At 39.1% G+C, this 258,760-nt stretch overlaps 2 protein-coding genes, 1 long non-coding RNA gene, 2 other non-coding genes and 2 pseudogenes across 27 annotated transcripts; 3 read left to right on the plus strand and 4 right to left on the minus strand.

Moving 5' to 3' along the window:
* Positions 1-536: 536 nt before the first annotated feature.
* On the minus strand, positions 537-13,640 carry GNPNAT1 (glucosamine-phosphate N-acetyltransferase 1). Of its 7 annotated transcripts, none has more exons than XM_045900873.3 (7): positions 13,504-13,627; positions 11,964-12,136; positions 7,815-7,982; positions 6,309-6,371; positions 4,714-4,841; positions 3,493-3,554; positions 537-1,752 (listed from the first exon to the last, which is right to left on the minus strand). In XM_045900873.3, the coding sequence occupies exons 3-7, from the start codon at positions 7,966-7,968 to the stop codon at positions 1,605-1,607; spliced, it is 555 nt and encodes a 184-aa protein (XP_045756829.1). In that variant the 5' UTR covers positions 7,969-7,982; positions 11,964-12,136; positions 13,504-13,627; the 3' UTR covers positions 537-1,604. The 7 variants fall into 7 exon arrangements, with proteins under 7 accessions (XP_045756829.1, XP_054369687.1, XP_045756828.1 ...); XM_054513712.2 differs by having other exon boundaries at positions 13,449-13,588; XM_045900872.3 differs by lacking the exon at positions 11,964-12,136 and having other exon boundaries at positions 13,504-13,640.
* A 78-nt stretch (positions 13,641-13,718) lies between these two features.
* Positions 13,719-221,341, plus strand: LOC123861601 (uncharacterized). Of its 7 annotated transcripts, none has more exons than XR_008508124.2 (5): positions 13,719-13,892; positions 40,076-40,289; positions 196,970-197,122; positions 220,598-220,713; positions 221,205-221,341. It is a non-coding gene; the product is annotated as an uncharacterized LOC123861601 (long non-coding RNA). The 7 variants fall into 7 exon arrangements; XR_008508123.2 differs by lacking the exons at positions 196,970-197,122; positions 220,598-220,713; positions 221,205-221,341 and adding exons at positions 78,718-78,854; positions 135,220-135,309; positions 190,808-190,982; XR_008508127.2 differs by lacking the exon at positions 196,970-197,122 and having other exon boundaries at positions 220,591-220,713.
* On the minus strand, positions 39,041-39,109 carry LOC123862761 (small nucleolar RNA U2-30). Its single transcript, XR_006795431.1, has one exon. It is a non-coding gene; the product is annotated as a small nucleolar RNA U2-30 (small nucleolar RNA).
* Positions 39,286-39,364, minus strand: LOC123862762 (small nucleolar RNA U2-19). The gene has a single exon (XR_006795432.1). It is a non-coding gene; the product is annotated as a small nucleolar RNA U2-19 (small nucleolar RNA).
* LOC123862183 (small ribosomal subunit protein eS1-like) lies at positions 50,662-53,471 on the plus strand (annotated as a pseudogene).
* Positions 105,793-201,564, minus strand: FERMT2 (FERM domain containing kindlin 2). Of its 11 annotated transcripts, none has more exons than XM_064571060.1 (17): positions 201,473-201,564; positions 193,239-193,404; positions 160,279-160,512; positions 133,885-134,019; positions 129,594-129,626; positions 129,046-129,271; positions 128,617-128,719; positions 127,018-127,164; positions 122,533-122,667; positions 121,778-121,827; positions 120,228-120,352; positions 112,758-112,864; positions 112,398-112,619; positions 109,656-109,676; positions 108,917-109,041; positions 108,485-108,626; positions 105,793-107,074 (listed from the first exon to the last, which is right to left on the minus strand). In XM_064571060.1, the coding sequence occupies exons 2-17, from the start codon at positions 193,393-193,395 to the stop codon at positions 106,901-106,903; spliced, it is 2,136 nt and encodes a 711-aa protein (XP_064427130.1). In that variant the 5' UTR covers positions 193,396-193,404; positions 201,473-201,564; the 3' UTR covers positions 105,793-106,900. The 11 variants fall into 11 exon arrangements, 10 of the variants coding, with proteins under 10 accessions (XP_064427130.1, XP_064427129.1, XP_064427134.1 ...); XM_064571059.1 differs by lacking the exon at positions 201,473-201,564 and adding an exon at positions 193,807-194,181; XM_064571064.1 differs by lacking the exon at positions 201,473-201,564 and adding an exon at positions 193,807-194,177 and having other exon boundaries at positions 127,018-127,125.
* Positions 221,342-228,738: 7,397 nt separating the features above from the next.
* Positions 228,739-229,356, plus strand: LOC123862184 (large ribosomal subunit protein eL43-like; annotated as a pseudogene).
* Positions 229,357-258,760: the final 29,404 nt, after the last annotated feature.

Consider the following 258,760-nt stretch of genomic DNA (forward strand, 5'->3'; position numbering starts at 1 on the left):
GGACTTAAGAGAAGACCTTAAGGACACTAAAGAGATTTATTTAAATACTAACCTTGTAGACAGTTTTACTTCAAATTGTTCAGAAATGAGAAAGATAAAGCATTTAATTTTGCCTTCTGTTACGCTTTTTTAACATGGGTTTTAATTACTAGAATGTACCTAATAAAGCTACTGTCATGCTACAGTTGTAGGACTCCTGAAATGGCAAAACTGGCTGAAAAGGCAAAAAGCAGGTTTGTTGCTTTCACTAGAGACAGATCACTTCATATGCATAGGTTGTTAGCAGGTAAGTAGTGAACCCTCTACTGGTGAAGGCTTTTTGTTGTTTTAGAAAGCCAACTGTAGCTTACTGCAAGGAGAAATCCTAAATCCAGTTGAGGTAGGTGTGAATCAGGGATAAAAAGTGGTTGGTCTTTATCTTCCCAGTTAATTTTACAAAGCGTACACAAAACTGAAATCTTATGAACCAGGATGTGACCTAAGAGTTCAATTGAGAACTCAAGAAAAACAAAGACATTAGAATTCTAACAAAAGACTTCATCGTATGAACAGGTTTAATGTAACATGGAATGCAAAAGATCAGAACAATTAATAAAATATTGAATCCTTCAACTTGAAAAAATAATTAAAATAAATAAAATCAAAACAAGATAGTGACCAGAATAATAGTACCATGACAATCACAGTAAATAGAAAAGCTTCCATCAGCATTTTAAGGATGTAACAAATGCAGTATGATACATATTTAAATATTCCACTCAGTTTTGTCATTTATTTTTCATAAAAATGTTACTCAGAAGAAAGGCTTCAGACATCGATGATGAGAAATCAGGTTAGAAATACGTAATGTACCAAGATTTGTTAATTCACTGTTAAAAAGTACCTTATATTTGCTCTTAGGTATTTTAAACAAATGAGTAATTATATTTCACATAAGACAGGTGGTACCTTATCTGCGTAAGAATTATATAAACTTTTAGATGTGCACTTAGATTGCTTTACTTTGAATCTCGTTACATTTTATAATTTTCATTTCTACTTTAAAAGGCTGACCAGGTTGTTTACCGATATAGAATTAGGATCAACAGATGTTGGACTGGACTACATTTAGTTACATCTTATCCAATTTCACATGATATGTGGAAAAATGATAACACTCCTAAGTGGTTTTTGGTGTTTCTTTGAAACAAAATATTCATTTTATGAATGTGATAACAGCCTTATTCATGGTATGCTTTTTTTTTTTTTTTTAACAAGCAGTACAGATAGCAGACACAGAACTCCTTACTACCTATACTCTAACTACAAAGAAATGAAGCAAACTTTAGAAAAATACAATGCAAGAAAAGATTCAAGTTAAAAATATATTCCTTTGGTTAAAAATCATCTCCTTTATAATACTCATTTGTAATCTAAACTCACGGCATGTCCCACGAGCCCAAAGTAATCTTCTAAATGTCATTATATTTATTGTATTACAATGTTTTCTTTCAATCCAGTACTTATGGAGGTCACTGGGTTGCAGCAACAAAGTATTTTAACTCTAGGAAGAGTATCGCCTTGTTGCATTAGCTCTTTTGACAAATGTCTTTCTTAAAATATTTTTACTTTAGAAACCTCCGACACATGTAGTTTTCTTCAGATACTGTATATCCGAACTTTTTATAGAAACCAACATTTTGTGGTAGACATTCAAGGGTAATCTTATAACAGTTCAGTTTCTTGCTTAGCAAAGTAAGGGTTGATAATAACCTGAAATTCAAAGGCGGGGGGGAGCATAGAGCATTTGTTAATAAAAATGCATTTGAGTAACTTAGTATGAATGAATAAAAATTACATAAATAACATCAAATTTATATTAGAAACAGGTTTAGAACATGACCTTTCTCACTGTATTCATTTAAATATTCAAATTTTGAGTGGAAAAGCATTTAATTCACCCAAAGCATTTTAGTTTCAAATATACTTTATCTAGTAATCACTAGTGCATTAATAAATAGGACAATACTAAATTCACCCTAAACCCTCTTTAAAAATAGGTTTAATATTAATTTTAACACTAGAGATTGTCAATCTTTTAAAAAACATGGCCAAAATTTTAAATTTTTTTCCTAAATCTATTCAGACTGCTTAGGAACAGTCAGCATTCCCACATGAAATGAGTAAATAATGGCTTTGTTCTTTATCATTTTAAAGCTAATATTTGTGAAAGCATATATCAGATTAACTCTGGATTGCTCTAATTAATATGAAATAGAAACAAAGCAAAAAAGGATACATTTTTCAAATCCTTAAAGAATCCAAACCCAGTATAAGAATGTGATTCTAGGGCGCCTGGGTGGCTCAGTTGTTTAAGCGACTGCCTTCGGCTCAGGTCATGATCCTGGAGTCCCAGGATCGAGTCCCGCATCGGGTTCCCTGCTCGGCAGGGAGTCTGCTTCTCCCTCTGACCCTCCCCCCTCTCATGTGCTCGCTCGCTCTCATTCTCTCTCTCAAATAAGTAAATAAAATAAATAAAATCTTTAAAAAAAAAAAATGTGATTCTAGGGGCACTTGGGTGGCTCAGTGTGGTAAGCATCTGCCTTCAGCACAGGTCATGATCTCAGGGTCCTAGGATGGAGTCCCCCTTTGGGTTCCCTGCTCAGCGGGGAGTCTCCTCCTCTCTCTGCCCCTCCCCCTGCTGGCTCTCTCTCAAAATCTTTAAAAAAAAAAAAAAAGTGATTCTGCCTTAGGGAGACAAAAAAACAGAAAAGATCTACAAAAATTTGCCCAGGGGGGTTTCTCATGTTTGCATAGACTGAAAAGTTGTATCATTTTGAAGACAGAACATCTTGGCTGAAGTTATTAAATTATAAAAGATATGACAAAATTAAGTGGACTAGAATAGTAGAAGCTGGTCTGTTTTGTTCACTGATGTATCCCAAATACCTTATTATCTTGCATAATATAAGAATAATATCTTGCACAGAGCAGGTACTTAATATTTGAGTGAATTCCTTAAAACTCAGAAGAGATGGTATTAAGCTAGTTCTAGCTTATAAAATAGGCAATAAACCTATGAAGCTTGAATTTATTTTAAAAGATTTAGATAAATGCATAGAGGATTATACAGGAAAACCTATTTTAGTATATGTTTCAAAAACTTAAAAGACAGAACATTTCCTTTGTTTTTAAATATGACTGGGAGATGGGTTGATCACTTAGCCAAAGTTTGTTTCCTACTAGTAGGAGAATACTGTTACTAAAAGTGAAAGTTAATAAAAATGTTACAGTCTATAAAACAGTATACTTCCAATTTCTAAACCTTTATATGATAAAACATATAAATACTTTGTTTCTTCATTAAATTTAGTTTAAGCTACAGAGTCAGCCTAATTAGTGACACCCAAAAAGAACTTCAAACAGGAAAACATCTTTTAACAAATAGCAAGAAACTATTACGAGAAACAGGGAAAGTATCTAACCAGGGATACTTTGTTTCTGCCTACTTACAGTTTGCCAAGCTGCTTCCCTCTGCATTCATCACTAACAACAACATCTTCTACTCTTCCTCTCTGAAAATATTTACAATGTTTAAAGGACTAGGCACGTAGTTTTGTTTTTAGCTAAATCAACAAGTGACATAATTCATAGATAAATGTTTTGTAAACGAACTTCAAAAACCAAAATGCAAGCCTTTTTTATTATGGAGGAAATAATATAATGAATCAATTTATGACCTAATCCTGTTTTGTCTATATCCTAAATCTTCGCACCCCACTGTTTTAAAGCAGATTTCAGAATCCACATCACCAAAATGTAATCTTGGCATGTTCATACTACACCATCTTACTCCTTGCTTAATAGCAATTTCAAACATCCAAATACAATTTATTAATTTCTAGTAAACACCACCAAAATTCATACTTCACAGAATACATTCCAAGTGTTCCTATCTTATTTTCATTGATTACCTATGTTCTCATGTGAGTCACAAGTAGTGAACGAGCATTAGAAATGTCACAATTAGAGAATACAGTTGACCCTCGAACAACATGGGTTTGAACTGCACAGGTCCACTTTATGCAGATTTTTTTGATAAATACCATACTGTAAGTGTATTTTCCTTGTTTTTTAACATTTTCTCTAGCTTTATTATAAAAATACCATATACAATATATATAACATACAAAATATGTGTTAACTGTTTATGTTGTTGGTAACACTTCCAGTAAACAGTAGGCTATTAGTAGTTTCTGGGAAGTCAAGTTACATGCAGATTTTTGACTTCAGGAAGTGGGGGTGGGTCTGTCCTTAACTCCCATGTTGTTCAAGGACAATTATATTCTAAACCCTTTAACTCCTTGGAAACTGATGAGAATTTGTGTTAATCTATATACAAAGTATTGTGTAAAAAATAGCATCAGGTATTCTAATCATTACTGCCAAATTTTATGATGCTGACTTGGTTTCTCTAGGACTATACCAAATCTGACACCTTACAGAAAAATTTTTAGCAAACAATTCAGATTATTAATACATTTTCTTCCTCCTAATTTCCAGAACACAATGGGAAAATGTTACTAAGTGATTTCTGAGAGCTTTATTCAGGGCAGTACAGCTCTCATTTTACAATGAAATGCAGTGAGAAAATAGATTTGTCTAATGGAAACTCAAAGTCAGTTTTGCTAGAAAACACCTGTTTTATTCATAAGCATTAATGTGAACACATACCTTAGCACAGGAATGGATGAATTTATGTTCTATTATCAGAGTTGCCGTGGCAACAATTTGTCCTAAAGTCACATCTTCCACAACTGTAACATAATAGTCTCCAGATTTCTTCATGTGCTCAAAAGATTCTGTGTATTAATTGGAAGAGTATTATGTGGTAGACATTAAACTTTAGTAGGTGCCATAAAAATACTAGGATTAGCTTATTTCATATTGAATATTTAAAGTTCTTTCATCATGGTGATTTAAGAAAATATTAATATCATTAAATATAAAATATTAATATTAATGACCAAGTGATTAAAACATCACCAATCATTATCAATGGAAATATGGTCTGTACATTTTAAAAGTCTGCTAGCAAAGTACAACTATTAACAGCTATTACAGGTGAACAGCACTTATAATACAGCACTTATAATACAAATAAATTGTAGATGTTGCCACTTCTGTGACTAATGAATTTTAATATCTTCATTACTTAAAGTCAAATTAACATTTACACTTGATATTTGAATAGAACAAAACTGCAAATTTTATAAGAATGTTTACATGGCTCCATTCTGTAATTTTTAGTCTTCGGGCTTCAAAATATTTTGACAAAGTAGTTTTCAGTTTTCCCTTTGTGACCTGAAGTGTTTAATGACTCCATGACTTGCTTTTTAAGAAACAGAGTCCTCAGTTTTGCTTGTTTTGAAAGCACCTTGTGAAGTAGGTGAAAAATGTTCCCATTTCTAAGTAATCATCCCAAAGTCACATAGATAGAATAGGAGCAAAGATGGAATACTTTCCTCTCAAATTGATTTTTAGTACTTAAATTGCCAAAATAATGGGCTTCTCATCTAATCTGATATGCATGCAAAGAGGAATTCAGGAATAAAAACTGAGCCTAATATTCTCACATAGTTTATTTCCATAGTCTTCTTCTAGAAAGGGTTCTGGAGGGGAAAGAAGAAATAAATTCAATAAAGGAAAACAATGAGAATCAGAAAATGGTGATCTTCATCTTGGGGGAGGGTCAGATAGAGTACAAAACAAAATTACCTAGTGAAGGAAATGAAATTATAGAAAACAGGAGGATAGTGTTAGAGCACTGGATGGAATCAGGAAGGTTCTAGTCTTTTCCTTACCAATAACTACTTGTGATCTTAAGTCATTTGACCTTTCTGGATTTCCATTCTCTCATATATATAAAAAAGGGGGGCTGAACTATAAATTCGAAGATACCAGTTGATCTTAAAATTCAATATAAACAAATTAAATTTAGAACATAATTTCTTACCCTTTTTTATTTGGTGATGAAATTTCCATGAATAACCTAACCACATGAAAAATACTACAATATAAAACAATCTAGAGCTGCCACCTAGCTACAGTAATTATCTAAAAGTCAGGTATTTTGTAAAACATGTTAATTACTACACTTGGATTCTAGAACAGGTTAGCCACATTAAACATTTAAATAATAGCTAATTGTTGTATGAATAATTTCTAACTATTTGAACAAAAAACACAGTAGACACTGAACATAGCTCCAAATGAAAAATCTTGTTTCCCTTTATTTTTCATTCAGGAAAAGAGGCTGTAGTACTTACTCATAAATTGTTCAGGGTTGACAACTCCAGTCTCTGTCAGTTGACCTAGTACCTTAAAAAAACCTAGTTTTGAAAAACAGATTTCAAATCATGAGAAGACCAAATAAAAGATCAATCAAAAAAGCAATGTGTGAAGCTGGTGGGGTTATGGACACTTGTGTTTTCAAAACTTTATGTAATCATTTTAAAATTAATTTTATTATTTAAAAAGATTAAACTGAAACCTGTTCTTTCTATAATCACTACATAAAACAATAGGTTCTACCAAGGTTTTTGCCTACATGAGATTTTTGGAATAGTGCAGACCCTTAATGATTCAAGATTTATAAAACCAGCAGGTATGTAATTTGCATTCAATTTGATGCAGGGAATGCCAAATTTTCCCAAATACATGCTTTGGTGCAAGATTATTATTATGGCCAAATATGGTAATATTTTTAAAATAAAATATATACAATATTGTTGAGACTAATTTTTAAAGATTCCTGATTAATTTCATAAATGTTAATGTGAACATTTTAGAACTTTGAGAATCTTAATTTCTACATGCTGAATAATTAGTTTGGCCAAAATTAGTTTCTTTAGATTTCCTACCAAAAAGAAAATGAAAAAGTTGCTTTTTTTATTACAAAAATGAAAAAGTTGATTTTGTATTAAATTTAAAGAAATCATTTGGAGAATTTAGACATTAAAAAAAGAAATATATGTAAACAAAACCTTTGCAACTTATCCAAGGCATATTATCTCTACCCTCATTCCCCATCCAGCTTCTTAGAGAAGATTTTTCCTTATGTGCCATTATAAATGATAATTTTACCTTTATGAAAAGTCTTTTTGGATTCTTAATTAGGAAGGAGTACTGTTGTACTTTAAGTCATTTGAAATATTTCACAGTAATACCTGGTCTTAGCCATGATATATATATATTAGAATTGTCTCAGTCACTTTAAAAATTAAGTACAAAAGGGGCACCTGGCTAGCTCAGTTAGTGAAGCATGCAACTTGATCTCGGGGTCATGAGTTCGAGCTCCACGTTGGGTGTAGAGCTTACTTCAAAATAAATAGAATCTTTAAAAAAAATTAAGTACAAAAAATAATTCAAAAGTCAAACATTATTTTTTAAAATTATCAGCACCATTATGTTTCTGGAGAAAATAGAATGCCAATTACAGTTGACCCTTGAATAACACAGGATTGAACTATATGGGTCCACTTTTTTTTTCAATAAACACAGTATTGTTAATAAATGTTCTCTTCCTTATGATTTTAGTAACATTCTCTTTTCTCTAGCTTACTTTAAGAATACAGTACATAACACATATAACGTGTTAATCAACTATTTCTGTTATTGGCAAGGCTTCCAGTCAACAGTAAGCTGTTAAGTGTTTGGCAAATCAAAGTTTATACACAGATTTTCAAATGCACAGGGGTCAGGTGCCCCTAACCCCCATGTTATCAAGGACCAACTGTGTAATTCTAACCAGGATTTGTAAACTGAGTCCCTACCTCTATTTAAGTCAGCAGTACAAAGGGGCCTCAAAACCAAACCTTCTCCAGGATGTGTTGGGGAAATGGCTGGAGAAAAGGTAGCTGTATTCTGGCTCCAGTCCACTTCTTTGAGTAGACTTGGGTCAAACATAGGAGTTTCATCAGGTTTCATCTTTGCAGTAAGATCTAAAATACAATTTTAAATGGTAAGGCATTTTAATATGGAATTAGGATCAGTGAGAAATTCTATTACTTAATAAAAATGAACACATATGCAAGATAACTCATTCTATCCTGAATCTCACATAAATGCCACAACCACAGATAAATAGAAAACTCACGGTGAACATCAGATAGTAAAGAAGTGACTGACTTTATAAGTTTTAAACTAAAAACCATATTTTCTAGCAAGTATTTTAAAACATTTTTCTTGGGGCACCTGGGTAGCTCAGTGGTTGAGCGACCAACTCTTGGTTTCTGCTTGGGTCATGATCTCAAGGGTCATGAGATCGAGCTAGCATTGGGCTCTGTGCCGGGCGGAATTTGCTGGAGATTCTCTCTCTCTGACCCTCCCCACGCTGACGTGCGTGCTCTAAAATAAATAAATGAATAAAATCTTAAAACATTTTTCCTATGGGTTGGTGCTAGCATAGCACTGTGAATAGCTGACTTAACATGAGCTTTTACTTTTTTTTTCGTTACTGGATTTTATTACTGGGCTCCACAATTATTTGTTGGTCTTACCACTAAGACTTACTGGGTATGTTATTTGTTTATATGAACCATGAACAGAAGATAATTGATGAACTGGCTTAGATTACTTACTCTCCACGTTCATTCTAATATCTGGTCTTAGCTATGACAGATTCGTATTAAAGGTATCTGTTGGATTTTATTTTCACACCAGATTTTCTAAAAATCTATAATGTAAGTTTCTCAGCTGCATTTAGGCAGCTTAAGAATAGCCAGTGTTTTTCATGCTATTATAAAAGGGTCATTTTATGGTATTGTCCTCTTTTTTGAACACTCAGAAATGGGCAGATTACTAGGTGTAGTCTAATAAAACAGACTAAATAGCAAATAGAAGGATAGAATAAAGCATAAAAATGGGAGCAGCGGCATGTCTGTGGAACAGAGTTGCTAGAACAGAGTCTTCCTAACAACTGTTATGAGACTGTAAAACAACCCCCCCTAACTTCCATTTCTATCTCTTTACCCAGTTAAGGAAACTATTCTATTTGATACTTGCTTCTAGCGCTTCTTTGAAACAAAGAATTTAAAGATATATAGCCATAACATTACCACAAAACAAGGAAACAAATAGGAAAAAGTCCATTTAATGACAACGGTTTTCCCTATAATCCCACCCCCATTATGTTCCCTATTTCCTAAGTCACAATATGCTTAAGGGCAATCCTTAACTTTTCCTTAAAGGTCCGTTCAACTCCTGACACAACCCTATAGGTAATGCTGCACTGTAGTAGAGGCTTTGGGAAGGTAGCATGATGTAGTAACAGAAGTTAAAATTTGTTCAGCACTTTTGATGGATCAGGCATTGTTCAAAGAACCTTACACAATACTAATTCATTTACTTCAACAATCTCACAGGATAGGGATGATTATTAGCTCCATTTTAACAGATGAGGAAATGCAGGCAACACATGGTAAGTAACCTGCCCAAGATCACAAAATTAGTGGAGCCAGTAAACCTAAGACAGAAAAAAGCATGAGCTCTGGAGTCAAAGCTGGTGTTCAAATGTCAAATGTGATTATGGCTAATGTCAACTCTGACAATCTGTTTCCTCATTTGTAAAATGGAGATGAAATTATTAGAAGGATGAAATGAATTATTATATACAGCACTTAACAGTGCCTGGCACACTGCAAGTGCTCAATGGGATATATTCTAGTTAGCAACTAATTAAAAATTCATGTTTATAAATTGTTTTTAATATTTTTCATCATTAATTCATGAGTCAGGCACTGTGCTGGGTACAGGGGCTGCAAAAAGGATGACAGGTTATATGTTTATGTTAAACTGAAACTTTCTTGGATAGGAAAGAAAGAATAAAAAAATAATCATAGTTTATTATGTAGAATACCAAAGGGCTTTTTTTTTCCCCCTCAAAAATGACTCAAATATCTTATGCCATAAACACTATCCCTGGTTCTAAGACTAATAAGGAAATAAATTGTGATGATTAACAATCATATCAAATTTAACAAGCTTACAGTCCACTTGAAACAGATTTTTTTATAGGTTAACTTTAATGCATGCATTTTACTGTTTGTCCCTGATAATTGGATCCCTGAGGCTTTTGGGTTTACGCTCATCTCAAAGATGAGATGAGTAACATCATTGTAACAACACTGTTTTTTGGGTATGCAAATAAACAGGCTAAATATTTATTTTTTTTTACTTTTTTTTTAAAGATTTATTTATTTTTATTTGAGAGAGAGAGAATGAGAGAGAGCGAGTACATGAGAAGGGGGAGGGTCAGAGGGAGAAGCACACTCCCTGCCAAGCAGGGAGCCCGATGCGGGACTAGATCCAGGGACTCCAGGATCATGACCTGAGCCGAAGGCAGTCGCTTAACCAACTGAGCCACCCAGGCGCCCCCAGGCTAAATATTTATTAACAAAGTAAAACGTATATATTAAATACAGAAGCCAGAGAGTTAAAAATTTCGTTCCTCAGGGCAACACACTATTTAAACAGGTTTGATTATCATTTTATTTAACATACAGTTGTAACCATGAAATTTAAAGAAAGCTCAAAAGGGAATTTAGATGAACATTAGAACAATTTAAAGTTAACTAGATTACTTTTTCCTATGAAGATGCCCAAGTTTACAATAGAATATAGCCTAGAGAACACAAAATACAGTTAATAATTTCCAAGAGAGAAAGGGGAGAGGAGGTACACAAGAGAATTAGGATTATGAAGCCTTTAACTAATGAATTTAAACAGTAAATACTATTTTTCCTATGCTTTTCTTTAATCAGATGGTCCTATTCCATGAATGATCAAAAAAATAATATTGGCTAAAATTTATGGAGTGCTTTGTATTTGTTAACTCATAAAAATACAATGAAAGGTCTATCATTATTATCCCCATTTTACAGACCAGGAAGCAGGCACAGTAATTTGCTCAAGATAACAGAGCCAATAAGGAACAGAGTTAGGATTCAAAACCAGGCAACAGAGCCAGCTTCAAGGGCACTGGACCTGTGCAGTGCCCAAGGCCCCCCACTTGGTTCTACTTTCTGCTGCCACTGTTTTGAGATTCTTAATTTTTCAACAAAGAGCCCTCCATTTGTGTTTTGCACGGGTTACCACAGATTATGCAGCCATTCCTGCATGACTACAGATTCTATACTTTTAGTACTGAAGATGCACTAGTGAAGATGAATTCCCTACTTAATTATACAAGTTAAAAATTTAGTCAAAAGCAACACTTATAAACTGTATTTGGAAAATAAGAGTATCAGATATGTCAAAATACAAAAAACAAAGCATTCTGAATAGAAATAAGAATCCATTAACCAGGCAATTAGATTAAAATGTTTTTATGACCTATTTTACAAAACAAAGCCATACCTAAAGTTACTTTCCTTTATCTTACTCCATCCCCATTAAGTAAAATTCTGCTGGTGCCCAATATGCTGAGAAAGTTAAAATAGGATGTGATTTGATACCAAATTTCAAAAGATTTTAGAAAGGAATGAAATAAATTTGGTTTACAAAAGAAATAATATTTTAGCATCTTAAGGCGCCCACGGTATTGCAAACCCAGGAAATTTCAGTAAATAGAATTGCAGTTGTTTGAGGCTAAGTATCATTATCACTGGGGTGACTGATTTTAAAAAGTAAACCCTAGGGTCACCTGGCTCAGGTCGTGATCCCAGGGTCCTAGGATCAAGCCCTGCAAGGAGCCCTGCACAGTTGGAGTCTGCTTCTCCCTCTTCAGTTCCCCCTGCTTCTGCTCTGTCAAATAAATAAATAAAATCTTTAAAAAAATAAAAAATAAACCCTATCCCTCCCTAAATATTTCTCCAAAACTTTTCCAATTTAACTGCCAAGTTAGCACGCATTTACAAGGCCCATACATGCCTTACAGCCCAATGAGTGCCTAGTGAATGAATAACAAATGGTGTAAGACTTACTTGAAGGTCACATTTCAGAAAATCCAAAAGAAGAAAGATTGCCAAATCGTCACAAGTGATATCACAAAAACCATACACCAAACTCATTTTTACTAGGATCATCAGGTTTTCATTCAGTTGACTATTCTTTGGACACAATTTCAACTATTTGGTTTCCCAGCTTCCACAGCACACTAAAATACAAATAGGGAGGAGGTGCTGCAGAAGCAAGCAACTGAGAGCAACAAGTAATAATAGACACTGGGAATGAAAATTTTAAAAAGCATAATCCAAGGCCAAGACTAAAGTGCTTAACATACGTTCAGAGCCACCGGGCCATCACTACATTACTTCAGTACATGATGAACGGGGGAAAGTTTGCTGTTTGAGACTTTAGGGTTTGTCTACATAGATTTCATGACAATTTGAATAATAATTTGACAAAGTTTTTAATCTAAAGAACACTTTATTCGAGGATTTAACAGGCCTGGCCATATTTATTAAACTAGGCAATTATACTTGAGAATTTTAAAAAGTATTTTCTGATCGTTTATTTGATCCCTATAATCTGGCGTTATTCCCAGACTACCGATTAGGAAACGTGCATATGGAGCTCCAAGGTAACACAGCAAATGAGTGAATTGGGACTAGGATCCTATCTTGCTTTCCCATCTTGAGCTCTAAAATACCATACTCAATAGACACCAATCTTTACATCATCACACCAGACAGGTAGCTCTAATTCTAAAAAATGTCAGCGAATTCTGCCTAAATAGAACCGATCTAAATGATTTCTTGAGATCCATTCTAAGATTTGTTCAGGAGTGTATAACCTAACAAAACTAATTCCATAATCGCCCATTTCAATTTTGTACGAAATTTTAAGAGTTCGGCTTACATAAACATCAGCTCCTCTTATAAGGGAAATCATAGTGTCTAGGGGTACAAGCCCCGGGAAAAGAGACAAAGGATGTCCCTCCTTCCTGCAGTGAAAGCCCCAATTAGTCAGTGCAGGATGTGATCTTCGGAGCAGGAGCATGTCCTCATGCGGCTCCCGACCGCCGCGGGGTGCACCTCGGAAAGGAACGGGTAAAAGAGGGGTCGGGGCATTTGTGCCTGTTCAAAACCAGTGGCAGCAGAGACTGAGCAACTGTCTCGATCCTCCACGCTAAAGCCTGCTGAGCGAAGAGTTAGTTTCGACCCCGGTCCCTGCTCCCGCAGCCCTGTGCGGCTGGACCACTGGCCCCATCCCTAACCTCTCTCTGCTCCAGGCGCGTGTCCGCTCAACTTGCTCGGAACCGCGCTCTACAACCACACGTGCACCGACCTGGCCAAGCTAAATGCGCGGCTCCCGGAACAGACCCCTCCCACCCGGGCCTAGCTCGCCTCGCCCGGGGGCAGCAGTCACAGTCACACCTGTTTGATAAATGTGCAGGCAGGCCCGCGACGGCCCCCAGGACACCCGGCGCGCCCCGCTCTCGCTCCCCGGCCCCCAGCCTCCCTCACCCGTGGAGGCCTCGCGGTCGGCGCTCCTCTCCAGGCCCGTCGGACTCTCACCCACCCCGGTACACAGCACCAGATCCGGATCCGGCTTCAGCGCCAGCCCCACCTCCTCCGCTACCTCCCGAGCCACGGTTGCCGTCGCGGCCGCCGCTACGCGAGCCGCGACCACGACGTGGCAGCGCCAACGCCTCCGCCCCACCCCGGGCCGCTTACGCAGGGCCGCGCGCAGGCGGGCGGAGGCGCTCCGGGGGCGGAGGGCGAGGGGCGGGCCGGGGCGGGGCCTGCGGCGGGCTCTCGCACGTGGGGCGCGGCGAGGACCGCCCCCGCGGGGACTCCGCCTCCCGGCGGCGCGGGGCGGCACCTCGGCTGGCTACCTGCGGCGTTCCCCGCGGCCTCCGGCTCTCCGCTTCTCTGGAAATAGCTCAGCTCAGGAGTCAGCGAAGCAGTGTAAGTGCTGATAGTGTGGGCCTCTTTCATTTTCGGAAGCCGGACGTTCGGCCTCTTACCCTCTTCGGTTGCCCCTTGTGGCCCTCTGTTAATAGTCCATTTAATTAGGACTTCGGCGACTCACTGGCAGCTGGAAGCTCCTCATCCTCAGTTTTCTGAGTCACCTCCATGAAGCGGGGCCACTACACTCCTTTCACATCCTTTTTGGATGAACCATAGGGTTCAGGCACTGGTTCTCAGCTGTGGCGGGTTTGCCTCCCAGGGGACAGCTGGCAATGCCTGGAGCTTTTTCAGCCTCATGTCTGTGGGAGAGGTGTCACTGGCGTCTCTCCAGATTGACAGAGGGTAGAGGTGGGGCGAGACCAGGTACGCTGTTAAACATCTTGAAATACACTGGACAGGGCCCCACAACAACGTTTCAACCTGGTCTGAAATCTCAGTACTGCTGAGGTGGAGAAACCCTGGGTTAGGACAAGAAAAAATGACTTTTCTCTGAGCTCCCATTTCCAAAAGACATGTCCTCATTTTACAGATTAGGAAACCGAGGTTCAGGGACGTTAAGTAATTTACCAAAGTCACAGAGCTCGTAGCTCCCATTCCTTGCCTTATGCCATAAATTTCAACTTACTGAAATTGCGAAGTATTTTATTCTTAATATTGTTCAGTGAACACCGTATATAGTCTGCCAGGAATTAAATTTTCTGCTTATTTGTGAGATTTAAATTCCAGTTAACACTTTTACTGGTTCATGCATTCTCACACCTTCAAACAAAAGTGGGGCTGATGGCATCCACATTTCTGTGTCCGTCCTTTTACCCTTTTGCGTAGGAAGGTTTGTATAAGACATAAAAAGAAAGAAACACCACAAATACTAAGAAACATATAGCTTTGTTTCCTTATCACAGTCTGGCCCTATGTTTTCAATGAGTTTCTTCTGAGCAACAGAATCCTGTAAATTTTATAATTTAACAAAAAGTGAAGCAATCAATTATAAAATTTATCATAGAACACAGTTCTAAAAGGTACCCCAAAAGATTTCCTGCATTTCCGACGTATTCCTCCTTTTCCCTTTTGTACCAAAGGAACACAACTTCTCCTTAATAGTCACTCTAGCCAGTGCAGTGCCCTCTTTCTTTGCCTGCTGGTTTACATGCAATGAGGAACCCAAGGTGGCCAGGTGACAATCTCAACGTCTACTTTAATGGAATCATTGATGTGTTTTCTAGTCATTTTTATTTTATTTTGTTTTTTTATTGAGATATAAATCACATATAACGTATTAGTTTTAGAGGTATAACAATGATTTGATATACTTATATATTGCAAAATGATTATTTCAATAAGTTTAGTTAACATCCCTCACCACACGTAGTTACAAATTTGTTTTTTCTTGTGATGAGAACTTTTAACATTTACTCTCTTCGCAACTTTCAAGTATAAAATACAGTATTGTTACCTGTACTCAAGCCGTGCCTACATTACATCCCCAGGACTAATTTAACTTATAACTAGAAATTTGTGCCTTTTGACCCCTTCACAGATTTTGCTCCCTACCCCCCAACTCTGGCAACCACTAATTTGCTGTCTATATCTATGAATTTGTTTGTTGGGTTTTTTTTAGATTCAACATAGAAGTGAGATCATAGAGTATTTGTCTTTCTCTGACTTATTTCACTTACTGTAATGTATTAAAACTCTATCCAAGTTGTAAATGACAGGATTTCCTTTTTAATGGCTGAATAATATTCCTGTGTGTGTGTGTACACAAACTTCTTTATTCACTCATCTAACAGTGGACACTTAAGTTGTTTCCATGTCTCACCTATTGTTAGTAATGCTGCTATGAACATGTGGGAGTATGTATCTTTTCTGGATAGTGGTTAAATTTTTTTTGGATAAATATGCAGACATGGAATTGCAGACCATATGATAGTTTCTGTTTTAAAATTTTTGAGGAACATGTTTTTGTTTTTGTTTTGGGTTGTTTAGAACAGTTTTTTTTTAAGTTTTAATTTTAATTCCAGTTAACATACAGTGTTATATTAGAGTAAGGTGTACAATATAGTGATTCAGTAATTCTATACATTGCTCAGTGCTCATCATAATAAGTGTACTCTTAATCCCCACCACCTATTTCATCCATCCCCCTACCCACCTCCCCTCTGGTAACCATCAGTTTGTTCTCTATAGTTAAGAGTCTGGTTTTTGGTTCGTCTCTCTTTTCTCCCCACTTTGCTTGTTTTGTTTCTTAAATTCCATATATAAGGGAAATCATATGGTATTGTCTTTCTCTGACTGACTTATTTCGCTTAGCATTATATTCTCTAGCTCCATCCATGTTGTTGCAAATGGCAAGCTTTCATTCTTTTTTATGGCTGAATAATATTCCATTGTATATATACACCACATCTTCTTTATTCATTCATCTATGGATGGACACTTGGGCTGCTTCCATATCTTAGCTATTGTAAACAATGTTGCAATGAACATGTGGGTGTATATATCTTTTTAAATTAGTGTTTTTGTATTCTTTCGGTAAATACCCAGTAGTGTGACTGCTGGATTATAGGGTAGTTGTATTTTTAATTCTTCGAGGAACCTTCATACTGTTTTCCACAGTGGCTGTACCAGTTTGCATTCCTACCAACAGTACAGAAGTGTTCCTTTTTCTCCACATCCTTGCCAACACCTGTTGTTTTGTGTTACTGATTTTAGCCATTCTGACATGTGAGGTGATATCTCTTGTAGTTTTGATTTGTGTTTCCCTGATGGTTAAGCGATGATGAGTATCTTTTCATGTGAAGGTTGGCCATCTGTATGTTTTCTTTGGAAAAATGTCTGTTTATGTCTTCTGCCCATTTTTTAATTAGATTGTTTTTTGGGTGTTGAATTTTATAAGTTTTTTATAAATTTTGGATTCTAGTCCTTTATCAGATATGTCATTTGCAGATATCTTCTCCCATTCAGTAGGTTGCCTTTTAGTTTTTGTTGATTGTTTCCTTCACAGTGCAGAAGCTTTTTATTTTAATGTACTCCCAATGGTTTATTTTTGCTTTTGTTTCCCTTGCCTCAGGGAACCTATCTAGAAAAAGTTCGTACAGCCAGTGTCAAAGATATTACTGCCTGTGTTCTCTTCCAGAATTTTTATGGTTTCAGGTCTCACATTTAGGTCTTTAATCCATTTGGAATTTATTTTTGTGTATGGTGTAAGAAAGTGGTCTAGTTTCTTTCTTTTGCATGTTGCTGTCCAGTTTTCCCAACATCATTTGTTGAAGAGACTCTTGTTCCTATTGGATATTCTTTCCTGCTTTGTCAGAGATTAATTGACCCTATAATTGTAAGTTTATTGGGGCACATGTGTGGCTCAGTCGGTTAAGTGATTGCCTTCAGCTCAGGTCATGATCCTGGGGTCCTGGGATTGAGCCCCGCATCAGGATCCCTGCTCAGCAGGGAGCCTGCTTCTCCCTCTCCCTCTGCCCGTTCCCATGCTTGTGCTCGCTCTCTCTTTCTCTCTCTCAAATAAATAAATAAAATCTTAAAAAAAAAGAAAAGCACACATATACACACGCACAAAACAACTGTGGGTTCATTTCTGGGCTTTCTGTTCTGTTCCATTGATCTATATGTCTGTTTTTCTACCAGTACTATACTGTTTTGATTACTACACCTTTGTAATATAACCTGAAGTCTGGAATTGTGATGCCTCCAGCTTTGTTTTTCTTTTTCAAGATTGTTTTGGCTATTCAGGGTCTTTTGTGGTTCCATACAAACTTTAGGGTTGTTATAGTTCTGTGAAAAATGCTGTTAGTATTTTGATAGAGATTGCATTAAATGTATAGATTGCTTTGGGTACTGTGGACATTATAACAATATTTGTTCTTCAGATCCATAAGCTTGGAATGGCTTTTCATTGCTTTGTGTTGTCTTCCACACTTGATCTTAGCCAAAAGGCCGAGAAGCGATTTTTGTGTTGTCTTCCATTTCTTTCATCAGTGTTTTATAGTTTTCAGAGTACAGGTCTTTCACCTCTTTGGTTAAGTTTATTCTTTTATATCTTATTATTTTTGGTGCAATGATAAATGGGATTATTTTCATAATTTCACTTTCTGCTGGTTCATTATTGCTATATAGGAAAACAACAGATTTCTGTACATTGATTTTGTATCCTGCCACTTTACTGAATTCATTTATTAGTCCTAGCAGTTTTTTGGTGGAGTAGTTTGGGTTTTCTATATATAGCATTATGTCATCTGCAAATAGTGAAAGTTTTACTTCTTCCTCACCAATTTGTATGCCTTTTATTTCTTTTTGTTGTGTTATTGCTGTGGTTAGGATTTCTAGTCCTATATTGAATAAAAGTGGTGAGAGTGGACATCCCTGTCTTGCTCCCAATCTTAGAGGAAAAGCTCTTAGTTCTTCCCCATTGACGATGAAGTCAGCTGTGGGTTTTTCATAAATGGCCTTTATTGGGGCACTTGGGTGGCTGCTCAGTCAGTTAAGCATCTGCCTCCGGCTCAGGTCATGATCCTAGGGTCCTGGGATCAAGCCCCATGTTGGGCTGCCTGCTCAGTGGGGAGCCTGCTTCTTCCAATCTCTCTGCCTCTCCCCCTGCTTGTGTGTGCATACTCTCTCTCTCTCTGTCAAATAAATAAATAAATAAAATCTTTTTTAAAAATGGCCTTTATTATATTGGAAGTATATTTTCTCTAAACCTCCTTTGTTGAGGGTTTTTATCATGAATGGTTGTTGTACTTTATCAGAAGCTTTTTCTGCATCTATTGAAATGATCATATGTTTTTTTTGTTTTGTTTTGTTTTATTCATGAGAGACAGAGCGAGAGAGAAAGGCAGAGGGAGAAGCAGGCTCCCAAGGAGCAGGGAGCCCGATGCGGGACTTGATCCCAGGACCCTGAGATCATGACCTGAGCCGAAGGCAGACACTTAACCATCTGAGCCACCCAGGCGCCCATCATATGGTTTTTATACTTTCTCTTATTGATGTAGTAATGTATCACATTGATTGATGTGCAAATATTGAACTATCCTTGTGTGCCAGGAATAAATCTCACTTGATTGCAGTGAAAGATTTTTTTAATGTATTGTTGGATTTGGTTTGATAGTATTTTGTTAAGCATTTTTGCATCTGTGTTCATCAAAGATATTGTCCTGTAGTTCTCTCTCTCTCTCTCTCTTTTTTTTTTTTTTTTTTTTTGTGGTGTCTTTTTCTGGTTTTAGAATCAGGGTAATGCTGGCCTCGTGGAATGAATTTGGAACTTTTCCTTCCTTTTCTATTTTTTGGAATAGTTTGAGAAGAACAGGTATTAACTCTTCTTTAAAGGGTGGTTTGGTAGAATTCGCTCATGAATCCATCTGTTCCTGGACTTTTGTTTGTTTGGAGTTTTTTGGTTACTGATTCAATTTTGTTGCTGATAATTGGTCTGTTCAAATTTTCTATTTCTTCCTGATTCTGTTTTGGGAAGTTATATGTTTCCAGGAATTTATTCATTTCTTCTAGGTTGTCCAATTTGTTGGCATATAGTTTTCCATAATATTTTCTTATAATTGTTTTTATTTCTGTGGTGTTATTTCTCCTCTCTCATTTGTGATTTTATTTATTTCAGTCCTTTGTCTTTTTTTCTTGATAGGTCCTGGGTAGAGGTTTATCAATTTTATTGATTTTTTAAAAAGAGTTATTTATTTTAGAGAAAGTGAGAAAGCATGAGTGGGAGGGGCAGAGGGAGAGGGAGAGAGAAGCTCAAGCAGACTCTGCGCTGAGTGTGGAGCCTGATACAGGGCTTGATCCCACAACCGCAAGATCACTACCTGAGCTGAAACCGAGAGTCAGACTGACGCCTGGCCAACTGCACCATGTAGGTGCCCCTTTATTGTTTTTTTAAAAATTTGTCCTATTGTTTTTTAGTTTCTATATAATTTATTTCTGTTCTAATCCTTATTGTTTCCTTCCTTCTGCTGGTTTTAGGTTTTATTTGTTGTTCTTTTTAGCTCTTTATGTGTAAAGTTAGTTGTTTATTTGGGATTTTTCCTGCTTCTTGAGGTAGGATGGTATTGCTATAAGCTTTCATCTTAGAACTGCTTTGCTGCATCCCAAGGTTTTTGACCCATTGTATTTTCATTTTTATTTGTTTCCATGTACTTTTAAAGTTCTTCTTTTATTTCTGGTTGACCAATTCATTGTTTAGTAGCATGTTATTTAGCCTCCATGTATTTATGGTCTTCCAGATATTTTCTTGCTGTTGACTTCTGGCCGTTGTGGTCAGAAAAGATGCATGATATGACTTCAATCTTTTTGAATTTGTTGAGGCTTGTTTTGTGAGCTAATATGTGATCTATTCTGGAGAGTGTTCCATGTGGACTTGAAAAGAATGTGTATTCTTCTGATTTAGGTTGGAATGTTCTGTGTACATCTGGTAAGTCTATCTGGTCCAGTGTGTCATTCAAAGCCATTGTTTCCTTGTTGATTTTCTATTTAGATGATCTGTTCATTGATGTGAGTGGGGTGTTAAAGTCCCCTACTATTATTGTATTATTATTGATTAGTTCCTTTATGTTAGTTATTAACCATTTTATGTATTTGGGTATTCCTATTTTGGGTGTATAAATATTTATAATTGTTATATCTTCCTGTTGGATTGTCATCTTTATTATTATATAGTGTCCTTCTTTGTCTCTTGTTACAGTGTTTGTTTTACAGTTTAGTTTGTTCAATATAAGTATTGCTACACTGGCTTTCTTTTGATATCCATTATCATGATAGATGTTTCTCCATTCTGTCACTTTCAATCTGCATGTGTCTTTAGGTCTAAAATAAGTCTTTTGTAGGCAGCATATAGATGGGTCTTGTTTTATCCATTTGTTACCCTATGTCTTTTGATTGGAGCATTTAGTCCATTTATATTCAAAGTAATTATTGATAGATATTTATTGCCATTTATTACTTGTTTTGTGGTTGTTTCGGAAGATTTTCTCTGATCCTTTCTTATCTTTCTCTCTTATATGGTTTTCTGGTTTTCTTTAGTGATATATTTGGATTTCTTTCTCTTTATTCTTTGCATATTTATTAGTGGGTTTTGATATATGGTTACCATTAGGTTGTATATAACTTCTTCTCCATATAGCAGTCTATATTAGTACATAATATATATATATAATAATATTAAGTTGAAGGTCATTTAAGTTTGAGCCCATTCTTTACTCCTCCCCACATTTTAGGTATATGGTATCATATTTTACATCCTTTTATTTTATGAGTTCCTTGATCAATATTTTACAAAAATATTTGTTTTTTACTGCTTTTGTGTTACCTTCATACTGTTACTTTTGGTCTTTCCTTTCCACTCAAAGAGTCCCCTTTAATATTTCTTGCAGGGCTGGTTTAGTGGTCATGAACACTTTTAGTTTTTGTTTTTCTAGGGAACTCTTTATCTCTCCTTCTGTTCTAAATGATAGCCTTGCTGGATATAGTATTCTTGGCTGCAGATTTTTTTTCAGCACTTTGAGTATATCATGCCACTCTCTTGTGGCTTAGAAAGTGTCTGCTGAAAAATCTCCTGATAGCTATGGGGTTTCCCTTGTATGTAACTGTCTCCTTTTGTCTTTCTGCTTTAATGTTTTTTTCTTTATCACTGTATTTTCCATTTTAATTATAACATGTCTTGGGGTGGATCTGCTTTTGTTGATTTTGTTGAGAGTTCTCTGTGCCTCTTGGATCTGGATATTTATTTCCTCCCCCAGATTAGGGCAGTTTTCAGCGATTATTTATTCAAATAAATTTTCTGCCCCCTTTTCTCTCTCTCTCCTTCTTCTGGGACTCCTATAATGTGAATGTTATTACGTTTGATAGAGTCACTGAGTTCCCTAAGTCTATTCTCGTTTTGCATAATTCTTTTTTCTTTCTTTTATTCAGCTTGATTACTTGCCATTACTGTGTTTTCTAGGTCATTAATTCATTCTTCAGCTTTTTTCATCCTATCAAGCATGTTTCTCATTCCGTTTATTGTTCCCTTATCTCTGCTTTGTTATTCCTTATTCTATGTTAAGGGTCTTAGTCATGTCTTTCATCCTTTTCTCAAGTCCAGTGACTGTGTTATGATCATTGCTTTAAATTCTCCATCAGGCATGTTACTTATATCTGTTTCACTTAGATTTTTGGCTGTGGCCTTTTCCTGTTCTTTCATTTGGAACAGATTCCTCTGTCTTCTCATTTTGTCTAAGTCTCTGTGCTTGCTTCTGTGTATTAGGAAAGTCAGGTACTTCTCCAATTCTTTTTTTGTTTTGTTTTTAAGATTTTATTTATTGAGAGTGTGCACACATGTGCATGCACACGAGTTGGGGGAGGGATAAAGGGAGAGGGAGAAGTAAATTCCCTGCTGAGCAGGGAGCCTGACACGGGGCTCGATCCCAGAACCCTGAGATCATGACCTGAACTGAAGGCGGATCCCCAACTGACTGAGCCACCCAGGCGCCCCAGTACTTCTCCTATTCTTAAGGGTAACAGCCTTATGAAAAACTGGTCGTGTAGTGCCCTGCCATATGGTGTCCCCTGTTCCCCAGGGCCTGGTGCTTCTGAGAGTGTCTCCAGTGTGTGCTGTGTGGGCTCTGCTATTGTGTCCTGGCCATTTTTTCTTTAAGGCTAGTCATCAGCAGAGGCTGTCTGCCTATTGCGGGCAGTGATTGGTCCCTGGCCTGAATGTGGCAAGTTTTAACTGGGTGTGCTCTTGTCTGCTTGTGAATTGAGACCAGCTGCCAGAACTGAGGCCCTTGAAAACCAGGGTTGGAAGATGGGCTGTAGGCAGGGGTTTGGGCCAGTCTTCTGGGCAAGGGGGCCCGCCTTGCTGTGACTGAGGTAAGCATGGGTGGGAAAGACAATTCCACCAGAGCCTGGAGGGGACTGGGCTTGGTATAGCAAATTACGTAGCAAGTGTTGGCACTCTGCTGGTTCCCACAGATGGCCCCGTACTTATGCTGAGTGGTGAGGGAGGGAAATGGCACCTGCTAGGTCCTTTGTTCCAGGAGGGGTCTCTCTATGACTGCTGCCTCTCTGGCACACATTCCAAGAAGAGCAAATAACCTCCCCATTATGTGCCCTAGGCACTCTTCAGCTTGCTGTTTCCATGTTGTATGTCACAGGCTCTTTTCCTTGCCTTCTCTCCAAGAGCAGCCCCAATATCTTGGGGCTCTCCCAGAGCCAAGTATGCTGACCTTTATTTTTTTATTTTATTATTCTTTTTAAACAACTCTTTTTTTTTTTTTTAAGATTTTATTTATTTATTTGACAGAGAGAGAGATCACAAGTAGGCAGGCAGGGAGGCAGAGGGAGAGGGAGAAGCAGGCTCCCTGCTGAGCACGGAACCCGATGCGGGGCTTGACCCCAGGGTCCTGGGATCATGACCTGAGCCGAAGGCAGACGCTTAACCAACTGAGCCACCCAGGCGCCCCATATGCTGACCTTTAAAACTCTAGGTTTTAACCACCATTAGTTGCACAAAATTCAGCCCCTCTCACTTTCCAAACCAATTGCTATGGGGAACCATCTCCCCCGTGCACTCGCCTGTGTACTAGTCTGTCTCTGGCCCTTCTCAACTGTGGCTCCCAACCCCATCACAGAAGCCATGATCCATTTCTTTCCCAAACTGTGTCTCTGCACTTCCTACCTTCTTCAGTGTGGCCTCTTCTCTGCCTTTAGTTGTGGAGTTTGTTCTGCCAGTCTCCAGGTTGATTTCTGGGGTGTTTAGGATGATTTGATAGTTATCGAGTTGTATTTGTGGAAAGGTGGCTGCACCAATTTACATATTCATTCCATAGTGGCTGCACCAATTTACATACTCATCAACAGTGCACACAAGGGTTCCCATTTCTGCACATCCTCACCAACACTTATCTCTTGTCTTTTTGATAATAGCTATTCTAGCATGTGTGAGAGGATAGCTCATTGTGGTTTTGATTTGTATTTCCCTGGTGATTAGTGATGTTGAGCACGTTTTCATGTGTCTATTGCCATCTGTATGTCTTTTTTGGTAACGTGTCTATTCCTCTGATCATTTTTTAATCAGATTGGTTTTTTTGCTATCAAGTTGTATGAATTCTTTTTTTAAACAAAAGATTTTATTTATTTATTTGAGAGAGAGTAAGAGAGAGAGATCATGAGCAAGGGGGAAGGGTAGAGGGAGAAGCAGACTCCCTGCTGAGCAGGGAGCCCAATGTAGGACTCGATCCCAGGACCCTGGGATCATGACCTGAGCCGAAGGTAGACACTTAACCAACTGAGCCACCCAAGTGCCCAAGTTGTATGAATTCTTTATTTATTTTGGAGATTAGCCCTTTAGTAGATATATGATTTGCAAATATCTTCTCCCATTCAGGAGGTTGCCCTTTTATTTTGTTGATAGTTATTTTTGCTGTGCAAAAGCTTTTTAGTTTGATGTAGTCCCAATTGTTTATTTTTGCTTTTGTTGCCTTTGCTTTTGGTATCAAATTAAAAATATATGTATATTCGCAAAGACTGATGTCAAGGAGCTTACCCTTTATATTTTATTCTAGGACTTTTATGGTTTCAGGTCTTACATTCAAGTCTTTAATCCATTTTGAGTGGATTTTTGTTAATGGTAAAAATAGTGGTCCAGTTTCATTCTTTTGCATGGGGTTGCCCAGTTTTTCCAGCACCATTTGCTGAGGAGACTATCTTTTTCCCATTGTATATTCTTGGCTCCTTTGCCATAAGTTGGCTGTATATTCATGGGTTTATTTCTGGGCTCTTTGTTCTGTTCCATTGACCTATGTGTTTGTTTTAATGCCAAAACCATACTGTTTTGATTATTATAGCTTTGTAATATAGTTTGAAATCAGGAATTGTGATGCCTGCAGCTTTGTTCCTCTTTCTCAAGATTGCTTTGGCTATTTGGGATCTTTTGTGGTTCCATTACAAATTTTAGAATTGTTTGCTTCATTTCAGTGAAAAATGCCATTGGAATTTTGATAGGGATTGCATTGAATCTATAGATTACTTTGGGTAGAATAGACATTTTAACAATATTAATTCTTCCAGTCTATGAGCATGGGGTACCTTTCCATTTATTTGTGACTTCAATTTATTTCATCAATGTCTTATAGTTTCCACTGTATAGGTCTTTTACCTCCTTAGTTAAATACATTCCTAGGCATTTTATTCTTTTGAAGCAATTATAAGTAGAACTGTATTTTTAATTTCACTTTCAGGTAGTTTGTTATTAGTGTATAGAAACACAATTAATTTTTGTGTATTGATTTTGTATCCTGCAACTTTACTGAATTTGTTTATTCTAACAGTTTTTTGGTGAAGTTTTTAGGGTTTTCTATATATAGTATGTCATCTGCATATAGAGACAGTTTACTTCTTCCTTTCTGATTCGGATGCCCTTTATTACTTTGTCTTGCCTAATTCCTCTAGGATTCCTGGTACTATTTTTTTAGAGATTTTATTTATTTATTTATTTATTTATTTATTTATTTATTTGAGAGAGAGAGAGAGAGGTGAGCAAGAACAGGGGAGGAGCAGAGGAAGAGGGAGTCAGGGCTGAGCCCAAGTGGGACTCGATTCCATGACCCAGGGATCAGTGACCCAGCCAAAACCAGCAGTTGGATGCTCAACTGACTGGGCCACTTAGGCGTCCCTCCCCGTACTATTTTATTATTTTTATTTTTACTTATTTATTTTTAAAGACTTTATTTATTTGAGAGAGAGAGAGAGAGTATGAACAGGGGGAGGGTTGGAGGGAGAAGCGGACTCCCAGCTGAGCAGGGAGCCCAACGCAGGGCTCGATCCTAGGACCTGGGATCATGACCTGAGCTGAAGGCAGACGCTTAACCAACTGAGCCACCGAGGTGCCCCTCTGAGTACTATTTTAAATGAAAGTGATGAGAATAGACATCCTTGTCTTATTTCTGATCTTAGAGGAGAAGCTTTCAATTTTTCACCATTGAGTATGATGTTAACCATGGGTTCATTGTATATTGCCTTTATTATGTTGAGATATGTTCCCTCTATACCCTCTCTGTTGAGAGTTTTTATCAAGAATGGATGTTGTATTTTGTCAAATGCTTTTTCTGCAATCTATTAAGATGATTATATGATTTTTATTCCTAATTTTGTATATGTTCTGTATCATCTTGATTGTTATCGATGGTGAACCATCCTCGCATCCCTGGAATAAATCCCACTTTGTAGTGTATGAACCTTTTAATGTATTGTTGAATTCAGTTTGCTAATATTTTGTTGAGGAGCTTTGTGTCTATGTTCATAAGGATATTGGCCTGTGATTTCCTTTTCTTTTAATGCCTTTATCTGATTTTGAATTTTTTTTAAATGTTTTATTTATTTATTCATGAGAGTCAGAGAGAGAGAGAGAGAGAGAGGCAGAGGGAGAAGCAGGCCCCCCACCCAGCAGGGAGCCCGATGCGGGACTCGATCCCAGGATCCTGGGATCATGACCTGAGCCGAAGGCAGATGCTCAACCATCTGAGCCACCCAGGTGTCCTGCCTTTATCTGATTTTGATATTTAATGCTGGCCTCATAAAATAAGTTTGGAAGTGTTCCCTCCTCTTCACTTTTTTGGAAGTGTTTGAGAAGCATTGGTATTAATTCTTTAAACATTTGGTTGAAGTCACCAGGGAAGCCATCTGGACTTTTGTTTGTTGGAGTTTTACTGATTCAGTCTCCTTACTAGTAATTAGTCTGTTCAGATTTTCTATTAACTTCGTGATTCAGTTTTTGTAGGTTGTATGTTTGTAGGAATGTATCAATTTTTTCTACATTATCCAGTTTGTTGACATATAATTGTTCATAGTAGTCTCTTACGATTCTTTTTATTTCTGTTGTATCAGTTGTAATGTCTCTTTCTGGTTTTGTTTGTGTTTTCTCTTTTTTTTAATTGGTGACTCTACCTAATGTTTATCTTTTCAAAAACCAGCTCTTGGTTTCATTAATCTTTTCTATTATCCTTTTAGTCTTTGCTTCATTTATTTCTGCTCTGATATTTGTTATTTCCTTCCTTCTACTAACTTTGGTCTTAGTTTGTTCTTTTCTAGTTTCTTTAGGTGTAAAGTTGGGTTGTTTATTTGAGGTTTTTCTTATTTCTTTTTTCATTGTTGTTTCTTTGTTTTGTTTTGTTTTTGATTGGTTGCACAAAGAAAACTTTATTTGCAGCAAATAAGGAGATCACAGGGAATGGCTTGCAAAGCCATGACTTGAGGTCTTTCTTATTCTTTTTCTTTTTTTTTTAAAGATTTTATTTATTTATTTGACAGAGAGAGACACAGCGAGAGAGGGAACACAAGCAGGGGAAGTGGGAGAGGGAGAAGCAGGCTCCCCGCTGAGCAGGGAGCCCGATGTGGGGCTCGATCCCAGGACCCTGAGATCATGACCTGAGCCAAAGGCAGATGCTTAATGACTGAGCCACCCAGGTGCCCCAAGTTCTTTCTTTTTTTTTTTTTTTTTTTAAAGATTTTATTTATTTGAGAGAGAGAGAATGAGAGAGAGAGAACACATGAGAGGGGATAGGGTCAGAGGACCAAGCAGACTCCCTGCCAAGCAGGGAGCCCGACGCGGGACTCGATCCCGGGACTCCAGGATCTTGACCTGAGCCGAAGGCAGTCGCTTAACCAACTGAGCCACCCAGGCGCCCTGCCCCAAGGTCTTTCTTATTCTTTTTTTTTTTTTTTTTAAAGATTTTATTTATTTATTTGAGACAGAGAGAATGAGAGAGACAGAGAGCACATGAGAGGGGGGAGGGTCAGAGGGAGAAGCAGACTCCCTGCCGAGCAGGGAGCCCGATGCGGGACTCGATCCCGGGACTCCAGGATCATGACCTGAGCCGAAGGCAGTCACTTAACCACCTGAGCCACCCAGGCGCCCGGTCTTTCTTATTCTTAATGTAGGTGTTTATCACTATGAACTTCCCTCTAAAAAGTATTTTTGCTGCTGTGTTATATTCCCATTTTCATTTGTCTCAAATTTGAGTTCTATTTTTATTTCTTTTACCTGTTCGTTGTAGCATGTTGTTTAATCTCCACATATTTGTCAGTTTTCCAGTTTTCTTCTTGTAATTCTCTTTTAGTTTCATACCCTTGTGGTTGGAAAAAAATGCTTGATATGATTTCAATCCTCTTTAAAATTTTTTTGAGAGAGAGTGCGTATGCGAGTAGGGGCAGAGGGAGAGAATCTTAAGCAGTGCTGAGCATGGAGCCTGACACAGGGCTCAATCTCACAACCCTGAGATCATGACCTGAGCCAAAATCACGAGTCAGATGCTTAACTGACTGAATCACCCAGGCGCCCTTCAGTCTTCTTAAATTTATTAAGGCTTATTTTGTGGCCTAACATATGATCTATTCTGGAGATTGTTCCATGTGTACTTGAGAAAAATGTGCATTCTGCTGCTTTTGGATGGAATGTTCTATAAATATCTGTTAGGTCCACCTGGTTTAACATGTTAAGTCCAATGTTTCTTTATTGATTTTCTGTCTGGATGATCTATCCAATGATGACAATGAGGTATTGAAGTCCCCTACTATTATTGTATCGCTGTCTATTTCTCCCTTTAGGTCTATTAATATTTGCTTTGTATATTTAGGTGCTTCTAGGTTGGGTACCTGTAAATTTACAAATGTTATATAATCTTATTGGATTGACCCCTTTATCATTATATAATGAACATCTTTGTCTCTTATTACAGGTTTGTCTTGAAGTCTATTTTTTCTGATATAAGTATAGCTACTTCAGCTTTCATTTGCTTTCCATTTGCATGAACTGTCTTTTCCCATTCCTTCTCTTTAGTCTGTATGTGTCCTTACAGTTGAAGGGAGTCCCTTATAGGCAGCATATAGTTGGGTCATACGTTCTTTTTTAAAATCTATTCAGCTACTCTCTGTCTTTTGATTGGAGAATTTAGTCCATTTATATTTTTTAAAGATTTATTTATTTATTTTAGAGAAAGAGCATGGAGGAAGGAGGGGCACAGGGAGAGAGAGAATCTCAAGCAGGCTCCCCGCTGAGCACAGAGCCCAACGCAGGGCTCAATCTCATGACCCCGAGATCATGACCTGAGCTAAAGCCAAGAGTCACGCACTTTTTTTTTTTAAGATTTTTTTTTTTACGGGCGTCTGGGTGGCTCAGTTGGTTAAGCGACTGCCTTCAGCTCAGGTCATGATCCCAGGGTCCTGGGATCGAGTCCCACATCGGGTTCCCTGCTCCGCGGGAAGCCTGCTTCTCCCTCTCCCACTCCCCCTGCTTGTGTTCCCTCTCTCGCTGTGTCTCTCTCTGTCAAATAAATAAATAAAATCTTAAAACAAAAAGAAAAAGTTTTTTTAAACTTTTTATTGTTATGTAAATCACCATACATTACATCATTAGTTTTTGATGTAGTGTTCAACGATTCATTGTTTGTGCATAACACCTAGTGCTCCATGCAGAATGTGCCCTCTTTAATACCCATCACCAGGCTAACCCATCCTCCCACCCCTCTCCCCTCTAGAACCCTCAGTTTGTTTTTCAGAGTCCGTCGTCTCTCATGGTTCGTCTCCCCCTCCAATCCCCCCCTTCATTCTTCCCCTCCTACTATCTTCTTCTTCTTTTTTTTTTTCTTAACATATATTGCATTTGTTTCAGAGGTACAGATCTGTGATTCAACAGTCTTGCACAATTCACAGCGCTCACCATAGCACATACCCTCCCCAATGTCTATCACCCAGCCACCCCATCCCTCCCACCCCACCCCCACTCCAGCAACCCTCAGTTTGTTTCCTGAGATTAAGAATTCCTCATACCAGTGAGGTCATATGATACATGTCTTTCTCTGATTGACTTATTTCACTCAGCATAACACCCTCCAGTTCCATCCACATTGTTGCAAATGGCAAGATCTCATTCCTTTTGATGGCTGCATAATATTCCATTGTGTATATATACCACATCTTCTTTATCCATTCATCTGTCGAAGGACATCTTGGCTCTTTCCACAGTTTGGCTATTGTGGACATTGCTGCTATAAACATCGGGGTGCATGTACCCCTTCGGATCCCTACATTTGTATCTTTGGGGTCAATACCCAGTAGTGCAATTCCTGGATCGTATGGTAGCTCTATTTTCAGCTTTTTGAGGAACCTCCATACTGTTTTCCAGAGTGGCTGCACCAGCTTGCATTCCCACCAACAGTGTAGGAGGGTTCCCCTTTCTCCGCATCCCCGCCAACATCTGTCATTTCCTGACTTGTTAATTTTAGCCATTCTGACTGGTGTGAGGTGGTATCTCATTGAGGTTTTGATTTGGATTTCCCTGATGCCGAGCAATGTTGAGCACTTTTTCATGTGTCTGTTAGCCATTTGGATGTCTTCTTTGGAAAAATGTCTGTTCATGTCTTCTGCCCATTTCTTGATTGGATTAGTTGTTCTTTGGGTGTTGAGTTTGAGAAGTTCTTTATAGATTTTGGATACTAGCCCTTTATCTGGTAAGTCATTTGCAAATATCTTCTCCCATTCTGTCGGTTGTCTTTTGGTTTTATTGACGGTTTCCTTTGCTGTGCAAAAGCTTTTTATCTTGATGAAGTCCCAATAGTTCATTTTTGCCCTTGCTTCCCTTGCCTTTGGTGATGTTTCTAGGAAGAAGTTGCTGTGGCTGAAGTCGAAGAGGTTGCTGCCTGTGTTCTCCTTTAGGATTTTGATGGACTCCTGTCTCACATTGAGGTCTTTCAACCATTTGGAGTCTATTTTCATGTGTGGTGTAAAGAAATGGTCCAGTTTCATTCTTCTGCATGTGGCTGTCCAATTTTCCCAACACCATTTGTTGAAGAGACTTTCTTTTTTCCATTGGACATTCTTTCTTGCTTTGTTGAAGATTAGTTGACCATAGAGTTGAGGGTCCATTTCTGGGCTCTCTATTCTGTTCCATTGATCTATGTGTCTGTTTTTGTGCCAGTGCCATACTGTCTTGATGATGACAGCTTTGTAATAGAGCTGGAAGTCCGGAATTGTGATGCCGCCAGCTTTTCTTTTCTTTTTCAACATTCCTCTGGCTATTCGAGGTCTTTTCTGGTTCCATACAAAATTTAGGATTATTTGTTCCATTTCTTTGAAAAAAGTGGATGGTATTTTGATGGGGATTCCATTGAATGTGTAGATTGCTCTAGGTAGCATTGACATCTTCACAATATTTGTTCTTCCAATCCATGAGCATGAAACGTTTTTCCATTTCTTTGTGTCTTCCTCAGTTTGTTTCATGAGTATTTTATAGTTTTCTGAGTACAGATTCTTTGCCTCTGGTTAGATTTTTTCCTGGGTATCTTACGGTTTTGGGTGCGGTTGTAAATGGGATTGACTCCTTAATTTCTCTTTCTTCTGTCTTGTTGTTGGTGTATAGGAATGCCACTGATTTCTGTGCATTGATTTTATATCCTGCCACTTTACTGAATTCCTGTATGAGTTCTAGCAGTTTTGGGGTGGAGTCTTTTGGGTTTTCCACATAAAGTATCATATCATCTGCAAACAGTGAGAGTTTGACTTCTTCTTTGCCGATTCGGATGCCTTTGATTTTTTTTTGTTGTCTAATTGCTGTGGCTAGGACTTCTAGTACTATGTTGAATAGCAGTAGTGATAGTGGACATCCCTGCCGCATTCCTGACCTTGGGGGGAAAGCTCTCAGTTTTTCCCCATTGAGAATGATATTCGCCGTGGGTTTTTCATAGATGGCTTTTATGATTTGAGGTATGTACCCTCTATCCCTATACTCTGAAGAGTTTTGATCAAGAAAGGATGCTGTACTTTGTCAAATGCTTTTTCTGCATCTATTGAGAGGATCATATGATTCTTGTTCTTTCTTTTGTTAATGTATTGTATCACGTTGATTGATTTGTGGATGTTGAACCAGCCTTGCAACCCAGGGATAAATCCCACTTGGTCGTGGTGAATAATCCTTTTAATGTACTGTTGGATCCTATTGGCTAGTATTTTGGTGAGAATTTTTGATTCCATGTTCATCAAGGATATTGGTCTGTAATTCTCCTTTTTGATGGGTCTTTGTCTGGTTTTGGGATCAAGGTAATGGTGGCCTCATAAAATGAGTTTGGAAGTTTTCCTTCCTTTTCTATTTTTTGGAACAGTTTCAGAAGAATAGATATTAATTCTTCTTTAAATGTTTGGTAGAATTCCCCTGGGAAGCCATCTGGCCCTGGGCTTTTTTTTTTTTTTTGGTAGATTTTTGATGACTGCTTCAATTTCCTTAGTGGTTATGGGTCTGTTCAGGTTTTCTGTTTCTTCCTGGTTCAGTTTTGGTAGTTGATACATCTCTAGGAATGCATCCATTTCTTCCAGGTTACCTAATTTGCTGGCATACAGTTGCTCATAATATGTTCTTATAATTGTTTGTATTTCTTTGGTGTTGGTTGTGATCTCTCCTCTTTCATTCATGATTTTGTTGATTTGGGTCATTTCTCTTTTCTTTTTGATAAGTCTGGCTAGGGGTTTATCAATCTTGTTAATTCTTTCAAAGAACCAGCTCCTAGGTTCGTTGATCTGTTCTACTGTTCTTTTGGTTTCTATTTCTTGATTTCTGCTCTGATCTTTATTATTTCTCTTCTCCTGCTGGGTTTAGGCTTTATTTACTGTTCTTTCTCCAGCTCCTTTAGGTGTAGGGTTAGGTTGTGTACTTGAGACCTTTCTTGTTTCTTGAGAAAGGCTTGTATTGCTATATACTTTCCTCTTAGGACTGCCTTTGCTGCATCCCAAAGATGTTGAGCAGTTCTGTTTTCATTTTCATTTGTTTCCATGAATTTTTTTAATCCTTCTTTAATTTCCTGGTTGACCCATTCATTCTTTAGTAGGATGCTCTTTAGCCTCCATGTATTTGAGTTCCTTCCGACTTTCCTCTTGTGATTGAGTTCTAGTTTCAGAGCATTGTGGTCTGAAAACAGGCAGGGAATGATCCCAATCTTTTGGTACCGGTTGAGAACTGATTTGTGACCTAGGATGTGATCTATTCTGGAGAATGTTCCATGGGCACTAGAGAAGAATGTGTATTCCATTGCCTTGGGATGGAATGTTCTGAATATGTCTGTGAAGTCCATTTGGTCCAGTGTGTCATTTAAAGTCTTGATTTCCTTGTTGATCTTTTGCTTAGATGATCTGTCCATTTCAGTGAGGGGGGTGTTAAAGTCCCCCACTATTATTGTATTGTTGTCAATGTGTTTCTTTGCTTTTGTTATTTATTGCCTTATATAATTGGCTGATCCCATGTTAGGGGCATAGATATTTACAATTGTTAGATCTTCTTGTTGGATAGACCCTTTAAGTAGGATATAGTGTCCTTCCTCATCTCTTATTACAGTCTTTGGTTTAAAATCTAATTTGTCTGATATAAGGATTGCCATCCCAGCTTTCTTTTGGTGTCCATTAGCATGGTAAATGGTTTTACAACCCCTCACTTTCAATGTGGGGCTGTCTTTGGGTCTAAAATGAGTCTCCTGCAGACAGCATATCGATGGGTCTTGTTTTTTAATCCAATCTGATAGCCTGTGTCTTTTGATTGGGGCATTTAGTCCATTTACATTCAGGGTAACTATTGAAAGATAGGAATTTAGTGCCATTGTATTGCCTGTAAGGTGACTGTTACTGTATATCGTCTGTGTTCCTTTCTGGTCTATGTTGCTTTTAGGCTCTCTCTTTGCTTAGAGGACCCCTTTCAATATTTCTTGTAGGGCTGGTTTCATGTTTGCAAATTCCTTTAGTTTTTGTTTGTCCTGGAAACTTTTTATCTCTCCTTCTATTTTCAATGACAGCCAGCTGGATATAGTATTCTTGGCTGCATATTTTTCTCATTTTGTGCTCTGAATATATCATGCCAGTCCTTTCTGGCCTGCCAGGTCTCTGTGGATAGGTTTGTTGCCAATCTAATGTTTCTACCAATGTAGGTTACAGACCTCTTGTCCCGAGCTGCTTTGTCTCTGAGACTCCTAAGTTTTACTATTAGGTGTCGGGGTGTTGCCCTATTTTTATTGATTTTGAGAGGTGTTCTCTGTGCCTCCTGAATTTTGATGCCTGTTTCCTTCCCCAAATTAGGGAAGTTCTCTGCTATAATTTGCTCCAATACATCTTCTGCCCCTCTCTCTCTTTCTTCTTCTGGGATCCCAGTTATTCTAATGTTGTTCTGTCTTATGGTATCGCTTAGCTTTTGAATTCTGCCCTCGTGATCCAGTAGTTGTTTATCTTTCTTTTTCTCAGCTTCTTTATTTTCCATCATTTGGTCTTCTATATCACTGATTCTCTCTTCTGCCTCATTTATCCTAGCAGTTAGCACCCCCATTTTTTATTGCACCTCATTAATAGCCTTTTTGATTTCGATTTGGTTAGATTTTAGTTCTTTTCTTTCTCCAGAAAGGTTTCTCTAATAACTTCCATGCTTTTTTCAAGCCCAGGTAATATCTTTAAAGTCATGATTCTGAACTCTAGATCCGACATCGTACTAATGTCCGTATTGAGTAGGTCCCTGGCAGTAGGTACTATCTCTTGTTCTTTTTGTTGAGGTGATTTTTTCCGTCTTGTCATTTTGTCCAGAGGAGAATAGATGAATGAGAGAACAAAATGCTAACAGGGTAACAATGTCCCCAGAAAATATACTCTAAACAAAGCAGAAAAGACCTGAAGCCGGGGGAAAAGAAAGGGAAAGAAAGAAAAAAGAAAAAGAAAAAGATGAAAAACAAACAAAAACAGAACAAAACAAAACAAAAAAAACCAGAATATGATCAAATATGATCAGGCTGGTGCATAGATCAGTGCCACACACTAGATTTTGGGTGTATTTTGGTCTGTTAGAAGAAAGTGCCTCCCAAAATTTTAAAGAAAGAAAAACTTATATATGTACAAAAATAAGGGTGGTTATGATGAACGGATGGAATATGACTGTAAAGATGAAAATTATAAAAAGTTTTATAAAAGGAATTGATAAGAAGTTGTTTGAAAAAAGAAAGAAGAGGATTTAAAAAAAAAAAAAAGGGAGAGAATGTGATCAGGCAGGAGAGTAGAATAAAGCCATACACTAGAGATTTAGGGTATATTTTGATCCCTTAGAAGAAACTGTATCTCAAAATTTTATTTTTTTTATTTTTATTTTATTTTTTTTAAAGATTTTATTTATTTATTCATGAGAGACAGAAAGAGAGACAGAGGCAGAGGGAGAAGCAGGCTTCCCGCGGAGCAGGGAGCCCGATGCGGGACTCGATCCCAGGACCCTGGGATCATGACCTGAGCCAAAGGCAGACGCTTAACCGACTGAGCCACCCAGGCGTCCCTGTATCTCAAAATTTTAAAGAGAGAACAACTTATATATATATATGCCAAAAATAAGGGTAAGTACTATGAAGGTATAGAATATGACTCTAAAAATGAAAAATAAAAATGTTTTTTTAAAAAAGAGCTTGATAAGATGTTGGTTGAAAAAGGGAAAAGTAAAAATTAAAAAAAAAAAAGACAGTTTAAAAAAAATTAACTTTGAAAGACTAAAGAATCATGGTAAAAAAGCCATGGATTCTATGTGCATTATTCCCTTAGCTCTGGAGTTCTGCTGTTCTCATTGATCGGTAAACTTGGTCTTGGCTGGCAGTCCTTGCTGATCTTCTGGGGGAGGGGCCTGTTGCCGTGGTTCCAAATGTCTTTGCCGGAGGCGGAATTGCCCCGCCCTTGCCTGGTCTGGGCTAAGTAATCTGCTCACGTTTGCTCTCCGGAGCTTTTGTTCCCTGCAAGCTTTCGGTACAGCTCTGGAGGACGAGAGTGAATGGCAGCCTCCCAGTCTCCACCCTGGAGGAGCCGAGAACTCGGGGCCCCACTCCTCAGTGAGCCCCCAGAGAAAAGCAGTCAATCACTCTTGTCTCCCCGGTCTCTGGTCGCACTCTGTGCTCACCTGGCCTGTGACCAAGCGTTTTTATCTCTGGCACCCGACTGGGTGTGGAGTCTCCAAACCCAGCAGATCCCTGCGGTGCGCCGCCGCGTGGCTCCTCCCAGGGGAGGAAGGTGAGTCTCTCCGGATCTGCCGCTTGTTGGGTCCCTGATGGAGGAGCAGTGGCCCGACTGTGCCGTGGATCACAGTTTATGGCAACCCCGAGCTGAGAGCCCGCTCCTCTGCTCCGTCTCTGCAGCCGGCTTCCCCGCTCCGATACCTGGGAGTTCTGCTTCACTCAGGCATCCCCGGTCTTTCTGTGACCCCGAGGGTCCCGAGACCACACTGTCCCGCAAGGGTTCCAACCCCACTTAGCCACTGGAGAGACGTCCCTCAGCGGAGCCGACTTCTAAAATTTCCGATTTTGTGCTCCGCAGCTCTATCACTTGCCAGAAGCGGCCGACTGAGGTCCCCTGCCCCGCCGTCTGTCTTCCCGAATATCACCTCAGATTCACTTCTCCGCACGTCCTACCTTCCAGAAAGTGGTCACTTTTCTGTTCAGAGAGTTGTTGCTATTCTTTTCTTCGATCTCCTGTTGAGTTTGTAAGTGTTCAGAATGGTTTGATCCCTATCCAGCTGAATTCCTGAGACCAGACGAAATCCAGGTCTCCTACTCCTCTGCCATCTTGCTCCCTTTTTTAAGATTTTATTTATTTATTTGACAGAGAGACACAGTGAGAGAGAGAACACAAGCAGGGAAAGTGGGAGAGGGAGAAGCAGGCTTCCCGCCGAGCAGGGAGCCCGATGTGGGACTCAATCCCAGGACCCTGGTATCATGACCTGAGCCGAAGGCAGACACTTACTGACTGAGCCACCCAGGTGCCCCAAGAGTCGGACACTTAACCAGCTGAGCCACTCAGGCGCCCCTAGTCCATTTACATTTAAAGTTATTATTGATAGGTATGGGTTTACTGCCATTTTGTTCATAGTTTTCTAATTCCTTTGTTCCTTCCTTTTTCTTTTGCTCTCTTCCTTTGTGATTGGATAATTTTCTATAGTGGTGTGCTTAGATTCCTTTATCTTTATCTTTTGTGTATGTAGTGTAGGTTTTGCTTTGTGATTACAGTAAGGCTTACATAAAACATATTTGGGGTGCCTGGGTGGCTCAGTTGGTTAAGTGACTGCCTTCGGCTCAGGTCATGATCCTGGAGTCCCGGGATCGAGTCCCGCATCAGGCTCCCTGCTCGGCAGGGAGTCTGCTTCTCCCTCTGACCCTCCCCACTCTCATGTGCTCTCTCTCATTCTCTCTCTCTCAAATAAATAAATAAAATCTTTAAAAAAAATAAACATATTTGTAACAGTCTATTTTAAGTTGTTAACAGCTTAAGTCCAGACTCATCCTAAAGCTCTGCATTTTTACTGCCCCCATTTTATGTTTTTGATTTAACAATTTACATCTTTTTATCTGTGTATCCATTAACAAATTATTGTAGTTATAGCTATTTTTACTACTTTTGTCTTTTAACCTTCATACTAGATTTATAAATGATTAACCTACCACCATTACATTAGATTATTCTGAGTTTAACTATATATTTACCTTTACCAGTGAAATTTATACTATCATGTTTTCCTATTACTAATTAGCCTCCTTTCATTTCAGCTTAAAGAAATTCCTTTAACATGTCTTGTAAATTCAGTGTAGTGGTGCTAAACTCCAGTTTTTGCTTCTCTGGAAAACTCCTTTTTTTAAAGATTATTTATTTAGTTAGTTAGCTGAGAGAGAGAAATAGAATATATATTATGATACTTCTTTCTGACCTAAAAGGTTTTTGTTGAAAAAATTTGATAGTCTTTTTTCTTTTTTTAAGATTTATTTATTTATTTTAGAGAGAGAGCATGAGGGAGAGAGGTAGATGGAGAGAGAGAAAATCTCAAGCAGAGTCCACACTGAGCACAGAACCTGACTCGGGGCTTGATTTCACAACCCTGAGATCATGACCTGAACTGAAACCAAGAGTCAGACACTTAACTGACTGTACCACCCAGGCGCCACTTGTTGATAGTTTTATGGGGGTTTCCTTATACATAACAAGTTGTCTTTCTCTTGCTGTTTGTATTCTCTCCTTGTCTGTAACTTTTGATAACTTAATTAGTTTGTCTTGGTGTGGGTCTCTTTGGATTCATCTTCTTTGGAACTTCCTGGATCTGGATGTCTGTTTCTTTCCTAGGTTAGGGAAATTTTCAGCCATTATTTCTTTAAAAAAATGTCTGCCCCTTTTTCTCTTTCTTCTACTTCTGGGACCCCTAAAATGTGAATATTGGGCCTCTTGATGTTGTCCTATTAATCCCTTAAGCTATCTTTATTCTTTTGCATTTTTTTCTTTTTGCTCTTCTTACTGGATGAATTCTACTGCCCTGTCTTAAGAGTTTGCTGATTTTTCTTCCACTTCATCTGCTATTAAAAACGCCTATTGAGTTTTTCAGCTTAATTGTTGAATTCTTCAGCTCTGTGATTTCTGTTTGGCTATTTTCTTTTCTTTCTTTTTTTTTTTTTTAAAGATTTTATTTATTTATTTGACAGAGAGAGACATAGTGAGAGCAGGAACACAAGCAGGGGGAGTGGGAGAGGAAGAAGCAGGCTTCCCGCGGAGCAGGGAGCCTGATGTGGGACTCGATCCCAGGACCCTGGGATCATGACCTGAGCCGAAGGCAGACGCTTAATGACTGAGCCACCCAGGCGCCCCCTGTTTGGCTATTTTCTTATATTTTCTGTCTCTTTGATGAAATTCTCACTTTGTTCGTGCATTGTTTTCCTGACCTCAGCAAGCATCTTTATGACCATTTTTTTGAACTTTTTGTCAGGCAAATCACTTATCTCTCTCTCATTAAGTTCTTTTTCTGAGGTTTTATCTTGTTCCTCCATTCAGTTTTCTTGACTTTGTTGATTTGTATTAGATAAAACAACGACCTTTCTCATTCTTGAAGGAGTGGTCTCATTTATGTGATGAACCTTATTATTCAATCCTGAGCTCCTTGTGCTTTTTCCTCAAAGCTTTGTGATTGTCTAAGTGACCTTTTATGTTCTTAGTGGCTCCCAGTACTTAAGGATGTGCCAATATTTGTCAGTGTCCCAAAGGGGAGGCTCTCAGTCAGCACTAAATGCAGACTAATTAGAAGCCAGACCCTCAGGGAACATTTTTTTTTCCCTTTCTTTCTTTTTAAAAATATTTCATTCTGATCTCAGATCAAGTGTAGAAAGCCTCATAATTATAAAATTCTGTAGTAAAACTTTTAATCATTAATCAGAACTGATTAGTCTTTCATACACACACATCACCCCCTGCCATATCTCATTCATTCATCAACAAGTTCTCAGTTATTCATGGTCACCTTTATAAACACACACACACACACGCACGCATATGCACATACATTCCTAACTCTAGACATAAGCCCTTACTGTTTTAAATTACTTTTGCTTCTCAGAACTACAAAGATCATGCATCAGGTAGACTGGAAGGCTTCTGATGCTCATATTTGGATATTTTCATCATTGATCCACTTCCTTTTAAAGCATGTAAATATACTTCCTTCAGGGGCAGACTGGGAGATGTATATTTCTGTCTGCTGCCGCTGCACATCAAGTCCTGGGGGGATAGGTAGTTAAGAACTGTTTGTTTGGGCACCTGGTTGGCTCAGTCTGTTAAGCATCTGCCTTCAGCTCAGGTTATGATCCCAGGGTCCTGGGATCAAGCCTGCATCAGGCTCTCTGCTCCTTGGGGAGCCTGCTTCTCCCTCTCCCTCTGCTGCTCCCCCTGCTTGTGTTCTCTCTCTCCCCCCGACCCTCTGACAAATAAATAAATTAAAAACCTTAAAAAAATAAAATAAAATAAAACTTTTTATTTGCTACCATCCCACTGAATCCATGAACACAAGCCCCACTGGCCACCAGTGTCAAGTTATCAAGAGATGTGTCCTCTGGGTGACAGCCACAAAAACCAGGGTGGCAGACATGTGTATAAGCTCCTTTCTCAAAGACACTAGCAATCTGGAGCAGGGCAAAGGGAAAGCACAAAGATGGTGCTGCCGGCCTTCCTGGTTTCTGGACAGGATGGCAGTTTGCACCTAGACTGGTGTTAAAGTAAAAGCCTGCCCCTCAGGCCACAGCTATTAAAATAAGCTAATAGGCCTCCTCATGTTTCAGTCTGCTGCCTCTGTGCTGTGCAGTGGAGGGATACCTGGTTAAGAACTGTTTTTCTATTTGTTACAGTCCTATGGTACCCGCAAATGTAAGCCCCATTTAGGGGCTTCCTCTGGGCAGCAGCTACAAAAACTGGGGCATCAGACATGTGGACGAGCTCCTTTCTGGGAGATACTGATGACCTGGAGTGAGGCAAAGGGAGAACAGGAAGATGCACCTACCAGCCTCCAATTTCTGGACTGTATTAAATTAGAAGCCTGCCCCTCAAGCCAAAGTTTTTAAGGTAAGCAAGTAGCTTCTTTCATGGAAAGACTGGGCTTGTTTCAGTCTGCTGCCTCTGTGCTGGGCCCTGGGGGTAAGCCATGGTGAGTCCCCAGAAATCTTTTAAGAACTGTCTATTAGTTCACCAAAGACTGTGGATCTTGTAAGTCCCATTGGCTTTCAAAGGCAGACGCTTTGGGAGTCCATTTCTCAGGTGGAAGTCTTAAGAGTTGTGGTACCAGCCATGGGGTCCAAACCCTTTACTCCTCAGAGAGAAGCTGTGAGTTGTGAGTTCCCTCCCAGTTGTGTGTTGCTGTGCCAAGGTTGAGGTTTATGGTGAGATTGTGTGTGAGGCTTTACTACTCATTTCAGTGTGGGTTTTTCTCATTTTCCTGATACGTAAGAGTCACTCAGCTAGTTTCTGGATTTCTTTCAGAGGGAATTGTCCTTTACATAGCTGAACATTCAGTGTGTCTGTGAAGGAGGTCAGTTCAGGATTCTCTTATGTCGCCATCTTGAACCAGAAAAACATTTTGTGGATTCTTATAAGAAATTCTGCGTCAACAGTGTTTTTGATGGCACAGATAATGCTATTATGTGGGAAAACGTGGCTATCAGTGATTGAGTTGAGAAATGATTCGGGAATGTTGGACTCAATGAAGAGTTTTAAGAATGCCTTAACCAATTTATTTCATTCATATTTTCCTCATAATGTTTGCACAAGAATTATATTTAACAGTCTGTATCTAATTGAGTATAAATGGCTGTTTTGCTAGGTTGATCAATTGAGTTTCCAAGTGATTAGAAAGTGTGTGTTATAGTTTTTAATTGGCCATTCTGTTTCTCTTTTTGTGGTACCTAAACTAATGGCATGTCTTACAGTGGATGTATCTTAAGATTTGATGAAATATGGTACATACCTTAAACGTGTTCATAAATTATTTGATCCTTATATTAATACTGGGAGATAAGATGGGCATTATTATTTCCATAAGGCAAGTGAAACTCAGGTAATTTCATTTTCTCATAGGTGAGACTGTGTTATGAAGACTTTTGAACTTAACCTAATAAAATGGTTCCATAATTTGTTTTTTTATAATGTTAAACCACAGATTTACAGCATTTTTACTATTGCATAGATCATGTAACATAATGACACTTTTTTGAAAGTGTGATGTTATAAATGAAAGAGGACTGGTGGTTAAGCATAAGGAGATTTATGTGTGGAGTTAGGGAATACGCAGATATGACAGAAATTCCTGGAAAGGAAACAAAGGATCAAACTCATGAGAAATGTGGTGGTGTGGAAAATATCTCTAATTTAATTGCAATGAATTTATGGCATTTACTATCATGTTATAGCTAACAATATATGTCTTGTTATTTAAACTTTCAAAGGTGGCTCATTTTTGCCTAGATACTATTCCTTCACCTTATATAGCTGCTTGTAGCTCCTGCTTGGTGTTCAGGTTCTTGCTTCCAGGCAAAAGAAACCAACTGTGGAAGGATTGATCGTCAGTTTACAAAATCAGTGAGAAGGCTGGAGAACCAACCAGGCTCAGAAAATGAGAGAGCCAAGAGGGTCTAGGCAGCCCAGAACAGCTAGCTGCCCAGAGTCTGGGGCAACCAGTATTTTGGTCTTTTAGTTTCCTCCTGTCAGGAGTCATACACTGTTGAATTTCCAAATTCAGATCCTGGGCAGCCAGAAAAACTACATGTACACTTGATTATTAAGGATTATGCCATATATATTTTGTCTAAATATTATTGAATAAAACATTTAAAATGTACATTTAATAAGGCCATTTTTAGCTACAAGGAATTGTTTTATTATTATTACTTTTCTTTTAAAGAGTGCTATTAAGTACTAGAAAACCTGAAAAACGTTCCCAGAACTACAATGTTCATCCTGCTGTGGGCATGACCATTTTATTAATTCCTTAATATCCTTAATATTATTAATTCCCCCCCCTCTGGCCCCTACTCCAAAACTAAACCAATTTTATTGTGAAATATAATATGATTCACCTTATTTGCTGGAACTCACTTATAAAACCATGTATGGCTATGGGTGGCAGAGTCATGTTTAGTCATTCCTTGGTTATACCATTCTCCAGTGTCACTTGACTTCCATCTCTGAATTCAGTCTTTAAGTAGCTAACATATAGTTTTTTGTTGTTGTTGTGTTTTAAGATTTTATTTATTTGAGAGAGAGAGAGTGAGAGAGAGAGTGTACAAGAGGGGGGAGGGTCAGAGGAAGAAGCAGACTCCCCACTGAGCAGAGAGTCCGATGCGGGACTTGATCCTGGGACTCCAGGATCATGACCTGAGCTGAAGGCAGTTGCTTAACCAACTGAGCCACCCAGGCACCCCACTAACATATAGTTTATCTACATATTTATTTATATATTGCTTATTGCAAAGGTAATAAATAATTATTTTAAAATCTGTAACATTACAGAAACACAGAACAAAGAGTGATCACTCCCCACAATCCTACCCTCAGGGATAATTACTACTAACATTTTGGTAGATCTTAATCCAGACTGCCTGGTTTCATTTCCAGCTTCTCCATTTCGCTGGCCACCCTGGACAAGTTATTGGTCCTCACACTGCCTCAGTTTCCTCAATTTAGAGTAATATTACTGGTTCATAAGGTTTTACAAGGATTTAATAAGAAGCATTCAGCAGGGTTATTAGCATATAGTAAGTACTTGATAAATGCTAATTTGTGTACATGTGTTAGTCAAGATAGACTAGATTATATTGCAATAACAAACAATCCACCCAAATCTCAGTGGCTTAACATAACAAAAATTTATTTCTTGCTAATGCTGGATATCTTACGCAGATTGGCAGGGCATTTTCTCCATGCAGTCACTCACGGGCCCATGGTAATGGAGATTCTACCCTGTTGTGGTCAACTCTGCAATACATGGTGCTTTTAGTCACCACAGCAATGAAAAGAGACTATAAAATCATGCGTGGACTCTTTTACTGCCTCAGTCCAAAATTGACATATTCCACTTCCGCTTACAATTTACTAGTCAGAACTCATAATCATAGCCCTGCCCTGCTACAAGTAAACTGTGGACATGTGGAATGTGGAGTACAGAATATTTGGTGAGTGCTACTACCTCTGTCAAGTCCACCTTTTTCCCTGTAGTATGGTAAATTATCCAAACTGTGTTGCAGTTTTTATGTTGTTTTTTTTTTAAGCTTCATGTATCATGGACATCTCCCCATATCAATACATATTAATTCATTCATTGACTATTTTCTTTAAAGATTTTATTTATTTATTTGAGAGAGAGAGAGAAAGCACGAGAGAGGGGAGGGTCAGAGGGACCAGCAGACTCCCCACTTAAGCAGGGAGACCAACGCAGGACTCTGTCCTTGGGACTCTGGGATCATGACCTGGGCCAAAGGCAGATGCTTAACTGGCTGAGCCAGCCAGGAGCCTTCTTTTTTTTTTTTTTTAAGATTTTATTTATTTATTTGATAGAGATAGCGAGAGAGGGAACACAAGCAGGGAGAGTGGGAGAGGGAGAAACAGGCTTCCCGCGGAGCAGGGAGCCCAACGCCAGGCTTGATCCCAGGACCCTGGGATCATGACCTGAGCCAAAGGCAGATGCTTAACGACTGAGCCACCCAGGCGCCCCCACCCAGGAGCCTTCTTGTGAATATCTTTACAGGGAGAGCATCCCAAGAAAATGAAACTATTAGTTGACTTGGTGATGTGAACATGGAGATGCATTTTCCTATTTTTGTGTATGTTTAAAAGTTTGCATGAAAATAACTAAAAATGAAAATTAAAACTGGTTGTAAAGCTGACATCCAGATTTTATATCAGCATTTTGGAAAAGAAAAATCATATAAAGAATTTAATAAGTACTCTCAATTTCTTTAAAAAAAAAAAAAGGTTTTACCAATTTACCTCCTCAGAAACACTGTTTTAACTTGTTTCTCTTCATCCTCACTGACTAGCTCCTATACAATACAGCACTTGATTACAGATTGTTTTGTTCATCACTACATAATTGCACTCTGTATGTTAGTCTTATCTTTCCAATTATTTGTTAAACTTTTAATTGTATCTTACTTTTTATCCCTCTTATCATTACCTTTAAAGTGATTAGACATATAAATTCCTTATAAAAATTACCGATTGAGAAGTAAAACTTAGTGATGACTTTAATTTAAATATAACTTCAATTGCTAATAATTCTCATAGGATTTTGCTATGTTGAGAATGAAAAAAATTAATAAGCTGCACAAAATATATCCACAAGCAATTTAAAAGTTTTGAGTATTAGAGAACCAGTTTAAAAATACTTCATTTTTTTCAAGTAATTGGCTAGATGTGAAGTACAATTTAAATAGAGATCTTTCTTAGTCATATACTTATCATGATTATTCTGCTAAAAAATTTGTTTTTTCAGTGATTTACTTTCTGTTGCCATACAACTAAGCTACATTGCACAAACATTTTCAGTAAATTCTCAGTTTTTCCTTAAGATGACGGAGAGTCTCAGCAATTAGATGATTGTGATTGAAGCAAAAAATGAAATCAGCCTTGTTCAGCCCAAAGAGCTTACTGAACTCTAAAAGTAATTTGGCTAGATTGTGGGGTAACGCCCAGACACCAACGAGGAGTGTCTCTGAAAGATCACTCACTTAGAACCACCCTGCATTTAGGGGAAGTGGTGACAGGCTGGTCAAGGAAGACTCTTGTTACAAATTTGTCAGTGTTAGTCACACAATTAGAACATAATGTTTAGAAGAAAATATATGACAGTGTTGGAAAGCTATGTTGGAAGAGCTGTGGCCAAAGAAAAGAGAATTACAAATTGCACTTCCATGACACAGATAACTTGGAAATATGGTGCATAAAAATGTTTTGTTTTCATAATTTAGTTCACTCTAGTTATGATCCTGGTTATATGAGGCAAAATCTCTATTTTGAGAATAGATTACCTCAGGAAGGAAGAATTACTGCATGATGCTGACATTAAGTTAGAAATATTTTTAGGATTTTAGGATTCAGAATGATTAATTTTTCAGTATCAGACTATCTAAATCATAGGCCTTATCTAATCATAAAAACAATTTTGGAATTGTGGCCATAACTTAGTGTCAAACACAGAAAACATGGCATCATGATTCACAGGTCACCAAACTACTTTGAGACTGTAAACAGTAATTTTGATCTATGAACCTTAATTTCCTCATCTCAAAAAAATGGAGACACAGATTATTTTCCTTCTGCATTTTACTGGTATGTTTTGGGCATACCAAATTCGTGAGCCTAGTTCTTCTCAGCAAATACTTGAGCAAAGGGAAAAATAATAGTAATAGAACCATTCATGGTGCCTTTGAAAATGTTTCCTGTTTTAATTGCTAATCCTCCTCTGAAGGGAGAATTTCCTTAGATTTCAACCTGAGGACTGAAGGTACTTTACACTGCTCTGTCCTATCACAGATTCTTTGCTCGATCATCATTTATTCATTCAATCTTTTAGTGAGTTGGTCATTCACCAGCTAGGGTCATTCCAGCTAGGGACTGGAGATACAAAGAGGGATAAGACAATTCCAGTCCTCAAGGGAGACCAACATTATACAAGTATTCACAAATGCACTGAGTTTACGCAAAAGTAGTACGGAATGCTTTGGGAACTTCCAGCAGGGGACTAGGTAATGTATTTTGGGGATCAGAATGGGTTTTAGAGATATCAAAGCTAAAACATGAAAAATGAGGAGTTGGCTAAGCAAAGAGTATAAGGGAAAGTGATTTAGGCAGAGGGACTAGCGCTGATTGATTTTGAGGTACTGAAAGGAAAGCCAACATGGCTACAGTGTAGAGAGACAAAATCCAGATCTCAGAGGCCTTATTAAGGGTTTGGTCTTTATTCTGAGAGTAATGGAAAGCCATTGAAATTTTTTGTTTGTTTCTTGTTTTGTATGTTTAAGCAGGGAAGTGACATAATCACTTGCACTTTTAAAAGATAATTTTAGGCACTATCTGCAGAATGGAGGAGAGGATGGCGCACAAGTAATATATGTGGGGAAAGAGGAGACAATTGGAGGAAACAAACTATGGGGTTGACAAAGAGGAGGAGGAAAAAGTGAACTGATTCAAGAGATATTTAAGAGACAGAATCAGTAGGATTTGATTGTGAGGGAAAGATGAATCAAAGATGACTTCCAGATTTCTGGCTTAAGGAAATGGGTGGATGCCATTTATTTAAATAAGGAATACTGGAGGAAGAGGAAGTTTGGGAAGGAAAATCATGAATCATAGTTGACCGGCACATAGCCTACACAATAAGCCATTTAGAATACAAAAATCTCAGGGTATAGATTACACATAGATGTGTAAATACAGGTTCTCACCTAGTCTTGCTTTTTAAATTCTGGATGATATTTATACCCTTTCAGTGGTCTTTCACTTTCCTATTCTTGGGCATTTCAGATCTTTTTAGGCCAGGTCTTGAGTGTTATCCTGATGTTCCAGCTTTAAATTGCATAGCTTGGAGCCTCCTCTTTCTTTCTTTTTTTTCCTTTTTCTTTTTCTCCTCTTCTTATAGGTTGTAAAACCATAACTTCTTTTCTTTAATCCTTTGATCTCTCATGTAAGATCTGATTTCATCTGAAGATCATTCCCATAGCTTAAATTTTCTTCATTTCTTATACTTTATTTTTCTTCATTGGGTTCTAATAACTCAATAACTTCCTTTCCTCTGGCTACTAATCTTCCTTGTGTTGTATCAATTTCCAAAATGGAACAAAAAAAGGAGAAAACTATTATGAAGGAAGAAGCATATTTTATCACAAGCTATTATTGCCAAATGTTGCTGGGGGACACCTGTTTCACAGTGATGAAACAGGTTTGAACTGAATGTCTACAAATGTTTTTCAATCTTCACAAAAGATAGAGCTAGAAATAAGAATATAGGAAAATTGAAAATAAAGGAGTAGAAAATATATATCAGGTAAATACTAAGCAAAATAAAGCTAGTATAAATCTATTAATACCAGAAAATGCAAGATTTGAAAGCAAAAAGCGTTACTAAAGAGGGTCACTGATAGGATAAAAGGATCAAATCACCAGGAACAACAAGGAGTTAGAGACAAATACCACAATCATAATGAGAGATTTCAACACCTATTTCTCAGTGATACATCAAGCACACAAAAAAGCAAAATTGACAAGATTATAGAAAATTTGAACAAAACAAATTAATGTGTTTGTTTGAATGGACACATATAGACCATTCCACCCAAAAACTGCAGAATATATATTCTTTCAAGTGGAATACTTTTGATAATATTTGTGACCCTATAAGGGCACCTGGGTGGCTCAGTTGGTTAAGTGGCTGCCTTCAACTTGGGTCATGATCCCAGGGTCCTGGGATCAAGCCCTGCATTGGGCTCCCTGCTCAGCAGGGAGTCTGCTCCCTCTCCGTCTGCCCCTATCCCCTCCTGTGCGTACGCTCTCTCTCAGATAAATAAATAATATCTTTAAAAAAAAAAACCCGCAATGTTCTATACTTAAAAAAATATATTTGTGACCATATATTGGGCTATAAAGGAAGTCTGAACAAATTTCAAAGGAATGGTATCATACATGTTGCATTCTTTGATCACAGTGGGATAAAATAAAAAATCTGTACTGAAAAAATAATTATAAAAACTTCATGTTTCAAGACTAAGAAACACACTCATGAATCAGAAAATAATGGAAATTTGAAGATCTTTAAACTGAAGGATAAAAATACTGCATATTAAAAAATGATGCGGATCACTGCTTCTAGACATGATGGAGTAACTGATATTGGGCTTGGCCTCATGCCATCAACAACCATAAAATAGCAAAATATATGAACAAGTTGTTTTCAGGCAGTGGATGATAGACAGTATGGGGAAATGATCCTTAAGATAAAGGAAACGTATAAGGTGACCTTTATATTTGCCTTGCTGTTCTAAATGGGGGCACTTTCTGGTGTGTGGGGTGGGAAGGTGAGCCCAAGAGCAGAGCAGCAATATTGCTAAATAAAAGAGGCAGAGATCAGAGTTTGAGCTGCTGAGATGGCTGCAATTTGTGGGTCAGTATACCCCAGATGGTTGAGCTGTGAGGGAGGGAATCTTAAAGGTCTGTGGGAAGGTTATCTTCAGGAGTATGGCTAAGTGTTTGGCTGCACATACACAAGCGAGACCATGTGAGGCCTACCAGTAGTGACTGAAAACTTAACACAAACGCCAGTGCTGGAAGATTGTGGAATTTCAATCCATTCACGCTAGAGAGATCTTATCGAGTACCTTGGGCACTGACCCTGTACTATAGGCCAAACCAGAATAGGATCAAGGTGAATCCCTGTAATCTACAGCCTGCCTGAACAAAACTCAACACTCTTTAAATAAAGACAGTATAATACAGTTCCTCACAGTGTAACAGCCAAAATTGTTTTACACAAGGAAGAAATTACTAGACAAGCAACTCAAGAAGTGGGGAAACTAGTGACCATTAATCAAGAGACAAAATAGTAGAAACAAAGATGATCGCAGATGTTGGAATAAATAGATGTGGACTTTAAAGCAGTTATTATAAATATGTTCAAGGATTTAAAGAAAAAGGTGGAGTTTTCCTTTAAAAGTGTGAATGAACAGATGGGGAATCTAAGCAGAAAAATGGAAACTAGAAACACAGAGCTAAATGGAAATTCTATAACTGAAAAACTACTGCAAACAGAGCTTAGAGGGAAACTTGTCTTAAATGCTTCTATTAGAAATGAAGAAAGGCTAGAAATTAATGCCGAAAGCATAAAACTTAAGAAGTTAGAAAAGAAAAAAAAAAAAGAAACAATAAACAAAACAGTAGGAGGGAAACAGAATAAGAGAAGAAAATGTAAACAAATTATACAAGGCCAATGTAAAAGAATACTAAAGGCAGCAAACTTCTAGCAAGGTTGGTCAAGAAAAAAACAGAGAATGAGCAAATAAACAATAAAAATGAAAAGGGGGGCTTAGACATGCTTCTAACATTAAAAAGATAAATTTATGCTAATTTTTTTGAAAATTAGATTAAAATTGATAGTTTTAGAAAATATGACTTCCTGCAGAAGTTCTTCCTATCTCAAGAAAAAATTGAACCTCTGAATAGTAGTTCTGTAGCCACAATATAAATTATCAGTAAATTAAAATCTTCGTGCAAAGCAGACTTCAGACCCAGAGTTCTATCAGTCAAGGACCTTACAATTCCAATAGTATACAAATTATATAAGTGAATAGAAAAAGATCAACTCCCTAACTTTTAAAAAATAAAGCGAGTATAACCCTGATATCAGTATAACCTAAGAAAATAGAGGACTTGTCATGACCTTAGTGAAAATCCTAAATAAGTTCAGTTAGAAAATGGAATCTGACAGTATGCAAAGGAGATACTACATCATTACCAGGATGGGTATATCTCAAATCCAGGATTAGTTTAACATTAAAACCAAAATATGTTTGGGGCGCCTGGGTGGCTCAGTCGTTAAGCATCTGCCTTTGGCTCAGGTCATGATCCCAGGGTCCTGGAATCGAGCCCCTCATCGGGCTCCCTGTTCGGCCAGGAGCCTGCTTCTCCCTCTCCCACTCCCCCTGCTTGTGTTCCCTCTCTAGCTCTCTCTCTCTCTCTCTCTGTCAAATAAATAAAAAAATAAAATCTTTTAAAAAAATATGTTTGATTAAATTCAACAGATTTATAATTTTTTGAAAAAGCTTCTTAATAAACGAATAAAAAGGACCATTCTAACCAGATAAAGTTACCTGACAAATACAGCAGCTAACATTATTCTTAATTTGATATATTGAAAACATTCTTGTTAAGCTCAGGAACAAGACAGGTAGCATAAAGGAGAAAAGATGTAAGTGGGTTTTGGGGTGAGAAAGACACCCCTGGAACTCTGGAACACTGTGGCCCAATCTAAGTAAATGAATCATGTTTATTGATTATAAGACTCAATATTTTTTTTAAATAATTTCTTCCCAAAATAATCTATACATTCGGTGCAATTCCAATCAAAATCCAGATGAAATTAGTGTGTGTTTGTGTGTGTGTAACTTGTTAGACTATATCTATAATTTATATGTAAGAGCCATATATATAATTATGAAGAAGAACAAGGTGGGGAGATTTGCCTTACAGGTTACCTTATTAAAAAGCTATCGTGATTAAGCCTTTTGGCTTCCTGAGCAGCGTCATAGCTGTTGGCAAGAACACACGCCTTACAAAAGGTGGCAAAAAGAGAGTCAAGAAGAAAGTGGTTGATCCATTTTCTAAGAAATATTGGTATGGGGGCGCCTGGGTGGCTCAGTCCATAAGTGTCTGCCTTCGGCTCGGGTCATAATCCCAGGGTCCTGAGATTGAGCCCCACATCAGGCTCCCTGCTCAGCAGGAAGCCTGCTTCTCCCTCTCCCACTCTTCCTGCTTGTGTTCCCTCTCTCGCTGTCTCTCTCCCTGTCAAATAAATAAATAAAAATCTTAAAAAAAAAAAAAAGATTGGTATGATGTGAAAGCACCAGCTATGTTCAGTATAAGAAATATTGGAAAAACACTAGTCACAAGAACTCAAGGAACCAAAATCACATCTAATGGCCTTGAGGGTTGTGTTTTTGAAGTGAGCCTTGCTGATCCTGCAGAATGATGAAGTTGCATTTCAAAAATTCAAGCTAATTACTGAGGTTGTTCAGGGCAAAAACTGCCTGACTAATTCCATGGCATGGGTCTTACCCGTGACAAAATGTGCTCCATGGTAAAAAAATGGCAGACCCTGATTGAAGCTGATGTTGATGTCAAGAATACTGATGGTTATTTGCTTTATCTATTTTGTGTTGGTTTTAACACAAGTCATATTCAGAAGACCTCTTATGCTCAGCACCAACAGGTCCACCAAATTTGGAAAAAGATGATGGAAATCATGACGCAAGAGTTACAGACAAATGACTTGAAAGAAGTAGTCAATAAATTGATTTCAGACAGCATTGGAAAAAGACATAGAAAAGGCTTGCCAATCTATTTATCCTCTCCAAGGTGTCTTTGTTAGAAAAGTAAAAATGCTGAAGAAGCCCAACTTTGAATTGGGAGAGCTCATGGAGCTTCATGGTGAAGGTAGTAGTTTTGTAAAAGCTACTAAAAAAAAAAAAGCTACTGGAGATGAGACTGGTGCTAAAGTTGAATAAGTTGATGGATATGAGCCAGCAGTCCAAGAATCTGTTTAAAATTCAGACATTTAATGGTGACAGATAAAAAATCTTACTTGTGATACCTAAAAAAAGGGTGTAATAAGGCAGTGTGGCTCTGGTTAAGGGATAGAAAAAGTGACCAATAGAATAGAACAGGATACCTAAACAGAACTGCACCTATATGGAAACTTGATTTGTGACAGGCTTTTTTTTGTGGATCAGTGAAAGAAAAAATGGACTTAAAAAAAAAGTGTTAATACAATTTAAAATCACATCATTAAATCCCTACGTTCTACCAGGCACTAGAATAAATTCCAAATACATCAGTAATTGGAATAAGAAGGGCAAATGATAAAACTTCTTGAAAACCATATAGGAAAATATTTTCTGGCTTTGGAGTCCAAAAGGATTTTTTTTTTTTAAGATTGATTGATCGATTGATTTGACAGAGAGAGAGAGAGCATACAAGCAGGGAGAGAGGCAGGCAGAAGGAGAAGCAGGCTCCCCACTGAGCAGGGGGCCCAATGTGGGATTCGATCCCAGGACCCTGAGATTATGACCGAAGGCAGACACTTAACCAACTGAGCCACCCAGGCACCCCCCAAAAGGATTTCTTAAAGATCCAAAAAGTATAAATCAGAAAGCAAAGATGGCAGCCAAAACAATCTTGAAAAAGAAGTCCAAAGTTGGAGGACTCACACTTCCAATTTCAAACTTTACTACAAAACTATAGTAATCAAGACACTGTGGTGATGGCATAAGGGTAGACCTACAGATCAATGGAGTAAAATGGAGAATCCAGATATAAACCCTTCCATTTACGGTCAATTGATTTTCCTCAAGGGTGCCAAGCTAATTCATGGAGAAAATAATGTTTTCAACAAATGGTGCTGGGACAACTGATTATCCACATGTGAAAGAATGAAATTAGACCCCTACCTGAACCCTACACAAAAATTAATAAAATGGATCATAGACTTAAATGTAAAAAAGCTGTAAAACCACTAGAAGAACGCATAGTAGTAAATCTTAGTGAACTTGGATTAGACAATGATCTCTGAGATACAACTCCAAAGGACAAGTGATAAAAAAAAATAAATTTGAAAAATTGGACTTCATCAAAATTAAAAACTTTTCTGGGGAGAACTATACCATCAAGAAAGTAAAAGACATCTCATACAATGGGAGAAAATATTGACTGAAGATGGTAAAGAAAGCCCTCCAACAGAGCAAGAGATGCAAATGCTGGCAGTCAAGAAAGCAAGCCCTGTTAATACTAAGGTGTGAAGGCATATGGGCAGGGCACCAACAGTATCAGCTATACAGTCCCAGACTCTCTTCAGTAGTATTAGGCAGGCCCCAGTCTTAGCTTGAGTTTCCCCCCAAAGTATACATAACCTGAGGCAAAAGACTCATGTGCTATTACTTTATTAGGGCAAGCATTTCCAAGAAACAGGGGTAGGAAAGGAGAAGTAAAGTGAAGAAGGAGAGAGAACCAATATGAAATTGCATTGTGGACTTGGGACCATTATTAAATGCCAATGATTGCTTGATGTCTTGGGATAGTCCTTAAGAAGCTTTAAAAAACCCTTGGACTTTCACACTTGAAGATCCAAAAAGCACCTGAATACAATTTTTAAAAGACTGATTGGTTTTCCCCCCACAGGTAGTTAGTTGATATCTGTAAATTAATACTCTCTTAGACCTCATTCATACCTCAGGTTCCCTTTAATCAACATCCAACACATAATTGGTGGTAATGGATAGCAAGGATAATTGAAATCCGCATAATAATAGCTACCATTTAGTAAGTACAGGCAGTTTTATATAATGTCTAATCCTCACAAAGTAGCTTTTGTTATACTGATTTTATTAATGCCCAAGCTAACTTAAGGAACTTGGCCAATGTCACAAAGCTAGTAAGTAGCAGATCAGGTTTTGGAACCGTGTCGTTGTCGTCTTCTTTCTTCTTTCTTCTCTCTCTTCCTTCCTTCCTCCTCCTCCTCCTTCTCCTCCTCTTCCTCCTTCTCCTCCTCTTCCTCCTTCCTCTTCTCCTCCTCCTCTCTTCTCCTCCTCCTCCTCTCCTCCTCTTCTCCTCCTCTCCTCCTCCTCCTCTTCTCTTCCTCCTTCCTCTTCTCCTCCTCCTCCTCCTCTTCTCCTCCTCCTCCTTCCTCCTCCTCCTCCTTTTTTTAAACTCCTGGAACAGTGCTTTCTACTATACCAGGATGCCTCTTAGAAGAAAGGATTGAGATTCCTAACTCTCCTCTTAGCCAATAATTTTTAAACCTGTTATTTATTTTTTAAATAGGTCATACAAATACATGGTTTAAAATTCAAGAAATGCAAAAGGATATTCAGTGAAAACTCTCCTTTTTGCCCTGTCCACGAGTTACCCAGTTCCTCTTTTCAGGGACAACTAATGTTACCACTTTCTTGTGTATCTTCTCCAAAATATTTATGCATAAATATGAATATAATTTTTTACCCTTTTAACAGAAATGGGTTATTCTAGGGTGCCTGGGTGGCTCAGTTGTTAGGCGTCTGCCTTTGGCTCAGGTCATGATCCCAGGGTCCTGGGATCCAGTCCCACATCAGGCTTCCTGCTCAGCGGGAAGCCTGCTTTTCCCTCTCCTACTCCCCCTGCTTGTGTTCTCTCTCTCTCTCTCTCTGTCAAATAAAATCTTAAAAATAAATAAATAAATAAATAAGTGGGTTATTCTACCAAATGTACGCTGTTGTTAGACATCTTAGAGTATAAAAAAAATAAATGGTTGTAAGATTTTAGGCTTTATTGTGTATAAGAATATGTAAAAAGCACTTTTCTAAGATGGAAGTTTCTGATGAATTCTATTCAAACTATAATTTATTATTATTTGGCAAGTCTGTTACCTCTGCTCAATATAGCTTTTGTTTACCATATCTTCATCAGTAAAGAGCCAGATATAAATATTTTAGGCTCTCTGTCATGACTATTCAACTGTGTTGTTATAGCATAAAATTAGCCACTGATGATATGTAAACAAAAGGACAAATGGGTGGGTTCTAATAAAACTTTATTCACGAAAACATGTGGCAGGCCACATTTGACCTGTAGGTCATAGTTTCCTGACTCTCTAGGGGATACATTTTAAACTAGAAAACGCACAGTTGTTTATAGCATACTGGCATTATTTGGGCACACCAGCATGATGAAATAAACCCCTGATTTTTACTGTTTGTCAATTTTTGTAGTGTAAATACCCCCAATAAAATAGCTGAGTTCGATCTACCAACAGTTTAGCAATAAGATTGCAAAATTCCTAAATATTTAAGAATTGGTTCTCATGATCAGATGAGAGACAGTTACAGCACACCACTGCATGCAAAACCTTGAGATACAGGATAATGAATATACTAAGAATAGCTAAAGCCAAAGAAAATATAGGGAGAAAAAAGTTTCGCTTTTTTTTTTTTTACTCTTGAAGGGTTTGATACACATGAATAAACAAAGTTTGTAGAATGTACCTTTCCATACTCACTAGTATTTATGTTGTTTTGTTTAATTATAAAACATGGAGAGAAGAAAATTTTATGTAGACAAAGAGATCACTTCTGTATCATCAGGAAGTCTAGTGACATTGGCACTGAAGTTCAGTGAAAAGTGAAAAGAGCTGGAACTAAAAGACGTGTGCATGTATAAAACGTGTGTCTATGTTATATATGTGCATATATTATGTATATATGAATATTATAATATTTTATATATTTGGAATATACATATTTTATATTACATATCATTTTAACATCTTTTTCTGGTTTACAACTTGTTGCTTTTTTCTGTGTCTAGTGATTTTTTATTTGATATTAGATGTTCCAAACGTTATGTTGTTAAATATTTGCATTTTGTTCTCTTTTTCAGAGTTTTGAAGTTTGTTTTGGCACACGGGTTATTAGGTTAGTTGTGAATCAACTTGATATTTTCTTTTTTCTAAATTTTTTTAAAGGTTCTATTTATTTATTTAACAGAGAGAGACACGGCAAGAAAGGGAACACAAGCAGGGGGGAGTGGGAGAGGGAGAAGCAGGCTTCCCGCAGAGCAGGGAGCCTGATGCAGGGCTCCATCCCAGGACCCTGGGGTCATGACCTGAGCTGAAGACAGATGCCTAATGACTGAGCCACCCAGGCGCCCCTTTTTCTAAAATTTTTAAAAGATTTTATTTATTTGAGAGAGTGAACACGAGCAGGGGAGGGGCCAAGGGAGAGGAACAAGCAGACTCCCCGCTCGCTGAGCCTGGAGCCTGACTGGATCCCAGGACCCTGAAATCATGACCTAGCCATGAGCCATGACCTGAGCCAAAATCAAGAGCCAAGTACTCAACCGACTGAGCCACCCGGGCGCCCCTCAACTTGATATTTTCAAGGATTATTTTAAGTTTTATTAGAGTGTGCCTAGACCAGCCTTTACTCAAGGGCAAGTTTAGCTTTAATATTAAATCTTTGCCCCTTGGGGAGCCTGGGTGGCTCAGATGGTTAAGTGTCTGCCTTCAGCTCAGGTCATGATCCCGGGGTCCTGGGATCAAGCCCCACGTTGGGCTCCCTGCTCCATGGGGAGCCTGTTTCTCCCTCTCCTTCTAGGAGATTGTTTCTCCCTCTCCTTCTACTGCTCCCTCTGCTTGTGCTCTCTCACGCTCTCTGTCAAATAAATAAAATCTTAAAAAAAAAAAACAAAAAAAACAACTTTGCCCCTCTGGGATTTCTGTTGGTTGCCTTGTTGCTCAGTGACGTCTCTCACCTCTGGCTGGGTGGAATTTGAACATCTCCTGGCTCTTTCTGTGCTCTGAGAATTGTGCAGCTTACGGCCTCTGGTAGTTGTCTGAAAACAGTTGTCTCATATCTTTTGTCCAGGTTTCTAGTTGTTTACTGTTGAAGAGCAAGTTCTGTACCAGTTAATTCTTCATGATCAGTCATGAAGCTCAACATCTTGTGACAATGTTGAATCTTTCAATTCCTGTATTTTTAGGTCTTCTTTGAAACTTAAACTATTAAAATTCTCTCCATACAATCTTATATTTAGAATTAGCATTGTTCCCAAGTCGTCATACTTTTATTCCATTGCAAATGGTATCCTTTTAAGATTTTTATTTTCTACCTGCTAGTTGCTAGCATGAAGGAAAAAAATATATTATATATTGTTTTTTCTAAGCAGCAACTTTGTCTACTGATTTTTCTATCCAGTAATTAAAGTATTATTTTGAATTACCTAGAAATATTTTCAAATAAGGACTAATGATAGTTTTTTTTAATGTTTATTTATTTAAGTAATCTCTACACCCAACGTGGGGCTTGAACTCATGATCCTGAGATCAAGAGCCACATGCTCTTCCAACTGAACTAGCCAGGCACCCCTATGTTATTTCCTTAACTCCAATCCTTATATGTGTGTGTGTGTGTGTGTGTATCTTTTCTTGCCCTACTTCAATTTTAAGGGTCTAATTCACTATTGAATAGATGTTCCTTTCTATTTCTAGTTAACTAGGATTCTTTAAAAATTTTAATTCCAGTGTAGTAAACATATAGTGTTATATTCATTTCAGGTGTACAATATAGTGATTCTGCAATTCTATGTATTACTCAGTGCTCATCAAGATAAGTGTACTCTTCAAAAAACACAAGAAATAAACAAGTATTGGTGAGGTTGTGGAAAAAAAGGAACTCTTGGGCACTGTTGGTGGGAATGACTAGTACAGCTACTGTGGAGAACAGTATGGAGGTTCCTCAAAAAATTAAAAATAGAACTACCCTATGATTCAGTAATTGCACTACTAGGCATTTACCCAAAGAATACAAAAACACTAATTCAAAGAGGATACATGCACTCCTATGTTTATTGCAGCACTATTTACAATAGCCAAATTATGGGAACAGCTGAAGTGTTCCTCAGTAAGTGAATGGATAAAGATGTGGTATATATATATAATGGAATATTATTCAGCCATAAAAAAGAATAAAATTTTGCCATTTGCAACAGCATGGGTGGAGCTAGAGAGTATAATGCTAAGTAAAATAAGTCAGTCAGAGGAAGACAAATACCATATGATTTACTGATATGTGGAATTTAAGAAACAAAACAAATGAGCATGGGGAAAAAAAAGAGTGAGAGACAAACCAAGAAACAGGCTCATTTTAATGATAGAGAACAAACTGATGGCTACCAAAGGGGAGGTGGGTTGGGGGGATGGGTGAAATAGATGATGGGGATTAAAAAGTACACTTATCATGAAGAGCAGTAAGTAATGTATAGAATTGTTGCATCACTCTGTTCTACACCTGAAACTAATATAACACTCTATATTAACTGTATTGGAATTAAAATTATAAAAACTTAATAAAAAAAGGTAAGTATACTGTTTGTATACTTTTTTATCCATTCACATGTTCTTTATCCATTCATCAATCGATGGACACTTAGGTTGCTACCATAATTTGGCTATTGTAAATAATGCTGCAATAAATATAGGGGTGCACGTATGCCCTTGAATTAGTATTTCTGTATGCTTTGGGTAGTTACCCAAAGTAGTGTAATTACTGGTTTGTGAAATAGTCCTATTTTTAGTTTTTTAAGGAATCTACATACTGTTTTCCACAATGGCTACACCAATTTATATTCCCACCAACAGTGTAAGAGGGTTCCTTTTTCTCCACATCCTTGCCAACACTTGTTTCCTGTGTTTCTGATTTCAGCCATTCTGACAGGTGTGAGGTGATATCTGATTTTAGTTTTGATTTGCATTTTCCCTGAGGTTGAGTGATGTTGAGCATCTTTTCACGTGCCTCTTGGCCATCTGTATATCTTCTTTGGAAAAATGTTTGTATCTTCTACCTATTTTTAACCAGATTATATTTTTTTGTTTTTTGTTTTGGTGTTGAGCTGTATCAGTACTTTATATATTTTGAATACTAACCCTTTTTGGATATATCATTTGCAGATATCTTCTCCCATTCAGTAGGTTGCCTTTTAGTTTTGTTGGTTGTTTTCTTTGCTATGCAGAAGCTTTTTATTTTGATGTGGTTCCAATGGTTATTTTTGCTTTTATTTCCCTTGCCTCAGGACACATATCTAAAAATAGTTACTACAGCTGATGTCAGAAAAATTATTGCCTGTACTTTCTTCTAGGGTGTTTATGGTTTCAGGTCTCACATTTAGATCCTTAATCCACTTTGAGTTTATTTTTGTGTATGATGTGGGAAAGTGGTCCAGTTTCATTCTTTTGCATGTTGCTCTCCAGATTTCACAGCACCATTTGTTGAAGACACTGTTTTTTTCCCATTGCATAGTCTTGCCTCCTTCTTGAAGGTTAATTGACCATGTAAATGTGGGTTTATTTCTGGGCTTTCTGTTTTCTGTTCATCTATGTGTCTGTTTTTGTGCTGTGCCATCCTGTTTTGATTACTACAGCTTTGTAATATAACTTGAAGTCTGGAATGTAATACCTCCAGTTTTCTTTTTCTTTTTCAAGATTGCTTTGGCTATATGGGGTCTTTTGTGGTTCCATACAAATTTTAGGATTGTTTGTTCTAATTCTGTGAAAAATGTTGTTAGTATTTTGACAGGGATTGCATTAAATGTGTAGATTGCTTTGGGTACTGTGGACATTTTAACAATATTTATTCTTCAGATCCGTAAGCATGGAATGTCTTTCCATTTCTTTGTGTCATATTCAATGTCTTTCATCAGTGTTTTTATGGTTTTCATTTTTTAAAAGATTTTATTTATTTATTTGAGAGAGAGAGAGACCATGAGCCGGGGACGGGGCAGAGGGAGAAGTAGACCTCCTACTAACCAGGGAGCCCGATGTGGGGCTTGATCCCAGGACCCTGGGATCATGACCTGAACTGAAGGCAGACACTTAACCATCTGAGCCACCCTGGCACCCTTATCCTTTCTCTTATTGATGTGATGTATTGTGTTGATTGATTTGTAAATATTGAAGCACCCTTGCATCCCGGGAATTAATCCCACTTGATCACTGTGAATGATTTTTAAAATATATTGTTGGGGCACCTGGGTGGCTCAGTTGGTTGGGCAACTGCCTTCGGCTCAGGTCATGATCCTGGAGTCCCTGGATCGAGTCCCACATCGGGCTCCCTGCTCGGCGGGGAGTCTGCTTCTCCCTCTCCCACTCCCCGTTTGTGTTCCCTCTCTCTCTGTGTCTTTCTCTGTCAAATAAATAAATAAAATCTTTAAAAAAAATAAAACATAAAAAATAAAATATATTGTTGGATTCAATTTGCCAGTATTTTGTTGAGGATTTTTTCATCTATGTTCATCAGCGATATTGGCCTATAGTTCTCTTTTTTGTGTGTGGTGTCTTTATCTGGTTTTGGTATCAAGGTAATGTTGGCCCCATAGAATGAATTTTAAAGTTTTCCTTCCTCTTCTGTTTTTTGAAAAGTTGGAGAAGAATAAGTATTAACTCTTCTTTAAATGTGTGATAGAATTCACCTGTATAGCTTATTGGGAGTTTTTTGATTACTGATTCAATTTCATTGGTGGTAATCAGTCTGTGCAAATTTCCTATTTCTTCCTGGTTCTGTTTTGGGAGGTTATATGTTTCTAGGAATTTATTCATTTTTTCTAGGTTGTCCAGTTTGTTGGCATATAACTTTTTGTAATATTCTCTTATAATTGCATTTCTCTAGTGTTGGTTGTTATTTCTTCTCTTTCATTTCTGAATTTGTTTGGGTGCTTTCTCTGTTCTTTTTAAAGATTTTATTTATTTATTTACCTGAGAGAGAGAGAGAGAGAGCACACAAATGGGGGGAGGAAGAGGGAGAGGGACAAGCAGATTCCACCCTGAGCACAGAGCCCAAATGTGGGGCTTGATCCCATGACCCCAAGATCATGACCAAGAGTCAGATGCTTAACTGACTGAGCCACCAAGGTGCCCCACTTTCTCTTTTTTTTCATGAGTCAGAGCTTTTATCAATTTTGGTGATCTTTTCAAAGCTCCTGTTTTCATTGATCTGTTCTATTATTTTTTAGTTTCTCTATCATTTATTTCTGCTGTAATCTTTATTGTTTCCTTCCTTTTGCTGGGTTTGGCTTTTGTTCTTCTTTTTCTAACTCCTTTACATGTAACTTTAAGTTGTTGAGATTTTCTTTGAGATTTAAGTTGAGATTTTCTTGCTTCTTGAGTTAGGCCTGTATTGCTATAAACTTCCCTCTTAGATCCATTTTTGCAGCATCCCTAAGATTTTGGACTTTTGTGTTCATTTTCTTTTGTTTCCATGTAATTTTTTATTTCTTCTTTGATTTTTTGGTTGATCCATTCATTGTTTAGTAGCATGTTATTTAACCTACATGTATTTGTGGTCTTTCCAGATTTTTTTCTTGTGGTTGGTTTCTAGTTTTATAGTATTATAGCCAGAAAAGATGCATCATATATCTTCAATTTTTTTGGATTTGTTGAGGCTTCTTTTGTGGCTTATTATGTGATCTCTTCTGGAGAATGTTTTGTGTGCACTTGAAAAGAATGTATTCTGCTGTTTTAGGATGGAATGTTCTGAATATGTCTGTTAAATCCATCTGGTCCAATGTGTCATTCAAAGCCACTGTTTCCTTGATTTTCTGTTTGGATGATCTGTCCATTGTTGTACGTGGGATGTTAAAGTCCCCTATTATTATTGTATTGCTATCAATTATTTCCTTTATGTTTGTTATTAACAGTTTTATATATTTGGGTACTCCCATGTTGGGTATATAAATATTTACAATTGGTATATCCTCTTGTTGAATTGCTGTCTTTATTATTATGTAGTGTCTTTCTTTGTCCTTATTACAGTATTTGTTTTAAAGTTTGTCTGATATAAGTGTTGCTAAACTAGCTTTCTTTTTTTTTTTAGAAGAGAAATATCCATTTTTTTTAAAGATTTTACTTATTTATTTGACAAAGAGAGAGCAAGCACAAGCAGGGCGAGCAGCAGAGGGAGAGGGAGAAGCAGGCTCCCCACCAAGCAGGGAGCCTGACATGGGGCTTGATCCCAGGACCCTCGGATCATGACCTGAGCTGAAGGTAGATGCTTAGCCGACTGAGCCACCCAGGCACACCGATAGTGGTTTTCTTTTGACATACATTTGCATGATAAATGTTTCTCTATCCCCTCACCTTCAACCTGCATGTGTCTTTAGGTCTGAAGTGAGTCTCTTGTAGGCAACATATAGATGGGTCTTGTTTTTTTATCCATTCCATCAGCATATGTCTTTTGATTGGAGCATTTAGTCCATTTATATTCAAAGTAATTATTGATAGATATGTATTTATTTCCATTTTGTTATTTATTGTCATTGTTTTGTGTTTGTTCCTTTTTTCCGTTGCTTTTTTCACACCATAAGTTAGCTTTCTTTAGTGATACACTTTATTTTTTGTATATCTATTACTGGTTTTTGATTTGTGGTTACCATTAGGTTTGTATATAACATCTGCGTATAGCAGTCTGTATGAAGTTGATGATTGTTTAAACCCATTCCTTACTCCTCTCCTCCTCACATTTTAGGTATATTTTATCATACTTCATTTTATGTTGTGAGTCCCTTGACTGATTTTTACAGATATCCTTATTTTTACAACTTTTGTACTTCCTACTTTTTTAACTCTTACTTATGGTTTTTCCTTTCTATTCACAGAGTCCCCTTTAACGTTTCTTAAAGGGCTGGTTTAGTGGTCATGAACTCTTTTAACTTTTGTTTGTCTGGGAAATTATCCCTTCTTCTATTCTGAATGATAGACTTGCTGGATAGAGTATTCTTTCCTGCAGGTTTTTTCCTTTCAGCACTTTGAATATATCATCCTCTCTTCCGGATTGCAAAGTTTCTGTTGAAAAATCTGCTGATAGCTTTGTGGGATTTCCCCTTTATGTAACTGTTTTGCTGCTTATAAAATTCTTTATCACTGCTTTTTGCCATTTCAGTTACTGTGTGTCTCGGTGTGGTCCTTCTTGGATTGATTTTGTTGGGGGATCTCAGTTCCTCCCAGATCTGAATTTCTGTTTCTTTCCTCAAATTTGGGAATTTTTCAGCTATTATTTCTTCAAATAAATTTTCTGATCCCTTTTCTCTCTTCTTCTTCTTCTGGGATCCCTATAATGCTAATGTTATTATGCTTAATAGAGTCATTGAGTTCCCTAAGTCTCTTCTGTTTTTGCATATTTTTTTCTTTCACCTGCTTAGCTTGATTACTTTCCATTACTCTGTCCTCTAGGTTGCTAGGTTGCTGATTCGTTCTTCTGCTTCTTCCAGCCTGCTATTTATTCCATCTAGTGTATTTTTAATTTCAATTATTGCGTTCTTCATCTGTGTTTGGCTCTTTTTTATCTCTGTGTTAAGGGTTTCACTGATGTCCTTCACTCTTTTCTCAAGTCCAGTGAGAATTACTTAAAATTATCTATCAGGCATATTACTTATCTAATTTTCACTTAGGTCTCTTTCTGTGATTGTGTCCTGTTCTTTCATTTGGGACACATTCCTCTGTCTCCTCATTTTGCCTAACTCTGTGTCTGTTCATATGTGTTAGGAAAGTCAGCTATGTCTCTGGCTCTTTAAAGTAGTGGGTGGGGCCACACTTTTAACAAGGTGGCCCTGGTCTTCTTCCACAGAAGACATGCAGTTGTCGTGGAAACCCAACTGCTTGAGCTGTTTTGTAAAGCACACGCAAGCAGGGTTGCAGTGCCTGCAAGCTGTGCACACCTGTCCTCTTCCACAGGGATGCATAGTCACTGTGGAGACTCGGCCAGCTGGGGCAGCTCTGCAAAGCATGCCTGGGCAGGGGATACAGTTGTGTTTTTTTTTTCTTAAGATTTTATTTATTTATTTATTTATTTGAGAGTGAGAGAGCAAGCACAAGCATGGGGAGGGGCAGAGGGAGAAGCAGGGAGCCTGATGGGGGGCTCGATCCCAGGAACCCCAGAATCATGAACTGAGCCAAAGGCAGATGTTTAACTGACTGAGCCACCCAGGCACCCCCAGGGGTACAGTTTTAAAAAGGTATGCACATCTTCTGTGGGTGATGACCAACTGTAGCAGCCAGGACTGAGTCCCTGAAAATCATGCAGTGAGGAGACACAGTTTTGGCAAGGTTTGTGCAGGTCCTCTGTAGGAGGGGACTAGCAACACCAGAAGGGAGACAAGCCCAGCTGGAGGGGGCAGCATATGGTGTAAGCAAGTTAGGTAGTGAATGCTGGTTCCCACAGGTGGCTGTATGTGTTTATGCTGGCTGGGGCAGAGGAGGGAAGTGGCACCTGCTAGCTCCTTTGTTCCTGGAGAAGTTCCTCAGCTAACTCTGAGATTAGTAACTAACCCTCCTGTAAGCCCCACGTGTTTTTCAAACTGCTGATTCTAAGCTGTAACTCCATGTTTGTTTGTTGTGCTGTCTCTTAAGGGCAGAGACTTAATTTCCTATGTCCTCTGGGTTCTCCCAAAACTGAACCAACTGATTTTTAAAGTTCCAGGCTTTACTTCCATTGATTGTAAAAACTCATGGAATTTGGCCCCTGTGATTTTCAAAGCCAAATGCTATGGGGATTCATCTTTGCTGTGCGGGCACCCTGGTGTGATAGTCTGTATCTCTCCCTTCTTCCCACCCTCAGCTCCCTCCCTCCCTCCAGTGGCCAGACCTGCAGGGTTTACTTCCCCACCATGTCTTTACCCTTCCTACCCTCTTGGATGTGGCCTCTTCTCTATATTTAGTTGTGGAGTTTGTTCTGCTAATCTTTGGGTTATTTCCTGAGTTATTTACACTGATGTGAGTGTTAGTTATCTAGTTGTATCTGTAGGACAAGGTGAGTTTAGGGTCATCCTACTCAGCCATTTTCCATAGTTAGTTCCATAGTTAGCTAAGATTTTTAAGTCATAAATAGATGTTGAATTTTATCAAATGCTTTTTCTGCATCTATTGAGATATTTGTATCATTTTTCACTTTAATCAGTTAACATAATAAATTATATCATTTGATATCTTTTTCTCATGTGAAACCAACTTTGTACTTCTGAAATAAACCCAACTTGGCCATGTTTGATTTTCCTTTTTATTCTTGCTTTCTTTTATACTTGCTTGATTTGATTTGCTATTATTTTGTTAAGGAATTTTACATCTATGTTTGTGAATGAGATTGTTCTGTAATTGTCCTTTTCTTAATCTTCTTATAATGTCCTCACTTATATGTTACACTAGCCCTAAAACATTATGGAATTATTTTATTTCTTGATCATTTTTTAAAAAGATTTATTTATTTATTTGACAGAGAGCTAGAAAGAGCTAGAGAGCACAAGTGGAGGGAATGGCAGAAGGAGAAGGAGAAGCAGGCTCCCTGCAGACGCAGGGCTTGATCCTTGGACCCTGGGATCATGACCTGAGCTGAAGCAGATGCTTAACTGACTGAGTCACCCAGGGGCCCCATATTTCTTGACCTTTTGATAGAACTTGCCTAATAAGTCATCTGGGACTGGAGTTTGCTTTGTGAAAATTTTGAACCTCTTTATTTCTAATAGTGCCTTTGCCTTAAAGTTTATTATCTCATATTATCTCATAGCTATCTTTTGGTTAAAATCTGCATGATATATTATCTTACCATTCTTTTACTTTAAACTTTTCTGTCTGCCTTATTTTTTTTCTTTCTTAAAGATTTTATTTATTCATTTGAGAGAGAGAGACAAAGAGAGCACAAGCAGGGAGAGAGGCAGAGGGAGAGGGAGAGGCAGATTCCCTGCTGAGCCGGGAGCCCAACATAGGGCTGGTTCCCAGGACCTGGAGATCACTGCCTGAGCCGAAGGCAGACGCTTAACCATCTGAGCCACCCAGGTACCCCTCTGCCTTATTTTTTTGATGTCTTTCTTTCAAAGAAAAAAATCATTGGATTTTTAGTTCTATGTAGTCTGGCAATCTTACCTTTTAACTGAAACATTTAATCTACATTATTTAATATCTTTTCTTATATATTTAGGTTTAAGCCTATTGTTCTACTTCATGATTTCTATTTGTCTAATTTTTTTCTCTACTTTATTGAATTATTTTGGATTGATTAAGGTTTTTTGAATAATCATTCTTTATTTTCCCTTTTACTTAGAAGTTATAGTATGTTTTTGTTCTTTATTGATTACTAGAAATTTCAACATGTATATTAACTTTGAAAAGTCTCAAGCTGAGGCTCCTGGGTTGCTCAGTCAGTTAGGCATCTGCCTTCAGCTCAGGTCATGGTCTCAGGGGTCCTAGGACTGAGCTCCATGTCCGACTCCCTGCTCAGTGGAGAGTCTGCTTCTTGCTCTTCCTCTGCCTCTCCCATTGTTCGTGCTCTCTCTCAAATAAAATCTTTGAAAGAAAGAAAGTCCCAAGCTAAGCAATACTTTTACCTTTGGTATAACATAAGAACCTTAGAACACTTGAAGTCCACTTGTCTTCCTCTTGATTTATGCATTATTGCTGTGTATTTTAATTATGTTTTTTCTTTTTTTTTTTAAGTGTTTTTTTTTTTAAAGATTTTATTTATTTATTTGAAAGAGAGAATGAGATAGAGCATGAGAGGGGGAGGGTCAGAGGGAGAAGCAGACTCCCTGCTGAGCAGGGAGCCCGATGCGGGACTTGATCCCAAGACTCCAGGATCATGACCTCAGCCGAAGGCAGTCGCTTAACCAACTGAGCCACGCAGGCGCCCTCTTTTTTTTTTTTTTTAAGATTTTATTTATTTGACAGAGAGAGACACAGTGAGAGAGGGAGCACAAGCAGGGAGAGTGGGAGAGGGAGAAGCAGGCTTCGCAGTGAGCAGGGGGCCTGATGCAGGGCTCGATCCCAGGACCCCGGGATCATGACCTGAGCTGAAGGCAGACGCTTAACGACTGAGCCACCCAGGTGCCCCTTAATTATGTTTTTTCAAATTTTATTCCATAAGTCATTTTCTACTTACATTTACCAATAAATTTGCTACCACTTTTGTGCACATCAGGCAATATAGACTATTCTTTCGGTTGATAACCTTTATGAATCCTTTTCTGATGTCTATTGTTTCTGCTGGTTCTTACTCATGATGCCTTGTTTCTTGTGTGCTTGTTTTTGGGGGTTTTTGTTGTTGTTGTTGTTGTTGTTTTACTATAAAGTGTTCCTTTCCATGAAAATTGTTTGTGGTGATTCTGTGAGGCCACGGGTGAAGGTGAATTCCTTCAAAGAGTATTGTACATACTTCTACCAGGTGCCTAGAGCTCTACCAATCCAGGACCACTTTCAAATTGTAGCTTGAGGTGTTGGGAATCATCACTTGGTATTTTAAGAAATATTTTAAGCGTTTATTAAACATTTTTAGTTACTGGCAGGAGAGACTGTATAATTGAGTGTACCATATTACTGAAATAGAAGACATTGTTTACATTTTCTTCTAAGAATTTTTTATTATTTGTGGTAAAATATATATAACATAGAATTTACTGTTTTCACAAAATGTACATAACATGAAATTTCCCATTTTCACCATTCAGTGACTTTACATATGTTCACAATGTTTTGCAAACATCAGCACCATCCATCTTTAGAACTTTTTTTCATCTTGCAAAATTGAAACTCTGTCCCTGTTAAAGACAAACTCCGCATATCATCTCCCCCAGCCCCTGATGATTACCGTTCTACTTTCTGTCCCCATGATTTTGTGTACTCTATGTACCTCACATGAGTGGAATCATACACTATGTACCCTTTGGGATTGGCTTTTTTCATATAACATAATGCCTTCAGATTTCATCCATGTTTTAGCATGTGTCCTTCTAAGGGTTTCAAAGTGATTTTCTTTTCATAATTAGATCCTTAATTCATCTAGGATTCATTTGTGTCTAGGTGTGGGGTGTATATCTAAATTTATTACAGTATGGGTGTCCAATTGTCCCAATACCATTGTTGATTATTCCATCCTTTTCACATTGATTTGTAATGTCACCTCTGTCATCTATCAAATATCCATGTAAATATAAGCCTCTTTCTAAGCTGTCTGTTTTCCCCAGTTGGTCTATTTTTCTATTCTTATACTGGGAAACAGTATTAGTTACTATGGCTTGAAAATAATTCTTAATATCTGGTAAGATAGGTCCTCCACCCAGGAGGTCTGAGTTTTCCTAGCCTCGGCTCTGATCCTAGGGAGCTCTCCACAGTCCTGTAGGTGAGGGTTGAGAGAGGATGCTGGCCAAGAATGTAAGCCACATGCCTTTTCACTTTGCTTGTGCAGTCAGGTCCTGTTGGGTTCAGTTCTGATGTGTTGTTTCTACTTATTTGCCAGAGATGCCACAGGCTATAGCTGTATGGATCAGAAAGCACCCACTTCATGCACTTCCTAGATTAAGTCATCACCTGTGGTCCATTGACCTCCATGGAGCCTAACAGCTGTCTCAAGAGTTGAAATATTTGACATATCCATTTAGTAAATTTTTATTGAATGCCTACTATATGTTAGCATTGTGGATGTAGTAACAATCGAAACAGTCCCTGTTCTCATGACATTTATATTCTATTTTATTAAAAGGAAAGTAGTTATTTTTTGTCAAGTATAGTGCTTTACTAAAAAATGCTAAGGGCCTTCTACATGATTATTAATGAAATTTTGTCCTTTATTGGTCTTTTTCTTACATTTCAAATAGTTCTGAAGACATATTAATTTGAAAAATGCTTGATTGCTGGAGATGAAATCTTCAACAGAGGTCCATGTTTTAATGTGTACAGCATTCACTGGATAAAAATTTATGGACATCTGTGTAACTGAGGCCAAATTTATGACAGGCAACAAAACTTACAGTGGAAAAGGCTGTCACCAAAACTTCACACTCTGAACACTGAATGTACCTGCCACCCTGCATCCTTCCTGAAAATACCTCACCCCAGAGAATATACCTCTTTACTTTCTCAGTCTGTAAAACAGGATGGTTAAAAAAAAAAGTAAATTTTGCAAACAGTGTTATTAATACTAGTCTTTTATGAAAACTAGTCACACTTAAAAAAGTAACTGAATATTGCTCTTTTGGATAGATGCATGCTGGTTTAGGGGGAAGGGACTTGTAGGAATTTCTTTGAATTCAGGTTTAAATTTTTTCCCATCACTGGGGTGGCTGGGTGGTTCAGTTAGGACACTCAGTTAAGTGTCCAACTCTTGATTTCAGCTCAGGTCATGATCTCAGGGCCGTGGGATCAAGATGTGTGTTGGGGTCTGTACTCAGCACAGAGTCTGCTTGAGATTCTTTTTCTCCCTTTCCCTCTGCCCTTCCCCCTGCTCATGCTTTCTCTCTAAATAAATTAATTAATTAAAAAACTTATTTCCCTTCATAGAGGACCAAAAGGATATCACAACAAACTGAATGACTCCATTGTTCATCTTAAATGCTGGTAGGTGACTTATAAAGTTGACTTAACAACTAGAAGGCAGAACTATACATTTCTGTACAAGATTGGTGTAATTAATATTTATCATGGAAACTATGAGTTATTTAAGATTCTTTACTTATGTGTCATAGAAATTGCAGTATTCATGGGAAAAAATAATCATCATTAATCATCTTTCTTTTCTAAAACGGTTCTTGACAAATATGTCTCTGAGATTCTAAAAGACACAGACAGAAAATCAGAGAACATTTTAACCCAGTAATGACATAAATGACTTACCTTCTTGCCGGGTAATACTTATCAGAATGTTTACCAAAATGAAGCTGCAGTCATTGTCCTGTCAGCTCCTTTGCAATATTCTGTGTATATGTTGTAAGGGATTGGTTTGCCATAACTCACAGAGTTTAAAGTATTATTGCTATTTTTTTTCTATGTTTTTGTGTGGATATGGACTCTCAAAATCCTGTGATGCAAAAAGGAGAAAAGAAATGGCCCAGATTAGGGGTGCCTGGCTGGCTCTGTCAGTAGAGTGTGTGACTCTTGATCTTGGGGTTGTAAGTTTGAGCCCCATGTTGGGTGTAGAGAATACTTAAAAATTAAATCCTAAGAAAAAAAAGGGAAATGGCCTGAATTCTAAACCTGACATTTGCTGTTGGCTTCCTTTGAATCACTTGTATCCAAATTTGATAAAACCTGTAGCCTGATAAAAACAAATGGGAAACTCCTCTTCCTTGATGTTAAATTAAGAACTGTTTTAAATATTAAAACAAAAAATTGATATGTTGAATAGATTCAAATCAGCATGAGTTTTAATTGTTATCCTGGTTGCTTCAGGCAGCTAATAGTGAACTATTCAAATGTTTCCACCAAAGAGCCCAGAAAAGCCCAGGAGTGTGAATGAGAGTTACCTCTGCCTCAGTGTATCATCACAACAAATTATGTAATTTACCATCATGTTTCTACTTTAGTTTTTCCATCAGAATAAACAATAAACACACCGTGTTTCATTTATTCCACAACCATCTATATACTAGTACCTAGAATGTTCAAGGCTCTGTGTTAGATTCTGTGACTATAATGGCAAATAACAAACACATCAGAGTGTTCAGAGGTAACACTTTATCAGCATTTTACATAACCAAAATTTATCTCATATTTTTTTGTGAAAATTAAATAGGAAGGCCTCTCTCATCTGGGACATAGTAATTGCCCCAAATGTGAGTGCTTCAAAGATAAAATAAACTATATGCAATCTGTAAATTCTGATTAGATCTCAATTAAAAAACAAACAGCTATAGAGGATATTATTGGGACAATTATGGACATTTGGATTTCAACCGGATGTGAAAGATTAGAGCATTATTGTTCATTTTCTTCAGTGTGGCAATGACAGTGAGATTATGAAAGAGAATATCCTTGATCTTAAATGATGCTTGAGGAAGTATTTGAGGTGAAGCATCATCATATCTGCAACTTAGTTTCAGTGTTTCAGAAATATAGTTATATAAAGAAGAATGTTAAATGGTTAAATGTTAGTGGTGGTTTATGAGTGCCCATCGTACTGTTCTTTCAACTTCTGGAATCCAGTTTGAAAACTTCCAGCATAAAAAGTTGGAAAAAACTTTTAGTCCCTTTATCTCTTCCCTGTTAAGAATAATTTGTGATTATGCAGCTCCCTCAAAGGGAATCTCATCCCCAAAATATGAATTAGAAGTTGGAGACCATGCAAATTTAAGACCATTTCAGAAAGGATGTTTTGTTTATTATTTTTTGTTTTTTTAAAATCTGTTACATCATCGTCATTTCTCGGCCTTTTGGCTAAGATCAAGTGTAAATCTGTTACATCAGTCAAGGGTAAACTCAGATCTGAGGCAACACTCTTCCTGAACTTTGTCACAATGATTTAACTTTTATTTGCTTGAACTCTGTTTTACCTTGTACATTCACCTTTGCCAGAGGAATTGTGTCTTCACAGTCATTAGCAAGGTACTTACACTAAGTCCACACAAACTTTTACATTGTAGCACACCGGGGGTCAGGGGAGTGTGGAACCAAGAGGATCAGAAGAGGCAGTTTCACTCGGCGAGTTTACAGTTATATTGGAAGGTTAAACATGATGAAGCTGAAGAACACCCTCAGAACAATTTAGAAAGCACAAATTAAAGTAGTGCAGTTTCAAATGGGGTTATAAAGAGGAAGCTGTTGCTAACATCAGCTTGGAAACAAAGCTGTCACAATAATCTAGATGTTAACGGCAACTGGACATCCATTGACTTCAGACCTTCCTATAGATTAAATTTTTCTTCAAGTCAAGTAAATTCGGTGCATCACCACTGGGATTTTCTGATGTTACTCACAGTTCCAACTCAGGCATTCTTTTCCCTGAAGTTGAAGTCAGGGAGTGACATTATATATTTAATCATAGAGAAGTTGTTTTTTGACCATGGTTTTCATCAAGTCCACAGAGCCCCAAAGAGTAAAGAATGTATCTAGCACGCCGAATATATATTGTTTACTGCAATATAACACGTTTTTTTTTTTTTAAAGATTTTATTTATTTATTTGACAGAGAGAGACACAGTGAGAGAGGAGCACAGGCAGGGGGAGTGGAGGGGGGAGAGGCAGGCTTCCCGCCGAGCGGGGAGCCCAATGCGGGGCTCGATCCCAGAACGCTGGGATCATGACCTGAGCCAAAGGCAGGCGTTTAACGACTGAGCCACCCAGGTGCCCCTATAACACGTTTTTAAGTAGTCATGACATCGATGGTCCTTAGAGTCCGACTTAAGAGGGTGTCATTGATTTTCTCAAGCAATGCCAAAGGAAATGATGGATCTCCTAAAAAAGTGATGGTAGGAAAAAATGAGCTCAGTTTATAATAGGCACTAAGAACTTCTGCAGATTCTATGACAGATTCATTAAAAATGTTTATCCTGTCTGACAGAGACTATTAAAATTCTGATATATTTGCTCAGGCAACGTCTGCTAATATAAAATTTATCAACTTGATATTTTGCTGAAGACTATTAAGGGAAAATGTAGGAAAGTGTTTCTTTTTACCTCTAGGTGGTGCTATGTATTTTATGTAAACAAGACTACCTAGTTTTGAAGTTGGAAAAATTCCTAAAGATTATGCATCTTATTTTACAGATGAACAAACTGAGATTCATTGAAATTTTATCCTGTTTAAGATAAAAATTCTGGGTAGAGGCAGAGCCAGGACTAGGGCCTCTTTTTGTAAAATGTTTAATGTATGATTTATTCAAGAAAAAATTAGTCATTCCATAATTATTTCAAACAATATTACACTGTCATGACAGGTTTAAGAGTTTATTTTACTTTTACTGATTCATGAAGTTTTCTTTAGAAAGTTCTAAAAGAACATTTGCTTAACTTATTTGAAAACATTGTAAAGAAAGATGATAGTGTATCATTATGCATACATCTAAATTACTGTACCAAAGAGGAACTCCCAGTGGTGAAAGAACATGTTTAAAGAGGTAATTCATTAAAAAGGAAACACAAACTGTTAATAGATATGTGAAAATATATCAAAACTCACTAACAATCAAATCAAAACTAAAACAACAGTGTGGTGCTCCTTATTCCTTCCAGATCAGCAAAAAGTCTATGATTATCCTCAGGAATACTGAGGCAATGATAAACTGGGCACCTCGCCTCCTGTCAGTGGGAGCATAAATTGGTACAACTTCTCTGAAAGCTAATTTGACAGATGTTATCAGGAACTTTAAATTGTTCAAACTCTGACATAGTACTTCAGCCTCTAGGCTCTTCTCTGTAGGAATAATCAGAAATGTGGACAATGATTTATATACAAAGATACTGATCACAGCATAATTTATAATACTTATAAATAAGAAAATCATTTTATAAATTAGGGTATGGTTATGATATCAGGCAGCCATTTACAGACTGCTTGCAAATTATTATTATTTTTTAAAGATTTTATTTATTTATTTGACAGAGAGAGACACATCGAGAGAGGGAACACAAGCAGGGGGAGTGGGAGAGGGAGAAACAGGCTTCCCGCCAAGCCAGGAGCCCCATGAGGGGCTCGATCCCAGGACCCTGGGATCATGACCCGAGCCGAAGGTAGACGCTTAATGACTGAGCCACCCAGGTGCTCCCGCTTGCAAATAATTTTAAATGACATAAGGAAATGTTCATAATATTTTACTGAATTAAAGAGGAAGTTAAAATCTATAAACCTGGTATTATCTCAGTTATATAAAAACATTACTGTACTTGGAGAAAAAGAATGAAAAACATTAACAGAGGTTATCTAGATATGAGAAGAATGAGTATGTCTATTTCCTCCCTACTTTTCAAGTTTCCTACAAAGTATACTTTTATACTAAGTACATTTATAGACAGGAGTTTTTTGTTGTTGTTTTTTTTTTAAAGAAACTGGTAGCATTCGTTCATTCATTTATTTAAAGTAAGCTCTACACCCAACATGGGGCTTGAACTCACAACCCCAAGATCAAAAGTCACATGCTCTTCGAACTGAGCCAGCCAGGTACCCCAGTAAGTAGCATTTTAAATGATTTTGAAACCTGTCACTCTGTAGATCATCTGAGGTTGGGAGATTCTCTGTCTTCCCCCTTTGCTCCCTTGTACTGGTAGTCAGAATGAGGAAACCCTACAGTATTATTTCCCAGAGGCTGAATAATTATGTGTGATTTGCTTTCCCTTTTAACTCTTTGAGAAAATTAAACCCCAAAGTCTAAAGTTCATTTTAGACAGACTGAATAATCATGTCTAAACACACCTCCCTATGTGTTGTCCACTTTTCTTCTTCAAGATTTTCCTTCTCCCTTCTTTATTCTATGGTTTTTGTTGACTCAATTTTTAAAATCTGTTTTTGTGCATTATAATTCATATTAAGTTTTCTAACTAATATAAAGTTCACACATTCAGATGTCTTGCTAGATGCTCCTTAGTTCATTCTTGAATTAGTTACTGAAAGGTGCTCAGTTTAATTGAAAGAGCCTATTGCTAGCTCCCAATCCCCAACTTAAAAACTCTTCATTCTTGTTCTAGGAAAAAATGTTGGCTCATCTGAAACTTTGTTTTGTAATTCAAATTGTCTTGTAATGATGCAACTCATGAAAAGCATATTCAGTGTTATGTAGTGAAAAAAAATCTAGAATTAAACTGCAAGAGACCTTGACTTTTGTCCTGGGGATTGGTTATCAGGACAGTGAAGAATGAATGGTTTGGCATTTACATCTGGCACTAATTATGTGTGTGATCTTTGGCAAATTATTTATCCTCAGTTTCTTTGCCTATAAAATTAAGGTAGTGGCCTGATGACCTATGACTCATGACCTGACATAGGAGCAGAATATCTGAAATTGTGCTTACATTGGCAAATCTGGGGCATGTGACTCCCATCCATTTAAGATCCTTTCTGATCTTGAAATGCTTTTCTGCTCACAGTGTCCCTTCATAACATCATCTTTAGCAAGGAACCTCCTGGACCCTTGTCTCTCAAGCTTGACCCCAGATCGCATACTTTAGAAGCACTGCTGGCTTCTGTTTTCTTAGTTACTCAGATAAGGCAGTGCTTAAATGTTGGAGCCACAGGCATAGAAGCTGCTACTGAACTCCTAAAATAATGCCTTGTGTCAGCCACAGGCATGAACACATCTGGAAGAGTATAGCAACCATAGGCACAGATGTTTGTGCATCTTTGTTTAGCACAGGGAAATGTTAGCAGAAACTCTAGTGTGTAACAATTTCCTAATCCTCTCCATCCAGGGCCTGCCTTAACTTAGATGGAATAAATAGCTGGCTACCTACACAAGTCATAATTTGAGGGGATACCAGACAGGGTGCTTCATCCAAAAATACCTCTCCAAAAATGCCTATTAGTCCAATGTTATTGAACTTACCTTTGGCTCTTGAAAGCTACCCCAAATGCTTTAAAAACACACCTCTCAAAAAATGGAAAGAAATCTAACCTTAGGAGGACAAGGAACATTCATAGGGTTATAGCAGGTCAAATTCAAACTAAAACACCATGAATGATACATTTGCATCTTCCCCATTTCACATTCTCTTTATTCATTCCTATGTTATCAAGTGTACCATGCTTTAATGTAAGTCACAGAGGCGCCTGGGTGGCTCAGTTGGTTAAGTGTCCGACTCCTGATTTTGGTTCAGGTAGTGATCTCAGAGTTGTGAGACGGAGCCCCGCATAGGACTCTGCTGAGTGTGGAGCCTGCTTAAGATTCTCTTTCTCCCTCTTCCGCCCTTCCCCACTTGCATGCGAGCTCTCTCTCTCTCTCTCAAAAAAGTGATCTCTTAATTTGTCTGTTCATGTTTGAGTTGCTGTTGATAAATGGATTTCAGGTTAAGATTTACTTGGTGCCTGTTTTTAAAATTATTTTTTTGATCTGAATCATATTCCATTTTTTGGCCATCAGTGTGTTTATAGGGAAACTTATATTTATCTCTGGGTGCCTTGTTAAACAAATACATTTAAAGGCAATAATAAGGAAATAATTAAATTTTTAAATAAGAGATTATGAAAATGTATTAAGTATAGGGGATATTTCTATGCCTTGGCATTGTAAACTATAAACAATGCACAGGCTTTATTTTCTCTGAGTTCTTAGAGCTATTATAGTTTATAAACATAGTGATGGTTTTAGCTTGTAACATAAATTTGTCATTTTAAACTTAGCTTATATTAATTGGTGATGAAGACAAAAGTAGATTCTAAGAAAACAGAATTCTGAGCATCCCAGATAGATATTATAGCATGACTTTGGCCAGAGCTTGCCTAGTAAGATTTACAGTGTACTTGACCCATTTTGTTGACATTTTTGTGATTCCTCTTCCTTCTGCATGCTTTTTTTTTTTTTTTAAGATTTTATTTATTTATTTGACAGAGAGAGAGACAGCGAGAGCAGGAACACAAGCAGGGGGAGTGGGAGAGGGAGAAGCAGGCCTCCCGCCGAACAGGGAGCCCGATGTGGGACTCGATCCCAGGACCCTGGGATCATGACCTGAGCCGAAGACAGACGCTTAACGACTGAGCCACCCAGGCGCCCTTCCTTCTGCATGTTAAAAGTATTCTCTGAAGTTTTAGATACTTATCCATTTGTTCAACAAATTATATGCTGAACGCTTACTGTCTTCTGGGCACTATGCTGTGCCTGAAACTACAAAGACGAATAAGACAAAACTGTCAGTGTTAGTGGGAGACAAAGACAATTGCAATGTAAAGATGCACAAACAGAAATATGTTTGAAGTTTCAAGAAGTCTCATGGGAGGGAGCTCCTGGTTCTGCCTGGGAATGTCAAGGAGGACCTGCCTGAAGAGGGGATGATTCCTGGGGAAAGATACACCTGCTCTCATGATCATAATTGAGGGAGAGAGAAAGCAGGTATAGGTAGGAAGTGCCTGGCTGAGCTGCAGGGTATTTAGCCAGCCTGAGAGATTTTGGGGAGCTGCTTGGAGATGGACCCACTGAGGAAAGGAGGAAAGGTATGGAGTAGGAGAGTCTTCCAGAAAGACAGAGCAGAGGTGTTGGCTTAACTTGTTCAGGGAATGGCAAGTATTCAGAAAGGTCAGGAGACAGGATTTGTGAGGGAGCTGATGAGGGAGGGGTGAGGGAAAATAAATTCGGGAATGCCATGTGTGATGCACCATGCTGAACACTTAGTATGTATTAGGTCATTTAATCCTCATCTAACTCCATGAAATAGTTACCATTATCTCCATTTTATAGAGGAAGACATTTATGGAGGAGGACATGTCCACAAATTTTTTGATATTCTTCCCTTTAAGATGTAGATTCTAGGGATGCCTGGGTGACTCAGTTGATTAAGCAGCTGCCTTCCACCCAGGTCATGATCCCAGGGTCCTGGGATCGAGTCCCACATCGGGCTCCTTGCTCAGCAGGGAGCCTGCTTCTCCCTCTCTCTCCCTCTGCTTGTGCTCTCTCTGTCAAATAAATCAAATCTTAAAAAAAAAAAAAAGATGTAGATTCTAATTCCTCTCTCCTTGATTGTGAGCTAGTTAGTGACTTGCTTCCACCTAATAAAATATGGCAGAAGTGATGATTTGTGACTTCTGAGACTAGATCTCTTCCTCAGATCATTCACCCTGGAGGAAGCCAGTTGTCATTTGATGAGGACACTGAAGCAACCCTATGGAGAGGCCTATATGGCAAGAAAGTGAGCCCTCCTGCCAATAGCCATTAAGGAACTGTAGCCTCCTGCCATCTGCTATGTGCAGAGCCATTTGGCAAGATCTTCTAGCCCCAGTCAAGCCTTCAAATGACTGCAGCTCCAGCCTTGACTGCAAACTTAACGAGAAATCCTGAGCCAAAACTACCTAGCTAAGCCCCTCCCAAATTCCTGACCCCCATACAACCTCTGGCACAATAAGTAGTTTGTTTTAAGCTATTAAGTTTTGAGGTGATTTGTTATGCAGCAGGAGGTAACTAACACAGACAAGGAGGCATCAACATATTCAAGGGCATATAACTCATAAATTACGAATTTGAACCCATACGTTCAAACTCCAGAGTTGATGCACCTAAACTATACTATCCTGCCTTGAAAAGTAGGTGGGGGCCTGTCTTTAGAGACCCCATGCTTATATTACACTTACACACACACACACTCGTACGTACGTGTATACACATACACACATTTTTTTTCTCCTTATTTCTTTTTTTTTCCTTTTTTTTAGGACTTTATATTGATAGTAATAGAGAACCACTGAAAGCAACTGAGTTTTAGAAAGACCCTTTGGGGGCGCCTGGGTGGCTCAGTTGCTTAAGCGACTGCCTTCGGCTCAGGTCATGATCCTGGAGTCCCGGGATCGAGTCCCACATTGGGCTCCCTGCTCAGCAGGGAGTCTGCTTCTCCCTCTGACCCTCCTCCCTCTCATGCTCTATCTCATTCTCTCTCTCAAATAAATAAATAAAATCTTTAAAAAAAAAAAAAGAAAGAAAGACCCTTTGGTGTTGAGGCCTGATTATAAGGGGCCACAACTGGAGTTAGAAGAATTGTGTCAGGTAATGAAAGTAATCCAGACAGGGAATGGTGAGGTCTTGGACTAAGGCATGAGATAGAAAGAGTTGGACAGGGACACCTGGGTGGCTCAGTCGGTTAAGCATCTGCCTTTGGCTCAGGTCATGATCCCACGGTCCTGGGATCGAGTCCTGCATCGGGCTACTTGCTCAGCAGGGAGCCTGCTTCTCCCTCTCCCACTCCCCCTGCTTGTGTTCCCTCTCTCTCTGTGTCTCTCTGTCAAATAAATAAATAAAATCTTTTAAAAAAAAAAAGGGTTAGGTTCAAAAAATGTTCAGGGAGTAGACTTGAGGTACTCCTAGGTGGCTGACAAGATGTCTGTGGCTCTGGCCTGTGAGAGGGCAGGAGGGGTGGTGGAGGGACTTTCAGACCTGAGTCAGTCATGGTGCCACAGCGGGTGGGGTAGGGAGGGAATGTTGGCAGCTGGTGGGAGATTGGGAGAGGATCATAATGAGTTCTGCCTTGGACATTGTGCATTTGAGATGTCTTTGAGACATTTAAGAGACACTTGAGAGGTATCTGCACTGGACTGGCACTGCAGAGGAGAGGTCTGAGTTGAAGTGGGGATTTGGGGGTCACCAGCCTGCCTTTAGAGGATGCTGAAGGGACAGCGTGGATGACTGCACCCTGGGAAAGTGTGTGCAATGGGGGGAAGAGAGCGCCCTCCAAGGAGAGAGAAGCCACAGAAGGGAGAACCAGGGGGAAAAATGGCATCTGAAGAGCCGAGGGGAGAGGGAGTACCATGAAGGTGTCAAATACAGCCTTGTTTTGTGACAGATGCCACTTGATGAGTCTGTGAAATATGGCCAGTGACTTCTAGGCCTGCTACCTAAAAGAGCGCCCTGCGGAGAAGCTTCTGCACCATGCCCTCAGGCACCTCCGAAGGCTCCCAGTGAACTTCCTGTGTGCACCCGGTCAGCGCTTATGTACTTACCGAACCCATTTAAGGTCAACGTTTATGTAGAGTTTAGCATCCAGCAGGCATGTACTAAATGACTGTTAGAGGAGCAAGTGCTTATTAATACATGCAAGGCCCTGGGCAGAGCAAGGCTTTACTCTATTTGCACATGCAGAAGTAATCTAAGAAGACCTCTTGATGAGTCCCATGGACTCATATAAGTAGCTGCATGCAGATTTAAATGAGGGCTTGATGTTTGCTACAGAGACACAAAATTTTATTTCTCTTCATTTCTCTCTCATTAGTGTTAACAACAATAAAAAAAAGAAGTCAGAGGCCTGGGATTCCAAGATTTTTCCTGATATTTTAAGATTGAGTTTACAGATGCAGTTTGGAAAGTTCACATGGATTAAGCTGAGATGTTTAAAAGGGCTTCTTTAATAACATGAACTTTTTTCACCTCCAGCTGCCCCATGGTAACTTCCTGTCCATCTGGGAGTCATTATTTTTAAAAGTTGTATTTAAGTTAAATGAAATAATGTCAGTGCTTAAACTTTTTTAGTAATTAGATATAGTGATTAGTTTTCTCTTTTAAAATTATGCTTGGATTTTCAATTAAGAAAACCATGCAAAGTCATAAAATAGTAAGTCCATAATATAGTTTCAAAAGTCCAAAAACTTTTACAGACTAATACTGAATTAAAAAAATTAAATTCTGTGGCTTTCATATGAAAGGCAAACAAAAGTTTCCCACATATTTAAATAATTAAGACAGTTAGAAAACTTTAAGCCAACCTTTCAATGCTGTAGCTCTTTATAGTATGAAAGTTCTGCTATAAATCTGCTGGATTTATTAATTGAGGAGGCTCATTTAGTAGGGCATTAAACCATATAACATAATGCTACTTAGTGAGGTCTTGTTTTGTCTGTTTTAAAACTCCCCAAAAGTAAAAAGACCAGGAAGAGAAAAGAGTTAATTGAGTTCATCTGGAAGAACCTCCCATCCCCCAACCTAAACCTTCTTACCCTTAAATCCTGCCCTACTCCTGTGTCTCTGAGCCCAACTCTTCCCCAGGTCCTTCTCATCTGCCTTGAATCCTGTGCTTTGAAACTGGGCACTGAGGCTGTCATTCTGTCATTTGATGTTATTTTATAGTTATTTCATGGGTACTTAGAACTGGTTGGTCTCGGGCGCCTGGGTGGCTCAGTTGGTTAAGCGACTGCCTTCGGCTCAGGTCATGATCCTGGAGTCCCTGGATCGAGTCCCGCATCGCATCGGGCTCCCTGCTCGGCAGGGAGTCTGCTTCTCCCTCTGACCCTCCTCCCTCTCATGCTCTCTGTCTCTCATTCTCTCTCTCTCAAATAAATAAATAAAATCTTTAAAAAAAAAAAAAAAGAACTGGTTGGTCTCTACAATTTGCCTTTCTAGTCAGTTTGGCTAGGCTATGGCATCCAGTTGTTCGGTCAAATGCCAGACAATATGTTTTTGTGAAGGTATTTTTTAGATGTGATTGACACTTAAGTCAGTAGACATTTTGAATAAAGCCGATTATGTGAGAGGACCTCATGCAATTCGTTGAAGGCCTAGGAGACAGATTGAAGCATAGAAACCCTGCCTGGATTTCCAGCCTGCTGCCCTGAGCATCAGGCTTGAGACTGCAGTAGCAACTCCCCTGAATTTCTAGCCTGTCTGCCTGCCCAACCCCCCACCCTGCAGATTTTGGACTTGGCACCCCCACTATCACATGAGCCAATTCCTTAAAATCACATTCTCTTCTACTGGTTCTGTTTTTCTGGAGAACTCTGACTAATACAAGTATGAAAAATCTACATTAAAGGATAGATACGATCGTAAGAGATTTTAGTGGGCTATGTCATTTTTATAGTAATCCCTTGAAGAAAATATCTACCAATTTGCAAGTAATAACTCCTTAGAGGAGCCTTAAAGAACTTAACCAGTCAGTCATTGGCCCTTTCTCCAAACCATATTAAACTCATCCTTCATTGATTTTTAAAAACATTTTACTTGGAAATAATTTCAAACTTACAGAAATGTTGCAAGGATAAGAACAGTACAGAGAAGGGGTGCCTGGGTGGCTCAGTCTGTTAAGCATCTGTCTGCCTTCGGCTCAGGTCATGATCCTGGAATCCCAGGATCAAGCCCCATGTTGAGCCCCACGTTGAGCCCCATGTCAGGCTCCCTGCTCAGCAGGAAGTCTGCTTTTTCCCTCTCCCTCTGCCCCTCCCTGCTTGTGTTCTCTCTCTTTCTCTTACTCACTTTCTCTCTCAAATAAATAAAAATCTTTGAAAAAAGAATAGTACAGAGAAAACCCATATACCCTCTACTTGGCTTCATCTACTTTACCCATTTAACTTTATCATTGTGTATGCATTGTCTCTCTTCCTACACACACATATACACACACACACAATTTCTTTTTCTGAACCATTTAAGAGTAAGTTGTATGTACTATAACTCTTCTAAATGCATCAGTGTGTATTTCCTAAGTCTAGGGATAGTCTCTTACTAATCTAATTATCAAGTAAAGTAAATTTAATATTGATATAATATTTGCATCTATTCCATAATCTGTATTCTAATTATATTCTTTGATCTAATACTGCCCTTTAAAGCATTTTTTTTCTTTAGTAGAGGATCAAGTTATCATGTTTCTCTATTCTGGAACATTTCCACAGCTTTAGTTGTCTTGTATGAGATAGATGCCATCAATTTTGATGCAAAATTTCTAGGGAAATTATTTAGCTAATGTTGGCTTTAACAAAACTTAGAGTCAGAGATAAATCAATATGAGATGTAATTTTCCTCCTAGGACTTAATTAGGATCACACAAAATTCTGGATAGGAAACACATACCCTAATAATGCCTGGCTAAATCAGTTTGATGGCCCTATCTTCTCTAATATACTTTCCTAATTTTTGCTGTGGGCACAGTCAGTGGACAAGACAGACCCTGCATCTGAAGTTCTGTGACTAAGAGCTTTTCTGAATTGAGCTGGGCTTGGGAATTAAAACCAGATACACTTTTCAGTTAATTAGTTCATAACATAAGAGAAAACTAAGAGCTTGAGTTTTTTAAAAAGTTTATTTTTTTTCAAGATTTTTTTATTTAATTATTTGAGAGAGAGAGAATGAGAGAGAGAGAGAGCACGAGGGGGGGAGGGTCAGAGGGAGAAGCAGACTCCTCGCCGAGCAAGGAGCCCAATGCGGGACTCGATCCTGGGACTCCAGGATCATGACCTGAGCCGAAGGCAATTGCTCAACCAACTGAGCCACCCAGGCGCCCCGAGTTTTTTAAAAAGTTAATGAGAAGACATTGAAGTCACTGAGAACAGGCTTTTCTAAAATATGTTTCCTTCAGCTTTACTTAATATATTTTCTAAAAAATTAATTAAGCTAGGGGCGCCTGAGTGGCTTAGTCGGTTAAGCTTCCGACTCTTGATTTCAGCTCAGGTCATGATCTCAGGGTGGTGAGATTGAGCCCTGTGTGGAGCCCTGCATTGGGCTCCATGCTCAGCAGGGAGTCTGCTTAAGATTCTCTCTCTCTCTCTGTCCCCTCCTTAAATAAATAAATAAATCTTTTTTTTTTTTTTTAAGATTTTATTTATTTTTTAGAGAGCGAGCGAGAGAGAAACAGCATGAGGGGGGAGAGGGTCAGAGGGAGAAGCAGGCTCCCCGCTGAGCCGGGAGCCCGATGTGGGACTCGATCCCAGGACCCTGGGATCATGACCTGAGCCGAAGGCAGACGCTTAACCATCTGAGCCACCCAGGCGCCCAATAAATAAATCTTAAAAACCCAAAAAAAAACAAAACTAAACTAATTAAGCTAGATTTAGCCCATAGCAACCTTGGCTTTTTCTTTTTTCTTTTTTTTTTCCTTCCTTTTTTTTAAACAGAGGGGAACATTTGATTAATTACTATTCATCAAAAAATGTTATTTGATGGGGAAAAACCCATTAGATATATAAAGACAGATAACATTAGTTAATCAGGAACAAAGAATTGCATGATGTAGTACAGATAGCTAAGAAAAAATTCTTCATTTTGAAATACATTTTTATGCAATGTCATATGGTCTAGTTAAAATCACTGTCATGGTACCTTTTGGTCCAAAAATGGAAGTCATATAGTGTATCATGTAATGTCTTCACTTTGGCTGACTCACTGTCTTGGCATTGTTTTTGCTGTAGATATATATAGAGATGGTTCATGTCATACTTTAAAAAAATGTCTTTGGACAATAGAACAGAAAGAACACAGTTCATGAGACTTCTGAATTATAGATTTTTTGAAATAGAATTTATTTAAAGGCATATTCTGTAAGCAATGCAAATAACTTAGTTTTTTTAAACAGGAAAAATATAAAATTAGAATTTGATGGGGGTGGGGAGGGTGTATATGTTTAGGTGATTAACAATTAGCTGATTACCAGCCAGAAATCCCCAAGATACTACTTTTATAAGAAAGCTTTTTTTGTTTTACTTAGAAGACTTGATGAATCAAATGATTGCCATTTTAAAAAATTGAATACCATTATCATTTAGAAACCAATTAATTGTGGGGCCTATAACCAAGATCAGGAAGTTAATAATAAAGTTAATTAAGACAAATGGCTGGGGTGCCTGGGTGGCTTGGTTAGTTAAGCATCTGCCTTTGGCTCAGGTCACGATCCCAGGGTCCTGGGATCGAGTCCCTCATTGCGCTCCCTGCTTAGTGGGGAGCCTGCTTCTCCCTCTCCCTCTGCTTGCCACTCCCCCTGCTTGGGCTGTCTATCAAATAAATAAATAAAATCTTAAAAAAAAAAAAAAAAGACAAATGGCTCACTTACCCAATTCAGTCAACATCTCTTGCTTGGGAAACCCAAATGGCCTTGGGTCCAAGGAGGATCTCCTTTTTTTTTTTTTTGAGATTTTATTTATTTGACAGAGAGAGACACAGCCAGAGAGAGAACACAAGCAGTGGGAGAGGGAGAAGCAGGCTTCCCGCTGAGCAGGGAGCCCAATGCGGGGCTTGATCCCAGGACCCTGGGATCATGACCTGAGCCAAAGGCAGATGCTTAATGACTGAGCCACCCAGGCACCCCAGGAGGATCTCTCAATACTAAGTGGAAAGCATCTCTGATGAAACGGCATCTCCAGAAACATTAATACAATATTTTCTGTAATTGACCATACAGGAGGCTAGTTGTGATGCAAACGAAAGGCACTTACTCTCTGTTAGTGAGAGCCACACAGGCTTCCCTGGGACACCTTGACAAAGGACAAAGACATACTTCTTTCTCATTGGGTGAAGAGAATGAATTGTTTCCTTCTGAATGAGTCTGTGCCGGCTGAATGCAGAAAGCCGTCATGTACCAGGGATAAGTTCTGGCCTTCGGCTTCCTGCTTCTTCCAAGTGGTTTTCCACCACTTAATGTACCTAAATGGCATTTGGAGAGGCTGCTCTGTCCTTCCTCCCGGAGAGACAGCTCCTCCAGTGAGTCACGCCCACACACTCGATGTCTCTGCTAAGCATAGCCAGGATTACGTTGCACCAACATCCCACGTGGCCTACAGCTTCAGCAGCCTCCTCCGCTTTCTCAGAGTGCCATGGCCTAGCGCCACAGCCCTGAGGGGCCAGGGCATGTGTCTGAGGATCCTACAGAGCGGGAGGGAAAAGCGGGTAACGGATGCCCTTCCAAAACAAGAGCAGCAGGTGTGTGTATTTTGCTGAGGCTGAGGGTATAGCGTGGGTAGAAGTGTGCGGGCTGTGGGGTAGGGTAGACCGGTGGAGATAGTAAATGGGTCTAGGATTTGGAATCCCTGCAACAGTAGTTCAGGCCTTAGTTATTGCTTTTTAAATCACCATGAATAATTTCTTTTCCATTCTCTCAAGAGAGCTCAAGTATGATCACTAAATTTTCTAATTCTTAGAAGATTATGAACCTAGGGCTCGACCACTGTTGGATTTTATTTACCAGAACACAATTAGATGATTGGATAAGTTATTGATGACTTTGTCAGTAACTGTGACTCCTGTGGGATTAGTACTTTTGAAATGCTAAAACTTCCAAGATTACTATTGATATATGTTAAAAATTACTCTGAGGGGCGCCTGGGTGGCTCAGTCGTTAAGCGTCTGCCTTCGGCTCAGGTCATGATCCCAGGGTCCTGGGATGGAGCCCCGCATCGGGCTCCCTGCTCAGTGGGAAGCCTGCTTCTCCCTCTCCCACTCCCCCTGCTTGTGTTCCCTCTCTCGCTGTGTCTCTCTCTGTCAAATAAATAAAATCTTTAAAAAAAAAATTACTCTGAAAAATTATTCTAAATTTTAAAATTTTAACCTACTTAAATAATTTTAAAATTATTTTAAGATTTTATTTATTTATTTGAGAGAGAGAGTGGGGGAGGGGCAGAGGGAGAGAGAGAGAGAAGCAGACTCCCCACTGAGCATGGGGCCTGACACAGGGCTCAATCCCAGGACCCTGAGATCATGACCTGAGGTGAAATCAAGAGCCGGGTGCTCAACCGACGGAGCCACCCAGGCGCCCCAAGACTTATTTTTGTTAAAATAATAAAGAAAACTTTATTCAGGACTCTTGAGTAAGAGCATTGCAGTAGGGAAGAGAGATGGTGCTCAACTCCAAATATAATAAAGACAGCTGGAGATTAATAGCCAGCTAACAGAGAGAAGGGGTCAGTGGATGGAAAATTACCAAGAGGAGACATCAAAGATGGGGGAACTTGCCAAACCACCTTAACAGGATTCTTGCCAAAGGCAGGACAAAGACATACATTTCAAAGTTGGGGCATGAGGAACTTGATCCCAGCAAGGATGAAGGTCAAGGCTGAGGCCTAGTCGAGAAAAGGTCTCAGAGGAGCCTGACTGAAGTTTGGTCAAGGAGACTCTTTGTCATATGTACTAAATCCAGTTGTCCACTGTGGAAAGGGGAGTGGGGTGGGGCACCTGGGTGGCTCAGTGGATTAAACATCTGCTTTCCGCTCAGGTCATGATCCCAGGGTCCTGGGATCAAGCCCCATGCTGGGCTCCCTGCTCAGTGGGGAGCCTGCTTCTCCCTCTGCTCATGCTCTGTCTCTCTCTTGCTTGCTCACTCTTTCTCTCTCAAATAAATAAAATCTTAAAAAAAAAAAGGGGGGGTGGGAGTGGGAACTCTGGTACTGTTAATCAGAGAGGGGGCAAAGCCCTTCTCAGACTCGTGGTTGGGAAGCAGTTCACACAGGGTTGCTCTGTAAGGGCCCAGGGTGTTTCTTCTGAGGGTAGCCACAAATGCTGCCAGGGGCCAGCAGCGTCGGCAGTTGGGCCAGCCAGAGCTTACAGACCTTCTGCTCGGTGTGGCCTACCCCACCTAGTCCAGCCAACCGAATTGCTGTTAAACTAGATCCAATGATCATTTTTGTGGGTGGTGTAAGAAAGTAATGTAGTTTGATTCTTTTGCATGAGGCTGTCCAGTAGCTGGACCACTTTCTCATACCATACACAAAAATAAACTCAAAATGGATTGAAGACCTAAATGTGAGACCTGAAACCATAAAACTCTTAGAAGAAAACACAGGCAGTAATTTCTTGGCATTGGTCATAAACACATATTTCTAGGTATGTCTCCTCAAGCAAGGGAAACAAAAGCAAAATTAAACTATTGGAATTACACCAAAATAAAAAGCTTTCACACAGCAAAGGAAACCATCAACAAAAAGGTAGTGTACTGAATGGGAGAAGATATTTCCAAATGATATATCCAATAAGGGGTTAATGTCTAAAATATATAATGAAGTTGTATAACTCAACACCAAAAAAACCCCCCAATAATCTGATTATAAATGGGCAGAGGACCTGACTAGATATTTTTCAGAGAAAGACATACAGATGGCCAACAGACACATGAAAAGATACTCAACATCACTAATCACCAGGGAAATGCAAATCAAAACCACAGTGAGATATCACCTTACAGCTGTCAGAATAGCTAGTATCAAAAAGACAAGAAATAACAAATGTTGGCGAGGATGTAGAGAAAAAGGAACCCTCATGCACTGTTGGTAGGAATGTAAATTGGTGCAGCCACTGTGGAAAACAGTATGAAGGTTTCTCAAACAATTAAAAATAAAATTACCATATGATCCACTAATTCCATTCCAGGGTATTTGCCCTCTAAAAAACAAAAACACTAATTCGAAAAGATATATGCACCCATATGTTCATTGTAGTGTTATTTACAATAGCCAAGATACGGAAGCAACCTTTGTCCATTGATAGATGGATAAAGATGTGGTATATGTGTATATGTATATACACACATGTATACACACACACACACATATATAGTGGAGTAATAAACATAAAAAAAATGAGATCTTGCCATTTGCAATAAGATGGATGGACCTAGAAGTTATAATGCTAAGTGAAATAAGTCAGAGAAAGACAAATACTATATGATTTCACTCATATGTGGAACTTAAGAAACAAAGAAAAAGACAAAAAAAACCCGACTCTTAAATACAGAGAAGAAACTGGTGGTTGCCAGAGGGGAGGTGGGTAGGGGAGATGGGTGAAATAGATAACGGGATCAAGATGAGCATTGAGTAATGTGTAGAAGTGTTGTTGTTTTTTGTTTGTTTTTAGATTTTATTTGTTTTTTTAAGTAAACTCTCCACCCAAAATGGGGCTCAAACTTACATCCCCATGATCAAAAGTCTCATGCTCTACTAACTGAGCCATCCAGCTGCCGCAATGTGTAGAAGTATTGAATGATTATATTGTACACCTGAAACTAATACAACACTGTATGTTAGTTATACTTAAAAACAACAACAACAAAAACTAGATCTGGGGAGACTGGGAAGTCCTTATTGTTGCATGTCTCAGAGTCAAAATGGAAGAATCAGATCACCTTTTTTTAGTATTATGTATTTTTTTAGTATTAAATATTTTTTTAAAATTGGACATATATTTTAGATTATAAACTTGAGTTTGTGTGGTAATCACCTCAAAAGCTTGTTCAATTTTGTGTGTGTGTGGTAAGCATAAAATTTAGCATTTTAACTTAAAAATTTTTTTTTCATTTTAACTCTTTTTGAGTATACAATTCAGTGGCGTGAAAGTACATTCACATTCACCACCATCCATTCCCAGAACTTTTCCATCATCCCCAAATGAAACTTTATACCCATTAAATACTAACTCCCAATTGCCCCCTCCCCTTAGTCCCTGGCAACTATTGTTCTACCTTCTGTCTCTATGAATCTGACTACTCTAGGCATCTCATAGAGGTGGAATCATACAACATTTGTCCTTTTGTGACAAGCTTATTTCATTTAGCATAATGTCTTTAAGATTCATCCATGTTATGGCATGTGTCAAAATTTCCTTCCCTTTTAGGGCTAAGTGATATTCCATTGTATGGTATATGTATATACCATATTTTGTTTATACATTCATCTGTCAAAGGACACTTGAGTTGCTTCCAGCTTTTGGCTTTTGTGAATAATGCTGCTATGAACATGGATGTAAAAATATGTTTGAGTCCCTGCTTTCAGTTCTTTTGGGTATATACTAGAAGTGGAATTGCTGAATCATTTGGTAATTATATTTTTAATTTCTTGAGGAACCATCATACGGTTTTCCACATTTACATTTTACATTTCCACTAGCAATGCACAAGAGTTCCATTTTCTCTATATCCTCATCAACCTTTCTTTCTCTCTCTCTCTCTCTCTCCCTTCCTTCCTTCCTTCTTTCCTTCCATAGTAGCCATCCTGATGGGTGTGAAGTGATATCTCATTGTGGTTTTGATTTACATTTCCCTGATGATTAATGATGTTGAGCATCTTTTCATGTGATTATATATACCATTTGTATATCTCCTTTGGAGAAATGTCTGCTCTAGTCCTTTGCCTATTTTTAAATTGAGTTGTTTGGTTTTTTATGTTGTTGAGTGTAGGAATTCTTTATATATTCTGGATATTAATCTCTTACGAGATACATGATTTGCAAATATTTTCTCCCATTCTATAGGTTGCCTCTTCACTCTGTTGATAGTATCCTTTGATACATTAAAGTTTTAAATTTTGATGAAGTACAATTTATTTGTTGCTGTTGTCTGTGTTTTGGTGTCATATCAAATAATTCATTGTCATGAAGCTTTCTCCCTGTGTTTTTTTCCTAAGAGTTTTATAGTTTTGGGTCTCACCTTTAGGTCTTTGATGCATTTTGAGTTAATTTTTGTATATGGTATAAGGTATGGGAGCAGTTTCATTCTTTTGCCTATGGATATTCAGTTTCTCCAGCACCGTTTGTTCAAGGCTGTCTTTTCCCCATTGAATGGTCTTACATTGAGAAGAGGAAACTGTTGGAATTACATTACTTTTAGATGTGCATTTCACTTTTAAATAGGTTTTCAAAATCTGTGCATCCACCACAGTTTTTCACCAGCCCTTTGCTAGTCAATGGGGGTAGTGACTTTACCTCTATTAGGGGTGACAAGGCCTGGCCCTATGAAGAATTCTGCCAGTCTGATGGTGCTTGTATGGTTTGAGGAAACCCAGACCTCTCCAAAGTTTCTTCATTGGGTATCTTACAGATTGAGGTTTCCTCCTAAGGAATATATTCCTTTAGTTTAACAAACCTCTAGAATGCTAGTACACATGGGAGGAATAAAAAAACACTAGTCATTTACACGCCAGTGTGAATTCATTTACATTACATTCCTTGCAGTTGATTAACGGAGAAGAAGAGAATTTAACTTCAACTTTATTGGAGGATTGGAGAGAAGTAGAGCAAGAGGGGAAAGGAAAAACACTGCTTTAAGGAAAAGGCCACATTCCAAACAGGGCAGGCCTGGGTTTGGTGCTATTGTGGACTGCATGAGGCATTGAGCAGAAGAGAAAACTGTAGCCCAGAAGGGGAAGTAAGAGAATCTAAAGATAAATTTTGCCTACTTCACAGCTGTGTCAGGGATAGGCTCTGGAAGAGAGCATGAGTAATCCATAGATGTGCGTGTGCATGACCCAGACCCATCTCTTTCATGTTCATTTTAAAGCAATAGTGTATGTTTCTCCAGACCTGGCCATATTTCTTTTAGTTATTTTCTGTCCAGTCCTTCTTTTAGGGAAAAAATGACAAGACTACAGTGCTGAAAAACACCTAACAGAGGATTTTCTTTCTGTGACCCTCACCTTTACCTCCAACACACACACACACACACACACACACACACACACTTTAGGATTTGTCGTGATTTTGTAATTATTGTAATTTGAGTTAATTATGCAAATTTAAATAGCAGGTACATTTAAAATGTACACTATACCATAAAGCTGGGATACCTCTGGCGAGTACTGGATATTTTTAATAGTTAAATTGATACATTTCAAGAATTAGGATGTTTTTAAAATTATTAAAGACTGACATTCTATCCTGTTAGCTTCTGTGTCTAGTCAAAATCTTCTCTACTACACAGCAGAGAAAAGCAGTTTTAAAATTTGGTTCAGTTATCTCTGAAGCACCTTTTATTCACAAAGGAAAAGATGTATCCAGATCACATTCAAAGTTTGTACATCATTAATACCTTAGTAGTCTCATTAATGTGGCCGCAGAAGACTTGACCGTTGCTGGATGTTAGTCTCAGAAAAAGTACCACTGAGGCCAAACCCATCCTTTCTTAGTTCCCCACTAAGGGTTTTCCCTCTTCTGTTACAGAATTGCTTCTCTGTCACTTCTTGGTCTGTTCTTACTGTTATAAGAGAGTTGACTTGTGACACTAGAGTATAAGATACCACATACCATCCTAGCCAATGCTTTTTCTCTAACAAATCACACTTGACTATGTTTCAGAAGTTAATAAGAGGGGCGCCTGGGTGGCTCAGTCGTTAAGCGTCTGCCTTTGGCTCAGGTCATGATCCTGGGGTCCTGGGATCGAGCCCCGCATCAGGCTCCCTGCTCAGCGGGAAGCCTGCTTCTCCCTCCCTCACTCCCCCTGCTTGTGTTCCCTCTCTGGCTGTGTCTCTCTCTGTCAAATAAATAAAATCTTTTAAAAAAAAAAGTTAATGAGAGAGGCTGTCTTGTGCTACCATGAGGAAGCTGGGGTTTCCACTTTTGATTATCTTTTAGCCAGCATCTCCTTTTTTTTTTTTTTTAACTTATGTTGTCCAACTTCAGGACCTCAAATCTTGTGACTAATTTCCCTTACTCTTAGATAGCCTGTATGACCATCCCCTTAACATGCTGCTTAAAAAAATGTATACAACATGCAAGACTGTTGAATCTCAGATCTGTACCTCTGAAACAAATAATGCAATATATGTTAAGAAAAAAAAGAAGAAGAAGAAGGTAGCGGGAGGGGAAGAATGAAGCGGGGGAAATTGGAGGGGTAGACAAACCATGAGAGACGATGGACTCTGAAAAACAAACTGAGGGTTCTAGAGGGGAGGGGGGTGGGAGGATGGGTTAGCCTGGTGGTGGGTATTGAGGAGGGCACATTCTGCATGGAGCACTGGGTGTTATGCACAAACAATGAATCATGGAACACTTCATCTAAAACTAATGATGTAATGTATGGGGATTAACATAAGAATTAAAAAAAAAAATTAGGCCAAATAATAGCATAAGTAGCTGTACTTTCACCTTCAGCATTGCCAGTAAAACTACAATGAATAATCTTAAATCAGAAAATGAATATTTCTAATTAAATTTTCTGTGTTCCATAAACAAAAAAAAAATGTATACAACAAACAAAAAATATGCTTTAACACAGTCGTGGTTGTCTTGCTTGATTAGCTCATATAGTTCCCTTATTTACATTTTGATGTAAATTGATGTACATTTACATTTACATTTTTCTCTGGAATTATTACTATTATTTGAGGTAATCTCTGACTAAAATAATACAATAGCTAATAAGTTTTTGAGTAGGGTAGAATGAAATAGAAAGCAGCTTTAACTTTGGGATAAGATATTTTTGACGACATTTTTCTTTTAAAGATTCCAGTTTGGTAGCATGGGAATATGGGTATGTCCAAACTCATAAATTGCATACATTAAATATGTGCAGTTTTTCGGTATCAATTATGTCTCAGTGAGGTTGTTTATTTAAAAAAATAATAACTTTGGGGGTGCCTGGGTGGCGCAGTTGGTTAAGTGTCTGACTCTTGGTTTCGGCTCAAGTCATGATCTCAGGGTTGTGAGAGCAAGCCCTGCATTGGGCTCCATGCTCAGCAGGGAGTCTGCTTAAGACTCTCTCTGCATTTCCCTCTGCCCCTTCCCCATGCGCTCTCTCTCTCTCTCTCAAATAAATAAATCTTTAATAATAATAATAATAATAACTTTGTTTCTGTCAAGTAAATACAGGCTTAGTCTTGCTAAAAAAAAAAAAAAGATTCTAATAAATGGAAGAAATACCACATTCATGGATTAGAAGACTCAATATTGTCAAAATGTTAGTTTTCCCCGAGGTAGTATAGAGATTGAATACAATCTCAATCTTAATTCCAGCAGGCTTTTTAAATGTAGAAACTGACAAGATGTTTCTAAACTCTATATAGAACTGCAAAGGATCTAGACTTACCAAAACAGTTTTTAAGAAGAATAAAGGTAGAGGATGTAAGTTATCTGACTCAAGATTTACAGTACAAAGATGCAATAGTCAAAACAGTGTGGTAATGTCAGAAGAGAGAAAAGAGTGGTATAAAGATAGAAATAGACCCTCACTTACTGGGCAATTGATTTTTGTCAAAGGAACAAGGTAATTCAGTGAGGAAACAATAATGTTTTCAACAAATGGTGCAGGAATAACTGGATAACCATGTTTAAAAAATGAACTTCAACCAATATCCCACATCATATATAAAACTTCATTTAAGATAGAGCCTGGACCTAAATGTAAAAGTTAAAATTATAAAGCTTTAGAAAAAGAATATGAGAGAATACATTCATGGAGTAGGGATAGGCAACTATTTTTTAGATAGGATTCAGAAAGCAATAACCACAAAAGAAAAATTTATAAATTGTATTTCTTCAAAATTAAATATTTTTATCAAAAACACTATTAAGAAAATAAATAATCAATAGCCTGAAAGGAGTGGCAAAATGTATATACAATAAAGGATCTGTATCCTGAATATATATGTATTTGTGTGTGTGTGTATATATATATGCATACACACATATACACACACACATATATATATAAAGAACTGTATAATTCAGTAATAAAAACAATCCACTTTTGGTGTGCCAGGGTGGCTTGGTCGGTTAAGCATCCAACTCTTGATTTTGGCTCAGGTCATGATCTTAGGGTCCTGAGATCCAGCCCCATGGCGGGCTCTGCTCTGGGTGTGGAGCCTGCTCAAGAGTCTCTCTCTCCCTCTCCCTCTGACCCTCCTCTGCTCACACGAGTGTGCATACTCTCTCTCTCAAATTAAAAAACAACAACAACACACAATCCACTTTTTAAAAGATAGACAGAAACCTTAAGTCAGTGCTTCACAAAGGAAAATGTATGAATGGTCAGTAAGCACATGAGAAGATGGTCAACATCATTAGTCATCAGAGAAATGCAAATTAAAACCACAATGAGCTAGTGCTCTGTACCCAGTAGAAAGACTGACAACAGCAAATGCTGGTGAGGCTGTAAGCAACTCTTGTACATTACAGTGGAGATATAAAATAGTACATCCACTTTGGAGAAAGGTTTAGCAGTTTTATCTACCTTTTGACTTAGAAATTCCACTCCTAGGAAAAATGAACCACATGTTCATTAAAAGGCTTGTACAAAAATGTTCATAGTGGCTGTATTTGTAGTAGCTCCAGAATGGGAACATCCCAAATGTGGATCAATAGAAGACTGGATAGACAAATTGTGTTGTATTCATACAGGGAATGAACCAGTGATACATTTAACAACATGGGATAGACCTCAAATATATGCTGAGCAAAAGCCAGATACAAGAGGACATTCTGTGTGATTCCATTTATAGAAATTCTAGAAGAGGCAAAAATAAGGTGGAAAAAATAAACAAAAGCAGTGGTTGCCCCTGGGGGTGGGATTTGACTGGGAGGATGTGGAGGCACTTTCTGGGAGATGGAAATGTTTGAATTATAAGAGAAGTATGGATTACTAAATGCAGGTATCCATTTGTTAAATGGTACAGCTGAGATTTGTGCATTTCAGTATATGTTTATTTTTACCTCAAGAAGGGGCAAAAAATAATAATTGAGTGAGGAGTAGGTTGAGGTAAAGATGCAGGAATGGCAGGATAGTGGTAATTGTTAAAATTGTGTGATGGGTACATGGGCATTCTATCTCATTTACTTTTATCTATGTTTGAATTTTTTATTATAAAAGATTTAAAGTGTTTATGAAATATAAAAAGTTAATTGGATGGATGGATAATAGATTGTTCTTGTTGCTGTACTTTTCTTGGGTAGTATTCAGTTGTCCATATTAATGGAGCAGAACAGCAGTGGTTTAAGATCACAAGCTTTAGAACCACTTGTTAGCTGCATGGCTTTGACAAAATTCCTTGGTTTCTCCATAGTCCAGCTAGCTCCCTTTGTGAGGCTTCAGTGAGATGAGATATGTATAAAGTGCTTTGCCAAGTTCTTGCTCAATAAATGTTGGTTATTATCATTCGTGGAGGGAAAATGTGGCAGAGATCATGTTAAAAAATGTATTCTTATTTAGTTTGTTTTCTGTTTATTTTGAGCGGGACTGTGCCCGCTGTTTGGGGAATGGACACAGTGGGGTCACACAGGGGAAGGTGCGCCTGAGAAGAAATCACACGAGGGTCCCTGCCCTTGCAGTGAGCCCTTTGGCTTCAGGTTTAACTTGACCATCACCACCTAAACTTTATCTCCATGATACCATCTTCAAATCCCTCACATAAAACATGTAAAACAGTAACACAGACAATCCTGAAATCTTTTTTTCTTGTTTGTTTGTTTTTTGAATTTGTACTTACTGTTTTCTTTTTAAAGAGCACCTGTGGGGCACCTGGGTGGCTCAGTTGTTAAGCATCTGCTTTCAGCTCAGGTCATGATCTCAGGGTCCTGGGATCGAGCCCTGCATCGGGCTCCCTGCTCTGGGGGAAGCCTGCTTCTCCCTCTCCCTCTGCTCCCCCTGCTTGTGTTCTCTCTCTCGCTGTGTCTCTCTCTCAAATAAATAAATAAAATCTTTAAAAAAATAAAATAAAGAGCACCTGTGTCTGGGATGTTTCGCTTGCGCTAGTATTTAAATTGGCTCTGTTATCTGACTTCAAAACAGCTAGTGGTAGGGAGAGAAGGCTAAGATTTTTGGAGCTAAAAATAGCAAAATAAATAATCCCCAGCTGGCTAATAAAAAAGCAAGCATGTAACCATATTCAGTCTCAGGCCTGGAGTATAGTTCCTTGAGTTCCTTCCCGTAGCGACTGTCCTGTCACCTCCATGTTTTCATATTGTTAAAGGCTAGTCCCTTTCTTTGTGGCTGCAGTTCTTTCCCTCATTTATTCAAGGAATACATCAGAGGCACTGGGAGGTAGGGATGAGCATTGCCCTCTTAGTTCTAGGGCTGGGAGACACTAGCTTGTGGGGACACAGGGGGTTGTCCGGGAAGGCCTCTCCAAGAGGTCTGGAGTGCAGGCTTGTGGAATGGGAAGGACCGCACTGGTCTCTTTTTCTTGCTTTACATAGTGTTGGTTATAGTGTTAGGTTTTTGGTGTCATTTTTCCTTAGAGGACCTAAATGGAATTTGCCAGAAAGAGCTGGCTTTGAAGACTTAATTGTGGTGATCATGTTTCCAAATCCTTTACAGAGATCTCTCTGAACACCACAATATATTTTGTTTTAGAAAAGCAGATTTAGGCACATCTGCTCAGGGTCAAAGTTCTCCGCACACCCCTTACCGTGTTGCCGAGATTCCCACGCTTCAGCAGCCTTGCTGGATGGGGTGGTTTCTCTCCTTTCCTTCAGACCTCCCCTGAGGACGTGCTCACATGCTCATGTCTGTTTCTGGCCCTTTCCCCTCTCTCCTCAAATGTAAGGAGCATCTTTTAAAATGGAAATTGGCCTTCCCACGGGTCTTCTGTGACATCTCGTTTTTGGAAGCTTCAACGTGTTCTACTCCTTTATCTTGTACTTCTGTAAAACTTTTTTGAGGTTTCTCATCTTTGTTCCTCTACTGCTTCTTAATAATACGAGAATTTATGCTAATTAAAGTGTTAGCCGACGCTTCACATGTGCATATTATTTTCTGGTTTCTTCAGGATGATTTTCCGTAGTTTGTCTCCCTCATATTCTGGTTTCCCGGTCTGTACTTCTGAAACAGTTGGCTTAATTTTGCTTCACTTGAGTAACTCAAAAACATACTAAATTACCTCACAGGATCTCTCTGTTTGAGTATTTTAATCAGTTTCTTTTTAAAGAAAAAAAAATCCCTCTTTTAGGGATAAAATACTTAGGAATTAAATAAACATTTTTAGGGATTAAATGTTTTCACAAATATTTTTTGAGCACCTGCTGTTTCCTCATGTTAAGACTGAGATTTTCTCACTGACCTGGATGGATCCTTGTTTCCAACCCTCCTGCCATCCTGCCCTCCCCCTGCACTTTTCTCCATATCCTTCAAGGCCTGCCGGCTGGGGTCCCCGTAGTCAGACAGTTCCCAGGGTTGCTCTGGCCCCCAGCGCTCTGTGACTCGTGAGCACTTATCACCTCCATCAGCCCCTTGGCAGTTAGTCATAAATGGCCATGTGGCATGTACCAAACTTCTTGCGTACTTGTGCTGCCTGTCATGGTTGTAAAGTCTTTTCGTCTCTAGGCCCTGAATCACTTAATATGCTGTTCTCAGTGCTCAGAATGTGAGATTTATTAAAAATATAATAGCTCCTTGCCTCTACTGCTCCCTCTTCAGCTTCAGCAAGCTACTTTTGTTTTCAGCTCCCCAGAAGCATTTCTTCCCTTTCTCAGAAGAATAGTCAGCCATGCAGCTTTACCTGCCTCACTGAGGAGTACATCTTAATGAGTAGATCTCCTAGAACAAAATGAGCTGACTGGCCTCCAGTGATCTGTGACCTTGTATTTGAGATGGAACTTAATTACGTGCCAAACAGCTATTATACACATCTCCCCTCCCCCACCCACTTTTAAAAATAGTTGCCTAACAGATTGCAAAAGATTATATATCCCGGGCTTTTATGGAACACAGCTTCTGAGTGTAATTTCTTTCTTTCTTTCTTTCTTTCTTTTTTTTTAAGATTTTATTTATTTATTTGAGACAGAGAGAGAGGGAGAGTGAGAGGGAGAAGCAGACTCCCTGTTGAGTGGAGAGCCCCACACCAGGCTCGATCCCAGGACCCTGAGATCATGGCCTGAGCCAAAGACAGACACTTAAAAGGACTGAGCCACCCGGGCACCCCTTAGTGTAATTTCCTAGAATAAAATCAAGGGCAAGGTTTATAATCAAATCTCATAGGTTTAGAAGTCATTTTTGTTTAGAGATCAACATGGTTTGATCTCAGGCAGTTCTTGGGACTAGAGGAAACATTGTTAATTCGTGTTGTTTGCCTTAAAAAAAAAAAAGCAAACAAAACTAGAAGGCCTGCATTCCACAGATTTGTCTTAACCAGTGATGATTAAAGAAAACATCTGTCCACTTCCCTCTTTAAAGATCTTCATAGGAAGAATTCTGGGCATGTGGAGAGTCAAGTAGATAGTGTAGACCTCCATCTACAGTGCAGCAGTGCCTGGACAGGGGCGTCACAGGGAACTTAGTTCTGGCTTCCCGCTAAGACTAAGTAGAAGGTCTTTACTCTTCGTTATGTGGTTGCTTTCAACAAAATTTATGAGAAAGCAAAAGGAAGTTTCTAAAATACTGCCAGATGGCAAGTACGTGGAGGGATGAAACGAGGCTAAAACCCAATCAAAAAAGAAAGATAACGCGTTTAGGACAAGACAGTCGGGCCTCTTTTGAGAATACCTGAAACTGAGGGTGTCTTGTGTGAAGACATAGGCTGTTTATACAAAATTATTTCTTGAGTTGGAGATTCAGAAATAAAACTCAAACCTGAGTGACAAAAGTGACCTCAAAACAGTCTCCGATTTTCTGCCTATTCTATGCTCTCATTAGCTAAGTTTCTTTCCTGTTGAGGCTATTTGTGAAGAGCTGGCTTCCTTTTCCCCATCTTTGGTACAGATTAACTGGTACTGTTCCCCGCCCCAAAACAAACACTGGCTTTTCAAAATGTCCCCTTGTAGGAAAACATTATATGTAGGTCTCGCTTAGTCCATGATACTGTGTTTTTTCCATTCTCGCTGAAGCTGCCCTGAAGTAGCTTTACTGATTTTCTTGAAAGAGCCTTCTTTTTTTTTTATGTTATATTAATCACCATACATTACATCATTAGTTTTTGATGTAGTGTTCCATGATTCATTGTTTGTGTATAACACCCAGTGCTCCATTCAATACGTGCCCTCCTTAATACCCATCACCGGGCTAACCCATCCTCCCATCCCCCTCCCCCCTAGAACCCTCAGTTTGTTTCTCAGAGTCCATCGTCTCCCATGGTTCATTCTCCCTCTGATTTCCCCCTCTTCATTCTTCCCCTCCTGCTATCTTCTTCTTCTTCTTTTTTTTTTTTTTTAACATTTAATGTATTATTTGTTTCAGGGGTACAGGTCTGTGATTCAACAGTCTTACACAGTTCACAGTGCTCACCATAGTCGAAAGAGCCTTCTAACAATTTTACCTACCTGTAATCACTCCTTACTCTGGTACTTTCTGTATGAACCAGGGACATTTTCAAAACAAACAAATCAAAATAGACTCTAGGCATTTTCGAGATTGTCCTGCTACATAGCAGCAGTTTTTATCAACATTGCCCATCCTGTTGATTTCATGCTCATACATTTATGAGGCACTTTCAAATCATGAAAGCCTAATTTCTTGAGAATCACATCTTGTTCAGAATTCCTCTCTCACAAGGTCAGCCTCTACAGAAGGCGCGTTCTCAAGTACAGGAACACCTTTTATATGAATTCAGGCAGCAAGAGAAGGTGTCAAGTAAGTTCCTTGGCTCCTCTGCTCTGACTTGGTTTAGTAAGATTTGGGTTGACATCTTCACAACTGCTTGAGTAACAATGCTGTCATTTGTATACTGACCAGAGCCTTGAGCTTAAAGTTGACTTTCTAGTTGAGCTGATGGATCTGTTCTTCTCTTCTTATCCAGTCTCTCCTACTAACCCGGCACATTTACAGAATAATGGTGTGGCCTGTGAGCATGAAACAGAGCAGAGCCAGCTGGACCACAAGGGGACTGAACCCCTGACCCTGGGCTCATTAGCTCCATTCTGAAACTAGGGCAGCCAAACAGTCAGCCAATTAGTGATTCACTGGGCAGCAGGGCCAGACCCTTGTGCTGATCTAGTCCAGACCTAGGAAAGTATGTCAGAAGCAGAGCGGCAGCCCCCCATTACCCCCCATACCCCCTATACCCATGAGGCCACAGTGATTCTTAGCATCACACTGTTTCACAATGAACTTTAGAATCACCAGTAGTCTGCCTTTTAAAAATGCAGCTTTTACTCTCCAGTAGAAGAGGAAAATATTTGCCATTTCCATTTTTTTTTTTTTTTTTTTTGTGTTTCAGAAATCTTGTACATTTTTTCAACTTTAATCATACTGTGTGTTCTGCAGCTAAATTTTTGGTTCAGCATTGGGTTGGGATTCATCCTTGTTTGTGTATTGGAATTTATTTACTGCTATTTTGATTCCATTTTATGACTAATTCAATCTACTCTGACGGACAATTTGATTATTGCATTTTTTGTTATTGTAAGTATTTCTGCTATGCATATTCTTGTGCATGTCTCCTGGTATGCACATGCAAGAGTTTCTGCAGAGTGTATACATACCTAGGAGTGGAATTGCAGGGTTGTAGGATAGATCTCTGATTTTACCAGCTGATGTCAAAGTGTTTCTGAAGTGCTCAGTTCCAGTTTGTACTCCCACCAACAGTAAGTATCCTGGTGGTTGGTTCCCTGTCCTTGCCAATACCAGCTCTTGTCAGACTTGGAAAATTGTACTAATATGGTACGTGTGAGACTGCATTTTAATTGTATTTAAAATTTGTGTTTTTTCCCCATTTTCTAGAATACTAGTGAAATTGAACAGTTTTTGTAGATTGATTGGCCATTCAGTTTTCCTTTTTCAGAAGTACCCATTCTAAAGTTTTGTCCATTTTTCTTTTGGCTCGATCACTGAGCAGGTGTATGTATTTCTATTCTAGATGCCAATTCTCTGTCCATTATGTGTTGCAAATATCTTCTCCCAATTTGAGTTGCCTCTTTATGCTTTATATCTATAGTTCTCATTTTAATATAATTAATTTGTACTTCTTGTGCCTTTTTAATAACACAGAATCTTTCCTCATCATCACATCAGTATGCTCTCTTCTGTTTCACAGTTTTTCTTTTCACATTCAAGTCTGAAATTTGTGTGGAATTGATTTGGACTACTACACATATGTATGAGGTAGTGGTCCAGATTCCTTTGTTTCATAAAGATAATCACCAGCACCATTCATTGGGAAGTCCTCCTGTTCCGTGCTGATCTGCAAGGCTGGCTCTCAGAAATCGAGTTTCCATACATGTGCATGTCTGTTTCTGCAGTCTCTGTTTGGACTCTGGTTACTTGACTTACCCCGGTGCCAAAACTACACTTCGCATACAGTGCGATATGACTTCTTGCCATCTGGTGAGGTTAGTCCCCTCACCTGTTAGTCTTTGGAGTGTTTTGGCTATTCTTGGCCCTTTGCTCTCCTGGAATAGAAGAAATGTGTTTTCCAAATGTTCCTTCAAAGAGTTAACTGAATTTATAATTAGGCAAGGAAGATAGAAACAAAGTTTAGGTATTCTGATCAGTAAACCTGAGAGTAAGTGTGTTTACCTGAATTTTGTTTGGTCATAAAAATAAAACTCACAAAATATAGATTTGAGATGAGAATTTGTGCTCATAAAAAGTGTTTTCTTTATTGTGCAGTGTCTACAAACCATATTAATACAGGTATGTTAAACTTGTTAGTTGGTTGTGCTGTTTTTATCACAAATTTAATTAACGTTGGACTTGGACCACTTCCCTGAGCAGTAATACACATAATGCCTGGCCATGTGACTCTAATTAGATTTCATGAAATAAAGGGTCTCAAATTATTTTAAGTGCTTATAATTTTTAGTAATATGAAGGCCCATGCACAAATATCAAAAGGGAAACTCAACTAGGAGTGTATGTGTGCTGGTAACTGTTTACTACGGCAATAGAGAATTTCAATGTACACATTCAGCCTGGGAAACTTTGTATTGTTTATTAAATAAAGCAGAGAAAGCAAGAGAGGAATCAGCACAGTGGAAATAAGGTCACCAGATAAGGCTTTTTTTGCTACCCTGTTTCCTGTTCTGGGTGGCTGTGCAATCCACTCTGAGAATTTCATTCCTTTTACCCAGATTGAAAATTTCCCATTTCCTGTCACTCTCTACCACCTCCCCCTTTCTTGAGTTGCCAAACCAAAGCAGTTCAAACAGATAAAGACACAGTTAATTTGTTGAAGAGCACGGAGCTTTCAGTAAACAACTTCTTCCTGGATATTGCTGTGTAGAGGTGACTGGACCCTTATCAGCAGATTAAGAATTGACCAATTTATCGTACCATGTCTGCCGGCTCTTCCTTGCCTTCTTCACAACGGCAGAGCTACAAAAAAGGGAATGACTACAGTAGCCGCAAAAACGGTTTTTGAGGGGTGGCGGGATTTTTTGAATCAGTCTACATTTTTGGAATAAAGCAGAGCACAGACGGCAGCTGTGTAGGGTTTTGCATGTAGGAAAGGCTTCAGTAAGTATCAGTGATGGTTCTGGCACAAAGGGCTGAATTCCGAAAGCCCTGTTCTCTTACAAATTATCAAAGTGGTAAAGATGTTGCCATGTTTTAAGTGGTTGGTCTAAAACCAGCAGCAGACCTTGTCAAACTTAATTATAGGGGTAGAAACAGTTATGAAAGGAACAGGATAGGAATATGTCTTAGAGAATCAAAAAAAAGTTTGTGTTATTTTTTCCAGATAAATTAAGGTCAGAAACCCAGGTTGGTCTGATCCCACTACATCACTAGCTGGTAACTAATTAAAACACCTTCATGAGACTTTTTTTTCCGAGGTATGGTTGACACACATTAGTTTCAGGTGTACAACATAGTGCTCTGGCAAGTCTCTACGTCGTGCCATGCTCACCACAGGTGTGGCTGCCATCTGTCACCATACACCGCTACTAAGTACCAGTGACCGTATTCCGTATGCTGCACCCTTTATCCCCGTGATTCATCCCGTAACTGGAAGCCTGTACCTCCCACGCCCCTTCGTCCATTATGCCCATCCCTCCACCCCCCTCCCCTCTGGCAACCATCAGTTCTCTGTATTTATGGGTCTGTTTCTGCTTGCTTGTTTATTCATTGCCTTTGGTTTTTAGAGTCCACATGTAAGTGAAATCATATGGTATTTGTCATTCTCAGTCTGATTTACTTCACTAAGCATAATACCCTCTAGGTCTATCCATGCTGTTGGAAATGGCAAGATGTCATCCTTTTTTATGGCTCAGTGATACTCCAGTGTGTGTGTGTGTGTGTGTGTGTGTGTGTACACACACATCTTCTTTATCCATTCATCTCTCGATGGACACTTTGGTTGCTTCCGTATCTTGGCTGTTGTAAATAATGCTGCAGTAAACATAAGGGTGCATGTATCTTTTAGAATTCGTGTTTTTGTTTTTGTTTTTTAAGATTTTATTTATTTATTTGACAGAGAGAGAGATGAGAGAAGGAACACAAGCAGGAGGAGTGGGAGAGGGAGAAGCAGGCTTCCCGCCGAGCAGGGAGCCCGATGTGGGGGCTCGATCCCAGGACCCTGGGATCATGACCTGAGCCGAACACAGATGCTTAACAGCTGAGCCACCCAGGCACCCCGTGTTTTTGTTTTCTTTGGGTAAATACCCAATAGTGGATTTACTGGATCATACGGGATTTCTTATTAAATTTTTGAGGACCTTCCAGTTTGCTTTCCCACCAACAGTGCATGAGAGGATTCGTTTTTCTCCAAATCCTCACCACCACTTGTTTTTTGTCTTTTTTCTTTTTTAAGATTTTATTTATTTGACAGAGAGAGAGCGCGTGCACAAGTAGGCAGAGCAGTAGGCAGAGGGAGAGGGAGAAGCAAGGAACCCGATGCGGGGCTCAATCCCAGGACCCCAGGATTATGACCTGAGCCGAAGGCAGACGCTTAACCAACTGAGCCACCCAGGCGTCCCTGTTTGTCTTCTTGAGCCTAACCGTTCTGACAGGTGTGAGATATCTCATTGTGGTTTTGATTTGCAAAGACTTTTAACATAAAAAAGGAACAAAAACTATGGTACACAGACTGCAAAAAGTATAATCTGCCACACTGTTGTTTTTTGACTTGTGTAAGAGAGCAGAGGGTCAGGTCAAGAACTGCAAGCGGCTTTTCTTCTACAAAGTTTGTGTCTCTAGGGGATGGATATGTTAACTAGATGGTAGAAATCCTTTCAGAATATATACATATATCAAATCACCACGATGTACACTTTATTTCTTTTTAAGATTTATTTGAGAGAGAGTGTGAGCAAGCATGAGCAGGAGGGGCAGAGGGAGGAGTGAGAATCTCAAGCAGACTCTGCGCTGTGTGGAGCCCAACACAGGGCTGGATCTCAGGACCCTAAGATCACGACCTGAGCCGAAACCAAGAGTGGGATGTTTAACCAATTGTGCCACCCAGGCATCCTATACTTTAAATATCTTGCAATTTTGACAGTTATACCTAGGTAAAGCTGAAAAAGAAAATACGTTCATGTATCTAGGTCCCTGCCCTTTGAAGTTCAAGGTTGTGTAAAAAATAATTTGTGCCAAGTTAAAATTACTGATTAACTGCATCATCAGCAGGTCTCTAACTTGCTGATTTAAGAGAAATAGAGTTGGAAGAGAGCTTGGTTGGTCTCCTGGCCCCGGTGACTTCATGTTCACATGAAACTGAGTTACAAAGCAGAAACCTGAAACTGTCTCTGGAGGCTCCGGCCATGTTGTCTCCGTAGACAGACCACTACCAATGGGGTTCCTCAAGATTCGTGAAGGGTTTGTTTTTAACACTATTGGGTAGGGAGAAGGAAATCTGGGTTCTACTTCTAGCTCTACCTTGGCACTAATTATAGCTTTGTTACTTTGAACAGGTCACTTGACCTCTCTGAGTCTAGAAAATGAGGATGGATTGTGTGAATCTTTAGAAGAGATCATGTACATGAACACTCAGCATGCCTCTTAATGCATAGCTGGTGTGCAAAAACCATGTCTGTTTGCTCCATATTAAACTATGCGGAGGTTGTAAAAATTCTAAGTTGTAATAATTCCTTGATTTCTAAAATAGCCATATGCAATGAACAAATGTGTTAACTGATCCTAGGTAGAAACCATGAGGCTCAGACCTGGTCCTCAAGGGAGTAATAAATTATTAGAGGCAATAATCATAATAAGGATGATTGCTCTTTACGTTCCAAAAAGGACCAAATTCAGTAGCTGTTTACAGGAGTAAGAAAATTTGGGGCTGTGAGGAAAATTGGAAGTATTCATGGAAGAACCTTTGAGCTCTTTTAAAATTTCTAGAACGCCACAAAGATGGGATTTGGGACAGGTAGAGGAGACTGGAAGAAAGTCTGCGGAATGACACGGTGGCAGGCGAGTGCAAACTCTGTCTGGAGAATGTGGGCCGCCCAGTTTGGGAGATAAGGAGGAGAATGCAGGCTGGGACCCTGACCATGGAAGACCTCTTAGCTCCTGCCTGGGGATTTGGCTGTTATGCTGTAGTCAACCAGGGTCATCAGAACTGACATACAGCCAGGGCTGTGCTGGGGCTGAATTAATGTCGAAATCGCTAAGATGGAAAGTGGGGCAAAACTCCCAAGAAATCAGCAGAGTGGCTATGAGACTCTACGGGACTCAGGTATGCCTTCGTCTAAATATATTTCAGGGCTGGGGTCCTGGGTGGTTCAGTTGGTTAAGCGTCTGCCTTCAGCTCAGGTCATGATCTCAGAGTCCTGGGATGGAGCCCCGAGTCAAGCTCCCTGTTCAGCAGGGAGTCTGCTTCGCCCTCTCCTTCTCCCTCTGCCCTTCCCCCACTCATACGCACTCTCGCTCGCTCTCAAATAAATAATATATATATATGTTAGGGCTTTCACCAAATGACTATACAAGTTGGTGACCTGTATTTAAGGTGAGGAAAGGGAATATATTATTTAATTTTTTTTTTTTTTTTAGTGGAAGGAGCCCTTATATTTTAGAGTGAGGTTTAGGTTTGTTAGGACCTGACCTTAGAGTACAAAGAAAAGCCATAGAGAATGTGATCCGAGCTTTGCTTCTAGAGGCTTTGGCATCGTGGCAGGCACAGGACAAGGACCTGAATTCAGGTGTTAGTGATAACAATGACAAAGTTTGCCTGAGGGAAAAATGAACAAGACTTGGCCTGATTAAATGCCAGAGCTAAAGGAGAAAGTCCAGGACTGCTGTTTTGTGGTGGAATGAGGATGTAATAGCACTAACAACGGAATAAATTCATACATGTGAGTTGTGGTTTTTTAGACCAGGAGTCAGTTTGCAGTTCAAACCAATTTGGCCCAAGTCAACAATGTCTGTTCAACTGTCGTATTTCTGTTTATATTTCGAATATTTAAATATTATGCAGTTCATTTTTAAGTAGCAGAAAAAGTGAGGGGGTGGAAGACTCTATCCTAGAGATTAAGTATCACTACCTGGTGATACTCTGGAATACCAGCAAGCTGTCCTCATAACGCAAGGTATAGGCAAAAGTTCATTTCATCAGATAATTAGTATGTAAACAGTAAAGACAAGAAGTACAAAAAGAAACATAAATAAAAGATTTTGCTTTTATTTAAAATAAAATGCATTTATACAGTCTTTAAACCATGGATTATTGGACAATACTGGTAATCCACCCCTCCCGGCATCCTTTTGGGTTGTGTGAGCTAGGAATTTTCTGACTAGCACCAATGCGGACTGTAACAGCGCAGCGGACGAGAACATGGCCAGTCCAGGCATTAGAGTTAAGGACACTGTGGCAAATCATGACTATAATGAAGTCATTCTTAATTTAGCAGGTATGAAAACTGCACATTAATTGTATTTTTAAAAGCATTTAATTAATGCAAAGATGCTACATCTAAGGCATTTGCTAGCTGTGAGTAGTTTTTTAAAAAAACTGTACAATTTTATAAAATTTGTGTTTGTACATTAGTTACACAAAATGCATACTTCATAGACCTTTACTTCATATTGTAATGCAAAAGTTGCATATTTTAGGCAGACAGTGAATATGCTGGTGAATACTAAAAGTGTTGTAATACAATAGGGTGTAAAAATAAAAACACAAGACAATATACATACATGCTTCTTCAAGGACAAAAACAAACCAAGCCTAACAGACTGATAGCATTTTCCTTCAAGGTCAAACAATGACATTATTAAATATCAGGCATCTTTCGCAGGCCTGATTTATTTGGGGGTGGGAGTGGGGGATGGAGAATCAATGGCTACCAGAAGTAGGTATTTTTAAAACACAAGATCAAATTAAACATACATTAAAACACATGCATTAAACATGATAAATAGACTTCATATAGTTTAAGCCCTGGATAGCTTTAAAGTAGATGGCTTAAGTTTCTTGGTTTGGCTAGCTTAAATTAAATCAGTGATTTTTTGCTCCTGACTTGCCCACTACTTTAGTTTTCAATTCATGGCCCTAAGGAATGTGTGCCATATTCAAGTCCATATATTGTATCATGATAGCAGATTAATAGTCGTGCTTGTTAGTGCACTTATTAACTGGTCTGGTAAGGCAAAAAAGTTTTCATGATAAAATGATAAATTTCAAGCTTACTTTATTAAGCAGCATATAACAACCAACAGCTTTCAAAGTTAAATATTGTTATGGCCATGGAGTTTCATTACACAGTATCTCTATTCACACCCAACCACTGGTAAGTTTGTAGAACATCTCTTCATCTAAACTCTCATTTTGGTCTTTTGCACGTGTTGAGAGAAATATGTAGCCACCGATGAATTCATGAACCACTTTGCAATCTACTTCAGTACAAATGAAGGACAATCGTACTTCATCTGCAAACTCTACCGTGACCTGGAACAAAGACCCAAGAACTGTCAGTCAGTCCCAGGAGAACTCCGTATGGTAGTGTTCTATTTAAAGTCTGCCCTCTCACAGAGTACTTGTTGATCCTCAATTTTTTTTTTAAATCCTAAACTTAATAATGCCTTCAATTCCAAAAGAATTAAGTTTATTAGCCCCTCCACCACTCCTTTTTAGTTTTCATGTTCTGAAAAGACTGAATGCAAGGGGTTTAGGTCATTATGTTCCCAATGGTCTCTGGTGATTCAATTAATGAGGTCTCTCTTCAAGGCCTGGGAGAAAACCTACTTCCTGCATTTAATTTAATATTTGCTCTAGATATTTAACCTTTAGGTATCATGTTTGAATACAGTAGCCCTCCCTTATCCATGGGGACTATATTTCTAGACCCCCAGTGGATGCCTGAAACTGTGGATAGTACTGAACCCTATATATACTATGCTTTTTTCCCTTTACATACATATCTATGATAAAGTTTATCAATTAGATACTATAAGAGATTAACAATAATAAAACAGAATTATAACAATATACTATAATCAAAGTTATGTGAATATGGTCTCTCTCAACATATCTTATTGTACTGTACTCACCCTTGTGATAATGGGAAATGATAAAATGCCCACGTGATGGGATGAAGGTGAAGCACACAGCAGACACTGTGACGTAGTGTTAGGCTACTATGGACCTTCTAACAATACGTCAGGAGGATGGGTCATCTGCTTCTGGACCGTGGTTACCACAGATAAGGAGAGATACTACTGTATTTCAGAAATATGAGATTCTATGCAGTAAGAGAAACTGATACAACAAACCTAATGATCCCAAAACCCATGGCTTATCAGTAGAAGACTGCTTATTTTAAATGCTATTCCTTGTACTCCAAGGCTAGGGGCAGCATGATATGTAGGAGTAGCTGTGCCAGGTTTGACGCCCTGAGCGTCTGAGTTTGAATTCTGACCCTGTGACCAAGTGTGTGGTTATGGCAATCATGGCTGTCAGGCCTCTAAGTCTGAGTGTCCTCCTTTGTAAAGGAGGGCCAATCCAACCACCCCAGCAGGCTGTGGTGAGCTGAGAAATAGGGTATGAATGTAACAACATCTAGCATCAGCACTGGTGCAAGGGAGGCCCTCAATAAACAGTAGCTGCTACCATGACTGACAGGGGTGTACCATTTCCAGAAAACCAGCTTCTAAGCAGATCCTTATGTTCTTAGAATTCTAATAACTGGGCTAGTTATGAAGTGGACAAGTTTAATTGGGAAATGAATAACCAACCAGGTTTTATACTTTAAGAGGTGATGATACAAATAATCTACAGAATTTATCAGCCTTTTTATTCTTAACTGACTAATTCTTAGCAGAAGGGCTCTACATGCACTCAAGTTAACACTGAGCTTACCATTTTTATTTCCCAGTTTACGTTCCACTGTTTCATGTTACTGAAACGCCATGTTTTAATTGCGTCTCCTGTGCTGGCATCCATCCTAATCAGTCTGTTGTATGCAATCCCAATAAGTTCTTCTTTTTTTCCTCCCTGGAACCTACAGTATTAAAAACATACAAAATGTTTAAAAACATGTTGGTGGGAGTGGGAGGACATGCTGCTCTGGTTTTCTTTTAAGATGTGCACTTTAAAAAAAAAAAATGGTATCTTCACATAAGTAAAAATAGAAATCATTTTGAATTTTTAATGTAAAAATTACAAGTATAGAAAATAGGTTTCAAATTGCTCAATAGATCTCAGTAGGTACTTTAAATGTTTAACTGAAGTAGATTAAGTAAAAAGGAACAGATTAAGATTTATACACAAGTGTTTAGGAGAACCACTGACCTTGCAATAAAGTGTGTGATGCCAAATTCTGGTAACGACTGCCAAGCTTGAATAAACCTCATCTTGGCTTCAATTAGACTCATCTGAGCTACATTCTGATGGGCCTCCAAGATTCTTGCTGTTATCTAAACATGATTAAACACCACCTTTACCATCAGACAATATTCTTTCATGGGAGGATCAAGACAAAAAGTAAAAAAAAACCCTACAATCACGTATTGTTAAGAGTTGGAATTGGGAAATTTCTACAGCTACATTTGGGAATTTCAGTAAAATGATGACTCTTCAAAATAAACCTTGATATATTTCTTCATTAATGTCCGTTTCCATATATCCAGAAACAAGAAGTACAGTTAGGAGTACGTAACTGCCACGCTGGAGAGACATTCCAAGTATACACACGCATGTCACTGCTTTCATAAAAGGGCCTGTTCTAATCCTCTACATGATATGAGTTTTAAACTGAGCACCAAGACACAATTATCAGAGTGAGTACCTGGAACATAAATTTCTAGCAGGAATATTAGCACCTTTAAATTAGTACTTGAAACCACCATAATAATTTAAAATTTTTCCTATAGGAATCATTAGAAAAGTTAACTTTTAATTTAAATTATACTCCCTCTGGGATGATTACTCCCACAGAGTGGAAGGAAATTAATCCGTAAGAGGGGATTGTGGCTAGGGCTTTCAATATTTTATGATTTTTCTTTTTTTTTGGTAAATATGGAGAACTTACCAAATCTCTTATATAGCCTGGCTGTAGATGGCAATGCGAAGAAAGAAAAAGGAAGCAGAAAGACAAAAAAAGGCAATCAGAAAAATGGCAATGAAGCAAAGAAAAAGTTGCGGTAACCTGCAAACCAAAATTCCAGCCAAAAACCATGCAAAAAAAATTACTTTAGGTGGAAACCAAGCAAAGTAAATGCAAGCATGAAAATGAAAACAAGGAAGCAGCGATTACTTTCCATTTAGGATACTGAGAAATACTTCCAACATTATTTTAAGATTGTTAAGTGTTACTAAAATTATGGGTAGAGAATTTGTAGGGAAAAATAAAGAGCAAATACCCTTTTCCCTGCTCATTTACCAGGTTCTTACTGGTTAGGGTAGGACTAATGATTTTAGTAGCAAAATCAAAATTAATATTCAAAAACCTTTAATGTTTTGAGATTGAGTCCAATAATATGACCCATGCACCGCTTTTCAGAAATAAGCTGAAGGTATAAAGTAAGTGCAGTGACCATACTGTTTCTTTATTTACAAGAGAAAAGCAAACCCCTCAATTACCATCTGTTTTTTGCATCCTTTTTCCTGGAAGGGAAAATGAAGAGATGCTATACACTACACTAGGAATGGAGGTTGTACACATATTAGTCTATTTCAATTTGTATTCACATGGGTAAAACAGGGAACAACTCTTCTTTAAAATGTAAAAATCCGGTTTGGGAGTCATAGTCATGTTAAGATATATATAGCAAGTTTAAATAATATGTAGTTTTGGGGATTTAAAGTAGATTAAATATAACAGAATCTCTATTGATGGGCCCTGGTAGGAATGAAAGAGCCCATGGCCCGCATCTCTTCCTACTGGACTCCTGAATGCCACTGTATTAGATAGCTTAACGATTACTAAGCACTACATCCAATGACTAGTACAGCACCTGACACACAATAGCAACTATACTTCTGCCTGTCAGCACTTCCTAGGTCTCTACTTTCTGGGAACAACTTATAAATCTAGTCAGGGAAGGGAGAATTAGGAAAGATTATGCATTTGGTAAGAGGCCAACATGGAAGACAAGGCTGGAAGGATCCTTAACCATGGACCACACACATACTGCCATCCTGCCAGTTAAAGACAGTCAAATATTCACTGTTTTTGTCCGCAAGAGAATTTTCACTTGACAATCTAGCTGAGAAATCAGGGATAGAAAACTATCTTTTTTAAAAAGTGAAAATTATCACTTGAAAGGCTTCTGAGAAAACAACTCAGTACCTCTGACAACTAAACCAACATTTGGCAATATTCACAGTTACATTTTAAGATCTCTTTTTCCTGATACCTGACAGTGAAATGGTAAGCTTGCTAAGGTCTGAAATTCTTCCTTGCCTTCCGAAGGCAAATGAATCCACTTTCAGAAACAAGTTTTTTTTTTTAACAAGTAATTTTTAGGGATGCCTGGGTGGCTCAGATGGTTAAGCGTCTGCCTTCGGCTCAGGTCACGATCCCAGGATCCTGGGATCGAGTCCCGCATCGGGCTCCCTGCTCGGCGGGAAGCCTGCTTCTCCCTCTGCCACTGCCTCTCTCTATCTCTCTCTCTGACTCTCATAAATAAATAAATAAATAAATAAAAAGAAAGAAAGAACAAGTAATTTTTAAATGAAATAATTAAGAATAAAAAAAAAATGAAATTAGTACTTGATTCACTTTCCCTTTTTAACTTACAATCTACATTCCACAAAGCTCCCCAGGGCAGCATTTCCTCCATTCCTTACTACTCCCACATCATAGGACTGTGGGATAAACAATTTCCATGTAGCTTACACAACCTCTGAAACTTAAAGACAAATACTTGGTGACTAAAACTTCTGAATATTTATTTTTAGCTAAGTGATATCAGACCCATATGATAAACATTATATTTAAAGTTAAGAATTAATAAGCGTTCTGGGTATTTCATTGGGCCCTTTCAGTAATGTTTTAAAATTATTCTTTAACAGAGATAAAAATGAAACTACATAGAAATGAAATATTTATTTGAAAGGTCTTCTTCACCCCCCACCTCAGACTGAAGCCTTTGCCTTTTACGGCATGATGTTTGGTGTAGCGAATACTGGGGGCTATCCCAAGTGAAATTCCCCTGCAAAGAACCTTTTATGTTGTACCAAAGAACCATTTTCCTAAATAGCAATCCTTTTATGGTATTAATTTCCAGGAAAGGAATTCTAAACAGAGTGAACAAAAGCAGTGAAATTTCAATGAAAATTTACCAAACTCTGTCACATCATGTACATCTTGGTTTAGGTTCTTTACTGTTAAGAAAAAACAATGTTGAACTATAGACTATTTCCACCCTTACAAAGTTTATTTCCGAAGCTGAAAAAGTCAATTTCGACAGCAAGAAGAGTTGTTATAGATTTTGTTGGGAAATGCTGGCTGTGCTTTATACCCACACTTCATTATATAAGGAGTAAAACCCAAAGCATCCACACTGAAAGAACACCCCATTCACAGGGTGGTTTCCTTAGGTTGTTGCGAGTAAATATGCTTCCAACATCTTACCTCCTTATCTGTCCTATGAAAATGAGAAACATTTTTTTAAATGACCAATTTATATCTGCAGCCTATTTTATACTCTGGCCACCGGATATGAAATTAAGATTAAAAGTTTTGTATAAGAGGGGAAACTAAATTTAAAGTATGTACATAAAATCATAAAACCAGAAGAAAAGAGGTGAAGTAAAATGAATCAAATACCTGCTTGTTCTTGTACTTTTTTAGATAGCGAGGGGACACCAAACATTCAGGATTTATATCAGTTGTGATCTGCTCTGGTATTAACTGAGGATCTGGGTTTAAATGTTGCATCTTCAGAAAGGAAAGAATATTTTGAACTTCTAAGTTATACGAACTGTCTGCCATGGTCTTGCCTTTGGAGGCTAATCTGCAGGCTGCCATCCAGTGTGCATACTGCTTTTCCTGTTGAAAAGAAACACTAAAATATGAAATGTATCACATGACGGGTCCCTTTGAGTATAAAACGTAAGGATGACTGGTCTACTCATACTAAGGAATCAAAGAAAAATTGAGGGTTTTATTTTTAATCGGAAAACTTACATTGTCACAACGAAGCCAGATTTCATTCATGCCTTCTGCAACTGGAATCAGGAGTTTAATGTTAAATTTTTGCCCTGAAATGTTTACATCTGGGGTAACTTCACATCCTATAATAAAGAAAGTATTAAAATGGTCAAATTTACTTTTAAGAAATCCCAAGCCAATACAGGCAGCCCTCATTTTATGGTATCTTAACATGCTGAATTTTGCTATTTCCGGAAGAAGTTTTTCTGCCCAATAACTTTGAGGTGGAGCAGAGAGTCACATCTAATAGTTTGTGGCCTTCATAAAACTTGACTGAAAAGGGAAGGAAAGGGTACTATTAAAAAGGATATTACCCCAAAACACCATCCCACATTGTGGGGTTTTTTTTTTAAGATTTGTTTGAAAGAGAGAGAGAGAGCCCGACACAACCTGAGATCATGACCCAAGCTGAAACCAAGAGTTGGATGCTCAACCAACTGAGCCGCCCAGGTGCCCAAATACTGTTTTAATATCATTCAGTTCCTTGAACCTTAAATTATTTGGGGTTTTTACGTTTCTAAATGTATAGGGGTATTAAAGCATCTTTCTGTAATTCAATTCTAACTTAAAAAAAGTCATCTTATCAAAACACATTAAGTAATCTCTCTACCCAACATGGGGCTGGAACTCATGACCCCATGCGCTACCAGCCAGGTGCCCCAAGAATAAATAACTTTTATGATGCCTTTAAAAAAAGAAAAGGTACTGTGTGTGTGGGATTCCTAGTTTGAGCTGGGGTCCTATATGGGAGTCTCCTCAGGGCCCTCCTATGCCTCCATGGAAGGAAGAAGCCTAATGGCACAGGGGGAGGGGAGAGGAGAAGAGGGGAGGGAAAACACAGGCTTTCCTGATCCAACTGGATGCTCCTACGCACATGCCTCTTTCCCAAATTCCACAGTGCTGGAGCACTTAAATATTCACACTTACAAATACTTCGATTCAGAGGGTGAGCATCTGCACAAAAATGGTTTCTTTAAAACTGTAATTCCTTCATAGATAGGACTCAATACATAAGTTAACTTTATGCGCAGTTATTTTAGGAGCACATCTACTACAGAAGGTAATGTACACTTACATACTGGGGAAGTCAGCATGAAAATAACTGATATTCAGAACTTTACTGTCAAGTTTTCAGCAACACATAGATTTATGGGCTTACAAAATCCATGTAATCAACTCGGTTAAGCATTAGCTAGTAGCTTTAGATGGACTGAACATATACTCAGTTAGATGGTGGGATAATGGCTGTCATAAACAAGTAGTAACTGGTGTAATACAGTGGAGTGGAGCTCTGCCATCTGATTTAGGTTCCACACCTTTCTCTGTCACTTCATAATTATTGCCAATTTATTTAACATCTCTCCCCAAATTTCCCAACCTTAAACTCTACCTCACTGGAATGCTATAAGGACAAAAAGATAATGTACATGTCAAGCTCTTTAAAGGGCATTCCAGTTGTCACCCTCAATATGTCTCAGGACCATCAAGTAGGCTTGTAAACTGTTAGGGCCTGTGGTCTCCTTGCTCTTTGTACTTGAGCAAATTTCTCTGCACAGAGAGTATAAGAAACAAGATAATAAACCTCTATATATCCACCACATAAAAAGGACAAATTTTAAAACTGAAGTATCATATTAAAAGAAACAGAACATTTTAGATAAATGGGAGGTCTTCTCTCCAGAAGCAACTCCTATCATGAATTTGGTGGACTTTCTCCCCCTTGCTTTCTTTTAAAAATATTAGCTACAGCATTTAACTCTTTCTGTGCAAGTATTACAAACTATCGGTAAGTTGTGTGGCAATGCATTTAATCTGCAAAGTTAAAGAGATGTTTGGGGGCGCCTGGGTGGCTCAGTCGTTAAGCGTCTGCCTTTGGCTCAGATCATGATCCCAGGGTCCTGGGATTGAGCCCCATATCGGGCTCCCTGCTTGGCAGGAAGCCTGCTTCTCCCTCTCCCACTCCCCCTACTTGTGTTCCCTCTCTCGCTGTGTCTCTCTGTCAAATAAATAAAATCTTAAAAAAACACACACAAAAAAACACAAAGAGATGTTTGAAGATACGCGATCTTCTACGGACTTCATTAATCATTCAAGTGGATTTAAACTATACAATCCCATAATAATTAGGCCTCTTTTAAAAATAAAATATTGGGGTACCTGGCTGACTCAACTGGAGGAATGTGTGACTCTTGATCTCAGGGTCTTGAGTTTGAGCTCCGTGTTGGGTGCGAAGATTGTTTTAAATAAATAAACTTTTTAAAAAAGTAAAGTAAAATGCCAAAAAAACTAAAAAGCCCAGAGAGGTGCTGGTGTAGGTGCAGAGGCACTTAACGAGGCCACATCTCAGGCCACATTCACTCCGTGCCACCTTGGCTGCCTACTTCAATGGCAACATGCCACACTTCACTATAACCCAATTATGCTTCCTCTGAAATGTTCAATGCAAACAGCCCATTCTAATCACAATCTTCAATCCTCTCTTCAAACTATCTGAGGGACCCTCTGCTGCAACCCCTCAACTTTCTCCCCATCAGCAACATGTTTTCACCTCTTCCTTTTCCTGAGTTCAGCCTGCACACCATTCACCAGGTATCAAGCTCCAATTCCCTAGACTCACTGTCTTTCCATTATACACATTTACCAAAACCTTAACCTTAACCAGGGCTCAATCCAACCTATCGTTTACTTGCCTACATTAGGCTGCTGAACACTCAAAGGAGGGGAGGGGGAAAAAAAAAATCACAAAACCAAGCAGATAGGTTTCACTAGAAATTCATGGGACTCCCAACTTCAACCTGGCCCTCAACACTTGTAGTATTTCTGTGTTTTCAGACATTCTCAACAATGTTTATTTCAAATCTTCTCAGGCCTCTGATGCCACTCACTCTCAGTGGACAACTTCATCTCTTTTTTCCAAGAAAGCCATCAGAAGTGAGTCACAGAGCTTCCTGCCACCATGGCTGATAAAGCTAGCTGCCCTCAACTTCCACCCAGTGGAAGAGGCATCTCTCTTCTTAAGGCTCTCCTATCCAAGCAGGCTGAGTTTCCTGCCATCCCAGGAGCCTCAATCCATTAAAGAGATCTTCTTCCTCTCCCGAATACTAAATTTCTTTCTTCCTTTCTATTTCTAGTGTGGTGTTTCCATCAGCATTTAACTTCCTTGAGTTTCTCCCATCTTAAACCACAAAGTGCCTTTCTCCTCCACCTTATACCTCTCTGCTATTATTGCCCTCTTTCCTCCTTCCTTGTCACAGATAAGGTTCATCAAAAAGCTGTTTCCGATTTACTTCTCAGCGAGTACTTTGGCTCCCATACTCAAAAGGCCACTGAAATCTGCTGAATCTGTTCTTCATCAAGGCCACTAACCACCTCCAATGAGGTGAAATGCTATGGAGGCTTAACAATCTTTATCTTACTTTTCTGTAGCATTTGATGCTATTGACTACTGTCCTTTTGGAAACAACTTTTACCTTAGCCCCCACCATACCTCATTTTCATGGTCTTCATAAGCATTTGTTGTTTCCCTTGCAAGCTCCTCTTCCTCTAATCTGCCCTGTACCTCAAACATGGGTGTTCTGCAGGGTTCTCTTCTTAGCCTTTTCCTATTGCAAACAACTGTTCTAAGGCTGCATTTACCTTTAATCCTAAAACTGCTACCATCAGTATCTGCAGTGCGGATCTCCCGTGATCCAATGGCCTACAGGGTATCTTCAAGAGATATCCCCCAGGTACCTTGACTTTAAAATGACCCAAAATTAAACTCATCATCTTGCTCCCCAAACTCGGCTCTTGTACATTCTCAACCCTACTCAACCAACTGCACAAGCCAGAAATAAGTCCCTCCCATTGGCCTCTCCCAAGTCAATCACCCAGGCGGCTGACTGGGCTTCCTCAGGGTCGTCTGAATTGGCACGGTCTTCCCCATCCATATTGATCACCTTAATCTGGATCACAGTCACTGCTCTAAATTACTCCTCTATACTGTAGCCAATATAAATAGGATGGATCCTGTCATTTTCATGTTAATAATCTTTCAGTGGCACGTCACTGCTGCTAGTTTAAAAAAAGTCTCAACATTTTTTTTGTTTGTTTGTTTTTTTGTTTTAAGATTTTATTTATTTATTCATGAGAGACAGAGAGAGAGAGAGAGAGGCAGAGGGAGAAGCAGGCTCCCAAGGAGCAGGGAGCCCGATGCGGGACTCGATCCCAGGACCCTGGGATCATGACCTGAGCCGAAGGCAGACGCTTAACCGTCTGAGCCACCCAGGCGCCCAAGTCTCAACATTTTTATCCTCTTAATTCCTGCCAATTTCTTCTGCTATTATCACTCATCTTAGTAGGAATCAGACTCAACAGCCACTACGGAAGTATTCATCCTCCCCTTTGAACCCTACATTCCAGCAGCACAAACTCCCTGTGGTTGCTGATGCTTCTCTCCACACCAGTCTCTGTTCTCCACACCAGCCTCTGCCTGGACAGCTTTTACCAACAAACCTTCCTTCCATGGACCTCGAATTAGACCTTGGATCTAACTCTGGCATTATCTCCCCCACAAAGTCTACCCTAATTCTCTCCATTGTCACTGAACACTGATGTAGCAAGCACCGTTACCCCTTTGCTCTTCCTTAGACCTGTTACTTTTTTTTTTTATAAAGATTTTATTTATTTATTTGACAGAGACAGAGACAGCGAGAGCAGGAACACAAGCAGGGGGAGTGGGAGAGGGAGAAGCAGGCTTCCTGCTGAGCCGGGAGCCCGATGTGGGACTCGATCCCAGGACCCTGGGATCATGACCTGAGCCGAAGGCAGTCGCTTAACCAACTGAGCCACCCAGGCGCCCTGTTACTTACTTTTTAAAGTACTATTGTCTAGCAGAGGCCGGCTAGCTCAGTTGGTTAGAGCGTGGTGCTGATAAAGTACTATTGTCCAAATTGTAACTCTTTATCTCCCCAACATGCTCTAAACCCCTCAAGGGGTGGGACTGTCATCTGTTCTTTCTCATGTCTCTAGTATCTAGCACAGTTTACGGCACAGGAATTCACTATTTGCTTAACTGAATTTTTTACACCTTGCATTTTAGATGTCCAAAGGCCTTGGGAGAGCATCTAGTCTAAAACTCTCATTTCTTAGAGGATGTTATTGAGGTCCAAAGAGGCTATTTTTCTAAAATCACAGGGCTTGTTTAATAGCAGAGCAGAATCTATGCCATTTGATTTTTAGACTGGTGGTATCTTCGTTAGTGTGATGTGCCGGAAAAATGCTCTTTTGGGAGGAGCTGGAAGAGGCGGCACATCATAAGCCATTCTCCATACCAGGACTTGACTTCTCAGTCACAAAGGGAGAATGTTAAGGATGAGGACGCCTGGGTGGTTCAGTCGGTTGGGCATCTGCCTTCGGCTCGGGTCATGATCCCAGGGTCCTGGGATCGAGCCCTGCATCGGGCTCCCTGCTCAGCGGGGAGTCTGATTCTCCCTCTCTCTCTGCCTGCCACTCTGCCTACTTGTGTTCTGTCAAATAAATAAAATCTTAAAAAAAAAAAAAAAAAAAAAAAAAGGAAGGTTAAGGATGGAATAGGGGGGACAGAGAAGACAGATCTAGTCTATAGATCAAGAGTGGATATTCTGGGCTGGTCCTGGGCAACTTAGAAGAGAAGCAAGAACAAAACTGCAATGGATTCTAAGAGTAACAAATAATGAGAGACCCAAAAGTTAAACCCATGGTTCTTACAAGAGAAAGGCAGTGAGCCTAATTAACTTTTAGGAAAATTACAGAATTCTAACACATGGGCACATTAATCTTCTACCCAGGACAGGGATTTCCTATTTTTTAAAACAACAATTCAGAGGACTACTGGGCAGAACACAGATTTGGACATTTTGTTGAAATATAGTAAAAATATCCTAATGTACTATGTAGAAAGCAAAATTAAGACTATAGATCAAGGAAAGCACCTCTGTATTTTAAGCAGTAAATGAAATTGTTTTGGGAATCATTTTTGTCAATGAGTCAGGGACTCCGTTCTTGGGTACTTTTGTTCAAATATGGATATTTTTAGTTAGAAAGACATATTGCTTTACATGTAATCATAAATGTACATGCAAAATGTTACCCAAAGGAGAAATGGGCTGGGCCAATAGGAATTAACCCCCTGACCACCACCCTCACAACTGGCCTGCCAAAGGCAAGTGCTACCACCAAGAGGCTGGGAAACCAGGAGGCTGCCCTTGCAGCTCCACAGCCCAGAAGCACCTTGCTCCTTTCTCAATTCTGTCTCTTCAGCCCCTTAACTTAATCGGGAATTTAAGTCTCAACATGAATGCATCTGATTGGAATCAAAATCTCACTGGAAATAAGTCCAGAAAATGTATCTTAGTTTTCTGGCCTTTGCTGTAAAGAGTATGGAACGGTAAGATGCCAATCTACTGCATCCTGCATCAAGCACACTGGTGCCAAGGGTGTGGTGAGTGCAGTTCTCACTGCAAGTGAGCCAGGTGCTTTTAGTAAATATGCCCACAAGTGAAGGGCTCATCAACAATCTGCAAGACCCTGTAAAAAAATCGCGGCAGGAAGCAGCAAGATGTCCTCTAGCTGCCGAAGAACCAGCCCAACCTGGACAGGAAATTCTCCTTCTACCTGAACCATCCATCAGATAAAGGAGGTGAAGGAGCAGTATGAAGAACGAAAGAAGTCACCCAAATGGCAAATGAAATGGCGGGGGGGGAGCCAAAGCCAGTAGTAGCTCTGAGCCCCCAGCCAGGATCAGCTGAGGCCACAGGAAGCACATTTGCCTCAAATACCAGCCCCTAGGGACAGCTCTGGATTTGAAGAGGAAGCCAATGAGATTCAGGTTGTCAGCTAGGAGGAGCCTCAGAGGGGTACCCTGGGGCTACCCCAGAGACCAGACCGAGAGCTGAGTGTGGAACAAAAATGTGCAGGAAGAGTTACTGGGGAAGAGGAAGAACTTGGTCAAACCCCACAAGTGCCTGCGACCCCACTGCTGAGCCAAAAAAGAGGCTGGGGAACCTCAGAGGCATCAGCTTGTCATCAGTGAAAGTCAGAAAGATGAGCAGGATGCTGATAAAGAAGGGAGAAGCCAGCAAAAACAGAGGAGAGAACTACAACACGGATGAGAATGAAGAAAACCTGAATATCCCAATGCTGAAGATGAGAAAAGAGGTACCACAAATTCACTTGACAAGAAGAAAAGTGGTATCACTTCAAATGTGGACTGCACAAAGAGATTACAACAAAATATCCATGTGAAATTGAATATTCAAAACTGATAAAAACAACATAGCAAAAAGAAGAAGAATCTAGACCTAAAATAGTACCCAAAGGAGTAATGAATCTGCTGAAAAACTACCCCCCCCAGCAAAGTGAAATTTATTGACTATTAGCCAAGAGAAATTTCATTATCAACACCTGTCATTCCAAGGCTTCCCTTACCTCTTAGGTTCATCTGATGAGCTGGTGTGCCGCTGGATTCTTCTTTGCTCTTATAGCAAGAAATAGATGTATCTTTAAAGGTGCACCAATATTGCTTGTATCCTTTTAGAGTCAGCTTTTTTGGTCTACGTGTCAAATAGAATTAACAGAAAAACAACTTTTTAAATAACTTTATCAATAGTATTAGTGGCAAAGTTTCACATCATTAAAGTCTAAGGCCAAGTTGTACATATATTGAACTGAGTTCTTGGGCCAGTGTGTTCTATTCAATGTTGCTGTTACTGGATTTGCCTCTTCTTCATCAGTCTACTCAGGAATATCTCACAAAGAATGAATGGGCAGAGGAGAAAGATAGGAAGGCCAGGATTTGAGTACTTGTCAGTGGCAGCCATCTCTATCACTAGCAGGTCACATGGAAAGGACAAGAAAAGAAAGGTGAAGTAAATGTCACCAATGGGAAGGCTCCTAGGTCCTATAATCACCAGCAGGTTCTTGGGTGTGTGCAGGGCTGCCTTTGGGGCCCCTCTGGACAGGCAGGTGCACCTAGCATAACTAAAGTGAGGGAAGTGCTTATCTCTTTTAGGGGTGTATCTGAATGGTGCTTCAACTTGCCACCCCAATGCCAAACACAAAGAAAACAGAGCAGTCATGATGGAGAGTGGATAAGGAAAGGTGTGTAATGGGAGGAGAAAGGGGGTAGGGAGCTGCATCTGAAATCATGCCCCTACCTCAGAAACGATCCATATGGGGAGCTGTTCTAGGTTTAGCTACAGTAAATGGTTTATTCCATAATAGCTTTACATCTTATACTCCACATCACCTCCTCTCCTCTTTACCCTCTTGGCTTTAATGCCTAGCTCTCAACTGTATTATGCCTAGATTGATAAAAGTCTAGATAAGATACACTGGAATCTTATTATATAATGTTCCATGAACAAATGAATAAAATGCAATAGAATCTAGGGCTCTGAACAAGGAAATAACCACTGGCAATAATAGTTCATTATGTCCTGCTTTCACCCAGAGGGGATGCTTTATACTGAAATGCCACTGAATGTCTCAGAATCTGTGCAATGCAATCTAGGCTACACAGTCTTTGTTTTTCCCCTTTAAGAAAAGTTTTATCAGAAAAAAACAAGTTCCTGAGTATTGCAGTTTTAATTTGGTAAAGATGGTTATTTTCTCTCATAATTTAGTGTTTCTCTAACTGGTAAATGCTTTTACAGATGCATTTGCTAAACTTACAATAAAAAAATTTCAATAATATGAATGAGACTATGAAATTGGTATTTATCATTCATTAATATTTGGAATCCCTCCCCCCCCCCTTTTTTAAGATTTTTATTTATTTATTTGACAGAGAGAGACAGCGAGAGAGGGAACACTAGCAGGAGGAGTGGGAGAGGGAGAAGCAGGCTTCCTGCTGAGCAGGGAGCCTGATGCAGGGCTCGATCCCAGGACCCTGGGATCATGACCCGAGCCGAAGGCAGACGCTTAACCGACTGAGCCACCCAGGCGCCCCATGGAATCCCTCCCCTTTTTGTACTTACTTAAAAACTTTAATATAGTCAGCAAGTTCAGGAATAGAAGTGATGTCACCCTAGGGAAAGAATTAAATCATTTTCTCCTGATTTTTCTTGAAACTTGAAACTCTAATGTTTAGTATCTGATATCAATTATCAGCTTATTTTATAAGCAAAATTACATAAAATACAGATTATGAAGGTTTTAAATGTATAATCATATTATATGGTCATAAATTACAAAGTCATTTTCAAATGGCATAAAAAGCTAATAAAAGATGCGATTAAAATAGCAATTCATATAACCTTTAAGAACATATTACTGATTCTAATTCACCTAAAACTGTTCGTATCTGGGCATATGGAAATTCTGCAAAATCGTAACAGCCCTGAGGTAAGTGTTTCTTCTGTAATAACTAGTTCCTAAGCTTTAAAACCAAACTTAGTATTTAAAATTTTTCCCAAGATCTCTTCTCTTCTTTTTGTAATATTTCAAATGTGCAGCTCACTAAATGGATTTTGCCGTGACTTGAGACTACCTTTCACTCTGCAGAACTGTTTTCCCACTGCTCGTGAGAGAATGGGTCCGTATCACAAGATCTATCTTTACTGTATTTGAAGCACTGGAGACTAGAACAATACTAATTTCTGAAAAGTCAACACCTGTATTCTCGAAAGCATGAAATATTTCTCCACAGCCACCCAATACTTATGAGAACCTAAATCCACAAAAAGATAAGCATCAATTCCAACTAAACTAGTAGGAATTAGATTCACCCTACCAAAATTGTTGATGTTTTCCCCCCTTCCAAAGTGATCTCCAGGTCTGAAAGGGCAGCATCAACTTCGTCCACTTCTTTGTCACTGTTGTTCAAATGATTCTCTGATGTCATGATTGACAACTTATTGATGTGATACTGAAAATAGAAATGATAGTTTATTTAACTGTTCTAACTTTAAAACTTTAAAATGAGATTACTACCTGCATCTATACTGAATGCTTTTCATCACCTAACTTGAAAAGATGAAACCGTCCAAGAACTAGAATGATCAGAAAATAAACGGCACCTGAAAGCAGTGTCCCAGATATCCTAATAAATATTTATCCAAAAAAAGCAGGTCTTTGGACATATAAAAATGAATTTAGTTTGGGAAGCCCTAGAATTCAGAGTTAACATGTCCTCCACTAAGCTCCACATGAGCAGATCTTTTTTTACTGGTTTTCTCCCTCCACCCTGCCCCCCCCCCACTGCAGTATTCCCTGTGTCTAGAACAGATCCTGAAACCGATGAATACTGAATGAATTAACAGAATATGCATAAGGTCTTTTGTAAAAATGGATTAACATTAATTACCTTATATTACTGCTATTACCCAGCAGAGGAAAATTTATCAGTTGTAAGTATTAGGCTGAAAGCTGAAGCTCCACTCTCCACCACCACCCCCGCCCCACCTCAATTCAATGCTGAAAACATAATCAGAGGAAGATGTTTATATTCTCAGTTACATAAGAATAAGATTGATTACATTTATACGTGAATATATACACTCATATATGTATTTGTGTGTGTATATACACGATGAGTAGTACTCCTATATGTAGATAGAAAAATCTTTGCATATAGAATAACTAGTTATGATTTTAAACATACTTAGGTAAGTCACTTAGAACAAATACTAATAATCTATTAGGATTCTGATGTTAAACCTTACCGAGGTTTCATACAAAGGTAAGCAGAACTTTTAAAATCACTTAATCAGTTACCTTTCAAAGAATTAAAGAGCACTCCAAATTTCTGAAGTATCCATTCACTGAATACAGTCTATTCCTGGGGAACATTGAATGAACTAATCTGAGGCCAATTGTCAGTGTTCCTCTATATTTTAAGATTTAGTGAATTGGTAATGAACAGTCTCTCGCTGTACCTTCAGTTGTGCTAAAATGAGATCCTTAGTGATAGAAACTTCCATGTTCACCAATCATGGAGAATGAGGTAGGTTGAGGGCCCTTAGACGGCCGCCTTAAATGTAAGAGTAACATTAAGCATCATCAAGAGAGTTGGTTAAAAATACAGATTCTTAGGTTCATCCCCAGAGATTTTGATTCAGCAAATCTGGTGTCCAGCCCAGAATCTGCATTTTTATTAAGTGAGTCAGGTGAGGGGCACCTGGGTGGCTCAGTTGGTTAAGTGAGTCAGGTGATTGTGATGCAAAAAGTCCTTAGAAGTTACCTCGGAAAAACCCTGGCTATGAATGGGACTGGTCTTAAAATCCAGCTTTGCTTTCAGAGGGTGCATGGGATATCTATTAAATGTTACAATACAGACTTGGATGTAATTGCCTTATTTTTTATTTTTTTAAAGATTTTATTTATTTATTTGACAGAGAGGTAGAGAGCACAAGTAGGCAGAGAAGCAGGCAGATGGAGAGGGAGAAGCAGGCTCCCTGCAGAGCAGGGAGCCCGATGCGGGACTCGATCCCAGGACCCTGGGATCATGACCCAAGCCGAAGGCAGCCGCCTAACTGACTGAGCCACCCAGGTGCCCAAGGATGTAATTGCTTTAAAAACAGTGTTATTACCTTTTTATTTTTTATCTACGCCTTCTTACTTTTAATTGTTTGTTTCTTTTTACTACTATAGATTTATGTTACAAAAGAAAACAGAAGCCCCAAGGAGAAAATAATTCAGTGTAGGCTATGCCGGAGATAAAAACACCAGGCATTTCCTTGCCATCTTTTCAAACTTTCCCCCTTATGGTACTGGATGGGTTCTAGAGCCTTTGGGTCAGTCTCTGGGAAGGCTTCTAAAAACTCAGGAGATTTTTAGTTCAGAATTCTCTCATTAAAACTAGATTCTAAAATGGTTCAGGAGAGCTATGTTTTGGGACATTCAGTTTCCAGAGATTAAAATTCATGGTTTCTGATGCATTTTCTACTGCACTAAAATGGAATATCTACAATACACGGGGTGGGGGAAAGCTACAAAATAATCCCATTTCTGTGAAAATACAACTGTGTGTACATTTGACCCTTGGACAACATGGGGGCTAGGGGCGCTAACTCTCCCAGAACTTTACTCATAGCCTGGCTCTTGACTAGAAACCTTACTAATAACATAAACAGTCAATTAACAGATATTTTGTATATGTGTTATATACTCATTCTTACAATAAAGCTAGAGAAAAGAAAATGTTAGGCAAATCATAAGGAAAATACATTTACTGTACTATATTTATTGGAGAAAGCCTGCATTATTATAAGTGGACCCAACCCCTTGTTGTTCAAGGGTCAACTATATTCTCACTCAACAAATTTTTTTTTTTTTAAAAAACGTTTTTTTTGTTGTTTAAGATTTTATTTATTTATTAGAGAGCGAGCGAGAGAGAAACAGCATGAGAGGGAGGAAGGTCAGAGGGAGAAGCAGACTCCCTGCCGAGCAGGGAGCCCGATGCGGGACTCGATCCCAGGACCCTGGGATCATAACCTGAGCCGAAGGCAGTCGCTTAACCAACTGAGCCACCCAGGCGCCCTCAACAAATTTTTCTGAGCACCTATGTGCCAGGCACGTTTATATCTGTTGGGCTTTTTTTTAAGTGCATTATTTTTATAATAAAAAGATTTAAAAAATACTATATAATAAAAATCTGTGTTTTCCCCCATATATATTTTATATGTATTATTATTCTGTCATTGGCAAAACCTTCACTATAAAATTATAAGCCCATATTCTAAGAAAGAAAGATATAGGTAGAAAGCCATAAACCAAGTGAGGTACTCTGAATAAGATTACTCCAGAATTTAATTCAAGAAATTCTTCAGATAGGGGGCGCCTGGGTGGCTCAGTCGTTAAGCGTCTGCCTTCGGCTCAGGTCATGATCCCAGGGTCCTGGGATCGAGCCCCGCATCGGGCTCCCTGCTCCTCGGGAAGCCTGCTTCTCCCTCTCCCACTCCCCCTGCTTGTGTTCCCGCTCTCGCTGTGTCTCTCTCTGTCAAATGAATAAATAAAATCTTTAAAAAAACAAACAAACAAACAAAAAACAACAAAAAGAAATTCTTCAGATAGTCTGAATTATCCAGGAACACAATAGAAGACTCTTAACTAGTTGATTAAGCAAGTCTCTAACTCCTCTGTCATCAAAGATTTTCCTTGTCTAAGCTCTGTTTCGATCCCTTTCTTTCGTCATGTAAACTGAGAAGAAATGTGCTTTTCTTCCATTACAAAGGACAATTTTTTGAGTTTTAACCAGAAAACTTTCCTGGATGTATAAAAGCATTTAGAAGATTGAGAGCATTTTTATTTGTGTTCTAAAGAGAAGAAAAGTAAAATCATTTTTACAGTGAAAGCTTTTCTTTTTCCTTTTTTCTTCTTTAAAAGATTGTATTTATTTGAGAGACAGAGCACAAGAGGGGCAGAGGGAGAGGGAGAAGCAGCTCCCTGTCTCCCCACTGAGCAGGGAGCCCAATGAGGCCCGATCCCAGGACCCGGAGATCATGATCTGAGCCAAAGGCAGCTGCTTAACCGACTGAGCCACAACAGTGATTCATAACTAAATGTCAACTCTGCTTCCTGTACTTAAAGAATACCAATTTTGTTAGGACTTTAGGCAAAACCAGAATTCTACCATAATCTGAGAACATTCACTAAAGCCTCACTCAATTATCTGAAATGGAAGAATGACTACTCCAGTGGTCAGCTACATGCATCTCAGTATCTCTAAGAATGCAGATTTGTGGATGCCACCCTATGTTATTTTGCTAGAGGGGACAGCAGTAATGAAGTGGACAATTTTTTAATAAGCACTACTGTAATTCTGAAAAAGCTCATATGCAAGAACCACTTTTGGGATAACACTGGTTTAATCTCGGGAAAACATTAGCTACCTACTTCTTAAGGATTACCATCCCCAGCTACTTAGGAAATTATGCAAATAAGCTTCATTTTAGAAATCTGATTTGCAATACAGATCTTATTTCTAAGGGAAAACTGGGCAGTTTTTAGCTAATATATATTTGGGGGTGGGAGGATATTTTTCTCCTATAGGATACAGAAAAATATTAAGTATATCACTAAACTCTTAGATAAGAAGACAAAAAATTAAATTCATGTACTTATTTTGTCTTCTAAGTGTATTCAATTTCTACATAGCAAAAAGTAAACACTATCAAAATGCTACTGGAATTATAGTTTTCTAATTTACTATTTAAAAATAATCCCCTATGCTTTTCCCATGAAAAGTCCCATTTACCAATACAATACTCTTTACTACCTGCAAGGCTGCAAACATCATCATTTCTTCTTCTGTGCACTCAATTTCTTCTAGGAGAATAGCCCATTTGGCCTGCTCATAAAGCTGATTGATTCTGATTGCATCATACTGCAGCAAAAGAGACACAATCCTTTTGTAATACATTACCTTTAACATAAAAAAGTTTGAAAACTGAATATTCACTTTCAAAGCTTGACAAAAAAGTTTTGATATACATTTTTTTCCCTGGGGTTTTTATTCAGTATCAAATACTCAATAATAAAGATACCTATAGGGTTAGGTATATGTATATATACCCACATCTAATTTTCCATTAAAAATGACATTTAAAAAAAACACCAAAATATTATTATTCAGTATTAGAAGTAAGATTCTGTATGTTATTTTACAGGGACAGAGCTCTTAACAAAATGAACTTAACTTGAAAGACTACATTTACAGTAAGATAAAAGTGACTGCTTTTTAGTATTGTTATTGCAACGTGTCACACTAAAATGTTACAATCAGAGAGTAAATTATTTCAGGGAACATCTTGCCCACTATGGAAAAGCATACTTAGACAAAGTGTCAGGTCCCTGGAAACAGTAATTATTTTAAGAATCTGAAATACAGAGTACATATATATACTTGTGGTAAAGATTTACTTATACGTTACTGAATTATCCATTTAGTTATGTTAATAAAAATTAATAGTAATGTCTTAACAATACTATTTAGAATGTTAACAAAACATATAGCAACTCCCCTTCCCCAGCATATGTAACTATGTTCCCAAAACAGCTTTGGTTTTACTAAAATGAGACATGATATGGCCCGAAAGGGGTTAAGATTTTTTTTTTTTTGTAGTTCTAAATTATACATTTTTTACTGTTACAAAAAGAATTACTTCAGCACATAATAAAAAATGAGAAGTATTACATTAAAATCTACACTATAATCTAGACATGAAAAGGATGAGAAGTAGTCAAGAGAGGTTTTCCCCCCAAGGATGATAAATAAGGAAGCAAAAGATCCAAATCTCTGTGCCATGTGTTTTCTAGGGAAAAATACTCTAGATTTCATAGCAAATTTAACTCTTCTCAGAAAAGCAAAGTATTTCAGTAGCACAGATGATGCAGTCATTGAATAGTGAAACATTACAATATTTGCCTATTAAATAGGAAGAAATGTAGACTTAAAGAATTCTTCTTTGAAGCAACGTCGTTTGACTTATAATTAGAAATCTGAAAGTCATTGAAAAGGTACTATTTCATAAAACTCTTCTTTTACCAAAAATACAGCTCTAAAGAGAGGTGTAAAAAAATCCCTAAAACTAACTTTACCAATCCTATAGTACCAAGCTAGTGCATTTAAAATACAAATCATTCAAAAATTCAATTATTTTAACAAAAAAGAAAAAGGCTGAATTATGCTTCCAACCTGCTAACACAATAGACTTACTTCAAATACAGATCTTTTTGTCTAAAGCTTGGGTTTTTAATATTATTCAGACTTGCTATATACAAATGATTCCTCATCCCACCAACTCCAAAAAACAAACATCCAAATGAAAAAAACAAAAAGGAAAAAAAAGAACAGATCCCTCTAAACCCTCGGTACCTTTGGATTCAAATCAAAAAAGCTGTAATACTTGAATCGAAGAAGCAAGGCCTCATTTTCCTTCACATCTTGTTCCATGAGAGATCTTGAGGAATCAAGCCACCTGGACAAATTAACAAGAGCAGTGGAACAAGTCAAGACAAAATTAGTAAAATGTTTCTACCTCTAGTTGGAGAAAGAAATTCTATCTATATTTTATTTTTTTAAAGATTTATTTATTTGAGAGAGAGCATGTACACAAGCAGGGGGAGGGGCAGAGGACGAGGGAGAGAGAATTTCAAGCAGAATCTGCACTGAGCACGGAGCCCAATGTGGGACTCGATTCCATTACCCAAGAGATCCTGACCCAAGCCAAAATCACAAGTCGGATGCTTAACCAACTGAACCACATCCAGGTACCCCTCAACGTATCTCTATTTTAAAACTTACCCTTGGTTGGTTTTTGCTTTGTCAAGAAGAGCCTGAGGCTTGAACATTTTCGCCAAAACTTCTGGTGACGTGATTGGCTGACTGACAGCAAGTATACCAGGGTTGCCTTCTGACAAAGCACTGTCACCGAACCAAGCAGAAGTCGGTGACAAGGGGCTTCCATCATGAGCATCGTAAGTGGGGGTCATTGTTTTACTATAAAGTCCTGGGCTTGAATATATACTTCCTAATAAATAACATGAAAAACAGGTAGTAAATATGAATTAAGTACAGAACCTTAGTTTTCAATAATACATGCTATGTAAAGGAAACTGTGAAACAAAAGTTTCATTCTGGAAGGAAAGCTTAGTACATTATTTTACCTGTCTTGAAAACATGTAACATTAACTCTACTTGTGTAACATTAGAACATATAATAACAAGGTCAAAAAATATAAGTTGGCAGAAATATGGGGGGGAAAATCAGTTCAAGGGAATTAGAAGATAAGTTAAGGATATAGCTGAAGCAGACAGACCAAGTTTTTGTTTTTAATTGTGGCAAGGCTCACCTTTCAGAGGGCCAATGTAAAGAACATCAGTGCCTATAGGAAAGGAAAGAAAGGAATTCAGAAGGTAAAGGAAAGGTAACAATAGAAGACAGAAACAGAAGAATGAAAAGGAAAGGAAATGGAAAAAAGAAAAAAGACTTTTCCTAATGTGAATCATAAACTGAAGTAAATATTTCAAGTGAATTAAGAGTAAAGAATCTTAGAAACTGTAACCTAAGTTTTTTTTGTCTAATTCAAAAGAATAAAGTTGTGCTCCAGTCAAATGTCCAGTGACAAACATATCCACATTTATCACCCTTTGAAATCCATACCCTATTTTAAGACAGCTCAATGTAACTGAATAAATGCACATAAATTAAGAGAATAATTTTATATTAATGTTTTCTCAGTGAATAGGTAAACTGGTTCCAACAGATTCACAAATAAAGTATTGAAGCAAACAGGTAGATAACATTTTGCTAACAAAGATGTATCTTATAATTAAGTCCCTAAAGGCAGGGATATTTTATTTTCCAATTCCCCAGTGTTCAATAGGGCTAAACATATAGTAGAGGCTACCTAAATAAAAACTTCTTGACTTAGTCAACTGACAATATATCCTCCATCATTTAAACTATAAAAATCAAGGAGACTGGATTAAATTAAGACTTAAAAGTTCAGAATAATGTTAAGTAAAAGCACCTCCCCTAGAAGTCCTAACTCTGTTAATTATATTTTGTCTTCAGTCATAATTTTTAAAAAGAAAATGTGTAAATGGGTATCACATGTTAATGGATTATGGAAAGAGAATGGCTGTTTCCCTTACCTAATATAGAAATACGCTTAGCAATTTCCTTTCCACTCTAACAACCCCTCCCCACCACCTCACTCAATGCAATGATAGAAACAATTACCTATGAAAAAGTGGTGATCATGCTAGAGATTTTTGTAGTTGTCATGATCTAGTCTAGGAAGAGAACACAAAAGGAAAAAAAGAATCTTGCTAGCCACAGAGTATCTGATTTGATGTCCCTAGTATGTATTCTTCCAATGTTAATAACTAAAGCAATTTGCAGTATCTAAACACTAAACATTGTTAAATAAGCAACAAAGGAAGTGGTCAGTTCTCCTTTCTTAGCTTTAAAGAACCTTGGGATAGTCCAGTGATACCCTTAAAAGCTAGAACTTTCAAACTACAAGGGTATTTTGTGAAAGGATTACTTGGGCACCCCATACTAATTAAAAGGGCTAAAAACATTACTCCAGATCAGGTGGGCAAAGAATAATCCTGCTATATATGTAAATAAGGGACAGAAAAACATTATCTTCTAGGCAAAATCTTCTCATTGTGTATTTCAAAGATCTAGCAAATAAATCTTTTACTAGGAATGTCAGAATATTGAAAATTTGTTCCTAGTGTGATGGACTATAATTACTATTTAGAATTAAATAGTTAGAATTGGCAATTTTCTTTATGAGGTTTCTAAAACAAAATATATTCCCCTAAATTACACAATATTTAATAGAATCAGCCCTCTCAAATTCCTCTACTTTGTATATTCTACACTTCATTTTTGATCACTTCATTGTTTCTATTCTTATTTTGTTAGGCACTCCATGGTAATAACTTAATTAGTGTTTCCAACAATCCTATTATTCTCATTTTAGAGGAGCAAACTGAAGCACAGAGAGGTTAAGTAAGTTGTCCAGTGTCAAAAGCTATTACGTTTCAGAGCCAAGCTATAAATCAGCAAGTCTAATTGAAGCTATACACATCACCTCCTGGGTACCATAACTTATTTAAGCCATTCCCAACTGGTGTGCATTTATTTGTTTAGAATTTTGTTGACTTCACCACCGCTGCTGCAAATATGCCTTCCAACAAATGCCTTCCAACAGGTATGTTTGTACTTATTTCCCAATTCTAGCAACATTGCTGGGACAGAGGGTATGTGCATTTTACATTCCTTCTAAGTCTCAGTTCAGTGACAATCCCAACTACCTTATATTCCTGATTGCCCAATTTAAAACATATTTGAAGTAGAAAGTTATTATAGGGTAAGATGAAGTAACATATTTAGTCAACAACAAAATAGAAGCTTGCTCAACTATACAGAACAGTAACAAAAATTATAAGGAGGAGAGGATTCAACAAGCATTACAGTCTTGGGCCACCTACTACAAATATTAAAAACCTTATGTAACTTTAGAATCTGCCTCATAACTTGGTTACTATAAATTACATCCTTACATATTCTTTTTTAAAAGAGTGCTAAAGTATTTAATCCATTTTAGAAAATTTCCCACCAAAATATCAATCTCATACCATACTTAGTAAACAAATTTCAGGTGAATTAAAAATAACAAATGTTAATATTACAGATTAGTTAAAATATATAAATATGAAATAATTATATAAAAGTATAAAGGAAACATAGAAGAATTTTTCTAGTATTTGTGAAGATTTTCTTTACCAAGAATGAAAGCCCAGAACTGTAAAGTAAATAACAAGTTTGACTACATAAAAATGTAAAACTTTAGTACAGTAAAAAAGACCAAAAAATTAAAAACAAAATGCCAGTACAGGGAAAATATCTAACTTATCAGAATATTAGGTTATCACTAAAACACTGGAACTTTTTATTTTTTTAAAGATTTTATTTATTTATCTGACCGAGACAGTGAGAGCAGGAACACAAGCAGGGGGAGTGGGAGAGGGAGAAGCAGGCTTCGTGCCGTGGGGCTCCATCCCAGGACGCTGGGATCATGACCTGAGCCGAAGGCAGAGGCTTAACAACTGAGCCACCCAGGCGCCCCACACTGGCACTTTTTAAAAGCTTAATTCACAAACTCAATTCCCCAACCTATAAATATACCGTTTGGAATGGTTTTGTCTTCCAAATTCCTGGAACACTACTTTCTACAACTTTCATTTAGCGTTTATATATTACCTCCTTAAATACAGTAACTGTTTTTCAGTTAGCCTAAAAGCTTTTATTTTTTTTTAAAGATTTTATTTATTTTTTGACAGAGAGAGACAGCGAGAGAGGGAGCACAAGCAGGGGGAGTGGGAGAGGGAGAAGCAGACTTCCTGTGGAGCAGGGAGCCTGATGTGGAGCTTGATCCCAGGACCCTGAGATCATGACCTGAGCCAAAGAGCCTAAAAACTTCTTAAGAGTTAAAGATTTTCTTATTTTTTGGTATCTCCCAAGTCCAATCAGTACATGAGTAAGGGCATAAAAGTTACAAGACGTTCCTAACCTTACTGTGCCATTTCTTCAACCTTAAAATGAGTAATAACATAATGTGCAATGGGCTGTAGTGAGAATTAAGTGAGTTTCCACAAGTAAAATACGCTAAATTTAATTTCCATGAGTATAATGTGTAAAATGGGCATACAGTAAGCACTAAATTGTTTCCATTATCATCATCACCCCAGAATTTAAAAAACCAAGAATGAACTGAGTTAGTTAAATTAGTTTACTTACTGACTGAGGGACTTATTTCCTAAGAAATGGATTTATAAATGTATGGCTGATAGACACATGGGAAACTGTAATGTCCAGTCCCTGTGTATGCCCAGGACTAAATAAATAACCATGTAATTTAATTAGTCATCTAGCTACCCAAAAGACACTGCCTATGCTCCCCTATGCTCCTGCTGAATGCCACATGCTAAGTTAGGTTCTGACAACAAAAATGTGAGAGACAGTTCCATCATGCCGGGACCTCACAATTTAATAGGTAAGAACATGCAGTACAATACCAAACACAGAAAAGTCTGGTGTCTTAAAATAGAAGGATACCTAATTCAGGTTGGGAGATAATGGAAGGAAATCTGAGAAAGCTTCTTAAAAGGGCAAAACCTTACAGGAAAAAGGTGAAAAGGCAAAGGGACCAGCATATGCAAAGCACAAAGATTTTAAGTAACCCACAGAAGTAATAATGTCTTAATTAATTAATTGTAGTTTTCACAGAATACAGAAAAAAGGAACTAAATACTAAAAAACTGTCCAATTTTTTACAATGCAAAAAACTGAGCCCAGTTAAGGTATTGCCCCTTTTTTATTCTTCCGGAGCAGAGAACCAGCCTTCCTTTTTACTGATGCATCTATTAACACCTGACACGATGATCTGCACATGACAGACCCTAGAGGTGATTTCATGATTGAGGGGAAAAAAAGCTGAAGGAGAGTTTTTTAAAGTTGATCACTCTCCTGACCTATGTAAACCATTTGTCAAAAAATCACAAACATATAGACACAGCCACGGTTTTCACACTATGCCTCTGCTTAGTCTAACAAAGTCTCACCTGATCCAGGAGTGATAAGAGGCCCCTCTAATTCAAGTGCCTCATCTTCAGACTGGTCATCTAACTTTTTCTTTTTTTTCTTAGTTGGATCTCTGGGTTTTTTCAAGAGAGAAAGTTCTTCAGGGTGTCTGATATCTGTTAAAAATAGAAGAAAGATTATTTAGTAGCATAATGGAAAATTTAAATACTTTACATCTGGTAAATCCATCTATTAATCCATTCCAATATAAGAATTCATAATTTCCATCTGTGTATGTATGTGTTTATGTTTTGCCAGATGAGAATGCCATGCAAGACTTAAGTATGGCACTTCTACAAATAATCTACCAAAGCATTCAATTCATAACCATTTAATGAATGTAGGAGCCTCGAAGTGGAGAGATAACAATCTATTAGGGTACAGAGAGAAAATATTAGAACTTATTTATATATTTATTTTTTTAACTAAAACCATAAAAAAAATTAAATTTATATCCTAGCCACAGCAACTAGGCAAGAAAAACAAAAACATACCAATTGGAAAGGAAGAAGTGAAACTGTCACTGTTTGCAGATGACATGATACTATATATAGAAAACCTTAACTACTCCATCAAAAACCACTGGAACTAATAAACTAGTAAAATTCAGTGAAGTAGCAAGGTAAAAAAAAAATCAATATACAAAAACCTGTTGTGTTCTTTTCGGGGCACATGGGTGGGCTAAGTCCGTTAAGCATCTGCCTTCGGCTCAGGTCATGATCCCCTTCCCCCACTCATGTTCTCTCTTGCTATCTCTCTCTCAAATAAATAAATAAAATCTTTAAAAAAAAGGTTGTGTTTCTCTACATAAACTATGAGAAACAGAAATTGGAAAACTGATCCCATTCACAACTACATCAAAAAAGTAATATACCTAGGAATAAATTTTTGAGTTTTTTAGACTTTTTTTTTTTAAACGATTTTATTTATGAGAGAGAGAGAGGGTGCATGCGTGGGAGCATGAGCATGGGGAAGGGCAGAGGAGGAAGGACAAGCAGACTCTGATGAGCACAGAGCCCATTGCAGGGCTGGATCTCATGACCCTGAGATCATGACCTGAGCCAAAACCAAGAGTCAGATGTTCAACTGACTGAGCTACCTAGGCACCCTTCTAAGAATAAATTTAACCAAGGAAGTGAAAGACCTGTACAATGAAAACTATAAAGACTTGATGAAAAAAAAAATAAAGACACAAATAAATGGAAAGATATTCTGTGTTTGTGGTTTGAAAGAATCAATATTAATAAAATAGCCATATTACAGATTTAATGCAATTCCTATCGAAATTCTAATAATTCTAATGATATTTTTCACAGAACTAGAACAAATAATTCTAAAATTTGTATGGAACCAAAGAAGACCCTGACCAGCAAAAACAATCCTGATAAAGAAGAACAAAGCCGAAGGTATACACTGCTTGATTTTAAACTATACTACAGGGCACCTGGGTGGCTTAGTCGTTGGGTGTCTGCCTTTGGCTCAGGTCATGATCCTAGGGTCCTGGGATTGAGCCCTGCATCAGGCTCCCTGCTAGGCAGGAAGCCTGCTTCTCCCTCTCCCACTCCTCCTGCTTGTGTTCCCTCTCTTGCTGTCAATCTCTCCATCAAATAAATAAATTAAAAAAAAAAATCTTGGAGCACCTGGATGGCTCAGATGGTTAAACGTCTGCCTTCGGCTCAGGTCATGATCCCAGGGTCCTGGGATCGAGTCCCGCATCGGGCTCCCTGCTCCTTGGGAGCCTGCTTCTCCCTCTGCCTTTCTCTCTCTCTATCTCTCATGAATAAATAAAATAAAATCTTTAAAAAAAAAAAAATCTTAAAAAAAAATAAACTATACTACAAAGCCGTAGTAATCAAAACTGTACAGTATTCGCATAAAAACGGACATATAAATCAATGGAACAGAATAAAGAGCCTGAGAATATATACATACATATGTGGTCAATTAATTTATGACAAAGCTAAGCATATACAATGGGAAAAGGATGGTCTTCTCAGTAAATGATGCTGGGAAAACTGGACAGCTATATTCAAAAGAATGAAACTGGACCATATACAAAAATTCACTCAAAATGGATTAAAGACTTGAATGTAAGACCTGAAACCATAAACTCCTAGAAGAAAACATGTGGTAAGCTCTTTGACATCAGTCTTAGCAATTTTTTTTTTTTGATCTGACTCCAAAGACAAGGGAAACAAAATAAACAAATGAGACTGCATCAAACTAAAAAGCTTCTACATAGCAAAGGAAACCAACAAAATCAAAAGACAACCTACTGAATAGAAGATATTTGCAAATCATAAATCCAATAACAGATTAATACCCAAAATAAGTAAACAATTCATACAACCCAGTAACAGGAAAGCAAACAATCCAATTAGAGGATCTGAATAGACATTTTTCCAAAGAAGACAGACACATAGCCAACAGGCACATGAAAAGATGCTCAACATCACTCATCACCAGGGAAATGCAAATCAAAACCACAATGAGATTATCACCTTACACCTGTCCGAATGGTTATTATTAAAAAAATATATATTAAGTGTTAGAATATGGAGAAAAGAGAAATCTTGTGCACTGTTTAGGAATGTGAACTGGTGCAGCCACTATGGAAAACAGTATGAAGGTCCCTCAAAAACTTAAAATTAGAACTAAGATTATCATCTAACAGTTCCATTACTGGGCATCTATACAAAGATAACAAAAAAACACTAATCCAAAAAGGTTTATGTTTATTGAAGCATTATTTCTAATAGCCAAGATATGGAAGCAACCTAAGTGTCCACTGATAGACGAATGGATAAAGAAGATGTGGTGTACACGTACATACACACACACACACAGAGAGGAATATTACTCAACCACAAAAAGGAACGAAATCTTGCCATTTGCAGCAACACGGATGGACCTAGAGGATATTATGCTAAGTGAAATGAGTAAGAGAAAGACAAATACCACAATTTTATTTATATGTGGAATGTAAAAAACAAAACCAAACCAAACAAGATGCAGAGATACAGAGAACAAATTGGTGTTTGCTAGCAGAGAGGGGAGTTGTGAGGGGGCAGGTGCAATGGGTGGAGGGGGATCAAGAAGTACAAATTCTGCGACGCCTGGGTGGCTCAGTCAGTTAAGCATCTGCCTTTGGCTCAGGTCATGATCCCAGGGTCCTGGGATGGAGTCCCAGATCGGGCTCCCTGCTCGGCAGGGAGTCTGCTTCTCCCTCTGCCTGCCGCTCCTCCTACTTGTGCGCTCTCTCTGACAAATAAAAACCTTAAAAAAAAAAAAAAAGTACAAGTTCCCAGTTATAAAATAGATAAGCCACGGGGATGTGATATGCAGCATGGGGAATACAGTCAATAATACAGTATTAATTTTGTATGGTGATGGATGGTAAGCAGAATGAATATGATGGTCATTTTGCAATGTATATAAGTGTTGATTCACTATGCTGTACACTTGATACTATTATAATATTTATGTCAATTATGCCTCAATTTTTTAAAAAAGCTTTATATTATTGGGTAGCCTATATTCATTCTGTATGTTGTAAGTTACACATGACACATGAAGTAAATGTAAAAACTTTCATATCATTACCAAATTTCCAAGTTTTAATTGATTCAACCTCTTCTACCTTGTAGAAATGACATGTTTCTGTGTTTATCTTATTCATATGAAGAATCTGGTAAGAGGCAAAAATGTTAAACGAAAGTAACAAAAAGAATTAACAATGACCCATATGAATAGTTATATAACATTATATTTAATATTACATACCATGTCCATGAATTGCAAGAATTGTTAAGAAGTCAGTTTTCCCTAAATTGAACTAAAGATTCAATGGAATCCGAGTCAAAATCCAAACCTGCTCTTTTATACAAGATGGAAAGCTGACTGTAAAATATGTGTGGAATTGAAAACAAACAGAACAGTCCAAGCAATTTTTAAAAAGACTAAAGTTGGAGGGACTACTCGACATCATATAGCTACAGCAATCAAGACAGTGCAATTATGAGCTAAATGATAAGATGTATATATGAAGAGGACCCAGAAGCAGATCCATATATAGGTGGTCAATTATTTTGGACAAAGGTGCCATGGCAATTCAAGAGGAAAGGAAAATTTTACCAAAAAATGATGCTAAATGAGAGATCCATAGATTAAAAAAAAAAACACATTAGCCCTTATCTAATATATAAAAATTAATTCTAAATGGATCATAGACCTAAAAGAAAATATAAGTAGACAAAGATTTCTTACATAGAACACATACACTCCACAAAAAATTATCCTTTATTAAAAAACAAAACTAACAGGAGCACCTGGGTGGCTTAGTTGGTTAAGCATCAGGGAAATGCAAGTTAAAACTATGAGAAGTATTATATACCCATCAGAGTAGCCAACATTAACAAGACTGCTAACAGCCAGTGTTGGTGAGGATGTGGGGGCACTGGAACTCTCATACCCAGCCAGTGGGAATGGGAAATGAGACAATTTTTTCAAAAGTTTGGCAGTTTCTTATAAAGTTAAACATATACAACTTCACCATTCTACTTCTACTTATTTACTCAAGAAAATGAAAAGCACATATGTAACAGCTGTACTCACTAAAGCCAAAACTAGAAACAACCCAAATTGATAAACAAAATGTGGTATTTTCATATCAGTGGAATACTACTCACAATGGAACACAACTCATCAGTAAAAAGAAACAATGGAGACATACAATAACATGAATGTATCTCAAAATCCTTAAGTGGAAGAAGCCAACTAAAAAGGCATATACACTATATGATTCTGTTCATAAAATTCCAGAAAATGAAAATAAATCTGTGTGACAGAGCAAATAAATGGTTGTCTGACTAAAGTTTGAGGGCTAATGGAAATATTCTCTATCCTGTGGTATAGTTTCACAGATGTAAACATCTGTGAAAACTCATCAAATTGTATACTTTAAATGGGTACAGTTTATTGTACACCAATTATACCAAAATTAGGTTAACTTAAAAATAAAGAGTGTAAAGAGAAGGAGAGCCAAGAAAAACCAAAAATGAAAAATGCAGCAGAAAGGAGAAGGACTAGGTCTGTATATTTGGCAGCACTATACTCACTGTTTGTCAGTGTGGTAAGTAGAACAGACAACAAAATGCAAACCACTGCATAACTTGTAATGCTACAGATTGCTAAAAATTACTAGATCAGATGGGAGTTTTACATGCGGCAGTTTGTATCTTCAGGAGCTCACAATATCCACTACATTCAATCCAGTATTACAAATTCAGGAAGCTTTTTGTTTGTAGGGGACCTGAAACCAGGATGGAGCAGACTGCTGTAGAGCTGGTGAGACACAATTTGAGGCAGAAGCACAAAGCCAACTAGCTGCATTCAGATCTCAACTCCACTACTTATTGTGACATTGGACAAGCTTACTCAGCTTGCCAGTGTCTGAGTTTTCTCATCTGTAAAATGAGAATAATAGTACCTCAGAAGGTTGTTGTGAAAATCAAATGATTAATACGGGTAACATTCCCTGAACAAGGCCTGGCACATAACAAGTACTTCGTTAAGTACTGGGTATTAATGTTTTTCTCTAGTTAAAAAAATATGCAATTATGGTAGAAACTTGGAAATGACAAAAGTATAAATGAGTCATTTAAAACCCATTCTTGAAAAATGGAATATGGCTATGAAAATAAGGGATTATGTTAATAGATATATAAAATTCTACTTTGTAAATGTAGCATAATTTAACCATTCTTCTAATACTGAGCCCATTATAAATAATGATTTTACAAACATCTATCTGTGTACGTATTTTTCCACATTTTATTTCTTCAAGAATTCACTGGAGTGGAATTACTAGATCAAAGGTTATAATAATTTTAAGGCAAAAGTGGAGCAAGTTGGGCACATGTGTTTTTTAAAGCTTTGCTTACTTGATTTTTTATTTCCTTGTTTTAATTTACATTTATTTACTAGTGATGTACATCTCAAGAGTTTTTAGCCATTTATATTTCCTTCACTGATTTTTCTATTAGGTTTCTTCATTTTTTTTCTATTAGGTTTCTTCAAATCAGAGTTAATTTTTATGTAAATTGGATGGTAGCAATCACTGCAAACCACACTGGAGTTTTTTTAAAAAATCTATTTTAGGGGTGCCTGGGTGGCTCAGTCGGTTAAACGTCTGCCTTCAGCTCAGGTCATGATCCTGGGGTCCTGGGATAAAGCCCTGCATATGGCTCCCCACTCAGCGGAAAGTCTGCTTCTCCCCCTCCCTCTGCTGCTCATGCTCTCTCTCTGTCTCTCTCTCGAATAAATAAAATCGTTTAAAAAAATCTATATTATGTACACCTCATCCCATGTTTAAAAAATAAGTCCAAAACTTTTACTAACTATACGTTGTTTTTTTCTGTTTCTGTATTGGTTATCTGAATTTTACTATTATGAACACTCTGGTACAGGTCAGGTTTTTGTTTTGTCCTCTATTTTACAGGCTATTTTCTGGGGAATGTTTTTCTGAAACACAAAAACAGAATTACCAGAAAAACTGTCCTGAACAGGGCGCCTGGGTGGCTCCGTTGGTTAAGCGACTGCCTTCGGCTCAGGTCATGATCCTGGAGTCCCAGATCCAGTCCCGCATCGGGCTCCCTGCTCGGCAGGGAGTCTGCTTCTCCCTCTGACCCTCCTCCCTCTCATGCTCTCTGTCTCTCATTCTCTTTCTCGCAAATAAATAAAATCTTAAAAAAAAAAAAAATTAAAAAAAAAAAAACTGTCCTGAACAGACATGTTACCAGAGAAGAGGTGACATAACTGCTCTTTAATAAGTTTGAGGTAAGTACATTTTAAGTACTAAGCAGCAGAAATCATGTTAAAAATAAATGCTTGCGGGCGCCTGGGTGGCTCAGTCGGTTAAGCGACTGCCTTCGGCTCAGGTCATGATCCTGGAGTCCCGGGATCGAGTCCCACATCGGGCTCCCTGCTCGGCAGGGAGTCTGCTTTTCCCTCTGACCCTCCCCCCTCTCATGTGCTCTCTCTCATTCTCTCTCTAATAAATAAATAAAATCTTTAAAAAAAATAATAATAAATAAATAAATAAATAAATGCTTGCTCCTTAAATTGTCGCTTTCTTTAAAAAAAAAAAAAAGCTTTCAGGCATGTCTGATTTATTTTTTAAAAAGATTTATTTATTTGAGAGAGAGAAAAAGTTAACACGAGCAGGGGTGGGGAGGGGCAGAGGGAGACAGGGAGAGAAGAATCCCAAGCAGACTCCGAGATGAATGCAGAACCCCATGCAGGGCTTGATCCCAGGACCGTGAGATCATACCTGAGCTGAAATCAAGAGTAGGCCACTTGACCAACTGAGCCACCTAGGCATTCCTTGATTTGTTTTTAAAGTTCAAAATAGTGTAGCATATTCTTTAGCTAAAGTTACCTAATTAAAAATCAAAGATTCTCTTCATTCTTGTATATTCCAGGTAAAAAGAAGTTAACTTATCCTCAAATGTAATTTTTGAGGTTTTATGCATTACCATTAATTGCTTTATGTAGATTCACAACTCAGAATATACTTCAAGTATATTTTTGAGTCATATTTAACAGAACTGAATCATTATTTCCTATTATTTACTTTTAAAATAAACAAAATTTAACATTCTGAGACCTAATCACTTATGAGTTACACTTTTTTTTTTTTTTAAAGATTTTATTTATTTGAGAGAATGAGATAGAGAGAGAGCATGAGGGGGGAGGGTCAGAGGGAGAAGCAGACTCCCTGCTGAGCAGGGAGCCCGATGCGGGACTCGATCCTGGGACTCCAGGATCATGACCTGAGCCGAAGGCAGTCGCTTAACCAACTGAGCCACCCAGGCGCCCATGAGTTACACTTTCAATTCTCAGTATACCCTCGGCTTTAAATGCCATCCTGCCATGTTGGGAGATAAGAAAGGCATTACAGGGGCGCCTGGGTGGCTCAGTTGGTTAAGCGACTGCCTTCGGCTCGGGTCGTGATCCTGGAGTCCCGGGATCGAGTCCCGCATCGGGCTCCCTGCTTGGCAGGGAGCCTGCTTCTCCCTCTGACCCTCCCCCCTCTCGTGTGCTCTCTGTCTCTCTCATTCTGTCTCAAATAAATAAATAAAATCTTAAAAAAAAAAAAAAAAAAAGCATTACATAATCCCAAGCTTCGGAATAATCACTACTTCAGTATCAAGTGTCAGGTAGGGTGGTGGTAGTAATCTATCTCTCCACCCACCATTCATCCCCTCAAAGTAAATCATGCACTGGTATAGGGTGAAAAATCTAAAAAAGTATAAAAGGACATACCAGTGAGTCACGCCTAAGATACAGGACATGTTTCTACCACAGTTCACCATAGTCAGGTTTAGTGGGAGAGGGGAAAGCACACATGTTTAATTTGCATTCCAAATGTTTCTGCCATGTGCCTTCTGCTTGAGAATCACTATTTCACATGATTCATCCTTTGAGATTTTTGTTCCTAGGTCATTTCCTGTCCAGCTCACAAACCAGCTATTAATGTTATTAGAAGAATGAATACTGTTAAGTGTAAACTAGCTTTTGGGTCAGTCATAAGCATATAAAAAAGTTCTTAACCGTATGTGTCCATGAGAATTGCTTGTGAAGTTAAAAATACTACTAAAAATATATGCTTCAGTCATACCCTCATATACTCTTAGTGACTCAGGGCTTCCAGCAGCTTGTTTTATAAAAGCTCTAGTGATGGCCGTTAACTAGACTTACAGTGGTGATCATTTCATAATGTATACAAATATTAAATCATTTTACATACCTGAAACGAATATAATGTTATATGTCAATTATATCTCAAAAAAAAAAAAAAGCTCCACAGGTAATTTTGATTCCAACTTCTTGACAACTAGTAGCTTAAGTAAAGGGGAAGGGCAGCGGGGGGTAGAGAATAACATTTCTCAAATGATAGGCAGTTCTACATTGGAACAGGGTAGCCACTGACTATACATGAAGTCTACAAATAAGTTTTCATTTCATTATAACAAAAAAGTAAACCTCCACCTCCACATAATATACTAATTATTTCATTCATACAGGAATTTAGGACTGATTTACTTACCGTGCCTTGTATCAAGAAAGAATTAAACTGGTGAATTTAGAAATCTGAATCACATGTAAAAGTGGGCCTGGTGAAGAGCATAAGTAATTAAACAAAGTTTATACTTAACTAAAATACACCTGGAGGACTATTTTAAAATGGGTATACCAAATTACAGTGCTGTCTTTCATTCATGCTAAATTTTATACTTCAATAATAAATATAAACTAGCATTTATGAGTCACTCTACAAAGTAATGATCTAGGACCTCTTTATAACACAAAGATATAATATATAGCAATGAAATGTAATGTTCAAAATCAGTATGTTAACAAGTAGAAGACAAATCTGGTGGAAGATGGACTACATAAATGCTATATGTATGTACCAGAAACTATGCAGTGAGGAAGTGGGGAACTGAGGAGCACAGAAGGGTTTTCAGGTAAGATAATCAGATTTTAGTTTAAAATAAATTTTGGGGGCGCCTGGGGGGCTCAGTCGGTAAGCATCTGCCTTCGGCTCAGATCATCATCCCGGGCTCCTGGAATGGAGTCCTGCACTGGGCTCCCTGCTCAGCGGGAAGCCTGGTTCTCCCTCTCCCTCTGCCCCTGCTTGTGTTCCCTCTCTCACTATCTCTCTCTCCCTGTCAAATAAATAAATAAAATCTTTTAAAATTAATTAATTTTGTTTTGAGAATTTGTTAAACATGTATACCGAGCTTGTGCATTTATTTTCAATCCTCTCCAAAATCATACTAAAGAAATAAGTAAAACATGTACTTTTAAGGACAAAAAGAATGGAAGAAAACATCACATTAAAAAAAGTCAGAAAAATTTTGGGAGACAGAAGCCAGATTGGAAGAGTAACAGATGACTAAAAAAAGGAAAAAAAATAAAATCAAGGTGTTTGCAAAAGGAAATACCAATGGGAAACACACTGACTCATAGTGCCAAACATCAAGCATGACCAAGCACTGAAAATAGACAAAAAAAAAAAAATCCTGTCCCATACTGAATTAAACCTACCCCTTAAATACATGCCCTTTAGGATCCCTTAGAGGAGAATCTAAACAGCCCTAGGGAACAATCTTTTAGATACAGACATTTGATAAAGCTTGCTCACTGTCTAAATACCCCAACGAGGGGGTAACAAGCTAAACCTCATTCAATGTAGGACTTCCTATTGGTATTTGTAATGCACTATTATTAAATATATGAATGGACAATGATTGACAGACATGTGAGAAAGGACTCTGTGGTAGGTCTACAGTTCTGGAGCTAACTCCTTAAAATTTCTGTCCCTGATTATATATTTATACACTAATCTGGGGACTGTTGTGAAGAGGCTTTGCAAATGGAATTAAGGCTACTAATCATCTGATTTAAGAAAGATTACCCTGGATTCTCTTCATGGGTCCAATGTAATCATATCAGGCCTGCCAAATAGAAGAGGAAGGCAGGAGAGGTAAGCACAGGAAAGATGAGACTGAAGGAGAGGTCAAACAGATGTGAAGAGTAGGAAGGACTGGCGTTGATACTGCTGTTTTTGAAGACAGAGGAAAGAAGCACATGTCAAGGAATTTGGGAGACCTCTAGAAGCTGAGAATGACCTTTGGTAGACAATCTAGGAGAAACCCTGGTCCTATAGCCACATGGAACCAAATTCTACCATGAATTCTTTCTCATAGCCTTCAGGAGGAACACAGCCTTGCTGACACCTTACTTTCAGCTTTGTAAGACTAACTAGAACACCCATCTGAGCCACATTGTGACCAGACTTTTAAACTACATAAACAGTGAGATAACAAATATGTGTTGTTTTAAGCTGCTAAATTTATGGTAAAATTTGCTACAGCAGCAATGGAATGCATGCACAGAGTTTCTAACATGAAAAACACCAAATGAAAAGGAAAAGAAAAACAACTCAGGGAACCAGAGATACTGCAGGAAGCAGACGAACAAAACCAAACCTTCTTAAATACAATTCTCAGAAAGATGATGACATCTGTGACAGATGACTAGCATGTTATAAAGAATAACTAGAGATTAACAAAGAGATCTTTGGAGATACAGTGAAAACAGTTCTAAGGAGTGCCTGGCTCAGCTGGCAGAGCATGTGACTCTTGATCTCAGGGTTTTAAGTTCGAGCCCCACACTGGGTGTGAAGATTACTTAGAAAAATTTAAAAAGAAATTCTTTAAAAAAAAAAAAAAGTTTTAAGAGGGAGATATATAGTATTATTTAGGCTTACATCAAGGAACAAAAAAGGTCAAGTGAACAATCTAATCTTACATATAAAGGAACTAGAAAAAGAACAAAGCCCAAGGTAAGTAGAAGAAAGTAAGATTAGAGCAGAAATAAATGACATAGAGACTAAAAAAAAGAACAAAAATCAATGAAATGAAGAGGTGGTTCTATGAAAAGATAAACAAAATTGATAATCCCTTAGACTCATCAAGAAAAAAAGAGAAAGGACCCAAATAAATAAAATCAGAAATGAAAGAGAAGTAAAAACTGACCCCACAGAAATACAAAGGATTATTAAGAAAATACTATTATGAAAAATTATATGCCAACAAATTGAACAGCCTAGGAAAAAACAGATAAATTTCCAGAAAAATACTATCTTCTAAAACTGAATCAAAGGGGCGCCTGGGTGGCTCAGTCGTTAAGTGTCTGCCTTCGGCTCAGGTCATGATCCCAGGGTCCTGGGATCGAGCCCCGCATCGGGCTCCCTGCTCAGTGGGAGGCCTGCTTCTTCCTCTCCCTCTCTCCCTGCTTGTGTTCCCTCTCTCTCTCTGTCAAAATAAATAAATAAAATCTTTTAAAAAAATAAATAAATAAAAATAAAACTGAATCATGAAGAAATAGAAAATCCAAACAGACTACTCATAAGTAAATTGAATAGGTAATCAAAAACCTACCGAAGTCCAGGACCAGATGGATTCACAAGTAAATTCTACCAAACATTTAAAGAAGAGTTAATACCTATTCTCCTCAAAGTATTTCAAAAAATAGAAGAGGAAGGGAAAGTTCCAAACATATATCATGAGACCAGAATTACCCAGATACCAAAACCAGAAAAAGACACCACAAAAAAAAGAAAACTACAGGCCAATATCCCTGATGAACGGATGCAAAATCCTCAACAAAATATTAGCAAACCACTTTCAACAATACATTAAAAATATCATTCACCACAATCAAGTGGGATTTGTTCTGGGGATGCAAGGATGGTTCAACACTCACAAATCCATCAAAAATTTAAGAAAGATTACCCTGGATTCTCTCCATGGGTCCAATGTAATCATATCAGACCTGCCAAATAGAAGAGGAAGGCAGGAGAGGTAAGCACAGGAAAGATGAGACTGAAGGAGAGGTCAGACAGATGTGAAGAGTAGGAAGGACTGGCGTTACACCATATCAACGACGATACACCGTATCAACAAAATGAAGGATAAAAATTATATAATCACCTCAATTGATGCAGAAAAAACATCTGACAAAATTCAACATCCATTCCTGATAAAGTTCTCAAAAAAGTAGGTTTAGGGAGAACATACACCTCAATATAATAAAGGCCACCTATGAAAAACTCTAACAGTATACTCAGTGGTAAAAAAAAAAAACAAAACAAAACTGAGAGCTTTGCCTCTAAGATCAGGAACAAGATACCACTTTTATTCAACATAATATTGGAAGTACTAGAAACAGCAATCACAAATAAGAGACGTCCATATTGGTACAGAAGAAGTTAAACTGTCACTATTTGCAGATGACATGATACTATACACAGAAAATCCTAATGACTTCGCCAAATAACTAATAGAAGTAAGCAGTAAAACTGCAGGATACAAAATACCCAGAAATCAGTAGCATTTCTATATACTAGTAACAAAGCAGCAGAAAGAGAAACAGTGGACAGTTGTTAAGGAAACAACTCCGCTTATAACTGCACCAAAAAGAATAAAATACCTAGGAATAAACTTAGAGGTAAAAGACCTGTACTATAAAACAGATGAAAGAAACTAAAGATGGCACAAATGGAAAGATATTCCATGTTCATGGATTAGAAGAATATTGCTAAAATGTCCATACCACCCAAAGCAATCTACAGATTCAATACAATCTCTATCAAAATACCAACATCATTTTCACAAAAATAGGACAAATAATACTAAAATTTGTATGCAACCACAAAAGACCCTGAATAGCCAAAGCAATCTAGAAAGAAAAACAAAGCTGAAGGTATCACAATTCCCGATTTCAAGATATACTACAAAGCTATAATAATCAAAACATAAAAATAGCATTAAAATGGCATAAAAGGGGTGCCTGGGCGGCTCAGTGGGGTAAGTGTCTGCCTACGGCTCAGGCCATGATCCCAGGATCCTGGGATCAAGCCCTGCATCAGGCTCCCTGTTCAGCGGGGAATCTGCTTCTCCCTCTCCCTCTGCCTCCTCCCCCTGCTTGTGCTCTCTCTCTCTGCCAAATCAATTAAAATAAATAAAAAATAAATCTTTAAATTAAAAAAAAGGCATAAAAATAGAGGCACTGGCATAAAAATAGATGCACTGATCAATGGAACAGAATAGAGCCCAGAAATAAACCCATGCTTATATGATCAATTAATCTGTGACAAAGGAAGCAAAAAAAATAAATAAAAATATATGGAAAAGACAGTCTCTTCAATAAATGGTGCCGGGAAAACTGGACAACTATGTGTAAAAAATGAAACTGGATTACTTTCTAACACCGTATATAAAAACAAACTCAAAATGGATTAAAGACCTAAACATGAAACCTGAAACCATAAAAATCTAGAAGAGAACACAGGCATTCTCTGGCAGCGACCATAGCAACATTTTTCTGGCTATGTCTTCTGAGGCAAGAGAGACAAAAGCAAAAATAAACTGAGACGACACTAAAATAAAAAGCTATTGCACAGCAAAGGAAACCATCAACAAAACAAAAAGGCATACTGAATGGGAGAAGATATTTGCAAATGATTTATCCAATAAAGAGTTAAAATCCAAAATATATAAAGAACTTCTACAACTCGACACCAAAAACAATCCAATTAAAAAATGGGTAGAGAACCTGCATAGACATTTTCCCAAAGACCTACAGATAGCCAAAAGACACATGGAAAGACGCTCAATACCACTAATCTTCAGGAAAATGAAAATCAAAATCACAATGAGATATCACCTAACACCTGGTCAGAAAGATTAAAATGAAAAAGACAACTAACAAGTGTTAGAAAGGCTGTGGAGAACAAGGAACCCTCATGTACTTTTGGTGGGAATGTAAATTGGTAAACCCACTGTAGAAATCAGTATGGAGTTTCCTCAAAAAGTAAAAAATAGAACTACCCTATGATCCAATAATTCCACTACTGGATCATTCACCACAATCTACTAGGTATTTGCCCAAAGAAAATGAAAACACTAATCCAAAAAGATACATGCACCACTGTTTATTTGCAGCATTATTTACAATAGCTAAGATATGGAAACAACTTGTTTCCAGTGATAGATGAATGGACAGGGAAGATGTGGAGTGCATATATATGTGTGGATACGCACGCGCGCACACACACACACTCAGGAATATTATGCAGGCATAAAAAGGATGAAATCCTCCATTTGCAACAACATGGATGAACCTAAAAGGTACTGTGCTAAGTGAAATGAGACTGAGAAATACTATATGATTTCACTCATGTGCAATCTAAAAAAAAAAAATGAATAAACAAAAAGAATCAGATCTATAAATACAGAGAACTGATAGTTGGGGGGGTTGGGCAAAATGGGTGAAGAGGAATGGGAGATACAGACTTCCAGTTATGGGATGAATAATAAGTCACGTGAATAAAAGGCACAGCATAGAAATACAGTCAATGATACTGAAATAGCATGTATGGTAGCTACTCTTGTGGTAATCACAGCATAATGTATAAACTTGTTTGATCTCTAAGTTGTATGCCTGATACTAATATAACATTGGGGCTTGATCCCAGGACCCCAGGATCATGACCTGAGCCGAAGGCAGACTGAGCCACCCAGGTGCTCCCCCCGCCCCCTTTTTAAAGGTTTTATTTATTTATTTATTTGAGAGAGTGAGAAAGAGAGAGAGAGAGGAAGGTCCTTTTTCTTCAAATTCTTTTTTTCTTTTTGGTTGAGGTTCTACTTTATATAAAGTCCACAAATCTTAAATGTATTCATGAATACTTGGGTAACAAACATCCAGATAAAAATACAAAACAAATGAAATTTAATTTTGCTAGCCACAATAAAAAATCCAATGGAAGACATTAAGTCAGGTAAAAGGATCAATCTAACAACAATGTCTGACTAATTATTAGTTACAGAAAGAATAGAGAAAACAAAAGGGAAGAATTAGGGCATATTACCATGAAATTTCAACATGGCAGGGAAAAAAAAAGATCCTAAAACTAATTTCCAGAGGAAAAAAGCAGCCTACAAAAGGATGAAAACAAAAATTAAGAACACTATCAGGACTATTAATAGCAATGCTGGAAGCAAAAACATAACAATGACTTCCCAATTTTGAGGAAAAATGATTTTCACCTCAAAAATTTATATCCCATTCACCTTTTTCTTACTATGCTGATGGAGGAGCTAGTCCACCAAAGTAAGTGAGCAAATCAATACTGAGAAAATGCAAGTATCAAATATGAGAGAGGAGAAGACATTTTGCTTGGACAGTGGTGAAGAGAAGTCCTGGAGCTACGACTATACAGCTTAGCCTAGAAAGCATCCACTTCAGACTGGAGCAGGAGGATGGAGGCTTCAGACTGTGTCTAGGAAGAAAAAAAAGGGGGCAGGGAGGAGATTACTATAGAGAATACAGAATGCAGAAGAATCAGCAATGGATATAGGCTGAAAACTAAGTAAATGATAAACAAGTAGGCATATGAGATAAAATATACATTTTGGTTCACCAAGTAAAAAGATTTATCTTGTTGAAATAATATAAACAATAATTAGTCAAATATTATAATAGTTCTAAGAAAAGAGAAAAGAAACATCTGGGTAAAAAGCAGTGAAAAGATACCTAAAACTAATAAATCAAGAAATAACAATACATTATTTAGAATTATGGAAATAAACAATACAAGAGTAAAAAGTGGCACTACTATGATTAGGAGCTGGGGAGAAAGAGGGCAGAAAAGTGGTTTTATGTTTTAAGCCCCCTTTTTCTTCAAGTTTTAAATTCCAGTTACTTAACATAAAGTGTAATACTAGTTTCAGGTATAGAATTTAGTGATTCATCACTTATATACAACACCCAGTGCTCGTCACAACAAGTGACCTCCATAATGCCCATCACCTATTTAACCTACTCCTCTGCCCTATGTCATAAGCTCCCCCCCTTTTAAAGATTTATTTAAGAGAGAGAGAGAGAGAGAGCACGCGCACACAAGAGGTGGGGGGAGAAGGGCAGAGGGAGAAGGAGAGAGAGAATCTCAAGCAGACTCCGCACTGAACTCGGAGCCAGACGTGGGGCTTGATCCCACAACCCCGAGATTATGACCTGAGCCGAAATCAAGAGCCGGGCATTCAACTGACTGAACCACTCAGGCACCCCCGTCCCCACCTTTTTAAAAGATTTTACTTATTTGAGGGGCGCCAGGGTGGCTCAGTTGGTTAAGCATCTGCCTTCAGCTCAGGTCATGATCCAAGTCCTGGGATTGAGCCCCGCATCAGGAGGGAGAAGCAGGGAGCCTGCTTTTCCTTCTCCCTCTGCTGCTCCCCCTGCTTGTGCTCTCTCTGTTAAGTAAATAAATAAAATCTTAAAAAAAAAAAAAAAAAAAAGATTTATTTGAGAGCATGCATAAGTGGGGGTGGGGGAAGGGGGGAGGGACAAGCAGACTCCCCACTGAGCGTGGACCCCCCCCCAAACAGGGGGCTTGATCCCAGAACGCTGAGATCATGACCTGAGCCAAAAAAGATGCTCAACCTACTAAGCTACCCAGGCGCCCTTGTCATAAGCCCTTTTAACTTTAACTCTGTATCTGCTGCTCTGATTAAAAAAGAAATTCAAAATCTTTCTGCTTACCGTGTAAAGTATGTATTGGAAGGAACAAGAATGAATAGAGGAGGCTGCTGAACAGTCTAGGGGAGAGATGGTAGCAGTGTGGTCTATTAGAGCAGTAGGGATGGTAGAGACAGAAAGATGTGAAAAGATTCAAGATCTATCCAGGAGGCAAAATGAACACTTCTAGGTGAATGAGATGAGTAGGTGAGAAAGACAGTGGTGCTAAGGATGAATGACACCCAAGTTTCTGGTATGTTTATCTGGGATGGTGGTGCTTTTTACTACTATGGAGACTTCTGAGGGACAGAGTGTGGAGAACTACAGAGATTTCAGAAGGAATAGCATGAGTTCAGTTTTGAACATACTTAATTTGAAATTTCCATGGATTATTAAACATAATGAGCAAATGATGGCTTTCTAGAAAGGTATAATGCTGGAAGAAAATGAAAGAATGGAGGGTCTCAACTAAGAATGGAGTAACAGGAACTTGATTTACCCTCCTGCTTTATTTAAACAATAAAAAGGAAAAAGAAGCGCTTTTCAGACATTAGACAACAAGAAGCCCAGGAAATAGGAGAAAAAAAAAAACAAACAAAAAACAGGATGAGTCCTTGCAGTACAGCAGCTTGCTCCCTAGCAGTAGTTCAGGGCAGGGAGGGGGCACACAGAGCCAGGTCTTACTGAATTGAGGGAGTTGAGATGGCATTCAGGGAGGCCAAGATGCATATAATTTGTGAGTCAGAATACTAGAGAGAAGGGAAAACCATGGAGAGAGCACTGGAGAGCTGTGGTTATCCAATGAAGTCTGTCTGAATTCTGATCTGTGTATTTATATGGGGGGAAAGGCCTCCTGATACACAGGGTATTGGAAAGAATCCTCAAAAGGAAATATGCTAATGGTGGCTCTGCACCTACCCTAACAAAGCTCAAAAGCAAGTATCAAAAGGACCCAACTGATTCCAAGTAATTTAACTACTGACCAGGGAGGAAAAAAAAAAAAAAAAGCCAACACTAATTAAAAGGGATATAAAAAGAAATCTAGCCACCAAAAATATAAAATTAATAAAGCCTGGCATTTGATCAAACATTTCCAGATATAAGAGAGTCAGGAAAATACAGCATTAAAGGAAAAAAATAAAGTAACAGAAGCAGAAGTAATTATCTAGGATGATAGAATCAGTAATCAAAGATATTAAAATAGCTACTAAAAACATATTCTATATATTTAATAGAATAGAGGAAAGCATAAACATAATGAGAAAAATGAAAGATTTATAGATTTTTTAAAGGCCCAAATCAAACTTCTGGTAATGAAAAATACATCTGAAATGAAAACTACACTGGATGTGACTGACAGCAAATTAACAGGATATCAATGAATGTTAAGACAAAAATGGACACTATCCAGAATGAAACACAGAATGAAGACTGAAAAAAAGGAATAGAGCAAACAATAATAATCAGTCTAACATACATGAAACTAGAGTCCCACAAAGGATGGGAATTGTAGGAAGGTACACTAAAAATTATTTGAAGAACTGATAAACTATTCAAGTTTGGGGCACCCCGGGTGGCTCAGTCAGTTAAGCATCCAACTCTTGATCTCAGCTCAGGTCCTGATCTCAGGGTCGTGAGTTCAAGCACCATGTCAGGCTCCACACTGGATATGGAACCTACTAGAAAAAAACAAAACAAAACATTAAACTATCCAAGTTTGATGAAAACCATAAACCCACAGATCTAAGAAATGCAATGAACCTAGAAGAGAATAAACCTAAAGAAAACTATGCCAGGATCATCAGAATTAAACTGCTAAAAAAACAGAGTAAGGATAAATTCCTGAAAGACTAACAGAAAAGACACACAGAAGAATAAATAAAAGAATAATAAAAGACTTCTCTGAAATTACATGAACCAGAAGACAACAGAAAGACATGTGAAAATTACTGGAGGGGGGGAAAAATCTAGGATTCTTTACCAAGCTGCAATATCTTGTAAAAATGAAGGCAAAAATCGAGACTTCTGTAGACAAAAGGTGAAAAACATCACCAGCAGACCTGAATTATTAAAAGGTTATATGAAGTTTTTCAAACAGAAGAAAAAGGATACCAAATAAAAAGTATTCTCACAAAGACCACTGAAAAATGGTAAATGTGTGGGCAATTAAAAAGACCATTTTCCTGGGGCGCCTGGGTGGCTCAGTCAGTTGAGCATCTGACTCTTGGTTTTGGCTCAGGTTATGATCTCAGGGTCATGAGACTGAGCCCCACATCAGGCTCTGAGCTCAGCACAGAGTCAACTTGAGATTCTTTCCCTCTCCCTCTGCCTCTCCCCCTGCTTCTACACGCACATTTTCTCTCTCTCTCAAATAAAATCTTAAAAAAAAACAAAACACAAAACATTTTCCTTACTTTCTACTACTTTTAAAAGACAATGATTGTTTCACAGGAAAATAACATATTGTGACTTTCAGAGTACGTGAAAGTAAAATATATGCTAGTAGCAAAAAGGACAGGAAAGGGGAAACAGAACTTACTATTGTAAGATTATTATACTATGTGCATGTAGTGCTATACTATTTGATCATTTGCTATGATTAAGTTAGTCATATAAACTCTAGAGCAAATATTAAAAGATAAAAAAAAGCAGTCAAATCTACTTAAGTCATGGATAGAAATAAATATAACTTAAATAAACTCCATCAAAACAAAACAATTAAAAAAAAAAACAGAACATGCAGAAATTTAAAAATAAAATACCATAAACAAACAAATACAGAGATGGTAGACTTAAACCCAACCACAGTGATAACCACATTAAATATAAATGGTCTAAACAATTTATAAAAGGGCAGGGATTGTCAGAATAAATAAAAAAGCAAGTTCTAGCTGTACGTTGTTTACAAGAAATCTAATTTAAAGACATAAATTAAAAGAAACAGGATAAAAAAGACATTAATACCAACCAAAAGATAGCTGTAGCACTTTTTAAATACAGACATAGTATATTTCAAAGCTAATATTATCAGAAATACAGAAGGTCATTTCATAGTGTTAACAGAGGAAATTCATCAAGAGGACATAATTTTTAATGTGTGCACATACTAATAATACTTCGATAAAACTGACAGATGTGAAAGGATCAAGAACAAACCCACGATTATAGCTGAAGATTTCAAGGTCCCTTTTTTTTCCAACCAACTTTACCTGTCATTTATAAAGCACCCCCACCCAGTAATAATACAATATACATTCTTTCCACATGCACACAGAAAGTTTTCTGTTTTGGGATAAGCCTCACTTGATCATGACGTGTTAATATTTTTTATATATTACTGGAACCAATTTAAATTTTGTTAACGATTTTTGTGTCTATGAATAAAAATCATAAAACAGATCATCATTGTCTTTCTTCATCAAAATTAAAACTTCTGTTCTTCAAAAATACTTAAAAAATTTAAAAGTAAACCACAGTGAAGAACTATTTGCAAAACATAAATCCAATAAATTTTCTATATCCAGAATATCTAAAAAGTGCTTACAATTCAGTAAGATGGCAAACAACCTAATTTTTTTCTTTTAAAAAGGGGAGGCAAAGGATTTAAACAGATACTTTACCAAAAAAAAGACATATGGGTAATCACATGAAAAGATCCTCAACCTCACTAGTCTTTAGGATAATACACATTGAAGCCACAAGCAGCTATTACCCCACATCCCCCACATCCACTAGAATAGCTAAAACTAGAAAATGCTGCTAGAAGTTTTAAGTGATTCTTCATTTCTTGTTCATCTTTATAGAAAAAGTAATCATTATTATTACTCCTAAAACAAAACTTTTACATTAGAATCTTTCTGTACAACTTAGGCTACCAAAATGAAAATTAAATTTAAAAAAATGTTTTAAACACAGCTGAGTTTGAGTTAATCAGAGTTCTGTTCCACTACTACTGTGTGCTTCTCTATCCCTACCAAATAGAGATTTTTTTTTTAAATGTTTTATTTATTTATTCATGAAAGTCAGAGAGAGAGAGAGAGGCAGAGGCAGAGGGAGAAGCAGGCTCCCTGCCTAGCAGGGAGCCCGATGCGGGACTTGATCCCAGAACCCTGGGATCATGACCTGAGCCGAAGGCAGACGCTTAACCATCTGAGCCACCCAGGCGCCCCCCAAATAGAGATCTTTATAAGAATAGAAGGGAAGAAGTATGAATGTATTAGTATATGCCTAATACCATTAGGCATATACTAATGTCTAAGACTCAAATTGCATACCTACTGATGGTATGAAATGGTAGCAAGCTCTAAACAAAATATATTTTTTTATAGTGCCTCTACGTAATTGTCAGTTAAACTTTGGGAGAATTTTCATTTCCTCTTAATAATATATGTCAGACACATTACATCAAAGAACTTAAAGTGCTTGTGCTTAGCCCACGGTGGTTCTTTTAAAAAAGAAATGAAAGTGTAACTAAAAACCTAACTTCATCATTACATAAAAGCATTTTTTTAAGAGTTAATTTTTAAAAGAAAACCAACATAATTTTTAGTAAATAAAAAACTTGAAAGCCGATCTGCCAAAACTCACATAAGAAATAGACAATCTGAATAGACCTGTATCTATTAAAGAAACTGAATCAGTAATTAATAACCTTCCACAACAGAAAGCACTAGGGCCAGACTGGTTTACTGATGAATTCTACCAAACACTATTTTTCTGGTTGTATTGAGATACTGACATATATCACTGTGTACATTTAAGGTATACAGCAGAATAACTTGACTTAGGTACACTGTGAAATGATCACCACAGTAAGTTAACATCCACCACCTCATATGGGCACACATACACACACAATCTTTGTGATTGGAACTCTTAACTTTCAAATATACCATACCAGCATTAACTGTAGTCTTCATGTCATACATCACATCCCCACTACTTATCTCATAACTGAAATGTATACCTTTGACCACTCTCATCCAATTCCCCCCACTCCCCAACTCCTGCCTCTGGTAACCACAAATATGATCTTTCTATGAATTTGCTTTTTTGTTTTTGTTTTGGGTTCCACGTATAAGCAAGATTATACAGTATTTGTCTTTCTCTGACTTTATTTCACTTAGCATAATGCCTTCAAGGTCCATCAGTGTTGTCACAAATGGAGGATTTCCTTCTTTTTTATGGCTGAATAATATCTGTGTTTGTGTATCGCAACTTTTTTATCCATTCATCTGTCAATGAATACTTACATTGTTTCCTTGTCTTGGCCACTGCAAATAATGCTGCTATGTACATGGGAGTGCAGACATCTCTTCATGATAGTAGTTTCATTTCCTTCAGTTATATTCCAGAAGTAGAACTGCTGGGTTGTATGGTAGTTCTATTTTTAATTTTCTGAGGAATTTCCATACCGTTTCCATTGTGGCTGGGTTCCCTTTTCTCCATATCCTTGCCAGTATTTATCTGTCTTTTTGACAACGGCCATTCTAACAGTTATGAGGTGACATTGCATTGTGGTTTTGGTTTGTATTTCTCTAATGATTAGTGATATTGAACACTTTTTCATGTATCTGTTGAATCTTTGTATATCTTCTTTGGGAATATGTCTATTTAGGTCTTTTACCCATTTTTAATTGGATTCTTTTTTTTTTCTTTTTTTTTGCTATTGAGTTGTATGAGGTCTTTCGATATTTTAGATATTAACTCCTTCTCAGTTATATGATTTGTAAATATTTTTTCCTATTCAGTAGGTTTTCATTTTGTTGACCGTTCCTTTTGCTGTGCAGATATTTTTTGGTTTGATATAATCCTACTTTTTTATTTTTGCTTCTGCTTTACGTGTTATATCCAAAAATCACTGCCAGGACCCATGTTAAGGAGCTTTTTTCCTAGCTACCAAACATTTAAGGAAGAAATTATATTAATCCTCTACAATCTCTTTTGGAAGATAAAAATGGAGGGAATAGGGGCACCTGGGTGGCTCAGTTGTTGGGCATCTGCCTTCGGCTCAGGTCGTGATCCCAGAGTCCTGGGACTGAGCCCCACAGCGGGCTCCTTGCTCGGCGGGAAGCCTGCTTCTCCCTCTCCCACTCCCCCTGCTTGTGTTCCCTCTCTTGCTGTGTCTCTGTCAAATAAATAAGTCTTTAAAAAAAAAAAAAGTGGAGGGAATACTTCCTAATTCATTCTATGAGGCCAGCATTACTCTAATACCAAAATCAAAGGTATTATAAGAAAACTACAGACCAATATCTATGCAAAAATCTTCAACAAAATATTAGCAAATAGATTCCAACAATGCATAAAAAGAATTACACACCATGACCAAGTGGGATTTATGCCAACTATACAAGGGTGGTTCACCATCCCAAAAATCAACATAACCAATTTCATCAAAAGTCTAAACAAAAAAGGCTAAAGAAAACTCACATGATCATATCAAAAGATACAGATTTTAAAAAGCATGACAAAAATCCAATACTTGTTCATGATTAAAAACTCAGTAAGCTAGCATTCTCATCTTGATAAAGAATACCTACAAAAACCCTTTAGCAAAGGACATACTTAATGATGATAAACTTGAAGCTTTCCCACTAAGATCAAGAACTATGCAAGGATGTCCTCTCTTACGACTGCCTTTCAACATCTTACTCGAAGTACTAGCTAATGCAATAAGACAAGAAAAGCAAGTAAAAGGTACATAGACTGGGAAGGAAGAAGACTGTCTTTATTCATAGATATGATCATCATTCCTATAGAAAATCCAAAAGAATCAACAAAAACTCCTCAAATAATTATAGAAAGGTTGCAGGATACATGGTAAATTTACAAAAGTAAATCACTTTCCAATAGACCAGCAATGAACAGTGGAATTTTAAATAGAAAACACAATACTACTTCCATTAACACACAAAAAAGAAATACTTATATATAAATCTAACAAAATATGTGCAAGATCTAAATGAGGAAAACTATAAAACTGTGATGAAAGAAATCAAAATATAAATAAATGGAGAGATGTTCCATGTTCATGGACATGAATATTCAATATTGTTAAGATGTCAGTTCTTCTCAATTTGATCTACAGATTTGATGTAACCAAAATCCCAGCAAGGTATTTTACGGATACCAACAAACTAATTCTAAGGTTTATATGGAAAGGTAAAAGATTAGTGGTTGCCAGGGGTTAGGGGAGAGGGAAGGATTAACAGGCAGAGCACAGAAGATTTTTAGGGCAGTGAAACTGCTCTGTATGATAGTATCATGATGGATACATGTCATTATGCGTTTGTCCAAATCCACAGACTGTACAACACCAAGAATGATTCCTAATGTAAGCCATGAACTCTAGGTCATAATGATGTGTTAGTGTAGGTTTATTAACTATACCACTCTGGTGTGGGATGTTGATAGTGGGGAGGTTGTACATGTGTGAGGATAGGGAATGAATGGGAACTCTCTGTACTTTCTGTTCAATTTTGTTGTCAACCTAAAACTGCTCTAAAAAAATAAAGTTTATGAACTGAAAAAAATACATGATATAAATGGGTAAGTAAAAAAAAAGAACCTTAGATGACTAATAGAGATACAGAAACATACTTTATAAACGAAAATGAAATAACTGTATTTTTTCACTCAAAGAAGTGAACACTAAAAACTGACAATATTCAAGTATTAGTGATGAATTGGGACAATGGGTTTTCATACGTTGCTGGTTGTAATGTAAATTGGTGCAGCAGTCCCCCCTTATCCACGATTTCATTTTCCATGGTTTCAGTTTGTGGTCTGGAAGCAGATGATCCTTCTTCTGATGTATCATCAGAAGGTCAGCCTAATGCTGTGTCACAGTGCCTACATCCTTCACCTCACTTCATCTCATCACATAGGCATTTTATCATTTCACACCATTACAAGAAAAAGAAGGGTGAGTCGGTACAAAAGGATATTTTGAGAGAGAGACCACATTCACGACTTTTATTACAGTATATTGTTATAATTGATCTGTTTTATCGTTTATTATTGTTAATCTCTTACTGTGCCTGTTTTATAAATTAAATTTTATCATAGGTATGTATGTATAGGAAAAAAGCAGTACATATAGGGGTACTATCTGTAATTTCAGTCATCTACTGGGGGTCTTGGAACATTTCCTTCACAGATAAGTGGGGGACTACTATATAACTACTTGAGAAATTCCTGCATACAAATACAAAACTGCAAAAAGAAAAATACCCAAAGAGTAATGGCAATAACATACTGTTTATGGATATGTAAACACACAGATATTCAGAAACGCATGTACATATGTGTGTGTTAATGTATTTTTAAAAGTATAAGAAGGATACATACTAACTTAGGACAGTGGTTGCTTTGTGAAGGGAAATTATAAGAATGTGACTCAAGAACTTTACCTCTATTATTGTGACTTAAAAAAAAGTCTTGCAAAATGGCAAAATGGCAGTTATTAATTCTAAGATAACAGGAATTAGGTAATCTTTATATAATTTCTTATACTTTTCTGTATTTTTTTTCCTAAAAATTCCATTAAGCATAAAAAACACTGTAATTCCAGTCATTAGATCAAAACAATAATGTCCTACATCCCTCCTAAATCTATGATATAACAGAATTATGTACTAGTGATAATGACAATAGTTCACATTTTCTCTGATGGTTGAATACTTCCTGTCATATGACATAACTGGGTCAGCCAAAAGTAATCCACATTTCATTTCAGGAAGTATAAATAGAGTTACTACAAGAGTGTTCAAGTTGCAGGCTGCTTAACCAAGACAACATTCATGGTCATTTCCTTAGGAGCTGTGTCAGGCCTTCAGTGAAGGAAGTGACACAATGTGCCTGAATCACTAAAATCACATAGTGACTTATGTGAAGGAAACACTGCAAAACCTACATCTTGAAAATGCCTTCTTTCTTTTCCTTCCCAAGACATAAAAATTAAGTCATCAGAACGAAGTATTACATAATACATACCTGATACACTTCTAGTAAGGAAAAAATCTATATTAGGTTCCTCCTGTTCCATCTTACCTCAATATTTCTTTATCTTAAAGTAATAAAAAACTTTCAAGAATAAAGTGAAAAACTGACATACACATAAAGCATACATAGCTCGCCCCAACCTACTCTTTGAAATAAGCTGTTAATCATCAGTCATATATATGCCACACAACTAATACTTTCATAGGGAAGAATTTAATACTTACTAAAAGTCTTACAGATGTCAGAAACAGCTTTGAAGACTCTATCAGAGAAATTCACTTTCACCTTCACATACTTCATGTTGGGAAGCTGCAGGCGGAGCAGTTTGTGCTGGGGGGTGAACTGAAGCTTAGCATCCGCCTGAATGCCGTACTTATCCAAGGTCCAATGTGTTTTAAGAAGCCAGGTTCTCTTCTTTTCCCACCAGAGAGCATGGTCAGACCAATCCTTTTTTACATCTATAAAAAAAACAAGCAATAAACAAAACACTTAATCTAAGATTATCTTGATAGAAATTATAAGAAGAAAACTAAATTGGGCACTTAATACAAGTAACTAAATACTAAGTGTCTTTTATGTGATAGGTAAAAAAGAGATCCTTAAGAGCTGAGAAAACACTCTGTGCCCTTGAAAGCCCATACACAAGGTAGCTGAGGCAGAATACATACTGTAACTAATAATGTTTACATCAGGTACAATATAGGACACAGGGATGAAGAGGGACTACACTGTAGTCACTCAGAGAACAAAGAGAACCCTGGGGACTGGACATGGAAAAATTAATAATGAAGTGGAGTTGGTGGGTTCTAAGCCCAGCCTTGAGGAAAGGACAATATTCTGATAAAGCCAGTGAGAAGGCTGAGGTTTGTTTACGAGACTGCAGATGTGTGCTGAGGTGTGTAAGGAGTAGTGAAAAGTAAGACAGGGAATCCAAGTGAACCAAAACCAATATCCTAGGTGAAGAGCATGAAAAAAATATCCATGAGTAAGAGAAAACAAAAAAACAAAAACACCACATCCCAACTATATATGAGCTGTCCCAAATACATTCAAGAAAAGTAACCCAACTTTTTCCTCAACATATCTTGGTATAAGTATAACAGAAAACAGGGGCGCCTGGGTGGCTCAGTTGGTTAAGCGACTGCCTTCGGCTCAGGTCATGATCCTGGAGTCCCGGGATTGAGTCCCACATCGGGCTCCCTGCTCAGCAGGGGGTCTGCTTCTCCCTCTGCCCTCTTCCCTCTCATGCTGTCTCTCATTTTCTCTCTCTCTTTCAAATAAATAAATAAAAATCTTTAAAAAAGATTTTTGTAAACTATTTAACAGCCTTTTGCAATTAAATTAGATGAAACCAAATAAAAGAATAAACACAAGATTTGGCTTCCTTCAATAAAGCAGATCATTAACAATAAACTTGCAAAATAAAATCCAACTTCAGCTAGTTTTTAAAGTAGCAATAAAAGACTTTTTAGGGCACCTGGGTGGCTCAGTTGGTTAAGTGACTGCCTTTGGCTCAGGTCATGATCCTGGAGTCCCAGGATGGAGTCCCGCATCAGGCTCCCTGCTCAGCAAGGGGTCTGCTTCTCCCTCTGACCCTCCGCCCTCTCTATCTCTCTCATTCTCTCAAAATAAATAAAACCTTAAAAAAAAAAAAAAAGTAAAGACTTTTTAGATAATTATGCATTAAACTAAGAACCAAAAAAGGGGGACATTATATTTCAAAAAAAGAACAGGCAAGGCAGCCAGGTGGTTCAATTGGTTGAGTGACCGACTCTTGGTTTCGGCTCAGGTCATGATCTCAGGGTCCTGGGATTGAGCCCAGAGTGGGACTCTGAGCCTCAGTTCTGAGTCTGCTCCAGGATTCTCTCTCCCTCTGCCCCTCCTCCCCACTCTCCTCTGCACATACTCTCTCCAATAAAGTAAGTCTTTAAAACAAAAACAAAAAAAGAACAGCCAAACAAAGCCTTCCAGGGAAGGAAAAAAAAAAAACATGGAAAATAGCATTCTTGCAAATAAAAACAAAAACTATTATCATGATTCTGATAAAAAGCTCATTTTAGTACAGATTTAAAAAGCGTTGGTCAACTTTAAAAAAAATGAGCTTAAAAGCATATACTAATACGGAATTTTTTTTTAACATAACTTGTATACCTGAAAGCCTCAAATAGTAAAAAATGAAATTTTCATATTGATTATGTGCCTAGAAACACCTTCTCTAATGATGAAACTTACAACACACAACTGAACTTCTCATTGTGGAAGAAACACACCACAAGTGGAAAAACACTTTCAATTTCCCAGACGTTAAAAAAAAATTAATAAGTACTTTTTTTTTTTAAGATTTTATTTATTTGAGATGGAGCACAAGCAGAGGGAGCTACAGGCAGAGGGAGAAGCAGGCTCCCCACTGAGCAAGGAGCCCGATGAGGGACTCGATCCCAAGACCCTGGGATCATGACCTGAGCCAAAGGCAGACACTTAACTGACCGAGCCACCCAGGAGTCCCAAATCAGTAAGTGCTTTATTAATGGGAGAATTGTAGTTACTTGTGATTACACTGCCGTTTTGAAATTTTAATGTTTGTTTTGGGAAAGCCCAGTCAATCATGTTATTTGAAGTCTGGTGTAGAAATTCTATAACTCCTATTTTATAACTACTCAATTGTCTGACACAATGTATATAGTACCCTGCATCTTAAATTATTTTCCAGAACAGAATTTGTCAATTCACTTTTTAACATAGAAAATCTGATCTAGCTCACAGAAAACCACCAAGGTTGGGACCTTTTCATTTACTGAGGTAAATGGTCACACATGTTATATAGGTGATTTCCTTTTCTCTTCAAGAATAGAGAACGCAAGACAGAAAAAGATAACCTGCAAAGAATAAACCAATTTGAGTAAGGCTGAGCTGAACTGAAATAATGGTAGGTAGGCATACAATACTTTCTTCCCCATACCTCAGTCCATTCACTCTGCTGTAGTCTGGTGCCAATGTCAACCATTAAGGAAGCCATATCTCCCCAGTGGGGGAGAAGGGAGGAAAAAGCTATATACTACTATGACCACCACCACCATCACCACCACTAAAAGTCTGTAAACACTATCATTTGGGTTCCCCCAAAAGGCAAACCTGAAATGAGAACTTGGGAGGGGAAGCACACTTGAGGGGATTAGGAATAGTGAGATGGATGGAGAAAAGTCTATTAAGGGTTCACTGACTGCTGTGGATAACTGGAGTTCAATCCTGCTAAAGACCCCCTGAGGAATTATGTAGAACATGCCTAAGACTTGTCCCACCTAGGGAAAGAGAAGCTGGGGCATCTATCCACTTCCTTGGTTAAAGGTTGCTCCCAAGGCCATTAAATTCCTACTACTTTCTGGATGTCATGCATATAGCTGACCACCCTTCACTCAGGCAGAGCAAACTCACAAAGTCCCAAATATCTGTATCAGGACTTTTACAGAAAAACCTTGTGGGCCCTTGACGAATGAAAATCTCAACTTTCCATCAGTTAGACTTCAAACTCTAACCTCAGAAACAGGTACCTCCCCTGATCTTCCTCTTTAAAAATCTGACCCTCCCCATCAATTCCACCTCCCTTTCTCACAACAAAGGAGCAGCCCACCTGCATCCAGCAAGAATAAACAGGGGAGTGTTATGTTTCAAAATCATCACTGATAATTTTGAAGAACTGCAGGGGCCCAGGTGTGCAAACTGAGAATGAAATTTAGAGACATAAGTTAATGTGGGAGTGGAAATGATGAAAGTCTGAGTTGCAATGGCTAGGCAGTGAGAAAGCAGTAATAAGGAATACAGAGAACTTTTCCTGAGTATTTTGTTATAGCAGGGAGCACAATAATGGATGGCAGATGGACAGAAAGGGGAGGGCAAGTCCAAGGAGTACTTTTAGTTCTGTTTTCAAGAAGAGAAAGTTATTACAGTATCATTTTTTAAAGAATTACGTCTTCTTAAAAAAGATTTATTTATTTGAGAGAGAGAGAGCATGAGGGGGGGTGTGGCAGAGTCGGAGAGAGAGGGGAAGCAGACTACCCGCTGAGTGGGGAGCCCTAAGCAGGGCTCAATCCCAGAAACCTCAGCCAAAACCAAGAGTTGGACACTTAACCAACTGAGCCACCCAGGCGCCTACAGTATCATTTTTTTTAAGTAGGCCCCATGCCCAGCCTGAACTCACGACCCTTAGATCAAGACCCCAGCTGAGATCAAGTAGGACCCTTTACCAACTGAGCTACCTAGGTGCCCCTACAATATCACTTAAACAGTGGTTGGAATGATCCTATAAAGCTCAAAGCACGTTTACAATTATTATCATTCTTTAATTTGCTCTTCAGCAGAGTCACTGTGTCAGTTTCACTTCAAAACCTTTTAGAGACTTGATTGAGCGCTCTTAAATACACAAAACAATGTTTTCTCACCTTCTAGGAAATCTTCCTTTGGTGCTGGCTTTGTATTGTACTATGTATTCTACTTTGAAACTAATATCTATGCATCAAGACCCCACAACTGGCTTCACCCAGGATATCGTAAGAATATAGCTGTTCTATTCAGAAGCAGCAAAAACAAATTTTATACACTGATCAAAATCTTGAGAAAAATGATGGTACATCAATTGAGAATCATTCACTGAGGCAAGCATAAGAGCCAACTGTACATCAAAAATACTTAACAATTTTGTGTGTATATGTGTGAAACAGTATATCTTAATGCAATAACTCTTGAAAGTACTTAAGTGCTTGCCTCTACAGTGCAACTGTAACTGGTATAAACACAATGCACAAAAGATTTCCGATATCAACATATATATTTACATATTCCTCCAATTAAAGACTGAATAGAAGCATAAAAACTTAGATTTTAAAAGTAAAATGGTCATCTATAAAGTAACTATGAATAAATAATGAAAAGCAAGTGAAAATGCTATTGATTTGTAAAATAATGGTTTATTTTTCTTGTGTGGTATTAGGATTTATAAAGAAAGTTACTGAAATTCCCTACATATGCATAATCGAAAACTTTGGAACAACTTTCCATGTATTTAACTCCCTTCCGCATCAACATCTGAGCCCTGCACCATGTTTTAATAAACAAACAAACATTTCTGATTTTTCAGAATGGCAGCCTTGGGGTTTCAAATGTAGCATCAGACAACTGAATGCAACACACACATACTCTCGCACATAAGAATAATCAGCCTGGAGGTGCCTGGGTGGCTCAGGCAATTAAGAGATTTGACTCTTGATTTCGGCTCAGGTCAGGATTTCAGGGTCGTGAGACTGAGCCGATGTCAGGCTCTATGCTGGGTGTGGAGCCTGCTACAGATTGCTTAAGATTTTCTCTCTCCTTACCCGCCCCCCCACTCTTTCTCTCAAAAAAAAGAAAATAAATAAAAATAATCATAATCATAATCAGCCTGGTACTTGCTATAGTAGAAGTCAGCAAGCATTACCATAGGACTTGTTTCATCAGTATTATAAAACCATTCAAGGGGTAGATCATGCTCAACATGTTCCAATAGTCTGTCCAATGTTAAGATTTCAGTTATGCTCCAGGTATAGTGTAACCACCTTCTTATATTTGCTATACTGTGACTTTAAAATTTTCTATCTATATTTTAAGAAGCAACATACCATAAATACAAATCTTCTCAAAAGAAGACCTAAGGGGGAAAATGTACTACTATAAAGACATGGTTTTCTTTCTTGGGGGAGAAGATATTTCTTTAGTTATTCATAAATTCAGCCTTTTTAGTGACTTTTTAGAAGTCAGGAACTATTTAGATTATGGTTTCATATACCCAATAAAAGTCATCTATAATAAATTTTAGTAATATGCATTAATTTTTCAAAACATTTTGACAGCTTGTACACCTGAAACTAATATAACACTGTATGTTAATTATGCTGGAATTTATAAATAAATTAACTTTTAAAATTAATTTAAAAAAACATTTTGCCAGAATTCTGGAAAGAATTATTCCTGTATTCCTCCCTTTTTTTTTTCTTTTAAAGATTTATTTATTTATTTGACAGAGAGAGAGAGACACAGTGAGAGAGGGAACACAAGCAGAGAGGGGTGGAAGAGGGAGAAGCAGGCCTCCCGCCGAGCAGGGAGCCCAATGCGGGGCTCGATGCCAGGACCCTGGGATCATGACCTGAGCCGAAGGCAGATGCTTAGCGACTGAGCCACCCAGGCGCCCCTATGTTCCTCCCTTATTTAATAGATCCAATCATGTTGTGCTCTGTTCCACATAAAAATAATACTGACAGACACTCAAATTCGTATCATTAAAATTGCAAATGGCTAAAACATTAACTATATCAGTAAAAATCTTCTCACTGGACTGTAATAGAATGCTCTTCAAATTCAAGAAGCAGTTGAGTATTTATCCTCAAAGATACCATGTGTGTATTCTAAGGAGCTGAAGGCTTAGGGGTTTCATTATTGGGAGGCTGAGTATACAAACACTGCTTATTGTACCAAATGGCTTTTGGAGCATTCACCCACTCCATCAGTCACAAAAGAAAATCAAGTTATTTCAAAAAGCTTTCTGCTAAGGAAAATACTACGTCCCTCTTTATGTAATGACAGCTACCTTACACTCTAGAAAATGAGCACAGAGAAAGAAGATACACTATTAACACCCTATTTAATGTTCTCCTAATAGGGCCACAATTCCTTCTTGACCATTTTGATATGCAATTCTAGAATACAATTATTTACTTTCATTTTTAAACAATTTTGATTGTTTAAAAAGTAAAAAAAAAAAATGAGTTAACTGAATTAACTTATTTAAGTACCCACATTTCAAAAATAAGTAACTTATTAACAATTTGAAATAAACAGGAAACAAAATGTTACTTTAAAGTGGCTTAGATTTCTGTTTGCATATTTAAGAAATAATAGTCATTCAGGAAGGAAATACAGAATTTGTTTAGCATTCTCATAACTTCCATAAACCAGAAGCAAAGTTTACATTAGATAATCTCTGGTAAGTCAACATTTTAAATTAGAAGTACACAAATGCTTTCTGGGCACAAACCTTATTTTTTGTAAATAGGTTTTTCTGTTGTGCTAATACATAGTTTCCTTTTGTTTTAGGATCCTCTTAAAACCCCATTAGGTAGTGTAACTATTGCATATCAAGAATTTACCCTGTCTTTAATAACGGCAAAAACTCTTCAATCCTAGTAAGCTATTAACGAAGCTATTAAGCAACTGGTTCTGACACCACTGCAAGCAAGCCATGCAAACCGACCAGACCAGATAACATCACAGGCCAGTGTCCTCTTGACCTCCAGAATAAGACTTTCAAACTCCTCCATCACACCATTTACTTATACCACCACTAGTCACTCATCTACCAGACTTAAGGGATTTTCCCTCTTTCATTTCACAGCCAGACTGAAACAATTACAGGCACACCTCCTTTTACCGTCCTTTGCAGATACTGCTGGGCTTTTTGTTTGTTTACAAATTGAAGGTTTGGGGCAACCCAGCTTTGAGCAAGTGTATTGGTGCCATTTGTCCCAACAGCATTTGCTCACCTCATGTTTCTGTCACATTTTGGTAATTCTTGCAATATTTCAAACTTTTTCATTATTTGTTATGGTGATCTGTGATCACTGATATGATTTGCTAAAAGCTCAGATAGTAGCATTTTTTTAGTAATACAATATTTTTTAAAGGTTTTATTTATTCATTTGATAGACAGAGACACTGTGAGAGAGGGAACACAAGCCGGGGGAGTGGGAGAGGGAGAAGCAGGCTTCCCGCTGAGCACTGAGCCCGATGCGGGGCTCGATTCCAGGACCCTGGGATCATGACCTGAGCCGAAGGCAGACACTTAACGACTGAGCCACCCAGGTGCCCCGAGTAATAAAATATTTTATTTTTTTATTTTATTTTTATATTTTTATATCTATTTTTTATAAATTAAGGTGTGTGTATTGTTTTTTAGACATAATGCTATTGCACACTTAACAGACTATAGAGTAAATGTAACTTTTATATGCACTAGGAAACTAAAAATTTCATTTGATGTATTTTATTGGGATGTTCATTTTATTGTGGTGGTTGGGAACTGAATTCAAAGTATCTCTAAGGTATGCCTGCACTATAAATTTTATGATCAACACGGTCTAAGATACCACTAGGCAAGCCTATGTTTCCTCAGTCCACCACTATATTTCAAACTTACCATCCTCAAATTGCTGACTATTCTCCCTCTTTCTAAGTAGACAATCATGGATTCTACTTCAGAAAATAAAGAAGCTTTCAGATTGGAACTATTTCACCTACATGCCAACCAAATTTACAAACTTTCTTGCATTTATTTGTACCTGTATGGGTCTCCTGCCTTTGTGTTATGATAAAGTATCTATTTGTCTCAAACCAATCCTGGGAACTATGCTCTGCTGCCCTTCTCACCTTCTAGGAACTATACACTTCTTACACTGGCTCCCTAGGTATCTCATGCATTTCCATGGCTTTAAATGACATCTATACACTCAACATTTCTAAGTTTTATCTCCAGCCCAACCTTCTGCTTAGAGCACCACCTTATATATCCTACTGCCTATCCCGTATCTCCATCCGGATATCTCACAGGCATCCCAAATTTTATATATCCAAAACTTAACCCAATTTTCTCCTATCTCTACTATTACTAAATAGCACTAACCATCAACCCAGTTGACTCAAACCAGAATCTATAAGTAATGGATTCTTCTTTTCCCACCATTCCCCACATTTATCAGCAATCAGTTTAACTTCCAAAAATCTCCAATTTCCACTGGCATGAACCCATATGGTTCAGGTCACTAGCACCTCTTCCACTGATTACTGCAATAGCCTCCTAACCAGCCTACTGATTCCATTCAGCACTTCCCACACAACATCCAAGGTGATCTACTCAACGCTGACTCATGTCACTCCCCTGATGAAAATACTTTAACAGCTTCCAAATGCACTCAAAATAAAATCTCAATGCCTTATCATAGTCTACAAAGCCTCACACACTATGGCCCATCTACTCCTCTGAATTTATATTATGCTACTCTTCCTCTGCTTCAACCATACTTTCCTTCTCTTTATTCCAGGAATAAGTAAGCTCTTTACTGCCTTAATGGCTTTGCACATGCTATTCCACTCTGAATGTCGAATTCCCTCTCATCTTTCTCAAATTTTAGTTTAAATTTCATGTTCCCAGAGAAGCCTTTCTAACCACCCTAAGATAAACCTTCCAATGTCCTATGTCCCTTCATTATTCTATTTTAGTACACTGTGATCAGAATTTGCATTCATTGTTGTTCGTGGGAGGGGTAAGTGTCTTTCTTCCCTACTAGACTATACTCTCTAAAACAAAAACAAGGTCTGTTTCAATCATCATTATACTGCCAGCTCCTAGCACAGTGCCTGCACACAATACCTGATAAATGAATAAATCCTCATTTTGAAAAATTTAAAGATCCTTCATTACTACCCCAAGAAAATATTATCCCCAACAAGGATTAATTTAGTTGTATGTTTAAAAAATCCATTTTTGTCTTCGACTTCAGAATTAAAACATGCTTCTATACTAACCAGAAGCACAACAGAGATTTCCCTAGATGTGGGAAAATCAAACTGAACTGACTTCCTCTTCTTGCTCACATCTTCTAAAAAGGATGAATGACTTTGTTCAAGACAAACCCTATAATGTGAAATGATTATATTCCAAAAATTCATTTTTAGGTCTTAGAATTCAGATTTGCCACAAAGAAACAGTAAATAATAGCTAGGTTTCAAATCAGATTGCTGCCCAAATCTAAAATAACCCAGAGCATATTACTAACAATATTATACTACACTAAACATATATCACAAGGTTTTTTGGAAGATTTATGGTCAGTACTTCAACTTGAGATGAAGGAAAACTGCTAGTAGTGGCCCCTGCAGAGTCCGGGTTAGAGAGCGAAGAAAGAGAACACTGCTGGTAAACTGTCGGGGACACAAGGGCTTCTCCCTAGTCGTCTTTCCACAACTCCAGGAATTAACCTGCCTCCTTCCTCTTTCCCAGCTGTAACTTGCTGTCTTAAACCAACCTTAAGCCAAGGTTTCTTACATGTACTAAGCTACCGACAGTAGAAGAGCTTTAGTTTCTGCTTTCCTCTCCAGTTGCTGAAACAAATACAAATACACAATTCTCCCAAGGTTTCTAATGAGATGTCATTGCCACTAATGTGTAAAGACAGGGTCTACAAGTAAAATTAATGCTTAAATAAGTTTAAAAATTATCTCTATGATGTTATCTCTAATATTTATTGAAATTTAAGGACATCAGATCTTAATTTCATTATTCAATCACTATTATTTTGTCCTGAAGAACTTCTTACTCTCACCCCTTTAGGTTTCCTTCCTCCCAAACTTTTAATTTCAGGTGAGGATGCTAAGAATCCTCCGCCCTTGATTTTAGGTGTGCCTTCTTGTTCTGGTCTCTTTAGTTTACTCAGACCTTCAAAATGGGAAAGAGGAAGCAAAATGGATGAAGACTGTTACTCCTCAGGTGCACAATCAATAAATGAGTTAAAAGACATTTTCCAAGTATCTACCATTTGCCACACTAAGTTAGGCCATGGGAATATAAAATTAGTAAGAACTCCCATTCGAGAGACACAGCCTAAGTAAGGGACACAGACAAGTAAAATGAGCTAAAAAGATATGAAAAAACAAAATGCCACAGAAGCAACCAACTTTAATGTAAAAGAGGAATTAGGCTCTGAAGAAGAGGTGGTATTCTACCTGGGTCTTAAGAGATGTGGGAGACTTCCAACATGTGCTTGGAGTCTCTAAATCAGATTTTTTTTATGAAGATAATTATGATGGCATTATGGAGAATAAATCAGGAAAAGGAAGAGCCCGGCAGCAAGAAATTTACTGCAATATTCTGGAAGCAGAACCTGACCTAAGGCAGAAGCTGAAGAGAAGGAGCCAAATACGAGGAACATGTCTAAGAATCACAGGTCTTAATGATACTGACTATAGATGAGAGAAGACAGCTGGAAGGTGAAAAAGGAAAGCTAGAAAGCTCCTAACTTGAGAATTAAATGGACAGCAACAAAAGCACTAAGATTTGGGGCACCTGGGTGGCTCAGTCGGTTAAGTGTCTGCCTTCAACTCAGGTCATGAACCCAGGGTCCTGGGATGGGAGTCCCACATTGGGTTCCCTGCTCAGCAGGGAGTCTGCTTCTCCCTCTACCCCTCCCCCCTGCTCGTAATCTCGCTCTCTCTCTTGTTCTCTCTCTCAAATAAAATCTTAAAAAACAAAACAAAACAAAACAAACCCACAGAGTGGAAACACCAGGTCTTACCAGAGGGAGCAATGAGAAGTGAGATATGCTTCACATGAGGATTGTATTTCCTCCCTTCCCTTCCTTAGCACCTGCCTTTCCTACCTCAGAGCTAAGTGACCTGCACTGGTAAGAGCACTATTATGTAGATTTCAAGAAATCTTTGTTGTTTAGCCAAACTATGCAAAGAGCCTAGAAGTCCATCAACAGATGAATGGATAAAGAGGATGTGGTATGTGTACACACACACAATGGAATATTATGCAGCCATTAAAATATGAAATCTTACCATTTGCAATGACGTGGATGGAACTAGAGTATTATGCTAAGCGAAATAAGTCAATCAGAGAAAGACAAGTATCATATGATCTCACTGATACGAGGAATTTGAGAAACAAGACAGAGGATCATAGGGGAAGGGAGGGAAAAATGAAACAAGACGAAACCAGAGAGGGAGACAAACCATAAGAGACTCTCAATCTCAGGAAACAAACTGAGGGTTGCTGGAGTGGAGGGGGGTGGGAGGGATGGGGTGGCTGGGTGATGGACATTGGGGAGGTTAAGTACTATGGTGAGTGCTATGAATTGTGTAAGACTGATGAATCACAGACCTGTACCCCTGAAACACACACATTATATGGTAATTTTAAAAAAACCAAAGCTTTATTGTTGTTGTTTTTAAAGTAGGCTCTATGCCCAATGTGAGGCTTGAACTCACAACCCTGAGATCAAGAGTTGCAAGCTCCATCCATTAAGCCAGCCAGGTACCCTAATTTTAAGAAATCTCAAAGGCAAAGGGCTGCAGCAGAAAGTAATATTCTGGTGAGTTTCAACAAACTTTCCATGGAGTCTGACTTCACCAGATCTTACTGCAACTTGCTTAGTCTGTGCCTTTCCCCCACCAGTTTCAGAGGGATGCCATGAAGCTTGGTAAACTGGGCCTGAAAATGTCCTTAGAAATTAACCCAATCCAAATTCTTCCTATAGATAAGGAAACCATGTCTAGTGGGGCTAGTGACTTGCTTGAGCCCCCACAGTTCCTCAGTGGCAGAGCTGAGATCAGAATTCAGTTCTCAGAGGTATCTGTCAACTGAATAGGTGGTCAGTATGAAAAAATGGGTTCACAGACTAAATTTATGTTCATCCAGCTCTGCCCAAAGTAAACACTGCCTGGCAAACACAGAGAAACCTTGTCACCAGAGAGACTGCTATTTCATTTGGGTCTCCAAGAGCTATGCTGAAAGTAGTCATTCAAACCATTCCATTTCTTTGTTCCAACACCATCCGTATACTGGAATATCAGTTTATTAATATAAAATGGACCCCATCGCCTACCACACATTTACCAGTTCATCACCAAGAAGCTAATCAATTCAAGATATATACTAAGAAAGATAAGAAATTACACCAGAAATTTATGAACTACACCAGGGAAACAGTAATTCAAATGAGGGAGGAGCTCATCTTAGGAGGCCCTGCCTAGAACCAGCCCAAACTACACAAGTCTCTCATCAGGTCACTCTCCAACACCAAACGTGAATGAAGGAATATTTAAACTATGCATATCTTTAACTGATTTAATAATAGAAACTACGGGAATACCTCATTTTATTGTGCTTCACTTTACTGCATTTTGCAGATAATGCATTTTTTACAGATTGAAGGTTTATGCTAACCCTGTGTCAAGCAACTATCTGCGTCATTTTTCCAACAGCAGCTGCTCACTTTGTGTCTCTGTGTCACATTTTGGTAAATTGTGCAATATTTCAAACTTTCTCATATTTGTTATGGTGATCTGTGAACAGTGACCTCTTATGTTATTCTGGGGTACCACAAACCATGCCCATATGATGGCATATCTAATCGACGGCTCTACTGCCTGGCCATTCTCCCATCTCCTTTCCTCTCTGCAGGCCTCTCTATTCCATGAGACAAAATAATATTGAAATTAGGCCAATTAACAACCCTATTACGGCCTCTAAATGTTCACATGAAAGGGAGAGTTGCACATCTCCCGCTTTAAATCAAAAGCCTAGTGTTGAAAGCTGAGATAGGCTGAAAGTTAGGCCTCTTGCACACATACAGCCAACTTGCAATGCAGAGGAAAAGTTCTTGAAAGAAAAGTGCTACTCCAGTGAACACAGGAATGAATGATTAGAAAGCGAAACAACTTTATTGCTGATATGAAGAAAGTTTTTGTGGTCTCGACAGAAGACCAAATCAACCGCAACATTCCCTTAAACCAAAGCCTAATGCAGAGTAAGGCCCTAACTCTTCTATTCTAAAAAGGCTGAGAGAGGTGAGGAAGCTGAAGAAAAGTTTGAGGCTAACAGAGGTTGGTTTAAGAGGTTTAAGGAAAGAAGCCGTCTCCATTAACATGAAAGTACAAAGTGAAGCAGCAAGTGCTAATGTAGAAGCTGCAGCAAATTACCAAGAAGATCTAGCCCAGACTATTAATGAAGGTGGCTGCACTAAACAAATTTTCAATGTAGACAAAACAGCCTTATATAGAACTTCCATAGCTAGAGAGAAGTCAATGCTTGGCTTCAAAGCTTCAAAGGACAGGCTGACTTTCTTGTTAGGGGCCAATGCTCACAGACTACTCCAAAAATCCCTAAGGCCCTTAAGAATTACCCTAACTCTACTCTGCCTGTGCTCTATAAATGGAACAACAAAGCTTGGATGACAGCACATCTATTTACAATATGGTTTAATGAATATTCTAAGCCCACTGTTGGGACCTACTGCTCAGAAAGAAAGATTCCTTTATATTACTGCTCACTGAAAATGTACTGGTCACCCAAGAGCTCTGATAGAGAAGTACGACGAGATTAATGTTGTTGTCAAGCCTGCTAACAGAACATCCATTCTGCAGCCCACGAATCAAGGAAGGAGTCATTTCATCTCTCAAGTCTTATTATTTAACATTCATAAGGCTAATGCTGCCATGGATAGTGATTCATCTGATGGATCTGGGCAAGGTTAACTGAAAATCTTCTGGAGAGGATTCACCATTCTGGATGCCATTAAGAACATTCCTGATTCATAGGAAGAGGTCAAAATATAAACATGAACAGGAGTTTGGAAGAAGTGAATTCCAACCCTCAGAGATGACTTTGAGGGGTTCAAGACTTCAGGGGAGGAAGTAACTGCAGATGTGGTGGAAACACCAAGAGAACTAGAATTAGAAGTGGAACCTGAAGATGGACTGAGTTGCTGCAACCTCAGGATAAAACCTGAATGGATGAGAAGCTGTTTCTTATGCACGAGCAAAGAAAGTGGTTTTTTGAGGTGAAATTTATTCATGACATAAGCTTAATTGATAAAGCAACATTCTGAAAGAAATTCTACTGTGAATAAAATGCTATCAAATAGCATTCCATGCTACAGAGAAACTGTTCATGAAAGGGTCAATCAATGAGGCAAACTTCATTGTTGTCTTATTTTAAGAAATTAAATAATTTCTTTAAGAAATTAAATGTGGCCACAACCACCCCAACCTTCAGCAATCATCACCCTGATCAGTCAGTAGCCATCAACATCAAGGCAAGACCCTCCACCAGCAAAAAAGATCATGACTTACTGAAAGCTCAGATGGTGGTTAGCATTTTTAACTGACTGAGCCACCCAGGCGTCCCTCAGATGGTGGTTAGCATTTTTATAAATAAAAGTATTTTTAAATTAAGGTAGGTATATTGCTTTTTCAGACATAATGCTATTATTGCACACTTGACTACAGTATAGTGTAAACGTAACTTTTATATGCACTGGGAAACAAAAAAATTCATTTGACTTGCTTTATTACAGTGGTCTGGAACCAAACCAGCAATTATCTTTGAGGTATTCCTATAAAACAAAATGGTTACTGTTAGCAGCTATTTAAGTATTTCAAGAATGCATATACTAATAAGCAAAATTAAGATGAGTTTATAACAAGTGAAAAACACAAACAGGATATAAATTGCAAAGAAACAATATAGAAAAATAATTTTTTTTCTTTTTAAGAGAGAGCACGAGTGGTGGCGGGAGCAGGGGGTGGGGCAGGCAGAGAGAGGAGAGAGAGAATCTTAAGCAGGCTCCACAACCAGCATGGAGCCCCACTTGGGTTTCAATCTCACAATCCCGAGATCATGACCTGAGCTGAAGAGTCGGACACTCAACTGAGTCACCCAGGCACCCTTAGAAAAATAATTTAACAACTTTTTGTTTCATATTTTAGATTTATATTATAAAATGAATATTCTATCTAAAAATAATTGGAATACCTTCCAAGTCATTTCCTCTCTTCCCTGTTTAAGACTCAAGAGTCTAAATCATTCTTAATCTTATTTTAGAAGGAAAATTCCAGAACTACCCTTTAACAACAGAATTCTGGGCGCCTGGGTGGCTCAGTCGGTTGAGCGACTGCCTTCAGCTCAGGTCCTGATCCTGGAGTCCCGGGATCGAGTCCCACATCGGGCTCCCTGCTCAGCGGGGAGTCTGCTTCTCCCTCTGGCCCTCCTCCCTCTCGTGCTCTCTGTCTCTCATTCTCTCTCTCGCAAATAAATAAAATCTTTAAAAAAAAAAAAACAGAATTCTGAGCAATGCATTTTACAATACATCACTACAACACCATCAACTAAGACTTAAGCAAATTTCTATAATACAGGCATCATACATCTAGTATACTAGACATTAGAATATTCCTGATTTCCCACAGCTATGAAAACCAGAAACAGGACTACTTTGAGAAGGTCCCAACACTAACTTAGCAGACATATTCTTTTGTGGAAAATAGAAAACAAAACAACAACCCACTGGCAATTTGAAGCATGCAGGTATTTCATGACTCAGAAACTGTCCCTCATTCCACCCTACCCCATCCAACCAATTAAGGGAAGACTACACTAAGATCACGCACATAGAAATTATATTAGCTTAACCTTTAAATCTGTGAAGTTGAATGTATCTCAAGTTCTATTCTGTTTCTTCCTCTCCTTCAATTTTTCTTGGAATTTACCTCTTAAGCAGCTGTTTAATTTATCCCTTCCTCTCCTTTTACATTGCCTTACTTCATGTCCTCAACATCTCTTGCCTAAACTACTTTGCATTTTTGCAAAACTAAGTTATCTTTTAAAATGTATATTTGGTGGGAGCCCTGGGTGGCTCAGTCACTTAAGCGTCTGCCTTTGGCTCAGGTCATGATCCCAGGGTCCTGGGATCGAGTCCCACATCAGGCTCCTTGCTAAGCAGAGATTCTGCTTCTCCCTCTCCCTCTGCCAGTACTCCCCCAGCTTGTGCGCTCTCTCCCTCTGATAAATAAATGAATAAATAAATTAAATCGTTTTTAAAAATGTAAATTTGGTGATTTTACTTCTCTACTTAACTTTCCAAGTCCCTCTCTTGCTAAGGTGTTTTATAACATCTTAATAGGTTAAACAAATCTTAACCATCTGTGCCCCACAGTGCTCTAGCTATCCTCAGGAACAGCTCATGCTCTGGCTGTTTGTGGCACAACTGGGTGTTTCAAAGCTCCGTGACTGGATACTTTTCCCTTTCCCCACTCAGAGGGTGATAAAATCCTACATAAGAATCAGCTCAAGGCGCCTGGGTGGCTCAGTTGGTTGAGCGACTGCCTTCGGCTCAGGTCATGATCCCGGAGTCCCAGGATCGAGTCCCGCATCGGGCTCCCTGCTCGGCAGGGAGTCTGCTTCTCCCTCTGACCCTCCCCTGTCTCATGCTCTCTCTCTCTCTATCTCATTCTCTCTCTCAAATAAATAAATAAAATTTAAAAAAAAAAAGAATAGATTAAAAAAAAAAAAAAGAATCAGCTCAAATATTACCATCGCAGACTCTCTTCACAGACTCTCCTATCAAGCAGTTAGGTACATCTTAGCACTCTGAATAATCATTACACTTCGTTATATTTTACATAAATAACTTAGACTAAGGGTCTTTGAGCTTATTCATCTTGTCTCTCACAGACAGAACCCAGAGCCTCGCACACAGCATTAAACCAATAAATATATGTAATGTACAAGCAACATGCGAAAAGATCTTAATATGTAAAATTATAATTATTCCATGAGAAAAGTTTTTGTCAAAGATTAAAAACTGTCGGTTTTAAGTGTATACAGGGAAATGAAAAAACAGAAAAACTGTTAAGTGTGCTGTAATTTAAAACATTAGAAACACTGAGAAGTGTTACATTTCTTTGTAAAAATTAATCAAAAGTAGTTTAAACAGTATTTGCTTATGCCTTGGCAAGTTGTTGTACTCCTAAGTTTGGGTCAACTCCCATTTTATCCTTTGCACTTTCAGTGTCACGAAATATCCCTGAGAGTTTCTTTAAAACAATTTTTTTTGATGGTGTCACTCTCTGTGAGACATCTTCATCCTTTTTGTCACACCATTTTCCTCACTTATGTCAATAAATCTGCCTTCACTAAATCCTTTTGGCTGCATATCTAGTCTCTCCAATGGAGACAGCCATGGTGAGCTATTTCTTCTATAACTCCCCATCTATGTTTGAGTCAAATTTCACTTCCGGTATTATCACTTTTTGTTTCTTTGCTGCACATTTATCTTTGTTGGCCAATTTCCTCTTTCAATGATCCATTTTTGTAAAATAGCTCATGAGTTTATCAGCGGGAGACAGAGGCAACACAGCTACACACTTGGCTATCTATGCGTGAACTATGTAACAAATACACTAGTGACAAACCATGGACAGACTCTGAAATAAGCGACATGACTGGTCACTGGTCATGATGCACATCTGTTATTTACATAATGAACTAGGGACTGAAAAATGAGAAGGAGTTTTCACTTCATGAAATTATTCAAAAGTATGGTGATAACTAAAATATAAATCCTATTGTTGGATGATGGATGCTACTTAACTGTGATAACTGAAACGTGTATACTGGAAGTGTGCAAAGCACTGACAGTTTCCAAAAATCTAGCTGGTATGTCATATGTTTTTTCAAATGTTTTTAATCTGGTGGTGCCTGGGTGATTCAGTCGGCTGAGCATCTGCCTTCGCCTCAGGTCATGATCTCAAGATCCTGGGATTGAGCCCCACGTTGGGCTCTCTACTCAACAGGGAGTCTGCTTCTCCCTCTCCCTCTGTTCTCTCTCTCTCTCATAATAAATAAAATCTTTAAAAAAAAATTAAAAATAAACCCTTAAAAATGTTTTTAATCTGTTAACAGATGCTGTAAACTGCTTCAAAGTTTACATATCATTCAAACTGCCATATATTTCAATTAAAATACCCCATTCAATTTTAAATTTAAAAATTATTTTACGTTGTCTTCAATGACTGACTAAAGCAGATGGACTGATTATAGAAAATATTTAGAACCTAAACTGATAAAGTGACAAATTGGTATATCTTTGATATAGCTAATGACTGAAAATTTAGGAATTCGCTCATCAAAATGACAGAATTGGGGCGCCTGGGTGGCTCAGTCGGTTGAGCACCCAACTCTTGGTTTCAGCTCAGGTCTAATCTCAGGGTCATGAGATTGAACCCCGTGTTGGGCTCTGCAGTCAGCGGGGGAGCCTGCCTCAGATTCTTTCTCCCTCTTCCTCTGTACCCCCAACCTGCCCCGTGTGCACGCTCTTGCTCTTTCACTAGAACAAATCTTTAAAAAAAGTGATCAAAAGCACTATTCTATAATTCAAAAAAGAAATAATTTAGTGAGAATATTTTATTGGCTTTGGCATTTTAAATTTATCTCAGAAAGTACTAACGAATCTTAATACAGGAGTGTAGACTACTGAAATAAATATTTCCTGGAATCCAAGAGGCTTATTATGCTTATATCTTACGTTACTGACTTATATATACTTGATGAGCTACAAATTTGTAAAAATCTGACATCTCTCCCGGTTTAACATCTTTTATTGGTATCTGATAGCTCTTATTATATGTAACGCTAAATCTTTTAAACCTGGTTTATAAAGCACTCTAAGCACTTGTTTCTTAAGCCTGTCAAGCCACTGGTTCCCCAGGACTGCTCTTTCATCATTAGACCTCCTTCAGTTCCTCGAATGGCACCCTCCCTCGCTCCACCTCTCCTGCTGGGGCTTCTTGTTTTCTCTCAACCCATGGTTCTTCCGTCTCTTGCCCTTAGGCTAACATCCTCTGCCACTCGACTGGCTAATTCCCACTCCACCTTCAACTCTCAGCTTGAAAGTAATATCTTCCAAAAATCCTTCCCTATATACAAGGTCACATTCCCCAGTAAATACTCCTGTAACTATTTCAATTATCATAATACTCATCACATTATAGCAATTACATATTTAAAGACGGTCTTGTCCCTATGACCGTAAGATGAGAATAAGGAGTTAATTTTGTTCACTTCCTGTCTCTCCCATTCGTAGTACACTATCTAGCATTCAGTAGGTTCTCATCTAAAATATTAAGTGGGTGAGTGAAGGAATAATAGAAAAGAATATCATGTCCTCACTTACTGAACTTTTATCTTTCCTCTCTATAATCTTATCTTCTACTTCCCCAAGCTATTATCCAATACACCATAAACAGTGCAACTGCTATCTGGAATGCCTTTCTTCCTAACTTTTCACCCTGGCCAGGCATTGCTCATTCTTCTAAATCTCCATCATCTTCCTGTACCACTTTTTGGCACTTCACAACCAGAAGCGATCAACTCAAAGCAATCTTCTGTTTCACTGTGGTACGAGAAAGCTGCTCACATTTTAAGCAGCTACCTAATATAATGCTTGACCCTCCATAAATGTTTGCTGATGCTACTCCTGATGAGGTCATGTTCATGCACCTCTTCTATCCCCATAGAAGTGTCCTGCTATATACCTCTATAACCTATCAAAAATAGAGCGTTAAGTGTACAGGATTATTTTTATACAGGAACGTTTACACACAAATGTCCCATCTCTAAAGCGTTTCTTTCCTAGTCTGAGTTCTTTAAGGCATTAATTTATTCCTCAAACCCATGAGGTAAGATACTTAGTAGGGAGATATCCCAGAGGTCCATGAGGATCCTCAATAACAACAATTATTATAACTAGTACTTAGTAGGTGCCAAGAACTGTTCTAAGTACTTTACACATATACATTCATTTAACCCTCACAACAAACCTGTAAGGTAAATATATTATTACCCCCATTTTACTTGTAAGGAAACCAAGCCACAGCAGTGTTAAATAATTTGGCACAAGGTCACAAAGCTTCTAGGGAGTGAAGCTAGTATTCAAACCCAGGCAGTCTGGCTTCAGGTAACGTATTCAGAGAGTTTAGAACCATTCAACAAAATTTACAAAATCAAGAAAATAAGAAGGGGTTTCTGGCTAAATACATAAATACAATGAAAACAGACTGCTTCAATCTACAATGAAAACAAATTAGACTGCTTCAATCTACAATTCAAGTTTACATTTTAGGTTTACATAGTATTAGAAGTATAACATTTTATTGAGCTCTTACTAAGCATTCTACTAATTACCAGGGATTCTGTTAATCCACTTAACACCTTACTTAGTTCTTATATTAACTCCAAGAAACAGGTAAATAAACTAAGGTTAAGTGAGATTAAATATTAAGAAGTTAAATAACATGCCAAGGTCACATATAATCATAAGTAGCCATGTCTTAGACTAAGTTCTTAAACACTAACAAAGTTTACCTTTTAAAGACATTTGCCTAAACCAGAATATAAACTTATTGGAAATACCTTCACTGCAGCATAGTTTATCTATAATTTTATATATATTAGAACATAAAATCTACTGCTTCTAATACATTCTTGTCATAACTTCTTTATAATATTACCTATAGTGATGCAAGGTGGCACAATAAAGTTAAAATACATTACTAATATGGTAGAGAATAAGTTAGTACTATTTGGCTTACCTTTATAAAAGATACTTTCTTGATCTTTTATAAAATGGCATTATTTCTCCAGTTCAGTAAAAGGGAAAAATTTACACACCACTAAAACAGTCTGGACTACAATCATCATCATTACATTTACAAAGGCTATTCTGAAGCACTTCATATTTATTAAATAACTTAATCCTTTAATAATCCTATGATAAAGTTACTATTATTATCCCTATTTTATAGCTGAGCGACCAGAAGCACAGACAGGTGGTCACCCAGCACAAGGCTGTACAGCTAGAATATGGTAAAGTCAGGACTGTCACACCAATAGGCTGTCCCCGACCCCAGTTATTCTCCCCAACAAGAGCATTCTATCACAGCAAAAAAATTCAACACCTTGCATGAAACTGTAAATTGGTAAGAACAATCATTTGTTTTTTTTCCAAGTTATTTTTAATTTCAAAAGTTAGGAAATTCAGGAACTACATTTAAGGAATATTAAGCTGGGTGTCTATTATCCAATAGACATCTTCATCTATCATCAATAATGCTGGCACTTTATTGGTGTTTTATTTACAATCCTGAGTGTTCCATTAAAAAAAAGATATCTAGGGCGCCTGGGTGGCTCAGTTGGTTAAGCGACTGCCTTCAGCTCAGGTCATGATCCCAGGGTCCTGGGATCGAGTCCCGCATCGGGCTCCCTGCTCTGCAGGGAGCCTGCTTCTCCCTCTCCCACTCCCCCTGCTTGTGTTCCCTCTCTCGCTGTGTCTCTCTCTGTCAAATAAATAAATAAAAAATCTTTAAAAAAAAAAAAGATTTAAAAAAAAGATATCTAAATCATCATTACACTATTGCTTTGAAATTAGTCTTTCAAATACCTGATACAGTTTTTAGTTACAGAAAAATATAAAAATAAGATAAATATCTGAGAAAGGATTCACTACAGATTCTAAAGCAGATTTCACCTCCCCTGAACTAGAGGTTATCAGCTTCCTAACACTGAAAATTATATACAAGTTGTCCAAGGAAATACTGAAGGTGGCTGGTCCTTATACAACTAGATAGTAGATAATCAAGTCCAAAAACATGAATCATGGGAAAAAAGAAAAAAACCATGAATCATGAAAGAAAATCCAAATGTAAACCTCATATTTTAATCATTTGCTGCTTTTCTTCTTTTATTTATACTAATTCACTTAGAAGAATTATTGAAATGGAGAGAAAATACCAGAAGATACTAGTTTTCAAAACATTTTACCAGGTCACTCTAGGAGAGTCACTATGAATAAATAGTGTCAGGGAAGGAAAGCAGACCATCCACAACAGGACTGTCTTAGAATGCTGTATTATCTAGTTTGAAAAGTGACATTTGAAAAAAAATGTTCAAAGAACTCTAATAAAATTACAAAGAGAAGGAAACAAATTTAAATAAAAGCTTATCCCGTGTTTATCTGTACTGTACAGATAAGGAAATTGAGATTCTGAACACTGAAAACTCTGACTTAAAAAAAAAAAAAAATCACACAGCTATTGAGTGGTAGGGCCAGGATTAGAAGCCAGACCTAATTCTTTCTGTAACATTCCTATAACATTAAACCCTAAAACCTGGGGTGCCTGGGTGGCTCAGCCGGTTAAGTGTCTGCCTTTGGCTCAGGTCACGATCCTGGGGTCCTGGCATGGGCCATGTATCAGGCTCCCTGCTCAGCAAGGAGACTGCTTCTCCCTCTCCTCCCTGCTCATGCTCTCTCTCTCGCTTTCTGTCTCTCTCGAATAAATAAAATCTTTAAAAACAAAATAAACCCTGAAAGTTTTCTTTGATTATTCAAAGATGCCTCAGTATAGGGGCGCCTGAGTGGCTCAGTCGTTAAGCGTCTGCCTTCGGCTCAGGTCATGATCCCAGGGTCCTGGGATGGAGTCCCACATCGGGCTCCCTGCTCAGCGGGAAGCCTGCTTCTCTCCTTCTCTCGCTGTGTCTCTGTCAAATAAATAAATAAAATCTTAAAAAAAAAAAAAAAAAGGAAAAAGAAAAAAAGCTTCAGGCAATTTCCTGACTTTCCAATCACAGCATTTAGCATCAAAAATAGGATTAAGGGTAGAAGCAACAATCAGAATACTTACAGAAAATCCTTTGGGAAGAAGAAAAAGTGCTCTAGAAAAGCACAGATGAGATAAGTATGCAAGGCACCCATTTGCATTCCAAAATCTTGCCCCCTGCTGTTTCTATGGGAATTACTTCCCTTCTCATGTAATACTTCCCAATACACTTTTTTGTTGTTTCTTAGGAAAAAATATAAAATTCCCATTATTTTCTTCTTAACTAGACAAATCATCTGATTCCCCAGGTTTAATTTTTAGTCACTTAATGGTTTAAACATACAGGTAGGGGTGCCTGGATGGCTCAGTTGGTTAAGCGTCATCAGATTCTTGATTTGGGCTCAGGTCATGATCTCGGGGTCCTGGGGTTGAGCCCCTACATTGGGCTGCCCGCTCAGTGGGGAGTCTGCTGGTCTCCCTCTCCCTCTGCTCCTCCCACCATGTGCTCACTCTCTCAAATAAAGAAATCTTTAGGGTGCGCCTGGGTGGCTCAGTCGTTAAGTGTCTGCCTTCAGCTCAGGTCATGATCCCAGGGTCCTTGGGATCAAGCCCCGCATCTGGCTCCCTGCTCCGCGGGAAGCCTGCTTCTCCCTCTCCCACTCCCCCTGCTTGTGTTCCCTCTCTCGCTGTGTCTCTCTGTCAAATAAATAAATAAAATCTTAAAAAAAAAAAAAAAGATGCTTCACTATACTCAATATTTATGACTAAAGTTCTAAAAATCTAAATTTTCTAGTAGATTAAAAACAAACTGGTTTTCATTGGACATCTCAGATTAGGCAGATTTCTTACATATGACAATCTTAAAAAGCTCAATCCAGAGCAGAAAAAAACTGATAAGATGGGCTTCATCAAAATTAAGAACTTCTGCTCTTTGAAATATACTGAGTTAAGAAAATGAAATGAAGGGTGCCTGGGTGGCTCAGTTGTTAAGCGACTGCCTTCAGCTCAGGTCATGATCCTGGAGTCCCGGGATCGAGTCCCACATGGGGCTCCCTGCTCAGCAGGGAGTCTGCTTCTCCCTCTGATCCTCTTCCCTCTCGTGCTCTCTCATTCTCTCTCTCTCTCTCAAATAAATAAATAAAATCTTTAACAAAAAAAAAAAAAGGAAAAGAAAATGAAATGACAAGCCATAGACTGGAAGGAAGTACTGCAAAACACATATCTGATAAAGGACTTATACCTAAAATATATATAAAGAATACCCAAAACTCAGTAAGAAAACAACACAAATTAAAAAAAAAACAGGCAAAAGATAAGAAGACATTTCACTAAAAGGATATACCAATGGCATAGACACATGTGAAAAGCTCCCCATCATCAGTCAGTAAGAAAATGTGATTTAAAATCATAATGAGATACCCTTACATACTTATTAGACTAAAATTAAACAAAAATATAAACAAAAAGACCTGACAATACCAATGTTGGGGAAGGACCCAGGGCAATGAGAACTATCTTTTTTTTTTTCCAGTTCTCATACAATACTGCAAAATAATGTGGCCACTTTGGAAAAGTCGACAGTTTCTTATAAATTTAAGCATATACGTAGAGAATACTATCCAGGAATTCCACCCCTCAGTAGTTATCCAAAAGAAATGAAAATGTATGTTCATGCAAATGTTTACAGCAGCCCTATTCATAATCTCTTCAAGATGGAAACAAAAGCCCTTCAACTGGTGAATGGATAAACTTCGTACACATCCAGACAATGACTACACAGCAATAGAAAAAACTACTTTTACACTCACAATACATAGATAAATCTAAATTATGCTAAAAAAATTTTTTCTAAATAAAATATATTATGCTAAGTGAAAGAAACCAGACTCAAAGCTACATGCTCTATGGTTCTATTTATAGGACAATCTAGTAAAGGCAAACTATCACTGTTTTTCAGGAGCTGGGGTTGAGGGGATGGGCTGATTTATAAAGGATCACAAGCAAACTTCTCGGAGTGCTGGATAGGTTCTGTATCTTATTTTTTTTTAAGATTTTATTTATTTGACAGAGAGCGCACAAGCAGGAGGAGCAGCATGGGGAGCAGCAGAGGGAGAGGGAGAAGCAGACTCTCCTCTGAACAGGGAGCCTGATGCGGGGTTCAATCCCAGGACCCTGGGACCATGACCTGAGCCAAAGGCAAATGCTTAAACAGCTGAGCCACCCAGACACCCCTTAATTATGGTAGTTTAACATGATGATATATATTTGTTAAAACTCAGCATATTATACCAAGAAGGATGAATGTTAATGAATTATAAATTGTATCTTAATAAGCCAGGTATTAAAAAACACTAATCAAAAATACAATTATGCAAGTAATTTGTTGCAATGAATTATAATGGATATGAATTTGTAACCATAAATCCAAGTGTAGAACATCACATCTCAATTAAAAAATTATTTAAAAATATTCCTTTACAATATTCATTTAACTCACACTGGGCATATATACCATTTTGTAACATACCATGGCATTAGCATTTATTTTTATTTCAGTAAAATTATTATTTAAATAAAAATACTGCATACGTTAACTTTTTTCTGAAACCACTTTCATTAGGTTCTAAATGGGCTCAATGTTTTCATGTGCCAAGAAACAATTTTATATCATTCCTCTGTTATAATTGAAAAAAAAGATCACTCTTATAAAAAGAATTTACTACTGAAGCTTTCGTGGTTATAAATTTTTCAAATCTCTGTAATACCATCACCCACTTATTGGTCCATTCGACTTCAGAAATCCCGTGACAACAGCAGTTAAGTAGCTTTTATTATTTTAAAGAGGTAGGTGTGTGTTTGGAAGTGAGAAGAAGGGTGGAATGATAGCTTTTTCTTGTTGTTTTGGGGAGTGAGAACACAAAGCAGTCCCAAACTAAACTCCTCTGAGTACAATTCTCTACTTTCAAAGCTGGAACCTATTAAAGTTAAATAGTTTAGATTACATTTTAACTCCTTTTAAAAGCAGTTTTTCCCCTCAGTTCAGTATGCACAGGGATTCTCACTGCCACTGAGAAACAGCCACTCCCATTTGTACAGCACGAAGAGTTTATAAATGCATTTTCACACATATTATCTCTTTTAATTCTCACCAAGACCTATGAGAAAGTGTGTTGTTGTTGTTCTTAATTTCCATTTTGTAGATGTCAAAACCCACTCAGAAGGTTAGATTAGTTGTCCAAAGATCATAGAAGCCAGTTAAGTGTCAGGGCCAAAATGCTGTTTCACATTATTCTGTGTATCCATTTGCATCTACTACTAGTCTGAAGACAGATGACGTTATGGGAAAGCTATACCTAACAATGTCTAAAAATATTAGCAATACTTGGTAGCCATTGTGTATATTAAAGGAGACTGAGTAAAGAACAGTTTAGTGACAACTAAATGTGGAATGGAATCCTGGATGGAAAAAAACCAAAGGCCATTACTTGAACAGGTGGCAAATTTGAACACATGCATATTAGACAGTACTATTGAATCAATGTTTAATTTCCTGAATTTGATAACTGTAATGTAATATATAAGAGAAAATCCTTGTTCTTAGGTAATACATATTTTAAGTATTCAGTGATGAAGGGTTATGATGTATGCAACTTACTGAAAGTGGTTCAAAAAATGTTATGTGTGTAGAGGGAAATCAAATGGCAAAATGCTAACTGGTGACCTAGGTGAAGATTATACAGTGCTCACAGTTACTTCTTTTTTTTTTTTTTAAGATTTTATTTACTTGAGAGAGAGAGAAAAAGCATGAGCAGGGGGAGGGGCAGTGGGAGAAGCAGGCTCCCGCTAAGCAGGGAGCCTGATGTGGGGCTCGACTGGAGGACCCTGGGATCATGATCTGAGCTGAAGGCAGACACTTAACTGACTGAGCCACCCAGGCGCCCCTCATGGTTATGTTTATTACTGAATTTATAAGATTTAAATTTCAAAAAATAGAGTTGAAGATAAAAAACATTAATTTTCTTTCAATTTTCTTCAATAGCTATTAGACATTTCCAACAAGATCTTGTGTTAAGAAACTGAATAAAAGGGACATCTGGGTGGCTCAGTCAGTTAAGCGTCTGCCTTCAGCTCAGGTCATGATCTCGGGGTTCCTGGGATCAAGCCCCACATTGGGCTCCCTGCTCAGCAGGGAGCCTGCTTCTCCCTCTCCCTCTGCCTGCCATTCCCCTTGCTTGTGCTCTGTCAAATGAATAAATTTAAAAAAATCTAAAAAAAAAAAAGAGAAAGAAAAGAAGTTGAATTTAAAAAAGATATTCTTTTTAGTGCCTATATTATTATTATTTTTTTAAGATTTTATTTATTTGACAGAGAGAGGCACAGCGAGAGAGGGAACAGAAGCAGGGGGAGTGGGAGAGGGAGAAGCAGGCTTCCCGCCCAGCAGGGAGCCCGATGCGGAGCTTGATCCCAGGACCCTGCGATCATGACCTGAGCCATGACCTGAGCAACGACTGAGCCACCCAGGTGCCCCTTAGCGCCTATATTATTAGTGCCTAACTTATTTAACGCAAGTTGCAATAAAAAAAAAATAGGGTATAAAACATGACAGCAAGTCACACATAATATATCCGAGAAATAGCTTGTACTTTTTTAGTACTAGGAGAATTTTTTTTTTTAAAGATTTTTATTTATTTTTATTTGAGAGAGAGAATGAGAGAGAGGGAGTACATGAGAGAGGGGAGGGTCAGAGGGAGAAGCAGACCCCCTGCTGAGCAGGGAGCCCGATGCGGGACTCGATCCCGGGACTCCAGGATCATGACCTGAGCCGAAGGCAGTCGCTTAACCAACTGAGCCACCCAGGCGCCCAGTACTATGAGAATTTAGTATAATTTACATACTGTCCCCTATTTTTAAGAAGGTTAATATTTGCTAAGAGCAGATAAAATTCCAATGCCCATTTCTTACGGATCATTAATATTCTAAACAGAGTAAATCTGCTATCAGACAGTACATACTTAACTAAATTCAACCCATTTTAATATATATGATTTTACCACTGAATTTTTCTCCCATCCCATTCTAAAAGATTTTTTAAAAATGTTTTTATAATTTTGGTATATTTCAAAATAAATGCTGTGAATCTGCACCATGTAGATATTTCTATGAATTCAACCATAAGCATTCAGGGAAAAAAACAGGATTTCAATAGCACAGACACCATTTCACGAGATAAACATGCCTTCCCCAAGGAGCACTAAGCACAAGTAGGAAAAGGGAGCTGTCCAGTTACACATGCTTTTCTCCCTGTGTTCATATTGCCAAGCTTCGTTCTAGAATTTAAAGTATTTTTGTGCAACAAATCCCCTAATGCAAGCCAACCTCTTCATCTGGTGCTCAACTAAAGAAATTTATTTTTAAAGTTTCTGAAGGAAAAACTAGTTATTTTGCATTTCTGGGAGATGGAATGAATGTATAATATAATTCATGAGCATTTTTAAGGGATTTTTAGGGATTTTAACTAAAATCTACTTTGTCATGTGTGCCAACCTCACAACCTAACTCCATCTGAACATGCAATTCCAACATAAATGTACTCTATTTCATTATTTACAGCAAGAACATAACACACTTCAAGGACTTCTTTATAAAGGCTATATTCAGAAACATTCCTTAAACTTTCTACATCAACTCCATACCTTTCTTTTTAGTTACTCCTGAATCCCCCAATCTGTACTTTTTCTCTGGATTATTATTTAACCTGATCTAGCCCAACTTCTACGTTTTTCCTACTCATAGAATCAGAGTGAAAAGAAACTTAGAAATCAGTCTATTCCTCCCTCCAAGCTCACAGAGCTGCTGGCTGGAGACTCCAGTGAGTTCCATGTAACAATAAATTCCTTATCCTCTAACTAATATGAATTTCTACAGAAAGGTAATATTTAATTGTACAAAGAAGTTCAGAAAAGAAAAAAAGTTCAGAAAAGACATTTATAAAGCGCAAAACGCAGTGAAACAAAGCATCTCTGTCATTTAGAATCCTCGATACTAAGTTCTGAATACTAGTGAGTAGAAGAACAGTTTTGGTTTTTTTTTTTAAGATTTTTATTTATTTGACAGAGACACAGTGAGAGAGAGAACACAAGCAGGGGGAGTGGGAGAGGGAGAAGCAGGCTTCCTGCCGAGCTAGGGAGCCCGATGTGGGATCAATCCTAGGACCCTGGGACCATAACCCGAGCCGAAGGCAGACGCTTAACGACTGAGCCACCCAGGCGCCCCTAGAAGAACAGTTTTAGTATTTCTTGATCTCCAGAACATAAGGGAATCCCATAAAATTGGGCCTCTTCCTTACAAAATTTATTTTTGAATAATTAGTTTATAAATTTATTCTCTGATGTCTTACTTTTATAATCTTTATCCCTACTGTTTTACATATTAACTCTTTGAAATAAAAAAACCCCACAAAATAAAAAACACTATACAGGTTTGAAAATTATTTTTAACAAACTACAATAAATTTTTCAAGTTTGATTTCAAGCTTTCAACCTGGATTTTTAAAAATGGCAAAAGTAACAATTTTTCATTCTTAGAATGAGGTATAAACATTGAGGGGACCAATCTTGAGATAATTTGTCTAATATCAGCCTAAACTAAGTCACAGATGCAAAGTTTTCTGTGACATCAGGATATAATTCCCTAAAACCTACTTCTTCATAGTATACACTCTTTATTTTCTTTTAAAAGATTAGTGCAGAATGACATATGAATTTTACACTTAGATTTAAAGGAGGCCTTTCAGATCTTTGAATCAAAGTCATGAATCAAAGAATCATGATTTAATGACCTTAACTGAAGTACGAAAGTTCTTTATAAAATTCTTTAGCTTGCTTAATTAACGTGCCTATGTCTGAGCTGACCACTATACCTTCAGGGTAAGGCTGACCTTCAGGGGTCAAACCCAGGGGTTGTGTCATAACTTTTTTTTTTAAATCACAGAATCTAACGAAAGCTAAAAAGCCTCTTCTCAAAAAATCCCATATATGTACATACATACAAAATTTTATTTATTTTATTTTTTAAATATTTAAGTAATCTCTACACTCAATGTGGAACTCTGAACTGATGACCTTGAGATCAAGAGTCACACACTCTTCAGACTGAGCCAGCCAAGTGCACCACATACAAAATTTTATTTTATTTTTTTAAAGATTTTTTTTATTTATTTGTCAGAGAGAGAGAGAGAGCGCGCACAAGCGGGGAAGCTGCAGAGGGACAGGGAGAAGCAGGCTTCCCGCTGAGCAAGGAGCCGGATGTGGGACTCCATCCCAGGACCCTGGGATCATGACCTGAGCTGAAGGCAGACGCTTAACCGACTGAGCCACCCAGGCATCCCCCCACATACAAAATTTTACTACAATCTTGAAGGGAGGAGTCACCAGAGAATCTATCAATCCCCAGGAAATAATTGTTATCACTGATTACATAGGAAGAAAGCCTTAAAACTTAATGCTTTTGGTTTTCGTACAGATTCTGATCTGAACAAGAAAGGTACCAGAGAGGCATCTGGAGTCTGAAGACATTGGTCAAAGCTGTGATACCTTCTGTTCCCAAAGTACCATAACTGTCTCAAGGCCATTGTAGCCAGGTTCTGCCAATTGTCCATCCCTGGTCTGCAATCCCAAGACACAAGACCCTCTGCTATCTCTACCTCTAATCATCTAGATCCTGCAAGCTGCTCGGATGTACTGTTGTTGCTGACAAGTAGCCACCCAGACCACCCTTTAATACCTTCAGTGACACAACTCAGTGTTTCAAAAGGCAGGCCACTGCAGTTTTAGGCACCTTTCAAGAACTATAAAGTTCCTTTCTAATTTGACCAGGTTTGTAAACTTTAAGCGCTGCCCTACTCAATTTCTCCTTTTTTCACTTACCAATAGGTAACAAATTAGCTTACCATTCAAAGTATCTAATCCTAAAACCAGAAGCAAAAAATTATTTAGCTCTACATGCACCAGAGAAGTCAGAATAATGATGAAAAGCACTTTCTATTTGGAAGTCAAAATATAAGAGAGCAGTACTGGTTCAGTTCAAGAAAAATGCAAGGTTTCCACATACCCAGTTTATTGGGCTTCTTTTCACTGCATAAAAAATAAAAAATGTATCAACATTAAAAGATTCAGATTACAATCACTTAAAATTAACATCAGTTCTGTCTGCAAATAGTTTATTCTCTGTATTTCTATTTATGCCTGTGATTCTGTGTAATAAACAGTTCTAATCAATGCAATGTAAATATAGAAGTCATTACTTATTCATCAGATAAAGACTGGCTTTCAAGAAACTATTAAGTTGTCTCAGTCACCTTCAACAGATCCTTTTTCACAATAAGAAATATCTCTTATTGAAGCCAGTGTTATTAATAAGGGCCATTTATCATATATAAGCAATTTCTGATGCAAATCCTTGTTTCCTCTGAAAACAAAGGAAACATTAAAAATTGTTATTTTCTTCCTTAAATGATCCCACACTAATGCTGGACAAAAAAGATTCACAGATATTTTACAGTGATTGATGCAGTTATATCAGGTAAGAACAATGTTAACCAACAGTTAATTGGATTAACAATACAGCAAAATCTCATTTTCAAAGGACTACCCGGGGGGCTTGCCTTCCTGGGCCAAGTCTCAGAGAGCCCAACAATGCACAGCCCTAAGGAAGAGTCTACCTTGTAAGGGCCTTCTTTTTGGTCCTTCAATAATTAAACTTCCTGTAGCGATACAAAGATCCACCTAAATGAATTCTGCCTTATTTTGCAAATACCATTGGGGCACTAGTTCCATAGATTTGTATGTTAGGTATACAACAATCCCTTGGTTAAGAAACACATTTCCTGATAAACAAACACTTCTCTACTTTTCCAGACTGGCTTCAAGAATGAATGCTGTGTTTCAAAAAGACAGAAAAAAAAAAAAAAAAAAGGCAGTGCCACACATCACCTTACCAGAACTGCATGGCATAAAAAAGGCGTGTTAAGCTCAGGAAGACACACCTCTGAGCATTTCTGGGATAAAATCATCTACAGAATCATTTTAGTTGATTCTTAAAGTTGAAAATTATTTAATGCATCACAACCAAAATACGTACTGCAGAATTTTCTTACAGTCCATATTGTTGGATACCCTATTATTTAAAATTGAGTCAGTTTTAAATCAACGCAGTATATATTTGTACCCAAGCAAATATGATGAATCTCGATTTAGTTTAATTATGCCTGTTTTATAGCACAAAATTCTTTCATGAGCTTAATATACAACTGAACACTCGAAATAGCTCATTTAAAGCACAGACTACAGATAGTCAAACACTGCCCCACCCCTCGTTAAGAGTGGATGACTGGAACATTTTAATACACTCCATCACGTAGTAGCACAGCTAAAGAACCTTCATATTGGCGCCAGAAGTTGCATCTTTTCCGGTGCAATTTGTACTTTAAAAATTTTTTGCATCATCCTCAATACCAGATGTCACCAACATTCAGGTACACTGAAGATAAGTAACTGATAACCACAGCCCTGTAATTTCCCCCCTCTCCACATAAATGCGCACTTTTCTCATTTCTTCTTCAAGTCGCTGAATGTAAAGAAATAAGGCGTTCTCGCCAGTAACTACACAATTAAGTTTATTAATTGGGAGGCTGGAATCACATTAAGAAAACTTCAAACAGTAACAACGCAAAACAAGATACAAAGGTGAAAAAGTCTTTTTGCTTAAGTACTGAAAGATCTTACAATTTTGAAAAGTATTTGCGCGATGCCAAGCAAGATTTCCAAAACCCACCCCTCCCCCAGCCGCAAGCCGCCCTCGCCCCCCCCTCCCCCGGCCCGGCCCGGCCCTCAGCCGCCGCCTCAGTCTGGAGGTCGTTATCTAGGCGCGGCTGGAGGGCTGAGATGCTACTCACCAAGTTTTTCCACCAACTTGAGCATCACCCCTCCAATGTGCACCTCCCCGGTCACTCTTAGGGTGACATCGCGGTTCAGGTCCGTCACATGAACACTCAGTTCCCACGTCCCATCCGCGTAGCAGCCATCTGGCATCCTTATCCCGTCCAGAGCCATGGCTCCTTCCTGCGAGCACGGAGGAAATGGCTCTCGTAAGCGTCACTCCCCCAAAGGAAGGCAAATCCCACCGAATTCGCAGAGTCGACCGCGGAGCGGGAGAAGGTGGAGGACCCGAGGGTTTCCGCACGAACTCGGGAGAGCGGCGGCGGTGCGGGATTCTGCTCCCCGCGCCCTTCCCGGCGGCCGCCCAGCACTCCCCTGCCCGCGGCAGCCCTCGGCGGACACGGCGCCGCCCGTCCGCCCCGCGCGGCCCCGGCCCAGCGGCCCTCGCCTAGCGGACCGCGGCGGGCTTCACCTGCCCGCCTGCAGACCGCACCCCGGCCCGAGAAGACGCCGCCCGCGGGCTTCACATTCCTCGTCCCCGCCCGCGCTCCCCCTCAGGTCCCAGCCGGGATCCCGGCCCCTCACCGCAGGCTCCTTGCGCTCGCGGCCAGGGATCCGCGCCGCAACAGGCGCGGGCGCGGCGGCTCGTGGGGCGGCAGCGTCCGGTCCCCCTCCTCAGCCGGCGAAGCGCTGCCTCCCGGCTGGAGCGACTAATGGAGTCCTGTCGTCGCGGCCCCTCGCCTCCCTCCCAGCGCTCCACCCCTCTCTCCCCGCCCCCTCAGTCGGAGTCCGGCTCTGGCAGGGCGCGCCTGCTCCCTCCTCCTCCGCCCCGCCGAGCCGCTCGGAGCGGGTCGGGCCGCCTCACCCACGTCCCTCACCGTCCCCCCGCGGCCGTGCTGCGGGCTGGGGGCCGCGCGCACTCCCGGGCTGGGGGCGGGGCGGCGCGCGCCGCAGGGGTGGGAGCTGTGCTGGGGAGGCGGGGGGCGCCCGCGGCGCAGCAATCTCAGCCCCGCCGAGCCGCTGCCCTTTTATGGAAATGAAGGACCGGGCGTAGGGATTGAATCCAACATCCGGGCTCTCGGCGGCGGGACCTGAGGAGGGGGAGCGAGGGGAGCGCGGGCCGCCTCCCGCGGGGGCGTGGGTGGGCGGTGGGGCGCTGCGTTTCGCGCTCGGGTCTTCGACTTTGCCGGAGCGTGTCGCGGGTGCCTGTGCTTCCAGCGGGAGAAGGGGGCTTGTCCGTGAGAAACGGCTACAGGAAATTCCCAGGGCAAGGTCGTGTTCAGGGAACAAAGTCCCCCGCCCCCTCCCCACGCCTGGAGCCAGTCCAGAAGTCTCGGGGCGGGAAGAGGTGCCACACTCTGGGAGCTGGAGAGAGGGGTTTGGGACGAAAAAACTTTAGAAAGTAGATGCCCAGGGCAGCTCCATGAACATCCCACAAAAGAATGAAAAAACCCAGAGGGAGGCGAACCACAAAAATTGCTTTGTAAGCAATGTCCGGCACAACCAGCAACTCCTACTGGACTCCCAAGAGTTTGCTTGCGCTCTTAACCCGTTCGGAAGCTCCAACCAGAAGCAAGTCGAATACACCCTACGATGCTCTTGTTTGGAGGTGGGGGGGTGTGTGGAATGCAGTGCAATGAGTTTTACTCAGAAACTGTTTCTTCAGCCGCTCCAGTTCTTTGTGTATTTTTATATGCAACTTAGAACTAACAGTCTACTAAGGCTTTCAGATGGCTGAACATCTTCTACCCCACCCTCAGCCACACCTTGAAAGAATTTTAATAGCTCTGGAATGGTGCCAGCAGGTACCGAGAAGAACTAAAGAACTCTACCTGTTGAGACTGACTAGTGATAGAAAATGGTCCTCCTGCTTCCCACCTCATTTCCGCTTCACCCATTTATTGTTGCGCTCAATTCAGAAACAGCTAGCCAGGGAACCTGCCTCGCTGGCAAACACATGACTCAAAAAGTCTGGGTCAGAAAGACTCAGATATCTCAGGTCCCGTAAAAGACCCCAGTTTTTAAAGTCTCAGTGTTCTTGAACTGTGTCAATTACTTTGAAAAGGAACCTAACTGGGCAAATAAACCTTAGTTCATCAACGCAGTTGGGAAACGAGGTTAGAGGCCTCAAGAAAGGGGTGGGACCCGTAAAAGAGTGAAAGGAAAGCAGCGAAATTCAGATGCCAGAGGTCTGGCACAAAAAATAGGGAAAACCACTACAGTATTTTCAGCTAGTCATCATGGAGAAACTGATGCCTCAAGTCTGTCGTCTCTCCACTCTCCAATTATTTCTACTCATGGAGGTTCCAGATGGTTCTCTTGGAAGCAGTATGAATGTCCAGAGAGGAGGGAATATTTGTGTAAATTATGGTGCTGAAAATATATAGGAAAACGATCTTAATAAAATAGGGAATTGCTTGTTAGGGTAAAAAGCTGTTCAAAACTGTACATGTGGCTGTAACATCACAAGCTTATCTTCAAATATTCAGAGAAAAAAGACTGGAAGGAAATACACTAAAATGATAAGAAGCTGTCTTGGTGTTGAGATCATGGGAGATTTTTTCCTTCATTTTCTACAAACTCCAAAGCTTTGCATTCAGGACTTTTCTGTCACCACCTTAAATTTCATCCAGCATCTCAATTTCTCTATGCATGCCATCACATTCACAATGATGGACACAGCTGATGGAGAAGCTGCTGGACTCCGTGGCAGGATTTTCAGGGGTTTCCTTTTGTCAAAGTTTCTTAATATCCCCCAAATAAAACATGAGTTCTTTGAGAGCAGGGACTTAAATTCTTTGCACTGCCCACAAATTTACAAATAGCTTGAAACAAAGAAAATGAAAACATGCTGGTACCCAATCAATACAAATGTCAAAGAAACAGTAGGTCAGGGAGAAATCTCATTACTAGGGAAATCCTGGCTTTTAAAATTTTATGTGTTTGTTATTTCCACATCTTATCTCAAAAAGATTTGTGGCAATGTATAAGGATGCATAGGCTATGAGATAGCATACATTGTAAGTGGCACAAAATTAGGGGCAGGGGGAGGCGGGAAAGGGAAGGACAGAGATTTAAAATGAAGCCAGGAATGAGCATTGTACCTTAATGACCTTTGCAAGTGTTCCAGTAAGTCCTGAATAACTCCTGCTTCTCAAATATGCCTCTGGAGAACCAAAAATATCCATATCCTTTCTGAATATTCCCCTTCCTTCAGACAAATTTTTCGAAGCTAACTGTCATGTCTCAGAAACCCTTTTAACACTCAGTTTCCACATTCTAGTTCTTTTCTTACTTTCCAGTGAGTACTTTCTGAACAACCTCCCACCACAGTGCCTACTGCGCTGACTACTGCGCACTTCTTGAATGTTCCCTACATTTAGTGACAGAGGGGATGGTTAATATTGTAAATAACAGCCCCATTTCTCAACATTTGAAATAGCTTAGTTCTAGCATGACAAGAGACTTTCCTATCTTTAGAAAATCAGCAGTTTATGTTTGAGCAGTATAGTGCCCGGGAAGGCAGTGACCCTCTGTTAAGTACCATCGGAGGAATAATTAGATTAGGATGGGTGCAGCCGGTCCCTTCGGCCTTCTTTTTGAGTATTTCAAGCTGGCGCTTGTTTTGAAGATGAAAGGGGAGTCAGACTCCCAATTGCTGAAACTGGTTTTTTTTTTCCCCTGTTTATCAAGTGATTGGCTTTCAAGTGCATTTCTTAAATGTTTACTTCTACTTAATGTTTTTCAGTATATTCAGATGTGGAATCTTATCTGAAATCCCCCACTAGAACCTCCAAGACAATGCAATACTTGTGATACTGACATCATGCTGAAAAGTAGCTGAGAACTCCAGTGTTTGGAAGAACAGCCCAAGCACTGAAAGCAGCAATATCCAAATAAGGTACCAAGCACTGGTCTTAGATTTAGACCAAATGATACCTCACAGATGTGCCGTCAAATGCAGCCCTTGGGCTGGGTAATCCACAGGTTGAGTTCAGCTTTTTCTCTGAGCCTACCTAAACTGTGCTTTTATTTTTTATTTTTTTAGATTATTTATTTATTTATTTGAGAGAGAGAGCACATGAGAGGGGGGAGGGTCAGAGGGAGAAGCAGACTCCCCGCAGAGCAGGGAGCTTGATGCGGGACTCGATCTAGGGACTCCAGGATCATGACCTGAGCCGAAGGCAGTCGCTTAACCAACTGAGCCACCCAGACGCCCTAAACTGTGCTTTTATATTTCTAAAAGGTTAATACAAAATATACCCACTGGGTTTGAAAGAAAGAGATGTTGGGTGATAGGAAAAAATAAGGTTTGTGTGAGTGTGAATGTGTATGGGTGGCTAAAAATGCACTTAAAACCACCATATGAGGCCAGCAAGATGAAATGTAATGAATTATTCCTGTCAAATACCAGGTGAGCAGAATTCTTCATCCCAGGGATTGCCAAAAATGGAAGATACTGGTAAAGCTACTAAGGAGGTAGAAATCAAGGGGCATGGAGTGTGAAGAATGGGAAGGAAGGTTGCAAGGGCCACTGTTTTTATAAAAGTGGTAGTCACTGCGAACGGCAAGAAAAGGACTGGCAAACCTAGAAACAGGGCAGATTTGCCGGGGGTGGGGATGTTTCGACACAGACTCTGAGATAGCAATGAAATCTATTTCAAGGGGAAAGAAATGCGCTGCTTGTATTTGCCACGCCAGAGTATAGAAAATTTTTTGCAGGAAACCACGCTGGGGGATACTTTAAAAACTCTTTTCTTTGATTTAATTTTGAACATCATGTCATTTTGTGAGATAGTCTGTCCTTGACAAAAATTTGAAGGGTTCACACATAGGCTCACACAAACAAGGTAGCTAATTGTGTGCTTAGTACAGTGCAGGGCACAGAGACAGACACGTAGATGTATAACACGTCACAAGGTCTTAAAGGAACATCTATCTAATGTAGGAGGTTTATATTTAAAACATCATAAAGGATATCCACGTGCAAAAAGAATAAATTAGGCCCCTACCTTACACTGAATACAAAAATTAACTCAAAATGGATTACAGACCTAAATTTAAGATCTAAACTCTAAAATTCTCAGAAGAAAACATAGGAGTAAATCTTTGTAATCTTGGATTAGGCAATAGCTTCTTAGATAAGACATCAAAGCAAAAGCAACAAAAGAAAAACTAAATTCAATTTTATCAAAATAAAAAAATAACTAAATTTCAAAAGACAGCATGAAAAATGTGAAAAAATAACCCACAGAATGGGAAAAAAATTTGTAAATCGTATATCATTTAAGGGACTTATATCTAGAATATATAAAGCTATTATAAATCAACAATAAGACATAATTAAATGAGCAAATAATCTGAATAGGCAGTTCTCCAAAGAAGATATACAAATGGTCAATGAGCACATGATTTTTCCATCTTTTGCCTAGCATTAATATTTATGTACAAGTATTTAAAGAAATGATTCATTAAAAAAGCCAGAAGGGGGGCGCCTGGGTGGCTCAGTCGGTTAAGCGTCTGCCTTCGGCTCAGGTCATGATCTCAGGGTCCTGGGATCGAGCCCCACATCGGGCTCCCTGCTCTGCGGGAGGCCTGCTTCTCCCTCTCCCACTCCCCCTGCTTGTGTTCCCTCTCTCGCTGTGCCTCTCTCTGTCAAATAAATAAATAAAATCTTTAAAAAAAATAAAAATAAAAATAAAAAAGTCAGAAGGGAGAAAAACTATCACTGTAACATCTAAATCGTGAAGTACAAACCCGCTATGAGGACTATGATAACCTAACCTCCAAAAGAAGGTCATCAGGGAAGTCATAGAACGTCTTTATGAAGAAGCTAAATCTAACTGGGTCTGAAGAATGGAAGTTAGGCCTATCAAGAGGAGTAGTATGTGAAATCACGAGGCAGAAGTGAGCGTGGCATGCTCACCGCTATGGAGAAGAAAGGAAGAAACGCCCAGAAGATGCTCTGGGGAAGAGTGGGCATAGAGTGAGGTCAGAGTAGATAGGACAGAAGTTTGGATTCCGAGACAGAAAACAGTGAGCCATTAAAAAGTTGGTACATGGTAGTAATATCATGAAAGTTCAAGTAAGATGAACCCAGTAAAAATAATGCATGATGGATTGGAAGAGCTAGGGACTAGAATCCAGAAGGCTGGTTTGGAATCTGCTCCTGACTTCGGTGTAAGAAAAGTAATAGGGATTGAGGGGTGGACAGAAGTTCAAAAGAGTATGGGCGCCTGGGTGGCTCAGTTGGTTAAGCGACTGCCTTCGGCTCAGGTCATGATCCTGGAGTCCCGGGATCGAGTCCCGCATCGGGCTCCCTGCTCGGCAGGGAGTCTGCTTCTCCCTCTGACCCTCCCCCCTCTCATGTGCTCTCTCTCATTCTCTCTCTCAAATAAATAAATAAAATCTTTAAAAAAAAAAAAAAGAAGTTCAAAAGAGTTATTGTCAAAAGCTTTTGAGCATTTTTGGTGTTCTAAGTGCAGTGCAGCACACTTTAAATGTTCCTCACAACAACCCTGAGTTTTTATGATCATCCTTATTTAATGTGAGTTACCTGATGGCCAGAGAACCGGAATTAAAACCTAGGTCTGAAAAAAGAAAGTCATACATGCTTCATGCTTCAAAGTTTTTATGTTTGGGTGACCAGGCAGGAAGAACAGTGGAGTTACTGAACTGGGAAATGGGAAATAGGGAGGAGCAGATGTTAGGGAGTAAGGGGAAGACGGGACGTTTTAAAAAAGAAATACTCAACTTGGGCTGAGAGCCGTATATCCCAGTGGAAACATTTAGAGGGTAATTAGATAAATAAGCCTGGCTATCTTGTGAGGGGATCAAATCTCTGAGAGAAGTCATTAACATAGAGGCAAGCCTGAAGAGATGGCTCCACCCCCAAAGGAGCCTGACCCAGGGGTTACTAACTGCTCCCCAAGGGCAGGACTCAGGAAGAAGAGTCCTCTAAGGCAACAGAGAAAAGGATCAGAGGTGAAAAAAAAGATCAGGTTAGTCCAGTGTCAGGCAAATCAAAGGAAGGAAGGGCGGAGTGGGGGGCGGGGGAAGAAAGGATAGGAAAAAGCAAGGAAAGAAAAAAACATTTCAAGGAGGAAAAGGTGGTCATCACTATCAAATGATGCAGAGGAGTCCAGGAGAATAAAGAGTGATTGAAGAACACAACGACTGGCAAAAATCATTGCTCACCTTGCAGAGGACAATTTTATAGCTGGCTGAGACAGGTTTCAAAGAGCTGAAGAAGCAAAAGGGATGTTTATCAGTGAAAGGAAAGCAAGAACTAGTACGGTAATATGGAGGTGCCACAGGAGCAAAGATGCTTTTTCAGAACAAAGGAGCCAGGAGCGTGCATAAAGACTATGGAAAATATAAGGGAGAAATAGTTTGCTTAAACCTAAAACCAAGATGCCTCTGGGATTTGGGGGCTAATTCCACAGATTCAGGGGAAATAGGAACAGCCCTTGCCACGATAGAAGAAATACCAGTTTGCAAGGATTGGATTGGGTTATTGGAAGGCTCTAACCATCTTACACAAGTAGAAACACACAGCGGGATATAGCAAATCGTGCATAAACATATTTAAATAAATACTGTTAATATTAGCCAACAAGAGGGTGGGGCTGGCTGGGTTATTGTGCTGTTCAGTGGACTCCCTCCCAGGAGGTCAGATTGGGGCCCGGATGTAAGAAAGGAAGGATGTGATTAAGAGATTATTTCGGTACAACTAGGGCAGATTCCAAGGCCCATAACAGAGAACCGGGGGTGACAACACAGATGCCAACGTGCCCAGCCCAGAGGCGCTGCTGGGGACCCACTGGCCTGGGACAGCAGGGCCACCACTCGCAGATCCCTCCAAGGCCACAGGCTAAGAGGCCATTTCCCCACCGCTGCCTTCGTGCAGTCAGTCCCGACAACACACCGGAAACTCTGACTTGTTCAAGTGTTTCCTGGTGAAGGATCACGCTAGTCTCCTCCCTGGTTTTCAGTGTTATTTAGTGTCTAGCTGGTTCCTCCCGATTTTTAGTGGCAGGTAAAACACGGACTGACTCCCAACCCCCATTCTGGGAAATGATCCCTGCTCTTTGTGCTTTGTATCACAATGTCCTCTTCACATGCATAAACCTTCTCTTCTTCCCAAAACAGGAGTTGCAGTTCCACTGAAAGAGCCAAACCAGAAAGTCACCTACAATTACAGTTGCCCTAGGGCCAACCCCGTCCAACGTAGGACAGAAGTACCTCTTACCTACTTGCTCCTAAGAAGGCGCTCAGGTGACAGAGACTTGACTGCAGCTGAACATCCCCATCTGGTGCCTGGGAGGTGTCACTGCAAATCTGTTCTCTCCTTTGACCTGCATTCAACAAATAATTAAGAACTTTAGTAAGCAAATGGAAAAAGCGTCCCTGCACCTATTAAAAGATAAGCTCTTCATTTTTGGATCCCATCCTCTCTTTCAGACTGTGCTTTTGGAGGTTTCCACCCTATTCCCACATCAGAAGTTTTTTCTGCTTCATCTAATTCTACTCTTCCTTCCAGATCATTACCATTGCTGAATAAACTGACTCTAGCACCTCCATTTAAAGAAAGGAAGAAAAAGGTCTCTCTTGATCACATGTATCTCTCCACTACCTGTTCAACTGCCCTGGTCCTGTAGAACACAAAACCACTCAGATGAGACACCTTTATGCAACATCTCTACTTCCTCAACCCTAAATTACATTTTAACTTGCCCCCAAACTGGTCTCTGTTTCCACCATTCCCCTGAAACTGTTCTTACAGTCACTCATGACCTCTGTGTTGCAAAACACATGGTGCTGTCTTTCTAAACGCTCGCTGCTCTTGGAATTTGGAAGTTGCCACATCCTTGTTTTTCTTCTACCTCTCTGTCTTCTTTTTCAGTCTCCCTTGCTGGCTCCTTCTCCTCTAGCCCATACCTAAATTTAGCACAGCGGTGTAGACCGTCTGGACACTCTTTCCTTCTCTATATGCATTTTCTCTCTAGCTGATCTCCTCCTCCTGAGAGACTTACAATACTGTCCCTATGCTGATGATTCCCAAATGTCCAGCCCAGACCTGTCCTTGGGGCTCCAGAGTTGGAGATCCATGTGTAATAGGCATTTCTAACTAGTGTGTACAATGTGAGACTGGCTCTACCCCAATATCTATTCCTGCTCCAGTATTTTCCATCTCAGTAAATAGCACCACTACCCATCCATTCACTCAGCCTAAAAACAAAACAAAACAAAACAAAACAAAAAACGAGGTATCAGCTTTACCACCATCCCCGCCCACCCAGCTGTGACAAATTTAACATCTCTGCCAGGGACTAATTTAACACCAAATCTGTCTCTGAAATCAATCCATCATTGATCCACTTCTCTGCATCTTCACCATCACCATCCTAGTCCTAGCCACTGTCTTCTCACTTGGATTATTTATTCAGTAGCTTCCTAAGTGGCCTCTCTGCTCTCTCCCCACGCAGTCCATTTCCTACACAGTAGCTAGAGTGATCCTTTAAATGTGCAAATCACAACATTTACTCTTCTCTTAGAAACATCAAGGGTTTTCCATCAAGCTTAGGATAAAACCCAAACTCCTTACATGGCTCAAGAGGCAGCATGGGATCTGGGCCAACCTACCTCGCTGAGCTCCTGCTCACTGTCTCTGGTCCTAGAGGCCTCGTCCCTCTTCTGTCTTAGCACTTGCCTTTCTCCCTGCCACTGCCCTGGCTCTTCCCAAGACTTGGTCTTTCTCAGCCCCAACATCATCTCTTCAGAAAGGCCACAGAGTTGATAGTAACCTTTGTCTCCACCCCCAAATTACTTTCTATTTCCTCATCTGCTTTTTTTCTTCCATAAAACTTAACAAAAATTTGAAATTATCTCATGTGTTTGCTTGTCTCCATCCCACCCAGTCTTCCCCTCTGCCTAGAATGTAAGCTCCTCGGAGGGAGGGAACTTCCAATTGCATTGTGATGCTCCTGGGGCACCATCAGTGTTGTAGTCCATGTGAATGGAGGTCCTTGTGGGAAACTGCCCTTGTCTGCCTCGTTCAGGGTCATATCCCCCAGTACCTAGCACAGTGCCTGTCATATGGCAAGTGCTCAATAGTTGAGAAATGAATGAAAGAATGAAATGTAGCATGTCAGATGAGCCCAGATGCACATCCCAGATCCATGCCTCCAAGAAACTTAAACTCTAGAAGATCATTAGAACCAAGAGTATAAACATCACATATAAATATTGATGTGTTTTTCAAGGCCACATGCATATTGAGTAGCATGGTGTCTCTGATCTCTGAGCTGTAAACAAGTATGTCAATGTTCATAGGTACTGTCCTCATCTTCATACAAAAACAGCCCACTTGCGAAAATCAGTTTGCATTCAAGCCATGAGGTTTTTTTCCCCTTCCAGTATTAAAAAAAAAAATCAGGGGCACTTGGGTGGCTCAGTCCCTTAAGCGTCCAACTCTTGGTTTTGGCGTAGGTCGTGATCTCAGGGTTTTGAGATCAAGCCCCTGCCTCGGGCTCTGCACTGGGTGTGGAGCCTGCTTGGGATTCTCTCTCTCCCTCTACCCCTCCCCCCACTAAAAAAAATCATTCTCCAGTCTTCTCCACTGTCCTTGAATAGTCAACCCTAGCCCCTTCCAAACTAGACTCACTCCTCCCTCTCCCATGACTTCATCTCCTATTTCCATTGAACATTGAAGCCATCTGAGTAGAACCCCCTTGACTTATGCTACTGAACCTTTAATCCTACCTGCATCTGCACAAGGTGCTTTCTCCTCCTTGGCTGCCATTAGGCAGAAGAGACATCTGTGTTCGTATCAAAGGTTAATCCACCTGTGCCCTGCATTCCATTTCTTCCTCAGTTAATAAATTCTCAATTATCCATTTCCAGGGTCTTCAGACTTTCTCAACCCAGAGACTTCCTCTCAGCATTTAAATATGCTCCAGTCTTCCCCAACATTTGAAAGACTGGAAGGAAGACAGGTCATGAAGTTCACCCCGGACTTCACTGTCTCCTTAGTTGCTGTCCTCCCCTTCATAGATATCAAAACTTCTCAAAAGCATTTTAAGTATTGTCTTTTATGCTCACTGTCTCCATTTCCATTACCACTCTCTTACTATGGAACCAATTTCATCCTTGTTTCTGCCTCCTGTTCAACTAAAGTGGCTCATGTTGGGCTCATGAATTACCTCCATCTCACTAAATTTGAAAGGCGTTTTAAACTCTCATCTTAAAATTACATAAATAAATAAATAGCCCTCACCTGATTTGATTTCTTGGCAGTTCTTAAGCCTTTCATCCTTGTAACACTTCCCTTGTCTTCTGTCATGCCATATTTTTTTCCTGGTCTTCCCTTGCTTCTTCTCAGACCCTTTTGCTGGATCATGTTCCTCATCATAACCATGATTTATTGGAGTCCTTGAGGTTCTGTCTGAACCTCCTTTTGTTCTCATTCAAAGATCTCTTTTTAGGGGGCTCACCCAGCCTGTGGCTTGAACACCAGCTACATGTTAATAACTCCCAAATTTAAATCACCAACCCAGAACTCTCTGAGTATTGTCAAAAACTGGCCTCCATGCTTTGGAGCAAAATGTCACATGAAGACAGAGTTTGGGATAAAGAGGATCAATAGCTTTATTGTTTTGCCTGGCAAAGGAGGCTGCAGCTGGTTATGGCCTTCAAAAAAACTGCAAGCCCGCCCTGGAGGAAGGGGCTGGGGGGTTTTATAGGGAAATACAGGATCTAGCTGGTTTTGACCGGAATCGTGTGCTTGCTGCCAGCCCCCTTTGTCATGTCTTCAGGGTGGTACCGGGTTCCTGAAACAAAAGGCTAAGAAGGGAGGAGGGGAGGTTTATGAAAGAGAGGAAAAAGGTTACTTTAAAATCGAGCTTCGGGGGCGCCTGGGTGGCTCAGATGGTTAAGCGTCTGCCTTCGGCTCAGGTCATGATCCCAGAGTCCTGGGATCGAGTCCCACATCAGGCTCCCTGCTCCTTGGGAGCCTGCTTCTCCCTCTGCCTCTCTCTCTCTCTCTCTGTCTCTCATGAATAAATAAATAAAATCTTTAAAAAAATAAATAAATAAAATAAAATAAAATAAAATAAAATCGAGCTTCGCTGAAGCATTAGTGCAGCCATTTCGGCTTTTGTTCAATTTTATGCTTTTAAGAGTTTCCATGAGCTCTAGGGTTGTATACCTAATTGCTTATTGCAGGTCTCCACTTAGGTGTCCCACATGAGCCTCAGACTCAACGTGCACACTACTGAACCCTGCCTGGGTCTTTCCTTGTAGGGTGGTTCTCAATCCAACTGCACAGACCAGATACTTAGGAGTCATCTATGATACATTCTTCACCTCTTTCCTCTTCTTAATCCATCATCAAGTCCTGTTGATTCTTTCTCCTACATATTTATGAGATCCATCTACTTCTCTCCATCTCTACTGCCACCACTTTAGTGCAAGCCTGATCAGGTCACTGTCCTATTTAAAACCATTCACTTTAAAAAAAAATAAAAATAAAATAAAAAATAAAACCATTCAATACCTTTGCCTTTCTCTTAGGAAAAAGACCCTAAATCCTTACCATGCCTCCAAGGCCCTGACTGATCTCATCCCCACACACTTTGCCAGCCTCATCTGGTCTTTCTCTTTCTCACTCAGCACTACCTTGCAGTTCCTCTAACCACACAGACTCCCTCCAGCCTCAGGTCTTTGTAGAGGGTTTCCTTTACCCAGACAGCTCTAGTTTCCCTCTGACCCTTTGTCTCCTTAATGACTACTATCCTTTAGATATTAGTAAGTAACAGATACTATTGATGCTTTGGCCCAGAGCAGTGATTTTCAAAATGTCATCCCTGGACCAATAGCATCAGCATCACCCAGGAATCTGTTAGAAATGCATTCTCCAACCCCACCCCAGACCTACTGAATCAGAAACTCTGGGATGGGGTCCTGCAATCTGGGTCGTCCCGGTGATTCCGGAGATTTGGGAACCCCTGCCTTATAGTGTTTATATATACTTCCTTTGTCTCTCTGCCTGAGGGGAGGCTGCAGGTGCTGAGAATTTAACACCCCTGGAGTGACCCTTAACTATGGAGGGATGGGAGGTGCTGGGTAAACAGCCCAGTCCCATACCCTTTAGTAAGACATTCTAAGGGACATTCCACAAAGTTTCTCGGAGAGCTCCCAGTAGGACTGAGGTCCAGCTTACCCACAGTGGTAACTTGCTCATTAATGATGTCTCTTGACACCGCGGGCTTCCATTGGCCTTCTCACTTCTAAAGGTGGTGAACATATGAACACATATTGAATAATTTTGCATCTCTGAGGTTTAATCAATCCTCATAAATAATAGTGTTTTGTCTGTGAAAAAATGGGGATGAGGACACGTCCCCCTTCTCACCACACCTGGAAATCTTTGCCCATCTCTGTTCCTTTTATGCCTCAAGAGATGAGGAGTTTGTTTTGTAGTTTAAAGCCCAGATTATTCGTTTGGACTGTTTGGTTAACAGGTAAATTTACTGTACGTTAAAGTTTGCACCTATATACACTTTTTTTTCTTTTTTTTTTTTAATTTATTTATTTGACAGAGAGATAGCACAAGTAGGCAGAGCGGCAGGCAGAGGGAGAGGGAGAAGCAGGCTCCCCACTGAGCAGGGAGCCCAATGTGGGACTCGATCCCAGGAGCCTGGGACCATGACCTGAGCCGAAGGCAGACGCTTAACCGACCGAGCCACCCAGGCACCCCAATGCTTTTTTTTTTTTTTTTTTGGTGGTAGCTATACCACACCTGGGGCAGGCTTACCACCTTCCTATCTTTCATTCCACGTGGCTGCCAGAGACTCAGGCCTCTCCTGTTTGGGGCAAAGAAATGACCCCTCACCTAGACCTTCAGCACAAGCTACATTCTTCAATCCAGCCAGTCTGGACTTCAGTCCCTCCTCGTGGGACTATGAAGTGCTTGCTCAGCTATTAAGGAAGTAGAACTCTGTTTTGCATTTGGCTCTTTCTTTTCATGTGGTCAAGCCAACTGAGTATGCAGGATGCTTGGTGGTGCAGGAGTTGGGCAGTCTGGGTCTCTAGTTTAATATACTCAAAATAGGACCCAAACCTTACCTCCAACCTCTAATCAAACACTTGTTTCTTCAGGAACTCTGAACAACAATTTCTAGCTTACGCCTGAAACTGAGAATATGGGTTTTACTTTTTGGCAGAATCTTTAAAATACATAATAGAAAAGCCCCAATAAGTCTTCCAGTCTGTCCCCCCAAACCAGACCAGGATCATTTCCTATATTAGGCCTGCCTAATGTTTTATCTGATTTAATTTTTAATATTTTGGATGATGACTTTCACAATTTCCCTGAGGAGACCATTTCATAATTTAATATTTATCTCTCAGACAGGGAGTGTTTCCAGTAATCAATCCAAATTTTAAAATTTCATCTTGTTCTCTTGGAGATTATTTCCTTTCTATGGAAAGTTAAAATTTTCAAATATGGTATTAGTATACCAATAATTTCCCAGTAGGCAATCTTTAGTTCCTTTAAAGAAATTAATACCCCAAACCATTTGTTTTTATTGTTTTTCTGAACACCTACATTTTTTTCTATCCTTTTATTATCTGTTTGAACTTATTTTCTACCCGTGGTCTCATTCTGGTATTTTTGGCTGAATATTTTTTATAGTGACTCTTTTGTGGTAAAACATATGTAACACAAAATTTACCATTTTAGCTATTTTTAAGTAAAGTTTATAGCATTAGGAACATTCACATTGCTGTGCAACCCCCACCACCATCTGTCTCTAGAACTTTTTCATCTTCCTAAACTGAAACTCTGTCTCCATTAAACACTAACTCCCCCTTCTCCCCAACCACAGTCCCTGGTAACCACTATTTTACTTTCTGCCTCTACGAATATGACTATTCCAGGCACTTCATAGAAGTTCATTCTTGTTTTTTAAAGGAGGTAACACAACTGGACTCTAATATGCTGTGATTTTAAATGATCCCCCAAACAACAATAACCTTATTACAGCTATATTAATTCAAGGATGATATGCAAAATATTTAATGGCTGGCACAGCCAAGGCTCAGGGCAATCAGAAAAAGGTTAGTCCAGTCAGAGTGGATGATGGATGCACAAAACAACAGAGCCTGACAGGTGCTTTGGCCTTTGATGTTATTTTATTTTATTTTATTATTCTATTTTATTTTATTTATTTTTAGAGAGAGAGAAAGAAAGAGAGCACATGGGTGCAGGGTGGGAGGGGCAGAGGGAGAAAGAGAGAGAGAATCTTTTTTTTTTTTTTAAAGATTTTATTTATTTGACAGAGAGAGACACAGTGAGAGAGGGAACATAAGCAGGGGGAGTGGGGGAGGGAGAAGCAGACTTCCCACTGAGCAGGGAGCCCGATGCGGGGCTCAATCCCAGGACCCTGGGATCATGACCTGAGCCGAAAGCAGACTCTTAACAACTGAGCCACCCAGGTGCCCCAAGAGAGAGAATCTTAAGCAGGCTCCATGCTCAGTGTGGAGCCATGCAAGGCTCAATGTCACGGCCCTGAGATCATGACCTGAGCCAAAATCAAGAGTCTGGCGTTTAACCAACTAAACCACCCGGGCGCCCTGAGGTTATCTTATTGACTGGGCAAAAATCACTATCAGTTTCCTACAAGGCACTATTTAACTTCCTTGAGTCTAGGCTCTAATCAATAGTAAATAGTAAATCGAACATTATATTTCCTAGAGAATCAGACTTTTTAGGTAGTCTTGTTAGATAATGCTCTGGTATAATATTGAAAGGGCACACAGTACTTTCTGTTTCATTTGTAAGTTTTGGATACTTTTTCTTTAAGTGATGTGCAGAGAGCATAGCTTCTCAAATCTCCCCACTATCCTTTTGAAGACGTGTTTGGGTTGATGGAAAATTCTTCCTGCCCAGAATGAGGTCCAACAAGTTGGGAGAAAACCTTAATGGGGGCTCACTGAGTTTTTTATACCCCCTAATCATGTCCTTAGATAGTTACAAAAATGAAGAACTTATTCCCCCATAGTTTTAGAGTGCCACTGGCATATAGCTCTTAGCTGTTGGTCTTTTTTGGAATTTGTCTTGGTTGAAGAGACTGTGTAGCCTAAGGTCACACCTCCCCAGGGCCATCTGCACCCCATGATTGATTAATGTGGAGGCAGGAAGGCCTGGACTCCCTGTCTCAGGATAACTCAGAAGGGCCTTTCCAGCTTTAGCTCCCCAAGGGTTCGTGTTGTTCAGACTGCATTGCAGCCCAAACTTTCTCTCTGCCCATTTCTGCTTTTTATTTTTCTCTTTCTATTCCTTTCTATAGGTATTGATCCCAAGAGCACTACCTAATAAAATTCCTGCATTCTAATCTCCATTTCAGTCGGCTTCCTAAGAACCTTAACCTGTTTGATGACAGAGGTGGCTTAAGAGAGCTGAAACTAATGTCAATTTTAGTGACTCTTTCCAGAATTTTATCCACATGACTGCTAAAAAGTACTTTCTCATGTTAGATTTAAACTCCCCTGTTTCAACAGTCTCCAAGATATAATAATTGAAAAAAGCAAGGCCAGAATGTTGTACATCATGAGCTTCCATTTGTGGGAAAAAAAAAAGGAAGAATACACTTACATATATGCTTATATATGCATAGAACATCTTTGTAAGGAAATATAAGAAACCTGTAGTAGGATTGCCTCTGGGCGAGATCAGGCATCTGAGAGTGGGAGGCTTACTTTTATTCTTTTTAAATTATAAACCCTTTGATATTGTTCTAATTTCTACCATGCACTCTATGACTTTTTTTTAAAGGCTGGAGACAAAATGGTAACGGTTCCTAGTTTGGGGTGGATGGAATACGGTTTTGTTGTATTGGTTGCAATTTTCTGTAGTTTTAAAAATTAAAATTTCTAAAACCAAACTCATCTGTTTATTTTTTCTTGTGGACATAGCGACCATCCTACTTACTGAAGTACTTCACTTGCTTATAAGAGGTAATCAAAGAGTTCCTTAGCCTTTTCTTCTATGAGTTAACAACCTGAATTAATTTTAACTTTCATTGCAGTAATTTATTATCTGTTGATTTGATGATCATCTTTGTCACTTTTCTTTGAACCTTAAGCACATTCACTACATTGTTTTCAAAGTATAATTATCGAAACAAGATATAATGCTGTTTACCAAGATATAAATAATGCAGATGACAGAGCTGATTTTTTATTAATGGCCTACCTAACCTTGCAGAATCATGTTCAACTAATGCTCAGTGAGATTTTTATTCCATGTGAGCATAATCTGAAATTTTGATTAATCTGTTGGGATTTTTTAAGTTTTATTTGAGTAATCTCTGCATCCTATGTGGAACTTGACCTCATGACCCCGAAATCAAGAGTCACATGCTCTCCAGACTGAGCCAGCCAGGCACCCCTAATCTGTTGGGATTTTTTTGAGTAAGAAAGCAAATGAGGTCCACAAAACTGTAAGCTTACCACACAAGGCAGAGCAAATGAGAATATATCCTTTCTGTGGGCCGGTAGAGGCAGAAGAAGAGAGAAGTGGCTGAGGCAGGTATGCATTCATCATCACACTGGTCATTATCACTCTGGTCAGGCCTCATCCTGTGGTGCATAAAGATGAGGGTAGGGGGAATAAGTTTCTACCTCCGAGAGTTGCTATGGGGATTAAATGTATTAAAACATTGCAAATATTAGTACATATTAAATTATTTTTATATTTAATATATATTCTATAATTATAAAGCATAACATAATAAGTATGTTAAGTTGTATTAAAATGAGATAAATTATATTAAATAAAATTAAATAGATTAAATTAAATACTAATGCGTTTAGTAGTAAATAAACTAATACAGACAAAGCACTTAAAAGAGAGCTAGGCATACAGTATATGTTCAATAAATGTTAGATATCTTTATTTCTTTATATACCTCCAGTACTTAGCACTGTGCCTATCACTTATTAGATGTGTAGTCAATATTTGTTCACTCATTCATTCAGTCATATGTCCAACCACTTATTGACCTGTTAGGGCCATATTGCTTCTGGTCTTCTCCTCTGATTTCTATGAGGAAGGATCTTCCCAGCACACTTGGCCTCTTCCCACACCCCTAATTCTGACCCATGGAGGTGGAGTGGCTTATGTGGATGGCAAATTTGGGACAGGCTCTTGAGGGTGGTGGTGGGGCATAGCCTGCCCTCTTTCTCCTCTCCTCTCTTGGATACATATTCTTCCTCTAGGAGGTGAATTCTGTGAGGGGCTTGTCCATGGGCATGTGTGTACAGCAAAGACTAGGGGAGTGAGGCTGCCTGATTTGGGGTTTTATGTTGGGCATACTAATGTTGCTGCACACCTAAACCACATTTTTCAACCACTCTATTGATCATAAAACTGGTATTTTGATCTCTATCGGATTGTTCCCTCCATATCTTCTCTCTCAACTGGCTCTCAACCCAGCAGGGAAAAGAGAAATCTAACTTATGAGTACCTCTCTTCAAGCCCCAATATCATTTAACAAATATTTTTGTGGTAAGTGCTGGGGAAGAGACAGTCAAAATCTGAAGCATGAATCAGAGTAAACTCCAAGAAGATATGGTCAAGATTCCCAGGTTGAAGGACAAAAGCCCTATGGTAGGGGAGACATACAGAGAAGAAAACTGGAAAGAAGGCCGGGGAGCTGGCTGGAGAGAATGAGGGGGAATATAGATCATATAGATCAAATGAGGGCTGATTTAAGTCAGCAGGGACACATGTATCCTCAGAGCAGTGGAATCATTTGGGAGCCATCTGAGAACCTTGCATTCTGAATGATCTCTTTGGCTGCTTTGTGGAAAATGGATTGTAGGAGTCAAAAAGGGATGTGGGTTGGTCAGCAGGAGTCAAATCCAGAGGACTTTTGCTCTCTGCAGGGATTGAAGTGATGGGAATAGAAAAGAAGAGGACAGATTTGAATGACATTTAGGAGGCAAACTTGTCAAAACTTGGTGCTGGATTGGATGTGGGCAAGGAGAGAGGTGGAAGTGTCCAAGTAACTTGTGGATTTTCAGCTTGCATAACCAAGTGAATGAATGGGAAGCACCATTCAAAGATATCAGGAGCAAAGAAAGATCAGGTTTTGAGAGAGAGAATATAAATACAGTTTCGACATGTTGAGTCTGTAGTGCCTTTGAAACATCCAAGGAGAGATGTTAAGAAGGCATTGAATATATGGATTTGGAGTTCAGAGGAGAGAGCAGGGCTGAAACTATGCAATCATGTGCTATATTGATATGCCTTCTCTCTTCCTTCTCCCTCTCTCTCCTCAATCCATCTCTCACTTTCTCTATGTAGTAATTAAAGTAATATATATACAGTAATTAAATGGACTCTTCCTGTCTCCCTCTTTCCCTCCCTCCTGCCTTTCCTCCTATATATGTAGTAATTAAATTAATACATATATAAAGTAATTGAATTAAAATTATATGTAGCAATTAAAGACAGTGTGTGGTGAGATCACCTATGGAGAAAGTGTAGCTTGGATGGAGAAGAGGTTGCTCAACACTGAGCCATGACCTCCAACAAATAGAGGTCAGATGGGGGGTAGGAACCCACAAAACAGACTGAGAAGCAGCCATAGAGTTGGGAAGAAAAGCAGGAGAATGTGGAGTCAAGGAAAGAGTCCAAAGAGAATGTTTGGACACTTCAAACATTGAAATGTTTGTGTAGATCTTCAATTCAGTGCAGAACTGATGATCTACAACAAATGGCTATGCATGAATTATCTTGATTTTTATCCCCTTTTATCCAGATTCTCAAAGGTTGCTTTAATTTTTGCTCACTACCTATGCTGGAAAATACCTTGTCTCTCACATTCTAGGTGCTCAATATTCACTGAACACCAACTCTGTCAAAATATCCTGGGGTGAAAGCCTGAGGCTCATAGGCAGGGCATCTCTGGAGCAAATAATGGATGGAAAACAGGCAAGCTCCAAAGCTGGAAACCCAATGGGCTACACCAAATTAACAGGATGGGAATGTTGAGAGAAAATGGTTTACAAATATTTTCTGTTTTACATGAAAAAGTTTGAATTTTCTGGGGTAATGTTGCCCCAAATGCTATAATACTTATAGCCCTTGAGCACCTGCCCACTGCATATATCCCAGGACAGCAGAGTGATATCATTAGGTGAAGACATGTAACAAGGAGGCAGTGTTATGGTGTGACAGAGGCCTGGGGTGAGTGGGCAGGTGGAATGTCATCATTCACCTCTTCTCAATATGTCAGGATGATGCTTGCTAGGAATATGAATAAGAACTGGGCTTGAACCCTCCCTTTTGCCCATTTTTTGACCCAAGGCTTTTTGCTTTTTTTAGGGGATAGTAAAATTGTCAGCCATCAACATTCTCTTCTGTATATATTTGTGGTCATTAAAGCAAGAATTATAAAAACTAGGTGGTACAATTAGTCATACGCTTCCTGAAAGCTGGAACTTCGTTTTGTTCACTGTTGTAACCACAATGCCTGGTACAGAGTAGGGGCTTAGGAAGTAAGTTGTCCATGAATGAGTGGATGGTTGGGTGAAGGAGCAAGTGAGAGATCATCTTTACCAGTTATCATATAAACAGGGAAATACATTATCATCTGAAACAGGCCACAGAAACTGGCAGGAACACAAATGTGAAATGGCTTGAGGCACCTGTTAAAGCTTGCTGGATCCCCTCCCTCCTGCTTCCTCTTTGCCCAAGTTGTGCAAATGGCAGAGCTTGATTAAATCCTCCATTGATGTCACATTCGCTGATGAGGAGGTAGGTCACCAAACCACAGAAAGGGAAAATCCAGGACAAACTTTGCATTCAGTAAGTTCTCTGTAAACTTTTTTGCCTCACTCGTGACTACCTGAACACTATCAATGTGTTCAAATCTACGGGGCCAGATGTTTTGCCTTCTGGGATAGATCATGGATCAGTCAAGGTCACTGTTGTTCTGCTTTGCTCGTGGCAGCTCCCAAGGACTAATACATTCCTGAAAACTGGAAAAAGTCCAACTTCATGTCTTTCTGAATGAAGGATAAAAGGGAGGACCTTGAAAAGTATTAAGCTCACAGCAATACCCTGAAAAGTAATACAATAAATCAGCAAAATATCAATTTAGAAATGCTGAGAAGAGAATAAAGCATAAGGTATGGTTTTACAATAAATGATCCTGTCTGACTCACCTAATTTCCTTCTAGGCAGAGGGATAAGCCTGGTTGAAGGAAAGGGAACAATAAATTAAACAATTTTTTAACCTATCAGAAAATTTCATTTGTCTTGCACAATAATTTAAAATGAGGAAACCATATTGCAGGCAGATATATTGGTAGAAGGATTAAACTCTAAGAAGAATCATTGTCAACCGTATAACAAATGTGTTTCAAAGGGGCTGCAAAGGGCTCTACATTCATTTACTGAAGATGTGTTTATTGAACACTTACTATTTTCCAGGCACTGTTCTAGATGCTGGGGATGCAACACTGAACAAAACAGGTTAAAATCCTTGCCCCATAGAACAGAAAGTATGGGGTGAAGAGTTACAATTTTAGATAAAATGGCTATTGGAAGACTTAAATAAGGTGTGTGAGAGAGTCATGCAGGTATTTGGGGACAAGAATTTCTTTTTTTTTTAAGATTTTATTTATTTATTTGACAGAAAGAGATACAGCGAAAGAGGGAACACAAGCAGAGGGAGTGGGAGAGGGAGAAGCAGACTCCCCACGGAGCAGGGAGCCCGATGCGGGGCTCGATCCCAGGACCCTGGGATCACAACCTGAGCCGAAGGCAGACGCTTAACGACTGAGCCACTCAGGCGCCCCGGGGACAAGAATTTCACATGTGAAAACTGCATACACCAAGGCCGTGAGGCAGAAGCATACTTAGTTATTGTTTTACATTGAGGCTACAGTGGAATGAATAGGAGTTGAGGTCAGAGAGGTAGCAGGGGCCAGATCAGGACAATTTAATACTTTTAGCAATGACTGGATGTTCAGTACTGGGTAGCTCTTTGTATTTGTGGGGAACACTCCATCATATAAGTCTAGGTAGGAGGCAGAATACTCTTAGCCCCAACCTTTAAAGTGGAAGGGGCCCTCTCTTCATTTCCTGGTCAAGGATGGAGCAAGGAGACTTGGACAACTGGTTGTTCCTATGCAGGACTTGGAACCATAAAGGAAAGAATGAAAATCTCAGGCCCAGGCCCCACAGCCTAGCGTGTACAATGTTAGCACTAGAGCCCTGAGCAGAGTGTCCTTGTGGTACCACTGTGGATACGCCTTCCCACCAGCCTTCCTTAGGTTTTGTTCTATGTTCTAGGTCTATCTCCAACCTTCCTATCTTCTATAAACAATGTGATAAGCCAATGAAAATTCCCTTTCTGCTTAAGTGAGCCAGAATTGCTTCCTGTGCCTTGGAAACGAACATACTGACTGATACACATGGAACTCAGGATTATAATTCAAAACATCCATTCAAGCTAAAGTGCTGATTAATAAAAAGCAGACAGACATACAAGGAGAAAGTAAACTAAGATTAGATTCATTACTACTGCCCAGAACTGGGATTTATAGTGGATTACCAGCTAACACAGAACAGGTCTATAGAGTGTGGTAGCTCATGTTTCCAAGGCTACTGCAGTGGCATCTCCCATCCTACATGCTCTTTTGCATTGTGAACTTACCACTGCCCTCGTAATTGGGGGAGGTGGAGTATGTTTCCTCTCCTCTTTTTTGGGGTAAAGATTTTATTTATTCATTATTTTAGAGATAGAGAGCATGAGCTGGGAGGGGCAGAAGAAGAGGGAGGAAATCTCAAGCAGACTCCCTGCTGAGCTCAGAGACCCATGCAGGCTTGATCTCACAACCTTGAGATCATGACCTGAGCTGACATCAAGAGTTGGATGTTCAACCAACTGAGCCACCCAGGTGCCCCTGTTTCCTCTCCTCTTTAACCTGTGCTGGTTCTGGGACTGTTTCGACCAATAAAATGTGACAGAAGTGATGCATAATTTCCAAGTCTGTGTCTCCATCTTGGAAGCCAGCTGCCATGCAAGAAGTCCCATCATTGCTGGACAGAGTCTGGTGGAGAGACGCCTGACTACACCTCAAACAGCCTGGCCCTGGTCCAACTCCTAGCTGAATGCAGCCATATGAGTGAGCCCAGGCACTGTCATATGGAACAGAAAGACCACTCAGCTAAGCCCAGCCCAAATTCCTGAGCCACAGAATCATGACCAAATAAAATGGCTGTTGTTTTAAGCAAATTTTGGGTTTGTTTGTTACACAGCAATAGATAACTGAAACATACAGATATTGTCATAATACAAATTTTTAACTAAGCACCAAATTGAATGTGGTTTCAGTCAGGAGGTTCACAAAGACAGGTGTGTATGTGTGTGTGTGTGTGTTGTGATTTCTGCCCACCTGGGCCTTACTCTGTAGTAGATATAACTTTCCCAAACAAAAGTAAAAAATTCAAACTATGCAAGAAAACTGTGAAACAAGATATGAAGAGTTATTACTGTAGTTAGATTAAATATAGGATAAAACAAGAATGTGTGTGTGTGTATGTGCGTGTGTGTGTGTTGGGGGAAGGTCAAGGAAATGTCTGAGAAAATTGAAGAAGAAAGAAGAAAGGGGAAAACAGTCCACAGAAGGGCTCATCTTTCTCTCAGGACCATATTCAAACCTAAGAAGCACTGGAAATAAATGTATTAAACTGACCCATGTTCAACTATTGATCACACAAATTCTTCATCTACCATTCCATCCTTCATTGTGGAGACACACTTTTACTAGTTTTGCTCACTAATGCATCCAAGTGACTGGAACTGGGCCTGCCTGGTAACTGCTCATTGGAAACTTGTGGCAGGAAATAAACAAACACACATGGAAATAGCAATATCATTTAAAAATTGGACCTAATACATATCAGAAATGTAACAGAGTAGTTCATTTGCATTGGGGTTTCCAAGCAGAGGACTGGGCAGCTGGAAAGAGATGGAGTGAGTTGGAGAGAGTTCCAGAAATCTGCAAAATTGATATGATACCATTACCAGAAACCCAGAAAGGGTTATGAAGGCTAAAGTTCAAAATAAAGCCAATGTTTGTGAAAACTATCCAGAACAAGGCTGTAAGCCTATATTCTTCAGCAATAGTTCCCTCTAACTTAGGCCTCTAATTTTATCTCTGTCTTTTTCTTCGGGTTTATTTTCTTAAATCAGAAGATCTTCAAACTGGAAAGTATAAAATATACATGTAAAGAGATAAAGGATATAGAGTATTTTGCTCCTCTAAGTGAGTTTAGATCTCTAAGCCCCACAAACAAGGTCTGGCGGAGGTTGGTGTGGCTTCGTGGAGTGTCCTCAGTTGGTTCTGCCTCAGAGGGCCTCGAGGCCCATCCTTCCTGAAGGGAGGTGCATCTGGTCTTACAGGTTTGGTCTTTTTTTTTTTTTTTTAAAGATTTTATTTATTCATGAGAGAGAGACAGAGGCAGAGGGAGAAGCAGGCTCCCAAGGAGCAGGGAGCCCGATGTGGGACACAATCCCAGGATGCTGGGATCATGACCTAAGCCGAAGGCAGACGCTTAACCATCTGAGCCACCCAGGTGCCCTACAGGTTTGGTCTTAAGCCCAGACATTATTTAGGCTGAGCAGCTTCATAAGACCCCACCCATAGTGCCCCCACCCCCTTGAGGAAATCAGCTTTTACAAGCTTTTGGTAGATTCTAGTAGTAGTCAGTTGGCCCTTCCCAAACCATCACCGCCCTCCAGCAGATGCAGCACCTGCCATGTCTGAGGGCTCTCCTCACTAGGCAACCCCGACAACCAGCAAGTAAGAAGGGCAGCTGGAGGCAATCTCCCTTTGGCCAGATGGAACACCAGCCTCTATAGCAGCAGGTATGTGCAGGAGAATCCCACACAGAATTCTGTTCTGTATGTGGGAGCAGTCAGAAAGACCCCAACTGAACCTCTTAGCCTCTGGAATGAGCAGAGTCTTTATACGGATGCATTATGCCTTCTTCCAGAGGCCTTTGCTACTCTGGAGGCTGAATCCTTCCCTGTTTTGTAAACGTCTGCTGAATACAATGTATTAGCATAACAAATAATATTAAAGTATTACTGATCATCAAAAGTACCAAAATGATGGAGCTTTTCCCCACGGGGAGCCCTGAATGTGGCTTTGTGCAAATGACCTTGGCAACACCTGCAAAGCTTACACATACACTGCTTGCTCTATTGAAATGAACTCATACTCTGCTAAATCGTCCAACATTCTTATGGATAAATGCCCAGGAGTGAACTCATAAAGTTAAATAACTTTTTCAGGTCATTGATCTATGGTCTAACCTTAATTTATCCTTTAGCAAATGTCATATATTAGCTGGCCCACAAATGAAGTGTTTTTTGAAGCAAGGTATAAAGTAAAAACGTTAGAAGAATTATACGTTGAATCATATGGCATCATATCAAGATTAAATGTACATCATTTTAAGCACTGTTCGCAAAAAAACTTAGAAGCAACTCAAAAGTCTATCAATGAAGGTTTGGCTAAAGATACTATGATACACCCACATGCTAGAATACTATGCAGCTGTACAAAAGAGTGAGGGGGCAAGGACTGAACAGGTGAAGAAAAGTTTCCAAAACATGGTAAGTAAAAAAACAAAACAAAACAGTTCAAAAAACTATGTCATGCTTTGGTAAAGAAGGGTAGAATATAAGAATGTATATTTGCAATTTGCTTGCAGGTGCACTAAACAACTCTGGAACCAAGTATATGTTAAGAGGGACATATATGGAGAGTATAAACTGGGTTAATGGAGGCGTGGGTTATGGTGGAGGGAGACATTTCACTGTATAAATTTTTATGCATTTTGGTTTTGACTCATGACAATGTATTACCTATTCAGAAAATTAAATAAAAAAAAATTCAATGTTTAACAGCAAAACTTCAGTACTTCAGGTCCTATATATTGGGAATTTGTGATGAGTTGAACATGTGAAAGTCAGGGGTGATGCAATTATCTCTTCATTCCATGGGGAAGTGGGGATGTAGAGAATCTGGAAGGGAAACAAGGTTCTTTTTCCAAGTCTCCAGCTCTTGTAGAGGAGTGATGGGAACAGAAGAGGGGCGTGCCCAAATCCTCATTCCAGCTCTATCCAGGTCCCCTACAGGAATTTCAGTGCACATGCAAGTTTTTAACAAAAGCCTAAAACTATTGGAGGCTTATGCATTCAGCAAACATATATGTTAAGGACCTATTGTGGGGATGAAGACTTTAAGAATAGTGAATTCGAATTCCGGTCCTTAAGAGAATTGCAATCCAGCAGTCAGTGGGCAGGTAGTAAAGTGGTGTGATGTAGGTAGGTAGGCACAATGTGATGGGAGCATGGAGGAGTGCCCACTCCAGCCCGGGAAGGTGTGTATGTGCGTGATGGATGCGGGTGGGGCTTGGGTGTAGATGCCCCGGCAAGACAGAGGTGAAGACTACCAGGAGTTAAATGAGGAGGAAGATGGGAGGTGATCCAGAGAGAAGGCTTGTGATGTGCAGGGTCAGAGTCACGTTTCTCCCATCTTGTAGGGTGGGGAAGGAGGTTGGGGGAGGAAATGGTGATGATAATGCTGGAGAGGAGAGAGAGAGAGACCAGATTATGAAAGCCCTTGAATGTCAGGCTAAGGATTCAAATTTTGACCTTAAGGTTAAGGAGACTTCCTTTTTAGGTTTGGGTTTGTGGCCTGAGGTGAATCTGGAGATGCCAGGAAGTTCAAAGTACCACTGAAGAGATGTAGTAATTTGCATGGGAATTATTGCTTGGGATTGTCATTGATTGCCCTAAAATATAAAACTGCTTACTCGTTTCAGGCAATATGTACAATATTTGTTACTATTAGTTTTGAGAGTGAAGGCGAAGCAAGATTGTCTCAATCAGAGTATTAACAGCAAACAGATGGCCCACTCAAAGTGGGATGATCCTAAGAGGGTTTATTTACAGATGGACAACGCCAAGGTGTGGGCCTGGAGTCATTGCAAAAAATGCTGGAGTAACGTGGGTCTCATAGCAGTCTGGCTGACAACACGTGCCTAAGTCTGTGATAGACTGAATGTCTGTATCTCACCCCCCAAATTTGGGTATTGAAACTCTAACCCCTAATGTGATGGTATTAGGACGTGGGAGGTAATTGGGTTTAGATAAGGTCACGCAGGGTTTGCCATGATGAGATCAGTACGCTTATGAGAAGGAACCAAAGAACATCCTCTCCCTCATTCTCTCTCTCTCTCCCTCTCTCTTTTTCTCTTTCCCTCTCTCTGAGGACACAGCAGGAAGGCAGCCATCTGCAAGCCAGGAGGAGGGCTGTCACCGGAACCTGACCATGCTGGCACCCCAATCTCGGACTTCCTAGCCTCTAGCACCGTGAGAAAGAGACTTCTGCTGTGTAAGCACCCAGTGTGTGGTATTTTGTTATGGCAGCCAAGCTGAGACAAAGCCACACGCACAAGGGCGGGGAACCGCTATTTGAATCCGGAAGGAGTGAGACCCTCCTGTAAACCGGCCAGATTGAGAGGAGCTGTGGACTCCCATTAGGACCTCACAGGGAGTGAGCCAGCGCAAGAAATGCCCTGACCTCCCCCTCCTCCCTCCCTCTCATCACCACACACTCAGAGGCCTGAGAGGCCCACAGTGTAGGTCAGTCTTCAGGGGCTAAAAGCAGGATACAGAAGGATAGAGCCTGAGTCTAAAGGGGCAAACGACAGAGGCCCAGCACAAACATTATAATTAGATTTCCCTCCACTTGTCCTTTTTTGGTGTGTCTCCTCCCTCCCCAAAAAAGTAAAAGAGAAGAATTTTGCTATGAGTTAAAAAAGGCTAATTGCTCTAAAAACATATAAGGGCTCAAATACCTTATCGCTTATTTCTTGTTCACAGAACAGTGCTAGGTCATCCCCACCAGTCAGTGGGGTGCACTGGAGCTGACAGAGGCTCAGCTGTCTTTAACTGGTGGCTTCCAAGCTTGCCCTGGTGGTCATCTGCGTTCCAGCCAGCTGCAAGGGGCAAAGGGCAAGATGGGTCAAGCCTGCGAGGTTTTGATGGCCCAGGCTCAGTCACATGGCTGCTCCTATCCACAAGGAGGGCTGGGACAGGTGGACAGCCATGTGCCCGAGAAGAGGAGAGCTAAGAAGAGAGAGGTAAGAAGCAGCTCGCATCTCTGCCATAGTACAGAAATAATGTCCTTTAGCAAAAATTGGTTTGTACTAATAGGCTAACCTCTTGATAGAACCATACTACTGTACATAGATTTATGAACTATATGTCCAGCTCTTAACAGTGAAATTTTGCAAAGGGTAGCGCAGTGCATGAACTAAATCACTGAAGACCTGAATTAGCCAAGAATGTTACATTTTTTTAAAAAGGATTTTACTTATTTATTTGATAGAGAGAGAGAGCACAAGCAGGGGGCAGTGGCAGAGGGAGAGGGAGAAGCAAACTCCCTGTTGAGCAGGGAGCCCAATGTGGGGCTTGATCCCAGGGCCCTGAGATCATGACTCCAGTCGAAAGCAGATGCTTAACTGACTGAGCCACCCAGGCTCCCCAAGAATGTCACGTTTTAATTTCAGAATTTATACCTCCTTTGTTTTACTTTCCTCACAGGAAAACCTCTCTGCTTCCAAATTATACCTCTTTTTTGATGGGGTCATCCTCCTTCAACATAGGTAAATGAGCCCAATCAGGTTTTTGAAAGTTGCTAAGAGCACATCAGGTATATACACTGCCAAGAATCACAGAACTTGATCGTGTAAGAGGGAAGAACAATTCTGTTTAGATGGCCTGGTATTATAGTCATGCTATTGTAATATAGTCCATCATGGATCCCTTAACAAAATTGATCATCTATAGGACTTTTTTTAAAAATTTTATTATGTTATGTTAGTCACCATTCATTATATCATTAGTTTTTGATGTAGTATTCCATGATTCATTGTTTGCATGTAACACCCAGTGCTCCATTCAGTACGTGCCCTCTTTAATACCCAATACCAGGCTAACCCATCCCCCCACCCCCCCCCTCTAGAACCCTCAGTTTGTTTCTCAGAGTCCATAGTCTCTCGTGGTTTGTCTCTCCCTCCAATTCCCCCCCTTCATTTTTCCCTTCCTACTATCTTCTTCTTCTTCTTTTTTTAAGATATAATGTATTATTTATTTCAGAGGTACAGGTCTGTGATTCATCAGTCTTACACAATTCACAGCGCTTACCATAGCACATACCCTCCCCAGTGTGTATCACCCAGCCGCCCCATCCCTCCCACCCCCCACCACTCCAGCAACCCTCAGTTTGTTTCCTGAGATTGAGAATTCCTCATATCAGTGAGATCATATACTTGTCTTTCTCTGATTCACTTATTTCGCTTAGCATAATACCCTCTAGTTCCATCCGCGTTGTTGCAAATGGCAAGATTTTGTGGGGTTTTTTGATGGCTGCATAATATTCCATTGTATATATATACCACATCTTCTTTATCCATTCACCTGTTGATGGACATCTAGGCTCTTTCCATAGTTTGGCTATTGTGGACATTGCTGCCATAAACATTGGGGTGCACATACCCCTTTGGATCACTACATTTGTATCTTTGGGGTAAATACCCAGTAGTGCAATTCCTGGATCGTAGGGTAGCTCTATTTTCAACTTTTTGAGGAACCTCCATACTGTTTTCCAGGGTAGCTGCACCAGCTTGCATTCCCACCAATAGTGTAGGAGGGTTCCCCTTTCTCCGCATCCTCGCCCACATCTGTCGTTTCCTGACTTGTTGATTTTAGCCATTCTGCCTGGTGTGAGGTGGTATCTCACTGAGGTTTTGATTTGGATTTCCCTGATGCCAAGCGATATTGAACACTTTTTCATGTGTCTGTTGGCCATTTGGATGTCTTTGCAGAAATGTCTGTTCATGTCTTCTGCCCATTTCTTGATTGGATTAGTTGTTCTTTGGGTGTTGAGTTTGATAAGTTCTTTATAGATTTTGGATACTAGCCCTTTATCTGATATGTCATTTGCAAATATCTTCTCCCATTCTGTCGGTTGTCTTTTGGTTTTGTTGACTGTTTCCTTTGCTTTGCAAAAGCTTTTTATCTTGATGAAGCCCCAATAGTTCATTTTTGCCCTTGCTTCCCTTGCCTTTGGCAATGTTTCTAGAAGACGTTGCTATGGCTGAGGTTGAAGAGGTTGTTGCCTGTGTTCTCCTCTAGGATTTTGATCTTTCCCACTCTGATACCTGGGAGCTCTGCCGCACTCAGGCACCCCCGGTCTTTCTGTGACCCTGAGGGTCCTGAGACCACACTGTCCCAGCGAGGCTTCCATCCCCCGCTTAGCCACTGGAGCAATGTCCTTCAGCAGAGCCGACTTCTAAAAGTTCCGATTTTGCGCTCCACGGCTCTATCACTTGCCAGAAGCGGCCGACAGAGGCCCCCTCCCCCACAGTCTATCTTCCCGAATATCGCCTTGGATTCACTTCTCTGCACGTCCTACCTTCCAGAAAGTGGTCGCTTTTCTGTTCAGAGAGTTGTTGCTATTCCTTTCTTCGATCTCCTGTTGAGTTCGTAGGTGTTCAGAATGGTTTGATCCCTATCCAGCTGAATTCCTGGGACCAGATGAAATTTAGGTTTCCTACTCCTCCTCCATCTTGCTCCTCCCCCCAGTCATCTATAGGACTTTTAACCTGTCTTCTTGAAGCTCCTGGATGTTCCCCTGCATGGCAATTCACTCCTTTCTTGTGGGCTACTGTGTGCTATTTTTTGTGTCCATCACAGTGAATTATATATCCTCAGTTACAAGTCTGTCACCATCTTTTTTTTTTTCTCTCTCTTTTTTTTTTTTTTTTTTAAGATTTTATTTATTTATTTGACAGAGAGAGAGATAGCTAGAGCAGGAACACAAGCAGGGGGAGTGGGAGAGGGAGAGCCAGGCTTCCTGCCGAGCAGGGAGCCCGATGTGGGACTCGATCCCAGGACCCCAGGATCATGACCTGAGCCGAAGGCAGACGCTTAACGACTGAGCCACCCAGGCGCCCACAAGTCTGTCACCATCTTGAGAGCAGATTAACTACCGTGTTGATTTTATCTTCAGCCTCTAACGCATCATGAGGCACGTGTAGGCAATACATTGGAATGAAAGAATAAATGAGTATCAGTGAGTATAGTTTTCTTTTGGGCCTCTGAAAATACTTTTTTTTTTGCTCCCCACCCAAATATACTTTCTTATTGTGGACATATTAATCATTGTCCTTAAGCTTAACATTCACACATATGCTTCTCTTACCTTTCTACCTGGAAAGAAAAAATAACCAAAAAATGGCCAGTGTTCGGGGGTCACTGTTTAAAAAAAAAGATTTATTTACTTACTTTAGAAGATGCAAACATACCCTAACAATCCGAAGTTATAAAAAAGATTAAACAGGTAGAGGAAGACAAATTTGATTTGCAAACAGATTTCAAGCACCAAAATCTCACAACTGTTTGCCAAACTGTTATTAGTAATCCTGCTGTTCTTTTCTTAAAATATGTTTAATTGAAGTATGATTGACAAATACAAAAAGCTGTGCATAATGTATACATCTTGATGAATTTGAAGGTAAGCATACACCCATGAAAATGTCACTATAATAAACAATGGGATAAACTTAACCATCACCTCTAAAAGTTTCCTCCCTCCCTCCCTCCCTCTTTTTCTTTTTCTTTTTTTGTGATAAGAACATTTAAGATCTACCTCTTAACAAGTTTCAAAATATACAGTATAGTATTATCAACTATCTGCATTATACTGTATACTCTGGGACTTACTCATCTTGCAAAACTGAAACTATGTATCCTTTGACGAACAATTAACCAATTCCCCCCCTTCCAACCCTCTATTCTGCTTCCCTCACTGTTATAAACAAATTAATAGTTTCATAGATGTTTGACTTTGATTAAGTAATTGTTGGCTAAAAGGTACTTTTAACTCTGTGGAAACTAGTTTCCAGAAGCAATAGGAATGCCATGCTATTTTTTTTTTTTAAGTGCATGTGTGTGTATGTTCAAGAAAACAATGACACAAGATAAAACGTCAAATATATACTTAAAAATATCTCCCCCCTACCTTTGTTCCCCCATCCTTGTGCCCTTCACCAGAGACATCAAGTGATACTGTTTCCTGTATATCCTGAGTTTAGACAAAATTCGAAGCATATATAAGAAAGTTGTTGGGGATCCTGAGTGGCTCAGTCAGTTAAGTGTCTGCCTTTGGCTCAGGTCATGATCCCAGAGTCCCAGGATCAAGTCTGGAGAGTCTGCTTCTCCCTCTGACCCTCCCCCTTCTCGTGCTTTCTCTCTCTCAAATAAATAAAATGTTTTAAAAAGTTATTTTTTAAAATATTACATATGCGGGGTGGGCGGAGGGGGGTGCCTGGGTGGCTCAGTCGTTGGGCGTCTGCCTTCGGCTCAGGTCATGATCCCAGGGTCCTGGGATCGAGCCCCGCATCGGGCTCCCTGCTCTGTGGGAAGCCTGCTTCTCCCTCTCCCACTCTCTCTGCTTGTGTTCCCTCTCTCCCTGTGTCTCTGTCAAATAAATAAATAAAATCTTTAAAAAAAATAAAATAAAAAAATAAAATATTACATATGCAGTTAACAATATGATTTGAAAGGGCTTTTATTTGGCATGTAGGATTATGAAAAATTATCTGAGTCATTAATTTTTATGTAAGTCATGGGGGTGATCCTTTTTTTTAAGAGAAGGAGGGGAGAAGGGCGAAGGGAGAGGGACAGAGAGAATCCCAAGCAGGTTCCATGCCCAGCATAGAGCCTGACCCGGGGCTTGATCTCACAACCCTGAGATTGTGACCTGAGTGGAAATCAAGAGTCAGATGCCCAACCGACTGAGCCACCCAGGTGCCCCAAGATGATCCTTTTTAATAGCATCTGTAAGGACCTTATTTCCAAATAAGTTCACATTCATAGGTACTGGAGATTAGGACTTGAACCCATCTTTTTTGGGGACACAGTTCAATCCACTACAAATCCTCATGTGTGGAAAAGATACAGGTTCCTCCCTGGCCTACCATCTGGCACCTGGGATTCCTCCAGCTATCCAAGAGGCTAGGTCAGATGAAATATGCTCTAGACATGAACCAGATCTCCACCTGGAAGACACTAAAGATGTGGACCCATATTCTGGGTTTCTCTTCCCTCTCTTTCTCCTCTTCCCCTACAAGTATTTGTTGAGTGCTTGCTATATGTCATTCATAATTCTAGGGCATTGGGGATTTAATTTTAAGTAAAACAAAGTTTCTACCTTTACCAAGCTAATATTCTAGTGGGAAGACAAATTATAAACAAATAAAATCTAATATGTCAGATGACAAGGGCTAGAGAAAAAAAACAAAGGGATGAAGAATGATGCTATTTCAGATAGGAAGATCACAAGAAGCCTCTCTGATGAGCAGAGACCTGAATGAGAGAAGGAGTCAGCTGTGCAGTGATCCCCGGCAGAGAGAACAAGTGCAAAGGTCTTGTGATTGTTATAAAAAATTTGTCCATGACGGGCACCTGGGTGGCTGAGTCGGTTAAGCGTCTGCCTTCAGATCAGGTCATGGTCCCAGGGTCCTGCATCGGCGGGCTTCTTGCTCAGCCAGGAGTCTGCTTCTCCCTCTGCTTCTCCCTTTGCCTGCCAGTCCCTCTGCTTGTGCTTGCTCTCTCTCTCTCTCTGACAAATAAAATCTTCTAAAAAAAGAAAAAAACATCCATGAATGCTTGATACTCTTCAAGAGGTGGAACTTATCTCCCGTGCCCTTGGGTGTGGGCTAAATTTGACATAAATAGAATATGGAAGAACTGATGGCATGTTACTTCTGCAATTAGGTTTTAAAGAGATTGCAGCTTCTATTCTGGGTGCCCATTTTCTCCCGTATCACTCTCCCTAGGGGAAGCCATCTGCCCGGAGAGAGCCGCTTTGTGTTCCATAGAGAGGCCTGTGTGGCAAGGAGCTGAGGAACTGGCCAGTGTCTGTCTGGCCAGCATCCAGGAAGGAATTAAGGTCCTCGGTCCAAAAATCCATGAGGACCCGGGGCCTGCCGACACGCCTGTGAGTGAGCTGAGAAGGGGATTCTCCCCTAGTTGAGTCTTCAGATAGGACTGCAGCCACAGCCACAAGCTTCCCTCCTCCCAGACGGTGATCAGAACCACCCAGCTGACCCGCTCCCAGCTTCCTACCCTCAGAAACCACGAGAAATAATAAAGCTTTGTTATTTTAAGCTGCCGAGTGTATTTAATGAAGCAATGTGTAATTATTTGGGCCCCGAGGCTGCAGCGTGCTTGCCAAGTTGGAGAGATAGCAAGGGGCCTAAGGTGGTGAAACAAAGTGAGTAGGAGCGTGGGCACAGTAGGTGACGAGGCCAGAGAGTAAACGGGAGACCAGCTCACGGAGGGTCCTGTGAACAGCAGTAATGACTCGGCTGCTAACCCGAAGGCGGGAGGATCCAGATCGCAGAGTTTTGAGTAGAGGAGTGACATGATAAAGGATTGAAGGATGGACCGGATGGGACAGATGTTTGGGGAGGAGGGTGGAATGTGGGGAGGCTGCTGTCCCAGGAGACTGCCTGCTAGCAAGGGTGTGGAGACGGGGGTGAGGGCTGACCGGGCTCCAGTAGGCTCTGATGTGGGAGCCAGTCACGGAGGAAAGAACGGCACATTTCTGAAGAGGCTGGCCTGAATGCGAGAATTAGGATAGTTCCCTGAAGCTTCAAGGGAAAAGATGAAGTGATAAAATTGGTTTCCAAAGCACGGGGCAGCTCTCTTCTCTGGCCTTTGGGCTTCTTGGAGAGTCTCCTGTCCTCATACGTTGCTTCATGTTCTTTTTCTTCTTCCCCTTTCTACCTATGAAAATCTCCTCCCAGGGAAGAATTTATGCAACTGGTTCCCAGTGAGGTATAAATAATTGATGAGATAAAAATCAGGGGCGCCTGGGTGGCTCAGATGGTGAAGCGTCTGCCTTCGGCTCAGGTCATGATCCCAGGGTCCTGGGATCGAGTCCCGCATCAGGCTCCCTGCTCAGCGGGGAGCCTGCTTCTCCCTCTGCCTCTGCCTCTCTCTCTCTCTCTGACTCTCATGAATAAATAAATAAAACCTTAAAAAAAAAATCAATAGCATTTGTTTACACTAGCAATAAGCGACCAGAAAATATGTCATAGAAGAATCGGGTATCTTTCACACTAGCAACAAAAACTACAAGAGACTCTAGGAAATAAAGAATATACTTGAGCTCTATGAGGGAAAATTTTAAACTGTATTAAATGACATAAAAGGGGGCCCCTGGCTGGCTCAGACAGTGGAGCATGTGACTCTTAGTTTCAGGCTTGTGAGTTCAAGCCCCACATTGGGTGTTGAGATTACTTAAAAATAAAATCTTTTTTTTTTTTTTTTTAAAGGACATGAGGGGAGCCTGGGTGGCTCAATCGGTTAAGTGTCTGTCCCCAGGATCCTGGGATCGAGCCCCGTATCGGGCTCCCTGCTCAGCGGGAAGCCTGCTTCTCCCTCTCCCACTCCCCCTGCTTGTGTTCCTGCTCTCACTATCTCTGTCTTGTCAAATAAATAAATAAAATCTTTAAAACAAAACAAAACAAACAAACCAAAAAAACAAATTAATCTATAGGCTTGCACATTGAGTCTCTTCCTCTTAGTCGGTTAAGCATCTGCCTTTGGATCAGGTCATGGTCCCAGGGTCCCAAGTTTGCAGCGACTTGGCTAAACACACCAAGAAGGTTGGAGTCATGGGTAAATTCGGGTCCCATTATGGTGCCTCCTCAGGAAAATGGTGAAGAAGATTGAAATAAGCCAGCACTCTAAGAACACTTGCTCCTTCTGTGGCAAAACCAGGATGAAAAGACGAGCAGTGGGGATCTGGCATTGTGGGTCCTGCATGAAAACCGACGCCAGTGGCACCTGGACCTACAACACCCCCTCTGCCATCACAGTAAATTCAGCCATCAGAAGACTGAAGGAGTTGAAAGACCAGTAGAAGCTCCACCATTGGAAACATTCCTAGCCTATAATAAATGGATTAATTTATGTAACAATTACTTTGGCTTATTGTTAAATTTATTAATTAGATCTTCTAATTTGTGTTGTATTAATTTTGCTTTCTCAAAAGACTTGTAAATTAAAAATCTTTCTTTTTTTTTAAATCCTTCTAATTAAAAAACAACAAAAAAAAAACCCCAAAACCAAATTAACCTATAAATTCAATCTTATCAAAATGGCAGGGTTGTTGTTTTTTTTTTTTTTTTTTGAGAAACACTGAAAACTTACTCTAAAATTTATTTGGAAAAAAAAGTCCATGATTTAGCTAAGTTTCCTTTGAAAGAGAAAGACATAGAGGTGATATTTAAGACATACTACTAAGCTACAATCATTCCATGAAACTGATTCAAGAACACAAAAATGGATAATGGAACAGAATAATAGATGGTTCAGAGACAGAGCTGTGTTTAGAGTAGAACTTGGTCCCCACATGTAAATGTGGGAAAGGACGCAGCTTGATGGGAAAACTGTGGGAAAGGATGTTTACTAGATGGGAAAACTGGCTCACTATATTGAGAAAAATAAAACCGAATCCCTACCCACTGCATAAACAAACATTGGCTCCAAAAGGCTTAAAGATCTATTTTCAAAACAATCATGAAGTTAATAGAAAATATATAAATCATTGTGACCTCTGTGTGGGGAAGGACTTCTTCAAATGCAAAAGTACAAACCAAGAGATGAAACAACATTTGCTTGACATTGTTGAGGTTGCCCTTTCTGCCCCTGTTGCCGCCATGGAGTACAGAGCCTCCCGGGTCACCTGCTCAGACAGTTTTGTCTGGGCGAACTCAGTAACTCTTCAGAGTGGTCCCCTCTGCTGACAGGGAAATTCACTCCCAGAGACTCAGGTACCCCTTACCAACCTCTCTCCTCTGAGACTGTGCAAATGGGATCTCATGTTTGTCACTTCCAGAAAACCTGTCAACACTACCCCTTCCCAGCTACCCACGCTTGGGGAAACGCTTAGTTCCAAGCTCAGCCTCTAACCAATCCTGCTTTGGACTTACTTAAATCAATCCTCCATGCTGGGCCTCAAGTGCAAAAACTCGTTACTTTTCATTGGGAGAAAAATAGTAAGAACCCCCAACACACAATACATTAAGCACATATAATACAATGAGTAATTGGGGGGGACCCCTGATGTAACATTTCCTCCTGCCCTCCATCATAGCAATGGGTTTTGAAAACTTAGAGAAGTCTTTACTCCATCCAGGCCCCCATTTATTTATTCAGGGTGCCATTCTGATTTCACTTTTTATCCTAAGGGCCTTTAGAATTACTCTAAGGTTTGGAAATGAATACTGGAGTATTTAATGTCTGGCACTCACAAGTTGCAGGAGCATATATATTCCGTCGTTGGACAAGGAGAACCCAATGCCTGCCTCAAGCATTCCACAAGCCCCAGTGGTAGCTGACTAATAAAGAGACAAATGTGGCAGGAAGCGGTAAGTCCAAGGAGAAATGTGCAAGTGTGATGTCGTGGGATGCCACTTTCTTCCTTGAGCATGACAATTATTACGAGGCTGAGCTTTCCTTGGACAATGCTGTTGTTCCATGTTTTGAAGCTAATCATACTTTTAGTTTAAAATCCTATTTTAACTATTAGAACTATTAGAGCTCACAAAAGTAATTAGCACTACTAATCAGTTTTGAACATCCTCCAAAAAAAAGTGATTGTAATCAACCCAATGTAGAAGTTACCAAAAAAAAGTGCCCAAATAATAAAAAGACATAACTTCCACCAAACTAGGCACCATCTTTAATTCTGTATGAATTAGGAAGCTTTTGATTGCAATCAATAGCAAGTTTGACTCAGACTGGCTTTAAAAATAAGAAAGTGTGCTAATTCATATAATAGGAACTCCAAAGATATGGCAGGCTCAATAATATCATCAACCACCCAGATTTTTTCTGCCTCTCATCACTGCTGCCCACAGGATTCGTCTGAAGCCTGGTTCCCCTTGCGTTTCTAATATGGCTGCCCATAGCAATTCTGGCTACATTATTTTGTTCATATCCAGTAGATGAGAGAGCAAGTAAAAATCCTGATGGACCAACTTAGTTCATATGCACCCCCCCCACCCCGGTTCAGTATCTGTCACCAAAGGGATTGCCATGTGCTGTTTGGCTCAAAACCTTGGTTCCTGAACCAAACTCTGCCAAAGTGGGGAGAAGAAATTACTGAAACAGGTTAAGGCTAATCAGAGCACATTCCTTGAGCAGGGATAAAGGGGATAGAGTCATTTTCTCTTGAATCCCCTGGGCTGCATGTGAGGGTATTGGATACCTCAAGAATGTTGGGATTCTGTTAGGAAGGAGGGGCAGGGGAATGGATGTGGATTTGGCAACCCAAAGTGACAACTTCAAGGCCTGATCTACAGTAAAAAGGAAGGGCTGCCAGATGCAGTGTGGGCCAATGAGGGCTGGTGAAGGCACCAGAAGGGATGCCTGCAGGGGGATTGCAGACAAATCCCCCACATGATGTGCCATGAGGGAGAGTTCAACATCCCTTCTAAGAAATGATGGGAACAGGGGTGCCTGAGTGACTCAGTCAGTTGTGTGTCTGATTCTTAGTTTCGGCTCAGGTCATGATCTCAGGTTGTGAGATCAAGCCCTGTGTGGGGCTTCTGGGTCAGTGCAGTCTACTTGAGATTCTCTCCCTCTCCCTCTGCCCCTCCCCCCCATGTGCATGCTCTCTCTCTCTCTGTCTAAAATAAATAAATCTTAAAAAAAAAAGGAAAGAAACTATGAGAACAGGATGCTTAGGCTGGCTGCAGGAGTTTCCAGGTGGCACTGAGAAGTAGCAGGAGAGGTGGGGTTAAATGAAGAAACACATACTCTTGCCATATTTGCAGGAAGCAGTCAGTGAAGTAGGGAGGGTAGGGAAAAATACCTCTGAATTGTGAATAGCCCCCACAGTTGTTGATCGCTGCTGACTGGGGAGTAGAAAGGGCTAAAGTATCACACACACACAGACACACACAGTTTTGTGTTACAAGGAATCAGGAAGAATGATTGCCAGTTGAGAACACTGGTTTTGTTCCTCCTTCACCCAAACCTCCTACAAATTGTTCTTACAGGAATACTCGCCCTGTGTCTGGCTCTGTCACTTATTGGCTGTATGACCTTGGAAATTTGTTTAACCTCTCTGTACTTCATTTTGCTCTTATGTAAAATTAGGATAATACTAGTACCTACCCTCCTCGGGCTGTTGTGAGGGCTAAATAAGTTTATATATAAAGCACATCGAAGAGTCCTTGGAACTTAGTAAGCACAATGTACCACTATATATATATATATACCAATATATGTATGTTATGGAAATTTTAAACAGACCTAAACCTGTGAATTGCTATGGACAGTGACTCTTCTGTACCTCCCATTTTCTTCCTTTTTGAATGGGAGTGTTTCTAGCTGTTATCCATTGTATGTTAGGTGCATGGGCAAGTGACAGGTCTCATTAGTTTCACAGGTCTACAGATAGGGAGGAATTGTGCTTCAGGAGCTGGATTTAATGAGCTGCACCTGAGGTGCCTTGGCCACACCTGGCCTGGTTTAGATGATGAGATTCCAGACTTCAAAGTGATGCTGTGAGGGGATGAGACTTTTGGAGAACATGGAAACAGGTGGGTGCATTTTGCTTGTGGGAGAGACATGAATTACTGGGGCCAAAGGGCAGACAAACTCTAGGATGGCCCCCAATGAATAGCCATATCCTAGTATTCACCCCCTTGTGTAATTCCCTTCCTCTGAGTGTGAGTGGGACATGTGACTTGATTCTAACCTATAGAATGTGGCATAGATGGTGGACTGTCACTTCTGTACATTAGATAAGAGTGAGTAAGACAGTAACTTCCATCTTGCAAGCAGACTCTCATTGACTCTCTTCCTTGCTGGCTTTGCTGAAGTGAGCTGTCATATGGAGAGGCAAGGAACTTAGAGTGGCCTCCAGCAGATACCAGAAAGAAGCCAGGCCCTCAGTCTGACAACCTCCAAGGAACTGAATCCTACTAACAGGCATGTGAACTTGGCAGCATGTCCTTCTCCAGTCAAGCCTCAGATGAGACCTCAGCCCCAGCTGACACTTTATAGCTTTGTGAAAGGCCCAAATGCAGAGGACCCAGCTAACCCAGGCCTGGATTCCTGACCCACAGAAACTGCAAGGTAATAAAGGGGTGCTATTTTTTTGTCGCTGAATTTAGGGTCATTTATGCAGCAATAAATTACTATACAAATTAATTTGAAAACTTAAGTTTTTGATAATGGTAGCATTTCAGTTTAGTGGGGGGAGGGTTGGATTTTTCGGTAGATAGTGTTGGAGAAACTGGATAGCCATCTGGAGAAAGATATAGATGAAGCCTAGATCCCACCACTGCAATAAGTTCTGCTGGATCACAAATTTAAAGGTTAAATGCAAAATAATACATCTTATATAGAAAATATGGGGGGGGAGGAAAAAAAGAAAATATGGGGGGAAATTATCATAATTTCAGGGGAAATACTATCAAATGCTAAACTTTCTAGATGCCAGGAGTGAAAAGGTAACTTCAGCAGAAAACTAAGAAGAGTTCTGTATGAAATAAACATTGTACATATGGGGAGAAGAAAAATAAACTGGAAAATAATTTTCTCTCTATATACATTGACAAAGGGCTGTTTTCCTTAATACATAGAGTTCAATGAATCAGAACCAATAGTACAATAGAGAATGGGCAGAGAACATAGCCCACAGAACAAAGGGCTATTTTCCTTAATACATAGAGTTCAATGAATCAGAACCAATAGTACAATAGAGAATGGGCAGAGAACATAGCCCACAGAACAGAAAATACCAGTGTATCCTAAACATGTGCAAAGAGCCCAGCCTCACTTATAATGAGAAACAAAATTAGAATTATAAGATACCATATTTTATCCTATCAAGTGGCAAAAGTAAGCAAGTTGGATAATCCTGTGCTGAGGAATAAGGGAAACAGACACACTCATGCATGTGAATATAAACTGGTATAATCTCTATGAAGGACAATTTGACCAAATATCAAAATGTCAAAATACAGGGCACCTGGCTGGCCCAGTCAGTCGGTGGAGCATGCAACTCTTGATCTTGGAGTATTAAGTTGGAGCCCCACATGGGGTGTAGAGATTACTTAAAAATAAAATCTTAAAAAACAATAACAAAATGTCAAAACATAACATAGCAATCCTGCCTCTAGAAATCTGATCTATATATAGACCTGCACATATATTCAAAGATATTCACTGAAGCACAGTTTGTAGTGGGCAAAGGTTGAGAATAACTGACATGTGTATTAACAGGGTACTGCTAAATATTTAGGGTACTCTTAAATGAACAAATAAGCAAGGGAGTTCTATTTGTACTGATATGAAACTATTTCCAAGGTTGTTAAAAACAAAGAATGAAACATTGTGTAATGTATGCTATTTGCACAGAAATTTATCTATATCAGACATGTTTGTGCATGCAAAGAACACTTCTGGAAAAACACACGGTGGAGAAGTGGTGGCCAGGGTGGGGCGAAGTGAGAGAGACAATATTTTTTTAATATTTTGGATGAATATTATGAATGTATCCTCTATTCGCAGTTATTAATAAAATAGTTTAAAAGAGGTAATGTTTTGACACCCAAGTGCTCTGTCCAGGATTAAAAGGGAGTAGTCCTTCCCGGCAGTGGGAGCCAGTGAATTGCCCCTCTGTTGGCAAAAAGGAGAGAACGCCCACTGCATTTTTAAAGTGCATCTTAAAATAGTGTATTGCAAAGCTCAGTGGGCTCAGCCCTTTATGATTGTTGGTTAGAGGACTGTCGGGGATCTTTCTCCAGAAACCAGCTCGCAGTCCTCTCTATTCCAGAAGGTTTTTGTTGTTTTGTTTCCCCCCTGTGGAAATGTTTAGGACGTAGAGAATGTGGCTAGAAGAGCTGGCGACTCCAAGCAAAGCAGGTGGGGAAGCTGCGGAGGAGCGGTCCCCACGCCCCCTTTGCCTCGTTGTTGTCTTTCCTCAACCCAGCCCGGGCTGCCGCCCCTCTTTCCTCGGTCCGGCCTTTGACACAAGCTCTGCAGCTGCTTCGACTGACCCCTCCTCACTCCCTCTCCAAGTCTGGAACAGCCCTTGCTGGCACCGCGGCAGCTGTGACTGACTGCAAATGCTTTGCATTCCGGGATGTTCTGCAGGGTTTGGGTCTCCCCTGTGGCTGCAAGCATTAGGCAAGTTGAAAGCGAGGAGAAAAAGGGGCCCCACAGCTGCCAAAACATTGCAGGGAAGAGGGGAAAACTGTTAGGAAAACTGGAGAGGTTTTGTGCAGGCAGGACCCCAGCCAGTCGCTCCCTGGCTTGGGCCTGCTGGTAACTTGAGCGGGGCTGGGGGAGCAGGGGAGGCCGACGCAGGGGCTGATGGAAGCCACGGCGAGGCCCATTCACACATCCAGAAGCACTACCCGCCATCTGGAGACCATCTCCATCTGTCTGGGAAGGACGGGGTTGAACCCACTCTAGAAGGCAGACATGCGTCTCATCCAGAAATGTGTTTTGTTTCAAATATTAGTTTACCTTTAATTCACTGGGATTGTTTTGTTAGTTTATTTCTCCCCCCCACCCCCCCATAGAGCTGTACACAAGTTATACTCAGGTCAGTTGACATCTATTTTTAAAAGGGTAGTGTTCTTTCTTTTTCTCTTTCTTAAAGCTTTGGAAATCTATGCTGAAGCCTTTATGTAAAAAAAAAAAAAAAAAAGAAAAGAAAAGAAAAAAAGATCCAAGCAGCCCAGGTTAACAGAGATGGGTAGGAGTTGGGGGAGGGGAAAGCCCTGCCCACTCACCTTCACCTTCATTTCTTTTAAAAAAATTAAAAAACAATTTTTTGTCACCTTCATTTCTTCCCTGATTCTCTATGTGTACTCTAATGGGGCATGATTTTAAAAAATCTTTGTAATTTTATCAACTTTATTGAGGCACATTTATTTACAATAAAATACTCCCATTTTAAGTACACAGTTTGATGAATTTTGGCAATATCCATGTAAGGCATGATTTGAAATCACTGGCTTAGTAGATATGAACATGATGAAATAAATGTACATTTTTTTTTTAAGAGATTTTATTTATTATTTGACAGAGAGAGACACAGCAAGAGAGGGAACACAAACAGGGGAAGTGGGAGAGGGAGAAGCAGGCCCTCTGCTGAGCAGGGAGCCCGGTGCAGAGCTCGATCCCAGAACACCGAGATCATGACCCAAGCCGAAGGCAGTTGCTTAACCGACTGAGCCACCCAGGTGCCCCTAAATGTACATTTTTTAAGGGGGAGATCAACATTATTTAATATTCACTATAGTGTCTTAACTGCATGGGTATACATCATCACATTACACTTCCTTCCTTCCTTTGCTATCAAACAAATAATGACATTCAATTTAGTTTTACTTGGATTTCATAGAAACCACTTGGATTTAACACTAAACAAAATTGAAGCGACGTGAAAGAATTGCTAAATTTCCAATAAAGTTTTCTTCTTCTGTATGAGAAGTATTAGCTTCTAAAAGATCTCTTGAAGATTCAGGAGGAATTTTGAAAGTTGCATTTTTTTGAACATTGACCTCTTCTATAAAAGATGAAGATAATGTTCTCACACATCCCCTTCCTCTGACTTTTATAGTATTTTTATACCAACATGTTTGTGACATCAACATTCTTATGACAGTCCAGCAGTTTGTACTCGTCCATATTTAAATGGATTTGGTATTCACCCAGAGCCTCTTATATGGCTTCTCTGTTGTTGTTGGTTAGAGGACTGTCGGGGATCATTCTCCAGAAAATGCAGAGCCTCTTATATGGCTTCTCTGTCCCCCACTTTTTTTTTTTTTTCCTTAATTTTTAACTGCCAGCCTATCATTATGGAGTTGTTTTTTTGAGAGAAGCTCATGGGTCCTTTTCATGTTTTGGAAAGTCTATCTCCTGGAGTGACAACTTCTTTTGTTAAGATATTCTTGGGTTATGTGTTAGTCATTGCTCCTGTCTTTTGCCACTGAATTCTGAGGTCACTAGTCCCCTGAAGATAGTTTGATATTGTCGGTGTGAAAACATGAAGAACTCTATACTTTTGAACTTCAGTAGGTAGGCCAAGATGGGCCTCAGGGTCGAGAGGTCCATGTGGAAGTTTTCTGAAACACAGTGTATTCTTTTTTTTTTTTTTTTTAAAGATTTTATTTATTTATTTGAGACAGAGAGAATGAGAGACAGAGAGCATGAGAGGGAGGAGGGTCAGAGGGAGAAGCAGACTCCCCGCCGAGCAGGGAGCCCAATGCGGGACTCGAGGATCATGACCTGAGCCGAAGGCAGTCGCTCAACCAACTGAGCCACCCAGGCGCCCCAGTGTATTCTTTGATTCAGCAGATCCACTTTTGTTTCAGGGACATTCTCTTGAGTAGTTTTAATTTGATGGGTTTACTACTTCAGGACACCATTTGTCATCACATGAGATCACTTTTATCCAGCCCCCACTATCTACCTCCTTTCTACTAATTTTAATGTCTTAGGTCCTTTTTTTTAAACCTGGGGTTTATTGTGGTTATATCTAGCTTTTGCTCTATGTTGTAATTCAAGTTTTAGCTGTTAAAACTCTGTTCCTTGCTGTTTATCTTTATTCACTAGTTTTGTAATTATGTTGTTTTGTCCTCATTTTTTTCCCAGCTCATTCTACTTTTTCTTCTTTCATCACAGGGTATTTGAGCTCATGTTCTATTTAATTCATGTTCTTAAAATGTTTTGTGGTATAAAGCTTTTGCAGGCAATTCCCTTGTTTCTAGGGTTTTTCTAAGTTGGAACCTCCCTTTATCTATTAGGTTTGTGCTTTTTTTCCCCCTTTCTCTGAATTGTTAAAAAGCAAGTATGTTTGTAAAATAGTTCTGTAATTTTTTTTTCCCATTCTGCTCACACTCTATCTAAATTTTATACTTTCTATTTGCTTTGGGTCAGGATTTTTTTTCCTCTATAAATATCCAAAACCGGTTTGTTCCAGTTTGCTTTCCTCTCTATACCACAATCTGAGGGCTGGAAATTTTGGGTCTTCACACTTTTCTGTGATTTGAGGTGATGACAAGGGATGGAGGAGATAAACATCAACCAGGCAGTATGCAGTCTTAGAAAGCTTGTGCTCTGCTTTTCTGAAATTTTGTTAAATAGCCTGAATCAGTTCTCTTTCACCCTGTTGGAGTTTGTATCCTCTTCTTGGGGGGTGGTGGGAGGAATACCTTTAGGATTATTTAACAATCAGGATTAATCATTTAAACTGGGATTAAATGATTAGTAATGTGGATGGCTCCAGAGCCTTACTTGACAATTATTTATTGAAATTCATGGCATTTGGTGAAGCCCCCTCCTTGTTTGATTATTGTAGGTAAATATTTGTTTTACTCTTTTAAAAAACTATGTGTTCAATTCATTCATTGGGCATTGGGGTATCATTTTTTATCTGGATTTTTCTAATAGCTTCTGTTTCTCTTTAAATGCTAATAATTTTATTAATTTCAAATTTACAGAAATATTATATGAATAGCCTTTTAAACCATGTGGGAGCAAAGTGCCCTGGAGCTTACTTCCTGCTGTGATAATGAAGAGTCCCCTTAAACACAAGCATTTCCTTGAAATAGGAAAGCTGATTTCTTCTTTAATTATATTTGGTCTATTGAGATTAGTAAAAAAAAAAAAGAAAAGAAAAAGAAAAGAAAAAAACGTAAGTAGAAAAAAAGTAATACTATGAAGTTAAAGTTTAATAGTTTACTCTTTAATGCCTACTACCTTTGGGACATGAAGAATGGAAACTTTATGCTTTAAATCCTGTGGTCTGACCTTCTTGTCTCCATACCTCTGGTGGGCGTGGGACAGAACACGTTAACTAACAAAATTGATAGGTTTACCAGATTGGTAGATAAGGGTACTGGTAGAGATCTAGTGTGTCTAGATTTGAGCAAGGCATCTGATAAAACCTGTCTTAATACCTGTTGTTTAAGTGGCAGGATGGAGGTGTGTGTACTGGGTGATTAGGCAAGTTGGGAGGATATAGCTGGTTAGACAACCATTTCCTGGAGATCAATGTGTGGTCCTCAAACCACAATGATTCCTTCTCACGCTATCCTGTGCAATCCTTTGAGTCTGGAGAATCACAAAAAGCTAGCTTACAAAGTTATTTGGGAGGTTATTTGGAGTCTCTGAAACAATAGTTTAAGAACACTGTTAGAGTAAAAGTCCTTAACTCTTTTTTTCTTCTAGATAAATATCATTATAAACTTAACTGTCTTGTGATTTTTTATTTTGGAATTGTTGACAATTCATTTTTCCTAAGAAACAAACCCTGCACCCTATGGAAAGGGGCCCCCAAAAGGAAAGTGTCAGTCTGATTGGAGCCTGGGAAATGGTCCCTCCAAGGTTCATTCCATTCCTCCAATGGTCCCTCCAAGGGAAGTTATTTGCAAGGGATGAACCCAAATTAACAAAGTGAAAATTTATGCATAATAGATTATTTATAATTTGGGTTTCCCAGCATCTAAAAGCTTTTCCTATTTGGGAGGAATTCTAAGATGATGATAAGGAAACAGCCCTCTCTTCCACTATGGAAACTAAAATGGCAGCTATTCCCCTGGGAGCACAAGCAAGGACAATACCTAAGACAGCTGAGGAAATGCTGTCACCTGGGACTTTATATCCTGAAGGGTAATGACAAGGCTCAGGTCAATTAGGTGTGCTTCAGGGGTGGCTCTGCAGGCGGAAGGTGGGCGGAGCCTGGAAGGATGGCATGTCTAATGCCAGCAGAATGCAGCACAGGGATGGTAGGTGTCCAGGGGTGGTGAGGCCAGTCTTGGGGCAGTGAGTGCCCTACTGGTAAGTGGCACGTCCTGAGCAGCCTGCTCCTGTGGTGAAAATTCATCCGGGCCTTGCCTCTCTTGGCCTGTCTGATTCATTTCTACCTTTCTTTGATTCTAGGAGCCACGAGATTCAAACTACATTCCATTTCTGCGTAAGGAACCATAGTTGTTTTCTGTTATTTATAATCAAGAACCTTGTCACGTACAACATATCTGAGTTCAGGATCCAAAAATCAACCGAGAAGACCTGGATACTTGGCAATTCATGTGAAAAAGACATAGCGAACTGTGATGTAATGGGTATCAGTAAAAGGGTGTGGCTGGCAGAGGGCTACAATAGGCAGGACAAAGATGGTCAGAGGCCATCTTATTCAATCTTCTGCTCTTGTTCACTACAACTAGAGTATATTTCCCTGTTCAAAGTGTTTTATTTTAAGGCTGATGGGGACAGATTAAAATATGTACAGTGGAAGAGTGGCCAGGAAGTTGATGTGTCTTTGTATGAGGAGCTGGAGAAATTTAACTTAGAAAAGCCATAGGGAGGACATTCTAGGATTCTTTCAAAATTATGTTACTGCTGAGATAATTTTATAAAAATGTAATGATACAAAGACAGATGCAAAATGATCTTAAAAATAAAACAACGTCCCCCACACCAATATTGAGCTCTGTGTGTATATCGCAAAAGGCGAAAGAAAGTGAGGGCTGAGAGTTTTCAGATGGGACAAGGATAAGACGTGAGTGTTGTTTGGACACTCACTTCTATCACTAGTAGAATGAACCTTGGAGGGACCATTTCCCAGGCTCCAATCAGACTGACACTTTCCTTTTGGGGGCCCCTTTCCATAGGGTGCAGATATCTTTTACTCCAACAGTGTTCTTAAACTATTGTTTCAGAGACTCCAGATGACTCACCTTTTCCATTGTAGAAGAAATACAAGATCTAAATGTACTGAAATATTCCAAAAGTATTCTATTGTATAATATCATATTCTTGTTCTACCTTCTGGTTTCTCATATCTTCAAATGAGTAGTAAGCCTCAAACCCTGTTCTTTCTGGTAGCTTCATAATAAATCTAAGGCTGCTTCCATCATCAGAGTGTGCCTGAGGATAATGTTGATTATTTGAATTAACTATGTCAAGTATGAAATAATAAATCTTATATATGCATATATTACTTGTGCATTTCTTCTGACTTTTATGTAGAATGTAAGAATTGAAATAATTGAGGATATTTTACATTTTTGAGAAATGAAAACCTCTGGAGGTAATTAAACTCTTTTGCAAGCTTGTATGCAAACTGGTTCTACCACTCCTAGGATCCCCTGGCATCAAGAATTGAGAGAGGTTAGGAGGAAATGAAGGCCTCCTCACCTTCAACTCTCCTTGGCACAGCATCCAGGACCAAGTCTTCTCCCCGGGAATTCAATCAGGGGATTCAATACTGGCAGAGTTTAGAGAGTCAAACAAGAGCTTCATTCAGGCTCCTGAGGGTTGCTACAAGTAATACTGCTGTGAGTATCCTGCTGACTACGGAGCATGCATATTAACCAGCTTAACTTTTGTTCCTTGTTTTTATAGTTATGGCAGATGACCTGGGCTTAGCCATTCCTCCTTCCCTCTGTCTTGTCTTGCAGCACATCTCTCTGCAAAGTCTGATTGAGGCTGGAAGAGTAATCTGTACCAACAGAACAGACTGTGAAGGTAGGGAGGTGGGGAGAAGGGGAGGCATGGTTTATTGAGTATACTCTCTCCAGCACCTAGGACAGTCAAAGCACATAGTAAAGGACTGCTGGATTGAATTGAACTAAAAGGAATGAAACTACCTGGTTCATAATACCAAAACCACACACAGACAAGGAATACTTGCTAGGTATCTAAACAAATTAATAGATAAGGCAACTTTTTGGCAGGGAGAGAAGCGGGGGATGTATTTTTCCTTGATTTTTATATTATAGCTTGACCCATTGCACAATCATTTAAGAAATAAAGGAACAGAGGAATGCCATTTTAAAGAAAGTCAATAAAAACAGCATCCTTTTAACTCATATTAGGTTTGTCATATTGGGTTTGTTTCTTAGGAAAAATGAATTGTCAACAATTCCAAAATAAAAAATCACAAGACAGTTAAGTTTATAATGATATTTATCTAGAAGAAAAAAAGAGTTAAGGACTTCATTACATTTCTCCTCTCTAAAATGTAATTCTCTCTCTCTCTCTTCCCCTCTCTTTTTTATAATTCTTTATATAGGGGGAGCAATAGAAATGGCATATTAATTTTTATTTATTTAAACAGTTTCCAAAATGCTATCTATGCAGGAATTGGCATTATTACACTCAATACAAAAGGAAGGAAGGCATAAAGATAAAGAATTAGAAAACAGAGAAATGGTAGTACTGGTAAATCCGAAAACCAACAAAATTAATAATTAACCCATTTTTTAAATGGAGAAAACGCACATACTAAAAATAGGAAATGGAAATAGATTAATAACCACATACATAGGAGAAATTAAAAGACTTCTAAAAGCTGATTTTGCTCAGCTCTATGCAAATAAAAAATTCTAAATGCACAAAATGGATGAATTTCTAGTAAAATATTAATTGCCAATGTTGTCCCCAGAAGAGATAGACAATCAAAACACAGCAATTACTGAGAGAAATATGGAGAGTTGTTAATCTCCCTACCAAGAGTAAACAAATAAATAATGCCCTAGTCACAGATGATTTTACTAGTAAATTCTACTCGCTTTTAAGTAACAGATGACAGCAACTGTTTTAGAGTATGCAGAAAAGAAGAAAAACCTCCAGATACTCATGATGAAACCAGGCTATAACTGATACCAAAACTCAACAAAAGCAACACAAAAAATAAACTACAGATCAAAAGTACATATGAATATCAATGCACAGGCTCCAAAGAGTGTATTAACAAACAGATTCAACACAAAAAAGAATAGCACACCTTGGTAAAGTAAGATTTATATAAGGAATGCAAAGACGATTCCATCTTAAGAACTATGTCTGTATAACTCACCATGTCAGTGTTTAAAAAGAGAAAAATCATAGGGTTATCTCCATAAATGCTAAAAAAGCACTTGAAAACTTCAACCATTCTTGATTAACATACTTAATAAAGTAGGAATAATCACTTTATATCACACACATACGATATAACCAGAAAGCTTATGTTGTAGAGAGAACTACTAGCATGTCACCCTCACCACTATACCCAACCATCATCATCCTGGAGGTAAGAGCCTACACAATTAGATGAGAGAAATAAGTAAGAGGTATAACAATGAGATTGTAAAGATAGAGTTAATATTAATCATTATCTATAGGCAATATGATTTTACAGCTGAAAAGCCCAAGAAAATGACCTGAAAAAGTATGACAAACAACAGGAGTATTCACTACGGTAATTATGAATAAAGTAAACATAAAAGAACCATTAGCATTGCTATTAGGAAAGCTATATGAGATTGCCAATATTTCACCTCTTTTGACTTGCAGAAATAGCAATTTCATATGGGTCAGCCTAATATATATAAAGATGCCGTATATAATGGCCACAAAAAAGACAAAATAGTTCAGGATAAAATTAAGAAATGTTCACAATTCATACAAAGAAAACTTTCTAAAATTCTTGAATGGATTTCTGTATCTTCCCAATTAATCTAGAAATTTAACATAGTATCAATGAAAACACCAAAAGAAATTTTTTACAAGTAGAAAAATTGACTTTAGAGTTCTTATTGGAAAGCAAAAAAACCTTCAAAGTTAGAGCGAAGAAACTTACTTAAAAACAAAAAAGGAGAATAATGGGGGAAAACCAACTCTACAAGATAGTGTAACATAAAACTGCATCTGAACAGGTGCTTTGTGAACGAAGCTGTAGGGGCCCAGCGCAGGCTGCCCTCCGATGTACCACAATAGCACACTGATCATTTTGAATTGAATCTATTTGGGAAACAACCAGGACAAGGACACTCAGACCCTCCTCTGTCCCCATGAAAGCAGAAAACAAATCTCCCTTATGAAAAATAGCTTCCCTGTGCTAAGAATTAAAAAGACTTATCAGCAGAAATAGGGACGTTAAAGCTGCAAAAGCTCTAAGTAAATCTTGCTACTTTTTCACTAATTTACTTCCTCAGCCTAAATTCTGTTTAGAATTCTTTACTAATTAAAGCTCTCAAATGCCTGTTTTCCTTAACCTGTAAATTCCTCACAAATCTATTGTCCCTTTGTCTAAAATGTATAAAAACTGCCTGCCTTAGTCATTTCTTTGGGTTTCGATTTCATTATTGGGCCTCTTTTTGCACATAACAAAAATTTGGTTTTTCCTTCTATTAACCTGTCTCAGTTAAATTAATTCTTAGCCCATCTGGAAGACCTTGAGGGTAGATGAAGAATTTTCCCTCACCGTCAAAGTCAGTGGAATAGATTCCAGAATCCAGAAATAGCCTTGTGAAGAATTTTAGCATGATGGAAAGTGGCTTTTTAATTGAATAGGGAAAGGATTGATTATTCAATAAAAAATGTCTAGACAGTTAACTGAGTGACTATGTAAAAAAAAAAAACCAAAACTTCCCTCTATATCTCAGAATAAATTTGAGATAGATCAACAGACATAAATGGTAACAAATGAGTCCATGAGAGTACGAGAAAAAACCATGGAAACATTTTTATGAGTAAATTCTTAGGAGGAATTTAGGGAGTTCTTTGGAGGAAGCAAGTATTTTAAAGATCTCAGGAGAAATGAGAGGTCTTAAAAAGTCTAATTTCCTGACCAAGAGCTGGAGATTGGGTTAGGTGAAACCTCTGAAACTCTCTTCTTAGAGGAAGGAGTGGGGAATTCCAAGTACTCCCCTTGTGCCTGCTAATGCTTTTGATGTAGTAAGTGTACTGGTCTATTTCACAATCTCACTGTGCAGGTCTTGAGTGGAGGGAGGAGGCATAACCCAGATGTCAGCTGGATTACTTTCCTTTGAAATTCAAAGGAAATTAGCTTGAGCTTCTATGTTCTTCCTTAAGGAAACTTGGTCAATTTATGTATTTTCCAATCCCCTCGGGATTTGGAGAATTTATTTCATTTATCTGCTGGTTTGCCTAACTGTGTACCGGTGTGCTGTTAGTATTGTGCTTTGCTTTGTCCCCACGGGAGGAATAGCAGCCCTTCCCCCCACCCCTTACCTTATCATTTGTGTAGGGCATTTACATATGGAGCAGACTTTACATAAGTTGGCTTGGTTTTCCTTTCCCTTTGACACCTTCTTCGCATAGTCTCACCTTAAATTTAACAGGGCTCTTGGGGCTCTTTATGCATCAGTTCAGTTTTCTTTACATGCAGAACTATTTTGATCTTTTCCAGGCTTCCTTTGTGTATCCCAAAACTCACTGGTATGTTTTGCAAAACAATGGCTCATCTAAGAGAATGTGCACCTTGAGCCTGCCAGCAGTAATAGTGCTAGCAAAGACTTTTCTTTTTGGCCTCTGTGTGAAGTAGGGGGCTGATATTTCCTCACTGGTAGGAGCTACTATCCTGTTGTCCTTAGAAGGCAGAAGGGGCTACAGTCAGTTTTGGTCTTACATGATTTCCTTCTTCTCCACCATAGAAGGGACCAGATTTCATAGCCATCTGAGTTACGTTCTCCCCCTTGCCTAACATTAGTCACTACATAAAAGAAACAAGAAACAGTCCAAAGTTAAAAGAGTACAAAATGATAAACTCATTTATGGAGTTCCTAGGTCCTGTGAGAAAGTGCTCAATCTAAGTCCCATTGAGCATGTTTAAATACTATTCCCAAAGTGTTTGGACCACTCAAAAGCCAGGATTCATGGGCAAGCGTTACGATTTTTAAAGTTATTAAGTTATTAGGCTGACTTAAAGCCATCACTTAGTTACTGAAGCTCTTTCAGAACACTGAGACATATAGTTAAACTATCCTTTTAAGAGATTCTGACCCTTTATTCCTCTAAATGTCTGGGTAAGACATTTCTTTCTTGTTTCCTACATTCTAAATCTTCCTATGTCCACCTCTGGAATAATCATATTTATATTGTTCAATGCCCTGAAAAGAATAAGAAACATTTATATTCTATGGTATTTAGACTGTGGTATGTAAATCTATCAGAAGTTATTTTTCATATTATTTTATTTCTGCTATCAGTGTTACACTGTTTGTTGTTTCTTTTTTTTTTTTTAAAGATTTTTATTTATTTATTTGACAAGAGAGATAGCGAGAGCAAGAACACAAGCAGGGGGAGTGGGAGAGGGAGAAGCAGGCTTCCTGCCGAGCAGGGAGCCCGATGTGGGACTCGATCCCAGGACCCTGGGATCATGACTTGAGCCGAAGGCAGACGCTTAACGACTGAGCCACCCAGGCGCCCTGTTTGTTGTTTCTTAATAAAAAGCCCCACGCTTTTGGGTTGGTAACTTATGGACACAATTAAAAAGTCAAAAGACACAAAATATATAGCCTAAAAGTGAAGTCTCTCCCGCTCTGTCCCTCACCTACTCTCTTTTGCGGAGGAAACCACTAGGACTAGTTTCTTTTTTTTTTTGTTAATTTTATTATGTTATGTTAGTCACCATACAATACATCATTGGTTTTTGATGTGGTGATCCACGATCCATTGTTTTGTATAACACCCAGTGCTCCATGCAGTACGTGCCCTCCTTAATACCCATCACCGGGCTAACCAATCCCCCCTCCCCCCTCCCCTCTAAAACCCTGTTTGTTTCTCAGAGTCCGTAGTCTCTCATGGTTCATCTCTCCCTCCAATTCCCCCCGCCCATTTTTCCCTTCCTTCTCCTAATGTCCCCCATGCTATTCCTTATGTTCCACAAATAAGTGAAACCATATGATAATTGACTTTCTCTGCTTGACTTATTTCACTTAGCATAATCTCCTCCAGTCCCATCCATGTTGATGTAAAAGTTGGGTATTCATCCTTTCTGATGGCTGAGTAATATTCCATTGTATATATGGACCACATCTTCTTTATCCATTCATCTGTTGAAGGGCTAGGACTAGTTTCTTATCCGAAAGATAGACTTTCCCCCCTCCCCAAGTATACATTCTATACACTACACATTCCACATTCCATGTTCTATACACACTGCTCTGCATTTTGGTTTTCACTTAACCATATAGCTTGGGGATTGTTCCAGATCTGCACAAACAGGATTGCCTTATCTTTATCTTTATGCTGCATATCATTCCACTTTATGAAAGAATCATCATTTATTTAATCCAAATCAATGGACACCTACATTGCTTCTAATTTTTAGTTCTCACCAACATTTCTGCAATGAATTACTTTATACGTAGGTCATTTTGCATATAAGAGAATATTTGAAGGGTAAATTAGTAAAAGCAAATTGCTGAGTTAAAGGGTATGAGTATTCTCAATTTTGATAGCTATTGCCAAATTGCTCTCTAAAGGGGTTGTGCCTATTCATGTTTCCACCAGCAAATATTTGAAAATACCTGTTTGCTAGTGCCCTGACCATCAGAGAATGTTAATTTTTTTGGTTATTTTTTTCACCTTTTTTTTTTTTTTTTTTTGCTGTCAATCTTATAGGTGAAAAGTGTATGTCATACTTTTAGACTCTTCTCACTGAATGATTCAAAATGTCTTCTTTATCATATACTAAATTTGTCTATTTGATGCATTTCTGGGCTTTCTGGTTTATCTTACTGGTCTCCTCTCTTCATACACTCTTACTACAGTTTTGATCACAGTAGATTTAGAGTGTTTTACTTTATTGTAGGTCTAATCACCCTTATTGCTGCTCTTCTTTTCCCTAAGAAATTTCCTGGCTGTTTTTATTTTTTTCTCTATGAATTTGAGAAATAAGTTTGTTTTGCTTCAAAAAAAAATCCTGTTGCATGGGCGCCTGGGTGGCTCAGTTGGTTAAGCGACTGCCTTCGGCTCAGGTCATGATCCTGGAGTCCTGGGATCGAGTCCTGCGTCAGGCTCCCTGCTCGGCGGGGGGTCTGCTTCTCCCTCTAACCCTCTTCCCTCTCGTGCTCTCTCTCTCCATCTCATTCTCTCTCTCAAATAAATAAATAAAATCTTAGAAAAAAAAATCCTGTTGCATTTTTTACTGAGACTACATTACATCAATAAACTATTTAGGGATACTACTACTTTTTAAGGTTTATCATTGCAGGCTTACCATTTCTTACCAGTACCTTTTGAGGCATGTCTTCCTGAAGCTCATAACAATGTCTTAAATATTTTCTTGTTAATTCTTCACAGCATCTTTGGAAATAGCAGGGAAGATAGAAGATAAGGGATTAGCCCAAGATTACATATGATAAAAAGTCCTAATCCAGTATTATATCTACTTTTTGGTAATGCTTCACCACCAGATTTTACACAAATTCAAAAACAAAATAAACTTTTCTACCAAGGATTAAATTTTCCTATTGCGAAAAACCAGCAATGTGCAAGAACAATTCAGCAATGTATTTCTTGTGTGATGATCTGTGGCCAAGCACAGAATGCATTCCTATCATGGAGTAACAATTTCAAAAGAATTTTGAAACCAGAGTTGGCTTGGATACTGTACAATGACACCCAGGATCTTGGCCTACTTCCCAGATTTCCCCTTTTTGGTTTTCTAGCAAGTTTGGTCATGCCTGGGAATTTGCTGAATATGGTACTTGGATCAGTGACTTCCTGAATGTGACATTGGGATCAATGGCATTTGTCTGCCCAAGGATTTTTGGAGTATAATTTTTAGACTACTGCAGTTACAAATAAGTCCTTTAGTGAACTGGTGCTCAGTTGCAAGGGTGCAAAGAGGAAGGACAGTTTGTGAATTGATTATGGAAGGCAAAGATCTTGAGAGAGAATGTTCTCTTGTGAATACTGAGTTACATACTTGGACACACTGGTGTTCCAGCTGGAGGATCTTCAAGTCCTTAAATAAATATCAAATGGATTTAAAAGATATCTTTAATGCCACCTTTGACAAATGTCCACTTAGTAAAGGTCAGCCAAGACTTGATAAACAGTTTATTATCTGCAACACTTCCTACCATCACCCTGGCTCAGTTAACATGGGGAGAGTTGACAAAGAGCCTGCCTGAGTTACTGAATTACTTAGGACACAAGCACGTGTTGACATATATCTGAGTGTATTTTTAGATTACATTTCCAAAACAATTATCATTTTCATCATTTTGTTTCAGTCAGCACTGTTCTCAATGCCATGTATAATTACGAGCTGACTTATGTAAAATATTTTAAAAATGTATAGTAGTATGATATACATACCTAGATAACATCTGAGATTATTTGCCACCACCTAAATGAGAACATTCTTTAGCTTGGCCTTCTAAAACAAAAAGACTACTGTGTTCTAAACTAGAATGTTATGCAAGAATCTGAATAGCATAGTTTACTGAATGCTCAGCCTGTTTAGTGACATACCAGAGTAGGACAAAGGCTAACAGCAAAAACATGGGGCAAGTTTTAAGCAATGAACTTAAAGGTATATGGATGATGAAATATTTAATTACCAGGGCAGAGACCAGGTTGTAAAATCTAGCTAATGAAAGTATAAAGATGAGTTATTAATGGGATAGCTGTTTAATTAGATGATTCACTGGTTTGTTAAACAGTAAGAGTGTTGCCAAAATCACAAGATTAGACCTCTTTGAACAAAGAATGGTGGTGGTGTGATGATGTCATATATCACTTGCCTTTTAGTCCCATTATCATGGCAACACCTTAGGCTATAAATATGAACTATTTAGACATGAGAAATAAATAAGAGGTGAGGCAAAATCGGCAACCAAAGGAAATTGTTATGGTAAATTAGGCACATGGCATATGAAGTTAGGAAAGCTTTTACAAGTCTAGGAAAATGACAATACAAATTTCATGATTCTCCTTAGATTAATAGAATTTATCTCAACCAAGTCATACACGGAATGCTTTTACAAACATGACTGTGCTCCTGAATCTTGAAATTTGCCTTCAGTATTATTAAACTCTGTGGTTATAGAACTCAACACATCTCAGGTAAGTGGAAATCTGAGTCTGTCAAGCCTCTCAGAGAAATGTAAAACATGATTTAAACTCAAGGGAATTCCTTTTTTTTTTTTTTAGATTTTTAAGTAATCTCTACACCCATCATAGTGTAGAGCTTGAACTCATGACCCCAAGATCAAGAGTCACATGATCTTCTGACCCAAGCCAGCCAGGTGCCCCCCTAGTTCCTTTTATTTATTTATTCTTTTAAAAATATTTTGAGATGCCTGGGTGGGTTAGTCGGTTAAGTGTCTGCCTTCGGCTCAGGTCATGATCACCGAGGTCATGGGGTCGAATCCCGAATCAGGCTCCTTGCTCAGCAGGGAGCCTGCTTCTCCCTCTGCCCCCGCCTCCGGCTCGTGGTCTCTCTCTCTCTCAAATAAATAAATCTTAAAAAAAACCAAAAAATTTTTATCTCTTTGAGAGAGAGAGAGAGAGAGAGAGCTCAAGTGCGCAGGAGCAGGGGAAGGGCTGAAGGAGAGGGAGAAGCAGAGTCCCCACTGAGCAGGGAGCCTGACCAGGGCTCAATCCCAGGATCCTGAGATCATGACCTGAGCCAAAGGCAGATGCTTAACCAAATGAGCCACAGGCGCCCCCCTGTAGGTCTTTCTAATGACAATTTTTCATTAAGGATTTATGGACTTCTTAGGGACCTCTGTACAGCTAAGAACCTAAGTGCCTATATCTATAAACATTATTCACTACAGAAAGAGAACAAGAAACAATTCAAGGGTAAAAAAACCCAACAAATTCATTATGGAGTTCTTAGGTCCTGTGAGAAAGTGCTCAATCTAAATCTTGTCCAGCAGGATTGTTGCAATATATCCTGTATAACCGTCTGAAAGATTTCAGGGTCTGAATTCTGGAAAAGACTTAACACCATTAAAAAATGTGGTTCCAGGATGATTATGACAAATTACAATACAGGTTATTTTCAGCTTGCTTAAACCTAGGGTATCTGGATTGACCATTCACAGGATGATTTTATTCCTAGGTAAGAATATTTAGCTTTTGTATGTATTGAAAGAAATACAGGTAAGACTATACTCACTGAGCAACCCACTTGTCAAGACATCCGCCTTCCTACTTATAGCCCTGAAGAAGGCAAAGTAGGATGCGATCACCTTGGTTTATTTTTCTCGTGAAATAATGCTCTTTTCTTTTTTCTTTTTTTTCTTTTTTAAAGATTTTATTTATTTATTTGAGAGAGAGAATGAGATAGAGAGAGCATGAGAGGGAGGAGGGTCAGAGGGAGAAGCAGGCTCCCCGCTGAGCAGAGAGCCCAATGTGGGACTCGATCCCGGGACTCCAGGATCATGACCTGAGCCGAAGGCAGTCGCTTAACCAACTGAGCCACCCAGGCGTCCCAATAATGCTCTTTTCTAACCCACTTGCAAGCACTGTGGTTAATTATACCAGCAATCAAGGCCACAAGCAGGGGAGTAAGCTAGAATTTCGACTGAGTCATGATTCCCAGGCCTCTTCCTATAGATACTTGTGTGGAGTCTGGTTCTGAGGCCCATCTGGAATGCTCTCCCACACATCATGCTGGGCAAGGCAGCAGAACACAGGTTTCAGCATCTCTACGATGCGGCTCCATCATCTTGTGGCTACGTGACGGGTCTGGTTACCCAAACCTTTGTGTCTTCGTCTCCTTGCGGGAAAATAAGGCCTAACAACAGTGTTCGTCTACCTCATAGAGGTATCGTGAACATTAAATGAGGGAATACATCTAAGGCATCTAGAATGGTGCCAGGTAGACGGTAACAATGATTGTATATAAAAGCCACTCAAGTGAAGATTTAATAAACAGCATGCTGTAAGCTTCCCCACCCCTGGATATAGACATATCCTTCAATCGTTTTACAGTTGAGGGGGGCAAATGAGCAGAGAAAACTTTGAAAGAGGTAGCAAATCTTTACAACCACAGATCTAGATGAGAAAAATTCCCAGGTTTTATTGGGTCAGCAACAGGTGTTCTCCAATTTGGCATTACCCTGAGGCACCAACTCCGACAGCCCCCCAACAAGGTGCCCCAGTTGTCCCCATAGCCTGAGAAACTTCCCACTGGCCCTACCTGTGGGAATGCTTCTCTCCCAGACCAGTTCTTCCCCTTCTCTGTGCAGTGGTGCCCCCTCCCCACAGGAGGCATCTTTAGTACACATGCTCAGGCGACCACCAGAGGTAACGTTTTTGTGTAAGCATTGACCTTGGGGTGCCTTTAAACATAGGGACAGACTTTAGCTCCCCAAAAAGTTATAGTCCCAAAGTTAATAGTTAGTTGAAACTTGGGAATATACTTCCTTCTTTATAAATATTGAGGCAAAATGTTCTAGTCTCTCACAAAAACAGATTAATTGACCAACTACCATTTCTCATGAACTGCATCTTCTTCTCCTTTGTTTTCCCTTCCACTATGTTTCAGTTGCTGTGAGGGTAAATCCTAAATTAATCTCTGGTAGAGAGAGAAACACTCTGCAGCTGGAAGGAATTGGGAAGGCACTGGGGATTTTTTTTCTCCCTATCATGAGTTCAGTGATTACTGACTTCAAAATAACAGTTCAATAAATGGGAAAAAAAAAAAAAAAAAAAAAAAGAACCCATTCCAGGGTGAGGGGATGGCAAGTACAAAGGAAGAGAGATGTGAACATGCACTGTTAAGTTTAGGGAAGAGCATATGGTGAGAAGGAAAATAGTTCTTGGTCTCTGTAGGAAACTGTCACTGAGTTACCATGGGGCACAAGTTGGGGAGTGCCTATAATTATATCTAGCTGGCCACTTTTGTTTGGCACAGGTTAATACAACCATCTTTTAAAATAGTATGCTCAAGTTCTATTTTCAACTTCATCCTGACATACACTTCTGCCACACCCTAAGAGCTTTTCATTTTGCTTTTTTTGGTTGTGGAAAAAGCAAGGTCCCTTTTGTCTGAGCCTCTTGGTTCTAGGTCGGGTTTGCCTTTCCTCAAGGCTTTTCCCAATTCAGCAATTCCCATGAATTTTGGTCCAATAATTTTCCTACTAGAATGTAAACTCCATGAAAGCACCAATTTGTGTATTTTAAAATTCATTGTTATTCCTAGTTCTTAGAATAGATCTTGGTACACAGTACCAGTCTAGACATAATTCAAAACATTTAAGCACCTATGATGTGGTGCCCTATGGAGGGTCCAATGCTACCTTTTAAGAGCTTGCCAACGAGGAAAAGAGATGTGTAATCAAACTCCAAATCAAGGCAGAATGAAACCAGTGCAACTATTGAGGTATATATTGTTAATGGGGGGTGCTGTGGACTGAACATGTCTCTCCCCCACATTCATATGCTGAGACCTAATCCTCAGTATGAGAGAGTTTAGAGGTGGGGCCTTTGGTAAGAGGTTAGGTCATGGGATAGAGCCTTCACGACTGGGATTAGTGCCCTTATAAAAGAGATTCTCAGAGAGCCCTTGTGAAGGTACAGCGAGAAGACAGTTGTGAGGAACAAGCCCTCACTAGATACCGAATCTGCTGGTGTCATGAGCTTGGGCTTCTTAGCTTCCAGAACGGTGAGAGATGTTTATAAGGCATCCGGGTTATGCTATTTTTGCTACAGCGGTCCAAAAAGACGAAGACATGGTGCTCACATGCAGTAATTAATTTCAACCAGAGGATTGAGGAAAAGCTTCATAAGACATTGTCCCCGAAGACAGAGTTTCCATTAGGGATGTGGAGGTTATTTTTGGTCAAGTGGTTATTAGTTTGGATTCTTCCGTTTCCAAGAGATAGAAACCCATCTCAAAACAGCTTACACAAATATAAGGGAGGTGTGACTGGGAAATCTGGGGGTGGCACTTGCTTCAGTTCTTCCGGAACTCTTGACCCTGCTTATGTGTGTAGGCTTCCTTTCCTCCCATAGCAGATAGACATAATCCACGTTGCAGGGGAAGGGGGGGGGAGTTTGGCCACAGATCGCTCCATGCTCGTATCACACTGGATTGTATTTAATAGCCATAGAAGGCTAATAAGATCCCACGGAAAGCCTCTGCTCAGTCTAGTTTGGGTCACATGCCTATCTCCAGGCTAATCACTGTAGCTCGTGGAGTGGGAAGTATGCCCACCACGTGGCCACGGTACAGATAGTGCTATGATGGAGCTGTGTTAATAGGGGCTCATACAAACCAGAAAATAATTTTAACCAGAGATAGGAAAAGTTGCAAGACTTTTGTAGGATTGGCAGCTCTATTAGGACCATATAGAAGTGGGCAGGGCTAGGGCAATACTTCCTAAGAAGATAGGAGAGGAGAGGACCCCCAAAGAGGAGAAATAAAATGCCGGGCTCTACTCCCCCTTTCCCAGAAACAGCCTCTGGGCTAACTCCTCTGGAACGTCTAAGCTGTCAGGCTCTCATGACCATGGACTTCTTCCAGTCCCATTTGCTTTTTCTTTCTCCAGTCCACATACTATCTCGCCTCAAGTCTAGATGCAGTCCTGACATCCTGGTCACTTGTTTCCCAATCTAAGGTCAATACCCCATTAGGGAATTGCTTTTGTCCAGCACTGAAATTCCTGGATTCTTACAAAATAACATCTAAAGTCTTATTTTTCAGTCACTCTGGCACCAAAGAGGGGGGTGGGAATTGGAAATGTACTACCAGTTGGTGGCTAATCAGCATGGGTTATCGGGTTAAATTTTTTTTTTTTTTTAAGATTTATTTGACACAGAGAGATTGAACACAAGCAGGGGGAGTGGGAGGCAGAGGCAGAGGGAGAAGCAGGCTCCTCAGAGAAGGGAGTGCCTGATGTGGGACTCGATCCCAAGACTCCAGGATCATGACCTGAGCCGAAGGCAGTTGCTTAACCAACGGAGCCACCCAGGTGCCCTCGGGGTTAATTTTCTATCGCTTATCACATATTCAGATTAGCCTGAAAGCTTGAGAACTATGGTCATCTTTTGAACCCTGGGACGATAAGCTGTGAATGGATCATACTGTACAAGATCTGAACGTGCCAATTTTTTTTCTATACGTGTTCTTGAAGGAGCCAGTGTGCCCCTGTGGCCACCAACCCTCCTAGTAGGAGGTGGTATTGTGGCCATAGCTCATGAATGTGTACATTTTAATATCTTTCACTCTTCATAAACTTTTGGGGAAGATTACCATAAACTGTATAGGATCAGGAGGATTATGTTCCTAAGAATGCTTAGAACAGCCTACTCTTTCAGGTTACTATAGGGCATAATTGCTTGCTCCTGGTGAATGAGATGATGAATGGATCCATTCAGCTAGAGAAACTGTGTAATTCAGGAGCAAACTACATTTACACCTCACTTCCTTGAAATTATTAAATGTGCATGCACTAGCTCCAGCTGTGAAAAATCAACACTGAACACTTCTAAAATGAGGGTTGTTTTTTTGCCATCCAAGCGGATCACTGCAGAGATAAAAACGGGAATAATGCTTCAGTAAAAACTGAAGTTCCTGAGAAAATTAACCTTGACTATTGAAAATGAGAGGAAAGAAAGGAAAAAGAAAAAGGCCACCTTCTAAGAGTTGTTATGGCAGCCACTGACAGCATTTTGTACTGTCAGGGAGAGCAGGCAAACATCAGAAGAGGTCACAGAAGCTGAAGAAAGGGTCTCAGGAGAGTCATGGTGCCACTGCTCCTGAGAAGTATACCCAGTGGCAGAGAGCAAAAAGCTCCCCAGACTCTTACTTGCAGAGTGTGGATTTATTATGACAGCCTCAGGACCAAAAATGGTTATATTTTTCTATGACAGAGCTCACAGGGAATCAAAGACTTTCAGAGATCAAGCAGAGAAGGTGGTGTGTGTAGGTGTAGTCAAGGGAAGGTAGGAATGATGCTCACAGACACTCGATGTTTTCCAGGAGAAAGCATTAAAGGTGAAGAGTTAATACACTTGTTTTTCATCTTACTCCAACAGCAGACCAGATGTAATCTTTCTAAAGAGTGACTTCCCAAAGTATCCTGATAACTGTAGGGTGGGGAGGAAGCAAGTTGCACCCTGTTACAAATAAATGAAAAACCATAAGGTGACAGACAATACTAAGCACACTCCCACCCTTATTCAAACACAAAGGCAGAGGAAAAGTTCATGCTATCTGCCAAGAGATTATTTTTGGGGAAAAGAAGCATGCACACACACACACACACACACACCATATACAGCAGCAGCAGCAAAAATTCTTCTGTTCTCCAGTACTTAAATTAAAAAACTTCCATTAGTTAACCTATGTTGGAACAGTTTTAGAAGGGACCTGCTTGTCATGAATTGATAAAAGGCCAACATACAAACATTAAGGGAGTGAAAGAAATATCAAACATTATTTAACACTGTGCAACCTCCCTACCAAATTTGCATTTGTCTCCAGAATGGAAAACTAGTATGTTCCTGGTGTACCTTTTTTTTCTTATTTTGTTTTGTTTTTTTTTCTTGAGTATGTTGAGTCTGAGTCAAGAAAGGCCCTCTGTTCTGATCCGGTAGGGCACTCTTTCATAAGGGCCTTGGAAACAAAGGAGACCAACTGGGGAACTCAAGCCTGGAGCCATTTGTCAAGAGCTTGCAGCCCGTAAAGCATCAGGTTACACAAGAGGGCTGTGGGTGGGGCCGGGAGGAGGCACAAAAAATGGAGAGGGAGTTTCTGCCCTTCAGGAGTTGCCGATCTCCTAGGGGAAGGAAACAGGTAGCGTGGCCTAAGACGTCGCTGGGAATGGGGGTGGGGGCTAGGTTCTAATTCTGACTCTGTCATTGGCTGGCCATGTGATCTTACAGGGTGGGAGCGGTCACTTGTCAAATGAAATAACATGAAGGGGCAGATCTCTGTAAAATGGAGTAGTTAAATAATGTGATCATTTCTCTAAGTATATTCCAATTAAAAAAAAATCTGGTTAAATAAATTTGGAAAAACTTCCCTTCCTGAACCCCCACAGTACCAGATCGATTCTTACTACATTTAGTGTATCAAAGGCTCCAAAGTCCTGTTGTAAAAGATTCTTTTAAATTTGGCATTTCCCGGGCGCCTGGGTGGCTCAGTTGTTAAGCCTCTGCCTCCGGCTCAGGTCATGATCCCAGGATCCTGGGATCGAGTCCCACATCGGGCTCCCTGCTCGGCGGGGAGCCTGCTTCTCCCTCCCCCACTCCCCCTGCTTATGTTCCCTCTCTCGCTGTGTGTCTCTCTGTCAAATAAATAAATAAAATCTTTAAAAAAAAAAAAAAAATAAATTTGGCATTTCCCAAACTTATTTTCTGAAAAAACATCTGCTGACATTTGCAAAACATGCTTTGGAAAATGCTGATCTCTCTGCCCCTCCCAGCTTTAGAATTCTACTATGATTAGTGGTTATTTTTCCTTATGGGCACCATCACTTCCCTCCTCTTTCATTGAGCCTCTTGGGCTGAACCTAACATGCTACCTCTGGCTTTACTTTTCATGACTTTATGCTATTTAAATGCTCACATGAAACTAAAACAGGGTTGGACCAGATGACCTCTAAAATCTGTACAAGCCCTGAGATTTTAGGATTCTTTGAATATTTTCACAAACATCCACTGAAGACCAAAACAGGGTGTATATAACCCAAGCTGTTCCCACCACAGTACTCATATTTACTACATGAGAACTTGGGAGATGAAATTCTATATCCTGCCATTGTATACACGGCTCTAAACTCAATACTCTATTTCCTTGCAAGTTCCTTTCCCCTTGACTAATGCAAAAGGAGAACATATAGGGAGACAGTGTGGGTTGTATGGGCTCCCTAGACCCATCCTAGAGGTGACAGAGTTGAGTCCAGTGGGGGCGCTTCCTGCCAAATCTGCTCTTTGTAGGTACAGCAAAAGGTTCTTCATATAAGTAAATTCTTATAAAACATTAGGAAACTATACATACTGGACCATACCTAATTATAAAAATATTTAGTGCATGTGTTTCAAAGTCAGCCAGAGTACCATCCAATTCCTGGCAGAGGCGTGAGGCCCAGGGATGACAGAATATGGGTAAGAGACAACTTGAGAATATCTACAGAAGTCAACTAGCCAACACTCAGAGAGTTTAGTACAATTCTAGTTCTTTCTCTAGTGTAGGAGTTACTAGATCCTCTTTTTCACTCTGTCTTGACCCTTCTTTAACATCACACATTTCTTCTTTAGGCCCATTTCAATGCCAACAAGATTGTTGAAAAATACTTTTAAGACAGGGGTCAGGGTGGCTCAGTCAGAAGAGCATGTAACTCTTGCTCTTGGGATTGTGAGTTCGAGTCCCACATTGGGTACAGAGATTACTTAAATAAAATTAAAAGTATTAAAAAAACAGTTAAGACATACACTCAAATTAACTTGCTCAATTATCCAAATGTAGTAGCTGAGAAGACAGAAATATTAACCAACCTAATTAACAAGAAAGCCATTCAATTGTTTTTCCTCCACTGCAGACCTTACAGTGAAATCTCTAGGTC

The sequence above is a fragment of the Mirounga angustirostris genome, unplaced genomic scaffold (genome assembly GCF_029215605.1).
Source record: "Mirounga angustirostris isolate CCGP_5_RB_7025 unplaced genomic scaffold, mMirAng1.0.hap1 SCAF_9, whole genome shotgun sequence".
NCBI classification, from domain to species: Eukaryota; Metazoa; Chordata; class Mammalia; order Carnivora; family Phocidae; genus Mirounga; species Mirounga angustirostris.

Bases quoted from the DNA above. Each gene is read 5' to 3' on its own strand.
- FERMT2 (XM_064571060.1), bottom strand. From the start codon at position 193,395: ATGGCTCTGGACGGGATAAGGATGCCAGATGGCTGCTACGCGGATGGG. The intron at 160,513-193,238 runs GTGAGTAGCATC...TTTTTTTTATAG, and splicing joins CAAGTTGGTGGAAAAACTTG to ATGTAAAAAAGGATTGGTCT. The intron at 121,828-122,532 runs GTAGGGTGAATC...TTCTTTCCCTAG, and splicing joins GGAAAACATCAACAATTTTG to GGTGACATCACTTCTATTCC.
- GNPNAT1 (XM_045900872.3), bottom strand. From the start codon at position 7,968: ATGAAACCTGATGAAACTCCTATGTTTGACCCAAGTCTACTCAAAGAA. The intron at 6,372-7,814 runs GTAGGGACTCAG...TTTCAAAACTAG, and splicing joins TACTGCTGACTTAAATAGAG to GTTTTTTTAAGGTACTAGGT. The intron at 3,555-4,713 runs GTATGTGTTCAC...AAATATTTTCAG, and splicing joins TCATCCATTCCTGTGCTAAG to AGAGGAAGAGTAGAAGATGT.